The 240,597-nt window shown below is 48.2% G+C and overlaps 5 protein-coding genes and 2 long non-coding RNA genes across 8 annotated transcripts; 6 read left to right on the forward strand and 1 right to left on the reverse strand.

Annotated features, from left to right (window-relative positions):
- The first annotated feature begins 18,783 nt into the window (after positions 1 to 18,783).
- LOC144137915 (uncharacterized) lies at positions 18,784 to 27,318 on the forward strand. The gene is made up of 4 exons (XM_077669935.1): positions 18,784 to 18,861; positions 19,577 to 19,965; positions 21,934 to 22,212; positions 26,085 to 27,318. Exons 1-4 carry the CDS (start codon positions 18,852 to 18,854, stop codon positions 26,199 to 26,201), a joined length of 795 nt encoding a protein of 264 aa, XP_077526061.1. The 5' UTR covers positions 18,784 to 18,851; the 3' UTR covers positions 26,202 to 27,318.
- Positions 27,319 to 32,575: 5,257 nt separating this feature from the next.
- On the forward strand, positions 32,576 to 93,802 carry LOC144137913 (uncharacterized). The gene is made up of 14 exons (XM_077669933.1): positions 32,576 to 32,688; positions 43,759 to 43,918; positions 52,493 to 52,665; positions 56,423 to 56,570; positions 60,282 to 60,623; positions 71,352 to 71,512; positions 71,595 to 71,727; positions 76,231 to 76,370; positions 80,111 to 80,225; positions 82,355 to 82,515; positions 88,103 to 88,280; positions 92,065 to 92,243; positions 92,685 to 92,823; positions 93,544 to 93,802. Exons 1-14 carry the CDS (start codon positions 32,598 to 32,600, stop codon positions 93,671 to 93,673), a joined length of 2,250 nt encoding a protein of 749 aa, XP_077526059.1. The 5' UTR covers positions 32,576 to 32,597; the 3' UTR covers positions 93,674 to 93,802.
- A 10,084-nt stretch (positions 93,803 to 103,886) lies between these two features.
- Positions 103,887 to 107,416, forward strand: LOC144137908 (uncharacterized). The gene is made up of 2 exons (XR_013315761.1): positions 103,887 to 104,189; positions 104,868 to 107,416. It is a non-coding gene; the product is annotated as an uncharacterized LOC144137908 (long non-coding RNA).
- Positions 107,417 to 108,425: 1,009 nt separating this feature from the next.
- Positions 108,426 to 118,906, reverse strand: LOC144137906 (uncharacterized). 2 transcript variants are annotated; one of them, XR_013315759.1, is made up of 3 exons: positions 118,640 to 118,868; positions 117,788 to 117,925; positions 108,426 to 110,730 (listed from the first exon to the last, which is right to left on the reverse strand). It is a non-coding gene; the product is annotated as an uncharacterized LOC144137906 (long non-coding RNA). The 2 variants fall into 2 exon arrangements; XR_013315760.1 differs by lacking the exon at positions 108,426 to 110,730 and adding an exon at positions 111,757 to 111,922 and having other exon boundaries at positions 118,640 to 118,906.
- Positions 118,907 to 119,231: 325 nt separating this feature from the next.
- Positions 119,232 to 121,064, forward strand: Eif2balpha (eukaryotic translation initiation factor 2B subunit alpha). Its single transcript, XM_077669925.1, has one exon. The coding sequence runs from the start codon at positions 119,398 to 119,400 to the stop codon at positions 120,313 to 120,315; it is 918 nt and encodes a 305-aa protein (XP_077526051.1). The 5' UTR covers positions 119,232 to 119,397; the 3' UTR covers positions 120,316 to 121,064.
- Positions 121,065 to 125,742: 4,678 nt separating this feature from the next.
- On the forward strand, positions 125,743 to 172,815 carry Tmf (TATA element modulatory factor). The gene is made up of 25 exons (XM_077669926.1): positions 125,743 to 125,965; positions 128,328 to 128,461; positions 129,907 to 130,200; positions 130,442 to 131,572; positions 132,775 to 132,827; positions 135,921 to 136,024; positions 139,181 to 139,298; positions 142,056 to 142,111; positions 142,579 to 142,649; positions 143,843 to 143,939; positions 145,412 to 145,497; positions 148,718 to 148,779; positions 149,900 to 149,964; positions 150,563 to 150,661; positions 150,988 to 151,138; positions 151,862 to 151,916; positions 152,645 to 152,746; positions 154,050 to 154,242; positions 158,061 to 158,127; positions 160,209 to 160,301; positions 161,415 to 161,501; positions 163,798 to 163,959; positions 166,791 to 166,916; positions 170,839 to 170,949; positions 172,491 to 172,815. The coding sequence occupies exons 2-25, from the start codon at positions 128,335 to 128,337 to the stop codon at positions 172,518 to 172,520; spliced, it is 3,540 nt and encodes a 1,179-aa protein (XP_077526052.1). The 5' UTR covers positions 125,743 to 125,965; positions 128,328 to 128,334; the 3' UTR covers positions 172,521 to 172,815.
- A 2,431-nt stretch (positions 172,816 to 175,246) lies between these two features.
- Positions 175,247 to 210,700, forward strand: LOC144137917 (uncharacterized). The gene is made up of 3 exons (XM_077669936.1): positions 175,247 to 175,519; positions 199,370 to 199,486; positions 206,787 to 210,700. The coding sequence occupies exons 1-3, from the start codon at positions 175,405 to 175,407 to the stop codon at positions 207,269 to 207,271; spliced, it is 717 nt and encodes a 238-aa protein (XP_077526062.1). The 5' UTR covers positions 175,247 to 175,404; the 3' UTR covers positions 207,272 to 210,700.
- The last annotated feature ends 29,897 nt before the right edge of the window (positions 210,701 to 240,597 follow it).

Here is a 240,597-nt window from a genome sequence, read left to right on the forward strand (position 1 = left end):
TCTTCTACAAGCCAGATACAAATACGGTCAAAAACAAATGCAGACAATGGCCCTCCGTGGTCCGGTGGCGCCTTCTAGGTTGACTAACGATAAACAAGGCTCCACAGAACATAAGACATCGTTGCGGACGTCCCGAAATTACACGATTTGGTGGGATAATCAAAATTTAAGTTAAAGTGATTAATTCGTCAGTGAATAAAGCATCGTTTGCTTCTGGGCGAGCGCTGGAGGCACCACAGAACACGAAATCTTTCGAATAAAGCAAACTTGTATTTTGTCTGCTCAGCCCTTTTAATGGACCGCAAGGAGTAACACATGGGCGAACACCGGCCGCATGTTACAACTTCGCCGGTTAAGCATCCGTGCGAGCGCATTTAAAAGGGTTCCAGCTCCTGATGTAAATTAAATAACTACTATATGGTTCGACCGTCGTTTATGATAACATGCGGCCAGTGTCCTTTGGGAACTTTCCCTTTCGCGAACTTAGCAAAATCTCTGCATATTTTCAGGTGCGTGGTAGCCGGACATGGCGGGTGGTAGCGCCAGGAACATAAATCACCGCCAGCATCGCTTCCGGTAGCCCAAATAAACCGTGATGCGAGGATACGGCCTAACACAATAAGCGTCTATTGCTGCCAGATTGCGCTCCAATCCGTAGACATGGTTACGCAGCCAAGCGGTTACGTGGGACCAGTGTTTACGCGTCGGTTACTCCTTACGTGGTTCATTAGGGTTTTTCTCGTTATACGTTGCGTGGTTTTGGTATTTCCTTTAGTTCCCGTTCCCCCTGGCGGCGTCGCTGGTCCCAAGCTGCTTGCTCTCGGCAGTACGCATAAGGGGTGTCCTTCCGATTTCGTAGCGACGCATGCGGCCGGCGTTTGCCATTGCAACGTTGACACTGCTCCGTTTGAACCACCGGAAATCCCTTCCCGCCGTTATCGCTTGCACCGTACTTCACGCAGTAGCTCGCTTCGCACCCGTTGATATAAACCGGACCACACACTCTTTTGCTACTTCTAAATCCCCAACTTATTCACTGCGTACCCAGGACCGCCTTTGCCTAGCCAGTCCAGTTTCCCTTTAACAATGGTTGTCAGGTACGTAGAATCGCCCAAGAAAGTTAAGTTACCCGAGTGTAGGAGCGTAAGCCGGCGAGTGTACGGATCGAAAACTGAAGTGCGGAGGTGGAGGTCAGAGAGGACATGAGAAACGGCCGCGTAACGACCCCGGGGAAAGAGAAACGGCTGCGCCAAAGGAGGCTAGGCCACTACTATCCGTGCAGTACGATTCGCCATGAAAGGTGAGGGTACCGACAGTGGAAAACAACGTTTTCCTGCCCATGGCGAGTGATCAATGCGAGCTTGGATTGTTGCTGTCCGGGGGAGAGGGACTGGTCAAGTGGTGGCGAGTTCAACAAAAATTTCAACAGCACATGGACACAAGGTCGAACTAGGCTTTGGTCTTTTCATTATTGCAAAGTTCAAAGCATCCCCCTAATTTCTTTTGTTTGGCCGCGAGTGTTAGCATGCAACACAAGAAAACAGCGTTCGCTTTAGACATTCGATGAGCAACTTGCGGTGTGTAAGTACGTTCACTGTAACTTCTCTTACGCTTCGCTGAAACCGAGGCTGTAGCGTCGTTTTCACTCGCGTATACGTGCAGGTGTCGACTGACCTCTCAGAGCAACACTCATCGAGCACCTCCTCGAGCAAAAGCAAAAGTAAGAAGAGGCGCAAGTCGAAGACCGACATAATCTCTGGTCCACCATCAAGACACTGACCGACGCGTGACTACGGCACCAGTTAGCGTTCTGAAACAATTTGTGTTTATACTGAAAGACTTTTGCACAGTTAATGCTACAAATACCAGGCTCTTTAAATACTCTTGACCAGATTTGTGGCTTTTTTTTTCAGTCTGGAAATTCATTTGTTTGCTGTACGTGATCCTCGAGACGAATATGAAGCCAGGAATACCATCTGCACTTGCGTGCGGAAATGCTTTCCTCGAGGCCTTTTTTTACCGAAACAGCACATTCAAGCTGTGGATCTTCTTTTAAAGATGCGGTGAAATATTCTTTTAATGACGTCAGAGACTTCGCCCTCGGTTATTTGATGTGAAGAGTCAACTTATCTTTCTGTAGCAGGAAAGAAAGTTCCAAGCAACACTCGTAGGGGTGGGCAACCTAATGAGGTATTGACCTCAGGGCGTCGACCTTAACCTCAGGTGAGCACGAGGTCGTGGGTTCGATTCTCGGCCGCGGTGGCCGCTTTTCTGATGGAGGCGAAAAGCAAAAACGCCCGTGTGTACGAGATTTCAGCGCACGTTAAAGATCCCCAGGTGGTCAAAATTAATCCGGAGCACTCCACTACGGCACGCCTCAACGCCTGCGTTGCGTCGGTGCGCTAAACAGCAGAATCAATCAATCGACGTCAGATGATCCTCAACCTCTCCTTGTCAGGTGAAGCTGCGTGAAAACAACGGCTGTAAAAGGCCAAACGATCCCGGTCGGGGTTTTCAACATTAACCTCTGCCAACCAGTTCGAGGATGAGCGAGGTTTGGGCTGGAACTGTGGTTAACGTTGGGACGAAAATCAGTGCACCTAGTACTTTTTCGTCGAAAATGGTCTTCTCATATTTTGTCGTTATATATAATGCGTCAAGTTCCCAGGAAAAATGTTCCCCTACTAGCGTTAATGCATACCTACGTACGCACATAATGGCGTCCACACGATCGCTAACGTCATCAATATAATAAAAACTGAATTTGTAGGAATGTTATGAGAAAACACATTTTCGTACAACGTTTGCTTTGAGGGGCAACCATTCCCCGTACCCTGTTCCGCTATCGGGCTCTCTAAGAGTTCGGAATACCAAAGCTATGAGCACGGCCGGGAAGGCTGTAAGAAGGCAGCGTAAATAGCTCCACTGAGTTCAGTAGGAGTAGGACTCAGGTTCAGCTGAAATTTGGTTCGGCCCATGTCCACTAACACCAAGCGAGTATGCCGGCATCCAGTTCTCCTGTGTACCACCTAAATATATAAGTGTTCCGCTGGGCTCCTATACTGACAAAGCGCGCGCTATGGGCTGGGACGCACTGAGGCCTTCTGTAGTTAGTCACAGGCTTTCGTTCCGCATAACCTCTCTATTTTTGGACGGGTTTTGCGGAACGAAATCATTTCCGGCCAGCCCTTGTTTGTGAAGATTTGTGCATGAAGTGTACACTTCAATGCGGGTTTTGTTCATTCGTTTTTCTCCACATATGTTCACCGTGCCTCGTGTTAAGCTCTACAAGGATCTAATCTCCATGCTTTTCCCAGCACCACTGCATAGAACTGTTTATTCTGATTTGTATGGACGAGATGTGCTCTTGCGGGTCCGCAAAATGCACCTTCTTTCTCAACGAAAACGTTGTTTCTTAAACTGCACAGCGAAACGTTGCCGTTAAGACGTGTCTGCACAACCGGAACATTGTCGTGTCTTCTGCAAACCGTCGCCCGTACGATGTACCGGAAACAATTGCGCACTGCTTTATAACAATGACAACTTAACAACGGCAATCACAGAATCGGCAGCACCTGCGGTAGAAGCATCATGTAAGAAACATATTGGCAAGATAACGCAGAAAACAAGGGAAGTTATTGCGAAAGGTAATAACATAAAATCATAAAATTGTCGAGTACGATCGATCGAATTGAATTAGCGGAGCTGTCAAAATTTATTAATGAAAGTAAAACGGCAGACACTCATGCTGCAACATAGCAGTGATCGAGAAAACGCTGGAGACAAGAGGGAGCTTGAAGGCAACAAAGAGGAAGCTGGCTATTGGCAGAGACAGAATGTACGCACTCAGAGAAGAACAGGGTAACATTACGCGCGACATGGATCAGATAATAAAAGTAGAACAATCCTACACAAGGCTATAGGCCAGCGACGTTGCACCAGAACAAACTACTGAAACCACAAGTTTAGCTTGCGATGTCCGCCTAGTAACTAAAGAAGTATAAAAGGCGCTCAAGGATATGAAAAGAATAAGAAGCGGCAGGCAAAGATGCCATAATCGTTGGCCTTCTAAAAGAGCATGGATATTGTACAGGAACAGCTTGCGAAACTATTCTCAGAATGTTTAAGGACTTTCGTACCCAGAGGCTGGAAAAGCACCAAATTTTTTCTGATTCACAGGAAGGAAGATAACGATTTTAAGAATTGCAGACCCATCAGCCTACTGTCAGTTGTTTAGAAGCTGTTTACCAAGGTAATAGTTAAGTGGCAGCCTAGATTTTCAACCACCCGCCGCGGTGGCTAAGGCGTTAATCTGCTGAGCACGAGTTCGCGGGTTCGATTCCCGGCCGTTGCGGCTGCTTTTCTGATGGAGGCGAAAAGCAAAAACGCCCGTGTGTACGAGATTTCGGCGCACGTTAAAGATCCCCAGGTGTTCAAAATTAATCCGGACTCCTCTACTACGACGCGCCTCATCGCCTGCGTGGCCTCGGCGCGTTAAACCCTACAATCAATCAATCAATCAATCAATCAATCAATCAATCAATCAATCAATCAATCAATCGATCAATCAATCAATCAATCAGATTTTCAAAAATCCAGGGAACAAGCCGGGCTTCAAAAAGGGATCACGTCCATGTCATCAATCAAATAATGAAAAAATCTGCAGAGTATAATAATCCTCTTTACGTGTTATTTACAGACTATGAAAAAACGTTTGATTCAATAGATACCGAAGCAGTTTTGGCAGCGTTAAAAAAACCAACGTATACAAAAGACCAATATAAAAGTCCTAGACGACATATATGAGGAATGTACGAATGCTATGACCCTTCACAAGCCAATTGAAAAGTTTCGGAACCCAAAAGAAGTGCGACAAGAAGATACCATCTCACCAAAATTATTCACAGGATGTTTGGAGGGGGTCTTCACGAGCTTGACTGGGAAAACGCAGTTTTACGGAAAAACGGGTAATATTTTAGTCATGTGAGGTTTGCGGACGACATATTCTTACTCAGTAAATAGTCAAAACAACTAAAAATAATTATTAAAGATTTACAATCAGAAATCTTCGCAGTGGGGTTAAAAATAAATATGAAAATCTAATGTAATGATAAATAAGCACGCTGAAAGCGCCCTCTTCACAAATGTTGCGAAATCCTAGAACAAGTGGCCTCACTTTAAAGATTGTGTTACAGACCACGGTTGCCCAGTTTTCCACCGCAGCGATGCAATAGCTGACGTACACCACTCACTTGCTGTGGTCTTGCCTCGCTTTGCGTCCTACGAGACTGCGACATCTTGCGGCAACGGGCCCCCGCGTAGACGACGCATCCGCAAATAACACATGGATATACGGGCCACATCATCGCTCCCTCCTAGACTTTATACGCGAAGCGAACATTCTCTTGTTCATCTAACAAACTTTCCTCGTCATCAACTCATACCCCTTACCTATGTCCCGTGGCAAAATATACGCTAAAAAAAGTAGAAGAATCAAGTAGAATCACGAATCGGAATGAAGTAGAAGAAGCAGTGACAAATTTTAGAGTTTGGGTGTGTTCTGTTCTCGGGGTCTGCAACGTATAAGCTCCATCGCCTAGTTCTTCTGGAACGCCAGGCTCTTCGCTGCTGTTTAGGGCTACCTAAAAATGCAGCTAATGCGTTACTTTATTTGGAAGCCGAATTTCCCCTTCTGTTACAATTTCGAATACCCACTGCGGATACTTTCCTGAGAGCCTATGGCACGGGGGTTAACAGGGCACAATTTATCTTTGTGGCTGAGCCAGCCGTGTTCCTGGCGGCCCAGCGGCCCAGGTCCTATCGGCCGCAAGTTACTCTAGCACAAAGCTTGCTGTCTCCATTAGGGGTTGCACTCAATAACGTTCTTCTGTCTCTCGAAAGGGGTAATACGTTAACGGTCAACTTCCGGAACATCTTTCCATAAAATGTTAAAATGCTACCTGCCCGAGAGAGAGAGAGAGAGAAATGACCTTTATAAATTCGTCCTGCGAGAAAGGTGTGGGTCAGGCCACGCAGGGCTTCGCCGCACCTCGTCTAACTACCTGCGCTAGGTAGCGGGCGGAGCCCGAGGCGTCGTGCCCGGCCGGCCGCGCGGGTTACTCGGATCGCCCCCGCCGTCGCCGTCCGCTCGACCCCCGCGGGGGCCGGGAGGCGAGGGGCGCTGGCTACCTGCCCGACTGCTCAATGGTATCCTACAAGGTCATTTGGCCTCAATTCAGCAAGGTACTATCATATATACAGATGCTTCTCAACGAGATGCGAAATCCGGAATAGGTATAGTTTCCCCTTCCCCAAATTGGTCCTTTTCGGTTCGTCTGGTGGATTTATCCCTATATTCTATGCGGAATTTTGGCAATTGTCTTGGCACTACGTAAGTTTGACATATCGATATCGTCTCCACTCATAATTACAGATTGCGTATCCGTAGGCTTAGCCCTTTCTTCTCCTAAAGGCTCACCTCTTCTACCGATGTTTCGATCACTTCTGTCACCTCACATTACTGAAGTTGACCTTCTTTGGGTCCCTGGGCATGCGGGAATCACCTTTATTGAAACCGCAGGTTCACTGGAAAGGGTAGCACTCTCCGGGCCTGTTGTTGATGTCATTGAGACAACGCCTTTATTAGCCGCCGCAAGGTTCCGTTGATTGTTGAAGCTGCAAGGGCAGCACAATTTAGTCTTATTGTCGTTGAGGGATTTATGCCATCTAAACTTCTCTTCCAAACCGATTTGGTGCCCTTCACGCGACCTGGAGGTGATTGTAACGAGCCTTCAATGTCGTGTGCCCAAGTTGAATAGGTCTCGTCTGGCGCAGTCTGCTATGTGCAATTACTGTAATGAAGAAGAGTCTGTCGACCATTTCCTTTTGTCCTGTCGACGATTTTCAAGCCTCAGACGTCAGCTCCTTGAAGTGCCGCTTCATAGCCTGGGATTGGCATTATCAGTGCCAGCTCTATTATCATTTGGAGCTTCAGAAACGGGATATTGCCGTCGGGATGTTTGTTCTGCTCTTCTGCGCTTCATAAAAGATTCCAAAAAGATTCGCAACATAATTCGATTGTTATTCTGGCACCTCACCAAAGCCCTTCAAAAGCCTTCATTCCAGAATATGGTGGTGGTGCCGGTGCCAAAAGATGTGGCTCATACCCACTCATGGAGATTGGCCAGGAAAGGGGTGCTCACAGAGATAAAAAACAAAGTAATTAAAGAAACACATTCAAAGAATGAAATAAAATATTAGGGAAATATATGCAGAAAAACAAACTGCCCAAACCTGAGACGTAGTATCAGGTAGTGTTAAAACCGACATAAAATCAAAAATAAAAAATTAAAAGAAAGAAAAAAAGAAATAAAAAATAAGAAAATTAAAGGAAAGAAAGCATGAAAAGTATGTAGAGAAATAAAACAAGGAGGAAAGTTGGTGAAGAACAGGCAGTTGGCGGGAAGGCACTGATAGGAGTGATCATACACGCAGGAATCTCGTTTCTAATATTCTTCTCCCTGCTCCTTCTTCTTCTTCTTCTCCTTCTTCTTCTTCTTTTTCTTCTTCTTCTTTTTTCTTCTTCTTCTTCTTCTTTATTTATTTCTTTCTTTCTTTCTTCCCTTTTTTGTTTTATTTTAATATTGACTAATTTCCAAACTCGATTCCTCAAATACAAGAAGAAAAAAGCTTCGAAATTTTTCTAATTTTCCGCGAGTAATCTACCTAGGCAGTTATCTCTTTCAGTTTAACGACTGGTGTTTGGCCGATCCCCTGTTTGGGTATGCACCATCAAATTTTAAGGAACAACAACAACAACATTGAGCAGGTTGTCACAGCTGATCCCAACCACAAGAAAGAAATCCGGTGCAGAATTGGAATGGGTTGGACCGCACTTGGCAACCGCTCAAAAATAATGAAAAGTAAACTACCTCTCCATTCATTCAGGCATTGCGGAATTAGGGTGTAGACGAGCATTACCTAAGAATACTAGAGGCTATCTACAATGGGTCCACAGCTACCATCATCATCCATAAGGAGAGAAGAAAAATGCATTTGAGGAAGAGCGTCACACAAGGAGACACAATTTCTCCAATGTTATTCACAGCATGTTTACAAGATGTATTCAAAACGTTGGATTGGGAACAGGTGGGAGTAATGGGTAATTAGAATACCTCAGTAACCCCAGATTTGCTGATGACGTTGCCTTGCTCAGTAACTCGGGAGACGAATTGCAAAGCATGATTGTCGCACTGGACTTGCAGAGTTGAATCGTGGGCCTGAAAATTGGTATGCACAAAACTAAAGTAATGCTGAATAGCATCGGGAGAGCACAGCGGTGTGAGATAGGTGGCGAGGCAGTGGAAGTGGTAAGTGAATATATCTACTTAGGCAAAGTAGTGACACCGGATCCCAACCATGAGGGAGCGATAATTAGAAGGATAACAATGGGGTGGAGTTCATTCGGCAGGCATTCTCAGATAATGAATGGCATCCTACAACTGTCCCTGAAAAGAAAGTGTATGACAGCGGCATCTTGCCGGTACTCACCTACGGAGCAGAAACTTGAACGCTCACTAAAAGGATTCAACTTGAGGACGACTCAACGAGCAATGGAATGAAAGATGATAGGTGTAAAGCTAATCCACAAGAAGAGGGCGGAGTAGGTCAGGGAACCAACGCGTGTTGGGGACATATTAGTTGAATATATGAAGAAGAAATTAGCGTGGGAAGGTGACGTAAGGCGAAGGCAAGATAACCGCCGGTCATTAAGGGTAACACAGTGGATGCCTAGAAAAGGCAAGCGTGGCAGGGGGCGCCAGAAAGTTAGTTGGGCAGATGAGATCAAGAAGTTTGGGGAACAAATTGGTCGAAGTTAGCACAGGACCCGGGCAATTGAAGATCTTTGGAAGCGGCCTTTGCCCTGTAGTGGGCGTAGGCAGGCTGATGATGTATTGATGATGAAGATGATCCCTAAAAAGAAAAGTATTTAACTAGTGCGTTCTACCAGTCATGACACATGGAGCAGAAACTTGGCGCGTTACTAAACTGGAAAGCAAACTTAGATAGGCGCAACGAGCATTGGAGCGAATAATGATGAGTAACAATCAGGGACTGGAAACGAGCGTCCTGGATCTGGCAGAAAACTACAGTGCAAGATCATCATCATCATCATCATCACCACCAGCCTATCTACGCCCACTGCAGGGTAAAGGCCTCTCCCATTATTCTCCGATTGCCTCGGTCCTGTGCCAACTGTGACCAATTTATCCCCGCAAACTTCTTGATCTCATCTGCCCATCTAACTTTTTGCCGCCCCCTGCAACGCTTGCCTTCTCTAGGGATCCACTCTGTTACCCTTAATGACCAGCGGTTATCTTGCCTTCGCAACAGTGCAAGATACCATAGTTCAAATTAAGAGAAGAAGTGGACTTGGGCAGGCCATCTAGTGAGACAAACTGGCAACAGATTGGAAACCGAGAGACGGGACCAGAAGAGGAAGGCCGTTAACTCGATGGAAAAACAGAATAAGAAAATTCGATTGATTGATTGATTGATTGATTGATTGATTGATTGATTGATTGATTGATTGATTGATTGATTGATTGATTGATTGATTGATTGATTGATTGATTGTGGGGTTTAACGTGCCAACGTTAGGCACGCGATGAGGCATGCCGTAGTGGACTGCTCCGGAATAATTTTGACCACCTGGGGATCTTTAACGTGCCCCGAAATCTTGAACACACGGGCGTTTTCGCTTTTCCCCTTCATCAGGAGAGCCGCCGCAGCGGCCGGGCATTGAACCCGCGTCCTTGGGCTCACAATAACAAAATTCGGAGGCCAAGAATGGACTCAGGCAGCGCAGGAGAGCAGCGGGCGGAGGTCAACGGGAGAGGCCTCTCCTTTGTCCTGCAGTGGACCTAAATAGGCTGTTGATGATGATGATTGGGCCCTTGGTCTGGTCTCAGTTAGATTGCATGTGCAACCAAAGCTCCCTTTGGTTTCTCCGGAGCACAGAAGTGAACACGCTTTCGTTAAAAAAGCTTTTTGTATGTGACCGACAATGTTGTGCGCGTCAGCCGACATCTGTGCACTTTTATAGTTATTTCTCTATTCGTTCTTAACACGAAAGTGTTTTATTACCGCCAAATTTGTTTGAGAGGCGAGAGATTAAGTGGAGCATTGGCTTCCAATTTTTCCGCAGTTGACTTATCCACTGTCGAGCGTTGTTGTGGCTGGCGAGGGGGATGCCGAGCAAGCGGATATGACCATAGTGGGAGGAAATTGGTGTGTCTCCGATGTAAATTGTATGATGCATACTAGTGGGCTGGTGGTGCTGACCATGGACCAGGAGAAATTCGGTCTTCTCGGGGGCTAACTCAAGGCCGAGAGTTGGAAGAGTGGTGGAAAGGCTCACCAATCGGCGTGCCTCACGCTCTGTCGGGCGGTAGCGGTCGGTCGTCTCACTTATGGCGCTCCGACCTACAGCCTATCCTCGACTCATAAGAAACATTTAGCGGTCCTTTATCGGGCCATGCTCCGCACCATCACTGGACTTCCCAGGATTACCCGCATCGATGCTCTTGAACGGGCTGCACCTATGTCTCCCATGGAAGAGCTCCACGCGGAAACTCTTGGACAACATGACGTTAGGCGGACATTAACGCCACAGGGGGCTCCATTCTCCGCCTGGGACTTCCGCATTCTTACGACGCTTCCCTCGGTCTCACCACCGCCGACCCCTTGGTCACTCCCGCCTGTCACAGTGGCCCATCAGCGAACTGGTATTCCCCGTACCCGACCAGTTACCCGTGAGAAAGCTCTTCAGCGCTTCCTCGCGACCAAATTGCCAGATGAAGTGGACATTTACTCGGACGCCAGCCTTTCGCTATGGGTCTGGCCTGGTGCTGCCCAGCTCGGCCCAGACCTGGACGGCTCTGCCATTCGGCCAGGGCACCACTCGTCTCCCTTGGAAGCAGAACTTCAGAGCATCCTCAGCACATTGGATCACCTGACCAACGGTATTGCAACGCCACCCCCTCCACGTTTTCGGATCCTCACGGACTCCCATCAGGCACTTGAAGAACTCCGCAAGCCCTTCAGTGATCACCCAACTGTGCACGATATTCAACACGTGATCGCCATTCTGGCTCGCAATGGGACCACTGCCCGGTTGGCATGAGGGCCGGGTCACACGGTCACAGCAAGGGAGTGTCTCACTAGTACCCCTCCCCTGGACGACGACGCGTCGGGCCCCTCTCCTGACCATCGCCTTCAACTTGACCACGCACGCCATGCTCGGAAGGTACGCCTTGCGTACGTTACACCCGCTGGCTACCTGGCTCTGGCTCCTCCGATGCCTCGCTCTGCGGAAATCTTCATCAACAAAACTGTTGCTAACGCAGCCCTCACACCCCACATCATGAGAAAATGGATTCACCCGGCAAGATCTCCACCTCCTTACTGCCCCTGTTGTGAAACGTCAGTGTTTGCCACCCTCAACCACTTAATCTGGCACTGCGCCGCATTTTCTTTGTACCGCCCAATACTCGTCAACGATTTGCCACGTGATTCCTCTCGAGATGACCCCCCTTTCGAAGACGCTAATTTCCTCGCAGCCCTCGGGGTGTTCGGCCTAGAGAGTGGTCTCTCAAGATTAGTGTAAACCGGGGCCTACCCCTGTCGTAACAGTTGAATTGACTGCACTCACACGATCCCAATAACCCTAGCCTGGCTCTGCTGACGGCAGTGATCTCTTCTATGGCGTTCAAGGACCCACCATTTGTGGTACGCGGCTACTCCTCCCTGCCTCTTCCGCCTCTTCCCTTATTATGGCCGCATGACCTTCCCTTTGAAATAAAGGATTACAACAACAACAGTTCCGGGGTACAAAAACATTTGAGTGACGTCGTATCCATCCCGGAAGCGACGCCAGTACAACGAAGCAAGCGGCAAAAAGGGCACCTCTGCACATAGGGTCATCTTGCGCGAAAGCAACCTTTAGAACAAAGGAGTACGTTATACTTAGGGTTATTCGTTTTCAATTTTTGTATTTTAACACGAACGCGTTTTATGCCGGGATACACCAAGGTTTCACTGACGTCATATCCGTCACTGAAATGGCGCCAGTACACCTTGGCCGAGGCGACCCTCCAGCAGGACGTCGCTCGACAAGCACACCCGCAAGACAGCCGCCGACCCGCAAATCATGCTCACCTGCAGATTTTGCTGCACATTTCACTTTCGTGTTTTACAGATTCCTATGACAGAGGAATCAACCACAATTCTTCTTCTGTCATCTCGCGTAGCAAGCCACCGCGACAGCTTGACTTAGATGACCGTTTTCAAATAAATTTATTGCCTTTCTCTCTCGACCAAGCTTTCTCTCTTCCAACATATACTTCCCCAACGAACAACGACTAAGCCTGCAAAGCAACAACGAACGACGAATAAAAATCGCGAAACGAACTAACCCTCCATGCGCTACGCCTTGTATCGTACTTAAAATGCATATTGCCGCGAACCATGCATTGGGTTTGTTTATTTACGTTTTGTTTTTACCGCCCGGTGCAGCAGTTCCATTCTTTATTTTTATGCCGCACGTGTTATCTATTTTTATAGAGAGAGCGTTTCGAAGTAGCGTCAAAGCCTAGAACAATCTCCCCTGGCCTACAGTGTTCTGGATGTAATTCGACGGTTCCAGAAGCACTCATACTCAAAGATAAATGCCCGCAGAGCAGACGCCGCGGTATTCGATTTTCCGTCACTCGCCTGCGCACGTCACTTTGTTGACTGCTGCTTCGCTGCTTGTATATTCTTTGAGTTGTTAGGGGACCACAAGTTCGCTCCAATAAACTTGTTTTTTCCTGCAAGGCATCTGCGTCGTCTTTGGCTACGTGACAATCTTTTCCAAAGTGAAGGCACCTAAATGCTATAACGGTACAAATTTACATCATTTGCGAAAATATGAAAGAAAATAACGCTTATGGACCATAAAATTGACCAACGTCCTTGGCTACCCATGGACAAATATGGCTGCAAGAAACTGCCAATGCAGACACTCGGAATTGGAAAACTAAGACTTTGTAGACAATCCACTGAATTTCTGCAGAGTTCATCTATTGGCGCAGCAAATTTAGGGTATGAAAATAGGGACATATCTAATTATATTCAAGCTTTTCTTTCTGCTACAGGTCGCTTGAATTGCTGAAGGGTACTAATTAATGGTTAATTCAAGTTTTAATCATGGCGAAGTTCTGTCTCTGTCTTTCCGGAATTAAATTACCATTTTGAGGTCCTGACGAATTTGAAACAAGTGAGTTTGCCCTGACCAATCCCACCTTGTTGGTACTTGCCAAAAATTTCGATGGCATCATCATCATCATCATCATTCTATCTAGAGCGCCACACGACGGCGCCAATGGCTGCCCACGTGAGCTCGCGGCAGAAGAAGACAAAGCGGTTCCACGATCGACGGCCAGGTCGAAGCTAGGTTCCCACCTTTCGTCCGGGCTGCAGCCACAGCTTGAATTTACTCTCGATAACAGGTAATTCGTCGACGTTCTTCTCTCAGCTCTAAGTGCTTCACTAGAGATATCTACCTGTTCTCTCTCTCTCTCTCCCTCTGACCTTTAACCCGGCAGGGTTAGCAGTGGGGCACGAGCAGGAACATCGGTTTTTCGCCGTACTCGCTGTTGGGACAGTTCAGCTTCACGCATGAGCCGAGGGGGCGTTTAAATTGGCGCCTGTGCTACCGTCGTATTGATTTGGTGGCAAATTGTACAAATGCATTATTATATTATCTCACGGCAGCGGTCAAAATAGTGTTGCATCATGGCGGCCATGGGAGCAGTCATAGTTGATTTCACCCACCAGGCCAAACCGCTTCCACTCACTGACTGGCTAGAGTCACTGTTAATTATTCATAGTGACGCTGGCTACTCAGTGAGCGGAAGTGGTTTGGCCGGTTGGGCAGAAGTTAAGAGAGACTGTTCCCATCCAGTACAGCAATCCTCGCTGGTGTCTTTTCGAAACTACAAGCCATCAGTTTGTCTTGAGTTTACCTAACCGGACAAACCGCGGTAGCATTATGGCTGGCGTACCCGCAAATTTTCCCGCCATTTTTTTTTGCGGGGCTACTATGGTTGCCAGACTAGGACTTCCCTCTGTTGATTAGCTCGCATCATACATTCGCGGGTACTACAAACGTATTGGGGCCAATTTATAAAGGCCGCTGATCTGTAAACCCCTGCGCGCTCGCGCCGCGGCCAAGAGCTCGAGCCGCTTCCGCTCACTAAGTAGCAGCGCCACTATCAATAATTAACAGTGACCCTGGCTAGTCAGTGACCGCAAAAGGTTGGGTAAAAATCAGCTATGACTGCTCCCATGGCGGCCATGATGCAACGTTAATTAGACCGTTACCTAATCCCACTACGTCGATAGTTTCCCTCTCCCTCTCTACGGCTGCTCAAGCTTTTGATGTGCTTGTGAATGCTCAAAAATAGGCTTAATTCTGTTTCCGCACGTGATGCTATAATCGTTCTCGGGTACAAACTAAGGTCAACAACTATTGCCGTTCTTAACTTAAAAAACTCTATGCATGTTACAACTGTAAGTAGTGGTTGTCTAGCTTGTGTCCCGCACAAATTAAGAGCAGCCAGCCTTCGTAGACGGAAGTCGCTTGCGGTCGTGTCCGGACTAGTGATCGGCGAGGTTACGCGCCGGACCAGCCGAGTGTAGTGGATCAGCCTCCTGAGTCGTGGCCATCAGCCGCCGAAGATGCGGCCGTGGCTATCGTAAGCTGCCGCTTTGCACCAGCTTTTGTTGTGAACACATTTGACAGCTGAACGTCGCATCGTCGAAATCGCGCTGCATCGCCGGAAAAACGTTTTCCCACTTAGCTTGATATGACAAGTTACAATAAGAAGCAAACGAATACGAAGAAAAGGCCGCGCGATTCACATTGTTTATTTCTGAATTCAGTTTCGCTGTGACGTTGCCGTATGATGCCTCGTGGATACAATTTCAACTTTTGTGGAGTTTAACGCGCCGAAGCTACACTTCGCCATAGTGGAGGGCTCCGGGATTAATTTTGTCCACCTGGGGAACTTCAACCTGGGCCGATATCTTGTCACAGGAGCATTTTCACTTTTGTCCTCGATCTGAAAAGCCGCCCCCGCCGGCGGGGTCGCACCCGCGTCCTTGGTCTCGGAAGCACAATGCCTTAGCCACTGAGCCACCGCGGCGGGTGCCTCGGGAACGACAGAATTACCTGCATAACTAGCGCGAAGCCATAAAGCCTGTTTAACCACGCTGTTCTCTAACAATTTGTCACCAGAAATGTGTGTTCTCCGCAGACACTGATCCAACGGCATGGACACCTTATTTCGGTCACCTGACGTTTCCGCACATGCGCTGTAGTTCTCTCTACGCCCTCGCCTTTATGTGAAGGAGAGACTATGGCTCGTCACAGTGCTTGTCCTCTGCGCTGCAGACTCGTCTGTTCCTCCGCCTTCACCATGACCGACTTGTTCGGAGACAACGTGGCCATGGTCCTAGTCGGCCTGGGCGCCATGCTCACGGCCGTTCTCATCTGGTTCTTGATACGCAAGTACCGGCGCGATCACCCCAGACTACCGGCCACCCCGACAAAAATCGCCACACCCCCGACGTCGGCCACTCCCGACATCAGTGCGCATAGACCGTCTCCGCCAGCGCCCCAAGCCGAGACCAATGCGGAAGGAGCCGTCCCCAATAAGGCGAGTTCTGGCATTACCTCAAGGTTCGCGGGTGGTCTCTGTCCACTCGACGTGCGCCTGTAGGGATGTAGGAATACCTCTTTTGCGGGCGCCCACAGCTGAGTCCAGGTGCGCAGCTCGCGAGATTCCGCTCCCCTGTGGCTACAAGCCCGCTACTTCCTGTAGCCGCCCAGCGTTATCTACTGGTTCACTTCGAACACCTCCGGCTGTTCTCACCAACTGAAAAAAAAAATCTAATATTCGGCCTCATTAGCTTATGGGAAGGGTTTCGGTTTCGTCCCGGACGACCTGGGTTCAAGACCCGGCAGCGCCAAACGTTTTGCGAAGATACGTAATTTTTTTACAGTAAAGTGTTCTATTGCGTCCATTCTGTGTATCCTTATCGGGATTAAAAGTGGTTTGGTAGCCTTACGTCGGCTTTGGGGCGGTGAATATCAACACGTTCAATTAATGTTCTACACGGCACTGGAACTATCTGGCATGCAACTACCTCGGAACAGAATATCGCGTGCGGCTCGGCCTCCGTTCCCCGCATTGTCGTACTCGTGTAAGTTACCTTAATCCACCTTAGCCATTAACACACCTTAATCCCTATTTACTATGAATCGCTTAGCAATCATGAATAAATCTTGTTCTAGAATAATACATCGTAAACCAGGTACGTTCCACCTTTATTCACATTACCAGTCATTAGTAATCGGTCATTTGTCAAGCATCAATCATCTCTTCTATGGCTGGAGTGCTTTGGAGCGCTTGTTCCCCCCCCCCCCCCCCCGTTGGGTCACGTGGGTTTTTGTACAATTCATGTTGACGCCGCGGTCATTCAAGCTCACAATTCCCTGGGACATATAATGTTTTTTTGCCTTAATAGACCACATGATGACTGTGTTCCTCGTAAGAGGGAGATTGAAAGCGCCGTGCGGTTTCCATCTGCAGCCCCCAAGCGGAAATGGGACCGTCGACAAAGCACCGGCTGCCAAGGCTGCTGAGGCGGACGCCAAGCGGCGTTCCGGAGGCGCGTCGAAGCATCGCAAGGGATCCCTTGACAGCTCTAAGGCATCGACGGCTACGGAACGACCTACTCGCGACACGCGCAAGCACAAGGCCAAGAAGGGCGGCAAAACAGCGATATCGCCTGTGGACTCCGGTACGGTTCCCTGCTTGAACCTGCACAGCAGCCACGGTCCCAGAGATAATTTCCATGCTTCGCCCCAGCAAATTTAAGTTTTTCCTTCGACTACGAATCGCAAACACCTAAATAAGCTGAGAATATTTCAGAGCATTTTTCCCTGGAGCAACTTTAATCAAACTCTGATGGAATTGCGTGTTATAGTTGCTTTATTTTATAACGAGTACATCGGTTCGTAGCCACAAAGATGCCGTAATAACAAAAAATAATCATGTAGCTGTCGCGCCGTACGTGAACCGGTGTTTTAGCGGAGCTGTCATCTGGGTTTGCGCTGATTATTGCTGCTTTTGACTGCGTGTATTGACGTCGTTCATGGGCGATGCAACACTAGGGATGTTTCGGCGCAATGCAGTACCGCGATTGTTCACTGCCGCATTGTTTACGCATTTTTCCACTTCGATATTACCACGCAGTATGGACTCGCCTTCAAAGCTATCCTTTGCGACGTATTGAATCTGTTCTGCTTTATATTAACTAGTGGAATTAATTACATTTACTTTGTGTGTCATCAACTAACAATTTCCCGTCATTCATCTTCCGTCACAAGCAATCCGTTAAGGCTACGCAACTTCGACATCTGCTTCCATCACAATAAAGCAATTTCAATGCCACTGCATTAACACAAAGATAAAGAGAACAACCGGAGAGTTATGTAGTGGGCGGATACTATGGCCTCAGAAGTGTGTCGGTATACTTTTTTAAATTTCACGTTTCAAATATTTGTTTGCCATGATGATTTTTTGTGTGTATCCCCCCCTTCCCCCGCCATGAACCGAAATCCTGCGTACGGCGCCACTGCCCAGACAGATCCTATCGCACAGAAACGCTGCACAGTACGGTGCAACTTTCAATCCGTTGCCGCCGTGGGCAGATGGCGAGGGTTCCTGCAACCTCATTGCATCACGCACGCAGACACACACGCATGTGTGTGTGCGTGCGTGCCCGTTTGTTTGTAACGTGTGAGGCATGGCGGCAGGGCGAGCCACCTTTGTTGCTGGCTTCGTCCTTCTCTTCTATAGTATACCTATCGCATCGCACCTCGATGTGGCTGATCTAACTTTCCAGTTAACTCTACAGCATCATTCCCCTGCGGGACGTCACATTTACACTGTTATGTGAAGCTTCCTAATGTACTAGAAAGGCGTCGTCCTGAGACGCTCGTTGAAGTACGCGTTGATCAATGAAGAGGAGGAGGACACTGTTCGACAGCAATTTGAGCGGCCTGATTTTTTACTATTACTTTAGTCTGTTTGTTGCCTGCTACTGTAAATAGTGTAACCATTTTCGACCTAACATTGTGTGAAGAATGCTTTTGAAAAGGCACAAGCACGTTTACCGGGTGCCCTGGCAGAAAGTATACCAGCCTTCGTCACGTTGTTTATCCTTCAACGCGTCAGTAAACGATTTGGTCCGTACCGTATCATGCGTGGATGTCCCTACCTAAAAATCTCGCAAGATACGACGTTTAGAACCTGTGTTCATAGCTAATCAAAGTTACGTCAAGTTCACTTGCGCTCACAGACACAGTTTGAGAACGAATTCTTAACAGTACTGCCGTTCAATGTGTTTTTTTTTTTACTCAAGAGCGCTACACAAGAACTGAATACTATCACCTTTCGATAATATGTAAGCCCTCACCCCACCCCCACCCCTTATTCCCTTTTCCCCGCCAGGGCTTCTTGCCTCTTTCTCATTAAAGCCTATCAATCAATCACCGCTCCCCAACCGAACGCGTACCCGCTCTTGGAGTAGCACGCGACCGTGGCGCCGCGGCGCGGCCAAAACGGCAACTGCAAACAGCCAGGCCGGCCAAGGTGTCTCAACAAATGGCGGCCTCCTTATCGGACGCGTTAGCTCCAAGCCAAAGTTCCCCGACATCAGCCGAGCGCCTGTTATTCGCAATGATTGAAGGTAAGAATAGGTGTGCACAACCTTGCGAACGTATTCCTGCACTTTGAACACTGGAAGTGGTTCGGCGAACAGTTCGGCGAACTTCGCAGCGTAAACGTGCGAGTCGTCGTCGTCTGAGCTGCTGTCCTCCTCGGCGTCGATTTCGAGCTTCAGAAGTAGCGGAGACGGCTCCCCTACACTCAACAGGCGTCTCCGTTTCGACGTGATGCGGAGAATAGCACGAGAAGTAAAATCGTCGAAACACTCCCACAACTAACCGCTGTCTAGGCCTCAGCACAGAAAGGGAGGATTCAGCGAACGCCACCGACTGGGCAGGCGAGCGGGGCGAGCCAGAGGCGAGCCGCGGCGGCCGGGCTCACGTGACCCAATCTCCTCCGGATTTCGGCGGCACTCCAACTTCGGAGTCAGAGCAGTCGGAGGTGCTCGGAGTGGAGTACGACGCTCTGAGACGACCAACCGAACATACGTCGAGCGCTCGATTTCGACCACACGAACACGGAGTCGCTTTTCGGAGTGCTCTAGAGCGCTCTAAAACGACCACCGGAATACAGCATTAGGATGTTGCCTTGAAGGGCTGTGTATGAGGCAAGGTGCCTCCAATAAGTTCGGTGCTCTGTATTGCAGCTCTAACTATACTCTACACATCAAATCTGTCGATTGAAGCTGTAGAAACGTATTCTGAATTCATACTCGTTCCCGTAACTGCGTGATCCAGGTATTATACGGAGGTCCAAGAAGAAGCAACTGAAACCGGCGTCGCCACCTAAGGAGGCACTGCCAACCAACGCGGCCTCGGACACCTCCACAACGGCCGCCGCTTCCTCCCAAGCTGCGGATGGCTCGGGAGCTTCGCCGCCCTGGCACGACGCAGCTCCCGGGGCGGAACCTCGGTCGTCCGAAGCCAAGGCCGTCGCGGAGCAGGTGGTGGTGGCGCCGTCAGATGCCGCAGATCGCCAGGTCGAAGAGAACATACGCGAGGCCCGGGCCGTCGCGGAGCGCCGCTTGTCGCCGTCAGATGCCGCAGATCGCCAGGTCGAAGAGAACATACGCGAGGCCCGGGCCGTCGCGGAGCGCCGCTTGTCGCAGGTGTCCCTGGTGCCGGCGGTAAATACTTGTTTAAGGCGAAAGCCCTGGTTTCCCAATTGCGCAATACACCGGCGTTGCTATTTCTGGGGTGGTAGATATCCAGTATAGAAAATGGCAGCCGCTACAAGCCGAACATGTATTCAAAATACATTTCAGTCCGTATGGGATTCAAACCCTGGCCTCTAGAGTGCAATCCAAGTGCGTTATCTCTTACCGCGCTACTTCTCCATGTTGTCGTTGCCGAAACAAGAGTTAGGTTATTGCGGACAGCGTGACAAATTAGTGTGACGGCGCCTAGATAGAAGAGGGGTGGTGTTCTCGTGTTTTGTGCGTTTTGCGTCCGTTTCAAAAGTGTCCGTTTTGAGCAAGCCCTGACTGGCTAAAAGCGAACGCCCGGATATGACGCCATGCAAGAACGGCGGAGCTACGAATGAGCTGCGGCTTCTCGGAGCAGACAATTTGGGGAAGACGATTTTTCGTCACCTTGTTGTTGGTTCGCTGGCGGAACAATAAACATATAAAAGATAGTTTGAAATTTTGAAATAAGTTTATTCGTTTAAAATTTGTTTACAAGAACAGTTGCCCAAACGCCAACCCAAAGCCGCCTACTACTGAAAGTACGTCACAACAAAACGGAAGCAGAGCGGACATTTTTAAACCGGACAAACACGAGAATACCGCCCCTCGTGCATCCCGACCCGGCAGGACTTCCATGCCTAGTTAGCTGTGGCATGAAATCTCACCAGTATTTCTGCTAAGCTAATTCGCACCAAAATACTGAGAAAAATAAAGCAGAGAGACACAAACGCGACGCCGCAGTAAAAAAAGCCTGTTGAAGTACCAATGTTTCATGTCGGTGATGATTGCTGCAGCAGAAACTTGGCGGCTTACGGGAAGCTCCGAAAAAAACCTTGTTCCTTTCAGAGCTTCCACGCTTAGAGATCGGAAACGAAGCACTTAGACTTAAATCCATCGTGGCTAGAATTTAGAGGAAGAATTGAACTTGTGCCTGACATGTAATGCGCAAAGTGACTACTGGAAGACCACTACGGTATCAGCACGGCTACCGAGGGAAGGGAGTAGAATCACGGGAAGGAAATTCCTCATGGGTACCGATTAAGCGCCAGGCACACCCGGGGGAAGGAAAACGGACAGGAAAGAAGTGCACTAACAACTGAGCTTTATTCGCTCCGAAAGCGTTTATAAAGCACGAAAAGCACCATGTGGCAGTAGTTTGCACCACCTGTGAAAGCGCTTACAGCTGCAGAACCCTCCTTACTAATCATCCATGAGGGTTCTGCAGCTGTAATCGCTTTCACACGTGGTGCAAAGTAGTATTACAGTGTTTTTCGTGCGTTTATAAGCGCTTTCTGAGAGAATAACGTTCAATTGTTAGTGCGCCTCTTTGATAAAGTACCAACAGCTCACATCGACACAAGAAAATTCCACGAAGGAATGAAATAAAAGTTATCGTGTCAAAGAATGGATCGACTGGGGCATTCAAAGGCGAGGATCGGTTGGCCGTGTATAGAAGAAGACTTAGTCCTGCAGTTCATTGCGTTAACGACGCGCTCAGACATAAGGAAAACTTAACCGCAAACTGACACAGGGACGTGAAAGGGGAACGACACCAGCGCAGACACAGGCACGCCCTTCACCCGTCATCTATTCTTAATGCACGTCAAACCAATGTCATTTGCTTCAAAAGCTGCACAGCCTGCTCTCTTTTCTTTTTCGGTGGTGTGCTTTCGATTCTCTGACAATTTTCTGTCTGCTAGGGGTGTGTCTTGTATTGGCGATGTGTATACGAGCCACTGCGTCTCCCATATCTCTTGCCCCAAATGCCAGCTTCGAACACTGTGGAACAAGGCCCTCCTCGGAAGATGCATACTAACGTCGCGGCTTACACTTCTGTCGTCGAATAAAGCTGACTCACTCTCCCCTAACCCCGTGGTAATCACGTCCTGCGTGTTTCCGCGTGCGCAGAATCCGGCCAGTCACTCCATCGTTTCCGTGGGGCCCTCGCCCATACTGAGCTCGGGTACGCGTGAGTCGGGAGGGCGAAAGAAGAAGCACAAGAAGGGCTCCTCCGCCGAGGCGCCTCCGGTGAACCCGGAGGCGGCCGTGACGCCGTCCGACGGTCCCGGGTCGGCCGACATGGACGAACAGATCATGCAGGAACTCCGCGCCATGCACCAGCGGCGAGCGTCGCGCATCTCTATGCGAAGTGCCAGCTCAAAGCGACGCGCCGCCGACGGAGCCAAGGTAACATGGTTACACAGTAGTTGTTATTTCGCTTATATAAGACATTTGCCGCCCATCGCCCCACTAGTTTGCTCCAGCCCCCGGTTAACTTTGGATACGGCTGCGTGCGTCAGCCCGAGCCACTTCCCAAAGTTACCCCTACCCGCAATTGCACAGGCGTGGGAGCCCGCGGGCGTCACGGGTCATCTTTTTTTTTTTCCACCTCGCCCGGGGATTGTAATACGTGGGACACTAAGGCTCTTCCATTTACAGTCTCGAAGTTACGCCGATAGTACGCGGGTAGTCCTAGAATTTTCCGAAGCCATTGGGATACATAAAAAAATCGTACGCCGGACTGCTTCACGGGGAGTCCGCGTTGAGTCCGAAACTGTAAATTATAGAGGCCCGGACTCACCGTGGATAGTCCGCGGGTATTCCGAAGAATCCCCGAAGTCATAAGGATACATGGAATAATCGAACGCCGGACTGCTTCTCGGGCAGTCCACGGTGAGTCTAAGACTACATCGAAGAGCCTCAGACTCACTGCGGATAGTACGCGGGTAGTCCGAGGATTCCCCAAAGCCATGGGGATACATGAAAAAATCGAACACCGGACTGTTTCTCGGGGAATAAGAAGTGAGCCCGAGACTAAATCGAAGAGCCTCTGACTCACCGCGGATAGTCTGAGGCTAGTCCGAAGATTCCCAGAAGCCATTTGGATACATGAAAAAAACCAACGCCGGACCGCTTCTCAGGGAGCTCGCGGTGAGTCCGAGACTGCAAATCAAAGAGCCTCGGACTTTCCGCGGGTACTCTGAATATTCCCCGAAGCCATTAGGATACACGGAAAATTCGAACACCGGACCGCTTCTCGGGTAGTCCGCGGTGAATCTGAGACTGTAAACGAAGAGCCCCACTGATTTTAAAGCGAAGCTTTGCATTGGTAAGCGAAAGAAAAATCCAGTGATTCGGTGATTGCAGAACACTCCTCCGTACGCATGCGTGAAAAAAAAACAGGTTCTAGAGGATTTAGACCTAAAGAGGAACGAGCGATAGTCTCCTTTGCAGCAGAGCGCCCAGAGCGAGCTACTGCGTGACGCCCCGCTCAAGCGCCAAATACGGGCACGGGCTGTGCGCCCGGAACTGCGCCGAGGTGGCAATGGCAAACACCGTCCGCACGTTGCTTTGAAATGGGTGGGTCACGTGGGATGCGGTCTCCCGAGAAGAAGGTAGCGCCTGGAGGTGGAACGGGAACGAGCTCGTCTACGCCGGGCCATTGCTGAATCCCGGCACAACAAACAACATGCTTTAAAGGGGGGCCATGCAGACAAAACACAAGACTGGTTCATTCGAAAGATTGCTTCGCTAGAATCATACTGAGACCACTTTTAACGCAACCTCTGTCTCAAATAAGCTACAGAATTAGGGAAAAAAAGGGAATGACCATGCGACCCCCTAGCTTATTTGCCGCAACAGAACCTATGATGTCATACCTTACAGCCCCGCGATTGGCTGCGGCCGGCAAAGGAAAATGCAAGTTGGGCAGGGCGTATAAGCTTGCCGAACGAGCTATTTACGCTAAAATCAATCGCACATTCTTTTCATAGCAGTAAGGATGGTGGGGTAGACAGTGGAAGTTATGAAAGTATGCGTAAACATAGAAGTACCAATGCGTACTGCTGTTGGTACTTCCCGCACTATATATGCTTGTTCTAGCTGCACAACACTGCGGTGCTTTGGAGTTGTATCGGACGAAACTGGCCGATTGGCGTAAGCAACGATGTCTTACGTGACCATATTTGTCCAGCGAACACCATGTTTCACGAAGCGATTATTTTCTACTCTGACAACAACAAACCAGATACAAATACGGTCAAAAACAAATGTAGAAAATTACCCGCCGCGGTCCGGTGGCGCCATCAAGGTTGCCTAATGGCAAACAAGGCTCCACAGAACACATGACATCATTACAGACGTCACGAAAACACACGATTTGGCGGGACAATCAAAATTTTAACTTAAAGTGATTAATTCGTCAGTGAATAAAGCATCGTTTGCTTCCGGACAAACGTTTCCTTCCGGACAAAATACGACATCTTTTGAATAAAAGCAAACTTGTATTTTGTCTGCATGGCCCCTTTAATGGACCATAAAATGTAACCCATGGGCGAACACCGGCCGCAGGTTACAGTTTCGCCGGTTACATTCATACGGGTGCATATGAAAGGGCTCCAGCCCTTGATGTTTACGCATATAAGAAATAATTTACTACAAAATGGTTCTAGCGTCGTTTATGATGACATGCGGTCAGTGTCCTTTGGGAACTTTCCCTTTCGCGAACTTAGCAATCTCTCTTCATATTTTCAGGTGCTAGCCGGACATGGCGGGTGGTAGCGCAAGGAACAAACATAAACCACGGCGAGTATCGCTTCCGGTAGCTCAAATAAACCGTGATGCGAGGAGACGGCCTTAACACAATAAGCGCCTACTGCTGCCAGACTGCGCTTCAATCCGTAGGCATGGTTATCAAGCCGAGCGGTTACGGGGGATCGGTGTTTACGCGTGGGTTTCTCCTTAAGTGGTTCGTTAGGGTTTTTCTCGTTAAACATTGCGTGGTCGTGGTATTTCCTTTTGTTCCCGTTCCCCCTGGCGGCGTTGCTGGTCCCGCGCTGCCTGCTCTCGGAACTACGCATGACGCGTGTGCTTCTCATTTCGTAGCGACGCTCGCGGCCGGCGTGTGCCATTGTAGCGTTGGCACTGCTCCGCTCGAACCACTGAAAGACCCTGCCCGCCCGTATGGCTTGTTGCGTGCTTCACTCAGTAGCCCGTTTTGTGCCCGTTGATAGAAACCCGTCACACCCACTTTTTCTACTTCTAACTCCCAACCAACGTGGCTTCTTCACGCGTGTTTATCGGGTTGCGAAGGACGTTTTCTGCGCACCCAGGACCGCCTTCGCCTAGCAAATCCAGTTTCCCTTTACAATAGTTGTCAGGTACGTAGAATCGCCCAATAAAGTTAAGTTGCCCGAGTGTGGGAGCGTAAGCTACCGAGCGTACGGATAGAAAACAGAAGTGCAGAAGTGGAGGTCAGAGAGGACATGGGAAACGGCCGCGTAACGAGCCCGGGGAAATGGAAACGGCTGCGCCAAAGGAGGCTATACTCGGTGACAACTTAAGAACGGCACCGGAAGTTGCCGTTGTGCCTTATCACCGTAGCCGGATGTTTCTCCGCGCGGCGCAAGTAGGGCGCTACTGGGAATATTTTGAACATGGCGTGAGCCGTTCCCGTGATTTTTTGTACTTAATATGCTTATAAACGACTCCAGTGACGACAAACTGCGTGAGACAAGGAAGGCGATATCACGCATTCATAGCAAACCCCTTTCAAAACCCGTGCGCACTGACGTCAAGGGTCCGGCGCTTTGGCGGAGTGATACACTACATGAGGTAGGTGCCGTTCTTGAGTTGTAATCGAGTATAGGCCACTACTCTCCGTGCAGTACGATTCACCGTGAAGGGTGAGTGTACCGACAGTGGAAAACAACGTTCCCTGGGCATGGCAAGTGAGCAATGCGAGCTTGGATTGGTGCTGGCCAAGGGAGAGGGGCTGGTCAAGTGGTGACGTGCGCAGCCCCAAAGTTCAACCGAAATTTCAAGAGCAGGTGGACACAAGGTCAAACTAGGCTTTGGTTTCTGGATTATTAAAAGGTTCTAAGCATGCCCCGAAATTTCTTTTGTTTGGCGGATACTGTTAGCATGCAACACTACAAAAGAGCGTTTGCTTCAAACATTCGATCAGCAACTGGCGGTGTGGAAGTGCGCTCACCGTAACTTCTCTTACGCTCCGGTGAAACGGAGCCTGTAGCGTCGTTTTCATTCGCGTATGTGTGCAGGGGTCGACTGACTTCTCAGAGAAGCACTCATCGAGCACCTCCTCGGGCACAAGCAAAAGCAAGAAGAAGCGCAAGTCGAAGACCGACATCATCTCTGGTCCACCATCAAGACACTGACCGACGCGAGACTACGGCACCACTTAGCGAGCTGAAACAGTTTGTTTTTGTACTGAAAGACTTTTGCGCAGTAATGGTACAAATACCTATCTCTTTAAATACTATTGGCCATATTTATGGTTTTTTTGCCGGTCCGGAAATTCATTTGTATTCTGTGCGTAATCCTCGAGACGAATATGAAGCCACGAAAATCGTCTGCGCCTGCGTGCGAAAATAGTTTCCCCGGGGCCTTCTTTTTTTAGAAACAGCAGATTCAAGCGACGGAGCTTCTTTTAAGGACGTAATGAGATATTCTTTAAACGTCTTCAGGGACTTCGCCCTCGGCTATTTGATGTGACGGATCAACTTAGCTTTATGTAGCAGGAACGAAAGTTCCAGGCAAAACTGGCAGGGGCGGACAACCTCGTCAGGAATTGACCCGCAGAAGGTCGACTTCAACCTAACCTTGTGAGGTGAAGCAGGGGTGAAAAGAACGGCTGTAAAATGCAACACGAACCCTGTCGGGGTTTTCAACTTCACCCTCAGCTAACCAGTTTGAGGTTGAGCGAGGTTGGGGCTGCAAGTGAGGTTGACGTTAGGGCGAACATCAGTGCACATTTTTGTTGCATACCGTCCTCGTTGCATACCGTCCATCATTATATATGATACGAAAGGTTCCCAGGAAGAATGTTCCCGTACCAACGTTAATGCATACCTTCGTACGCACATCACGGCGTCCACACGATCACCAACGTCATCAGCATATTAAAAAGAAACACATTTTCCCACAACGTTAGCTTTTCAGGGCGAACGTTCCCCATGCTCTGTACGCTCTGTTCAGCTATCGGGCTCTCTAAGAGCCCGGTATTCCAAAGCTTGTTCAGTGCAGTGGTGCTGTAAAAAGGCCGCGTGAATATCCGCTGAGTTCGGTACGAGCAGGACTCAGGGGGGTGTGAAAAGTGAAGCTAGGTTAGGAGGATGCCTGCTTTTATCCTACGCGTGTGGAACGTTTAAAGTTTTCCTAACCTGTCATCGTGTTCTGCGCTCGTTAATTTGATTATTAGCCTTGTCCTGCTCTTCCTCAAGGAACCAGTAAATTTCGAAAGGCCGCGGAAACGCGGCCCCTCGCCGCCCTGTTCACCGCAGTGCGCGTGCGTATGCCATTGCGACGTTGTTTTAACACCTGAGCCGTTTAAGCTTTTCGTTCCGCGTTGCAGCGTTACCAGAATAAATACAAAAAAATACCTAGCTCATGTGAGCGTGTGCCTCGTGGGGTGCGCCCGGCGTTGTCTTGGATTGTGCGTGGGCTTGCCCCACGTGAGGAGCTTGCAAAAAAATCCAAGAAAAAAAAATACACCATCTTTCCGTGGGGAACCATGAGGAGGATGCGAAGCATCATGGGGGTTCCGTGTAGGTTCTATTGTGTTGCCGCTATGTTGTTTCATTTATCGGAGGAGAGGAGGAATGCCGGAGAGGAGAGGAGTGTCGGATAGGAGAGGAGGAATGCCTCGCATACTACTCAGTGTTCCGCTACGGGAAGATGACGACGGTGGTTGAAGGCGAAGCTATCTCGGAATGGATTCTTTGGTTGGCCAATCCCTAGGGGCATCCTGCCATCATCAGCGGTGCCTGGCCAGGCATGCGCAGTGGGGGTGTGGTACCCAGGGTTCCCCTGCGGGAAAATGACGACGTTGGTTGCACGCGAAGCTATCTCGTGATGGATTCTTTGGTTCGCCAACCCCTAGGGGCATCCTGCCATAATCATCATCAGCGGTGCCTAGCACAGGACCGGGATAATTGGAAATCCTTGGGAGTGGAATTTGCTCTGTAGCGGGCGTAAACAGGCTGATGGTGTAATAATGATTACGATCCCTAAATAGAAAAAGTATTTAACCAGTGCGGTCTAGCAGTCATGACATATGTAGCATTAACTTGGCGCACTACTAAACAACTGGAAAGCAAACTTAGATCGGCGCAACGAGCAATGGAGGAAATAATGGTAACAGTAGCAATAAGGGACTGAAAACGAGCGTCCTGGATCTGGGAGCAAACTACAGTAGAAGATACCGCAGTTCTAATTAAGAACAACTGGAAATGGGCTGGCCATGTAGTGAGACAAACTGGCAACAGGGGGACCACGAGGGTAACACGATGGACGCCGAGAGACAGGACTAGAAGAAAGTGAAGGCCATTAACCAGATTGAGAAACGTAACAAGAAAATCCGATTGATTGATTGATTGATTGATTGATTGATTGATTGATTGATTGATTGATTGATTGATTGATTGATTGATTGATTGATTGATTGATTGATTGATTGATTGATTGATTGATTGATTGATTGATTGATTGATTGATTGATTGATTGATTGTGGGGTTTGACGCGCCGACGCATGCATGCCGTAGTGGACTGCTCCGGAATAATTTTGACCACCTGGGGATCTTTAACGTCCCCCGAAATCTCGAACGCACGGGCGTCTTTGCTTTTCGCCTCCATCAGGAAAGCGGCCGCCGCGGCCGGGAAATCAAACCCGCGTCCTTGGACTGGGCAGCGCAGGAGAGGAGCGGGTGGAGGTCAACGGGAGAGGCCTTTGTCTTGCAGTGTACCTAAATAGGCTGTTGATGATGATGATTGGGCCCTTGGTCTGGACTCAATTAGACTGAATGTGCAACCAAAGCTATCTTTGGTTTCTCCGGAGCACAGAAGTGAACAGGGTTTCGTTAAAAAAATTTTTGTTTGTGACCGAGAATTTTTTTTCAAACACACGAGGCTTCCAGCACGGGAGCCTTGTTGTGAACAAGATTGTGAACAAGGCTTCCGTGCTGGAAGCCAAAACGTGAAGAATGATTTTTTGACTGGTCGGCGTCTCGTGTGTTTCAAATGTATTCTGCCGGCCAGACGGCATTCCGTCACTGTCTCGACTTCATGACCGAGAATTTTGTGCGCGTCATCCGACATCTGTTTTCTTTCCTCGTTTTTTCTTCTCATCTAGCGTAGCAAGCCAGCGCGACGGCTCGACTTAGTCCACCCTTTTCAAATAAATTTATGGTCTCTCTCTTTCGCTCAAGCTTTCGCACTTCTAGTTTATGTATCTTCTCCAACGAACAACGAACAAAATAAATACCCTAAAAAACAACGAAGAACCACGAATAAACATGTTGCGAAAACGAACCAACCCTTCATGCACTATACGCCTTGCATCGTCCTTAAAATACATATTTGCCAAATTGAAGCTATTTAAACGCTATAACAGTACAAATCTACATCATTGGCGAAAAAATGAAACAAAATGCCGCTTATGAAATATAAAATAAACCAACGTCCTTGCCTACCCAGAGACAAATCTGGCTCTAAAAAACTGGCAATGTAGACAATCGGCATAAAAATGCTAAGAATATGTAGACAATCCACTGAATTTCTGCAGAGTTTATATTTTCTATTGGCGCAACAAAGTTGGGGTATGAAAAACGGGACATATATATTTGTATTCAAGCTTTCCTTTCTGCTACAGGTCGCTTGAATTGCTGAAGTGTACCAATTAATTGGTAATTCGAGTTTAAACCATTAGGAAGTTTTATTTTACGGCTCTGTCTTTCTGGAATTAAATCGGCATTTTGAGGTCGTAGCCAATTTGCAACAAGTGAGTTAGCCCTGGGCTCCTTGTGGGTGCGCCAAAAAAAAAATGTGGTTGATGCCTGTTTCATAGGAAGCGGTAAAACACCAAAGTGAAATGTGCCTTCACAGAAGCATTTAAATTGTTTCTTGTGCATCCATGTGAACTTGCACATCGCTATTTATATTACGTCGGCATGGCACCGTTAGGCCGCATCAACGTTACACGCTGGATTGCACGCGCCGGAACATTGCCTAAATCCGACTGAAAGCACAGCTCCTTGAAAACCGGGCGAAAAAAAGAAACGGAATCGAAACCGAAAGAAGTAGGCAGCTCTAAATTCTTTCTTCGACTGCACCTTTTTGCCGATCTGGTTTTTTAGTTAAAAAAAACACTCTTCTTGGCCAATCCCCCTGAGTGGGTATGCGCCACTTTATGGGCCACCACCACCACCACCCGCTTCACGCGCACACGAAGACGCTGTCATCGAGGCGCCCTATGTCGGCGCTCATTAGTGTCATGATGAACTACTTCTCTTCACTTCTCCTAGATGGCAGCATCTCCTAGACGTCTTCTGACTGAAGAAAGTAGTGGGAAAGATACAAGGCGTGTTCGTCGAACTACTTCGGCTTGAATTCGTGGCGCAGTGGGCAGAGCGCTGTGTACCTCCCGGTTGCGGCGTGAGAGTTCGTGGCTCGATTCCGGGTGCAGCCACGTCAATAAAACTTTTCTGGCGACGTCATTTCCATGACGGATATGACGCCGTCAGATCTTTCTGTACCCGGGCATAAAACCCTTTCGTTTTAAAACTTTGACGGCATCATCATCATCATCATCGTTCTATCTAGAGCGCCACACGATGACGCCAATGACTGCCCACGTGAGCTCGCGGCTGAAGAAGACAAAGCGGTTCCACGATCGACGTCCAGGTCGAAGCCAGGTTCCTTCCCAGCGTCCGCGCTGCAACCACCGCTTCTATTTACCCCCGATACCAGGTAATTCGTGAACCTCTTCCCCTAAGCTCTAAGTGCTTCGCCAGAGAGATCTACCTGTTCTCTCCCTCTGACCTTTAATCCGGCAGTGTTATCAGTGGGGCACGAGCAGGACATGCGTCCTTCGCCGTACTCGCTGCTGGGACAGTTCAGCTTCACGCATGAGCCGAGTGGGTGTTTAAATTGGCGCCTGTGCTACCGTCTTATTAATTTAGTGACAAATTGTACGCGTGCATTATAATACCTCACGGTATTGATCTAACTAGTGTTGCATCATGGCGGCCACGGGAGCAGTCAGTTGATTTCAGTCACCCGGCCAAACCGCTTCCCCTCACTGACTGGCCAAAGTCACTGTTATTATTGATAGTGACGCTGGATACTCAGTGAGCGGAATCGGTTTGGCCGGTTGGGCAGAAGTCAAGAGAGACTGTTCCCATCCAACACAGCAATCCTCTCTGGTGTCTTTTCGAAACTGCGAGTGATCAAGTGATCAGTCTGTCTTGATTTTACCCACCCGGACAAACCACTTCCGCTCACTGAGTGGCCAGCGTCACTATCCATAATTAAGTGACCCTGGCTAGTCAGTGAGGGTAAGCCGTTTGGCCGGGTGAGTGAAATCAACTATGACTGCTCCCATGGCGGCAATGATGCAACATTAATTACACCGTTGCCCCTTCTCACTACGTCAATAGTTTCCCTCTCCTCTACGGTTGCTCAATCTTTTCATGCGGTTGAGAATGCTCAAAAATAGGCTTAATTTTGTTTCCGTGCGTGTTGCCACAATCGTACTGAGGTGCAACTTAAGATCGACAACTATAGCCGTTCTTAACTTACGACGGCAAATAAAATACGGCGGCACGTTATGCATGTTTTCATACGCCCGCACACTCCAGCACGTCCTACTAACCTAAAGCAGATGACATAAATATCCTTCCTCTTGAGGGCGTGGGTCATGATTGTACTCAACATGGTCGTCTTTTGAGTCACTAGATAAGGTTACAGAGTATGGGCACTCTTTTCTCCTATTGTTCCGTACCACCGCCATTATCATTGGTCAGTTCGCATCACGTGACATTTTTTTACAGTGCTACTGTTCATGGGCGCCGGCATTTTGTTGTTGATGCGTTTTTTTAGTAGGTCAGCTCTGGCAGACTTAGCTTGCCCTCCCTGCTCTGCGGCTGCGCCGCGGGACTGATGTAGTTCCGAAAGCGAATCAAAGATAACTCTTGTCGCAGAAAGTGGGTCTAAAGATGCCGTTTTGCTGCATCTTCGACAGTGTTAACAAACGACGCGGTCGAAGTTAGCGGTGACGCCGTAGATGCGGCAATGACGCAACACTGATAAACCCCAAAATGGCCGCCGTTGCTGCCTTGCGGGCCTCCACAGCGGTACTCTGATACCTGTTCTAGTGACACTAGTCGTCCTCTTATCCTTCGTCTGTTCGGTCAACTCATCCACCGTGTTTAATGACAGGCGGGAGCGTTATCTCGTTGTTCGCTGTGACCTGTTCTAGTGACACTAGTCGTCCTCTTATCCTTCGTCTGTTCGGTCAACTGATCCACCGTGTTTAATGACAGACGGGAGGGTTATCTCGCTTTCGCTGTGCTCCTCATCAACGTGAGGAAGTGGGTTGATCCGCAACTGCGCCTTATATGGCCCGGTGACCGTTCAACCCACTTCTCGATTGGATTAGATTGGAGTGCATAGTTTTTCCTCATTTATAATAAAAGGAAAGCTTTTTGCTCAGGGGCCGCTCTATGTCATCAGTCTTCTTTCTGTCCTAGGAATTCACGCTGACCGGCTTCAAGCAATGCGAGGCATCCTCGGGACTGCACTGTGCCTCACCTTCTGTGCTGGCTCTCTACTCGCCCATCGCGAGGCTACTTCCCATATATCCGGAGGTGAGCTCAGTTTGGAACTGCCCATAACCGAGCCCTTCAATGTAAGAGTGTACACGTAGCCCTGCTAATGGCTTTTACAGCCGCACCTTCATTTCGAGGCGTACATGTGTGACAAACCTACACAATGGCATAAAATTGGGGAACCCAATAATGATCAGTTAGTTTTCCATTTACTCAAGTATTTATTATTCGGTAGTGACGCTGAGCTAGCCCCACAACGCTCAGCAAGAGTCCTTAAGGCTTTAATGGTCACGCCACTTCGGCGCTCGTTTCATATAGGGGCCGCGGGCGCCACTACTGGCGCCACCTCCGCACGACGGGCATCCAGGCGCCGCGCGTGCGGCATATTTGCCAGCTGTTAGCGTGGAAACGCTCGCTGCTTTTTGTCTCTTTTCGCTGATTGTGTTTTTTTTTCGTAGTAGTTAGCGACGAATCGTTCAACTAGTGTGTATACCACCAGCCTTCAATAGGATTTTATTTTTCCAAATAAATTCCCGTAGACTTCGGCCGCGAACGGCAACTGCTTCTGCGTCCTCGGGCACAAGCGCTGCGCCATCGTGTTTAGGAATTTTTAAATCTCTATTGCTTCTTTTCTTCAATCAAAAGTTGTAACCACTGTGCATACGGTAGCTCCGTAGTCACGGACTGCTGCGGGCCTATCGATAGTACAATAACAAACAATAACAATGCGCAGAACGCTCAAAGAGATAGCCCAATAATATTGTCGTTTGGATGGGTTGCTACATACTTGACGACATTTAAAAACGCTGCAGAAAGGCAAAGGATGAAATCGTGAAAAGATATATGTTACACAGTGTGTCTTTCCGCCACCACGCTTTTCAATCCTTGCGAAAAGGAAACGCAAAAAAAATAAAACTTATTTCATGACACGCTACAAAAACATTTCAATGTTACGAAGGGAGACAAAACAGCATGGTGAGCCTACTAAAATTCATTTTTCTTTTTTGCGCTGTGATGTGCTGCCCACGGAGGAAACAGAATATTGCTGGCCAGGTAGCCAAGAACGACGGAAAGTTCTACTGAGCGAAGTTTATTACAGCGACCTCCTGCTTAACAAAAGACTAGAATGAAACACAAACGTCGAAGAAGCAGTCCGCAGCGTGACGTGCACAGATGAAGGGCGTTGCGTGGCGTTTGCTATGCATGAACTATTCTCGGAACGTTAATAATTTCAGACCCATAGAAACGGGATCGAGAACGTTGTCGAAGAAACAAAAAATCAAGTTAGTGACAAGGTGACACCCTTTCCATATCAAACAATATTGCCCGACGCGACGTACGACAAAAAAAAAAAATTCCCCCGCATTTCCCCGAAGGGGAGTATGAGGAAGTGCGAAGCACGGGGTGATGCTATGAGGGGGAGTTTGTTGAAGTTTGGTGGCATTTTGCCCGTTAGTTACATTAACACCCCCTCGTGATCACGTTCGGCTTAACACGCCTCGTTTGTCCCTCTGCGGAAATCTTGGTGAATTAACGTGTATGTTCGAGAGATGTTCGAGAGGGAATGTAATCACGCACACACACACACACACACACACACACGCAAAGTAAAGTGAAACGACAGTATTTATTTCAGCACTTGTTTGTGTTGTCGTTGTATGCGACGGTCATTACGACCGCCTTGTGGTCGCTAAAGTGGACCGTTAAGGGTTGTTGCAGCCGCTATAACGCCGCTGAGTCGCCAACGCACGCCGCTGACGACGTAGTTTGAATGCGTTAAAGATATAAGGCGCGTTACTAACACTGATATCAGCGTCGCGTCCGTGGCTTAGCCGGTAGGGCGTCGCGCTGCGGCCGCAAAGTCCTCAGATCGAAACCTGGCGCCGGATGCTGTTTTTTTTTTTATATAGTGTAGTGGCCTGGCTGGCGCGCCGAGAGAGGGTGTTGCGAGCTGGAGAGTAGTAAAGGGGCTTTAGGAGAGGAGGCGAGGCGGGAGAGGAGGCGCTATGCGAGCGCCCTCACGCGTCGGAAATCCGGCGCCGTTGCTAGGCACGGTAGCTAGCTCCGTTGCTAGGCTGCGGACGGAGGACGGCGGTGGAAGCAGGAATAGGCCCGACTAAGAAGTGCTTCGCACTTAAAGGGCCCCTGACATGGGGTTTTTTAGGGGGTCGATGGTATCGGAGTGCAACGGCTATTTCTTGAACTAATCGTGACGTGTTTGTGCGCTCTTGATTTAATCAATTTTTTACGAGCGTAAAAACATCAGAAAGCTACAAAAAACATCTTTTGTGTGTGGGTGCTTTTACACAGTCACACATATTTGTTTTATACCGGAGTGTAAAGCACTTACACACCGGGCCAAACCGGGCTTGACGCTCCTCCGTTCTCGGCGGAAGGATACAGTGAGCGCAGGAGCAACGACGCTTGCAGCCAGCGTGATATCGCTCAGCGCTCCGTGTCTGGTGTTAGAGTATCATCAGTTTTCTTTGCATTTGCTTTCTTGGACGCTGTACTCGAAAGGATTCTTTGCACCATCTGTGTTTCGAGCGTAGCCTCGACGTTGTTTCAGTTATGAGGTGGTAACGAACGGCGCGCCAAGGGAGCGCCGCGCCGACGACGAAGGAGGAGCTCCGCACGCAGCGCTTGGACGACGCCGGGCACTGTTGGTGATCACGAGGCGCACGCTGAAGTGCGTTCACGCAGGCTGAATAAATCAGTTCAAGCCCAAACGCTGTCGCAGCTGATTCTCTGCGGCGGTCGCGACAAGGGCAAGAGCATGCTCATCCCGTAACGATAACTGCCAAAGAGTTTCATTTCATTGCTTCCCATCAGGTCATGATCGCAGGAAAGTGTGGTTTGCTGCACCGGCCTTCTGAATGAACCTGTTGCCTAGTGTCCTTAGCGCGCTTTACCGTTTACCGTGTTAAATGAAGCAAGAGTTGCCGTTTGCCGCTGAAAACGAAAGGATTGCACTCTGCGGTTTCTGCATTCCGGCTTACCGGCTCTGCCGAGTAGCGACATCTGGCGAATTTGTCGCAAAGCAAATGACACAAACGTTTGTTGCCCAGAACTGTTCGCTTACGCTTGAAATGGCTTGAATCTTAGACGTCTTAGATTGAACTCTCACAATAATATATATATATTTTTTAAAAAGAGCCGTATACTTCTACTGTATAGCTTAAAAAATCAAAAACATGACGTTGACGCTGCCATCTAGTGGGAAGAATTAGGACCAAGTATTGCATTAACCAGAATTCACGCCACCGCTAAATATTTCGATATAAAATGAGTAAGATATATTGTAATGATTCCGCAGTTACCTACATTACCTTGCCCAAGACGATTTTGAAAGCATAAAAGAGCTATGCTAGTTCATAAAGGCATCTGAACCATTGGAAGCGTGGGAAGCCGGAGTAGGGGCGGAAATTTTGCTCGCTCATTCTAAAAAAAAAAAATTGTCATTTATCGTGCTCCTGATCATCATTTAGCAAGAATGTAGTAAACAACATTAACTAAGATTGCTTGCATGAAGCGCAGAGCACAGCGCATTTGCTGTGCCGTAAAGTTCCGGAAGAACGCCCACCCAAATTTAAGTACAGTGATATCAAGTGAAAAATACGAGATGGGCGAAATTTCGGGTCAAGCGCGGAAAGGACGAATAGGTGACCGCATCTACACATGAAGAGATGATTCGGGTTTGTTTTGTTCACTCGTCGGCGCTAAAGCCATGGATTTTACGGGGTGGGCGCGCGTCTTTCAGTAAATTGAATATTTCACCCGTAAAAGGGGGTGGGCGAAGTTTCGGGGGAGGGCGTTCACTCGAACTTTCCGGTAATCTAATCAAAACGCGAGCGTACATTTCGCCGGCGCAGGGGGCTCGCTACTACAGTCGGTAGAAATTCTAGCCTCTGTATCGATGTAGCGACGGTAAAAATAAGTTACCGTTCACGGAAACTCTCGCGCATGCAAGGTCGACTTCCGCAATCACCAGTATCTCCTGCTCAAAGTCCGTAAAGACTGAAAACGTAGCTTAAAAAAAAAAAAAAGGACGTCGTCGTCTTATGTGCGACCCACTCGCTGAAGTAACCATGGTAACGACGACGCTCTAAACCAAACCGCCGCCGTCAAAAATCGCGGACATTCCGGCGGCCAACCATGAAATGAGTGCTTCGCCTCGGACGAGGTCGGACTATGTCGTCATCGCAAGCCGCCGAGTCAACAAATAGTTCTGTCTCGTCGGGGTAATAACTTTTGTTAGCGTGAGCGAATATGCTTACTATTTTTGGACTTGTTTCTACAAGAACTATAGAGTAGATTTCTGACACAAACAAAAACACTTTGAAATCCATCTCAGGCCCCCTTTAAAAGAGCAAACGGGCGCTCCGGTTGAAACACTACATAAGAAAACCAGAAACAGCCACGCGCGGTGGCAAAATAAACAAAACAAATCCTAAGCGATATTTCATGGAAATATGAAAATTAAAAGCACAAGGAAATCAAAAAAAGCTTTTTTTTTTCTACATGCCAGCCTGAGCGCAAGGCAATACAAGTTTGCAAACAGGTAATGAAGCACAGTTACTAACTGACTGATCTGACAAAAATCCGGCTTTAAGTTAGCCTTGTACAGATATAGGTCCAGCAGGCTCTCAAAAGGGTACATTGTTTTTTTTTTTTTTTTCATTTTTACACACATTGCATTCTCGCACTCTCACACAGTTGGAATCGAAACTAAAATTTCCCGTTCCTTGCCTTGGAATGGAGCGCTTCCATTTCTCACGCGACTCGCCTTCGCTCGGTAAAACAGAACGAAACTTTTTCTGTTGTAGCCTGTACCCGGAACGACATAGCGGAACACAACACTTGTTCGGCATCATTGTTGCACCACTTAAAGGGGTCCTGAAATACCTTCCACCGATGCATGGATGTACATGTACCCAAATAAAGCAATGTATTTGCAATCTCCTCCCGCAAGAATTTTGTTAAAGCGATGAGTATTAACTGAGAAATCGTAAATCAAAAACCGCGCATTATCGTCGCTCCGCGTTTCCTCCTCCTTTCGACTTACTCTCCGCTGTTGACGGCGCGCCAGCCTTACCTCCCATGATGCTGCGCTCCGCAGCGGTGACGTACTTCCGCTATTGCGCTGCTCAGACTGTCGTCTGCTACGGGCAAGCTTTGTTGACACCATGAATCCCACACTCGGCTCAAGGCTGGAAAAGCGAGCGAAAAATCTGACCGCATGTATGTGGCGGCCTGGCCTTGCCCTTTCGCGGTGTACGTTGCTGGCGGCACATGACTTTTTATCGGCAGCGAACTCGCAGCCGCACGGGGAGGGTCGTGCGCTCGCGCTCGTTCCCTTGATGCACCGCGCACTGTTTATCCAAAAAGCGCCGTATCAGATGTGGCCCCGCTGGTGCCGGGTCTTATTTTGCGGCGGTCGTAATTCCTGCCGGCGGCATGTGAAAAAGTCATATTAAACCGATACAGAACCCGTGCACAAAACGCTTCAGTCATGTGACCAGTTCAGCTTGGGGCGACGCGTGGTGGAGAGCGGCAACGTTGGCAAAACATGCTCCGCCGCGGCTCTGAGCTTTCTAGCGCTTGAGCGAGCGCCATTTCTTTGACAATCTCAAACATCCGTTGCCTTGGCAACAAGGCACAAACCACCCCAGAAGTCAGTTACGGTTGCGTGATCCCGGTTCAGCTTGGGGCGCCACCTTGCGACATATGGGCACTGCAGGCGTACAACTCACTCCCATTGGGAAGTGCGAGATGCGTTTGGCATTACAGGAGGCGATGGTGTGTCTGTTGTGGACGCCTTTGTTTCGCGATGAAATCCAACGTTGTGCTTCTGCGGGTGGATAGTGCTTCCCATGGTCTGGATTATCTTTCTCGAGCGACGTACGACTCAACCTCGCATGGGGTATGTGCAGTGTGCGTGGCTAAAAGCCATCGGCTTGTGCGCCAGAGTTAAGTGACTTGCTGCTCGTCCCCGCAAAGCGCGCGCGAGGTGAGTACCGAATTTACGACGGGCCGGAGGCAACCCATCCTCTGTCAATCGTGGTTCAGACTTTCAACGCATGTTGTGGCGTTGTGTTCGTTAGAAACGCATCTCTGGATTGTTTTGAAGTTGAATAAAATGTATGCGTCAAACCCGGGCATTCGGCTCAGGGCTTTCTCTGCGATTGCACGAAAGAAGTGCCACGGGGCTTCAACGCTTTCTTTATGGAACGTACTCAGGTAACAGAATATCCATGTCGTGTTATGGCCGCGTTGCATTCAAACAAACGGTTAAGCGTTTGTTTTACACTTGTTTCGTTTGTCGTAAAATGCCCAAGCACTCCGGCACTCCGCTGGCAGATCAGCCGGCGAGCCGACGCTGAGCAGACGACTCATCTCTTTGCCGGAAGTGCGTGAAAAAGCCGCCCAATAGCAGGATGTCTAGCTCATGACGAACATCTGGGAATCGATGATGTAGACATGTGAAGATGGCGGCGTCCAAAAACACGAAGGGAAGGGTGAGAAAAAAACGACAAACTTTGCAACAAAAGTGTGAGCTTTCCGCTGCGCCTAAAAGAGTAATACTTGGCACAGAGGACGTTGACGACCCAATCTAACGGTTGCGCTAGTTCATTTAGTCTGCTCAAAATGCCTTTCAGGGCCCCTTTAAGTCGCATCGCAATAGCGCGAGATGCACGTTACATTTCTCCCCCGCACAAAACAACCACAACTTGCCGCGTCTCCGTCGTTCGAGCCACCCCAACGCCGCCCGAAAAGTGACCTCAGTCAGATGGTGGCGCCACCGCGCGGCGGCAAACGCAGAATATGAAGCTCTCCCATTGAGTTACGAAAGACTTTTGTGACCAGTAAAGCATTGAAGGGTTCGGCATTTAAGGACTTTGGCTCAGCTTTTGCATGTGGCCACGTTGAGAATTGGGGCGAAGATCGAGTTTTAAATATCTGCCCGGAAAATTACAAGCCAAAGAAGATGATAAAATTCATGAGAAAATTTAACCACTCAGACATGCACGCGTGGAAATACCACGAAACTTTAAACAAAAACTATGGCCTCCTTGAGCGATTGCGCTTCGTATAAATGCACCATAATCCCGTTGTCTGATTTCGCTTCGTGAATCTGCCACTATCGCGAACTGCGAATCAACTCGAAAAGCGAACGTCGCGCCCTAGCACGGCGCAACGCCGACAACGATGACGAAACACATGTGCGGAGCGCGGTGCGTTTTAGCGCGCCTCTTTAACCGAATCTTTAATCGGGGGACACATGATCGTCCGAGCAATCCCGTTTCCGACGCGGCGCGTCAAAATATCTAGCAGGTTGAGACGTGATATATTGTGGAAGTTTGGAGGGCGCTTACTGCACTAGCGCTATACAACAAATGGTCACTTAAGGTACTTGAAATGCTAAAACTAAATAAAAGTGTAATCTGGTTATACATTATATTCGCCCCGAGCGCGAACACAGTCGGCTCCTGGCGGCGGCGGGACGAACCGCTCCTAGTGTGGATGGCGCTCTCGCGTCGTCTGCTTTTTCACGTTGCGTGCGGCGCAAGACGCGTGCTGCACACGACAAAACAACCAATATGTGTGCTCGTTTGGCAGTAAGCAATGGCATAGTTACCTCCGCTTGCGCATTTCCTCTAGAAACGCAAAAATCAGCGGCCGTTGCGGGTTAATGCGCTGGTTTAATTCCACGAAACATCTTCGCCGTGGTCACCGCTTGAGTGTGAAACGTCTTATAAACATTGCTTCCACACATTGCAGTTTTGTTATTGTTGAGCGCAGTCGTCTGCCGTTTCGGGAACGTCAAAGGGTGCTTTTTGAAGGTGGCGTGGTGATTATATAAAGGATAAAAGTTTAGTACGCGAAATGGGTAAGAATTAAGCGACAAGACCTGTGCATGCGCGTGCAAATTCCACACCCTTGTAAAATTGCACTGTGTCCTTATAAAAAGAAGAAACAAAGAAAAATATTTATACTGCACACGACCCGTGCGCTATCGCCCATACATTACTAGACACGTATTTTACACCCGCAAGCGCCTCTGTGATCGTGTCCTTCCCGTGCCTTTTCTAAAATAAATACCATTTTTGGACAGTCGTTGTCTATACTAAGGAGGCAGAATAACCATTTATTCAACTGTATCAAGTTGCTAATTTTACGTATTATTTAAAATACGTTTCTATGGATGCGCAAGAATATTTAGGGGGGATTTTTCGGTAAGTTTGCCTCTGTCATCTGCCATTCCGTGTGTCATTTTCATATACCGACGTGAATCTCCTTGTCCAGAAACGTGTCTCACTCAGCAGAACCAAATGCCTGATATGGTCACGTCTTAACCTCTTAAGGTGGACCTAAGTTTAAAGAAAGAGAAGAAAACGCGTAATATAATGCGCGTTGTTGCCCGCATGTGTGAGGGGTGTGTGCCATGGCTCACTGTTCTTTTTAAATGTTTTCCCACAATGCTTGCTTTCAATACAATTTTGAAAAAGGCGAGCCACAATTCCTGGACAATCTCGGACCAAGGGGGGTTAATCAGTTTTGAAAATACGTGTTAAAATACTGCTTTTTCACCGCTACAGAACACGACGCCTAGTGTAGTTTCGATTGTAAGTCATAGTGATAACCATAGTTTGGCTTTTCGCGTTACATGCTGCAATCTCTTCTCGCTGCTCTTGCAACGTTGGCAACCCCCCCCCCCCTTTCCCGAAAAAAAAAACGAAATGAACAGAATTTTATTTTTTAACCAATCCTCAAGAAGTAAATGCCAAGACAAACGCGATGTTCAGTTTACAAAACAAAGTAGTTACCGAGAACCCGCTGCGCTTATTCGCAACGAGAAATAAAAAGGAAATGTTTTACTACATCTGCAACAGCGCAACTTCATTTATTGCCATCCTTAGGGTTCGTAAGCACCTTATACGCAAGAATGCAAACACATCTCGCTGTTGCAGGCACCTGTTAGATTTTAAAAGGAACGCAAATGGTCAACAGAGCAGCCGTAACAGAAAATTTGTGCTCACTGTGAGGTCCCAGAAGCTTGGTTTGCACAAACCTGCTTGTCACTTTGCGAAAACCTAGCTAAACATGAGATGTTGATTGTACTGCGTGCGTTGACAATTCAATTCGCAAGTTCACTTGCGACGAAAGCCGTAAATAAGTGATCCGAAACCGTTATTCATCAAACCTTCCTTCAGAGTCGCTAAAATTTCATTTAAAAGACCCGTTAGAGCGGTTACATTTATATATCTGCACTGACCAAAATTTAGTAATCTTATGTTGCCTTTTGAACACAAAAAATATCGTAAGCTCTTAGAAAGAATTTCGGGGCAGTTAAGTAGTGTTACCATTTCGCTGCCCTGGCATCCCACAAATGCAAGAATGCGTCATGCTACCAGTGAAAGCGATTGAGATTGCCGGTGTAAACTGAATTTCAGAGATCGAGGCTTCCTGATTTGTTTCTATTTACGCTTTTATTGAAGGCTCAAAGCCATAATCTGGAAAGATCGAGCTTGCTACGAGCCACAGCGTACAAGTTCATTGTCACAATTACGGCCATTCTGAGATTCCCGATGAGTCGTCGCTTTTTTTGGCGTAGTAATGAAAACTGACTGCCGCTTCCATGCTATACATTGAACGTTGAGGAACCGAACTACAGCATACCACTCTTGTTTGCACCTTTCGTGCGCACATACGGCGAGAAAAAGGCACGTAGCGCGCCCACAGTGTGCATTCTTACGGGCCGCTCAGCGGAGCATCCACACTAGCAGCGCGACGCTGTCGCCACCTACATGTCGAGCTCGCGGCGAATACCCCATATATCCAACCCCGACAGCGCTGGCTCGTGGCCGAGTGGTCTGAAGTGCCAGGATGATTGTTTTGCAAGTCGCAAGTTCGAATCCTCGAGGGTTGATGCTTTTTTTGTAAGTTGATTTTATTGTTGGCGGCCGATGTTTTCTAAACTGAGTTCACTATTTCTGGGCCGTAACGTTCACTGCTCCACGAGCGAGTTGGCAGAACGCGCACAGACTGACACTGACACGCTAGCGAGTTCTCGTTGGCGTGCTGTTGCCACAAGCACCGGCTACTTGCGAGCAGTGGGCACACGCCAGGATCAGCAGACCCTTGGCCTGGTGCGAACGCGCTTTTTACGATACAGGCATGAGTGAGACAAGCTCCAAATATGGGGAAAAGCGCATGCATTTGTGCGTCTGCGGGTGCGCGGAGGGCGTTCATCCACTGCGTAGGCCTCGGCTAGTGATTGCTACGATTCCATGCCGTCCTGGGAAGCTTATCTTAGGCATTTTGCAGCCGACAACATGGCAGAAGCGCGGTACGACGATTACTGAGATGAGAATGCCCATCCAACGATGCCATCGGATGTCAAGCATGTTGTTTCACAGAACCGAAACTGAAACTTTGTTGGAATACTAACCTTGGACATCGTCCAATCACGGTGCATCTCCTCCTGTGGTCACAGCCTTTAGTTGGTGCGGCCGCCACAGACCGCGCATGGTAGTTTTTCTTCTCTCCCGCTTTATAAAATAATTACCGACTTAACAACCCTATAAACGATGAAAAAGGTGTTAATTTGAGCCAGTGTACGCAGTGCAAGCAAAGCCGGGAGCTTGAAAAATTCACTTCAGACTTCTTAAGTGCTCTGAATGCGGTACCAACAATGTACAATTTAGCGCCTGAGATATTGCTTCCGGCCCGCGTTCCCGGAGGGCGTCGTCCCCTTTCCTCCTGACACGATCCTCTTCCACCTAACGATTTCGAGTGGCTTCTGTCTGTCTCTAACAAGTTGCGCCGATGCTCGTGTCCTTTCGTAACTGTGGGGTTAAAACGCCTGCTATGGGGCGCCTTGTACACTGAACGCCTCTCGCGCATCAAAGACAAGTGGAGCCTCGGGAGTCGTGAGAAAAATGCATGGAAAAAATAGCCTAGCGCAGTGCACGTACCGAATCATGATTAGGCAAGCCAGACTGGCCATTCAAAGCGAAAGCGCAAGAGGGTTCATGAACGGAAAACACTTTTCAGTAAAGATGTGGGGCTTGCCACTCAAGTCACGCAAGTTGACCTACCTTTCAGCCCCACTCCGAACGAGAGAGCTCAAGCTGTTTGCCACTAAGCCCGGATTATGCACACCAGGCAAGGCTCGGGAGGCGCAACTGGTGTGTGCCAGACACTTGCAGATTCACCTACGAACGGCTGCGTCTATACGCATGCGTCGACCTCGCGCAATATGCAGGTAAGAATGCTTGTTGTTTCTGGTCAGTATTTGTAGCAAAATCTGCGGTTGATTTCTCTGTCATAGGAATCGGTAAAACACGAAAGTGAAATGTGCAGCGAAATCTGCAGCTGGGCATGATTTTCGGGTAGGCGGATTTCTTGTGGGTGTGCTTGGCGAGCGACGTCTTGCTGGCGGGTCGCTTCGGCAAAGGTGTACTGGCGTCATTTCCGTGACGGATATGACGTCAGTGAAATCTTGGTGTATCCCGACATAAAACACTTTCCCGTTAAGATATACAACCCGAAAACGAACAACCATGAGTATAACGTACTCTTTGGTTATAAAGGTTGCTTCCCCGCAAGAAGACCCTGTGTGTAGGGGTGCACCCTTTACAGGCCGCTTGCTGGTTGTACTGGCATCACTTCCGTGACGGATATCACGTCAGCGAAATCTTAGTGTATCTGGGAATAAAACACTTTTCGTGTTTAAACAGTGTCGTCAGACGATATGTGTATGTACTTCAGCTAACTTTATTTTACATGGGGGTGATTGTAACTGCAGCTGTGCCGCCGTTGACCTGCTGCACTGCGTATATTAGTGTGCACAACGTATAGGGACGAAAATTGTAATTCACGTCCGTTTTCGGTGGATCTCCAGGTTAGTGCATTTCGGCTTGGAGTAATTTTGTTATTGGTCGACTTAAAGGGACACTGAAGTGATTTGTAAACAATGCGGGATTACGAGCGCAAACTGTAGTCCGGAGTCCCTGGGCCCTGTTTCGACTACTCTGTGCGCGTTTACGCGAATTTATTTAGTAGAAAAATCAATTCGAAATTGCTGTCCTCCTCTCTTTACGCTCGCCCGTTTTCTGTGGCGTTTTCGTGTGACGTCAGCAGGAGAGGAGCTGCCAATTGGCTGCGCTACTGCACGGCTCGCCGACCTTCCGCGACCGAGTCAGTCGGCCCACCGTTTAGTCCGCCGGCCGCCGACGGGTCGTCGCAATTCGTTCGATCAGTTGAAACTAAGCCACAACACGTTTGAGAATGGAAGAATGCGCCTTTCTTTACTTCGTTAGTTTCGACCTTCCGCGACCGAGTCAGTCGGCCCACCGTTTAGTCCGCCGGCCGCCGACGGGTCGTCGCAATTCGTTCGATCAGTTGAAACTAAGCCACAACACGTTTGAGAATGGAAGAATGCGCCTTTCTTTACTTCGTTAGTTTGTACACTGTATCTAGCTCCAAGTCAAGGTCGCTTCACACAAGCGCTGCACAAGCCCACATGCGGCGCTTCGCTGACTGGTAGGCCAGTAGGAAAATATAAGGCCTCTTGAAGGGGGAGAAGAGTGAGCGAAGTCAATATAGGTACTAAGGAAATAAAATCAACTGAGATTTTTACCGTACAGCGTAAAACTAGGGTGCGGGAAGCACTTTTTTGCGCTGGGCGAACAAGCAGAGCGGTCAGGAGCACGACTACGCATCTGCGAACGCTTTCCCGTCTACGAAATGCAATTGCTAGACGTGAGCTATTGTGGAAACTCGGGGGACGCTTACTGCACGAGGGCAATACAACAAATAGTCACCTAAGCTGCTTAAAATACTAAAACTAAATAAAAGTGTAAACTGGTTATACATATATACCTAAAATTTTCCCTTGCCGCCGGCGGCCCCCTGTGGCCTAGTCGTCTGGTGCGCTACGTATGTCAGCGCAAGTGTTTTGCCAGTCACAAGTTGGAATCGCCGCGGGTACATGCTTTTTTTTTTATGAGTTAACTTCTTGTTTCGTTTTTCGTCGATGTTTTCTATACTGAGTTCAGCTTTTTTTGGGCCGCAACGTTCATGGCTACACGAACTAGTCCACAGAACTCGCGCAGGCTGGCACTGCCGCGCTAGCGAGTTCTCGTTGGCGTGCTGTTGCCATAAGCACCGACTGCTTGCGGGAAGTGGGCACAGGCCAGAATCAACAGACCTTTGGCCTGGTGCGAACACGCTTTTTATGAGACAGGCATGAGCGAGGCAAGCTCCAAATATGGGGGAGAAGCGCGTGCATTTGAGCGTCTGCGGGGACGCGGAGGGCGTTCATGCACTGCGTAGGCCTCAGATAGTGAATGCTACGATTCCAAGCCGTCCTGGGAGGCTTATCTTATGCATTTTACAGCCGACAACATGGCAGAAGCGCGGTACTACGATAACTGGGTTATTGAGAATGCCTATCCAACGACGCCATCGAATGTCAAACATGTTGTTTTACAGACCGAAACCGAAACTTGTTTGATTGCTAACCTTGGGCATCGTCCAATTACGGCGCCCCCTCCTCCCAACGTCACAGCTTAGTTTGTGCGGCCGCCGCAAACCGCGCATAGTAGTTTTTCTTCTTTCGCGCTTTGTAAAATAATTAACGATTTGTCAACCGGATGAACGATGAAAAGTGTGCTAATTTGAGCCAGTCTACACAGTGCAAGCAAAAACGGGAGCTTGACAAATTCACTTCAGTGTCCCTTTAATAATAAACACACGGTAGGTGGTAAATACGTAAAATGGGTGCAGTGCATCAGGGTCCAATGAATCAATCTTGTTAGCGCGACGGCTTAAGGACCCGCCGCGGTGTCTCAGTGGCTATGGCGTTGTGCTGCTGAGCCCAAGGACGCGTGTTCGACTCCCGGCCGCCGCGTCCGCTTTTCTGCTGGAGGGGAAAAGCAAAAAATTAAGGAAGCTCACACTAACGCGTAAGGCTTGAAGGTAGCGAAGCTGGACGCAACAGTAGCGTGTTTCTTCTTTTTCGCCTCACGGCGTTGTTTAAGCGTCACCGCTGTACGAGCGACCGCAGCTGGATGTTCGTCCTACTCCATCGCACACGGGTCTGCGCGCACGTCGCCTTCCTTCGTCGCGCGCCCTCATCGCTGCTGCGGCGGTATCATCGCCTTCCTCCGCCAGGAGGCCGCTCGAGTCCCGCGCTTCTCCGCTCCCTCCTCGCCTATCTCACCCCGCCATCGGGTGCTGCTCCAATCCGCGCGCTTGCGGAAGGGGGTGTGGTTTGACCTTTAGCTCTCAAGGTCAAAACTGGTCGCCCCGCGAAGACTGCCCGAGGTAGCGTAATGTAGCTTTCGTTACAAAACGCCCGTGTGCTCAAGATTTCAGCGCACGTTAAAGGTTCCCAAGCGGTCCAAATTATTCCGGAGCCCTCCACAACGGCGCGTCAGCGCTTTAAACCCCACAAACAATCAATCAGTCAACGGATTAAGGGTCAAGCACATGGGCGGAGAACGACGCTCTTCCGCGCGTGTTTTTCCCTCTCCAAAACCGGTCCTGCAGCCTTCATGCGCCTCCGGTCTGGCAGTGGTCATGCCGCTGCCAGAACAGTTTCGGAGAGGAAAAACGCGTGCGGAAACGCGTCGTTCTCCGCAGATGTGCTTGAACCTTTAAAGGGACGCTAAATACAAAACCGAAGTTGGTCTAAATAGATAGATTGACATCCCTAAAAAACGAATATACCAGTCTTGATGGCATTACACCTTTAAAATGATCTCGTAAACAAACAAAAATGGAAGCTATCAATCGTCCAGCATGGATGACGTTAAAAGGACCCTTCAAGACTTCCGATAAATGCTTTAACTCTTTTCTTCGCGTCTGGAAGAACTGCGAAAGCTACAGTATTCACCAGCATGGAGCGGCACTGCGTCATTTGCTCGTCGCACCAGATACGCCTTACGTTTCTGCTTTGTTTTTGCGGCTTTATTTTTAAAGTTGCTATCGAAAAGCGTTCATTGCTGCAACTGAAGGAAAACCGGCCAACAGCCGCTACGTGGCCTCAGTGACGTAAAAAACGTAATGACCGGGAAAGGAGAAAAATCTTTTAAGCGACTTTCCATGTTATGTGATGGACATATAGCAGTAAGTAATTTTTGGCTGAGGTGATTGCGACCACCCCCAGTCTAAGTACTGGATGTGTTGGGTGACTACGTTCTGCAAGCATTAAAGGTTTCAAAAAAAGTTGAAAAGTGTTGCAGGGTCCCTTTAACGACGACTCAGTCGATGTGTCAAGGGTCGCGTGAGGAACAAAAGAACGAGAAGCCCGGACACAAGCTCTCCTAGAAACACGTAAAATCTTTCCGCGTTAGCTTTAATAAGTCATAAAAAATTAAAAATATACAGGCATAATTCAAGCCGTGCCTATATTCGCAATCTGTCAAGCCGCGGCGCCGGTGGCGGTTGCGATGGTTATTGCAGGTTTGGCGTATAGTCACATGCCTCTTACCTCCGAATCTACGTATACCAAGGCTTCGCTGCGTAACCCTATCTGTCGAGCATTAAATTTCCATTGAGAGTTTAGAACACTGTACGCAGCCATACGCCAAGAGTTAGCGTACGCAATTTCTTTGCGTTGTTCGCGCGTACGCTAGGGGGATCCCGTATCTCCTTGTTTACACCGTGGTGCCAATTAGCGCGTCGTCCCTCCGCGGTTCCGCTCAATTTTTGTGGACAGCCATTTGATAGAACAAATTTTTTGCTCCTGTCTTTTTAAATGCGCCGCGTGTTTTGCACGTTGCCCTCATCACGTAGCGCTGAATAGCCGTGACATCGGTGTCTGTCCGAACTTAGCTGTGCAGCCAGGCCGGCAGCCGAAGCTACGTGCTAGGTAGCTAGGTAGAAAACGTTTAATTGAGCTCCTGAAGTAGGAATGGTTCCCAGTCCAGGAGTCCGTGGAATGAGCAGAAGGCCTTCGCTCTGGACGCCAGGAGTTGCTGAGCGTCCGGATCGCCGCCAGTCGCCAGGTTTTCCCGCAGCTCAGGGGTGTGAAGAGGGGATCGTAAAAGAAGCAAGTTTGGGTTACGCTCACGCTATGCGAAGGAAGGTTTGATAACCACCTCAATGCAGCCGTGCGACTACAAAGGAAAGCTGTAGAGCTTTCTCAGAAACTTCGCAGTTGAAGAAAAATTCGTCCTGGTCTAGGATTTGAACCCGGGACCACCGCTTACCCGGAGCAGTCACTCTACCGACTGACCTAACCAGGAGGCTAGCAGTTTGTAGCGCGAGAGCGAATTGATCAACAACTAAAAGTGTGTTCCCCTGGGGGATTTACCCTAAATCTGGTCGATTAACACCTGTCCATTACTTTAGTTGCTAAATTCGCTCCTGCGCTACAAACGACTAGCCTCCTGGTTAGCTCAGTTGGTGGAGCGACTGCTCCGGCGATGGTCCCGGGTTCAAATCGTGGACCAGGACGAATTTTTCTTTAACTGAGAAGTTTCTGAGAAAGCTGTACAGCTTTCCTGTGTAGCCGCACGGCTGCATTGAGGTGGATGTAAAACTTTCCTTCGCAGAAACTTACTCCACCTTGGAAATTTCCTCCAAATTTGGTCCATTACGCTCATGCTATAGTATAATATGAGGTAGAGTACCGGGTTGGGAACAGAACTGCCATTCACCAGAGTATTGAGTTGGGAACATACGATGCAGGTGAACTGGGTGATGAAAGATACTGGTTCGTATTCTGCGGAGTAGCGAATATCCTTCTTTGGAGAGTGCATGGTGAGGGGGAAGAAAGTGTTGTCTGTCCGACCGGCAATATTGCGTTATGTCTAGATAGGTTTCAAAAGGGATTGACGATGCGGTCTCCTCGGAAGCCAGGTGAGAGAGGGCGCAGACTTGCTGATGAGCAAAGTTGTTTGCGCGTCACCGAGGAATGGCCAGGAGTACATATGATGTTGACTCTCCGGCAGGGCTGATTGAGCGAGGGTAACTTGAAGGTAGCAGGGTCCACCCTCCCGGCTAAGAGGCTTCCGCAGGCAGCTTGAGAGTCTGTGGTAATGCTAGCGTGCTTTGTATATGTGCGGGATAAGGGGATATGTAACCCTTCAACGACCCACGTTGACGATGTCTTTGTTGATGCACGAGTGATGAGGGCCGTCTTTGTGGTGACTGTGGCTATTTTGTGTTGACATTTAGAGTAGGTACTGGCGCCCCTAAGGCGACATGTGTTCTCTCCAAAAATACTCCCATGCGCTTGACTTCGGGCTTTTCGGCGGCTGGGGTGAGGTTCAGGGTGCATATTCTTTTGGTAAGGCGCCGATGATGTGTGTGTTGTGATCGAGTTAGCTCCGCGATGAAATGTGACGGCGTGCTCCGGCGGGTGGACTGTGCTTACTATGTTCGGAATCATCACTAGCGATGATGCAACCCCGCAGCGGATATGTAGTGTGGGCGCCATAAAAACCTTCTGGGCTGGCGCAGGAGTGAGAAGTGACTTGTTCTTCGGCCCCATAAATAAAAAAAAGAGAGTGCTGCGCTTGCGACGCGCAGAAAGGAATTAATATCCTCTTAATTTCGCGCTTCGACCTCAAAGCGCATGCCGTGACGATGTGTCTGTTCGAAGCCATTTCTTGACTGTATTGAAGTTGAATGAGGTGCATGCGTCGAGCCGAGTCTTTTAGCTCAGGGCGTTGTGTGCTGCTATGCTTCCACTACCGTGCGTGAGTGGCGGGCCCGGACAACTTTGCCCGCGGTCTTTCACATTTCTCCCAGAGTGGAATGCGTCAGCACGCGCTAGAATTGGGGGTAACCGGCTTCGCGAACTGGCCCTCTGTAGCGAGAGTTGTCTAGTGCTGCTCCATTGAGGCGCGGACGCATGTGAACTGTTTTCTTGACGACGCCGGGAACTCCTCGTAAGACGCGTGCTCACGCGCACGGTGAACGGTGGGAGCAACTACGACCCGGGGTTTTCTGATGCCGCCGCACACATTGCGGCTAGCAACAGCAGCTCCGCTGTTTACAATTCCCTTGCCAAACAATTTACCTGCGTAAACAAGAACGCACCAGCGCTTTCTAGAGCGTTGGTCAAGTTCACGACGTTTCCATGCTCAAATCGGTTTAGCATCGTACTGCGAGTTTACGTGATCCGTAACTGCGATTTTACTCCCAATTTATCATTTTTGCATTCGAGTCACAAAATACATAATGCTGTTACGACAATTTTTTTTCTCATAACGCAACAATTTCAGAAATCACGCTGCCAAGCTTCTCCCTCGCAATTAACAAACCAACGCTTTGCATCCACAACGCTGTACGTCTACTCCTGTTACGCACCACGGTGGCCCAGTGGCTAAGGCGTTCTGCGAGCTAGGGCACGGGTTCGATACCGCCCGGGGTGGATGCTTTTCTAAAGAAGGCGGAAAGGGAAAACGCCCGTGTGTCGAGATTTCGGCGCACGTCCAAGATCCTCAGTTGGTCGAAATTAATTCTGAGATCTCCACTATCGCGTGCACACCGCATTTTCGCACATATAGCCCCCACCAAAAACGTGAAAATTTCAGTTGCAAAGTAGGGGTGCGGGTAATACGCGGGGTTTTTGCAGCTTTACGGCAATGCGCGTTGTGCCGTGAAGCTCCTACGCAGTAACACTGACCAAGCCTTCCATGGCAGCGATTGCGCAAAACGTACATCACAAGGAAGAAAAAACAAGAACGAGCGCACTCTAAGAACTGAATTTTATTAGGGAATTTTGACTTTCCACTTGCGGTCAGTGTATTCTACTTGCTAAACATACGCCTTTTCTGTCTACATAGTATGTGATATTACAAGAGCCGTTTTGTCGGTGCTCGTGGCGCTGGGAAACAGGGGCAGCTCAGGCCTTCTTCTCGGTCTTCTTGGGCAACAGGACGGCCTGGATGTTGTGTTGCTTGAGCAGTAGCTTTGGCGCAGCCTTTCCTGTATCAAATGAGCGGGCCATACGCGTTTTTTTTTTTTCTGGCGGTCTGAAAGTGGGGGTGCGGATTATATGCAGGGGCGAGTTAAACGCGCGAGAAGACGGTAATAGCCCAGGCGCAGCTTCGGCGCGTAAAACCCCGAAGTCTAGTCTATTACTGCGTTAGTAAAGAGCAACTGGTTAGCCTTGACAGACCAGCGAGGCGCATTCGTATCGCTTGATTCAGAAGGTGTTAACATAGACGGAATTTCCATATCCGAATTAAAGCATTATTTTATAAATTGCCATTCTTGAATTGTACATAAACACTGTGGTTAAACACGTAGTGACACGTGAATAAATGTATTCGCTCAAATTTTCTTGTGTTTTTTCTCGGTTTTCATTTCCAATTCATAGGTTTATTTCACTGGTTGGTAAGACTACTATCCCATTATTTCTCGTTGAACCTGATACGGGTCGTATTTCGTACATCACAGTGCTGTCGTATGTTTCAATATTTTGGGCTACTTGATTTTTTTTTTTTGCATACGTGATTTCTTTCTTTCTCTCCTGAATTGTGTCACTGCAGTAATTTGTTAGAAATATGTAAGTTAGCAGTGTTATTACCGTGTTTTTTCTGCATTCCTGTAGTTGGTGTTTTCTATCATTTCTGTTTTCAGTAACGTTACACAGCCTGTTACGCTACTGACAAAGTGTTTTTCATTCCATTAAGAGCAGCACTCTGCCCTAGCTCACTGCCTTGGATGGGACCCAGTCAAGCTGCTGAGCATCAGGTTTCTGTCCCCTCTCACTGCATATTTTTTGTGCTGTGTAAGAAATACAAATATACTGAAACTGAAACTGAATTTTTCTGCACACATTGTTCTCTGATTTTGTGTACTTTGGCTCATGCAGGCCCCTGTCGCGCTATTATAGCTGCCGAAACGCCCAACGCCACCGCAACGTGTGCGAGAGTGACGCGGTACTCGGCAATCGCATGCGACGCCTAAACGATGCGCTCAGCATGACGTACCGAGAGCTCTGCTTTCCTGGACGCCATGGCATCAGTGCTGTCAAGAAACCAGAAGGTACGGTATTTTCGCGCGTACTACCCGCACCAAAAATTCGCAAATTTCAGGGGTGAAGTAGAGGTGCGGATTATATGCGAGGTATTTCCTTTGGTGCAGCTTCAGGGCCGTGATCCCCCTACAGCAGTAATAGCGACTAAACCACTGTTATCCCGTTGACAGTGTTTATTTTGCACGCACGCTGCTCAACAATATATCAACTGAAAAAAATGTAGGCGGCAAGTCATCTAGTTGCGTAGTCAGCTAGGCACGTTCTTTTGAATAAACAAATCTGTAATGTTGCCTGAGTAGTAGATCTGCTCCATCCTCTTATGTATAAAATGTACAGGCAATACGCGGGGATGTATCTTTTTATTCGTCGACGGAAAGTAAGGGGGTGGGTTATACGCGCGAAAATACGGTAATTAGCGCCTGTTTGTTGGCGTGATTTGCGCTGCGAATACCCGACCTGTTGATAATCATGTATACTTCATTACCTACGTAGAGAAGATGCAAAACAAGATAGCCTGGTATGCGTGCTATTATACGGGACGAAGACGACATAAATCGTTTTACGGACTTGCAAACCCTGTCGCGCACCTGCGAAGATTTTGTGCCTAGATTGCCATGTATCCGCTGAAGTAGATTAAGTTGAACAGCTCTAGTGGTCTTCAAAATTCTTTGTAAATCGCAAAAAATCAGAACCTTAATTCACACTACTTTTCGAAGTATCATTGAAGTTATACTACATTCAGTTAATAGAGTTCGAGCTTCTGAGTAAGTAGTCAAACTACACCATTTACGACGTAGCTTTCGGAATCGTTAAGGCAAATTTATGAAAAAAACTGGTTGATTTCTCTGTCATAGGAATCTGTAAAACACGAAAGTGAAATGTGCAGCGAAATCTGCTGCTGAGCATGATTTGCGAATAGGCGGCTGTCTTGTGGGTGTGCTTGGCGAGCGACGTCCTGCTGCCGGGTCGCTTCGGCAAAGGTGCACTAGCGTCATTTACGTCACGGATATGACGTCAGTCAAATCTTAGTGTATACCGGCATAAAACACTGTCGTCTTAAAATATAAAACCCAAAAATGAACAACTCTAAGTATAACCAGAGTCCGTCAAAGCATTCTGGTATAACGCACTGTTTGGTAGTAAAGGTTGCTTCCCCGCAAGCAGACCTTGTGTGCAGGGGTGCACCCTTTACAGGACGCTTGCTCCGTTGTCATGGCGTCACTTGCGTGACGGATATGACGTCAGCGAAAGTTTTGTGTATCCAGGAATAAAACACTTTCGGGATAAAAAACAATCATGCACCTCTGCATCTCACGACGGCGATAGCTGAACGCTAAGCTTTCTCGGGAGTGATTACTTGGTTGTCGTTTGAACTTTGGCTCGCACACGGTCGGGACCTCGACCCGCTGAGCTTTGACTTTGACAGGCACGCAGTTTGGAATCATGATCGCGGTGACTTTGAGTTTGACGCTTCGCCATTTGGTTTCGTACGACGAAAGCTTCGCGTTAAACTGTCGTCGTTGTGAGAGTGCGTAACTTTTGTGGCTGATTTTGCACGACAGTGCACCCCTCTCCAAATCCAAACTGCTCCGACCGTCAGCGATCGGTGAGATGTCCGCTTCATAACGCGAAATATCCCGGTTTGACTCTGAGAACTAGTGGCTAAGGCGTTGCGCTGCTGAGCACGAGGTCGCGGGTTCGATTCCCGGCCCCGGCGGCCGCTTTTCTGATGGAGGCTAAAAGCAAAAACGCCCGTGTGTTCGAGATTTCGGCGCACGTTAAAGATCCCCAGGTGGTCAAAATTAATCCGGAGCCCTCCACTACGGCGCGCCTCATCGCCTGCGTTGCGTCGGCGCGTTAAACCCTACAATCAATCAATCAATCTGAGAACTAGGAGAGCGTCTTTTGCTTTCACTTAATGATCATCACCATCGTCAGACAAAGTTGGCTTTCCTGCAGTGCGTTTTTTATGCGACATATGCCATCAGGGAGATGTGGAAAGCTTCACTTTAGCAGAGCCGTCAGCTCCATCCTCCTCAATATTTTTCGCGTCGTTGTCATCTCACCAAAAAAAAGGAAATCAAAGCGATAGATGACTCAATGGAATCAGGCCATTAGCATAAAAGGGCATCAACAAGGTAAAAAACAAACCTCAAGCGATCCAGGCCTATTCCGGCCCTCCTCGTAACACATTACCATTAGAGCCACTAGATCAGGTAGTTTATTTAGTTGCTCTTATTACCATCAATGTGAAAACCGTGCGATGCCAAGTGGACGTGTTTGAGTGCAATAAGCTGGCAAAGGGACGCCACCAGACACTTGCGTCGCGTAGTCGCACTTACCCTAACCTGATCGCATTCCTATGGGTCGTGCTAATTCATGATTTACGGTCTTAAAAAGCACCGGCTACCGATACGAAAGGTTCTACAAATTCGTAGATATGTTCGTAAAGGCCTGGTTTGCGTCTTTTAGAAGTATTATCAGTTTTTTACTGAGATAAAAAATAAACAAGCAACGTATTTTGGTTTATCGCTTTTTCACTAGATTGCGTTAGCATTTCAGCGAGTGGGAGATTTATTTTAGTTCAGTACAGAAGTGACATATCACTAAAATAAGGAAACTAGGCTGTTCCGAACGTTGATACGTATTTGTGGAGATTTTCGTTTTGGTGCACCATGGTTTTTAGGTACGTGGGTGATGAAGCAGTACCTCCCATAGAAATATTAACAGGTGAGTCCGCCTTAAACGAACTGTTCCTGAGCAGTACAAGAATGCGTTGACTAATCCGTATCGTGAATTAAAAACCGCAGTCAGGGGGCAATCAATCAGCGTTTATGTGGCGTGTTGAATACTTGCTGCGCTCACCTTGTGCGTATCCGAATTTAATCAAAACGATCAGGTTCTAATCCAGCGTTTATGATTACCTTCAAATCGTCTGCACTGAAAACGGGCGTGACTAGCAATTCCAAGTCACTCCACTAAAGCTCCGCGGAAATACCGTTTCGTCGGGGACCAATGTCAATTATTTTTCACTATCAGTTGGAGTCATAAGAAAATTAAATCCGTTCCACTCAATGTGAAAGTTGTCGGAAGTGCAGAGCAGTGATTCGCCATAATGGAATACAGCGACGTTATCCGCTCACTGCTGCCACCCAACACATTTCGAATTTCCCGTCTCCGCCGTGTTCGCGCGCCCCCTGCCTGCAACTGCGCCAGCGGGAGTTCTGTTCTTTTCGTGCTTGCATTTCCTCCCGCCCGTGCCGGCGTTGCACTGCCACTTTTTTTTCGCTTACTATCGTAAAAACCAGCCCAACTAGTGTTCCTAACTGAATGAACGCCGCCGCTGCCGGTTAATTACGGATATTTTGCCTCAAATGTACCTGCAGTTTTCTTTGCGCTAAGCAACGGGGGCGTGTATGACAAGTGCCAGCGGAGTTTTGAACGCTTATGACAATATAAACCGCTTGGCTTTCGAAGCACCTGGGTTACGACGGAACGCCGTGTGGCTCCACTTGGGTGCAGCGGGCGAGCTACGTCGGCAAGTCGAGCCCCTAAGTGCTCTGCACCTAGAACATTACCCAGCTGGAACCCTCGTAGCCTACTATTCACAACTGAACAATATCCTGTTCCCCGAGTTCTCCCTTACTTGCCCAAGCTTGTGACCGCTCAGTTGCTGCCATTGATCTACGTACGTCACTTGAGGAAGAGTACGTGGGTTGGCAGCGTGGACGAATGAATAACGTTGCGTCTGTTTCTTCTTTGCAGCTCGCCGATCCCTTTGGAGGCAGGGCGACGCAACACCGGGTCCAAAGCAGACGTTGGACGCGTACGATACAGTTAAATCCTTCTTCGCGTGCGGCCTGCTGTTTAACGAGATCGCCAGCCGCCAGCCGAACAAGGAGAAGATGTGCAGGTGGGTTCCGCATTGCGCAGAAAGCCCCTTCGCAACCACGCGCTGTGTAATACTATACACATACAGTTAAACCTATATGTAGCGAACCTCTATGCAACGAATTCGTGGATTTAACGAAGTTTTCCATTTTCCTTTTTCCACTTTCATTCAAGCCGATGCGTTTGCGTCATTTATGTAACGAAGAAGCTGCGATGGTTAACCTGGATGTTACGAATTCGCTACGCTAATGACTGAATGTTCTTTCGCCTTTTTCTGAAAAATCGGCTGGCGAAATGCACTAACAAAGCGAATTTCGCCCGCACCGCAATATCCCGTGTGTCTCCACGTATAAGGGACATCGCGACGGCTTAACTGTCTCACCCATTGCTGGACACCTGAGCTGCTCCCCCTTCCCCGTGTGCCCCCCCCCACCTTCCTCCCAACACAGACTTAATTTGTACAGTTAGCCCCTCCGCACCAACCTTCATTTCATGAGTGAAACTTAAGCGCAAATTTTTTTTTTTTTTTTTTCACAGGGACGAGAAAGGGAACGACACAGGCGCCTGTGTCGTTCCCTTTCTCGTCCCTGTGAAAAAAAAAAATTTGCGCTTAAGTTTCACTCATGGAATTTGCGAACCAACTAGCTCGCCTCTCCATTTTGCTTCATTTCATGTTGCACACTAAGTTTCATTTTGTTTTCATTCTTTGTCTCCGCTTCCTCAAGATTCAATCTTCCCCACATTTTGTTTTTCAAGTCACTTTCACCTTGGTTTCCTTCTGAAAATATGACAAACAAACGCAAAGGCGCCAGAGAAGGCTGGGCATTTACCATGAAGTAACAAAGAAAGCTGGGAGAGTTGGTAAAGGTTCATGGTGAAACAAAGCGCGGAGAAACAACGGCAACCAGGAGGAACGAATACCAATCCAGAGGAACAAATGAGAGCTCAGTCCCGTTGTGCCTGTTTCTCCTGGTGTGGTCGTTGTTTCTCCGCGCTTCGTTTCACCATTTACCGTGGGCCCGGACACATAATCTCATATGCGCGCAAAAAAAAAAAAAAAAAGCCACGTGGAAAGCCGCTGAGGACACATGACCAGAGTCTCGTTGGCCCTGATGCCTTCCCCCGTACTCTTCTCGTCTGACGCCTTAACAGTGGTCCTGGACGTGATGAAGGGGCTCTGTTAGCCCCACTGTCGCCCCATTGAAAAACAAGCTCGCTCGCTACACCCCTCCGAGCGTCGCAGTCATACCGACGGCACCCCCTCTGGAAGAGTCGTTCCTTGTTCGCCTCCGCTCAGATCTTCGAGCCCCGCGGCATTACTGGATGCCAAATTTCTCCTCGCTTTCTTCCATTATACCAGGTGTGAGCTAGGTCGTGGCTCGAAGGAAGATCGAATAGGAGAAGCTTGGGTTTGAGAGTTTAAAAGGTTTAATAATAGAGAAAACTCCCACCTGATGACGCAACGTGCCGCAACGTGCCGCGGCTATGACGCAACACAATTCAACACAATCCACTTTAATCCAATCCAATCCAAATCCAATCCAATTCAATTCAAGCAAAGCCAATCCAATCCAAGCCAATCTAATGGAATCGAATCAAATCCGATGCCCCTCGCGAGAGAGAGTTCGCTATCGGAGAGGAGAGGGGGTGAGCGGCGGAGAGCGCAGCTGGCGCGGCGAGGAGAATGGGGGAGGGGTGGACAACGCCGACGACAACGACGACGACGACGCCGGAGGGACAAGGCGAGTGAATCAGATGCTCTGCATCTAAAAACTTAGGTTACAGTGGATCAGGACAGAGGAGCACGGGTAGAAAACGTCTGACGCGGGGCACAGGCCTGGGGTGACTCTCTCGGCGAACAGCACGCAGACGAGAGAGAGAGAGAGAGAGAGAGAGAGAGAGAGAGAGAGAGAGAGAGAGAGAACGAACATAAACAGTCGCGAGTCAGGGGCGCGTTCGTGCTCTGGAGGAGCACGAATTTCAGCGCGGCCGGGCCGTAAATTGCGCTCGTTCTTCGCGTCTTCGGGCGGCAGCTCCGATGGTGTTGAGTGAGGCTAAGGGCCCCGTGGCGGACAGTTCCCGTTTCTCGACGGAGAGATTTCTGCGTAGCGTCGGAGCCAGCTGAGACAGGAAGCAAATCTGAATAGGCTGTAGGGACGTAGATTGAACAGGCCAAAGCTGTGGTTTCGTTACAGTCGTCTTCCAGTTTTCAACGTCCGCACTACACATTAGAGAAGCACAAGTGGCACCCCACTCACTTTACCGAGAGGCTGGTACCCCGGGTCCAGGGCCCTCCCGCCTCCCCTTAGGCAAGCCACTGCAGACACATGCCTCAGCGCCTATTTCCGGTCTAGAAGCAGACGCCAGAGTACGTGTGGTCGGTGCACTTATAGGGCGAGCCTAGACAGTTTGCAGGGAGTTTCGTCATCATCATCATCATCTTTATTTTCATAAAAGGAGCAGGCGGAACAAAAAGCTGTGAACACAGTTTGACAAGGGCCGCGACCTGTATAAATTGACATGGCAGATCCACATTTTTGGTTTCAAAAAGACGAGTACAGAAATTCTTTAAGCACATGACATTGAGAAAAGCCTGATACAATATGATAATAACTCCCAACAGTTATACAAAGAATCGGCGCCCTAGAGAGGACATACCCACACCGCCCACACCAAAAAGAGTTCTAAAAAAATGGCAGCATCTCCACTCCGTGGATGATGGCGAGGGTGCGGAGTACGGGGGCTCGAAATGACGTCGAAGTTGTGCCCCGAGCGACATCCGATTTGCGCCCCGACCGTCATTTGATTTCAGCCGTGAGTTACACCTTGAATATTCCCTAAATGAAACTGCAACTCACGGCTCAAATCAAAATTTGCTTGATGGTGGTGGGCGCACGGATGAACGTGGACGGACATGGAGTGGTCCTAAGGTACTCCGCACCGTTACAGGCGAGGGAGTAAGCCGTTTGACGCTCGGGTACTAACTCACGGTCGTAGCCCAACGGGTAAGACGACTGGCACTAACTGTCTGGTCGCCCAGACACAGGCTCGAATCCTGCCGGTGCCTGTGCGATTTTTTGCGATTGTAAATGCTATGCGCACGGACGCGGACGGACTTTGTGCGGTCCCAAGGCGCTCCGCGCCTAAAATCAGTTCGCGCTATAATGTACAGTCGTCAAAGCTGTTAACAACAACAAAACATGAGGTGCCTGCCTACGCACAGAGTGGAACCTCGTGATAGCTACAGCCGCATCTTCGGCGCCTGGTTGTCGGCCCTCACGATGCTGCCCTACTGCACTCGGGTGCTTCAGCGCATGCGCACAGCCTGGCTTAGCAGCCCGAGCGCTATCGTAAGCTGCCGCTCTGTGGCACCTCGTTCTTCGTTGTTGTTAACAGTTTTGACGACTGAGCATGTTGCTCCATAAACAGCCCCATTTTGCATTGCTGCCTTTCCTAACCGAGATGTGATGAGGCGGATGGTTGTACATAATTCGCAACACATGATGGCCAGACGGCGTATTGTTCACAGCACGCAACGCAGACTGGGTTTTTTAGCCACCTACCGGTGTCGCTTTATACGGGCGTAACCAATAAATCGGTTTTACTCCTTCCAAGTTTGACTGCACCCTGTCGAAGTGGAGACGGTAGTGCGTGAGGCAGGCGGAAAGGGGAATTTCTTTTTCCTAGCAATCTTCAAAAACTCCTCTTCGTGTTTGCGTTTCGTTTCGTCCAGGGCGTACAAGGAGTTCGACAACTGCACCATCACTCTTCACCAGCACTGCCGAGGATGCGAAGACCTCTTCACGCACGTGAACCACGTGAAGGACGTGCTGCTCGCGCCTTACGATGACTACTGCCGAGGCTTCGTGCCGAGAGACTCCGACGGCGGCGTCCAGATAATCACGTTTCGACCGCTCACACCCGGCCCCAGCACGCCCGTGATGACAGCGCCTCCGCCGAAGTGCGACGAAAACGTTCACCTCGGAAGGTACTTCGAATGCGGTGTCATGTACATTTTCAACCTGCGCGACGCCTTTCACGGGGACTTCAATCGAACCAACCGGGAACCTTGCAGGTGAGTGAAAGCACTTGAAAGTAGAGCTTTTTTTTTTTCAGGTGGGAGGGGGTGGATAGCGTCACTAAATAAACGCATTTGGTTTAGAGTATCGGCACCCTTTTCTCTTATTGTTATGTGCCGCCAGGATTTTCATTGGTCGGTCGGCACCAAAGGGCGCAGTCATTTTGTTTTTGGGCGTCTCTGCTCTCTCTCTCTCTCTCTCTCTCTCTCTCTCTCTCTCTCTCTCTCTCTCTCTCTCTCTCTGCTGCGCGGACGCTAGAGCGGGCGGTCGCACTCTGGCGGTTTCGTTGGGAGAGACGGCAACACTGCAAGCCATAAACAAAATGGCCCCCAGACGCTTCCGGGCATGGAGGAAGAAAAAGTTAGGAGACGGCATGACGTCACGCAGCTAGCCTTCGCAAGCCCAGGTCCGTCGAAGCCGCTCCCTCCGCCGTTTCCCTTTCTCAAGCCGCCGCAGTCGGCCCAGCACGTGACCTCCATGGTCGGGTGGGCCGGCGGCGGCGGCGGTCTCCGACTCCGGCGCATCTCTCGTGTTTCGTTGGCGGTAGCTGTTCCCGTCCTTCCTGCATTTGTCTGCTCGGCGATCTCATGCCCGCGTGAGGGCAGGAGTGCCGCGTACGTGCGGAAGACAAAAGCCGTGGAAAAAAAAAAACATATAGCAGGCTTCGCGACAACGGGCCGCAGAGCAGTTTCGAGCAGACGAAATTGAAGAGTGCGCGGCGGCCCATACAGCGGCGGTGCGGTGGGGTCACGTGGTGCAGTGACGCCTGGGCCGACTTCGATTTTACTTTTTATGTATAGGCTTCACGTTTCTCCCGCGGCGCCGTCTCCTAACTTTTTCTTCCTCCATGCTTCCGGGTGCACGAAGTGGCGGTACTCTTAAGTGTATCTTATTTAGTGACGCTAGGTGTGGATATTGTGCCGGAATGCTATCGGTCGCAGATATTGTGCCGGCAGCCGGCATTTTACCTTTCCCAGACATTGTGCCGGTAGCGGGCAATTTATCTGTCCCAGATATTGTGCCGTCTGTATTGCACTTAGTGAATAATGTGTTCAAAAACAACGAACACGATATTTTGCGCCACCAATGGCTGGTCGTGACTATGTTACCATCCTGCTGGCATTTTTTTTTTTTTTGCCGCCAGTCAACATTTTGCTATCTCCCGCGCAAACGCATTTATTCTTATGCATGCTTTATTCGCGTATGTATTTTAAGCAAATATCTAACCTAACCCAACCGAACCTGTAAGGGCAGGTCCAACACAACCTAATTTAACCTAACCCAACACATAAAGGCACCTCTCGAATAAATAATAGACATAATTTCGCAAAAAAACGAGTTTCTGAGCAGTGGAAAAGGCGAAGAAAATCTCAAGGAACAAAGCTTTAAAAATAAAAATTAGTAGCCGCTTAGCTCTGCTATGCCAGGATATACGTAGCGTGAGCTAAGGTTCAGCAATCCAGTTCAATCCGTCCAATCCAGTCCAATACAGACCAGTCCTGTCCAGTCCTGTCCAGTCACTGCTGTTCGCGCATGCTCAGCACGGCTCTTCACGAGCCACGCGAAACGGCTATCAAGCGGCTCCGGTGCAGCGTCAGACTTGGCTACTGCGCAATTGAGGCGCACACCTGGGCACGCGCCGGCGCCAGTGCGTCTGCCGCGGCTATGACGCAACAAAATCCAACACAATCCGCTTTTAAACAACCCAATCCAAATGCAACCCAAGCCAATCTAATCCAATCCAATCCAATGCACCTCGCGCTTGCGCAGAACGGCCCTTCACGGCCCACGCGAAACTGCTCAACCTCAGCCAGTGTAGCTTACGCTACAAAAACAAAATATGGATGAGCGCGGGAACGAACGGTTAACTCCGCGATCCGAAACCAGAGGCGCAGCCACTGCGCCACGGTAACCATAGCGGATAAGGCGCCTAGCAGACGCAGACATTCCAGTCACAATGAAGTAAGCCTGAACAGCCAATCAGAAGGCAGTGCCGGCAAAATATACCTACCAGCTAATGTGCCGGCTGCCGAGACGAGATATCTAATCGGACGAGATATCTAAACGATCACGTGCAAGTACTAAAATCGCGGCTACCTTCGTACGACACGCAATATCGCATTTGAACTGCAGCAATTAAGCCTAAAACATTTCAATCGCAAATAAAACTTCCGTAGCTTCATAGTAACACCCTTCCGTCACATCAAAATATTTGTTCTGCCTCGTGCACGTACCAGTTAAGATGAACGGATTCGTCGCCGTCTTAATAGGACTGTCACGGAAAGGGAATGAATGAATGAATGGATGGCTTTATTGAGCAGGAGGCCGTAGGCCCTGGTTGGGGATTGGGTCAGGAGAAAAAAAAGGTTACAGTTTGTCACAGAATTAAGCGAAGTAATAATTTAGTGGCCGATGCTTCGGACGGGAGGAGCGACAAACAACTCCCCCCTGGATACGAATAAAGGATGTGGTTCGGACCTGCTAACCGGCGATAGGTCCACGCCTGATTGGCCGCTGGCGTGAGGCACGAGACGGGGCACGGGAAAACAGTTTCAAAACAACGGGCATTTACTTCACATTCACAGGAAATTCGAAACAGACAGACAGGAGGGTTGACGAGTTAATACCCACTGCAGTTGACACCCCGTTGGGGTCAGAGCTGCCAAGACACCGACACGAAGTACATTAATTACAATGAAAGAAAAGGTACACGCCGTTACGAGCCCGAGGAGAAGACGACAGTAAATGAAGGGGACAGTAGAGTATACAATAGGCGGGGTTGGAGGCTTCCCCCAACTACTAACAATAGGCCCGCTAGAAACACGTACCACGTGGTGCACTGAAGGAGGCGGATAAGAAGCCCGTGCAGTCCGCATAGGGAAATACAACACAGAAGATGAAAAGGAAGAGTCCGAGGAAAGGTGGAGAAGGGGAGAACATCTTAGCTGCGGTCCGGCTGATGGTCTCGCCGGGGTGACGGAGGCTGTCGGTCGTCTGTGGTGGGGCGCCGCTGATCAGCGACGCAATTTGGGTGAACTCCGGCCGCGCACTGTCGCCTCCTTGAGGAATCTTCGGGGGCCCGAAGTTCACCGCCGTCGTCGCTCGGCCTCCCCAGCACAGCCCTCAAGGCCGACGCCGCGTCCCGGCCGTACGTCCGGCCACCACCAGTTCTCAGCCCATTCTCCCCGGAAACCCCGCGCTGCACCACGCACACAGTCCACTGGGCCGCGCGTCTTCCGAGAATTCCCGGGGCGCAGCCTTCAGTAGGCCGCGGCACTCTCGCCCACCTCTCTCCCCGAAACACATGGCCAGCCGACCCGGGTGCGACAATGGCGGCGAGAACATTCCTTCGCTTTGCGGTACGGCTCCCCTCGGCGAACGGCAAGAAATGGCGAGCGGCAAGAAAACCCGTCAAGGAGGGACATGAATTTCGCGACACAGTTAAAAGATCACTGTTCAATGTTCAAGTCATGGCTGTAGCCCTAGCTCCTTTCACATCTGTGTCCGGGAACATAGATTAGAAACACGCATCACACTTCCTTGAACAGGCCACTCACAATCGCGTAGTTCGCCACACACGCAAGCGCGGAGGGGTCCGATCTAAGTAGGTCGAGGTGATCTTGCTCTGAAGATGGCGGGGTGAATTTCTGGATCAGTGTATCACGTCCTTTGGGGAAGGCAGGACACCTCCAGATTAGGTGACACAAGTTCGGAATGGTGTCCGTGTCACAAAACGGGCAGAAGGCCGACCAAGTGACGTTTGTAAAGTGCCATTTTCTAAGAATGTCCGGGGTGTAGGCCACGTTCGCGTGGGCTTTGTTTGCGAAAATTTCAGCCGATCTTGACAGTCCGCTTATGAGGGATAAGAAGCCAGGCGAAGACGCATCGTGTAGTCGCCTACGGCTCTCAGTGTGCAGTTGGCGACGCTGTTGGTGCCAGGTATTGGAGGGTTGCTCTTCGTGCGAGTGTGGGTCAGTGGGAGGTGAAAGAGACTGAAGACTCTCCCGGGCAGCGTCGTGTGCCACCTGATTCCCAACAGCACTGGTGGAATGGCCAGGTGTCCAAGCCAATCTAATTTCCAAGTTTTTCTGCTGTAGCGTTTTAATTAGTGAAAGAATCTTATTAGCAACGCCATTGCGACTGTACGACTTGTTCAGTTCTTGAAGGGCCACGTGGGAGTCGGTGATGATCCTAAAGCGAGTGGTACTATGAGCAGTGAGTTGGGGTTCCCGCTCCTGAAGTCTTAGAAGGGCGCCGAAAATACCAAGCAATTCCGCTTCTTCCACTAGCCCGAAATGATTAAATACACGATTTGATCCATGGAGAAGCGGAAGGTCTGGGCATCGCCATGCTACTCCCGCCTCATTACCCATTACGGCAGCATCTGTGAAGATGTCCAACTCATCTTACAAGCTTTCTGCGCTCAGTTTGCTGATAAGCTGTTCACGGGCCTCATGTCGAATGCGTGGAATCGGCCGCTTTCTTATAATTCCAACCGCTGGCCTTTCCCAGGGGGGAAGCAGAGACGGAAGCGTGTCCAAATCCGACTTGCTATCGAGTTGGTCCCATTTCTGTAGCTTATAGCCCTGATGAGTGAGTTCAAGCCTATGTCGGTGCCGTACTTGCGTTTCTTCGATCAATATATTAAGCGGAGGTAAAGGCAGGGCTTGTTCAAGGGTAGTTATTGGGGTGTGACGAGGAAGGCCCGTGACAGCACGAACAAGAGACCTGTAAAGTATCTGGAGATCCTTGACGTGACGAGTGCTAAATTCATATGCAGGGAACCCGTACGTCAGTCTACCAAGGCCTATTGCTCTGCCGAGTGTGAGACAGGTCCGTTGGGTCACTCCTCCGTATTTGTTGGACATCCGAGTAATGAGGTGGAGCGTCGCCATGTGGAACGAAGTTGCCGTATCCACGCGTTTGGACTATTGCAGCTACCTACTTGTATTCCGAGTAAACGGATTGTCCCATTTTTGGACTGAATGGTGGAGTCACCTATCTGCAATGGTATCTGGAATGCTGGATTTGTTGCGGTGCGGCCATCCACACTGAGAAATTCAGTCTTTTGTGCAGATAGGTGAAGACTGAAGTCAGAAAGGGATTTTTCTAGGCTGAGTACAGCCGATTGAAGCTCCGCTTGCATGATCATGTGGTCAGGATAATCGGCAGCTTCCGTCCAGACAACAATGTCATCCGCGTAGATCGCGAAACGTGCGGATGTGTCTTGTTCAAGTGTTCTTGCGATCCGATTCATGGCGAGGTTGAAGAGGATAGGTCAGAGAATAGATCCTTGGGGGACTCCTCTATCCAAATAGAATGTTGAGGGTGACCAGGTTTGATAGCCTTTGTGGTTGAGGCGAATCGGCCTGTGTTCGAGGAAATTCCTAATCCAATTCTGTGCTTTCTGGCTGGGGAAGGCAAGCGCTAGTTCGCGTAGAATGCCTTCTTGATTTACATTATCAAATGCCTTGCGCATGTCCAGGGCTAACAAGTAGTCCGAACAATGCTTGCGGGATTTGCGATTCAGCACGCGTCGGAGAAGCCGAAGATAATCTTGGGTGCCGAGGTTGGGTCGAAATCCCGCTTGGGCAGGATGAAACCAAGAAGTATTTTCAAGTTGGAATTGCAGCCGGTTGTTAATCATACTTTCAGTCAATTTGCAGATTGTTGGTGTAAGGGATATTGGTCTGAGGTTTTCAATCTTGCTGGAATCTTTGCCTGGCTTAGGAATTGGGTGTAGAATAGTTGTCTTCAGGTGGTCCGAAACGATACCGGTTGTCCACGATTGATTGATGAACGAAAGAAGGGCTTCGTGACCAATGGTGGGTAGGTTTCGGAGCTCTTGCCATGTAACCCCATCATGTCCTGGTGCCGAGCGGGGTTTTCCTTGCGTGATGGCGATCTGTAGTTCTGCTAGGGTAAAAGGACAGTCAAGCGACTCTTGCGGGCTCGCAACTGTAATGACCGGCAAAGTACGAAGCCGGGACTTATCCTGAGTCGCATGCGGAAAGAAGGTTGTCAGAATCTCCAATTCTACCGCTGCTGGAGTGTCTTTCAGGAGTGAGGCGTCTACCACTGGCAATTTAGTTTTGGCTTTCCCACTGAGGCTACGGAAAATAGCCCAGAGATGAGAGAGGCTCTTTTCCTGACCCAGGCGCTCGCAAAGACGATACCATCGCTCATTTTGCAGTTGTTTTTGATGTTCATTAATGCACCTGTAGTACTTTTTGAGTTTCATGAGATCGCGGTGCGTTTTGCCTCCGGTGCGGTAAAGCCGATCTTCAGCGTTTATTGGCGCCGTGAAGAGAGCGACGCAAAGCCGTGCACGGTAGTCCACGCGCCGCGTTCCGAACTCATGCGCGTGTCCTCGCAGTCCTCGTTTGTGCAAACGCGCCACTTCGTTCTCAGTGTCTCTACAATCATCATCATTGTCCATGTTGACGGCAGAATATAAATCCGCAACATTTTTCCGCGCGCACCAAATGCTCACTCGCATAGATACAAAGGCAGTCAAAACATTTGCACTAGTTAAGCACATTCTCTAACGCACAGTAGCTGCACTTTTTTTATTGCGCTATTTTGCCACAGGGTATAGGTAACAGGAAATCAATAGACAAAGAAGGAAAGCAAAAAAAAAACGAAGGAAAGAAAGACACACAATGTGAGTCGGGCGCACTACAGGAAACTATAGAGTCCAGTTTCGGAAAGGAATTCCAACAGTTCCCTGTAAAGTGGGCCGTGCGCCCACCGATGAATATCGGGCGGTCGGCCTGGGCGATGTCCTGTGGGCCCCATGTGTCGAGCTCGGGTTGATTGAAGCCCTGGACACGTCCCTTGCAAGTGTTCCAATGTCGCTTCAGCAACAGGGGCAGGGCAGTAGGGGCAGGTCGGGGAGGGATCTGCCAGACTAGAAGTCTACGTTGCTCGCACAGCAGGCGTCAGTGCGACGCCCAGGCGGATTCTTCGAAGCACGACCTCTTCACGGCGGGTTAAGCCGCCAGGAAGGTCACACCCACGCGGAGGGAGAAGGGCACGCGTGGAGCGCCGAATAATATCTTTCTTGATTAGTAGGGTGTCTACTCCCATTTCTGCAGTAGCTGCACTTGCCCGGTCCTAGTTTTACCGTTTTTTTTTTTTCTATTACACTTCACCGATTGTCCAAGTTTCTAAAGCGTTGCAAACATATTGCTGACTCCGTCCCTCGGTAATGATGAAAGCTGACTCCGTGTCTCGGTAACAGTGAAACGAGAGCTGTCGGAGGTTGCAGCTTAACACAGATCGGAAGATCTTCTTCGCACACTGTCGGCGTCTAGAACTACCTGGGCACCCTTGCGTCTTTTAGCAAGAGTATTGCTGACTCCACGATGAGGAAGTCGCTTACAAGCGCTGTTAATGACGTCGGTACAACGACGATCTTCCGGCAGTTGTACTGCGCGTCTTTCTTCTTCCGAGCTCACGCTGAGATTCGGACCCTTTTTAAGGTGGCTCTTCCGGGAAGAGGCTCCGAAAGCATGTAAGGATGCATTATAAATGACACGAAATCGGGTGGTTCTCTTTCTTGACGCCTCTCATAGGACCTCAAGGTGCGGCAAGTAGCGGGCAGGACATGGACAAAAGGTACGCTGCACTACTTTTGTGCGGCCGTCCTTCTGGTATTGCCTCTCCGCCTTGAGGGATGCCTTCGTCGCTTCTTCGTTTGGATAATGTCGTCGAGGTAACCTATTAGGACACGAAAGTGCATTCTTGCGGTCGTCTACCGTAGCTATTGGTGTGGACTTGCATCAGAGTTCCACTTCAGGGCGGCCATTTTCCAACCCAGTTAAGTCTTTTAACTTGCGCAATGCATCTTCATCGGGATGCGAGTTCGTAGAGTTCTTGAGACCAGCCGTGCTGACCTTCCAAAACCGCCTAAAACAGCAAGAGAGGTCTCCATTTTAATGCCTGTCCGTGCGGAGAACGCAGACCAGGCCACCGCCTTTGCTTCCATTGGTATCTTTCAAAGACAACGGTCCTTGTAAGATCCATCCTAGGCTTGTATTCACAGCGACCAGAGCAGGATTCGTTTCTTTCCGCTGTACCTGGCTCGTTTCTGGAATGGATTTCCAGACCTGGTCTGACCCAACGAGAAGGCTCATTCTTTGTTTAAAATCCATGCCTAGGAAAGCGATGGTGTCAACAGGTGGCTTCCCTTCGGCGACGAGGCGTTGCAGAAGGGTGTTGCTCTTCGGTGCTTCAGCCACGTCTTCACAAATTAGCTTCAATTTCTGCGAACGTGATGTCATGTACACTGCGAAGGCTGGTTGTGACGACTTGGATGGCCTGATCGACTTCGCAACAAGGGGGTTCAACGAACAAGCTAGAAGTTGACGCCCCTGTGCCTGGCTTTACCTCACTGAAAGGATGGCTGCACCTAAGTTATTCAGGTTTAAAAAGTTTCCACAAATGTTCGCCCAGTACTTCTCCACAGCGTGTAAAGGGTTTTTTATTTAAACTCAATGTGCCCAGGATCGAAGCTCAGAATAGGTGTACGCTATGACTGGTATTTGCGGGCCTGAATTGGTCGCAGTTAGCACAGAACCGAGATAACTGGAGATCCATAGGAGAGGCCTTTGCCCTGCAGTGGGCGTAGACAGGATGATGATGATGACTGATCTCTTCACATAGGTACTTTATTGTATTGTATTGTTAATTATATTGTATTTCTGTATTTCAATGTGTTGTACAATTAAAGGAGCCATGAAGAGAAAATGCAAGTTGGTTTTATTCGAAAGATTTCGTGTTTTATAGTGCCCCCAGCGCTTGTCCGGATACAAACGGTGCTTTATTCACTGAGAAATTAAACAACTTAGGTTAAATTTTTGATTTTCCCGCTCAATCGTGCGTTTTCGTGGTCCCAAATGACATCACAGGAACCGACCGCTCTGCAGCCTAGAGTACCTTCATTCACGCATCCGCCGTACAGGGTAGAGACACGTATACGCTGGCGCCGCCATTTTCGGTTGCTCGCTCGCCGCCGAAGCAAGTCATTGTGTCAATACCGCGCTAAAATTATCGCCGCCACGTGGTTTGAATCATATTGTCTGTTTCGCGTTGCTAGGTCTCGTGGGAAACGAAAAGAATAACGCGTTGAGCCCGTTGGCCCAATTGCGGCGGCACGGGACCGTTCAAAGGTCTCCACCCTGTACAGCGGTGTTGGTTTGTTCCCGCGTTTCTTTACGTTCCGTAACCTAGATGGCGCCACCATACCGTGGCAAGCGTTTGGTTTGTTTTTGCCCGCATTTAAACCTGGCTTGTTTTTGTTCTGGGAGAAAATATTCGTTCTCTGAAACAATGCTCGCTCGACAAATGGGGTCACGTAAGACACCGTTGCTTGCGTCAATCGGCCAGTGTCGTCTGAGACAACCCCAAGCCCCGTAGTGCTGTGCAGCTAAACCAAGCATGCTGTGCGCAGTACGAACAGCAGAACGCATCAGTACTTCTATGTTTACATGTGCTTTCGTAACTTCCACTGTTTGTCCCATCCTTCTTATTGCTTTGTAAAGAATGTGCCCTAAATTTAAGCGCAAATCGCTCGTTCGTCTAGTTTGTAAGCTCTACCTAATTTTCGTCTGCTTCTGCCAGCCTCCGCCAATCGCAGAGCTTAGCTCATGTGACATCATAGGTTCTGTTGCGGGAAATGAGCTGGTGGGTCGCATGACCATTCCCGTTTTTCCTAATTATGTAGCTTATTTGAGCGAAGTTTACGTTAAAAGTGGTGTCAGTATGATTCTAACGAGACAATCTTTTGAATGAACCAAACTTGTGTTTTCTCTTCATGGCTTCTTTAAATTGTGCTGTTCGGCCTCCATTCAGGTTCATTGTAATACAATTTGCCTTTTAAATTATTCAGCGTTACAGTAAAATTTAAAAATCATGTTCACTATCAAAGCGGCTTTGACTGGCTGGGCTCGGCCGCCAACTAGCACACTTCACTATACCCTACGCCTTAACCAGCTACTGCGAAGAAAAAATTCACGCATCTCCACGAAGTGAATCGTGACGAGTGGGCGAAGCACTGGGGATCGTTCTTACCGTACATCACCCGTGGCATTGCCCACTCGCGCATGTAAATGAGGAACAACGCGTGTGTACAATATATACAATTCCAATCCAATCCATTTCAATCCAATACAAATCCAATCCAATCCAATTCAATTCGTTTAAATCTAATCCAATCCAATCCAACGCTCCTTGCGTATGCGCAACACTGTGGGCACGGACGCCAAGCCCAGGGGCAGTATTCCCGTGTTTTGTCCCTTTTGTGTCCCTTTCAAAAGTGTCCCTTTTGAGCGAGCCCTGATTGGCTAAAAGCGAACACCCGGATGTGACGTCATGCAAGCACGGCAGAGCTATGAGCCGTGGCTACTCTGAGCAGACGATTTGGAGCAGACGATTTTTCGTCGCCTTATTGTTGGTTCGCTCGCGGAACAATAAACATATAAAATATACTCTGATAGGTTTCAGTTATTTAAAATGCGTTTGCAAGAACAGTTACGCTATTTGAATCAAAGACCCACTGGTTAACCGGAAGTACGTCACGATGAAAGGGGCGCAAAAGAGACGTTTTCAAAAGGGACAGTTATGAGAATACCGCCCCAGGACAGAGCGAGGTCCGAAGGTGCTTCGCCCCTAAAAATAACCATATACTATTGCAAACAACCTTTTTTTTTTTTCCTGTGCAGTGTACTTGAGGAGCACAAGGCATGCCTCCGTGGGATCAGCCAAATGTCACACTGCAGCGGCAGCGACACTGCCGACATTCAGGCGAATCTTGATTATGTCGACAGCCAGTTGCGGGCCTCGGGCGAAGAGCAGTGCTCCACCAGCCGGCACAGGCACTCCGGTGCGTCTCCTTTCTCGTTTCGCCGGTGTCTTTGCAGCGACGAAGCCGTGCAGCTTCGAGTGACGGCTCGTACTCCTTGCAGGAAAGAGACTGCGTTTCGAGGCGGCCCAGCCGCGCTGCCACGTGCGCGAGTACGCGGGCTCGTACTTCACGTGCGGAACAATTTTCATCCAGCGAACGTACCCGAAAGATCCGCCCATCAAAGAGCTCTGCAAGTAAGCCAAACAGTCGCTGCTCTTGTGCTGCAATTCGCGAAGAAAGATCAGTGCACAGGAATCGCCTTATTTTGTGCGTTCACTCATTTTAAAAAAGGCGACAGTCTTTCTCGGGCTACTTGAACGCGAAAAGTTTGGCGTGTCTGTCGGTCTGTAACTCGATTCAGCCCCCCGGCCAAAGTGAAACAGAAGTTGCGTGATAGGTTTATATACCCACAGCCAAATTTTAGATGTTTACGTCCGGTGGAAATGTTCATACTGGTCAACATTGTTGACCAAGAACGAAACATTAAGCAAATGTGAGGCAGAAAATCACCAGATAAGTGATAATTGCAGTGTTCCTTTATAAAAAAAATTCATGGATGCTTGATTGTTGCGATAGCAAATGAAATGCTACATCCACTGCAGAAAAAAAAAACTCCCACCTCCCCTCGCGGGAACCCCTGTGTAGATGCGACGCATTGGCGGAGCGGCGAAGGGACCGCGTTTTATAGCGCGCATAACGTTGAGGGGATTGCGTAAGCCGGTCCCAGTCGATGACGACGTTTGCCTACTTGTAAAGCGGCGTGGACTCTATGTGTTTGAGCCAAGCGTGGATGTTGCTTCGCCGGAGAAGGGCACACCGGTTATATGCGCAGCACGCCCGAAGGAGAGGAAACCGCGGAGGAGAGAGTACTGCACATGCGCCGGCCCCAGCGCGTCTGCCGCGGCTATGACGCAACGTGCCGCGACTATGACGCAACACAATCCAACACAATCCACTTTAATCCAATCCAATCCAAATCCAAGCCAATCCAATCCAATCCAATCCAATCGAATTCAATCCAATGCCCCTCGCGAGAGAGTGTTCGCTATCGGAGAGGAGAGGGGGTGAGCGGCGGAGAGCGCAGCTGGCGCGGCGAGGAGAATGGGGGAGGGGTGGACAACGCCGACAACAACGACGACGACGCCGGAGGGACAAGGCGAGTGAATCAGATGCTCTGCATCTAAAAGTCACTCTGTCGGAAACGCATTTCTGGAGGCCGCCCTTTTAAATGCAGAGCATTTCTTTAACTCACGATGTTATGCGTCCGTAACTCGGCGTCCGCACCACGGCAGCTGCGCCCTCTCCCCCACTCCTCCTCGCCCTCAACACACTTGCAACAACAGGTGCAGCGCGCGCTCCCGCGTTGCAAGCACCGTAGCAACAGCAGGTGCGGGCGCGTCGTGGCGTGACGGTGGCGTGATAGCGCGCTCTCTCTCCGCCTCCTCTCCCTCTACTGCGTTCGTTGGGAATATAAACCCGGGTGTCGGCGCGTCAGCCGCACTCCAGTTCTGCTTCACTCTCTTCTCGTCGCGGTTGTCGCAGTTGCTAAGCGATAGAAGCAAGACCTTCAACTAGTACCGCGACGCAATCCAACTTCAGCGTCGTGGCACCAGTTCAAGACATCGTGCCATCGTCATCTTCATCTTCGGGATCAACGGCATCAACGGCATCGTCGGCGGAAGACAAGGCGGCGAGGCGGCACCGAGAGGCATCTACCGCGTCCGACGCAACTCCCAATCGTCCCGTCCCAAGAAGAAAGAGGAAAAGAAGAGAAGAAAGAATAACAAGAAGAAGAACAACCCATCGATCTTACCGCAAATAAATAATAATAATAACACTTGACGTTACCTAATACTCGTCTCGTTCTCTCTCTCCCCAATCATACCAACAACAACAACCCTACCACCACCATTACAACACCCATCGCCACCGCCACGCGCGTAACGCCGCTAATGCTCTGCATTTACTTGTGCCCCTCCCGCGGGGGCATGTCGGGGTCCCTTTTTTAACACGAAAGTGTTTTATTCCCGTATACACGAAGATTTCGCAGACGACATATCCGTCACGGAAGTGACGCCAGTACAACGAAGCAAGTGGCCTGTAAAAGGTGCACACCGGCACACAAGGTCTTCTTGCGGGAAAGCAACTTTTAGTACTAAAGTGTACGTTATTCTTAGGTTTGTTCGTTTTCGGGTTTTATATTTTAACACGAAACTGTTTTATGCCGCGATACCCCAAGATTTCACTGACGTCATATCCGTGACGGAAATGACGCCAGTACACCTTTGCCGAAGCGACCTGCTGGCAGGACGTCTCTCGCCAAGCACACCCACAAGACAGCCACCGACGCGCAAATCATACTCAGCTGCAGATTTCGATGCACATTTCACTTTCGTGTTTTACTTATTCCTATGACAGAGGAATCAACCACAGTTTTTTGCTTGTATTCTGCGCGCACCGCAACCTCCTCCGCCTTCTCTCGCTCCACTATCGTCTGCTTCGCCTCTGCCTGCCGATCATTGGCTACCTGCGGGGCCGCGCAGTGACGTAGGGCCTCGGTGGGGCGGCCTTCTGCGGCGTTGCTGGGACGCGGTTGCCACTGGTGTACGATGAACGTGAAAAATTACGTCACTTTCTCCACACTATTCCCAATGCACCAATGACAAGCGGGGCCTCTACTAAGCTTTCTTTTCTCCATGATCCGGCTTAACCGCGCCTTAGCAATAATTTCTACTAATCACTAACCAACCATTGATGCATATTAAAGGAGCCATGAAGACAAAACACAAGTTTGGCTCATTCGAAAGGTTGCATCGTTAGAATCATACTGACACCACTTTTAACGTACTCTTCGCTCAAATAAGCTATTTAACTAAGGAAAAAGGGAGGCCATGTGACCTACTAGCTCATTTCCCGAAACAAAACCTATGATGTCATATGAGCCCAGCTATGCGATTGGCTGAAGCCCGCAAAAGCAAAAGGAATTTAGGCAGAGCTTATAAGCTTGGCGAACGAGCTATTTGCGCCTAAATGCAATGCATATCCATTTTACAGCAGTAAGAATGGTGCGGTAAACAACAAAAGTTACGAAAACACACGTCAACATAGAAGTACCGATGCGCACTGCTGTTGATACTGGGCACACTATGCTTGTTTTAGCTGCACAGCAGTCCGACGCTTTTAAATTGTCTTATACGACGCTGGCCGATTGGCGTAAGCGACGTTGCCTTACGTGACCCTGTTTGTCAAGGATACTCCATGTTTTACGAAGCGATTACTTTCTACCGTAACAAAAACAAACCAGGTGTAAATGCGGTCAAAAACAATGCAACGGCGGAGTGCTGAGTATGCTAGCGCCACCTGGGAGGTTTGGCGGGAAGCAAGGCTGCAGAGCCGAAAGGCGCATTGAAAGTTTGTTCGTATACGCGCCGTTATGACTTCATTGTAGACGTCACCAAAACACATTATTTGGCGAGAGAATCAAAATTTTAACCTAGATTGATTAATTTCTCAGTGAATACGGCATCATTTGCTGCCGCGCAAGCGCTGTAAAACACGAAATATTTCGAATAAAACAAACTTGTGTTTTGAGAAACTCCCAACGCGGCGGCGAAAGGAAGAGCCATTACCTACGCGATCTGCTGCCGGCGGCGCGCTGTTGCTACCCGGCGCGACCCGGCTCTGTCGTCTGCTTTAGGGACGGTTGTTGTGGGCCTGTCCATTTCGCGTTACCTTCGCACGGCTTGATTAAATTATTCATAGCACCTTCTGGGCAACCCGGACACGACGGAATTAAGTGTTCGTACGGCAATGGTACGTTAAAGATGTGTTTGCAGGGCACGAAAACAAAATGTAGAGACCACATACAGACTTCTGGCCGCTAAACAAACACTACCTTTCGCGCACTGCGTGCCACGAATGGGTCTCTGTTTTCTAAATTGAATACTGATTCGGTTGTGTACTAAGCGGTATTACAAAAGGAAAAATGAGCAACTGGTTCTGAGAAATAGCGATGATTAGAGTTCCCTCGGCTTTCTCGCAAAGTTCTCAAACTTACTAAACTAACTAGTTTAAATCGGTATAAATGGGAATCCCTAAGCTCACATGCCGAGTTGTTTCGGTGTCTGCGCTTGTGTCGCGCGGTGGTGTAGCCCCGAGCTAGCACACCAGGATGGCTAGGTTCCGCTGTCTCACCCTTCGAATGACGCTCCTCGACGTTGTCTTTCTACCGACGCACGTCCTGGCTACAGCGGCGGCGTCCGCCGCTCTAGCCCAGCCGTGGCCGACGCTTCTGCGTTCGGAACGCCGCCCGGGAATTCTAGGTAACGACAGGCAGAATCTCTGGCTTCACTCTTTGTAGCGTCACGTGTGTGAATTCAAGTGACGTCGCATAGGCAATTGTTGTGGGTGTCGTTTACAGCTTTGCTTTCCAACCACCTTCACAGCGTGGATATGAGCCAAAATATTAATTCGTTTTAATCCCACCGTACTAATATACAATCGCTCGTAAACTAAGGTAACCATCAGTTTCGCATACTCGGCTGCAAGCTATGGCTCGCTTTCGGTCTTGCCTGGATCTTTATACTGTTCGTTTGGACGCTGTGGTCATTCGAGGTCACTTCCCAATGAGACGTAAAAATTTTGAAAAAAAACCATGGAGAGTGTTCACTGCAATGCGGCCTTGTTTATCCTCACAGGCACTTCCAGGGTTTCCGCGAATGCGTCGGGCTCCTCATCATGTGCCGTACGCAAAGCGATATAACGCCTGCCTTCAATTATTTCACGGAGCAGCTGACGAAGGGACTCGACGATCAGTGCAGTGATGTCAAGATACTTCGTGAGTCATACCTATATATGACCTGCTTGTGCAACCAGCCGTTGTATGGATCCCTCATTCAAAGCTGCCGATTTGTCGCAGCGCCCCTTTTACCACTTCACCCTTGTGTTTTTGTTTCTCTTTTTTTTTTTTTTTTGAAGAAGAAGAAGAAGTGTGCTAATCAACTTTTTAGTGGCTCTGCTACGCGCTTGGTATGCTCTTGAGAACGTTTTGTGCAATCGTACTGGCCGTCGTTTCCTACCCGCTGCGATTGAATAAAGCGTACGAGCCTGTTTTTGAGAGTGCTAATGCAACGTTGCGTTAGAAGTGTTTTTTTTAAACTTAGATAAAAAAAGGGGTTAGCAAATATCCGCTTTGATTTTAGCATGTACACTTCTATAACGCAATTGGCGCAGAGCCTGCACTAGGGGTGCAAGGCTGGAGAAACGGCGGGGCTGTCGGCACGTCTCCCTTCGTCGGAGACCCGGAGACCTCATGACTTGGATTTTTGAACTTGGCGCCGACATTTTTCCATGACTGTCGGGCCCGGATCGTTCTGTCCACAGGCTTTCAGATCTCTCCCAAAGTGGGATGGGTTAGCACGCGCTAGAACCGGCGGCAACCGGATTCGGGAACTCGGCGTCTGTGCTCCCCACTTCAGGCACGGACGCACGGGAACTGTTTTCTTGGGGTTTTTGTCCGAGCTTCTCACGTGGCGTACTCTCACATAGGCTCAGTTTTTTTTTTTTTTTTTGAACACTTTTTTGCGAACTCCACCAAGCTCTAGCTGAAACAGCTCTGCTGTTAATACAAGCAACTGCAAAATTCGTGGGGTATAACGCGCCGAAGCTACGCTTTGGCTATAAAGCGCGCCGTAGTAGGCGACTCTGGATTAATTTTGACCACCTAGGGATCTCTAACGTACGCTGAAGCCTCGACACATGGGCGTAACTGGCAACAGTAAAAGTACTGGCGTTACAGTTCGCGTTTATCAATGTTTCGAAAAGAGAGTTCAGGGACTTTTTTCAGAACATTACAAGTTTCCAGTACTGCAAATGAGCCTCAACGTGAAACCTTCATAAGCAGTAGAACTCTCGTTATTGTTTTTAAAATGAAAGCACTATAAGTTGATTCACGTTGGCGCCGTTGGTCATAAAAGCCCTACAGGGAGCTACCGTGACCGACAACGCCGGTTAGTGTAAAACCACAGTCCGCAGTGGAAATGAAAGGATTTACCAAATCCCACAAAGCACCGCCGGCGTACTGGTTTGGTTATGTGGTTGAATCGACGCAATTCTCTAGTACGTAGTTTCAGCAGGCACCACACGGAAATTACCCTTTATCCAGCACCCAAGTATGTGCTCATCAGTCGAGGCAATGCGTTGCGGTTGCATATATGTATAATACATCCCTCAATTCCCCCACCACCTTCTGTTTGCAGCGCATAATTATTAACTGAACGCACCAGAAAGGGGAACCCACACAATGGTGCATTCGGTTGGTCCCTATCATCCTCTGAACTCGTTAGGCCAGGTTCAGACGGTTGTAGCAAATGTCGTAATATCTTTACATATGACGTCATTGCACGTCTCAGCCAACTAAACTGCGCGAACCGCCGTTTTCTCACATTCATAGCTCACTATATTGCCGCGAACCATGCATTGGGTTTGGTTGATGACTTGAAGAGGGTTTAGGGTGCATGTATACCCAGCACCTGAACCAGATGTCATGTAGCGAAAGAAGACGCGGTTGGCTTGAAGGAAAAACAAGTTTATTGGGGCGATCAAAGAATGCACAGGTGGCGAAGCAGCAGTCAAGAAAGTGACGTGCGCAGGCGACTGTCGGTGAATCGAATACTGCGGCGTCTGCTCTGCAGGCATTTATCTCTCGGCGCAAGTGTTTCTCGAACCGTCGAATTGCATCCATAGCACTGTAGATCAAAGATGATTATTCTAGGTGACCTGCCGTGGTGGCTCAGTGGCTAAGGCGTTGCGCTACTGAGCACGAGGTTGCGGGTTCGATTCCCGGCCGCGGCGGCCGCTTTTCTGATGGAGGCGAAAATCAAAAACGCCCGTGTGCACGAGATTTCGCCGCACGTTAAAGATCCCCAGGTGGTCAAAATTAATCCGTAGCCCTCCACTACGGCGGGCCTCATCGCCTGCGCTGCGTCGGCGCGTTAAACACTGCAATGAATCAATCAATCCTTCTAGGCTGGTGATGTTAGTTCGAAACACTCTTCCTATCAACCCGCCGCGGTGGCTCAGTGGCTAAGGCGTTGCGCTACTGAGCACGAGGTCGCGGGTTCGATTCCCGGCCGCGGCGGCCGCTTTTCTGATGGAGGCGAAAAGCAAAAACGCCCGTGTGTACGAGATTTCGGCGCACGTTAAAGATCCCCAGGTGGTCAAAATTAATCCGGAGCCCTCCACTACGGCGCGCCTCATCGCCTGCGTTGCGTCGGCGCGTTAAACCCTACAGTCAATCAATCAACTCTTCCTATCAAAGGAGATAACACTTGCGGCATAAAAAATGAAGAATGCAACACGCGCTTCACCTGGCTCACGGATAACACAGCACGGCGCAGCCGGTCTGCGAAAACAAGACATAAACGAACAAACCCAATGCATGGTTCGCGACATTATGGCTGTTGCGGCGGTAGTCTGCATAGAGTTTCTTACAATATACACTAGAGAGGAATCTGGCGCTAGCGTCTATGCGGTTCACATCAAGGCCGTCTGTGTCGTCATGGACCGCCATTACACATCGTGCTCGCCTTAGTTACATCATTGGCTTGGATTGAAATGTGTTAGTGATCGCAAATTTAAACAAAGTGCCACAAAAACGCGAAGAATAGTGTGCAATTATGTAAGTGGAAAATAAAAACAGGCGTTTTTAAAACTAAGGAAAAAGGAAGTAAAGCGTATTTTTGCCGGAACGGTTGTGCCTCCTATTCCGCAAGCCAAGGTTGTACTTACGAACAAGGTTAATATTCGGGGGGTAAACTCATTAGAGACTCTGATTTTATTAATTTTACCGTTATTGCAAATAATAAGTTGCTTGAAGAGTTTGGAAAGTTTTTTGAGCGTGCCTATTAAAACGTCGCCTTCGTGGTGAACCGATGCACCGACCGCCAACTAGTTTAACCAAAAAAAAAAGAAAAGAAAACGTGGCGTTAAACAGTCGTGCACGATGACAAGATAGGACGCAAACAAGTTCCCGTATCTGTCGTATCCCCGTGGTCGTATCTTGTCTTCGTCGAAGTACGTTTTGTTTCTTCTTTCCGTCGGCTACAAATTTCGCGGCGGCATGTTACCCGCTCAGGCATGCGTCCTTCGACTGCGGCATGAGCAACGTCAGGTGCGATCACGCACTGCCTGCTGTTTCACCGAACACGGCTACCACAGAACAGGAAGGATTTCGGCTTCCTTGTAGCTCGTAAACGTGTTAATGCATAGTGAAGAAAGCAAATCCCAAAAACCCTTTAAGAATCCAATTGTCATGCCAAGCCCAAATCAAAAATGGGGGTCTTCCCATGAACCCCCACGACGACATGGCTTACAAGGAGCAGTTTCCTCTCTAGTATACTTACTAAGAAACTCTGTGGTAGTCTGAACGTAGAATTAGGGTACGCTATGCGACCGGCGTATACCTGTGCGTGCACAGAAGGGTCAGTGTTGGCTGTCAGTACGCGCAGATGCACCCAAAACGGAACGTTACGTCCGCACCTTGATTGAAGCTTTTATGATGTTTTTCTTTCGCCGCAGTCGCCTGCGACAAGATGACTTTCCTCAACAAATTCTTCTCCTGCGGCATCGACTTTCACCAGCAATACGCGATGTACACGTCGCCATACACGCACAACAAGCCACCAGTGTGCAAGTAAGTCTTACGCGGTATTTTCTAGCCGTATACAGACTGAGCTCACACCACAGCTCGTCCCCCTCTTCGCGTCGTGTCTGTTCAGCTTTGACTGCAAAATACAAGCCAGAGGGACGGCGCCCACGCGCCTGCTCCGATATATGGTCGCCGTGGCCTGAAAATTATTGACAAAAACTGTACGTGCGCTTGTAACCTCAGTGATCACACTATATTAAGGAACAAGTTAAGAAAGGCAATAGCTCATGTACGGTATCACTCCGCCTAAGCGATGGACCCCGATGTCAAACGGAGCGCGCATTTTGAAAGGGGATGCTATGAATGCCTGATATCGTCTGCCTTTCCTCGCATAGTTGTTTGTCGTCGCTGCAGTAGTTTATAAGCTTATTACGTCAAAACGGCTCGTGCAATGTTCAAAATAATCCCAGAAACGCATTACTTGCGCCACGCGGAGTAACATCCGGCTGCGCTGATGAGACACAGCGGCAACTTCCGTTGCCTCTCTTAACTTGTATACCTTTCGTTCGTTCAAAAAGAAAACACCGCTTCACCCTTTGCACGCGGCCCGATGGGCGTCCTCCCTCTGTTTTTGGGTTACCCTCTGCGCGGCGAGGTGGGGTCCGTCCCAGCCGCCGAAACTGTCCCAAATCTATCCAAAGAACCCGTCGTCGTGTGCCTGACACGGACCGAAAGAAGTCACCAACACCAGCACCGTGCGCTTTCGCCCTTGTCTACTCCTATAGTCGTTCGAGACTGATCCAGGACAGCCCCTCGTTCGACGTCCAGGTCCGGTTAGGCTGCAGAACCGAAGCCGCGTCCACGGCACTAAGATTTCTTTCAGCGGGAGTCCAGACCTCCTCTCCTCATAGCCCACCTCATAGCCCTGGCGTAGCTTCGGTGCTTTAAACCCCGCAATGTTTGTTTGGTGGTTTGTGCGGTGGCAAGCTCCACCTTGGACTTCTTACACACGTTGAATACGTCGTGAGGAAAAACTGGGCTTCCAATTTACCGTGAAATGGCCTCGTTCCGAAACGCTGTTTACATGCGTACGTCGGACGTATAGACAGCATTATTTCGGTAAAACGCACCGCTATTGCCGTGAACAGCTTCATCACCGTGGCTCTGGGCTGGCTTTTTGCGGAGGGCCTGTATCGGTGGACCTTCAACAGAACACGAGCTGCATTGAGGAGCTGCGACATTAATACGCCCAAATACAGTAGACTCTCGGTAAACGGAACTTCAAGGGTCCGAAAAAATTGGTTCCATTTAACAGAAGCTCCGTATACTGAGAGAGATGAAAAGTGCAAATTTATGTGCGTACGCACTTGAAGGTGGGCACTTCAAGTGCGTACGCACGGCACTTGAAGGTGAATGAGGCTGATAGTTTTTCAGAAAGCAAGAAAACTAGAATAGGTTTAGTCTCAACATTAACAAAGTTCATTTGGCAAGAATTAGTGACTGTTCCCTAAAAAATGCATGAAAATGCATCAAAGAGCCGCTTTCAAAGTCAAAAATTATGTCCTTTCTTTTTTCGCCTAAGCACGTGGTGTGCACACCTCAGGCTTTGACTTCGCGAGTGCTTACGAGCCACCCAATGTAGAAGACGGCGACACGGTAATGAAGCGCGAATAGCACCACCACGAACGAGACGGCAGGAGCTAAGCGCCCTGTAACCTCGGCGACTTGAATCGAGACCGAACGACTAGAACAAGAACTGTGATGTTGCATTCGTCGGGATAACAGGCTTACTACTATCGAGAAGAGGTTTACGAGGCCAACGAGGCTTACAAAAAGCGAAAACAAAAACTGAACAGCCGGAGCCGGAAAAAGCTGATGCTGTTGGCCATGGGTTTGACAAGAAGTTCCATTTCCGGTTCCATTTACATGGTGAGGATGAAATTTTAGTTCCTATTACCGAAAGTTTTTTTTTTTACTTTATCTGAATACAAAACCAACCAACTTACAAGCTATAGTTCTGTTTAAGCGGCTATTCCGTTTAAGCGATTTCCGTTTATCGAGATTGTACTGTACGTTCAATCATGCCCAGGCGTATCGAAAAACGAATCAACCGTGTATTTTTTTACACTTCCTTTATTTCATTTCTTCACATAATTTGTGTTTTCCCGCTCCAGGCCCCTGGATGACTTCAACAAGTGCATAAAGAATTTCATCTCACAAAGCGACTGTAAGGACCTTAAAATTAAGGCCTTGTTCGAGAATTTCGAGGCGATCCGGCGCTACAATCACCGAAAGTTCAATCTGAAGGAACGTGCGAACTGTGCAGAAGATTCCGGTAATTTTCTGACCTTTACTGCCTGTACAAGATTACAGCTGGCGTTCTTTCCTTTTGGGGATCTCACACAACAGGCGATATATTTTAGCGTATAAATATTTATCCAATGCAATAGGCGTATCATCAAGGGGCTAAGACCAAATACAATGTTGAAAAAACTAGCATTTGGTAACTAAGTTACATTCAAGAAAAAAAGAAAGTTAAAGCAACGCAAGTAGCGTTGAAAAACTTTCATATTTCGCCTTGCAGTGACGTAATACGGGCGGGAGTAACGTATTATGGGCCAGCACTAAATACATTTTTATCTGTGATAACTGCACGCTAGCGCTCTTGTGATGCAAGCACAGCAATAAATACATTTTTATCGCTGTATTAACTGCACGCTATCGCTCTAGTGACGCAAGCACAGCAATAAATACATTTTTATCTGTGTGTTAACTCCACGCTAGCGCTCTATTGATGCAAGCACAGCACTAAATACATTTTTATCGCTGTATTAACTGCACGCTAGCGCTCTAGTGATGCAAGCACAGCACTAAATGCATTTTTATCTGTGTTAACTGCACGCTGGCGCTCTAGTGATGCAAGCACAGCACTAAATACATTTTTATCGCTGTATTAACTGCACGCTAGCGCTCTAGTGATGCAAGCACAGCACTAAATGCATTTTTATCTGTGTGATAACTGCACGCTAGCGCTCTTGTGATGCAAGCACAGCACTAAATACATTTTTATCTGAGTGATAACTGCACGCTAGCGCTCTTGTGATGCAAGCACAGCACTAAATACATTTTTATCGCTGTATTAACTGCACGCTAGCGCTCTAGTGATGCAAGCACAGCGCTAAATACATTCTTATCTGTGTTTTAACTGCACGCTAGCGCTATAGTGATGCAAGCACAGCACTATATGCATTTTTATCTGTGTGTTAACTGCACGCTAGCGCTCTAGTGATGCAAGCACAGCACAAATACATTTTTGTCTGTGTTTTAACTGCACGCTAGTGCTCTATTGATGCAAGCACAGCACTAAATACATTTTTATCTGTGTATTAACTGCATGCTAGCGCTCTAGTGATGCAAGCAAACAAAACTACACTCGGGGTCAACTTTCTGTGGTAATGCAGTCAAGGCTACAGAGCCGAACAACGTCGTTTCGCTGCGCACCTGAAAGTAGTTCAACAAAAATAATTGCCTGACTGTAACCTAAGCAATTAAAATATCTATAGGTCTGATGTTTTAGCCTTGGATTGATAGTGCCACTAATTTACTAGCCAGTATATATAAAACAGAGAGCATTTTTTTTTTATTTTCGGATTTTTTTGTTTGCGACTGTCGCCACTGGCGTCGCAATGGCTCTCTTGGCGTCCTCGTCGACAGCCTTCTGCAGCATAGAGTTTCATGCTAAGTATGAAACTCTATGTTCTGCAGCTCGCGGCAGCTCGCCAGTTCATTCTCCGCATAGCATTTTAAAGACAATAGTCTTTCTTGGGCTACTTCTACCCAGAAATTTTGGTCTGTCTGTATGCCTGTCTGTCTGTCTGTCTGTCTGTGACTCGATTCAGCCACCTGGCCAAATTAAAATAGACATTGCGCAATAGTCTTATATACTCACAGCAAAATGTAAACGTCTAAGCCCGGTTCATATGCTAATACTTGTCAACTTTGATGAACAAGAACAAGACATTACACAAATATAAGACAGAAAATTAGTACACAAGGGATATTTACAGTGTTCCTTTATTAAAAAAATTATGGATGCTTGGTTTTTCGATAGCAAATGATATGCTACATCTACTGCAGAAAACCGCCGCCTGCTGTTGCCCGCGCCACCTCCTGGCGGCATATTAAAAATCACGCGGCAACAGCAACGAAAAGTTCCACTAGCTAGGTTCTACGTTCTGCTTGGAACGCACGTGGAGCACGGACACGCGGTTCTATAAACCTTCAAGTCGGCCGCCTCGATTCACGCGCGTCTCCGCCGTACTGCAGCGCTGGCATCAAAGAACCCGGCCAGTAGCAATGGAACGCGGTCAATTCAAATCGCCTTGAGCAAACCTTCAGTGTGTTTACCTTGGGATGAGCGCGACGGTATAGGAACAGTATGAGAGGTGAGCGGGAAAGTAAAGGGGGGCATTTCCTTGGCAAATGTCTACAAAGACTATCGTCTTTTGACGACATTTGCAACGAAAGGAGCAGATACGCGGCCATTTTTGACAAGCAAAAGCTGCCAAAACAAACGAAGCAAGTGGTTTGCAAAGTGTACGCCCAAGGGAGGGTGACGCAACCGGGACTCCGTCGTTTCCGCAATCCCTTTGGTTAGCCAGTCTGCTGGCGTAAGCAAGTGGGTGCGTAAGCGCGCGTGCGTGCTGCTCTTTCGGTATACTGCGCCGGCAAAATGTAAGTACGATAAACATATCGCTGGTGCAGCCCAGTTTTGAGCTCCAGAAGAGTTCGCAAATGAGTGTATGCCGTCAACACTGCAGCGCTGACAAAATTCGCTTCACTTCTGAGCGACACAGAGTCGGATGGTATAGGTGGTATTCATTTGAAAGTTTATCTGTGAATTTCTTCGCTTGGCAACACTAAAACAGCCATGGACACGGCGCGGCTTGTGCCAATGCACCCGCACGCCGAAGAAATAACACTTACGTGCATCGTCTGCTCGGTTTCAACCCGATTCTCAACGGTGGTGTGAACCGAGATGTTATTAATCGCACTCACATTGGACTCGAGGCATTACTTTGCGTTCGGTGGGGTAGAGTTTGAAACGCCCAACAGAAATTACGGGCTCAGCACAGACAAATACCACCATCCCGCGGAGCCCGACGTAACCAGTAACGGTGCACTCGCATGGTTGCCTGCATGCGTGCCATGGCAGTGAATACAACCAATAGTTCACGGTCGGTCTGAGTTCTCCAGTCAAAACGTTGGCTTGTGTTTACAAATAAACGAAACGTGCTGAAGGAGGCGCCAATATGCCTGCACGCTGTGTGAGTGTGCTTCAGCGCACTCAACGACGGAGCTCATGCGAATAAATGAGTGTATCAAATGGCTATCGGTCACGCCGAAACTGAAACCGAAACTAGTTTATTTTGAAGTATTTTGGTGCAGTAACACAAAGCAGTAATCTCCCCATTTCCCCTCCCCCCATAGCTTTCTCTCCATTGCCACAGAAAGTTGTCCCCGAGTATAGATGCCACGCTACAATCGCACAGTCATGTTTCTTGGCGGTGGCTTATACGTCGACGACCGCCAAACGCATGAAGAATATTCTGTGACGTCATAGAGAAATCAGCGGAAAGTGGTTGGGAATTGGTTACGGCTTTTTTGCTTTCTTTAATATCTCGGTTGTATTTTCACACGAAAGTGTTTTATTCCTGTATACACACAGATTTCACTTACGTCATATCCGTCAAGGAAATGACGCTAGTACAACGGAGCAACTGACCTATAAAGGGTGCACCCCTGCACACAGGGTATCCTAGCGGATAAGCAATCTTTAGTACTAAAGAGTACGTTATACTTGGGGTTGTTCGTTTTCGGGTTTTAAATTTTAATACGAGAGTGTTTTAAGCCGGGATGCACCGAGATTTCACTGACGTCATATCCGTCGCGGAAATGATGCCAGTACACCTTTGCCGAAGTGACCCGCCAGAAGGAGTCGCTCGCCAAGCACACCCACAAGACAGCCGCCGACCCGCAAATCATGCTCAGCTAAAGATTTCGCTGCGAAATTCACTTTCGTGTTTTACCGATTCCTATGACAGAGAAATCAACCAAAGCTTTTTGAAGTTTCCAATAAAATTCCCAGTCTAAAATTACAACAGGAATACCGCAAAATATAACAAGAACTCCTGTCATACGACAAAAAGCCTTTTTTGTCAAAACATAAGTCCCGTTGTTACGACAAAGCCATCTGTTGTTAAGACACATTTCTGTCGTAACGACAAAGACAACTTTTTCAACGACAAACATTCCTGTGTTCACAACAAAACTGCCATTTACGCTACTCTTCACAATGGGTAATAACATTCAAACCATGTGCAACTACTGATAGAACATAAGGTTCACGACGAGACAGAAATTCGGCACGACTGAACATCAAAATCATGACAGGAATACGACACACGGCAGAACATCAGAATCACAACACGGCAAGAATAAGACAAGGCGAGAGTACGACACGCGAAAATACGACGAACTACAGAAATTTTCCTTGTAATTTTCGACTGGGTTGCGGTCATTATTATCGGGACAAACAGTATTTTTAATGAATCTAACTTGTATTTTGTCTTTTGGGCCTTAAAGCTGACTGATTCAGTGTACCAATAAGCTTAATTAAATCCCGATGTTCGTAACGTAAGGGTGTATAATTTCTAGAGGTACTGTTATTTTTTAATATTGGGCACCGAAATTGCGCCGAATATTTTAGCGTAGAGAATATATCGACAGGATAATCCTTCATATCAGTAATATATTTCCAATAACGAAGGGTTTCAGACAAAAAGACACATTTCTTTTCGAAATTGTAACAGGCTGCCTGGAAAGAGTACTCAGAAGGCTTAAGCAAAAGTCGGGGTTACGACCCGATGGAGAACATTCGAGTCACTTGATATTTGCGAACGACATCGCCCTCGAATCTGGACAACGCTTGGATAACTTGCTTCAGGAACTGCACTTCGAATGCCCCACAGTAGTGTTAACGATCTATGCGAACAGATCGAAAGTAATGTCCACCAGGCTCTACAGAAGCTACTAATTTAATGAGCTTAAGTACTGAAATGTTTGGAGGAGCATGTACATAACAAGCTTCAACAATTTGCCAGTGGAAATCTCAGCATCGAGAAACAAATCACTCGTACAATTAGCATAGGCTCACATAATGAACACATGTAGACTAACATAATGAACACAATGCTATCTCTATCTTCGTCGGTAAGAAGAATGGGTACTGACAGTGATAATTTACGCAGAAGACGCTTGGGGACTGATTAAATACATGAAAAGATGTGCCTATAGCAAATGCTTGACAGTGGTGGTTAAAGAGACCCTGCAACACTTTTTTCAACTTTTGTGAAATCTTAAATGCTTGCAGAGCGTAGTGACCCAACATACCCAGTACGTAGGGGGTCTCAAAGTTCCCCAGCCAAAAAATTACCGCTCTATGCCCATCAGATAAGTTGTAAACTCGCTCAAAAGATTTTTCTCACTTCCCCGTCTCGACGTTCTTCAACGGCTCGAATTACGTCACTAAAGCCATGTAGCGGCTGTTGGAGGGTTTTCCTTCAGTTTTAGCAATGAACGATTTTCGATAGCAACTTTTAAAGAAAAGCCACAAAAACAAAGCAGAAATAGAAGGCGTATCTGGTGTGATGAGGAAATCATGCATGCCGCTCCGTTCTGGCGATAACTATAACTTACACAGTGGTTCCGGACGTGAAGGAAAGAGTGAAAGCGCTTATCGAAAGTGTTGCAGGGTCCCTTTAAGCACTTCTTTGCTCTAAAAATCGTGTGTTGCGCGTAACGCGGGGGATTTAAACTTCATTTACTGATTTCTACATTTCCATTCCGTGCGCGCACTACAGCCGGCTCGAGATCTTCGCGGAGGCTGAGAGGACGGTATTCAAACATCGCCCGCCAAAGCTCCTGCGACCAACTAAAGGCCATAAGGAGGATCATGTTGTGCGGCGTTGCCTTCCACCGGATGCTGACACCTGCGGAGAACAACTCCCGCGCCGTGGTCTTCTCACACGAAGTGTGCCCGTGAGTCTATGAGCTGCTACAGCGTAAAAATAGGCGATTCTAGCTGGATGAAGGGAAAAATACTTTCGCTGTTAGTTTTCTCCAAGTCTTCTGCCTCGGACATCCAACACAAATTTGGAATTTCGCATAAAAACTGTGGTTGATTCCTCTGTCATAGGGATCAGTAAAACACGAAAGGGAAATGTGCAGCGCAATCTGCAGCTCAGCATGATTTGCAGGTTGGCGGCTGTCTTGTGGGTGTGCTTGGCGATCGACGTCCTGCTGGCGGGTCGCTTCAGCAAAGGTTTACTGGCGTCATTTCCGTGACGGATATGCCGTCCGTGAAATCTTGGTGTATCGTGGCACAAAATATAAAACCCGAAAACGAACAACCCTAAGTATAACGTACTCTTTACTATTAAAGGTTGCTTCCCCGCAAGCAGATCCTATGTGCAGGGGTGCACCCTTTACAGGCTCCTTGCTTCATTGTACTGGCGTCACTTCCGTGACGGATATGACGTCAGCGAAATCTTCGTGTGTCCAAGAATAAAACACTTTCGTGTTAACAAAAAAAAATTGGACCCGCATGCATTAGTGGTGCAAGGCTGGAGAAACAGCAGAGAGTTGGCAGCCCATCTCCCTTCGTCGGAAACCCGGCTGTTCCGCCTCACATGGAATCCGAACTTGCCGATGAAAGTTCTTCGTGACTGGCAGGCCCGGGTCGTTTTCTGCGCAGCCTTCCACATCTTTCCCAAAGTGTACCGCGTTAGCACGCGCTAGAACCCGCGTCAGCTAGCTTCGCGAACTCGGCGTCTGTAGGGCGAATTTGGCGCGTGTGCTCCCCACGTCAGTTGTGAATGCACGTCAACTGACCAGGAGAACAGCATGTGAGAGATCGCGCCACTAACGCTGGGCAGAGTGTTCTCGAAGGTCGAGCTGGTCTGCGCCGGGTGCTCCTCACGAGGCGCACGATCACGTGCGCTCGGTATTTTAAGTGCGAATGCACTTCTTAAGCGAGCCTGAATCGTCCGCCGCCGTAGTCCGCATAGCAACAGCTGCGGGTGCGCGCGCTCCTCGTCTTCCCTAGCAACGGGGGGAGATGGGCGCGCGCTGCCTGGCCGCGTCCCCATGGCTCATTCTTGTTGTTGTTCCTGCTGACATGGCACATACCCACGTGGGGGATTGGCCAGGAATCGGGCGTGAGAAGGGCTAATGCACCCGCTTAAAGGAGTACTGACACGAAATTTCAAAGCTGAGATCCGCTCTAGCAATCAAGTACAACGACAACACAAATAGGTGTCTGTGAATAAATGCATCTTTCTTTCTTTGTAGTTGTGTGTGTGTGTGTGTGATCTCTCTTTCGCGAACATTACCGAACCGCGCAAATTCAACTCGTGCATTCGCACTTTCACATTCTTCCCCTCGGGGAAATGCGGGGAATTTTTTTCTTGGAATTTTTTTTTCTGGTATCGCTATACGGTGGAACTAAAAGCTTAAACAGCTCCGCTGTCAAAACGCACAGAATGTTGTCGCCAAAACATTTTGCTGCGGTCTAACGCGGTTGAAGCAAGGTTGTCGAGCGATAGCTCTGTTTTCCCGCCGAGAGCGCGCAGTGAACGCGCACACCATTGTACCCCGGTACTGACGCTGCGAGCAATGGAACGGAAGATGATAGGTGTAACATTAAGGGACACGAAGAGAACGGAATGGGTCAGGGAAGAAATGCATGTTAAGGACATATTAGTAGAAATTAAGAAGAAATGGGTGGGGACAGTGCAAGATAACCGTTGGCCATCAAGGGTAACAGAGTGGATCCCCAGAGAAGGCAAGCGTGGCAGGGGGCGGCAGAAAGTTAGATGGGCAGATGAGATTAAGAAGTCTGCGGGGATAAATTGGTCGCAGTTACCACAGGACCGGGATAATTTGAGATTAATGGCAGAGGCATTTGCCCTGCAGTGGGCGTAGATAGGTTGTTGTTGTTGATGATGATGATGATGGCAGACGCTGCTCTCCGCAGACGACACTGTAGGCGCGAACGGGCGGTGAACTTAGATGCAGCCAGCGCCTCCTTGTGTCATTTCCCGATGACAGCCGCCCTTACTCTCTTCCCCTATTCCCGCGCCTCATATCGGAACGAACGAGTGACTAGCCGCTTTCCCTCCGGAACCGCACAAGGTGCTAGCATGACATTGGCTGAGCTTTCAGGTCATATTGCCCATTATATGAATGACGTATTTTAGATGTTTGTACCTTGAGCGATAGAGCTTTCAATCAGCGAAAATGCTGTCTGTTCCGCTCTTAGCACCAACACCGAGCCACTTTGTATAATGCTTTGTGTAGATGACGAAAAGCAAATGGACGCGCATCTGCTTGCTCCGCTGCAAACAAAAGGCGGAGCACCAAGGGACAGAACACCAGCGTAGCTTATTTAGTGGCGCTAGGTACACCGTCTCTCTAGCTCCTACTCGTCTTCCTGCTAACCCCCTCACTTTGTCTTCCGCGCAGAGCACTTCAGAAAAGGCTGCCGTATAGATGGTATTCACTGAAAAGTTTAGCTATCAATTTCTTTGCTTGGCAACACTGGAAACGGCCATAAACATGGCCGAAGTGCCACGTGCATGCCACGGCTTGTGCCACTGCACCCGCACGCCGCGAAAAAAAAAACCGGCGTGCGTCGTCCGCTCCGTTTACATCCGATTCTCAACGCTGGTGTCAACGGAGGTGTTATAAATCGCACTCACGTTAGAGTCGAGCCATTCCTTTGCGTTCGGTGGGGTAGAGTTTGGAACGTCCAACACATCCAACACACCATGTGCCTTGCACGAACAAGTACCGCCACTCCGCAGAGCCCAGTGTAGTCAGTGACGGCGCACTCACATGGTTGCCTGCATGCATGGCCTCGCCAGTGAATACAACCTATAGCCATGAGCAAATCCCATAAATTTCCTGCGGAGATATTCGGGGGGGATTTTAATCCCGATGTCTGGAAATCAATTTCTTCTTACCAATTGTTCGAGTGATCACTTGTGGGGCTGCTATGCGGAAGAGGAACACGCTCAAATAGCCGCTGTCTTGTAGCGGAAACCACTTCCCTCGTAAGGTCTGTAACGGGACTAGCGTGACGTGTGTAATGTTAGCAACATGCTGACTAACAGCGCGCACACACGAAAGACAAAGGCAAAGAAGGCGACGGGACGAGCGCTGACTCACAACTACGTTTGATTGAAAGAAAACATGAAATATATACTCATGCTTTCTTTCAAGTACTCGTCTTTTCTTTCAATATAACGTAGTTGTGAGTCAGCGATCGTCCCGTCGCCTTCTTTGCCTTTGTCTTTCGTGTGTGCGCGCTGTTAGTCAGCATGAATCAGAGCCAACTCGCCCAATCGTCGGGTCTTCTGCATGTTAGCAACGTCCGTTGGCGGCCTTTATTACCCACTACCATAGTACAGTGGCCGGGGCGTCGTTGGAAGGGCAAAATGACGCCCTCCCGTCCAACTTGAGGCCTCAGAGAATAATTGTCCCTCTGCTCATCAGATACAGTGACTCCATCAGTGGCCCGACAAAGAAAGCCGCGAACCACCCGCTCGTAACGTTGGCAATACGATTTAAGAGTGAGAAAGAGTGTGTATGCGCGTCTGCATGCCCATGAATACATCTACGAACTCTCCCCATAACCTCCGGCACTTCGAACGCCGTTACTACTCGCCATTTACTTGAATAGAGGAAGGAACTGGTTATTTGTGCTTTCTTTAACGGTCGGTTATATTCGAACAATAATTTTTCGTTGACGTTCACTTTTCAGGCTCGTGGACGAAATGAAAAAGTGTGTTCGCACAGCCACCATTGACTCCGGATGCTCCGGAGCCTCTCATCTCAGCGCAAGCGCACGGCTGGTTCAGCAGCAATTGCTTAACGAGTATGATGAAACGTGTGGCCTCCTAGCTGGCACGCTGTGGGCAAATGCGAAACGCAGCCTAAAAGGTACAAATCAAAACAAAACTTCCTGATGCGACGCCTACATGTCACGCACGATATGATGAGACTGTGCTGTAAAAATCTACTGGAAGCTCTGTGTCGGAAATGTATGCCAGATGCGCAAAACGTTTGAATCTTGCGCGTTACGGGAGAGTAAATAGTGGCAGCTGTAGTGTCCTTCAATTGGACGTCGAAGTTGTAACAGAAGATGCGCAATGTGGCTCGCGAAGCCTTGAATCTCGGCAAGGTGCAATGAGTCTTGTCGAATCAATGACTCGATATCAATGTGTGTACTACTGTTGGTAACTTAATAAAAAAAAGCGTTGCGCAGCTTTCCACAGTTGAACACTGTAGTAAGGCGCTACCGTATAAAGCGGTCGTAAAATAGAGTACGAGATATTAATTCTGCTACAACAAAGGCCACCTGCATTTTCCGCCCAATTTCAGCTTGCGAGCTGGAGAAATTCGTCCAGGATTGGGAATCGTGTGACTTGTTCCTGGAAGACAGCGCACGAGTTTCGAACCTCGTCAGCTCCGATCTTAGCGAGAGGAAAGTCAGCATTCCTGTACAGAAAAGACTTTGCAAGTGAGCATGGAGGCAGTTTGTTTTTATATCTTATATCCACACCGATGCCATTCTGTTCACTGGTGGCAAGCACACACAAAACAGAGTGCTGTTACAGGACGAGGTGTACGAGTACGACCTGTGTCGTTTTCGTACTCCTCGTCCTGGGTTATCAAGTTACTACGGGGTTATCAAATTACTACGTGCATGCATAAAGCGTGACCACTCAAATCAGGTGAAAAATTACTGGTCCCAAGTGAAATTAACACCGACTTTAACACCTGAGGATGCATGCGTGCAGTTTAATTTTCCCGGTATAGGGCGGGCAGATGACAACGCAGTTGCCTAGAACGAGGTATACAGTTAGCCAGTTTCAACGGCAGCCACCACCCCTACTATTCCAATGCCCTATGCCTTCCGACGGGAAAAAATAAAGCAAGTGGAACTTTCATTGCTTGAATGGAGAAAGATCGCAAAAGACAGGACCAAGGAAGACTAGACACACTCGGCACTGCGTCTGTCTAGTGCTCCTTGGTCCAGTCTTTTGCGAGGTTTTTCTGTTCAAGCAGTATGTACTAACTGTCCAGCGTTGCCTGTCTTGTGAATGGTTATTTAGAATGAATTTACCTCCTAAGGTTTTCTTCAAACTGCTGGAAGAGCATTATTAGGGCTTCTGCTTTTTTTTTTTTTCAAACCCCAAGCTTACCTTGGTCTTTTCCTTTTCCGTGGGTTCCCATTCAGACTAAAGGATGAGTACCGCCAGTGCTTGGGCCAGTCTGCCGACAGGCGCCACTGCCCCGGGATGGCGTCTCAAGTCGCCGACATGGGTGACCCAGGACCGACGCTGCTGGACAAGGCCGACTGCTACTGATGCAGCCGCGAGGCTCCACGATGTGAACTGCTCGTCTCCCTCGTGGCGTCCTTGTGGAATGATACCACATCAGAAGAGCGCCTTTCTGTATATAGATAAAATAGGGCTATGATTCGCGCTTCAATATTCGACACCGCCATTATGAACGACTTACGAAATTTGTGTGTAAGCAAATGAGATATCTCAAGTCTCGTTGTCCGGGTTGACGAGAACATTTTTTTAACATATAATCGATGTTTGTTAAACATTTTTATATCCGCATAGCGTTCATTTCCTTTGTTATGTGCATAGGCGTGCGCACAGGGGGGGCAGGGGGGGCGGCCGCCCCCCCTAATCATCTGAATGGGGCGCCAAATTGGCCCATATTTTGCCAATGTAACACATAAAGTAAGTATTTCTGCTCAGAAATATTTTGTATGTGTTGCAATTCCATCACATTGAAATAAAAATTTTATAACCATCCCTCTTTGCACGGTGTTCGGACCGCTAGGCCTTCAGTGGGAAGAGGTCGGGTGTTGCTGTAAGGGGGGGGGGGGGGGGAGGGGGGCGCACGGTAAGACTTTGCCCCCCCAAATCGAGAACTCTGCGCACGCCTATGGTTATGTGAACTTCCTTTCGTGGTCGGATGTTCCAGCGCCTGATACTGCGAACATCATCTGTGGCATATGAGAAGGGCGAAAAGGAATCGTCTGTACCGGTGGTATTCAAATGTGGGAGTTCTGTAATGGCTGGTGCTTCACCACGCGAACAGGTCAAGCTAACGTGAAAGCCATGGTTCCTGCCAATGCGCAATGGTAAATGCTGTTGCGCCGGTATTGGTATTATTGTTCGTAAAGTTTGAATGTCATGCAACGCGCGTTTACCCATAATAAACATATTTTACCCATAATATGGGCGTTTACGAGGTTTTACCCGTACCAAACACACCCGTTTAATAAAGGAAAGTAAAAAAGTAAAAAAATGAGTGCCTTTCCACTCTGTTAAGAAGGATGACCTGCAAAGCTGGCCGCAGCCCACGGAGCGCACGAAACAAAACACGTTTATTCTAATTTCAGATGGAGCACACTTCCTAGCTAGTTATCTGAATGAACTTCTGCAGGATCCAAGCTTTGTTCTTGTCCTCCCGCGTCGTAAGCATCTTACTGTTTGTGTAAGGCCGGGTTCAGACTGTTGCCGCAACTGTCGTAATAACTTTAAAGAATGCCGCCATTTCTCGTCTCAGCCAACAGAACTGCGTGACATGCCATTTTTTTATGTCCATAGATCACGATACGGCTGTTGCGTCAGTAGTCTGAACATAGCCTAACACAAACCCAATCCGCTCTACCACTACGGACTGCGGACAGGTCCCAGTGGGTGGTTTAAACCTCGTACGTGCATAACGGACATTCCATCCATCAGTATGGGTATGAAACTTAAAGCTGCGCGTGTACGCCCCCTCCTCCCTCCTACTATTCTCTACTGCAAACCTGCGCACGCATAAACCGGCAACCGGTCATGTGCACGTGCTTAGAAGTCACAGACGCCATGGAAAATATACCTCTGGAAGCCCTCTTAAGTGATATTGGCTCACGCCGGTGTTCCAGGCGGCTGTTCATCTGGGAGGGGTTCGCCGTTACTCAACGAGTTGAACTTGAGGCAGTAATAACGGCGGTGCCAGCAGCTTTCCGTTATTTTGCGTTCATTCGCGCTTGTGTTCGGGCCAGCGCTTCAATTCTTGCTCTCCTTCCTCCAAACTAACGGCATGCATCCGTCGCATAACAATTTATAACCTGGAAGCCATTGAGCTCTATTCACGCGTACGAACATGTCGCTGTCCGTTTTCCTTCTTAAAGGAAAGCTTCCGGTTAAAGGAAAGCTTCCGCGTGACATTTCATCATCACCAGCCTGTCCGCCCACTGCAGGGCAAAGGCATCTCCAATATATCTCGAATTATCCCGGTCCTGTGCTAACTGCGACCAATTTATTGCCGCAAACTTCTTTATCTCATCTGCCTGCCGGCCCCTGCAACGTTTGCCTTCTCTAGGGATCCACTCGGTTACCCTTAATGACCAAGGGTTATCTTGCCGACGCATTACATGCCCTGCCCACGTCCATTTCCTCCTCTTAATTTCTACTAATATGTCCTTAACACTCGTTTGTTCCCTGACCCACTCCGTTCTCTTCTTGTTCCTTTACGTTACACCGATCATATTCCGTTCCATTGTCGCATTGTGTGACATTTAGGCGCACGTTAGTGATCCTCAGGTGGTCAAAATTGATACGGAGCCCTCCACTACGGCGCCCCTCGTATATCCCGGGGGAAGCTTGCGCCAGTTAAAACCCAAAAATGTGAATTTTTGAAATTGGAATTCACTCACTAGTGGATCGGGTGGGCGTTTGAAAAAGTGACTCGTAGCGGACGCCGAGGCGCTCGAAGAGCGCGGTGGATGGTGGAGTCGTGTGTGACAAAGAGAATGCTGTTATCAGGAGTACGTCCTAACGCATCGGAATTATTGTTGAGGTGGGGCGTGAAGCAAGTGCCGTTAATTGGGTTTTTAAAGACGATATTCTTTCTTTTTTTTTTTTGCTACCTATACGCGAAAGATTTGCTCCTACACTCGCTTGGACTGCCCACCGCTCAATAGTGTTTTATTTCGTGATGATGATGGTGATTTTTGTGTGTAATGGCGCAAGGCCAACTGGGGCAAAGAGCGCCAAACAAAAGTTGCTTAATGAGTGTGGTGCACACGTACAGACTAAAGTATGTCTGTAAAAATTGGCTGGTTATTACGATACTCCCTAATGCGATATTTGGGCGCAGTAGCAGTGCGCTGAGGCCGCACTCACTCGTGGGTTCTTTCGACGGCAGCGATGATGAGCCTCTGCGTCGGCGGCGCGAAGTGCGTCTCAGGAAGGCACCGCGAACTGAACGTACATAATAGTCACAAGCACGGCCCCCTCACGTTTTCGCCAAGCGTCGCACCGTCGAGCGCCTCGTGTCGGCACTGGACACAGCACACTGCCCCCTCCTCTCCCCCAGCGCACATTTTCGGAGGGCGCTGGCTCGGGCCGCCAGGGCGAACCACCCTCCCCTCCCAACTCCGCGACACTCTCCTCCTTTGCTTTCTTTCATCGTTCGCTTTTTCGTTCACTCGTCGGTCTTGCCATCGTTCACTCTCCAGCCCAGAGACGGCCGCCAAAAGGCTGCACCCTAACATGAACGTGAAATGAAACATGAGAGTGAAGGTGGCTGTTGTAGAGGGTCAGGTGGTAGCTATGCATGATAAGTAATTGTGCGCAACGCAAAGAAAGCGAAACAGGTGCGCCAACTAATCCGCCGCGTCATGAATTGTTCGGCACACCTGTTTCTTTTTAAACTGAAGAACGCATGCGACAGGAGGTATACTATATCTCTGTATAACGTATTAAGCGACATGGAGGGAGTATTTAAACTCATCTACCCTGGTGCGGGTCAGTAGGTTTCTGTAGTGCAGCTCGCACGTGTACCCGGTTTTTCTTTTTTCTTTTTTTAAAACGCAAAAATGAAGCCAAAGCGGTGAGGCTACGTCCTCCGTCGACAGATAATACAAAAAGTATCTTACAGAGGAGGCATAATCAACATGGATTAGCTGTGCGTGCATGCCACATTTTGTACTATGTTACTTTTATTGCCGCCTTGAGGTGATTTTCTCCAGACTCATCTCAACAAAGCCGCGGGAGAGAAGAAATGGACAGCCGTTGCCAGTTGGTTACCTCGAAGGCACGAGCCCTACTACGACTAATAATTATAATAATAACCTTTATTTGCGGAAAACTTGTCCGCAGAAGTGTAGAGCGGTGATGGATTAACGCTCACAGAACAACAAACTAAGCCAGTTGGTATTAAACGTTTATTAAAAAATAGAGAAGCTGTGGTTGATTCCTCTGTCATAGGAATCGGGAAAACACGAAAGTGAAATGTGCAGCCAAACCTGCAGCTGAGCATCATTTGTGGGTCGGCGGCTGTCTTGTGGGTGTGCTTGGCGAGCGACGTCCTGCTGGTGGGTCGCTTCGGCAAAGGTATACTGGCGTCATTTCCGTGAATGGATATGACGTCAGTGAAATGTTGGTGTGTCCCGGCATAAAACACTGTCGTGTTAAAACATAAAACCTGAAAACGAACAACGCGAAGTATACAATGCTCTTTAGTACTAAAAGTTGCTTCCCCGCAAGAAGACGCGGTGTGCATTCTTATCCTTCGAATTATCTCTGCCTCATGGCTGAGATCAGGGGTCACAACTTGGCCTAGGTAGATACATTCGCTTACCACTTCCACTGCCTCGCCACCTATCTCAAACCGCTGTGCTGTCCCGATGTTATTTATCATTACTTTAGTTTTCCGCATATTAATTTTCAGGCCCGCGGTTCTACTCTGTTTATCCAGTGCGGTAAGCATTCTTTGCAATTCGTCCCCGGAGTTACTTATCAAGCCAACGTCATCAGCAAATCTCAGGTTACTAAGGTATTCTCCATTAACCATTACTCCCACCTGTTCCCAATCCAATGTTCTGAATAGTTCCTGTCACGTTACGTCGGTTCCACGGCCCCTGCCCTTGCTGACAACTGACCCACATGACCAGTTTCTCCAACTAAACGACGATCTGTGTCGCGCCACACGCTCTGTCATCCCACCTTGTGGAACAGACCTTCCAGTGGGCTCGCTCGCTGGGAGGAGGTCCTGCTGCGTAGACTTCGGTGGCCCTCTCTCCTGCGGTAACCCGGGCGTGGCCATCGCGATACCACGCCCCGTTTACCACGAACTGCCCCTCCTGTACAGCTCCTGCCGAAGACGGCGACACCAACCAGCTGCTATGGACGTGCCCTTCCCTTAGTGCAGCGAGATCCCGACGCCTTTGCGGCACAGGCCTGCACCCTGGGAGACCCCCCGATCTCCAACGGGCTGTGGGGGCCCCACCACCGCTGTATTCTGGACTTCCTCTGGGAAACGGATGCCAACTGGTACCTGTAGGACCTTATGACAAAGGGCATACTATCGCAATAAAAAAAATACTTCTTGTAAACATGCTGTGAATAACATTGGAGAGATTGTGTCTCCTTGTCTGACGCCCTTCCTAGTAGGGAGTTTACTGCTCTCCTTATGGTGGATGATAGTAGCTGTGGACCCCTTGTAAATATCCTCTAGTATTGTTACATAATGCTATTCTACTACCTGGTTCCGTAATGCTTGAATGACTGCTGAGGTTTCGACCGAGTCGAATGCTTTCTCGTAATCTATGAAGGCTATATATATATGGGTTCAGAATACCCAGCGCACTTCTTTAACACGATTGATCGTGTGAATATGGTCCATTGTTGAATAACCTTTACGGAACCCTGCTTGTTCTTTAGGTTGGTTGAAATCTAAGGTTGCAGAAATTCTGTTAGCGATTACCTTGGTAAGTAGCTTGTAGACGACTGACAGTAAGTTAATCGGCCTGTAATTTTTCAGGTCCTTCATGTCACTTTTCTTATGGATTATGATGATGTTCGCGTTCTTCCAAGATTCCGGCACACTCGCGGTCATTAGGCATTGCGTGCGCAGGTTTGCCAGTTTTACTAGTACAATTTTCCCGCCATCCTTCAAGAGGTCTGCTGTTATCTGATCTTCATCAGGTGCTTTGCCCCCTTTCATTTCTTTCAAAGCCTTCCTTACTTCTTCTGTCGTTACTAGTGGGATGTCTATCTCCTCTGAACTACTTCCTCGTTCGGCATTATCCTAGATGTCCCGGCTACTATAGAACTCTCTGTAGAATTAATCGGCTACTATGGCTATTTTATCCCTGTTTGTGATTACATTGCCTTGCTTGTCTTTAAGTGCATACATCTGACTTTTCCCCACGCCTAGACGCCTCTTCACTGCTTTCAGGCTGCCTCCGTTCTTTACAGCATATTCTATCCTCTCCATATTATTCTTCCGGTATGTCAGCTGTCTTACGCTTATTGATTAACTTCGAAAGCTCCGCTAGTTCTATTCTGTCAGCTGAGGTGGAGAATGTCATGTTTTGCCGTTTCCTAATTAGATCTTTCGCCTCCTGGGAAAGTTTACTATTATCACATGTCAGGCCATCGTGCCCCCCACTTCTACTGCACACTCTGTGATAATGCGTGTCAGATTGTCGCCGGCTTCCTGCGTCGTAAACTCTGCTTCCTCGGTAAGATCTGAATATCGATTGTACAGCGTGATCCTGAATTCTTCAACTTTACGTCTTACTGTTAGCCCATTGATCGGCTTCTTTCGTACTAGCTCGTTACGGTCCCTCCCCAAATCTAGCCTTATTCGAGATCTTACCATACGGTGGTCACTACACCTCACCCTTCCGAGCACTTCCCCATTCTGCACGATGCCAGTGTTATCGCATATTATGAGGTCTATTTCATTTTTATGCTGCCCATTCGGCCATTCGGTAAGCATTATACTAGTGCTGAAAGGACGAACACAGGGCTTGCACGTCAGCGGGATCGCCACGAACTGTTCCGCTAATCCGATAGGTATTGCCGCCGACAAAATATGCTACATGTAACTTACCCTGTGCGATTGTATTATATCCCACCGCTTAAATTAAGCGGTAGTATGAAGCTATCAGTTTGTCCTAGATCAACGCTCCGTGCCGGTGCGCACCGTCGTGGGGCACTGTACACCACGCTGGTTGCAACCCCGGTGCGTGTTTATCGAGGACTCTATGAGCTTCTGGATGCCGGTGTAGGCACCCAGCGCCATCCAGGGCAAACCAGACGAACTAAAATCTTCGCGTTCGTATTTCATAACCAAACTATTTACAAGTACACTTTGAAAAAATACTGTTTGACCTCTGTAATCTGAATTACAAGCTTCACGGCGTGGCTAAGCCTAATATTGATGTGAACGTCACCCTAATTTGTAAAAAATATATTTTTAAGCTCCCCCGTGCATTTCTATGAAGAAATGGTGATGTAGTGTTTTATTTTTTATTTCAGTACAGATGTCACATATTCCTAAAATAAGTCAACTTCGCCGTTTAGAACATTTTAAAGGGGTCCTGAAATACCTTCCGCCGATGAATGGATCTACATGCAACCAAATAAGACAATGTATTAGCAATCTCCTCCCGTAAGAATTTTGTTAAAGCGATGAGTATTAGCTGAGAAATCGTAAATCGAAAACCGCGCATTATCGTCGCGCCGCGTTTCCTCCTCTTTTCAACTGTTGACGGCGCGCGAGCACTGCCTCCCATGATGCTGCGCTAGTCAGCGGTGACGTACTTCCGCATTACGCTCCTCCGACCGCCGTCTGCTACGGGCAAGTTTTGTTGACACCATGAATTCCGCACTCCGCTCAAGGATGGATAAGCGAACGAAAAATCTGGCCGCATGTGTGCGGTGGCCTGGCCTTGCCCTTTCGCGGTGTGCGTTGCTGCAGTGCAGCACGTGACTTTTAATCGGCGGCGAACTCGCAGCCGCTGGGGAGGATCTTGCGCTCGGTCCCTTTCATGCACCGCGCACTGTTTATCCAAAAAGCGCCGTATCAGATGTGGCCCCGCTGGTGCCGGGTCTTATTTTGCGGTGGTGGTAATTCCTGCCGGCGCCATGTGAAAAAGACATTTTAAGCCGATACAGAACCCGTGCACAAAACGCTTCAATCATGTGACCAGTTCAGCTTGGGGCGACGCGTGGTGGAGAGCGGCAACGTTGGCTAAACATGCTCCGGCGCGGCTCTGAGCTTCCTAGCGCTGGAGCGAGCGCCTTTCTTTGACGATCTCAAACATCGGTTGCCTTGGCAACAAGGCACAACCCGCCCCAGAGGTCAGTTACGGTTGCGTGATCCCGGTTCAGCTTGGGGCCCCACCTCGCGGCATATGGGCACTGCAGGCATACTACTCACTCTCATTTGGAAGTGCGAGATGCGTTTGGCATTACAGGAGGCGATGGTGTGTGTGTTGTGGACGCCTTTGTTTCGCGATGAAATGCGACGTTGTGCTTCTGCGGGTGGATAGTGCTTCCCATGGCCTGGATTATCTTTCTCGAGCGACGTACGACTCAACCTCGCATGGGGTATGTGCAGTGTGCGTGGCTAAAAGCCATCTCGGCTTGCGCGCCAGAGTTAAGTGACTTGCTGTTCGTCCCCGCAAACCGCGCGCGAGGTGAGTGCCGAATTTACGAGGGGCAGGAGGAGGCAGCCCATCGTCTGTCAATCGCGGTTCAGACTTGCAACGCATGTTGTGACGTTGTGTTCGTTCGAAACGCATCTCTGGATTGTTTTGAAGTGGGAAAAAATGTATCCGCAAACCTGGGCATTCGGCTCAGGGCGTTCTCTGCGATTGCACGAAAGAAGTGCCACGGGGCTTCAACGCTTTCTTTATGGGACGTACTCCGGTAAGAGAATATCCATGTCGTGTTATGGCCGTGTTGCATTCAATACGAACGGTTAAGCGTTTGTTTACACTTGTTTCGTTTGTCGTAAAATGTCCAAGCACTCCGGCACTACGCTGGCAGATCAGCCGGCCAGTCGACGCTGAGCAGACGACTCATCTCTTTGCCGGAAGTGCGTGAAAAAGCCGCCCAATAGCAGGATGTCTAGCTCATGACGAACATCGGGGAATCGATGATGTAGACATGTGAAGATGGCGGCGTCCAAAAACACGAAGGAAAGGGTGAGAAAAAAGCGACAAACTTTGCAACAAAAGTGTGAGCTTTCCGCTGCGCGTAAAAGAGTAATACTTGGCCCAGATGACCTTGACGACCCAATCTAACGATTGCGCTACTTCATTTAGTGTGCTCAAAATGCCTTTCAGGGCCCCTTTAATGAACCTGCGCACCATATTATATTGATGAACGATAGTTTTTAAGCAAGTCGGTCATGAAATAGTACGTCCCATAGGAATGTGGGCAGGTAAGTTCAGCAAGTGGTGATCGAAAATTCTGCGCCCCTTCGTCTAACGATGACGACAGTTCAACACGTATCGAGCTTCTTCGTGAGGTACTGCGTGGTTGACGTCGAGTTTGTACTTTGACTCGCAGACGGTTTGGACTTAGACTCTTCGAGACTTGACTCACCCGTAGTGCGACTTTTGGTCACTGTGGCTTTGACTTTGACTCTTCGCACCATTTGATTTCGCACGAAGAAAGCTTCGCGTTCGTCATTAGACGGAGGGCGCCTGAATTTTTTGTCTAATTTCGCGCGTCCATGCATCCCTCTCAAAATCCAAACTGCTTCGACCGTGTCGGGAATGATGGCACGATCGGATAGACTCAGGTTGGATTCCGACCACAGGAAACGTTTTTTTTTTTTCTATCACTTTAACCAGGATCATCATCATTGGCAGAGAAAGTTGGCTTTCCTGTAAGGCGTTTTCAACGCAACATACGCCATCACTGGGGCATAGACAGCTTCGCTTTAAAAGGCAAGCGTGGCACAAAATCCTACTGGTCCCCGGAATACGGGGACCTACCACCAATCCTATGTCAAAATAAAAAATGTTTCGGATACCTCATGCCGATACATGTAAAAGAAAACAAGGCACATGTCCATTGCTTGCTCACCTAGAACGAATCTACATCCCATCACCTCCTAATTATTATTTTGGCTCCTCTAAGGGCATCTGGGGTACAATTAGCATTCATAAGCGAATAATACATTTCCGTGAAGAAATATCCATCGTTATTGCCTCATTTCCAATTATTGTGAAGCGTTGAACCTCACGAGGTGCATAGTAAAATAAAACCTTTTGATTCACTACATGTGTATCTCTTACTAATTTACAGCAACTTGTAAGACACAGAACAGGCCGGGTCGTATGACAAATCCGAGCTAGGCGCTAGCAAAATTTTGGCCCGTGCGCGGTGCAGGAAAACAAAATAAATTGATCTGGTTGGATTTTTAAACATGTGATGTCCAAAAGGTCCAGTACATCGTGAGAGAACTGGCGTTTATCACAGATTACCCGCACACACCACTCACACGCATCCATTTGATGAGTGGGAATAGGGGGGAAAAAAAAGATGGAAAAATCAGCTTGACAGGCTGGTAGAAGTTGCTGATGAACGTCAAATATGCAAGGAGATGAAAGCGGTAATAAGGTGGTGTCACGGAGGAAAGGAACGTGACAAATGAAGAAAAAAATGTTTGCAAACAACCAGCGTACCAAGCGCGTGTGTGCGGCAACATTGAAATCGCCATCCTCAGTCGCTCGAGCCGTTGCTCGAGACCTGCCCTTCAGGAGAGGAATTAACCAACCTCTTGGGCGGGTGAGGAGCATCGCTAGGCGGATGTGACGTCACGTTTGCTCGCAGCGTTCCCGCGCGGTATGTTTACATTTTTCCGAGTGCTGCCTACACGGCGTACGTGCCGTAGCGATTCAAGTAGTCGCGTTCGACTTACGCGGTCAACGCAAGAATTCATAAACTGGCGATGGCTGTCGCCCTGTCAGTCGTCGTTCAACAGCTCCAGCGTCTTCTGGCACAACAGCTTTGCAGTTATCTGTTACCATCGGCCGGTTACCAGTTACCATCGGCCGACCAGGTGAGTGTTTTTTGGCGGGTTTGCAATCAGTTCGCATATCTCCTACTGCAAAGCGTGCTTTCTGCTTGCAGCAGTTATATTAGCGACGTTTACGAAATTGTTAACGGCGCGTTCTCACCGTCTTGCATTATTGTTGCTGTTTATGCTGCTCTGTTCGCGTCTGTCGGCGATCGCAAGCTGTTGGCGGTTTGTTGCACGGCGCGGGAACCCGTCTCGCCCGTGGCGCTTCTTTGTCTCTTCTTCAATGTGGCGTCATTAACATCGCTTGTTATCCTTGGGCTAACCTATCTTAATGTTGTAACGAAAATGAACTTGCTGTGCGAACTGAGCGTGACAGAACGCTGTTGGCAAGGTTTTCGTGGGCGCGTGTGGTTCGTGAGGGCGTTGTAACACGCTGCTTTGGCCTCTTGCACCTCTTTCCTGCATCTAGTACTCTTGCTTGCCAGGAGTGCCTGCCAAGGGATGGTTGCTTCGTTATGTGTTTTCATATTTAATAGTGAACCACTCAGCGTTCTATAACTGATGCAAATGCAGGCGGAACGACCCCGATAACAACGCAGGGCAGGGGCAGTGCTTGTGTGGTCTTCTCTGTCGTTTGCCCTTCTTTTCAGTCGTCGTAGATTATTTACTGTTGCGTGAACGTTGTTTGATTCTTCAAGTTTCATTTTTCTCTTGCAGCATCTCCTGACTGCAGTCACGGTGCCCCTAGCCTGCGTGCAGCACTCATCCTGCCATTCTAGTGGGAACTGATGTTCGCAGGCCACTTGTCACGACCTAACGGGTTCCCGCCCTTGCCTGGCTTATAATTGATGGTATACTTCAGATACACTGCTGCGTTCTCTCTGCATACATTTAAAGCGAGTGTTTACACTAACACAGCTGTGGATAGCCATGAAGACAGCAGCGTGTGTACTGGAAATGCCAGTGAAAACAAAACCAAACGATCTACAGATCTATGCCAGCTTGAACATTACAAATCTTTCAGCGAGTGTCAAAGCAATGGACAGCTGGGGATATCTCGTGCGCTAAATTGTGTTCTTCTTTCTGTTTGTTTTCTATTTGCTGGTATAAATTTACGAATTGATAGTATGAGTAAAGTAGACAGACAACAAAGTGATTGCGTTGCTCTTAGAAATGCCTTACACGAAATAAAACTGCTTCCTGCGAGTTCGCACTGCTCAGTGCGGGGAAAAAAGGTTCCGTATAACAAATAATTTGGTACACCCAAACCCATCTGTGATGAACATATGTCATGCATGGATTATTTAAGGGCATGTTCTTAGCTTTGGCAAAACAAGAAAGTGACCTCTTTCTTGTGCAGAAAACTAGTTTAGTTGTAATTTTGGCTCTTATCTGTCCAGTGTCAACAGGAATAGTAGCCTTGATGTGCGACTTTGCGGACACTTTCCTGTCACCTTCCTTCAATGTCACCACAGTGGTGGTGAAGACTCCTGGGCAGTCGAAATCGCATGATGACAGGCAGTTATATTCTACCACGAGAAGCACCCTCCACAAGCCATGAGGCCTTGCTCTGTTTTCAGCTGGGGCTCCTTTCGTTGCCAAGTGCCTTTGTCTTTTGGGGTAAAGCTCCCAAAACAGGGTGGTCTTGTCCCTGTTGGAATTGTCACGTTGATCATACTTTTCACCCACAGCTTTCCAGTTCATTTCACTTTTCTAACCCAATTCTAATGTTATTAGTGTAGGGAAATCTGGTGTCCAGCAGCTTGCGTTTCAAAGGGAATAGATGTAGCAACTACATCAAGCACTAGCTGATTCTGATGCTTAGTGGACTTTGCTGTGAGCCGTCCAAAGCACCACAAGGGGAAGCAGTGCTGGTCTTATGTAGTGTACTACTTTGGAGCTGCAAAATTACAATGCACCTTTTATTACAATGCACCTTTTTTACCTCAATTTTTTATGCTGCAGTGGAAATCATGCGAATACATGTTTGTAAATGTCCATTCCACCAACAAATTCACGGCATGCCTTGACAGTAGGCGCAGTTTTATGCATCTAGATAATCACCTGTACCCATTTATCACAGGCCTGCAATTTGCACATGGTCGGATTTAAGCACCCTAAATGTGGCAAGTGTAACCGACCGTTACACACAATCTTGAAAACTCTACCTTATCAACGCGAAAGCAATAAGTGGCCCATTGACTAAGAAGCCACTATCCGCTGTCTGTACTAGCACAACAGCTCCTAAACCGGCCGGCAGTGCAAAGAGTGGATTGAGTTCAAAACTTTGGGAAGAGTTCAAACCACATGGGAATCAAACCCAGGACATCCCTAGTGCTAGTCCAGCACCACATCCTTGACACCACTATAGCTCAGTGGGTCTAGCTGACTAAAGGTGGACCCAGGGAGCGCATTATGACCTTAAACTGAAAAAAAGTCCACAGGTACAAGCAACCCGACATACAATGAGTTTTAAATTTCTTGGCAATTCATTAGGCCAGCACATAGCCGTAACATCCCCACTCAGGTGAATTGGCCAGTCACGATGATAGCTGCTGTCAGAAGCTCATGGCTGTTTCACCAATTCCCGTTTGTCTTAAAACAATGCTGCTTAAATTACACACTGGCCAACTGCACCTCGAGTATATTTTACGCTCCTAGCATTCTGCAGTAGCCTTGTTTAGTGTTAAAGAACTACGTATTTGATCACATGTGAAGACTGCGATTTCTGTTAGAGCATTTTGTGCTTTCAACCTGAATTGGTTGACGCTCGTCAATTGAACACTGGCTGCAAACTTTTATTGTGGTGTAATTAACATAAAACCTGGATAGAGTAAAAATACTGAAGAGTAAATTATGCTAGGCTTATACATTGCACAGCGTAGCTGTAAACATCAAAATTCAACTTTTTAGGTTTCACGAGGAAAAGCTCAGCATAACTTGGGCCAGCTATGAAGGGTAACTGCAGTGTAGGGCTATAGGTTAAGTCAGGCCACCTATAAATCTTTGACATGCTTCGAAATCTTGGCACACAGGCATTTTTTTGGTTCTACCTAAACCAATGCTTTGGACTTTGGTGAAATGTTTTGTACGGGTTAAACTGCACAATGCAATTGCAAATAAGAATTGAACAAATGTCTGTTGTGTCCATTCGAGAATCCAGTGCTTGCCTAATATCGAAAATTGCATCCAGCAATCGATTCAAGAAATGTACTTGTATGTCCAAGAGACAAGCTCAAATAAAAAGTTACCCTACTTCAACTGCATTCCTTGCATATTTATTTATTTGAAAATATTTAGCATGAAAACAACAGAATGGTACCAACAGGCAGTGCTGTCACTTTTCGTGCTCTCTCTCTCGTGCTGTGTTGTTTTTCCAGTTTATTAATTTTAAAAATATGCCACATTTGCCATTTTAGTTGGTTTTATTTGTTTTGATGTTATGCTGTGTTGCCAACGAAACTTTGTAAATGTCTTCCTAAGAAAAAAATAAGAATACCTAGCATATGTAAGTGTATGCTTCTTGATGGATAGCAACTCTCACTATATGAAAGTGAAGCCAAGAAAACACCAAAGTCATCACAAACACTGAAGAATGTTTATTGACATGGCATCACATCACTTGCTGGACAAGCAACAAGGCACCATAATGCTGCTCACACAAGAGTGCGAAGTATGCGCCGTGGCTAAAACCACTTGATAAAAATACAAGCAGGCGCTTATCTGCCCCAAGGTGACCCTGAATGAAAATGTGACATGCGCAACACTGGAAATCAACAAAAGTTATTGGGTCAGGCATAAGTGAAAATTGCGGGCAAAAGTCGAGGGCACTTTCATGTGTTGGATGACGAGACTGCTGGCACAAGACAGGAAGGATCGAAGGGTGCTAACTCAGTATTGTATGGTTACAAATACGTGCAGATTGCTACTCACTGGACCAAAAGTGCTTGAAGACCCTGATTTTAAAGCAAAACTTTCTATGTCTCACCAGTGGAATATGCCATGCCAAAAAGGCATTACAGAAAAGCCAACTTTCTCTGACAATGATAATGATCGTGGGTAAAGAAGTGCAGAAAAAAAAAACGCTTCCTGCAGTCAGAAACAAATCAGGACCCTCGCGGTGTGAAACCAACATCTATTCCGTGACACCATTAGTTTGAATCTGGATAGCGGTGCATCGAGATGCAAAATTAGACAAAAATGGTGCACCTCACATTCTAATGACGACGACAGTTTGAACGCGAAGCTTTCGTCGAGCAAAATCAAGCGGCGAAGTTTCAAAGCCACTGCAATCAAAAGTCCAAACAGCATGCAAGTAAGTGATAGCTGAAACAGGCAACGTCCAAGCTCAGATGACAATCTAGCAAGAAATCCCTCGCGAGAAAACTGAGTTAAACTGAAAGACAATTTCTCCTAGACACCCTTCCCACTAACTTACAACCAAATTCCTTAAATGATCTCTTGCGTCCCTCCTACCCACCTAATTTAGCGGAGGCAGTGTGGGACACACTCCTGCATTTCATATACCGACCCACTATTTTTCCCTTGCTATTTCCCACTCATACCCGTCGTGAACTTTAACTAATCGCTACTTCTAAGGGGGTCTGATGCACTAGCAAGAGGCCCCGGGTGTTTTTTTTTAACAGTTCAAGAAACGTTAAAAAAAAAGCCATTATTGTCGTAAGACAAAAGCGTGCACGTTTTTTTTCCTTGCAATTAATTACAGCAACTAATGAACACATGACAGAACAAGTAACAGAGAGCAATGATGAAACTGACAACCACAGATTTGCACATAACTGTGGAGAGGAACTCTCTGGATAGGAGACTGAGCAATAGAAGAGCACAGCAGCTGCGGCTGAACCTTCCCACGCAGCTGAACAGAGACGAAGAATACGGCAAATGGACAAAATTAAGGGTTGGGAGTCTTAGTAGCCACTGTACTTTCTTATCAACCAGGCGTGTGGCTGGATGGTATAGATGAACAGCAACGTGGGAGCTAGAGGACTGCTTGCTGGCGACACTACTACCACCCAGTAGTCTGTACTCCACAGTACACAGTAGGAGGAAACAAACTGGAAGTGGGACTGCGAATTGCCATGACGTTACAAATGAAATAAGTGCTGCGTGGCTGTCACAAGTCAAGGTCAATCACCCTTAAGGGGAGGTGCCAAAACCCCTTAGAGAGAGGATGAAGACATGACATTTGAATCTAGTGGCTAAAAATGAACCATTCATGTAGCACCCCACCGTAAAAGGGGATTGATCTTCACTCATTTCCTGAAATAAAGTTTAAAAGCAGTTCATCCAGGGCAGTTGCCACCAGCACCTTAGAGTAGTATGGTGGAAACACACCACAATCTTTGCTTTTGGGAGGTCTTTTACCGGGCTGTCTACCAAAAAACTCAAATTCGTTTTTTCTAAGTGGGCACCTGGTCTTAAAAAAAAAAAAAAACATGATTTTTACAGTTAGGACGATAAAAATTGGGTGATGCATGTGGTTTTTCATTGAAATTGTAGATATGAAGTTTGTTTCTGTGTAAAACAACTACATTAAACTTTATTTGGCTTTTATGTTTGATTTTTTGACAGCCTTTGTAAAAAAACTGCTTGAGGGATGCAGCTGAACAAGGTACCGGTGAACTGTGCACAAATCAAGGACTGACTGCCATAAGACTAACATTATCATTATATATGGTCTGTAGCAGAAGTGACAGCTGTTTGAAGTTTGGGCCTGGACGGCAACACCAGTTTTCCTGGTTCCCATTTTCTAGGCCCAAACTTCACATGGCTGTAACTTCTGCTACAGACCAGATAGAATGATAATGCTAGTATTATTGCACTCCTTGACTTGCGCACAGTTAACTGGTACTTTATTCAGCTGCGCCCCCCCAGCAGTTCTTTTATAAAGGCTGTCGTAAAATCAAACATAAAAATCCAAATAAATGTGAATAGAGTCGTATTACACAGAAACAAATTTCATATCTACAGTTTCAATGAAAAACCACATGCATCCCCCGATTCTTATCATCATAACTGTAAAAATAAAGTTTTTGATCAGAAACTGATGTTCCTTTCTAACTCGAAGCTTTCTGGCCAGCTCCGGCCTCGAAGGTCAGCTGCGCCTGATCAAAAGGACTGTCAACGCGGCTTGAGCTCAAGGCATCCTGGAATGAGGACACCTCTCTGAAGCATTTTGCGCATTTAATTAAAGTTTATTCTCGCTCTCTCTCTTGCGGCTTGAGTCAAAGTCCAAAATCTAAACTGCTTTGACCGTATCAGAAGGGCGCAGTCTGACAGACAATGGTTTCATAATGCAAGGGACACTGGTTCCATTATGACCATGGAAAGCGTTTTTTCTTGAGGTGCATGTGCTTTTGCTTATCATCCTCATCGCTTTGTGAAAATCACTGTGTAAAGTTAGCTTTCCTGCAGTGCATTATGTAGCCACATTGAATGCAATCAGTGAGGTCCTGAAAGCTTCACTTTAACAACAGGAGTTACGTGCTCGTCAAGACCCTCGTCTCACAGCAAACTTCTCTTCACCAGCAGGCACAGGCTAGAGCCCAGTCAGCAGGTGCTGCAAAGACATGATGAGAGTATTTTAGGCACGAACCTCAAGATGGAAAGGAGGCGGAGCAAAGAGCAAGAAAAATGCATCAGGAGGAGACTGCAAGCTCTGGGATGAGCAAGCTAGGTGTGGTGCTGTCAGGACCATAGGCGTGCGCACAGGGGGGGCAGGGGGGGCGGCCGCCCCCCCTAATATTCTGGAGGGGGGCGCCAAATTTGCCCCATGCCTTAACTCAATTGAACCTGTCACGTAGGGTTATGAGTCGACCACGCGTGTGCTTTCACGACCATGGCAGCCGAAGAACCCTCATGTTACCCTCCAAAAGCTGTTTACATTCAGCCCCGGAAAGGCGGGGACCAAAAGCAGGTCGCTGTGAGAAACACGTTCTCACTTAATTTTCATATTTGCAGCTACTTTTCCTCGCAAATAATGTGCCTAGTACTGAGCAAAATAGCCGCGTAAAAAGAATTTAAAAAGAACATACAATATTACCTTCTTAAATTCTTACGAACTTCAAAAGCTAGCGTTCGAGCGGTACGCACGGGTACCACGTTGCAGTTTACAAAAGACAGATGTGTCATATGTTTCTGTGCTTTAGGGAGAATGGAAGTTTTTTCAGCAGCGTGTTGTGAAATTGATGCCGCATCCGCCCTGGGACCTGCCCCCTTTGCCGATGGTACACATGAAAGTAAAAACTTCTGCCCAGAAATATTTTGTAGGTGTTGCAATTCCATTTCATTGAAATAAAAATTTTATAACAATTCCTCGTCTTTCCACTGCGTTTCGACCGCTAAGGCTTCAGTGGGAGGAGGTCGGGAGTTCCCGGGGGGGGGGGGGGGGGGGGGGGGGGCTCAGGTAAGACTTCGCCCCCCCCCCCTAATCGAGAACCCTGCGCACGCCTATGGTCAGGACACTGATGTCGCAACCCAAGCCTGGGAACAAGCGGAGCCAATAGCGCAGTTGTTCCAGCCTCCTCTGGAACAGTGATTCAGCTGATACGCCAACAGTGACACGCCAATTTATAGTTATATTCTATATTTATATTAAATGAAGCCAGTGCACGTGATGCCATCTCCCGAGTTGTGCCATGCTTGCACCGCTCACCCCCTTGCTGGTAGCCATGTGCTCGTACCGTGGTCAACCTCAAGTCTTCACCCCTTTCCTTTGAAATCCTTTGTGTGCACGCACAACTCACCACATGCTGTCGAAAAAGAAGGAATAAAAACGTGCATCACTAGAAAGCATAGCTGCTACCCCAGCAACAAGTGGAGGGGGCACCCTTTTGTTTGTTTTGCCCGAGACGAGTGTCCAGAATGGCGGATTACCAGCCCGCGCATGTGCAGATTGCTAATAGAAAAAGGTCCATTACCGCAATCTCATGGAGTCCGACGTATCACAGACGCTGCGGCACATACATGGCGGCGCACACACAGGGTCGCCCACTTGTAGGCCACACCAGTGAATACAACCTATGAAGTGCTATACCCACCACCGATATAGCATTATCTAGCTGCAGTCAGCAACACTTTTTTATGTTTACACGTACTTTCAAGCGTTCGGAGGGTCAAAATGGCTGCTTGTCACTGCTTCTGACCGATCATCCATGGGTCGATCCCACCAATCTGGCTGCCACAAATCACAGTAATAACGCGGAAGTCTTCAATTGTGGGCCGGACTGACACACACGATTCGCGCCAGGGCTGTCAAACTGGCGTGGCAACTTTCTGATCGCGGCGTTAACACGCCACAGTGGTTCGAACACTTGCCCAGTATGAAGGTAGCTATTTCTGTCGTCGTTGGTTTGTCGCATAATGCATGCTTTACTGATGTTTAAGTGCAAGACCTGGCAAGCTTCTCTAGCTCACCCAGAATTTCTCGATACGCAACTCTGAGCTGACGTGTGAGCACGTCTGTTTGTCGTGTGGTTCCTTGTTAATGAGCCAGACCATGCAACTGAACGGTGCGAATGCAGATTTGATGCTTTCAGCGCATTTCACTCCTTTCTTCGATCAACAAGAGAGAAACTGTCAGTAATGCTCATAGAAAGACGGGGCGAGTCAGAAATGCTGCTTGGACACTTTCTAGTACCATATAAATAGTGTACTTAATCTTACCGAGAGCCAAAGCATCATTTTAGGTTGTAGTGAAGCAGACCAGAAAACACCCCTGCCCTTTTTCTTGTCCTTTCTCTTTGAAGCACTCCTTTGTTTATGTATTGAAAACAAATTTGTGCAGCGGCACACTTCATTAGTTATTTGTGTATATGGCTAATTTTTTACATTTTAACATTTATATGTTCTCATTGTAGTATGATACTAATCTTGATCAGTGCATTTTTGAAGCAGAGGTGGTTTTCTTCAGGTGGCAGTTCCTTTTCTCTACAAAAAAGGGCTTGCTGTAAACAGGATCAAACAACAAAAAAGGAAATCTGTTTTAGGTAAGGAGGAAAAAGGTTCACGTCAATTTCACGTTATTCAGCTCGGTGACCTACAATCCGACACTATCCATTTCCCAACCATTGGCACGCCTCAAGGTGCAGTATTATCCCCACTCCTATTTAACATTGCCCTAATCCACCTTCCCAGTAAGCTCGCCGCGATCCCTTGCTTACTCCACAGCATATACACCGATAATATTACGCTGTGGACCACCAGAGGCAGCGACTTTCAAATCGAGGAGGTTCTCTAACAGGGAGCTGACTTAGTTACCGCCGCCGCGCAAGTTGGGCTTGGATGCTCACCTGAAAAATCTGAGCTTTTAATCCACCCCGCCAAATCAACCGGCAACCCGGCCCAGACACCCACCATTGAGGTCCGCATTGATGGTAGGGATGTTCGCCAAGTGGAAGTCCTGAAAATACTTGGGCTCTGCATACAGCGCAATTTCGCAAACATTAAGTACCTAGCACAGCTGAATTCTCAGGTGAATCAGACGATCGCCCTCATCCGCAGGATTGCTGCCCGCAACAAGGGGCTCAAAGAAACGGAGCGTATCCGGCTGATACAGGCATTTGGGCTCTGCCTTCTCACTTACTCCCTCCCGTATCTCTTGCCCTCGCGTACCGAACTCTCTAAAGTCAACTGCCTCATTCGAAAGACCTAAAAAACGGCGCTACAAATCCCTCAGAGCACTACCACTGCCAGACTCGAGAAACTCGGCATTTACAATACTGCGGAGGAACTCATTGAAGCCCACCTTATCGGTCAGCTAAATAGGCTCTCATCCACCCCCACCGGTCACACTCTCCTTGTTACTCTTAACCTTAAAGCCCCTATCCTCTGTGATGACAGGCTCCCGGTACCAGCCGACATTCATGGCTCCTTCACTATCCACCCTTTACCGCGCAATATCACCCTGTTTTCAACAAGCAGCCTAGGGAACTACGAGCACAAGCACTTACAGAGAAATACCCCGTCCACCCCACTACGGTTTACGTGGACGCAGCTTGCTATCGATGGCAGGATGCATACGCTGTCGCAGTAGTAATCAACCATCCCAACACTCCTCCTCTTAAATCCCTAACAGACCGCACCAACTGACCACTGAGGCGGAAGAGGCGGCAATAGATGATCGGTAAAAAGTGCAAATGCTCATGGGTGCATTGTCAGCTCCCGCGGAGTTCTGTTACTTCCGGTTCGAGAGCTCTCCTGGCCTCCCATATGCCGACGGCTTTCACGCACGCTTGTGCTTGTTGTTTATCTGTTTCCACTGAAAAAAAAAAACCGCTCATGCATCGCACATTCAATGTGTAACAACAATGAATTCTACTAGGGGCTTCTCTGAAAGGTTAGCACTCTGTGACAAATAAACAACACGCACACACGCGCGTGAAAGCCGCCGGCGTACGGGAGGCCAGGCGAGATCTCGAACCGAAAGTGGCTGGAGCAGACAACGTACCCATGAGCCTTTGCACTTTTTACCGGTCACCTATCGCGCTAGCCCTTACACATAGGCCGCCCCCTATCACTATCATCTCGGATTCGAAAACGGCCATTCGAAATTACGCCAGAGGCATGATCTCGCCCCTGGCGCTCAAAATTCTCCTCAAAAATCCTCCTACCATACAAATAAAGCTGATCTGGACTCCAGACCACATGGGCGTGGGGGGAAATGAGGCAGCACATAGGGCCGCTCGAGAGCATACCGTCCAAGCAGGCCCTAGCCTCGAACCCTTTCACGGAGCCCTATCAGCTTGGGACAGTCTCTTGACCTTCCAAGACATTACGGCACATTACCGCCTCTCACGCCGCCAGCTCCCCCCCGCACACCCGGATTTATCCAACAGGGAAGAACGGCTATGGCGACTGGTGCAAACCCATACCCTCCCATGTCGCTACCACCTGCACCGTATTTATCCTTCCGTCTACCCCTCCACCAACTGCACGGCCTGTGGAGCAGTGGAAACACTGGACCATCTTCTTTGGAACTGTCCCCACAACCCCTATCCTCTCTTAGCAGACGGTGGGCACTGGGCTGAGGCACTGGGCAGCTTCGACCTGTCTACCCAGCGGGTGGTGACGGCGAGGGCTGCTGCGGACACCGGTACGCCGGTCACCACGTCCCCTAAGGGGCCTTTAAAGGCTCAATAAAATCTTTGTCCTCCTCCTCCCATGGTGCGGTCACATGCGGTTTTGCACAGATGGCATCTGGCCCCATTTTGTCTGACTGGCAATGAAAACTGCCTGCTTCAAAATAACTAAGACATTTTTTAGCCACATTTATATTCAGGCAGAAAGTGCTGTGCAGCCATTGCATGTAATGTTGCCTAGTATGAAAAATTGTGCTCAATAGGTTTCTGAGGAAAGCTGGTTTTGAGAATTGCATTGTGCCATAGGACAAAACAAAATTAACTATAAATGAAAAACAACACAACAAAAGTCCTGAGTTTTGCCATGCATATTTTTGTGCTCCTTTTCTATCATGTTTACAACCAACATGACCATACTGCTAATTACATTGCACCTTTGGTCTCATAGGTCACCCAGAAAGGAAAACAACTGAAGTCGATTAAGTAGTGTAAGGAAAATTCACTTTATATTGTAAAACAACAACAGTATTAATGTATTCTTGAAAGCGTAAGAAACAACAGCCTCGCCTGGACCTTTTGCAAATGTGAAATAGTTTCTTCTTGTCTTCTTTTTATTTTATGGTGAAGGAATGGGGCTGCTTCTTTTCCTGCAGCTTGTTAAGTTGGCCAATTTTTATGTGATCAGGTATCTAAGCATTCAGGAGTAGACGTGTCCTGATCAGGTATATCTTGAGTCCAACTGAGTAAAGCGTATTCTGATTTTTATCATGCTAAGGGTCATATTCCGAATGCTCCCCATGAGCACAAACGAGTTGCAGTGAATGAATGAAGATAGCACGGAATTCTTTTATCAACACGTAAATGCCTAAGACTAGTTCACATACTTGAGCAAATCACAAGCACGGCATAAACTTAATGCGGTTGCCCAGCAGTTGGGCAACACGCCACACTATTTAAACTAAATGCATATGCTACTCGATAGTTTCCCTCCAGCTTAGAGACTGCCTTTTCCATGTATTTTCTAGTTCATAAATATACCATAGAATGCTTGGCTGCAGCAGCTCTCATAAATTACAAAAGGACAAGAATAAGATGGGCATTGCTTCCACAGATGATCCCTTTGTATCATTCCTGACATGAAATAGCCAAGTGAATCTTTGGACCTTGGTAACAAACTGTTTCAAAGCACAGTGCAAACCGTGATGAACAAACAGCATTGCGTCAGGTGCATAGCCTGCGACACTGTGCAGCTGAAAAAAATATCTTTGTCTTTCTGCTTCATTTTCCTGTGTCTACATATGCAAAGTGCCTTTATTAACAATAAAAGCAGGGCGGTAGGAGGGGTGTAAAACGTTTAAAGAGCTTACGGCAAAATAATGCGACACGCTTTTTTTAAACATTATGTATGAGCTGCCTCACGTAAGAGGCATTTCTTACAACATTCTTAGCCCTGTATGGCTTTCTCACACAGCTTAGATGTCGTGCGAAAAAGGCAACTTAGTCTAATAGCTCAAGGCGAGGTAGGTGCATCTTCTCCCGTTTGCACTCAAGAGTTTACATGAGAAGGCATTAAGTAATTGCATCATAATCGAGTAAATTGAGGTCACTTCGCACTATGAGGCACAGGGCAGTGTGGTAGACCTCTCACTCAAGGATCTTTAGCGTAAACCAAGACATTGTGTACAGAAGGTTATTTTTTTTGGCTTTATAAATTCAATGCAGCCCCGGCAGCCAAGAATAGAACCCAAGACATTGTACATCCCTGCAGCCATAGGAAACCATGTGAGATCTGAGCAATCTGGCACCTGAGAAATCTCATTACGATGAATAAAGCTACCGTGCGATATTACTTAGTGTTTACAAAAACCAAGGATAGACAGCATAGGGGCACTAGATACATCCTTGCTTACACAAAACTCAAAAGTAAAATTTAAAAATATATATATATATATGACGCGGCCATCCGAGGCACGGTATATCTATGATGTTGACTAACACCATGTACTGTGCCCTGGCCGACGACGTAATTTATGTTCCTGCCTCCACTGGAAGCTGGAAAGCACTGTAAACGGCCCTGCGGTCAGCCATAACCCATTACACGCCCAAGACTACAGTGCAAACTTTGTCGTGACGGAAACCACGTACGGTGCTGTTTGCACGAAGGTCACGCCAGCCCACCTCATAGATTGTGCTACGTCGGTAGTGCATATAACAATTTCTGGTGGGACTTCACTAGGTGGTACATATAGCATCATCCATAAATTTTCAACAGTAAAAAAATGAAGGTAGTAATTAAGCAGTGCATGAGCTATCCCTACCTCTTCATTGTTTCACTAGCTACTGAAAGACTTGTATTTGAAAATGTCAGGCTGGAATGGATGCATAGACCAGGTTGGTTTTTTGACATCGGCATAAATAACTAAACTTGATTTCTAGTACACACACTGCTGTCTTCATGGCTATCAACTACCGTGTTACTGTAAACCCTCGCTTGAAATGTACACGGAGTGAGAACGCACTGGTGGATCTAAAGTATACCATCAAATAGAAGCCAGGAAAAGTCGGGACCCCGTTTGGTTGTGACAAGTGGCCTGCACTAGAATGGCAGTTCCCACTAGAATGGCAGGATGAGTGCTGCAGGCAGGCTAGGGGCACCGTGACTGCAGTCAGGAGATGCTGCAAGAGAAATAAATGGAACATGAGGAATGAAGCACCGTTGAGGCAGCAGTAAATAAACAATCTAGGATGGCTAAAAAAAGGGCAAACGAAAGCGAAGACCACACAAGCAGTGCTCTTGCCCGCCCTGCGTTATCCGGGTCGTTCCCGCTGAATTTCCATCGGTTATTGAACGCCGATTGATGAGATGAAAACACATAACGACGTAAGCATTCCTTGGCAGGCACTCCTGACAGCAAAAGTGCTGGATGCAGCAACGAGTGCAACAGGCTAAAGTAGCGTGTTACAACGCCCTCACGAACCACACGCACACACGAAAACCTTGCCAACAGGGACCTGTCACGCTCCTAACTTCACCAACAGATCGTACAGCAAGTTCATTTTCGTTACAATATTAAGATCGGTTAGCACAAGGCACGTTGTCTAGAAAAAGCGTCGAGGAAAACAAGTGATGTTAATGACGCCACATTAAAGATACATGGGCGAGACGGGTTTGCAATGCGAGCGAGTTTCCGCGCCGTGCAACAAACCGTCAACAGCTCGCGATCGCCGACAGACGCGAACGAGCAGCATAACAGCGACAATAATGCAAGACGGGGAGAACGCGCCGTTAAGAATTTCGTAAACGTCGCTAATATAACTGCCGCGAGCAGAAAGCAAGCTTTGCAGTAGGAGATATGCGAACTGATTGCAAACCCGCCAAAAAACACTCACCTGGTCGGCCGATGGTGGACAGTTGAACGCCCACAGATAACTGCAAAGCTGTAGTGCCAGAAGACGCTAGAGCTGTTGAACGACGACTGACAGGGCGACAACCATCGCCAGTTTATGAATTCTTGCGTCGACCGCATAAGTCGAACGCGACTACTTGAATGGCTACGGCACGTACGCCGTGTAGGCAGCACTCGGAAAAATGTAAACATACCGCGCGGGAACGCTGCGAGCAAACGTGACGTCACATCCGCCTAGCGATGCTCCTCACCCGCCCAGAAGGTTGGTTAATTCCTCTCCTGAAGGGCAGGTTTGCTCGAGCAGTCGCTGTCATGTGGTTGCCTCGGCGAGCTACTTCGGTTCGGCGACTGCGGATCCTAGTCGCGTCGCTCGTCGCGTCGCCGGAAAAATCGCTCCATGTGGTTAGCGCTTTACGCTTGAAACGGGGGTAACGCATTCAAAGACAAGGGTGCCACTATTCGCACGTCACGTGCGAACAAATAGTTTGCACACAATGTGCAAGTAAAGCCGGTTTGTATTCGCACAACATGTGTGACTTTCGTCTGCTTCCTTTCCTTATTTCTCTAGCGTTGCTCTATGCCAAGTTTCAGTTGACAACTTCCGGCTGCTCCATGCACTCCGGCGAACGCGGCATGTTTTGCGTGTGATGTTCGTGGCTGTATAATTTCAGCAACTACACCAGTTTCTCCTGACATTATTTCGTTCCAAGTGTACACATTCACTTCTTGTGCGCAGGCAGAATGGAGTGCGTAAGCGCCGACTCCAACCACACGAAGCTCGAGACCATGCTGGAGAACAACTCGGATCTGTCGCCGGCCGTGGCCTCCCTCCAGCTGCTGCTTGAGTTCATCGAAAAGGACGACTACACCACCATCCAGGGCATGAAGGACAACCTGCAGCGCGTCATCGGCGACATGTGCACGGCCAAGTGTTCCATCACCTGCGTCAGGTCCGCCTGCGAGCTGTTCGTGCGCTTCGCCACGCTCACCACCCTGGACGGCACCATCGACGAGTGCAAGACAAACATGTCCACGCGGGGCCGAACCTTCCTCGAGAAAATGCGCGCCGCGCGGCCCAAGATCGCCTCCCTGGCAGCCCCCTTCGTGCAGGATCGAAGCACCATCCTCACGCACTCTTTCTCTCGCGTCGTGCGGGACACGCTGTTTCTGGCGGCCGACGAAGGAAAACACTTTCACGTGTACGTCACGGAGTCGGCACCCGACTACAGCGGGCGGCTGCTGTACGCCGCCCTCGAAGAGAAGGGCATCAGCGTGACGCTGATCCTGGACTCCGCCGTCGGCTACATTCTGGAGAAAGTGGACGTCGTCCTACTGGGAGCCGAGGGCGTCGTCGAAAGCGGTGGCATAATCAACAAGATTGGCACCTATACAATGGCGGTGTGCACCAAGGAGAAGAACATTCCGCTGTACGTGCTCGCCGAGAGCTTCAAGTTTGCCAGGAAGTACCCTCTGAACCAGAGAGACTTGCCTGACGAGCAGAAGTACCCTGTTGACAAGCTTAACGGCGGAACGGACCTCTCTAAGGAGCACCCGATGGTCGACTATACGCCGCCGGCGTACATTACGCTCTTGTTCACGGATCTGGGTATTTTGACGCCGTCTGCTGTTAGTGATGAACTTATTAAGTTGTATTTGTGAGCTCAAGGCAGGAGTGTGTGCGCGCACAAGTGTCGAAGCAACCTTTGTGACTGTTTAAATACGGGCTTCGTAAGTGCTTGGTTCGGTGTCAGTGTCGTACTGTGCCTAGCCAGCTGAGTTAAATGTCTTTATACTTGACAGCTGCTGTAAGCACATAGTATGTTTCAGCTTGGGAAAATTGTTAAGAGTGCATTGAGCTGGAACCGGAACTTGTTCGTTCACACGCAACTTTTGCATGAAACCTGCAGTTTGTGGCCTGGTCGGCACAACACGTGTGTGGTTATTTCGGAAACAAATAATTTTTGCTTACGAGGGCTTCTTTCGAAGCAACTGTCTAAACTACCCATTCGAAAAAAAGACGCAATAAAGCACTACAGACTTTAGCCAAGCATTTTCTACTGCCACCATTGAAAGTCACTGTTGTTCGAATAGACCGCAAAGATGGTTACTTTGCAAGCTGCCCCAGTAAGCAAACATTGTTTCATCTGAGGTTTGGAAGAACCAGGTAAATGTAGTTGCCGATCCTGGTAATAAACAAAACAGACAGCAAACTAAAGCTTGTGCCAAATTTAAATGTAGGTGAGTGAAAGATTTTTACAGAACCAATTTTAAAGCTATCACAGTAGTCTTGCAACACTGCGTGTGCAGGCATACCCAGTTTTCACAGAATTAAGCTGATCTGATTTAACGGTTAGCTTTTCCAAGTGTGTTAAGATTCAGAACAAAATTGATGTAATGTGTGAGCTGTTCAGGAACTTTTGTTAAATTGCAATAAATGGTTGCAATCAACAGTTAGTCTTGCTGCGGGATCATTCTTAGACAAATGTAAATGTAGCACTGGGAGCCACAACTGGTGGAAGCAGTTTTCTTAGCTGGCGAAGAACAAATTTTTTTTTGCGCAGCTTATTCTGACAAAAAAAAAGCTGCTGCGGTGGGGCCACTCATATTTGGCTGCAAAGACAGCAGCTTTAAAAATGGGGCCATCAAGACAGAATGCAACTTTGTCTGATTTAAAAAAACCTAGCCGCATGCTGACTCACTCAGCTTCATTCCAGCCATGAAGGTTTTTTTTTTTAACCGAAAAACACAAGAAATGTTGAATAACTGTCAATTTTCTTGCTACACTTACGCAGTAGGGGCATTCGGACGAAGGCCGGTTCCCCGGTCGAAACGTTAAAACCAATCCTCTTTCAACGTGTTTCATTTTCGGGCGCGAGTGATGTAATAAGGGCCAGCAAAAAAAAAAAAACTTATTTGTCAGTATCTTAACTGCACATCAGCACTCAAGTGACACGATCTACCGGAACCAGAGGCCCCAGTACAGTAGGCTGTAGGTTTGTGCGAGTTGGTAATCCAGTTGCGCAAAAAAGGGACGAAGACTGAAGCGAGATGACACAACACAGAGCGCTCTATGTTGTGTCTGCGCTCTGTGTCATGTTGTCTCGCTCCAGTTTACGTTCCCTTTTTTGTGCAATTGAAGTACAGCACCAGTACATTTGTGCAGTCGTGTTTCTCTGTGCTGGCTCAGGTGTGCGGCTACCAATCACATAAACAAGATTCTGTGACATCGCACAGAAATCTCCAGAACGTGGCTGGGGAGTTGCCACCGCTTCTTATGTTTTCTTTAATATCTCAACTACTATATCTTCGAAATTTGCAATAAAAGTGGTGTCACTATTATCGGGACAAAGCAGTCTTTTAAATGAAGCAGACTTGTATTTTGTCATCATAGCTCCTTCAAATACTGACTGGTGGGGCGTTGCAGAGACTTCGTCGCTGTTTTGCAACCATTTCCAGCTACTACCTAACTTGTTTCTATGCCAAATCACTGACACAGGATGCAAGGAGTTCTGAGATGAAATTCTAGCGTTACGTTTTTTTTCACTGCTATGGGTGCTACCAAGCCCACTGAAGTAGCAGACCGTTTTTTCGGACTCCGAAAATTTGTACTTGCTGGATATTCTGGACTTTCCCGAGGAATCGCCAGTTGTCCCATAGAGTAATGACTCACGGATTTTTTGGACTGCTGCTTCACTCGGACTATTTTTCGTTCCCCTCCAGGCTCAAAAAATCGGTCAGCTACTGTAATCATGAAATGGCACCTGAGATGGTTGATTGCAGCGGAAATAATTATTTACAACCTCATTTATTCGTGTCAGATTCAGTTTTGACAAAACGAACACTGAGGCTGCTGCCATGTTGGGAGGAAACTCTTGACATTGTTCTTGTCGTCGCACCGCAGACGGTATGGACGCGCCCGTTAAAGCGATTGAGCGCATCCAAACCGGACGGGGTCGCACACATCCGAGAAGCATGACAGCAGTCCCAAAACTGTAATGTGATATACAAGGCGGAGCAGTGCATGCCAATAGCAGCCAGCACCTTGGCTACATTACAGGAGCCCTGACGTCAGCTATTTGGGGCGAGGTGCTCATTGTGTCAACCTGTTTCTAATGTCAAATAGGTATCTGTTGTGAGCTTTTTGGTGCGTGCAAAAATTAAAATTGATTTGAAATATGTTATGCTGAACGGTTACTGTAGGAGCTTCCTTAGAGATACCTGAATACAGTCTAGTCCACTTATAACAATATCCAAGTGCCAAGGAAATCCCATCGTTATAACTGATAATTGTTATAAGCGGGTTGCGAAATAAAAAGACGGCACAGAGCTCAAAACATTTTATTCGCATGCCAGCAAGGTCGTACTACTACTAATTTGCTTAAAAGAAGCCACAGTCGGTCACCTTTGTTTGCATCTATAGGTGCTTCACTTAGGTGAGGTAAATGTCCTTGGCGGAAACAAAGTCCCCGAGGGACTGTGTCACGCATTGGGCCTCCTACGAAGACACTACCTGAGTAGGCTGTGCAACCGCGTCGTTAGAGTCGTCACTGTTGCACTTTTGGTGCACAATATAACCGAATTCAATCGTTATACCCGATATCGTGGCACTGGAGCATTGTAATAAGCGGTATATTTTACCATAGAAAGACTACAAAAGTTGACGGTGCCATAGCTGTTCATCGTTATATCCGATATATTGTTATAAACGGTATCATTATAAGTGGACTCGACTGTATATACAAAGGAAGCTTTTTACATCGTTGCCTCAGCTTTGAAAATTCGTGTCAGTACTTCTTTAATTCATAAAATATTATTGTCGGCATCATGAGCATCGTGAGAGCATGTCATGAAGTACAGGTCGTCTAGTGACGTTCACTTCCAAAAACTGTCCACTGACCCACACCGAAGGTTTTTGGGGCTCGAAGCGGTTGATTGCAGTCCTGCTGACATCGGCGGGAAGTTTGGCTATGCATGCTCAGAGCACTTTCGCCCGAAGGACTATGAGACAAATCCTGAAGTGCGTACAAGCTTCAGTTTGGACGTTGCGCATCTGCGTCTCAAGGAGGACGTCGCACCGATGCAAAAGCGACCCACCAAGAAAGCGAAGGGCAGTTGAGGTAAGTTAATGCGCACTGTGTGATGCGTGCGCATCCGCTTCATTTGTACGCTGTCTCTGTTATCTCTGTTGTAGAATGAGAGAGAGAGAGAGAGAGAGAGAGAACAAACTTTTATTTTACGTAGGACCTAAGTCCAGGTCCTAAATTCAGGGTTCATTTCACCGCGTCCACATTCATTTAGCCGGGTCCACCTAGTACTGCAGGATGGCCGTGCTGATTTGGTTCCGGAAGTTGTGGAAGTGGTTGTCGACAACCAGGGGACTGCCTGCCACACGGCAGACAGTTGAACGCAGACGACCAATAAAGCGGTCACAGCTTCCTGCCGGACTGATGTTCGCCACAACGTTTAAACGATTCAAACCCGGCGCAGGTGTTCTTTCTTTGCCTACGCGTGTTGTGTTTGTGTGTGCACGTGCATGCGTGTGCATGTGTATATACACACACACACGACGCTGGAAGTGCTGGGAGGGCCGTTTGCCTTTCTGGTGTCGAGGTAAAGCCTCAGACTTCTGCATGAAATCTGCAGGTTATAATCCCAGTTCTTCTGGGAATCATTTTTAGAAGGACCACCTTTTCGTGATTTTTTTTTTTTACAATGCATCCACCTGTTCAATCAGCTACAGTTTGTTAAGAATCTGTTATACTTTTCAGCGTTATTTTACTTAGCTGGAGTAGAATGATGTTTTAGGCGGCGTTCGGCATAGGGCACCTGTTATTTGGGGACTGCATTGCTGGGAAGACATAAGCAATCTTATATCAAACTCCTAAGACCTGTATTTATTTTATATGTTTTATTTATACGCTGAAAATTGGTCTACGCTCGGTCTGTCGCAGGATCCTATCTGCAAGATCTTGCCTATTCACAGCTTAAGCGCACTTCAGGAACACGGGAAAATTCTGAACGCATACCACAAGACAATGGTGATGGTGATGGTGGCTGTGCCCTTTATAACGGGTCGCCCTCACCTAGTGGAGCGGCGGAGCCAAAAATAATAACAAAAAATAAAACCAAGAATTCGAGAACGTTTGCCGCCCCAAATGAAGCTCAAGCACTCCGTTGCACTGCCCCGTGTTGCCACCAAACTCCAACCGACGTTTTGTAGTGGCCGTGGCTGCACCCGGGCTGTCACCACTGCCGTCCCCGGCAGTCTGTTTCCTCCGGCTTCCTGAACCCAAGTGCAATTGACAGCGACGATGTACGGGCAATGGGAAAAATGCCCGGACATGCCACCACCACGTGCTCCGTCGTCTCTTCCGAATTCCTGCATAGTGCACACTTTCATTCTACAAATTCCTATATTTGTTGTGCAATTATTCTGATCAACAATTTTTTATTTAGGTATTTATTTTCTTTTCTTTTTCTCCAAAATTTAGTCTCCTAAATTGGGCACATTAGCCCCAATATATCGCCCGATCCTGGCCAATCCCCCAAGTGGGTACGCGCCAAAATCAGAAAGGAACAACAACAACAACAACAACTCTTCCGCAGAATCGCAGAGCGCACAGGTCCTTGCCAAATTAGCTGTGAAGCGCGCTCTCCACGTTCGCGTGCGCAGCACACCACACCTTGCCTCCGCCAGGAAACCGCTCCCCTTGGAGTTGTCGTACGGACACTCCCTGCGTATTTCCGTTTTCTCCCTGCAGTAGACTGCTAGGGAAGACTTCTGCTGGCATGCCTCTTGCCATTTCCTGGCTTCAGCGCTCTGCCACGGCCGCTGGATGAAAGGCGCACTCACCTAGCCTCTGCACCCGCTCATGCACCCGCTCCTTGATCCCGCTGTTGCTGCCGTCGCGAGGCTGACCATCGGCAGGTCGAAAACTCGACGCAGTTTCACAGTCCGCCGCGTCCATCTCGTCGACCGCTCCGAAAAACTACTGAAACAACCAAAAAGCGCGCCTCTAAGGTTGCGAACTGCGCGATCGACTGGAGAGACGCTGTGAACAGCGCAGCTGGCGCGGGACGCTGGCAACTATGTGGGCGCCCGTCCCCCTTCCCAGGGTTCCCGTCAGTTCCGTCGTCGACGAGTATGTGTACTAAACTTTATAATCGCTGGTTTCGTGGCAACCTCTCTGTCCTAATGTAGGACCAAGGATTTCTCCAAAAGCCCCGTCTTTCCAACCCGGAGACATTCCAACGCCTCGCTTGACCAGGCAGCCGTTCTCCAGTAATGCTTTGTTGCTGACCTGCCAAGGTGATTATTTACTTCATGTTCGCGTCGACATCGCCGATCTCCGTCTGCGCTCATGTTTATTTCTGAAGAAATACCCGTTTCTGGACCCTATGGGCGCGGCGGCGACTGCTTGCAGTTAGTTTCTTCGGTGATCAACAATCAGAACGGCGTGTAAATACGTCTCAATGGCCGAGACACTGCATAGGTTACGTCCAAAACAGTACTATAGCTCCTAACGGAACGTTCCTCTACGTATTGTCCCTGTATGAACTTGCCTATGTCTTACAGGGACGTTGTCTTGTGGGACGTTTTTTGGCCGTCTTGAAAGCCCGCGTAGTGGTGGTTTGTACGCATCGAAAGATTGCTTGATCGTAATTATGGCGCACGGTAATGCAACATGTACCGTACCGTTCCCTTTCTTCGGTTTCGTTGTGAGCTTACGTTGCCGCTTATCGAGTATCCACCCTTTCATACTTTACCGTTATATTTTAGTACCTACCGGTAATTAGAGCAGTACTTGACTTGAAAGCCCGTTGTTTTGTTTTGATCGCTCTGCTGAGGCACGTCAAAGATGTCAAAACCCTACGCCCTTGGATTCATACTGAACTTAGTTTGTGCCGCCGAATATTGAGAATTGGGTATCTTCCATGTTCGTGTGTATATAACGAGAAACCGATTCCCCCTCTTTGGCTCACTTTTGCGTTCCTCAATTATCCGAGTGTTTGAAAGGAGCTCAATATTGACGTCGTTTTATGAATGCATCATCTGTATAAGTATTCACAGCTGTCTTGGGAGCCTCATCTGCGTGTGTCGCGATAATTTTATCATAGTCACTTAGCACAACATTTTATTAACTGGTAACTAGGAGCCATCAACCTCGAAACCACACACACACACACACAAAAAATACTTTTGCCAATGTTATGTAGGAAGAATATAGTGTGAGTTGTTATGTGATCTTTACAAATTCTTTTACGGGGAGAAGCCTGTTATTTGCTAGGTGCAGGTTTCACAGCAAATTGCTGGTTGAATTGTCTTCCACAAATACTTTGTTGCCATGCCTTGAATCTTGGGCCTTATTCGCAATTTTATTTTTTTATTTACATGTTTTTATTTACGTGTTTCCGAGCTAAACTGTGGCGTCGTAAAATAAGGTATTCAAATAAGTTTCAGCGGCTCGAAATAGTTCAAGTTAACTCTTCGGCGCTGCTGACCACAATTTTTCATTAGCTGCAAAAAAATTAAAAGAAGACATTTAGATTACTGGCATATAACCACCATAAACCACCATGCAAGGCTTATCTGGAAGGCTAGTGTAAGTGCCATGTATAGCAGTGGTACCCTGCTACAGTTAGTTGACGATACGAAAACGGCATCTACCCGCCGCGGTGGCTCAGTGGCTAAGGCATTGTGCTGCTGAGCTCAAGGATGTGGGTTTGAATCTGGCCACAGTGGCCGCTTTTCAGATGAAGGCAAAAAGTGGAAACGCCCGTCTGTTGAAATTTTGGCGCACTTTAGAAATCCGCAGGAGGTCAGAATTCAGAGCCCTCCACTACAGCGCGCCTGATAGCCCAGGGGTAGCTTTGCCGTGTTGAACACCAAAATTGAAAACGAGAAAATGGCCGCGTATCTGCTCCTTTCATTGCAAATGTCGACATTTGCTAGGTAAATGCCTCCCTTCGCTTTCCCGCTCACCTCTCGTGCTGTTCCTCTTCCGTCGCACTCCTCCCAAGGTAAACATGCTGGAGATCTGCTCAAGTCAATTTAAATTTACCGTGTTCCACTGCTCCAGGCCGGGTGCCTCGATGCCAGCGCTGCCATATGGCGGAGACACGCATGAATCGAGGCACCCTACTTCACCGCTTGTAGAACTGCGTTGCCCTTCTCCAAGTGTGTTCCAAGCAGAACGTGGAACCTACCTAGTACAACTTTTCCTAACTGTTGCTGTTTGATTTCTTAAAATGCCACCAGAAGCTGTAGTGGTGACAGCAGGTGATGGAGTGAATGTTCTTTTCTGCAGTGGATGTAGTATTTCATTTGCTGTTGCAGAAATCAAGCATTCATGAATTTTTTGTAAAGGAACACTGTAAATATCACTTATGTATTGATTTTGTGCCTCACTTTCACATAATGGTTGTTCTTGTTCAACAATGTTGACAAGTATGAACATTGTCACCAGCGTTTAGATATGGCTGTGGGTACAGCAAAAACAGCATCCGCTTTTCTGAAATTCTGAGTAAAGCTGTTAGGAATAGCCGTTGAGGGGTGAACAGCTACTGACTTCGGATATCATCTCGGCAGGCCTTGCGGTACTGCTTAGCGAAATGCAAACCAATTGAGCCCCTTTAAAAAAACCAGAGTGTTGTTCATTGTTTGCCCGCAGTGTTCCCATGAGTTGGTTTGACACCGTGGGCATTGCCAACCTCGCCAAGTCTGCCCTCAACTCGGCTCAGAAGCGGATCGACCGGGCGCTAGACATCGAGACCGACGAGTCGGCCAGCTTCAGTCTCCCCAATGGTACGTCCACAAAGTCTGTTTCTCACCATCCGCTTGAAAGAAAGTTACTAGAATGTTTCCATTTTGTTTGCAACATTTTTTATATTTTCTATTCTGTATATTTTTTGTACTGCACATTATTCCAACGCCGCCTGTATATTAACATCGCCTAACGCGTCGCGCACTTTTCAATGGGAAGGGTAGGGACGCTTAGTTCAGGCGCTCATCCGCTATGTGGCGCGCGCCGGCGGACATCTCGCCTTACATCACTGTTCGGGAGTCGCGAACGCTGCACCCACTTCTACGGCGTGTGTCTGTCAGCTTGCCTGTTGGGTTTAAACAGCTGTTTCGCTCACATCTTAGCCGCGACGGTGCGATAGTTCGGGGCGCGCTGGGGATCTCGTTCAACGTGTCGCTTGCTTCATACTTGCTTCATTTTCCCAAAGGTAACTGATGGAGGCGGAACTAAAATAGTGTAAGAACATATTAATTGTCGGGTAGACAAATAGCGAACAGAAAAACGATATCTTCGAATGGTGCAGCCATTATTTTACTGATATTTTTCTCTCCGGAGGATTTAGGGAAGAAACAATTGCGTTCACATTTTTTGTTCCGGTGCTCACTTCTACCATTATTTTCCAAAAATATCACGTGCTTGTAAATTTCACAAGATTACAGAAAACAAAAGCATAAGCAGCTGAGGGGCCGGCTACGCTGTCTGGGCGCTTTTATAGTACAGTCCCCAATTTTAAAAGTGCGTACCGAAGCGGAGTGTGAACAGCGTGGACCAAACAAGGCCGAAATGTGGAGGGGACAGAGGGGGATGCCCCACTCAGAAAGTTTCGGGGCCCGTGATCCAAGTAGATAAGCGCGCACAAAGCTGGCATCAGCCTGCGGCAGCACAAATGATTTTGCTCCGTGGCAAAGGTGGTTTTATCAGCGACAGACCAAGACAGACGGGCATAGTGAAAAATGAGAAGGCATAGGAGCGCCGCCTGGGGAACGCTAAACAAACTTTCAACTATTTTGCATATTTTCCAAGAAGCGGCGCTGGCCAGCGGTCATGAAAGCACGCAGGAAGGCTACGGAGCGGAAAAGGGTAGAAGAGAGCAGCAGGAGAGTGGCTGTTTGGCCATTTTCCGCTCACACGTTAGGCAATGATTACCTATACAGGCTGTGTTGATTTTTCTATAACTGTATATTTTCTATAAGTTGTTTCAGTAAACAACCTCAGTCAAATAATTTGTTGGGCACATTCTCAACTTTTTATTATTTCGCACTTGATCCGAGTCCTCACTTTGTTCCTATCCATACCTGTGTGAAGCAGCGACTAAACTTAATGCTGTATTCTGGCTTTCATTTACGCCGTCGTTGAATTTTCAGTCTCTACATGGTTCCTGATGATTGACATAATTCAGTGCAGTGTTTGCAGGCATTAAAGCACACCATGTACCATTTTTCTGCAGACGCAGATTCCTTCTTTCTGTCGTTTGGCCTTAGCGATGACGGGTCGACGTCCAGGCAGCCGACATCTAAACAGCCGACACCGTCCCGCCTCGAGCCGAAGACACCACCTCGCCTCGAGCCAAAGCCTGAAGGCCAGCCGAATGTTGCAGAGGCGGAAACCAAATTGTCGTCGGGCTGGGATACATCCTGGGAGTCGTTCCTCGAGGCAACGTCTTCTGTCGTGGCCAAGCCGTTAGCAGACGCTACAGCCGTCCTTTTGCAGCCGACCAAAGCCCAGCCAGCAGACGACGGAGGTCAGTTTACCAGCCAGTAGCAGTGTACTTTCCACTAAAATTCAGCACTTAAAACAAAAAGACGAGACAAGAAGAGAGATTTTTTGTAAAAAAAAGTTACGTTAATTTTATTTCGGACCGACTAATAAATAATGCACCCATGCCTAATTTGATTGGCGAGCAGTTGGAGCGTTGAGCCTCTTTTTCTTATGTCTTGAAACGGTTGAAAATGTGATGCCGAGTGATTTGTTTCTGGCTGCAGGATTGGCTTCGAGTGGCACGGCAGACACGACACCTGCTACCGCAGTGACCGGAGGTGCGGAGAGCCCCGTCAACATAGACTTCCCTCCCTTACGGCCCCTGGAGCAGTCTGCCGAGTCCGACGGGTCGACGGAAACCCTGCTCGGGACATCCTCACTCCCGGGCAGCTCTTCGCCGCTGAGTCAGAGCCGAGAGTCCTTTTCAGACTGGCAAGGCACTTCCAAGGAACCAAAAGACAGCGGGGTCATCGTCCGCGAACCGGAGCACGTCACCAGCTCCGGATATCCTGCCGTGTCGTCTGCTCAAGAGTCCGCAACCTCTTGTGCGGATGAGTATGACGGCAGCAGTGCAATCGCCATTCCTGCAACTGCTTCAGATTCGTCACACACGCTTAGAGCTTCTTCCAGTTCGTCGTCTAAAGAGGAACTTACAGTTGATTCGCAAAAGGATGTTGAGGCGCCGAGTTCACCAAAGATTGACAGGACGGGTAGCATCGAAAGAGGCGAGGCCACGCTGCCTCCAGTTCAACTCGCAGATCCAGACGAGTTGACGGCAAGTAAAGGAGATCCTTTGTCGAACGATTTGTGGGTGGCCGTCGACTCAGCGCTGAATTTCGTCGAGAAGAGGGAAGATGATGACGCTGACGTGCGTAATGCGGGTGGTGACGTCGTCGTTGCGTCTGTGGCCGTCGACGCGCCAAACGAGATTCCGGCATTTGTGGAAGTGAAGCAGATGGCGGCAAACGAGTGCGGTGACAAAGCAGACGACCGTACCTTTGCCGAGAAAGCGGATGTCGCCGCGTCGGTCTCGGTCAAGGAGGAGTGTGAGACACAGTCCGTCGCTGGAAGCGCGCACTCGGCGGAGACGAGTTCTTCTGCTTCGTTTGTTCGGATCTCGACGGAGGAGACGGAGGACTCGCGCAAGTCGAGCAGTCCGTCGGGTGATGAGGAAGGGGAGACCGTGTCGTCGTCGGACATCGAGATCATCTCGTCCGTCAACGGGGGCTCGAGCATCGACCAGTTCAGTGCAGTGTCGCCGGCAAGACACTTGTGGACTATGCAGCCTGACGCACATGACGATAAGCGGTCTGAGAGTCCAGAGCCAGCCGAAGGGGCATCGAATGATCCACTAGGTGAGCGGAATTTAACCTTTAACCTTGTTTCACTTTGCTGTGGCGTTAAGAAAGAATCAGTCTAGCTGATGTGGTAGTGGCAGCGAATTGAAAGTCACTTAGGTGGTGCTTCCTGCATGCTTGAGTAGCCTTTGTACCTTTTTCCATCTGTGTCATTTGAGACAAGCTTCCATGTTTGGGTTTTTTATAATACATAGCAGTCTGTTTTCAGTTGGATGCCTTGCTTTTGGCTCTACAGCAATTTGTCCTTCAATGGCTTTGCTAATGGGAGTTACGCCAATGTTGACACAAAATATCGTAGGTAGCCAGCCGTACTGTATGTTCGCCCGTATAACCTGCCCCTGCATATAATCTGCACCCCCACTTTCAGTCCGCTGGAAAAGAAAAGAAAATCCGCACGTATTTCCCGCACATTTGATACAGCAAAGGCTGCACCAAAGCTACTGCTCAAGCAACGCATCACATACTATGTAGACAGAAAAAGTGTATACTATTTAGCAAGTAGAATACACTGACTGCAAGGAGAAAGTCACAATGCACTAATAAAATTCTGTTGTTAGAGTGCGCTCGTCCTTGTTTTTTGTTTTTTTCTTCCTTCTCCTTGTATGTTTTGTGCAATCGCTGCCATGGAAGACTCAGTCAGTGTTGCTGCAAAAGAGCTTCACTGCACAACGCGCATTGCCGTGAAGCTGCACTAAAGGAAACCCTGCGTATTATCCGCACCCCTACTTTGCCACTGAAAGTTTCGCATTATTGGTGCGGGTTATACGCGTGCAAATACAGTATGCCACAAGGCTGGCCTCTGACGACCCTTGATTGCAATGTGGTCACTAATATCTAACAAGGGCCTGTAATCTGAATGTTTGTAGGGCCCCGTATAACCATTTCTGCAACCAGCAGTGCTGAGAAAAATGCCACTTACAACCATTTGAGTATGTGCTGTTCAAACACAAATGACAACTTTACTACGTAGCAGCTTAATGCTTTTATGTTTGCCATTCACGGGTGCTGGGGTTTTGGCTGTATTGAATTGAAACGGACTGCTTGTATGCACGGTTGTTTTGCTTCCGTATCATGTCTCAGTGCAACGATGTTGCAGTAGATCCTTTTGCCCTGGTTCGCGCAATGTAGATGCCCAGTGTGCTAACACGAAAGACTTGCAGTGGGGGCCTTGTGTGAGGTTTTTGTCTTGCCCACTGTAGGTGGTGCTACTGGAAACTTAGAGGACATGTCTGAAGAGGAGGGACTCCGAGCGGTGAGTGTGGACCTTCGGTGTTTGATTGTGTAATTGCCTCAATCTCTTATGTAGGGGTGCTGCCTGCCTGGTTTTCGACCGGCCCGACCAGTTTTTTAGACAGCGGGCTGGTTACCGGTCCTGACTTAAAACTGGCCGTCTTTGGCCGATGTTTTTCTTTTCTTTTCTTTTTGACCATCGTGCGGCGATTGTTATTATTTTTTTGTTTTTTTACATTTTGTAAGCATCAATTCAGCAACGACAACCATAACCATGTCGAGAGGCGGCTGCGTGTTGCATACTTTTTAACATTTGTTTGGTGGATTCAGATGCAAATGAAGGCTTTTAATGGACGAAGTATGTGAGATTACGGTTCAGTGCGGCCCACACATTCAAAGCAATAACCAATATCTCAGTCACTTTCAATACACGTGTTATGTTGATTTCTTTCTAGAAAAACCGTACAATGAGTACGGTTTTTCCCAGCATGTAGTATGGCCGAAAGGGGCACTTGAGCTGTTTTGTGTCCCCAGTATTGGTCCGGTCGTGTTGACAAGACTTGACGTTTTTGAATTACTGGCATGGTTTAATTACTTCTAGGGGCATATAGCTACCAAAATGAGGGAGGATAGTTTGTTTTGAGATGGAAGGTCTAAATGATGCCTACGTTAAAATTCACCTCAGTGGTGCAAATTGAGGCGACTAGCACCAGACAAGCCGCATATGCATTAGCCTCTTTGCAATCAAAAGCTTTACAGGAATTAAAAAAAAAGCGGGAAATACAAACGCAGAATGATTACATTACCGAACTTAGCTGGCAGAACAACGAAAAAAAAATACTGAAAATGTACAAGAAGCAGCAGCTCGAGGGAACGGGGCTGCAATGCTCCCCCGCCAAGTCGGAACTACTAATCCTGAAGGCCCCGCGAAGCCCCAAGAACGGGAAGGCGGCAAACATCCAAGTGCGCACGGGCGACGGGTCGGCCATACCCGAGGTAGAGACCATCAGAGTCCTCGGACTACACATCCACGAACACCGACGCAACGCTCACACCGTCAAGCTACTGCAAATCAAAGCAAGCCGAGCACTCGGCCTCGTCAAGAAGATTGCCAACAGGCACGCCGGCATGAAGGAACGCAGCACGCTGAGGCTGGTCCAGTCGTTCGTCATAAGCCACCTGGCGTACGTGGCCGCCTTTCACAACTGGACCACGGCCGAACGCAATAAGCTCGACGCTCTCATACGCCGGGCATACAAAGCTGCGCTGGGCTTATACACCCACACAAATACACAGAACATGCTCGACTTAGGCTTGCACAACACGCTGAGCGAGATCATAGAGGCGCAAGCAACGGCGCAGATAGCCAGACTGGAAACGACGCGCACGGGCAGGGCCATCCTTGTCGCGGTAGGACACGAAACGAGGCTGCGGGAGAGCAAGAGGCGGCTGCCGCTGGCGCGCGAGGCCCGCGACAGCATCCGCGTCGCACCGATCCCACGGCACATGGATCCAACAGAGAACCATGAGCGTCGCCTGGCCAGGGCTCGCACCCTGGCAGAGACGTACGATGACGACGCCGGCGCCATGTACGTCGACGTGGCCCGATACCCCGACAACCGCCGACATGCCTACACGGTGGCGGTCGTGCAAGCAACCACCGGCAGAGTCGTCGCGGCGTGCAGCGTGCGTGTCGAGAGGGCCACGGAGGCGGAGGAAACGGCCATAGCGCTGGCGGCAACCGCCAGAGGATGCACGACGGTGCTAAGTGACTCGAGGGAGGCAATCGCCAATTTCGCAAGGAACCAAGTGTGTGTGAACGCAGTGAGGGTGTGCGGAGCCCTGGACTCGCGGACGCCGATAACCTTGCGTTGGTTCCCGGCCCACATGGGCAGCGTGGGACCCGTTCGCAACCGCAACGAGGACGCGGACAGGGCGGCGAGGGCGCTAACCGGACGCCCCGTCGGCCGGCGCGCCGCGTCACCTCGTGCGGCCAAAGAAAACAACGACGCCAGAGACGACAACGACAACGCAGAAGACGAGGGGGTGGAAGAACAGGAGCCCGCCCCGATTACAACGTATGGAGGGGTCCTGGAATGGCACAGGGAGCAACGTAAACGCTACCCTGCGCCGCACCCGGACCTCACCCGGCAGGAGGCGGCGCTCCTCCGACAACTCCAAGTGGGAGCGACGTGGACCACGGTGTGGGCCGTGCATGTCACGCCCGAACGATACATCACGGACCAGTGTGCGGTGTGCGGGGCCGCGAGGGCGACCATGACCCACATGATGTGGGAGTGCAACGACGCGGAAGCGGGAACGAATATACTACCGCCCCATCTCGCGCGTGCGGTGCGAGAGACGGATAAGGACACACAGAAAGCCGCCGCGCAGTTTGCGCTGGCGGCGATCACACGCCAGCAGTCGCGGCCGGCACCCCCCTCCTAGCGAGGGAGTGAGAGCCACCGTGACCTTTTAGCCGGCGAGTAAAGATGTTGTTCCCCCCCCCCCCCCCCCCCCCTCGTGAATATCCATGATAAATTGGCCTGCCGAACTTTTAGTCCTTTCGCCCTGTAAGGCTCCGAGATAACTTTTCGCTAGCCATGGCAGGGTTTTGCTGAGCACAGATGTAGCCAGGTGAGAGCAGAGTAGCCTTTCTCGCTTGTAACATCACCTAATTGAAAGCCCTGTCTGCATGCCACCACCACTGCACCGTGTTCACACATCTAAGTTCTAGTTTAATGAGACACCCTGTAAACTTATCATATTGGGCAAGAAGAAACCGCTCGCAAGCCCACAGTCATGCCACAGAGGGTGGGAAGAGCTGTACTGGAGAAATTTTGGGCAGCGAGTCAGAGAACAGACTCGTGTGGAAGGCAAATGAATTGAAGCGGACATGGGCTGGGCATGCAATGCCAAGAACTCACAACCGATAGACCACCAGGTCGACAGAGTGGCTACCAAGAAACGGGACTAGTGGTAGGGGAAGACCATTAACTCAAAGGCAAAAGATTAGCTGGGGTGTCGCAAGGTGGGAACAGTTAAAGGAACATGGGAGAGACCTTCTTTGATGATGATGATGAGTGTTCCATTGTTCCTGTGCTCTGTGTTCCAGAGGGTGAACAAGCTGCAGAGTGTCCTGGACGCCCGCGAGCGCAAGGTGTTCCTGCTCAGCAAGGAGATGGCCGAGATGGCGGATGCCAATGCCGCCCTTCAGAGGTGCGTCCCGAAGATGACCTCCGTTTCTCAGCGCATTTTTCATCCCTCCGCTGTGGTTAAGTTGCATGCCTGACATTCTGCTATATGCTAAACACCTGTTGCCACATTGTTGTGGCTCGATTTGCTCGCTGAATAGGGAAAAAGAGCATGCTCAGTCCTCGTCACATGAGAGCGAAAGTTTGCACTGATGCGTTTAGAATTCGTTCAGTTGCTGCGGAACAAAGAATTGGCCTTTCGCTTTGTGAGGAGGACGTAAAGCTAGGGCATTTCAGTGCTCAAGAACTTGGCATCCAAGAATTTCAGGCGTGCATCTCTTTTTGAGACGAGTACTCAAATGGCGACACACATTTAAACCATTGCTTTCTTCTCGCCTTCTCAGCTTGGAATTGGAGGGAGCACCCAAAGGCGTTGCAAGCATATTGTAATGGATGTGGAGTCTAGAGCATGTGGGCTGAGTTGTTTCGACTGATATGCACACGGCTTTTCTTGTGCGAAAGGTGCAATTCTTTAGTGCTGTTTCCCTCGCACCATTGTCGCTATCAGTTTGGTGGTGACATAACCTGCCACAATGCGCCCAGAAGTCCAGCGGACAGAATCAAGCGGAATACAACCGCACTTAAAGGGACCCTGCAGCACTTACCACTGACTACGAGGTCGCGGGTTCGATTCCCGGCTGCGGCGGCCGCTTTTCTGATGGAGGCGAAAAGCAAAAACGCCCCTGTGTATGAGATTTCGGCGCACGTTAAAGATCCCCAGGTGATCAAAATTAATCTGTAGCCCTCCACTACAGTGCGCCTCATCGCCTGCGTTGCGTCGGCACGTTAAACCCTACAATCAATCAATCAACTTACCACTGACTATTCGTAATGCATTTTCGAGTAAAGTCTATTGTCCCAGCAATGTCCTCCCACAAGAATGATAAAAATTTGTTCACTATCACTGGAGCTACGCGAGATGAAAAATCGCGTAGTCATTCCCTCTCAACTCGACCGTGGGCTACGTGACCAAGGCTGCGTGTGGTTTAGGGGAGGGCTTGTGATGTTCTCTTTGGTGCCCTTCGATGCATCACAGGACAGGAAGTTTTCTCTTTTTCCCCGCAATGTGGAGGGGTCTATTTCTGGTTTGGCGCAACAAAAAAGCAGGCATTCATGCCTGCTCGCAGATGTGCACTCGGGCTGGTGGGGAATTTTTGAAGCAATAAACGTTTCTTGCCAAGTGGACTGGTTTAAAGGGAAGTATTTAGTTTGTCACTTAAACTCCGTACGCATTCAAAACACAAAAGAAGCACTAAAACTGTACGTACAGGTTCAGGTACAGAAGGGGTTGGTGCACAGCACTTATGACGGGGGATTGTCACCTGAAATGCGAGAAATAAACTGTGACGCTGAGCAGCAACAGCCAATAGGACAGCCAACGCTACGATGGCACAGCTAAAGCGGTGCATATTGAGGGAAGTTCAAGAGAGCGCAGTTGCTTTTTCTGCATCTCCAACAGTGATTTGCGAGCTTACTGCTTTACATGCACGTGTCATATATATTTGGCTCAAGTATTCCTAGCAGTGTAATCTAAACGTCGTGCAGGTTTCTTTGCACTGCTCATAATGGGCTGCAGGGTATCTTTAATTGTGTAGGCTGTGTGTGATTAAGCAGTGGCTGAATATCAGTACATCTAAATTTTACAGTACTGATATACTAGTATCAAATGAGACTGCAAGTTTGTGTTACATGCTTGTAGTTTGTAAGAAGTCAATCAACTAGTGCTCTAGCTCTTTCAGTACGGCGCCATAGGCCATCGGACGGCGGTGTCCGATGATTTCAAACGTCCCGCGAAAGCTAAAAACGGCGCCTGGTGGACAACTAACGCCAATCTGGCGTATTTATTGACAACTCATTTTTCGATTTTATCATGTTTTGTTGATATTTCGCGTGCAGAGACCGCGCCAAGAGTGAAATTCGAACCCGCGGTAGTGGCAAGTTGTGTGAAAACGGCGTCCCGCTGTATTTATAAACAAAACGGGCTTCCTACCTGACGACTGTGGCTTTACATTGATGTGTAGGGTCTGGACAACGTACGGTGGGGATATTTTGCCAAATACGCCGTGTCATATCGCGTTATTACCTTCATGATACCCTGGCACTCATGTTAGATTACCGCTACGGAGCGATGCGCGACACTTCTCAAGAGCGCTGGATTTTTTTTTCTAGTTTTTTACCACTAAAGTGAAAAGGATTTTGTGTCGGAACACAAAAAAGTGTGCTTGGATGCATTGCCAACTTACACTCGAGTGGCTTCGAGGAGTGGCACAGCCATCAGTTCCGCTAGGTTGACGGGCTCACAAAAATACCAAACTTGGTGTACAGCGTTGATATATATATTGAATCATAGCCAAAAAATGTAGGAACACTTTGTATATCTTGGAATTCCTAAAATAATTTTTAGGCTCATTACAATCGCCTATATACGTTGCGTGTAAATTTTTGTGTGCATTTCTTTTTATTATTCGACTAATAAACTGTAAATAATTGTACCTTTCACAAAACTACCCCTGTGTTTGTAAGAGCAATCTATAAGCTACAATTACATTCATAGCAATGCTAAATGTTGTAAGAGCAATCTATAAGCTACTATTACATTCATAGCAATGCTAAATGTGTCCACTAGCTCAAAAGAAAAGATAGTTTTGTGGAAGCACTCAAAATCGCCCGTATTTACGCCGTAACGAAAGAGCTAGACTGGTGCTACATCCTGAATTAAGTCATTGCGTGAGTTGAGCTGTACGATTCCACCTTGAGCAAGAGTAAAACAAATTTACTCCCGCATCTTTTCCGTGGGCAGGAAGGGATCGATTGTACCTGCAATGGTGGCTAACGCATTGTGCTGCTGAGCCCAAGGATGATACAGGTTTGATCGCAGCCGCGAAGCCCGCTTTTAAAATGGGGGTGAAAAGCAAAACCACCTGTGTGCTGAGGTTTCGGCGCATCTTAAAGATCCCTAGGCGGTCAAAATTAATCTGGAGCGCTCCACTATGGCATGCCTCGTATCCCAGATGTAGCTTCCATTCATTTCCCTCGAAATTAAAAAAAAAAAAAAGTGATCGTTTGTAGCAGTAGCAGTCCAAATGTTTCATGCACATATCCCTCATTCTTGCACGCGCAGTGCCCTGCAGAAGTCCGAGCAGCAAAGGATCAAGGATAACCAGGACACCTCGCTGCTCACCCAGGAGTTCACCCACCGTCTCGCTCGGCTAGAGACCAGGATGATGGACACAACCAGGGTGAGAAAGTGGCCGAGGACATTTCTGTGGTGGCTTATGGGGGACTGGCTGTTTTAAAGGGGCCGTGGAGACGAAGTTCAAGTTGAGTTCATTACCGTATTTGCTCGCATAATGATCGCAGCCCCGAAGTTTGTCATCAAAATTCGATTTCTTTAAAATTTCCCACACAATGAACGCACCCTAAACTTGCCGCAGCAGTATTGTCATGTGTGTGCAAAGTCTATCTGATGACGATCGTGCCCACCTCTGTTTCCTTCCCTTTCAAAGCGGACATGGCTACGTTATTGCCGCAGACCTGCCGATATTAGCGATATCGGCAAGCATGCGTTGCGTCAATATTGATGAGGAAGAAACTCTCACTAAATGCACGTAATGTACTCGCAAGACAAAGAAAAAAATGCGCTCAGCTTGCTGCGTCGGCCCCCATGTCTGTTTTGATGTCCCGCACTGTGACAGCGGCAGCCACTTATAGGTCGCCCTGTTGTCACCTCACAGCAAACTCGTTCCGTATTTCATGAAAACACTGCATTTTGCGTCACTCTGCAAAGCGGCTGGCGGCGGTGTGCGGAAGTTTATTGTGTTTTTATTTATTATTTTTATTAAGTTCGTGAGACCTATCGTAAAAATTTTGCCCCGCAACTTGCTTGAATTTTCTGTGCTCGAAAGTTTTTCGCGAAAAATTTACCCAGCGTAATGAACGCACCCCTAAATTTGCATCAAATTTTTGGGGAAAAAAGTGCGATCATTACGCGAGTAAATGCGGTATAAAGACTGCTTTTGTGACCAATAACAATGACACCATTGTTATAGCAAACTGCAAACCAATAATTGAGATATTAAAGTATATATATGAAGCAGCGGCAACTCCCCAGGCAATGATTTGATTTTGATTTTTTTTTTCACAACTATGATGTATGAAAACGTATTAAAAACTGGTGTTGCTGGAAAAGGCGTTAAATCATCTGCATTTTATGTCACTGCAATCAGTGCCTAACCAGTATGTGTAGCAGAAGAAAAAAAAACGACTTTGTAGAGCCCTGAAAATCGGTCAATTTCCCGCGGTAATGAAAGGGTCAAGCAGCACCTCTCTGTGGCTGGGCATCTTTATGTATTAATGCTTTGAGCATGAGCTCACACTTGATCAACTGGGATAGAATAGAGCAACTAGAAGTCTGGAGTTATGAGAACATGCTCGGTAATTGTTATTACCAAGGCAATTTTTGTTATTGTTGCCAATGGCCCCCTATTTCATCGTGGAGTGTATTTCGAATGTGGATTTCCAATTTGTTAGAGGCACTAAACGGTGGTGCCTTGTGTCAGCTAGTGGCATGGTTTGAACACATGTGGTGTCCTTTCCGCTTGCGTTAATAAATCGACTCAGCTGATTTGGTTTTGTGGTGTAGAAGTTCATCTTGCTTGCTGGGGGACCTGGGCTTGAGATGTCTTCTTTGTTCTTTCTACCTTGACAAGGTTTTTTTAAATTGGGGATTAACGTAGTGTGTGACACTCTTTTGCACTCTTTTTGGAATTTGGCAGTGTTTCGTATTTCTTTTGTCGGCATTGAAAGCGGGGGCTGTAAATCGCTATGTTGAAGTTTTCCAACACCTCAGGCACTCTGTAGGCCTGTGACAAAATTGAATTCAGCATTTTGTGGAGACTTATTCTACACTATGTGGAATAGTCTACATTATGTGGAGACTTGCTATGCTGTGACCTGGCCTAGCCTCTCCATACTGCAACACTTTGACCATGACAGGAGACAATAGAGCACGTACTAGCAGCTTGAGTTATCGATTGGTGTGTCCATTCTGCGTATCACGGCTCAGTTGATGGAACCAAAATAAGTTGAGTTTGTTTTGGTACTGTTTGTACTGAAAACCTTGCCAAGTGCCCTTTTCGTTTGCAACGTTCTTTTGGGGGGACAGTCCATAATTAGTTATAAGGACATTACGAACCACTACAGGACAGAGAGGCGACGTTACCCCGATCCTCACAAATCGCTTAGCAGAGAACAGCAAGCGATTTACAGGCAGGTGCAAGCAGGATCCTTCCCGCACCCTTACCTTCAAAACAAGATGTACCGGGAAAGGTACGACAAGGAATGCAATTTCTGCAAGTTTCAGTTAGGCACGCTCCAACACATCATTGGAGTATGCGATTTCTACAAGCCAATCCCCCCACCTCTTACCTTTCCCACTACCCCACCCCATCCATCATCCACCCTTACCGAGCGATGGGAGACCTTGTTAACCAGCCCCGCCCTGGAAGACCAGCTCGTCCTGATCTCCAGGGGCCAGGCGGCTAGAGAAGCATATGGGTCCCGTGAAGAGGGAACCACTTCCATCAACGGCGTCTAAGAAGACGTCGTAGTAGCTTGGTTCAATAAAAGTTGTTTCTCTCTTTCTCTCTCTCTCTCTTTTGGGGGGGGGGGGGGGTATTTGGGGGATAGATTTAGCTCCTTCATTAGTGCTGTACGGGAGAGACATTGAGTTCCACTGCCTACCCCGGATTAGTTTGTCGTCAACAATGCCATGGGGAACCGCGGAATAAGACGTGGGACTTGACAATGTTGTAGCGTTACGGTACCGCTGATTTTGCGAGTTCATTCTGTCGTATGAAAGCATTTCGAGGAAGTTCGCTTGTAACAGGGAGAAAGGTTGTGTCAGTGCCTAACGTGTGTTTTTAGTCTGAAGAAGCAGTCGTCAGAACTTGCAGCTTTAAAGTTTGTTTCACTTGCCTTTCAATGCTTGTCTTCAGGAGCGCGACTCCTTGAAGGCAAAGCTCGAAGCCATCCAGCAAGAGGCCGGTTCCAAGTAAGTCTTGCCTAGCGCGTCACTTTTTTTCTTTTGAGGGGCTTTGAAGTTGTTAAGTAAAAGGGGCTCTGTTTTTCCTGTTTGTGACTGCGCTTGTTTAGCGGGACAAATTACGTTCCTAATTTAAATTTCTTTTAGTCTTGCTAATGAAAATAACCTTAGGGTTATAATTCATAAAAATTGGTAGTAAGCAAATAGCACTGGCGTTCTTCTTTTCTTTGTTTTTCTGAAACTGTGAAGGGGGCTAGATGCAGTAGCATGGCACTTTTAGTTGTCTTATGATATGAATTTGTCGGATGTGACAGGTCCTTGTTGGTTGTGCTGCTATTGATTGGTGTTACTTTCACTGGTAAATATGGTTTGGTCTACTACTACAAGACCAAACACTGACCAGCATGCCAGAGAGAGAGCTTGCATATTGCAAAAAAAGCTGATTTCAACTCCCTTTTCACCTCTCACTCTGTCAGAGTCAGCATCTCCCAAATGGATGTCCGCCTTAAGGAAAAGGATGAGCAAATCGCCGAGCTTATGTCTGAAGGTGAGATTCTCGCTTGCCTCTGTATTTATCTTCGTCTCGTATCCTTCGAGCAGTCTTCTTTTCATTTTCTTTTTTAACTCGTACCGTCATTAAAAATGAAAGAATAGATTTGAAGACGTGCGTCTGGTCTTTCTTTTCGTGCAATTACTTGCTGTCGCAACCACCAGTAACGAAGATGTTAAAGCGATTGTCGCAGTCATTCGCCTAAAAAATATCTATTTGAAAACAAAATTTCTAGATATTTTCCGCGTGGATGTTGGTTCCACCTGTAAAAGCTTCTAGAAAGCTTCAAAATTCGAAGTGGAGATTTTTTTTTTTATTCTTTAATGGAGCAAGTAAAAATATTAGTTCACTCATAATACCCACCTTGGGAACGTTTGCTTGAAAGTAATCAGTTAACCGCTCTAGTTCTTTTGGCTAATGTCTGCGATGATTATCCACTTCAGTGAGATTCACGGAACCCTGTTGATGGACAGTGACAACCACATTTGCAAAACTGCTCTCCTGTTGTTAAGAAGAATGTAAAAAAAATGCATAGAAATTCAAGACAATTTTTGTACACTGCATAATGAATTTAAAAAAATTACTTTATTAATTTATTTTGAAGGTTGTAACTGAAGCTCCAGAAGTTCAACTGTTTGATGCAAAAAAAAAAAAGTACTCTTATGCTCTCATGTAATGCAAAAGCAGTAACTCGGTTATTAAATCAGAAAATTACTGCAGACAGTACAAGTGCTGCCCGTTATCTTTAATTCATTGATTATATAGTCTCCAAGGTTTTGTTTTATTTCAAACTCAAAGGAATTTAGTAAACATGTCAGCAAGTTGACAGCATATGGTTGCCAGCATATGTCATATGGCTACGTCAAAACTTGGTAGCAACCAAGGGGAAAGTTCGTGTTCTGCTGCGTGACTTGTGGGGTCTTGTAGGTTCAGTGTAGGAGTATTAACTGCCAGTTTTTAACACAAGGCTCTTGGTTGCAATGGGGTGCAATACGTACATGGCTATGTGTAGGCATTGCCTTGGTGTTGTACTTGTTGCAAGCTATTGTAAATTGCTTTTCTGAAGTATATTAATCAAGACAAAAAATGGAATCTAGGGACAATTAGTTGCTACAACCATCACGACGCATATACCCACAATGCCTAGGAGGGAGCTTGCATGCTTCATGCTTGCATGCTCTTCTCCTCAGGTGAGAAGCTGTCCAAGCAGCATCTGCAGCAGTCGACCATCATCAAGAAGCTGCGCACCAAGGAGAAGGAAATGGAGAACCTCATCAAGACTCACAAGTGGGTCTACTCTCAAAACTGTGCTGGCTATCCCATCATACCATCCTAATTCTTGGAAGGGCAGTCGTTTGTTTCTGTTTAATCCCAAAAACTTCCCTCCGAAATTCTTAAAGACCCCTCATCCGTAGTTAACTGTTAGATGTGTAGAAGTATGGATGGCCGAGCGGTAGGAAGTGACTACCGCGAACAATAGGCCATCAGGCCCGCGAGAGACATGAGAACATGCCGAGCCATTTGCCCAGAACGAACTGTCTTTATTTTCCCAAAACGGCTACTCGCCGCTGTGCCAGGCTTGCATGGCTGAACACAAAACCGTCAGCGCCGCGTGAGGGCGCTGCACATAAGCTAACATTGTAGCATTCACATTCTCATTCAATGCGAGGCACTTGACACAACATGACATGAACACTTTCCCCAGCTCTACAGACAACACATTCCACTCCACCCATCATCGTTTTTTGGGTGACGATGCTATGGTTTCCATTGAACGCATCTTTAAGTATTTGTCGGATGTTAAGTTTCTAAACCTCGTTTCCTATCATGTGTAATCAGAACTGCCCGGATACACCAGCCACCACCATTGTCTTCAACTGTTTTCACTCTTGGCCTTATTGAGCAATTTTAGCGTTTACATCTTCACCCCTCATGTGTAACTAATGATTTGGCGCTCTTTGCCCCAGTTAGCCTTGCGCCATAAAAATCCAACCATCATCATCATTCCCTCTGAAATTCTGGGTATCTTTCTGATCTTTTTCTTTATTAGCTATACTACGGCCCACCTACCTACCTCCTGGTTTAGATACCGCTGCCTTTTGAAATAACATACCTTTTTTTGTCGGGTAGTGAGGGTTTGTTATAACTAGTGTCAGTCACGCAATCCTGATGTCGCGTGTTTGAAGTTCATCTGAGTCGAATAAATAGCCTTTTCAGGAACAGCTGTGAGCTCACATGTCATTGAGTAGTGAAAGCACCAAAATTGTTTGAAACATTCGCTCCTTCCACTGCTGCAAAAGGACCAACTTGTGCAAGCCAATCGTGAAATTCTATCCGGCTTATCCTCGAGATCAATGAGAAAGTGGTGCTTCAAGGTTCAGTCTTGGGCACAGTATTATCGTATCTTTATCACGAGCGCACTTGCCGTTCGAAGGCGAGATGCTGTCGTGCAAAAAAGAATGTACCGAAGCGTATCAGGTCACAGGCTACACCTCTGACATCGAGTGGGAGGGGAGGTTCTTACAACCTATCAGCTGTCTGCAAGTAATCACCTCTGTAGATGCACCTTGCCATACAGCAGTAACGTTTTCTCCTGCTCTTTTTTTTTTTTTTTTTTTTTTCTGATTGAAAAGGGTCTGTGATGCGCACTTTACGCTGTGGTTAAAAAAGCTAATGAGCTTGATGACCAACGCGAGATGTAGTGCACTAGAAGCTGTTGCGTATCACTTGACGGGTCTCTTCTTCGCGGCTGTTTCCAGAGAGCGTCTTGAAGAGCAGAGCAAGGAGCTGGACAGGTTGCGTCGGTCGCTCAGTGCTAAGGATGAGCAAGAGAAGAAGCACATCGGTGAGCATCCTCATTCTCATCCTCGACCTTTCCCTCACTGTCCATCCCGGGTCGAAGACCTGGGCATAACTGCTGAGCTGGTGTTTGGTGGCTTTGGCTGCTGTGAAGAGTTCCCTTAAACGGGCCATACAGACACAAAAAAAGTTTGGTTCATTCAAAATATTTCCTCATTATAGTCATACTGAAACCACTTTTAACATATACGTGGCTCAAATAAGCTATATAAGTAGAAAAAAAAGGAATGGCCATGCAAGCCACTAGCTCATTTCCCGCAACAGAACCTATGATGTTGTATGCCCAGCTCTGTGATCGGCCGAGGCCGGCAAAAGCAAACGCAAATTAGGCAGGGCTTATAAGCTTGCCAGATGAGCTGTTTCAGCTTAAATTCAGGGCACATTCTTTTATAGCTGTAAGAATGATTTGGTAAACAATGGGAGTTATGAAACTACATCTAAACATAGAAGTACCAGTGTGTACTGCGGTTGGTACTGCATGCACTAGGCCTGTTTTAGCTGCGGAGCATTGCGGCGCTTTGGAATTGTCTCAGACGACACTAGCCGATTGACGTAAGCAACGGTCTTACGGGACCGCATTTGTCGAGCGAACGCCATGTTTCATGAAAAGATTATTTTCTACCTTAGCAAAAACAGACCAAGCGCACATATGGTCAGAAACAAAGCAAAGGAGAAAATGGCCCGGCGCGGTATAGTGGCTCCATCTAGGTCGACTAGCGGTAAGCAAGGCTCCGCAGTCGGCTGCCGAGCCTAAAGGCACACTAGGTTTCACTTGAAGACCTGTTCTTGTGACGTCATTGCAGAAGTCGCAGAAGCGCACCATTTGGTGGGATAATCAGTATTTTAACTTGATTATCAATTTCTCAGTGAATGAAGCATCATTTGCTTCCAGGCAAGCGCTGGGAGCACTATAAAACACGAAATCTTTTGAATAAAACAAACTTGTATTTTGTCTGCATGGCCCCTTTAAATGTCTCATTCCTTAAAAAAAAATGGTGGTGTTGTCTGGTGCCTCTGTGAAGAGTGAATAAATAAAAAATACGTGATCTAACGGGATTTGAACCCAGGTCTTTACAGTAGCAGCCCAGTGCTGTACCAACTGTGCTATCCCAGTGCATTTCCAGCATAGAACACAAGTTGCTGTCGATGCTGTTGTTCCTTTCTTCAAGGCACATACACACTCAGGGCTGTCTGGAGGAATTTGGAGGTTTGAGGGGCTATTCTGCCCGCTTCAAAAATTCGCAAAACTATAAATTGGAAACGCAGAAGTTGTAGAATTGTGTGTTCCATGTGACACATGAACGTGACGGCACATTACAGTAAAACCTCATTAAGAGACACTCAAAGGACCCAAGAAACTGTTTTAAGGACGGTCGCAGGTGCACGCCGTAAGCAAGAGGCAGACCCGGGAGCTCCGCGTCACCAGTTTATTACAAGAGCGAACTGTTCTAGAGATCTCTCGCGCTGCCCCTTCACGCACATTGCCCGCGATATTGCTGCGGATGCCAATCGACATTGGAGGTTGACCATACAACAGAAACATGCCTCTTGTAACCAAGGTCTCTTGTATGCAATGTTGCTCACGTGGTAAACGTAGGAAAATCAACCAAACCGTTTTCATTCAGATGCCTCTTATAACCAAGTGTCTCATGTAACGAGGTTTTACTGTAGTAGAAAAGGTGCGCACACCAGACACAGAGAACCCTGATTCTTGGGAAGCTGTCGTGTGCCAGTCTGCTTGCTGACATTATTCATGCTGTTAGACGAAGAGACGAAAAACAGTGAGATGCATACACGGTGTAGGAGAAAAGAAGCTGGTCGAAGTGATTTGTGCCAAAAGACAAAGCAATGAAAGCAAGAAACGCAAGTATGACACAGCAGTAAATAAGTTCTTAATAAGAATCACCAGGAACTTTTGCCTTCAAAGCGTGTAAGCAGACTGAAGTGCACTGAGGGATGTTTTAGATGCGACTGCATCTCATTCACTCGCCTTGTCCCTCCATACGGCGTTGTTGTTGTCCGTCCACACCCCTCCCCCATTCTCCTTGCCGCGCGAGCTGCGCTCTCCGCCGCTCAGCCCCTCTCCTCTCCGATAGCAAACACTCTCTCGCAAGGGTCATTGGAGTGGATTCGATTGGGTTGTATTGGCTTGGCTTGGATTCGATTGGATTGGATTGGATTTGGAATGGATTGGATTAAAGTGGATTGTGTTGGATTGTGTTGCATCATAGCCGCGCCACGTTGCGTCATAGCCGCGGCAGGGGGTTCACAGCACGTTTCACGTGATGGGAGAATCAACCTAACGGAAACAACAACGGAACCCCCTTTGCGTCGCATCTACACAGGGTTTCCCGCAAGGGGAGGTGGGAGAAATTTTTTTGGCATTCAGCTGACAGTCAGCCTGGTTTGTAGATTATTTTGCAACAGGCCTACATCGGGCATCTTGTAAGATTGTTCCTGAGAAGACACTGGCACATGACATAGAAGAATTTTAAAATATGTGCGGCTGTTTCAAACCAACTGCGAGTGGAAGGAAGTTTTGTGAGTGGAATGGGAGTAGCTTGTATCAGAGGAGCAGTTGTACTGATGTGCTGTTACGGCTTGTTAAAAGAAATGCCTCAAGTATGTGAGAATCAAACTGTTCACAAAGCTTGTGAGTGTGTTGACATAGCGTTTTTGGATAGGCCATTGTGCACAACAGGCTTATTGATGAGCTCAAATGGCACCAATTGGCACTGCTTACATATCAATTAGAATAAGTATTAACAATTAGACAGGACAGTGTTGCTGTTCACAAATACGAATGCCTGGTTGGACATGCCTAAGGAACTGCATGCCTATAAGGTTGTCTGTAGGGGAGGTCTAGACATCGTCAGGTTCTTTATAGTACACCAGAAAGGACTGGGTTAGCTCAATAAAAGTTCATAATGGCTGTAACCACAGTCCAGAACAAGTTGATGCTAGGCAGACGCTTCTTGCTGAAGGTCTTGCTTGTTTTACGAAGGAAAAGGCAAAATGCTGTCTTATGCCATTCATCTAAAACTTGCCTCACAGGTTGGCAATGTCCTGTGACAATGTTCCCACAAGGCGACAGCTAATTTGTTGCGAGTCTTCTTAGAGTTGTCATCTCTCAGGTTTATTTTTGTCAGAAATCTTGTTTGGTTTTACTTATTTTTCCTCCTCTCACTCTTTCATTTCTTCTTCAGACACCATTCGGCACCTGACATCGTCAACACAGAAGTTGGAGAGAGAAGCGACATCTCTGCAGGTGGGGAAACAACCGGTGATAAGATTGGAAGGTAGTTTGTGTCGGAGTCATACTGCGTAAACTCTAGGATGAGGACCGTAATTGGCACTCCTATGTGAAGGAGGTGTGCAGTGGCCTTGAGGTAACTACCGTGCTTTTGTTAGGGGGGGGCGAGTGTGGAGCTCCTTGAAACGTTAAACAACCATTGTGGAGTAGTGCACTAGAGGTACACTATGTACAGTCATGACTTGCTTGATAAAAAGTGAAGGGGACATTACGGCACCCTGTATGTGGTCATTCTTATTTGTCTAGTCTCCTGTTAATTGCCCTGCATATGTCCAAATGAATGGAGCAGCTGGCTGCCTGAAACATTACCCGAATGCAATTTGGTACATTGATCTATACTCGCAAAAAAATGCTGCAACTAATACTCGTACAACTTGCTGCATTCTTTGGAAGTTTAAAGTATGTTTTCTTTTTCTGGTTTATGTTTGAATGCTGAGAAGGTTACGCGCCGTAGATAATTCTGTCACCTCACTTCCCTTTCTTTTTTTTTTCTTTGAGAACTTGCATTGCAATGTTTTCATTTTTCCTTTTTTTAAAACAATTTTCATGTTGGCAACCCTAGCAGGACTGTATGTGCACAATTTCTCTCTCATCTTGTCATTGTTAAATGACTCCAGTGTAAGTCAAGAAGTGAGTCATATCGTGTGACCATAACAAAACTGTGCTCTTCAAATCAGATCAGGCCATGAACATGATTCGTGCCGTTTACCTATGCTTGGTGATTCACATCACAACAACTGCTATGCTAGTGAGGAGCATGCCATGAAAAGCTCTTGCCCGAAGTCATGCCCGTTCTATCTAGTAGAACTCTATGCATTTCTAAAGCTGCTAGTTAAGTTGGTAGTTCTGAAGTGTCCTTTGAAGTAGCATCCGGTATTACTTCCTGGTACGCGTTCTGTGAAAGTTGATTTTGGCAGTTATGTCTATCGGTAGTACCTAAAAGTCAACCTCTGCTGTTCTAGTGAAGGAGTATAGATATAGTTTTAGTCCTAACAACTCGTCGGCCCTATTCGATGCGCTCATTGACCACTCTTTTTTCTAAGATGGCCTGTCCTCTCGTTCTGTGCCCAATTAGGAGTCCCTCAACGAGGTTAACAGCAACTTGGAGGATGCTCTGGGAAAGCTGGACGCTGCTTACAGGTCAGTTATGTATTCTGCCTTCTCCAGTGCTGTGGCAGGTTTGAGCTTGCGTGCAGAAAAAACGCCACTTGTTGATGCAATTTGACTTTTAACTACAATTTATTTGAGGCTTTAGACCCTGTGTCCTGTGTGCATGCTTCCTATCTTACCATTGCTCAAGGGTTCATGAACAGGGAAAATTCTTGCCGAACAATTTTAAAAGGAAACCTAGCGAGGTGTACTACTGTTGGGCAAGTTGGTAGGTCATGCTGAAATCCTTACAGTGCAAAAAGGTGCAAAGACAAAAAAAGACTCATTCCATTTCCTTTTTTGTCTTAGTTCCTTTTTACACCATAAGTATTTCATTCGAAGAAAAAAAAATACTCGCAACAAAGCCAGCAAGTTTTATGCTATCGCTCTGTGCTCCAACCTTGCGTAGTAAATGGCATGTTTTGCAGGCTGGCACTACTGCATTTGCATAATTGTTTTGTTTTTAGACAGCAAATTTTTTCGTTGTCAAAATCTCTTTCAATAGATGCGTCTTGTTCACCTCACAACTGTCTCACAGGCAGCTGCTGTGTTTGATCACCTTCGTCTCGTTTTCTCGTTTCTTCTGCAGCGAGATAGCGGAGTTGCGACACAACAACTCTGAGTTTGAGAAGCAGGCTGAGGAGGCATCGCTGAGTGCCAAGATGGCGGCCGGCGAGGAGGCACGGAGGTCGGTCCCGCGTTTTTTGTTCCGAGTGCTCTAAGCATGCTGTCGGTGTTTTCACTTTCGGTGTTTTCAATTTGTTTCAATCCGGCGTTTTCATCTTCAGTGAGTGATGTGTTTCAATCTGTCTGTTGTTGGCTGAACCTAACATGCGTCTCCTCTTCGGAGCCTACAGTGTGTGCACTAAGTTAGCTAGACGGGTTTGAATCTGTCAACCGGATTCAAACCAGTGGTTGGGTGTTATCTCTATGATTTGGATCAATCCAGAGAGTTCATATCCAGACCACAGAAGTGTTTGGACGACCCAACCGTTGTGGTGGCACATCTTGCAGGGCCATGGACCAGGCACGATCCGAGGCGCTGGTGGAAAAGGCCTCCCTGCTCCAGCGGATCGAGGAACTCCAAGTGGCGCTTGCCATGGCGGACCAACGGAGCGAGCGGCGCGAGGAACTGCTGCACACCAGCGTGCGCGAACTCCAGCAGGTCCGTCTGTGTGCACTTTTCTCGTTCGGCCAATTCGATAGTTGATGCGTGTCTGCCTTTGGCATGAAATGGTGCGTGGCATGTCTTCAAGGGATTGACTGTTACCGTATTTACACCATTCTAACAAGCACCCGTTTTCATTAAAATTTGCCTTCAAATTTGTGCGCACGTTACTATGTGGCTCAAAGCTGAATTCAACTTCAAAGCAGCCAGCAGCATTTCCATGGACATGGCCTCCCCCAAAAAATAGAATTTTAAATCTTTGCAGTAGAGTCAACGCAAAGTAATATTTTTCGAATTTTTCTACGTAAATTTCCCTGCGCGTTGCAATCGGAGAACGTTACAATCATGCAAATGTGGTATGTGAGGTGGTGGATGCCTAATACTGGCGACGAGAAAGAAAGAAAACAGAGGGGAAAGTGTTCCAATCTTTGCCTTGTTCATTGCACCTCAATTAATTATGGGCATCTTTTCTATAATTTTGGGGGGGTGATTGCAAACTTGTAAAACACCAAAACGGGGACATTGAAAACCAGCGAGAAACATTGAAAAATGATTAGTAATTGTGCGTCGTCAGCTGCTGTTATTACAAATTAAGAGAGATCAATGCAGATAGTGTTTCAATCGAACTTTTGGGTGGCCTTGCTACTAGAAATTTCCCTGTTCACAGTCAAAGCTTGGTCTAAACTTGAGAATTTTCCGTTCTTTTTTTAATCTTCACAGCAACTCCAAGAGGCTGAGGCACGGAACCAGGAGATCACTCAGAACCTTTCCTCAGGTGGGTTGGTGAAGTTGCAGCTGATTATAAATGCAGCAGCGTTGTTCTCGTAGCCAAGTAACGTTATGTGGTTGCATCTAACCCTCATCATTACTCATACATAACCTGCATAGAGATTAGCATTCGGTGCAAACTTTTCTGTCCCCTTTGCTGGGGAGACCGCTTCGAGGACATAGAGAAGCAACGTTTCACCAAAGGTTACATTCCAAAATGCTTCCGGCACCTCACTAGGAAGTACCGTACTTTCGCGTGTATAACCCGCACCAAAACTGAAACAATTTCAGGGGTGAAGTGGAGGTGTGGATTATGTGCGAGGTATTTCCCTTGGTGCAGCTTCGCGGCGCTGTAATGCCCCTACAGCAGCAATAGCGACTATGCCAGTTATCCCATCGACAGTGCTTATTTTGCGCACATAGCTCAACAATATACCTACCTGAAAATATGTGTGCAGCGAGTCATCTAGTTACGTATTCAGCTAGGTAAGTTCTTTTACACAAACAAATGTGTAATGCTGCTTGAGTAGTAGATTTGGTGCATCCTCTTATGTATAAAATATGTGGGCAATACGCGGGGATGTATTTTTTTTATTCGTCGATGGAAAGGGGGGATGTGGGTTATACGCGCGAAAATGCGGTATGCACCCCAACGGTGGGTGTAGCTTATTTCATGCATCATTCTATTGTACCGAGTGTCACCACGTAGCTGACCGAGTGTCATCGTTGTTACAGCAACGCGACCCCTGCTTCGTCAGATCGAGAATCTCCAGTCGACGTTCAGCGTTCAGTCCGCCTCCTGGGAGAGAGTGGAAAGGAGTCTCACCGACCGGCTCAGTGAGTCTTCTGCTTCTCCGCCTTGCACTTGTGCTAAGTGACATTCTAAAAGGCTGTTAGGTTTAACCATTTTCACGCTAGTATAGGCTTATCAACATTGGTGATGTGCATTGAAAGAGTACTGACTTAGCTACAATGACATTTCGTTGAGGTCATGGGGTCGGGGTTGTAGGAATCTCTGTGTCTCTCTCTTCCTATTCTGTTTGTTGGCTACATTTTAGTGTTGGGCCTGGTACACAAATGTTGTTTTATTTTGTCTACTTCACTTCCGGCCTAATACTACTCTAAATATTTATGTAGCACCGCAGAACAGCAGTGAAGAAAGAATGCATCCTTGCACAAGGGAACAATAAAGTTAGGGTGGGATGAGGGATCTATTACTGTGCTGCTGTGTTGAGTGCATTTGCATTGTCATTGTTCACACTTGCATTCTTGTGTCTACGTTTTTTTACTAGGCCTACGAATGTGCTCTGCAGTTGTGCTTTATTCCTTTCTTTATCTTTTCCTTTTTTTGTATTTGTATTGTATGTGCATTGGAAAGTTCTTATTATTTGGAGAGTTCCTACCACTCCTTTCAAGAATGTCCATGGGGCCATGAGAGCATGTTGAACAAGTAAATAAAAAATTAAAGCCGTTCCACTGAATGTGAAAGCTGTCGGAAGTGCAGAGCAGTGATCCGCCATAATGGGCTGTAGCGCCGTTATCCGCTCACTGTTACCACCCAATGCGATTCAAATTTCCCGCCTTCGCAGTGCTTGCGCGCCCCCTGCCTGAAACTGCGCCAGCGGGAATTCTGTTGTACTTGCTTTTCCTCCTGCATGGGCCGGGCGTTGCACTGCCACTTTTTTTCGCTTACTATCGTAAAAACCAGCCCAACGAGCGTTCCTAACTAGATGAACACAGGCGCTGCCGGTTAATTATGTATATTTTGCCTCAAATGTACCTGCAGTCTTCTTTGTGGTAAACTACGGGGAGATGTATGACTAGCGCTAGCGGTTCACTAGTTTCGAATGCTTATGGCTATATAAACCACTTGGCTTTCAAAGCCCCTGGGTTACACCGCGACGACAGCCGCTACGACGACAAGACAAGCCCCTAGAGTGCTCTGCACTTAAAATAAAAGCGCGGTTGGCATGGCGTGCAAGTGGTATGCGAGAAACGCCCTGTTACATGCAGACTCCTGAAGCTGGGGCAAGCATGCCTCAAGTTTTTTTAGGGAGAGGGAAGAGATGGTTATGGTGATCCACCGATGCATCTTGCAGTGATTCTTTTCTCCTCCTCCTCCCCCTCCTGTTTGACGCAGACGAGTCCCAGACCCACGCCACCTTACTGGCCGAGCGCGAGCGGGCCCTGAGCGACAAGTGCACAGACTTGCAGATGCGGCTGGCGGCGCTGGAGACCCAGAACGCCACACTGCGCCGGGAGAAGCAGGAACTGGTCGCCGAGTGCGACACGCTGAGGGAGCAGAGCGGAAGCCTGGAGGAGTTCGAGCGCAGGTGCAGAGGCCTACTCCTTTTAAAGCGAAAGATTTCTTTTGCCCTTGCTACACGAGCGTTTCGAAGGCCTCTGAGTCAAATGTGATTGAGTTAAATTAAGTCAAAATGAATTTAATGTAATTGAACGCAGTTGAGTGGAATGCCTTTAAGCAGCTACAGAGCATTTTTCAAAGGCATTTGGTTGAAATGCCATTTGAGTCAGAGGGGCACCACCGACAACCTCTGAGGTTCTAAAAGGCCTTTGAAGCGCGTACGATCGTACTTTTGGGCGCAGTTTCTGCATGCCGCAACTACAAAAAAAATTTCGAGTAAAACTGTGTTTTTGAAGTGCACAATCTTCATAATTTATCGCTTGTTTCTGTCCTCCATCACTTGCTCTACAATTACAAGGGAACTTGGTACTCTTTAACACCAGTGGTGTGAAAAAAAAAAAAACTTTGTTTTGTGCACACTTGTAGATTTTTGTTATCAATGTAATCACTAGTAATTACAGTGGAATCTCGGTCATACGAATCTCAAGGGGCGGCAAAAATATTCGTATCACCCGAAAATTCGTATCATCAGAAAACGAGAAAAAATGGAAATGTGCTGCGCATGCGACAGGCGGCGGCAATATGGCGTCGGCTCTTGCCGCGAAGAGGTGCAGGTAGCTTCAGCAACCGCTTCTAACCTTTTGTTAAAACGGAGCTCAATGTGTAAATTAAATTGCAGATGCGGGAAAGGAGCTGACAGTATGGGAGAAGCACTATAAAATGTAATCTACGCCAAATATCCACCGCGGAGGTGGCCCAGCCAGCTGCTGCTAGCGCTCCGAAATTGCCGCAATCACAATGAGGCGCGCGTCTCCCTATTGGCGCAAGTCGTGAGGCTCCTCCCAATGCAGTTGGGCTGGCGCCTGGGTGCCGGGCTGAATCGTCAGCGCGGGCGTCAAAAGAACGCGCGCTCATCGCCGACGCGACGCGCGCACACGAACTCAAGCCTGAACCGCATGCCATCCGGGCGCGTCGGCGTTTGCGCGCGCGTTCTTTAAAATGACGCGCGCGGCAGTGGGAGGAGCCTGCCGACTTGCGCCAACGGGGATGCACGCTCTTCATGGCGGCAGTTTGAAAGCGCTCCGGACAGCCCGCTGGCTCCGCCGGAGATGTTTAGGCTTACCACGGCGGCGGATATTTGATAGGCGCTTTCCCTAGCCGCGCGGACGATGCTTTACAGTGTCGTTTTCGGACTCATCAGCTCCCTTACTTCATAAGCAACTTCTTTTGTTCTTAATAAAGAGCGGTCAGAAGCGGTCGGTCGAGCCACCCGCCCTACTTCGCGGCCGTTGACGCCGCCATGTTGCCGCGGCTTACCGCGCCGCGCGCCGCATGCGGGTGGTATTCGCAGTGGCGTCAGCGCGCCTGTGGCGTGCGCGGCGCGTTTTCGTGAGCAGAAAACGCTCCATGCAGTTCACGCTTAATGATTTTGTGCCTGCGTGCGACCAAGGCCACACGGCCGCACAAACACTCCCGCCTCCCGTCCACGCCGCAGTCATCTGCTCGCGGCTCGCGTGTTCGTATCACCCGCACCGGGTGATAAATGCGAACGGATCATCCGAATTTTTTTACATTGCGTACAATGCATTTTGGCCGGGGAATTTTGAAAATTCGTATCACAACGAAATTCGTATCAATCGAATTCGTATCACCGAGATTCCACTGTATGTTTATTGCCCATTTTAACTATACCATGAAATTTTGATATAAAATGAAAACAGGGCAGCAGGTGCGACACCAAAACATGGCAGGTGAACGTGTATCGTGTAGACCGGTGGAACTCTTTCCGGTGCAAATGGTGTTTGAAATTTCAAAGGTCATTCGACTCAAATGTCCTTTCAGATGCTCGTGTAGCCAGGTATTAGTGTGACCAATGGCGCCCTGTCAAACAACTAATGCATTTCCCCATAGACCGGTTGGTCAACCGGAAAGCTCTGAGATCTTTAGACGCACGGCACATTTATAAAACCGGGCTTCTTTTTTCATTATTTCAGAAAATTTACTAGAAAAAAATCGCGAAAAAGAAACAGTTCTAGACACGCATCGATCGTGAAGAAAGAGTGCCATAGTATACCTTTACCTCATAAACCACGTATCGGTATACATTTAGATCGTTCATACATGTGTTTACTTAGTGCGTGGAAATCGTCGCATGGATCCATTCTTCGTTTGCGATGTAGGTCTTTGAAGTTTTGAGGATCGATTGGATGCGCTGTTAGCTTTCGTGCTTTTCTCAACTTTCTTTCGTAAGGGATTGTAAAGTTTTTGACTTGGGCAACGCAACACTTGCGCGAAGCTTAGTGATGGCTTATGTGGGCCCTTTTTACGGCGGAAGCCTTACGTGGCCTGTCATGTGATAACCGGGCGTTATGCTGTTGTCCGCTACAGACAATGGCCACCACTGCAAACAGTGAATTAAAAAAAACGTATTTGAGTTTACACCGGTTTGACCCGGGCTTTCAGAGCAGGAGCTGGGTTTGCCTAGTGTGTGTGAGGCTGACGTCGTATCGTGTGACAAGTTGAACAGGCAGCGGCATGCCAGCTATGGAGGATTGCGTCACCAGTCTGTCTATCGGAAGTAGTTTGAGCCAAAGTACGAAGAAACGAAAGCTAAGAGAGGGAAGCAATTGCAATGTGGCCGTAACGAAGACTTTGAGAAGTATCACCAGGGAAAGCTGTAATGCTTCTGTCTTCAAAGCACGTAAGCAGAGTTAAAGGGTCCATGAAGGCTCTTTCCCTTTTTGTCCCTAAAATTTCTTGCACTGCACTTCTTTTTTTTCCCACAAGCAAAATGCTTTTCTGTAGATCCTTGACACGGTGGTGTTCTACTATGTGCTGTCTGTACTGCAGTAATGCTGAGCAGATGTAGAACTCCCCTTGTAGGATACACAGACCATCACAGGTTGTCACAAGTGTTCTACTCAGTGGCGTAGCCAGAAATATTTTTCGGGGGGTGTTTTGCGCGCCAGTACAAAAATTGAAAGAAGCAGGTCTGCGCCCACGCAATATCTTATGTTCATTTTCTCATCTTATTTTCATCTACTTTTAAATTTATAGGTGAAGTGGGTAAGAAGCATGGGTGGCGAAAAAAAGGCCGAAAGTTGGGATGCACCACTCAGAAAATTTTGGGGGGTTTTCTGACACCGAAACATCCCCCCTGGCTTTGCCCTTGGGTCTACTTCACTACCTTTTTGCGGGATATCGCAACGGGACTGGCTGACGTTTTGAATACCTCATTGCAGTCAGGGTTTAGTTGGAACACTGCTGAGCTAAAATTACCCTTGTAGGGACCGGTGACGACAAGAACAAGATAGAGGCTCTAATTCAGCTACAACGTTGTTCATTGAAGTGTCAAGGCAGGTTCAAGGCGAACTGCAAGTGCTCAGATGTGTGTGCCTGCATTACTAGAACAAATGCAAAACGCTATAATGGAATTTAAACTTTTCTAGGCTACGAGGGTGAATTCACTGAGAAAGGGCTTCAGAATTTGTTGCTGTTGTGTTTGCTGTCTCAAAAGAGCATGAACCTTTATCAAGAATAAAGCAACCTTTCTGAAACGCAGCCATTCTATCAGTCTTCCTGTTACAAGTTTGTAAGTGCTGCAGTTCGTACAAGCAATTCTGGAGTACTACACAATTTGGTGAGTGATTAAGTACACAATTTGGTGAGTGATTAAGTAAAAAAGGCATTGTTCACGATGCCTGTTGTTACGGTTGCAGCAACCACCAAATATCAATAATTTTATCTTTTACTTCTTTTTTTCTTCTTCATTTTGTTTTGTTTCAGGGAAAGCAACTTGAAGGCAACCAAGGCCAGGCTTGAACAGGCCTTGAAGGCCCTCAGAGCTGAGAAGGTGAGGGGGCAGTGATTATGTGCAGTTCTTGTGGGTGCAGCAGAAACCATATTGCACCGCCTTGCTTTTGCCACCAATGGACAGTGGTGAAAGTTCTAGCAGCTGTGTCATAGTACTTGCACTCTTGATATTAGGGGCAAAGCACCTTAGGGGCTCGGGCTGTCGGTGTTTCGCGTCGGCGTCGTCTCATGTCATCACGGTAAATCAAGTTGTCAAATGATGGTCAAAAAACAAGTGTATAATGGATCAAACTGGTTCAGAATAAACTAACATGATTTAAACTAATTTAAAATACAGGACTTGTCAGGGTTTAATTGCATTAATAACAGAAATTTGTTAAATTCCATCTCAAAATTGGTTTCAAATGCCAGGTTTTCTTCTGTAAAGCATACTTCTTAGCATGCAGCGACGTGCGACGCGAAGACAACTTACGGGCAGTCTGTCTCTCATTTATTTGCTTAAATCCGGTTCCGCGCAAGAGAGGGCGCCACAGACTCAGCAAGTGCGCGATTGCTCCTCTCACTGGCGCTTCTCCAGCGCCCAATCAGCGTGCCGTGTGGCAAGGGAGAGACTTGCAATCTTTGAATACACTTATACACTTTATGCTTCGCTGTTCCCCAGGTTTCATGTTAGTGGAGATGGCCCCGGATTTTTTTTAGTTGTGGTGCAGTCTTTCAGCCAGCATTGCTGAAAGGAATGATAAAAACGGGACCTCTGTTTGGTCCTAGCGTTCCACAAGATAGAATAACAAGCTTTTTTTTTATTCGCCTGGAACGATTGGAAGCTGCTTGGGCAGCTTGTGTATTCCACGGCTGCTGTGGAGGATTTGCAACACCAGATGAAAACTATGGACCTACAGGGGTGTGCTTGGTGCTAAATTGTTGAGGCCGGAAAATAGGCAGTCAGGTAGCAAATTTCTTGCCGACTTCTGCCTATTGACTTGCGCCCTTTATTTCAGTCCTGTATTCGTGCCAGCACTTTCACCTCTGTACACGTTCGTTACTTGTGTGCATCGACTTGCCGCATTCCTTTTTTGTTGCTGCTGTTAATAAAGCAGGGACTTGCTTCTCACCGAATAAAAGGTAGTGCCTGGCTGTGTATGTGTGCACCACTACAATTTGCAAGTAAAGGGCAAGTAAATTTTCATTAATCTTCCTCCACTTTGCGAAAGGGGCTTCTGCGAAGTGGAGAAAGATGAATGGAACTTTCACCGCATCTGGTGACAGAGTGGAAAAGGTAGAATGGCAGTCAAGAGCCTAAGCAGACAGATAGCGTTAGGGTTTGGAAACATATGCAGCTTGCTCGCTTAATCATTATTCTGAGGCTTATTTAGCTTGGTAATGAAATGCGTATACAGTGTTATGAAAAGGTTCTCCTGCGCACAATAAAACCGCGTTATTACATTTATCAAAGGGCTGCGAAAATAAAAATGTGAAATGTGGGGAAATTATCCGAAATTATGTTGAAATAAAAATGTTAACTGTGCGACTGAGCTTTCGCAACGCGACTGCCGTGAAAGCATGGTACCATGAAACCTGGTCTCAATGCAAAAATATTTCAGTGCTACAAATATTGGCAATTTGAAACGGTTTGTAATACATAATTTTCTCTGCATACACTATAATAAGATTGCACATACTTCTGATTAACGGTCATCAACTGATTGTCTGTGTATTTTTTAGAAAAACAGGTGCCTATCTAAAAATGAGACATTTACTTTGTTTAATGTAGTTGCTGTGGTTATTTTTATGATTTTTGCATAAAGACGACAAGTTTTCAGAAAAATTATTATTTTTCAAAGCTTTCTCAAGTTTGTTGCCACGAGATTTTACTCTAACCAGAAGCACATAACGGAGTTCTACCATACCAATTTTTGTCACCTGTGTTGTTGAGCCTTTGCCAACCTGTCGAGGCAGCACGCTACCTTGCTTGTGAAGCATTCTTGTAGGCAAAGCGCGAGGCAGACACAGGACGAGAGAAGAGATGGGACGAAGACGAGCGCTGCAGGCATCCTGCGGACTAATACTACCGCACTTGCACTAATACTACCGCCGTCTCTGTTCTGCCCTCTATCAAACCAGGAAACCTTGTCAACACAGTTGAACGCAGTCCAGGAAGAGTTGTCCAGCGAGCAACACAAGACGGCGCTGCTTCAGGAACAACTTCGGTCCGAGGTGAGGGCAGTGGTGGAGAGAGTTGATTACTTCAGTGGCCGACCGTTTTTTCGGACTCCAAAAATTTGGACTTGCTGGATATTCCGGACTTTCCCGAGGAACTGCCAGTTGTCCCGTGGGAGTAATGACTCGGGGATTTTTCAAACCGTTCTTTTATTCAGACTACTTTTCGTTCCCCTCCAGGTCCGGAAAATCAGTCGGCTACTGTACTTGCTGGAACATGGCTGAACCTAATAGTAGTATGAAAAGGGGAACACAACACAGTGCTTGCTTAAGAGCACAGTGTTAGCTTCCGTTAGTGTTGAGTTTTATTACTAAGGCCCATTTAGCTTCAGCTTTACAGGGGCCATGAAGACAACACACAGCTTTGTTCAGTTTGAAGGAACTAGCCTTTGTTAACTCAGTCAAATTTGTTCCAGCCACACTGAAAACCGAACCGAAACTGAACCAAAAAAACACAAGAAATATTGGAAAGCTTTCTTTCTTGAACTGATAAAATGCAAGAAATACAGTAATCCCTCATTAACTTGAAGCCCTAAAATCCACTGGAAATTTTGGTGAAATCCGCTGAAAAGCACTTCTTTTTCCCGTCGGGGACAAATAGTAAAAGTGAAAGGCAGCCTCGTCGGCCAGAGAAATGTTCTGGGGGTCAGCCATGGCTTGGTGACGTAAAAGCTACCGTTGCCAGCCTGAGAGTGCCTAGCGCCAAACATTTACGCTCTATTGTGATGCGATCTCTGTGTCACGAAAAAATGAAAGGGAAGCGGGAGAGAGAAATTCCAGCTTTCTTTACGAATTTCTCTGGAAATGGCGTGTCGTTGCTGGTTGAACAAAAGCTGAGAGTGCTACGAACCGTATCATGTTTCAGTTAAAGCAAAATTTCATTCAGCCTTTAGTGTCCCTTTAAAGAGGATCGGGGATAGAACTGAGCCCTGCGGTGTTCCTCTTCCAGTCAATTGAAAGGGTGGTGAGGGGTGCTCATCTAACCCTGTGGTAGCGGTCCGATGAAGCCAGAAAGGCTTGGACATAATTGTATGTGCGTTCTCCACAGTTTGAAAGTTGGCCTGTATGCCGTCTTTCCTGACTCTTGGTGCAATGCTACGCGTCTTTCAGAGGGAGAAGAGGCTTGAAAACTCTACGACGCCGTCGCCTACCACGTCGCACTTCAGCTCAGTCAGCGACACCTTTAACTGCAATGCGGTGAGTCAGGTTGTGTTTTTGCCCCTTTTCAACTGTCACTGAGGTGTTCATTCAGCACAGTACCATAGAGCTTACACAGCTAAGAGGTGACGTCAAGCTGTGCTCTCAAGTAAAGCCACTTTTTGGCACATGGAGGCTCACTCTGACACCTTCTCATTCACTCCGTGTCAATTCTGTCTGAAATTTTTTTGATGGAGGCAAAAAATGAAAGCTCTTGTGTGCCAAATTTGGATGCATGTTAGAGATCCCTACAGGCTCCAAGTAATTTGTAGCCCTCTGCTATGGTGCACTTCATGGCTACACCTTTAAGCTTAGGTGTAGTTTTTTGTTCTGAAGCAATGTTAACTTCCTTGCAGTTTTTTTGTTGTTGTTGTTGTTAAAATTCTTGCATGGACTTTTTTTTAGTGAACCTTGTTGTTTCACTCTGATGCCATTGGAAAGGAAATTTCTTCTTCTACAGTTCGATAGCGTATAATTTAGTATCAGGCTTGTTTTTCCATAAAAAAATAATGCAGTGGACTCCCGTTAAGACGAACTCTGTTAAGACAAACACTACGGTTAAGACGAGCAACGTTTTTGCTCTCTTGTAACATCCACAATGTAAAAAACCTTCACCTAAGATGAATTTCTGATAATACGGATAAATCTTTATGGTCCCTTCGAGTTTTTCTTAACGGGAGTCTGCTGTATTTGCTAGACTACTCAATGTCACTACCTTCTTGATTGTGGGGTTTAACGTGCCGAAGCTAAACTACACCTGGGCGATGAGGCGCTTTGTAGTGGAAACCTCTTAGTTAATTTTGACCACCTGTGATCTGGGAGGAACATGGAGGAGGGTTCAATCCAGCCATGGTGGCTGCCTCTATCAGAAAAGCATACACCATGGCTGGATCGAACTCACGTCCCTGGGCTCAGCAGCCTTAGCCACTGTGCCACCACAGCGGGTTATTACTGCAGTAATTCCTCGTTATAACGAAGTCAGCGGGACGGCGAAAAATTTCGTTATAACCGGTGTTTTGATATAAGTGAATGCTCGGGATAAGCTTAAGTACCTAGTTGAGCTGTAATTGCCCCACAACTGCAAGGAATCAAAACACGGTGTATTCAGTGAAGAAAAGCTTTATTCAGGTGCAAAAAAGGCAGCTAGCTTTGGCTGTTTCAAGTTCTTCTCAGGCGCGAGAATCCCCTGCTTCCAATTTGACGAAGCATTGCATGAGGCTGTGGTCTCGATCATAAAAGTGGCAGTGGATGTGGCCAATTGACGGGGGAGCGTGCCGAAGTCATGGAACGCTGCGCGAGTTTCGCGCTGGAAAGCACCGCAAATTCCGTCGCTGGAGTCTGAGGCTGCGTTTGTTGGGCTGAAAAAATGATTTTGGGTGCACAGCGCAGTTTTGAAAACTGACCGGATTTGCACTAGTGGCCTTGCATGATCTCTGGGAAATTTTTTCCGAGGTGTGTAGCAGTGAAGTTTGCAAAGCAAGAGTTTGCGGTGCCCCGTTGTCGGCGACACTTCTAATTCTACGGTTTGAGTGTGGGTGTTTGCGCAGGGTCGCATCCACGTCATTGACCAACATCTAGGAACAAAATTCAATGACCCTACCACGCATTCGGACCGTTTGTGTAAAGTCGGATGGCGCGAATCGAGCATGAGCGGCTCGAGCAAATCGCCGGGGAAATACCAGCTTGCGTTGAACCGCCATGTTTGAAGCTTGACTCGCCACTGGGCCGCCGCCGCTCGGCCATGCCTCCGCTCGCCACTTCGCTCTAAGCAGGTCAAGCGCTTCGTGTACTTCGAGTAATGCGGCCTAAAATGCATGCGTTTGGGTTGGGACCAGAATAAATTTCGAATAAAGCGATATTTCGAGTAAAGCGAGTTCGTTATAACGAGGGATTACTGTACTTTATTTTCGCTGGAAGGGAACTGTTATACTCGGTGACAACTTAAGAACGGCACCGGAAGTTGCCGCTGTGCCTTATCACCGTAGCCGGATGTTTCTCCGTGCGGTGCAAGTAGGGCGTTACTGGGAATATTTTGAACATGGCGTGAGCTGTTCTCGCGATTTTTTGGACTTAATATGCTTATAAACGACTCCAGTGACGACAAACAAACTGCGTGAGACAAGGCAGACGATATCACGCATTCATAGCAAACCCCTTTCAAAACGCGCGCGCACTGACGTCACGAGTCCGGCGCTTTGGCGGAGTGATACACTACATGAGGTGGTGCCGTTCTTGAGTTGTAACCCAGTATAGTAGGCACTCTATGTTAAGCCTAATTTCCGGTTACTGCTTGCAGGGCTCGGACGACTTGAGCATTGCAAACAGTGCGTTCGGCGTCACGTCGGTGACCCGCCACTCGTCGCTGTACGACAGCCTCCGCGGCATCGGCGGCAGCTCACTCATCGAATCTCTCCAGGCGCAGCTGAAGATGCGGGAAGGCGAAGTGAGCCAGCTGCAGGTAAGGATGATCGCTCTGGCTGCTGCGTTATGTTCACTTAAACATCACAAAAAAGAAAAATATAAGGGAAACGGGAGGAAGAAATGCCCGTTTTTAGTTACAGTAGACTCCCATAAAGGCAAACTCCAAGGGACCGTAAGAATTTATCATATTATCAAAAATTCGTCTTAAGCAGAGATTTTTTTGCATTGTGGACATTACAAGAGAGCGAAAATGTTGTTTGTCCTAAGCATAGTAATCGTCTTAACCGAGTTCGTCTTAATGAGAGTCCACTGTATTTGTTTCTCAGCAACCGAGGCATTGTTGGTCGTCAAACAAAAGCTGAGAGGGCTATGAAATGGATGATCTTTCAGTTATAAGAAAAAAATTATTTGGCCTTTCATGTCCTTTTAATCCTTCTGCCTACAAAAGGCACCAAGGAAAAGAAAGCTTCAGAAACATAACCCAGCTGCATTCTTTGACCGTGGCTACTGAAATATCTGCTGAAGTAGAAGAAAGTGTATGACAGCTGAATCTTGGCGGTACTCACCCTATGGGGCAGAAACTTGGAGGCTCACTAAGAGGATTCAACTAAAATGGAGGCCGACTCCGCGAGCAATGGAACAGAAGATGCTAGGTGTAACATTAAGGGACAGGAAGAGAGCGGAGTGGGTCAGGGAACAAACGCGTGTTAAGGACATATTAGTAGAAATTAAGAAGAAGAAATGGACGTGGGCAGGGCACATAATGCAAAGGCAAGATAACTGTTGGCTATTAAAGGGGTCCTGAAATACCTTCCGCCGATGCATGGATGTACATGTAACCAAATAAGACAATGTATTAGCAATCTCCTTCCGCAAGAATTTTGTTAAAGCGATGAGTATTAGCTGAGAAATCGTAAATCAAAAACCGCTCATTATCGTCGCGCCGCGTTTCCTCCTCTTTTCAACTGTTGACGGCGCGCGAGCACTCCCTCCCATGATGCTGCGCTAGTCAGCGGTGACGTACTTCCGCATTACGCTCCTCCAACTGCCGTCTGCTACGGGCAAGTTTTGTTGACACCATGAATTCCGCACTCCGCTCAAGGATGGATAAGAGAACGAAAAATCTGGCCGCATGTGTGCGGTGGCCTGGCCTCGCCCTTTCGCGGTGTGCGTTGCTGCAGTGCAGCACGTGACTTTTAATCGGCGGCGAACTCGCAGCCGCTGGGGAGGATCTTGCGCTCGGTCACTTTCATGCACCGCGCACTGTTTATCCAAAAAGCGCCGTATCAGATGTGGCCCCGCTGGTGCCGGGTCTTATTTTGCGGTGGTGGTAATTCTTGCCGGCGCCATGCGAAAAAGACATTTTAAATCGATACAGAACCCGTGCACAAAACGCTTCAATCATGTGACCAGTTCAGCTTGGGGCGACGCGTGGTGGAGAGCGGCAACGTTGGCAAAACATGCTCCGGCGCGGCTCTGAGCTTTCTAGCGCTGGAGCGAGCGCCTTTCTTTGACGATCTCAAACATCGGTTGCCTTGGCAACAAGGCACAAACCGCCCCAGAAGTCAGTTACGGTTGCGTGATCCCGGTTCAGCTCGGGGCCCCACCTCGCGACATGTGGGCACTGCAGGCGTACCACTCACTCTCATTAGGAAGTGTGAGATGCGTTTGGCATTACAGGAGGCGATGGTGTGTGTGTTGTGGACGCCTTTGTTTCGCGATGAAATGCGACGTTGTGCTTCTGCGGGTGGATAGTGCTTCCCATGGTCTGGATTATCTTTCTCGAGCGACGTACGACTCAACCTCGCATGGGGTATGTGCAGTGTGCGTGGCTAAAAGCCATCTCGGCTTGCGCGCCAGAGTTAAGTGACTTGCTGTTCGTCCCCGCAAACCGCGCGCGAGGTGAGTGCCGAATTTACGGACGGGCAGGAGGAGGCAACCCATCGTCTGTCAATCGCGGTTCAGACTTGCAACGCATGTTATAAAGTTGTGTTCGTTCGAAACGCATCTCTGGATTGTTTTGAAGTGGAAAAAAATGTATCCGTCAAACCCGGGCATTCGGCTCAGGGCGTTCTCTGCGATTGCACGAAAGAAGAGCCACGGGGCTTCAACGCTTTCTTTATGGAACGTACTCCGGTAAGAGAATATCCATGTCGTGTTATGGCCGTGTTGCATTCAATACGAACGGTTAAGCGTTTGTTTACACTTGTTTCGTTTGTCGTAAAATGTTCAAGCACTCCGACACTCCCCTGGCAGATCAGCCGGCGAGTCGACGCTGAGCAGACGACTCATCTCTTTGCCGGAAGTGCGTGAAAAAGCCGCCCAATAGCAGGATGTCTAGCTCATGACGAACATCTGGGAATCGATGATGTAGACATGTGAAGATGGCGGCGTCCAAAAACACGAAGGAAAGGGTGAGAAAAAAGCGACAAACTTCGCAACAAAAGTGTGAGCTTTCCGCTGCGCGTAGAAGAGTAATACTTGGCCCAGATGACCTTGACGACCCAATCTAACGATTGCGCTACTTCATTTAGTGTGCTCAAAATGCCTTTCAGGGCCCCTTTAAGGGTAACAGAGTGGATCCCTAGAGAAGGCAAGTGTGGCAGGGGGCGACAGAATGTTATATAGGCAGATGAGATCAAGAAATTTGCGAGGATAACTTGGTCGCAGTTAGCACAGGACCGGGGTAATTAGAGATCTATGAGAGAGGCCCTTGACCTGCAGTGAGCATAGACAGTCTGATGATGATGATAAGTAAATGGCCATGGCCACTGAAGTGCAGTACTAACCATGGCCTGGAGAGGACCAGGCTTGGTCCTCTGCAGGGCCTCTCGACGTAACATGTGTTGCGTGACTCTTACAACGCAGGCACAGATTGGTCTGCTGGAGCGTTGCCGCGAGTCTCTGTCACGTGAGCTGACCTCCCTGTCGGCCAAGCAGGAGCTCTGGGACCAGGAGCACGAGGAGTTGGTGGCGCTCAGGTCGCGACACGAGGCAAGTGCAACTTTTTGGTCATGTGGCACTGTTGCTGCCGTACCGGTAACTTGCGGTCTGCAGAAACATGTTCCCAAAAGACATATAATGTCCGTTAAGGGGCACACTGGTCCTTGATTTTTTTTTTTTTTTTTTTTTTTTTTTTGCTTTCCAGTGAAGTATGGTGAAACTTGTGGGCTTGTTCAGTTTTTTTAGCTGATTTCAAATATCTGATTAGTTTTGACGTGAAGTAATTAGTTTCCGAGTTAACTAAAAATCTTCCTTGATTGTTCTTGAGAACGATAGGGAAAAATATTCAACAAAAAATTACCAGTAATTCATGAATAGCGACCAGAAGTTGTGGAGAATAAAATAAAAGAAGCAGGGTTTTTTTTTTTTTTTTTTTTTTTTTGCAATCGCATACAAGTTTACATCAACCATAACTTCTAGGTTTAAACTTCTCCTGCTAATCAATTAAAAATAATGCTAATTAAACAACTACTGAAACACAAAATGCAAGAACTGCATCCCTTATTGCATGGTTTAAACATTCAGCTTCACAGTGCAAAAGAAATGACCTTCATAGATTCACTACATGCTGGGATGTACCTCTCGAGAATTGCTTATCACTGCAATACCAGTCGTGGCGAAGAAGTGGGGAATTATTAAAAAATTGTTATTTCTTTATTGAAATCAGGCCTCTATGGCTTTTATAAGTACCTGGTACATTTCCAAGTACGGAAGTGTCGGAGGAAAAACTCTGCAAATCAAGGAAAAAGTGATACCTAAAAATGTGCATTTTTGGGCAATTTTTCGGTCCCAGAGACCCATGTGACCCCTTAAAGGAGCCATTAGAGAAAATAAAACTTCGTTTAATTTGAAAGAACTAGGATTCAGTATCTCACTCAGCTCGATTACAGCCACAAAAGATGTTTTTTTGATGAAAAAAAAGCAAGAAGTATTTAAAAACTTTCAAATTTTGCACCACAGTGACGTGTTATGAGCAAGAATGACGTCATAGAGGCCAACAATAAAACATAATTTCCAGTGCGTTAACTGCACGTTAGAATTGAAGTGATGCGGTCAAATGGAACTAGAGGCCCCATTACAGACGTCCAGTCATGTGTCGTCGCGACAGGTCAGTTGGGCGGCCGCCAATCGCACAAACAAGGTTCCGTGACGTCATAGAAAAGTTGCGGGAAATTGGCTAGGGGGTCGCGACTGCTTCACATGTTTTCTTTAACATCTCCGTTATTTGTTCGAAGATTGCGATGATATTGGTATCATTGTTATTGGGACTAAACAGTCTTTCTAATAAACCCAACTTGTATGTTGTCTTCATGGCTCCTTTAACGTTTCATCACGAAACAACAGTGCAGTGAAGTGAAAGAGACTTTAACTCTTTCACTACCGCGCCTATGAAAATCGATCAATTTGATCGATACTTTTGGGAGCACCTTATCATAGCGTTCCACGCGTTTCTCAAACAAGTAAAGCTGTTCGGAGTTAGATCAGAAAATGGCCTTTCAAAATCAGTTTTGTTTTCATTTTTGCTACGGAAACAGAATTTCTGACACGCTTTTGAACCACCTGGGTGTGGAAAAGGGGCGTGGTCATCGCGCGTCACTGCTACCAACGAAGAATGCGTGCAACTCGTAATTACTCTGCACCAGCGCTTGTTTTTTGCTATCAGGGCGTGAATGGGGAACTAGCAAACGATTTTCAATCGTCCGGTTCACGCTATGACAGTAATAATTCCAGAAGTCGTCTGAAAATGTCAAGCAGTGCCTGGTTGCAAAGCTACTTTGTGATTTTAGGCAGTTTTATTGCCTTTGCGCACGTTGTTCTAAGTACTGTGGTAGTTCTACTTACCCCAGGACCATTCGCAAACAGTTTACAACAGTTTCGGTTTCGTTTCTGCATCGCGAAATTTATATTTAGCGCTACTACGCAGTTACCCAAATTCAAGGCTACCTGCCATTGCACCTTGAGCGTCCGCGACTGATCCTCGAGCAAAGCATGCTGCTCCTGATTTCACCGAACCCTAACCCGATTTCTGCGATAAGAACTTCAGATGCAAGTCAAAAGATCACACCCAGTCGCCAGATATCTGTTCCGCCGAGGACAGCGCTTCAAACTGGCCTTACACTGCCAGCTGTTCGACTTCCAGTTTCGTTTCCTAGCGAAGGTATATCCGGGTGTCTAATGTTGCTACTTAGTTGAACTGTCTATTCGGACGGAGTCTCCGAGAAGTTTTTGTACTGTTTCATTTGAAAAATGTTAGGTGGCGCTGCAATAGAGGAGGCTCGTTGTGCTGATCTTTTTCATCGTGCAACTGCTACTCGGCCAAAGATCGGAGGGCACGATTCTAGCTCATCGTACCTCATTTTTGAGAGCAAGGCTACAATTGCGAGTAAGAAGATGATAATAAAGCTCAGCTTTATGTTTTGAGAGATAACTGACCGTGAACGACAACAAGCATCAGCGACGGCGTGCCGTTTTCAACTTCATGCATGTTTTTTTTTCCGCATCGCGTCCTAGTCCCAAATATTGTGCTCGCTGTAAATGAAAAGTCAGCCATTGACATGATGTTTTTACGTTATGTGGGGGCAAATTGGTGCCTCTGATAATGACAAACCACCAGGTTTATTCCAGGAAACCACCCGAAATTGCACATTTTGAATTGGAGGTTGGGCTTCACCGCATGACACTACCACCATGCATGCTAACATATTTTTTTTTTTATATCTGACAAACTGTTCCGCGAAAGTCGACATTTTTTCTAGGGCGTGCCTTTGAAATGTTTCCCTACAAAATATATATTCTATTTTTTTTCTACTACCGGTGGTTTGATAAACACAACTCCTTTTTTGTCATTTTTTTTGACAACTTGACAGAAATTTTGATTTTGATATTTTTTTTACAACTATGATATATAAAAACCTTTGAAAAACTGCTGTTATTGGAAAGGCCGTTAAAAAATCTGCATTTTGTGTTCGTGCAATTACTGCCTTACCAATTTTTTAGCAGGAAAAAAAATGTTTTCTTGGACCCCTAAAAATTAGTCAATTTTCCGGCGGTAGCGAAAGAGTTAATGATCGCCGGCAACAGGCGTAATGTCTCCACTACAGAAACTGGACAGGATGAGCGCACTCAAAAAGGCTCAACAAAAGCGATGTTGTGCCCTGTCAAGTTTGCACACTGTTGTTTTTAAGATGAATAGTATCCAACTAGCCTGACTTTTCACCCTTTAACCATTGACATTTCGTGTTGACATTTGCACAACTTCGAACTGAGCGAGCTCTTCAAAAGCCCAATACGCAGGCAGAAGGATGTTATTTGTGTGGAGAAAATGAAGGGGATTTGGGGTTCCCCTGCGTTTGCTTTTCGTTTGAACACAGCTTGACTTTGGATTAGGAGGAAAGAAAATTCTGCTTGCCTCTGTGGCGACAATCCAAAATGCAGTCAGTTTGTATTGATTTTCGGGTAAGGATGCTGCTTATGAGGAGAAGGTGGCGCATGTGCATTCAAATGCCACGAAAGTTTGATTTGAGGGGGCCTAAACCTCAAGACCAATGTATACTGTTATGTTCTTGGAGCATTCATGTGCTTTCACATACCAGAGTCGTCATGTGCATGTGTGTATTTGTACAGAGTAGCGGTGTAAATTGGAGGGAGTAAATTTGTGTCGTGCATAGATCTTCCTTAATTAGCGCACAGCAGTGGAATGCAGTGTCTAAGGTACAGTTTTTCGCTGCATTTATTTCTCTACTATGCAGTGTCTAAATGGTCATTAGTTGAAAGAGCCTTGATCGTGTTCTTATCCCCAACCTTCAAATGTGTTTTCCTCCTCCTGTCATCACATGCAGTAGACACTTTAGTCCCCCCCCCCCCCCCCCCTTTTTTTATATGTTTGACCTTTGACCTTTTGTGGTGACCCCAGGATGTGAACCAGAAGTACAACACGCTGCTCCAGATGTACGGCGAGAAGGTCGAGGAGGCGGAGGAGTTGCGCCTAGACCTGGAAGACGTCAAGTCCATGTACAAGGCTCAGGTGCGCACACCACACAGCGTACTCCAATCTCCCAAATGGGTGTATATGGTGCGCTTGCTTGGCAGGCTGTGTGGAGCCCAGAAAGGGTGCCACTTGCTGACTCCTTTAAGGGCATCAACGAACACCTTTTGAGAGCACTCCTGTGGCTTGAGCTGAGATGTCGCCCTGAAGGGAAGTGAATGTATACTTGGAATGGGGTAACCTCGAGCCATCTGGCCACAGGCCAGACATCCGTAGCTTGCATACATAAAAAGGAGTAATGTCACGCCTCATGATCACCAGGCGTAAGAGAACCTACTCTTGGAAAGGAGGGATTTCAAGCCACACAGTTGTCAGCATCAATTGTCAAAGATGATGGTACACTTTCAACAGGTATACAGTAGAATCTCGATAAACGGAAATTGCTTAAACGAAATTTCCGCGTAAACGGAACAGTTGCCTGGAATTTGGTTGGTTTTGTATTCAGATAACGTAAAAAAACTCTCAGTAATCGGAACTAAAATTTCCGCATCACCGTGTAAACCGAACCAGAAATGGAACTTCTTGTGAAATCCACTGGCAGCAGAATCAGCTTTTTACGGTTCCGGCTGTTTCGTTCTTGTTTTTTTTTTTTTTTTTTTTTTTTTTCTTTCTCTATTTTTTTTTAGCCTTGTTGGCCTCGTAAGCCTCACCTCGTAAGTGGTTAGCCGTGCTAGCGCAACGAATGCAACATCGCAGTTCTTGTTCCAGTCGTTCGGTCTCGATTCTAGACGCTGAGGCTACAGGGCTCACCTCCTGTCACCTCGTTCATGCCATCGTTGTGCTATTCGTCCTTCATTACCACGTTGCCGTCTTCTGAATTCGGTGGCTCGTAAGCACTCGCGAAGTTGAGGCCTCTAGCCTCCGTGAAGATGCAGTTGCAAGGACTCAAACAAAAATAATTGACGCATTTTGTAGTGCACAGCGACTCATTGTTGCCAAATCAACTCTGTGAATGCTGTGCCTGCGTGTCTTGTAGTTTTCTTGCTTTCTGGAAACTATCAGCTACAGTCACTTTCTAGTGGTTAGAGCTCCATGAAATGCCCTTAGAAGTGTGTACGCACATAAATTTGCACCTTAGAACATCTCTTTCAGTAAACGGAACTAATTTTTCCGGTCCCTTGAAGTTCCATTTATCGAGAGTCCACTGTATTAAAGAGAGAAATTTCAAGTCTAACTGTCACCAGTGTATGCCTTTGGCATAACTGACCCTTTGCTTGAAAAGAAGGCATTTCAAGCCATATGTTTACCATATTTAAAGCCGAGCATGAGTAAGTCGAGGGTTTGACGTATGTTCGTCTGGTTGGGCGGGTACATTGAAGAAGCTGAAAGGTGTCGACCAATGAATAAAACAAATTCGGCTCTCGTGTGAGAGCCTGAACGTCTCTTTTATTTTTTTGTTTTATTCATTGGTCGTCATCTTTTAGCTTCTGCAAAGCCTAAGATGCTGAATGGATCATTGAGGTTGAGGTGTTAACTTTGAGCTTTACTTGTGTCATTTTTATTTTTGTCCCTTCTTTCAGATCAACGAGCTGGTCAACGCCAAACACTAGGCATTGCGTCACCGCCTCCCGGGGGCGCCTTTGGACACCGACCATCGCAGGCGAAGGCAGTTTGGTGTCTGCGTGCATTTTATGGTCCGCTCGAAGCAGTCAAAAAGGAAGAAGGAGTGGAGAAGCTTGGCACAGAGCATGTACATAAACCAGCTGTGCTCACAACTGTTGTGTTGTACAGAGTTGCGGATAGGATGCGGGGCATGAGGTATTAACAGTCCAGACAGCGGGTCCCTATCTTTTCCGTCAATAAAGATGTTTTACCAGCGGTTGTTACAAAAATCGTCGTACTGCTTTTCTAGTAGTGTCACCTTAATCTCAAAACAATGGAAAGGTCATGCCTGAACTGGAAGTAAATGCCGTAGACTCTTGTTAAGACAAACTCACCTATGACAAATTTCATGAACAAGACACAAAACACTTTTGCTCTCTTGTAACATGCAATGTACAAAAAATGTCCGCCTAATAATCATCTGATAATACAATTTTTTTTGTTCTGTAGTTCGTCTTTACGGGAGCCTGTTGCAGATGCAAAAAAAAATGAATTCAGACAAATTGCTGCTAGGCAGTTAAAGCCAATTGCAATGGCATGTATGGCTGGAACCATTGGCATTTTCCAGTTTCTCTCTTATGCCTACCACGTGGTACTCCAGTCCAACTCGATTCCTTTCAAGAATCGTCCATTCATCCCCCAATGTGGAGAGCGTCCTGGCAATTGTAGTTTCCACGGCAACATCACTACTGTCTTCACTCAATGACCCACCCTCTGCTTGCTGTGACGAGCCACCGTGTGCTGCTGTAAGAATTTTGGGCAAGTACCCAAAGAACATCTCACATTAAACCAACCAAAATTGAGGACTCCATTCAGCTTTCCAAAATGTTGCAGACACTTCTTGAAGTGACTTCAGAACTTGACATCAACACAACTGCCGATATGGAGACAAGGGCAGTCGCGCATGCTATAGAGCGCTCTTGCCATTCTGCGCCAGACGCCAGCACACCGACACGCAGGCCCCGTGCCAACTGCTTTTCTGCAACCAGGTAACACAAATACTGTGCACATACTCAACAAGGTCCTTGCTTCAAGTCTGAAGTGCTATGTACGTGGGCACGAAGGCATGTCAGGAAATGAGAGTGCGCACACTCGCCTGAGCATTAAACCACCGGGCGCCTGAGCATGCACTGCCACATTTAAGGGAACAAAGGATACAACCAGTACATCAAGTACCAGTTGATAGACATGTCCTACGGACAGCCTGTCAACACAGACAGGAGCACCCAACACCACACAAAACACTCTCGAGCTGGGAATCTGCTGTACTAACACAGAATCGGACAGACATATGCTACCTACTACTGTAGACCTCGCACACCAGTTCCACCGTTTCCAGCGATTTCGGGGGACCCCCAAGTGTCCTAACTGCGGAGACTACCCCAGCATCTATCACACTCTCTGGACATGTACACAGAACCCTAACCTTCCCCCCCCATACCCAACCCTACCCCCACTTCATCGGAAAGGAGGCCGGCCGGCTCTAGCATGGAAATGCAAAGGACACTGATTGAACGGGCAGAGATGGCCCTGTCGACTATCCCGGGAGCTTCCAGACTTCGTGAAAAATAAAGTTGCCTCCTCCACACCAGCTGTGCATCTCTCACCCACGCACATCTGAGCGCACACTTGGAAAACAATAATTTTGCATATTTGGAAGTTTAGGGAGCGAACGTAGGTCGATTTGCACTTAAAAGAGTTTCTAACAGCAAAGCTGTTGTTGCTGGCCATAATGTGCGGCACGTAACGCGTTAAAAATAAAATGCCGAGCGCTCAGGAGTGCGTGCTTCGCGGCAACCGCCGAGCGTCCCCGGCTCGCTCAGTGGCTTTAGCAAGAAAAAATGGCGAAAACCTTCAGGAGCGCCTCGCGTTACCTAGCAACCAACACAGCTGGCCCAGCATCTGTCCACGGAATCTGGACGTGACTCCAGGAATTCCGCGCATGCGTCATGCACGCACGCGCCGCCGCTGCGCCCCGGCTGTCGTCAAGCTCTACCGCGCATGTAAGGCTTGGCATGAGGAACGCAACGTTATCTATGCTTATGACAATGACTACTACTAACACAGGGCAATTCGACGGAACAAGGCTCGGCTCGCCAGTGGGCTACTGCCATAGTTACGCAATATTCGTCAGTAAATAGATATAGCGGGCCGTTAGCGAGCGATGGGTAAACTCGCCGTGGGCAAGCTCGTAGGTGGTACAGCGACCTGCAAATGAGCCCACACACCAGTAACATTTATGTCTGATGGAGGTTGCAGACGGACCAAAGTGCAGTCTTGCTGTCGTCTGCTAGTCTCACCGCGCTGGCGATGACAGCGCTTTTTCTGCACCTAGTGTACAGCTCATGCGCTACGTCCACTTGCGCGCAGGCGCGCGCACGCCGGCGCGCTTGCTCCGCTAAGTTTTTTGACGGGACTTCGGCGCTTCGGCCAGTTTTCGGCGTTTCCCTCCTCAAACAGTTCACACCCCCACACAACCAAGCCAGCCAAGCTAGATAAACGACCGCACGTGTGCTGGACAGCTGCCGAAAAGACAGCCGCTGTCAACAGCCTCTTGTTTGCTCCCAGAAGTTTGAAGGCTCGGAGGAAACTTGCCCCTTCGCTTGAGGGAGAACGCGCGTGTGAGAGACGTAGCCCACTCTCACCCTCACGCCGTATAAAAGCGCCCAAGCGCCCTTTGAACACCGATAAGACCGGTTTGAGTCTTGAGAGGCTGCGCGTCGAGGTACTCGTCGCGGTCAGTCAGTTCCCTTCCGCTGTGTGGTCGCTTGAGTCGGTCGCTCGATCGTGCCTGCGTTTTCTGCTGTGGCGGCCAGGCCCCCCGTTACGATAATGGCATCCCGCTCGCTATTCAACCCTGTGTGGCTCCTGGCGATGGTCGCGATACTGGCGTCCCCGTGCCCGGGACTACAACACAACGGCGTGACCCGCTATCGGCACTTTGAAGGTGAGCCGCAGGAGACCGTATCCATCGGCGTCCCAAAGCGCGCGCATGTTTTACGGCCGGTGCGCGGCGTCTAGCTGTCAGGGAATATATATATATTGTGTGCGTACTGCCGTTCAGGAAAATGCGCCGAGCGCCGACTTGGCAGGGGATTCAGTGTGTCGCCACTTTTCTGCAAACCGGAATAATAAAACGAAAGGTGAACACAGTGATCGGAAATTGACATCGACATTTGAGGGGCTGGTACACGCTGTATGAAGCTTAAGAGGTCTTGGATATGACAAACTCTATGAATTGCTCGCTGTCTTTCAAACTGCAGCCCTGGGTATTTTTAAAGGAATCACTAAAAGCGCCCACTCCATAACTTATCACTCAGAACAGTGTTGAAACACATCATTTCAACGAGCTTAAGCTGTCACCGAGTTGTGCCGCTTGTACGTTCAATCGTCACCTTCTCTCCGGGATATGCTATACGCTCATTTAATTCATCTTATAATGTATTTCCGTCTGTCTTCAAGCATATATGCGACCCCCGAAGTGTCTTCTGCTAGATTTTCCGTCCGATGGTGGCTCGAAATTTTCCCACGTACTGGGCGAACGCACCCCCAGCCGAAAAAATTACAAATGCAGACGACTCTCTCAGACGGAAAGCGCCCCATAGCAACAGCGGCGAATGATCGTCAGTTGGTCGTCGAAACCGTGTTCGAAAGGGAAAGTTTGTTTCTTCTGAATATTTGGCACTCGTGTGAAATGTTCTCTATGAAAGCAGATTACTTATAAAAAAATATTGACTATTTGTCTTTTTGTTTTTTTTCCCCCTACTTAGCTTTACGCATCGCTGAGCACCTTGTTTCCCCGAGGGCGCGGATGGTATATACCACGGGGAATGCGCCTTGCACTTTTCTTGGACCAGTTTCGTAGCCTCCTAATTTGCCCTAGAAATGATGATGGAGTGCGGTCCGCGTTTCCCACCGTGCTCTGCGAAAGCGCGCCAACACAGAAGACGTCGGTCGCTTCTCGTCTGCAGGGATCGTATCGTCTGCTTCGCTTTGGCTCGTCGTCTGCTATCTGTCTAAGCTTTCCCGTTATAAGCTGGAGGAAGTTCGGCTTTGTGCTTTTGTTTTTCGGCGGCCATAAATTCGCAGTGCGTAGCTAAAATATAGGTCGATGATATTGATCTGTCGTTTTTCCGTTCACCAAATAGTGTTTCTCAGCGCACGCATGAGCAGGGAGCATATTTTTTTAGTTTTGGACGTAGTAGCCAAATTTGTCGGAAATATACAACTATCAATTCACCGCGCGCCGATTTCAAACCGCTGAATAATTTTATGTGAGGATCGTATTTCGTCAAACCCACGCATGGCTTTGGATACCGCTTTCTCTTCTCCCCCCCCCCCCTCCCTCCGCACTAGTTTTTTATATTTTTTATCTAAAGGGGGGGGGGGTGCTCAAGGCCACCAACTCTGCTTAACCTGAAGAAGGACCGTAGATCATTATTTTTATTCCGCAAGCTACGCACCAACCATATCCGGCTTCGATGTCTGCAATATCCCGGGACCCAGAGGGAAAAAGTGAACAAAACAACCGGAAGTATACCACGGCATCCCGGAGGTTTTAATTTTAAACATTTAATTGTGGGCGTTTTGTGGGTTCTTTTTTTTTCTTTTTTTTTTGTATTGCTTTTCTTGAACTCTTTTTCTTTTCCCGTTTTTTTCGGTGTCCCCCCATCGAATTCCAGCGCACACTACCATTGGAGGGGCTATGTACAGGCTGTCAGTTCTCTGCATTAATTGCCCAGCAACTGCATTTTTTTAAATTAGAGCAGGGACGTATTCCACTCGAGTTTCTTCTGTGGTGTACTAGGGCGCTCATTTCATAGCCCGAAGCATTACCAAGAGGAAGAAATAGAGCTGGCTGGCCATGTAAACCGGAGAACTGATAATCCGTGTCCCACCGGGGTAACAGAGCGGATACTGAGAGGTGAGACCAGAAGTAGGGGATGTCCGATAACTCGATGGAGGAATGCGATGAGGAAATTTGGTGGCAAAAAGAAAATGGATTCAAAAGCTCAGGATATGAAGACGGTGGGGGGATCCTTCCTCCTGCGGTGAATGATGATTAGGCTGATGATTATTTATAAGGAGATCGCATGATTCCTCACCTCAGACGACTTCAGCTCCCCCTACCAGTGTATAAAAGAAAATTATCGTGCCTAGACGCAGGAAAAATGAACTCTTTATTTAGTAATCTGTTGCTCCAGGCTAGTCTTCGTCAGCTCCAGGCTAGCTACAGGCTAGTCTGGCATAACATTCTCCCTTCTGCGTAACTTGCTTCATCTGCGGGTCGTGAACAGTTTGTTTAGGGAATTGAGTGAATTTCATTTGCCCTTTTGTCAAGTTAGCTTCGCCATTCCAGGGAGTCAGTGGAGTGTTCTATGGGCGTGTCGTCCAGGCAGTCCAGGTGCTTGGCCGGCTGCTTAGTTGCCGGCGGCCCTCTGGACAAAGCCCACTAGTTGTTGTTCACAAGAGGAATGGGCGCTGTTTCACGTTGACTAATTAAGTGTAACTGCAGTCTTGAGTGCAGCATGGTCGGCCCCTACTGCCTGTGTCCGGAGGAGAAACGGCTGGTGGGTTTAAAAGGACTACGAAGACAGAAAAATGCAACTTTGGTTTGTTCTAAATACATCCATGCAAAATCAAAGTCATGCCAATTTAAAACGAGCCATAGAGTTATTACTACCCAACTGCAAACAGTTCACTATCCACATATTTCCTAGATCGTGTGACGTCACGGGAGTAGTTTGTGCGGTGCGGGGTTGGGGTCGATAAGAGCTACCGCCCGTAAAGAAAACTGTCGTGGCGCTCCTGGTTCGTGTTATCGCAAAACTTTAACGATGTCGTGCGGTTAATCGGCTGAATACTCTGTTTTTACAACGTTGCCGCTGACGTCACTTGATAACACTGTGTAGCGGGAAATTTAAGTTATTAGTATTCGCGATATGACGTCCTTCGGTCCTGGACTGTAGTTGGGCGGGCTAGTTCTTTCAAACAAAATTTATGTGCGTTGTCTTCATATGCTAGTTCTGAATAAGATATCCATCATCGTCATGTGCGCTGTCGGGCGCACGCGTTTCCCACAAGTTTTGCAACTGTTCCTTGTAAGCCGCGGTTGCCGGGTTCAAATCTCGCGGGCTGACGCTCTGCTACGCTCTTTTGTACGGCCGGGGTGCTCACACGCACGCACACACCCAAAAAGAAGTCCATTCTGCTCTAAAGATAGCGACAAGAGCTTTCGCAGACTCCAGTGTGATGTGCGGCGCACTCCCGTAGTGGTCTTGTTCGTCCCTAACGTTGGTCCCGCCTCAAGTCGCAACCTTTCTTGCTTCCTTGCACTAAACTCTGAAGAAAACAAGTTAACCGCGACAGCTTAAAAAAGTAAGAAATGGAACGCTAGGGGAAAAAAATTCCCTTCGAAGCAAACCCTTATCGGCATGCGCTGGGACCCCGCTCGAATGCACTTTCAGAAAGCTCCAGTGTACTGCATATACTACGCCAGCACCGGCAACGCCAGGGAGGTCTGGCAACCGCGATAGCGAAAGTGCTTTAAGCAGATGGCGCCTAAATGTCTTGTGTCGTACATCGCCGACAAGGCAAACCTAAAGCAAAAAAGAAGAGGGAAGATCGTCCACATTGCGTATCGCGAAGCTTGTGTCTCGCCGCCCTGGCTCATGATATTCAAGCAAAATAGCGACATACGACGCAACGGAGGCTGCGTTTCGTCTTCTGCACTCTCTCTGTGAGCTTTATTGGAATTCTCGGGGCTCTGTTCGCCTATGCGAACCGGTTGGAGAGTCGCTCCGACGGTGTATATACCCCTGTCCTTGATGCGTTTGTGTGTGGCCTGGCTCTTGTTTTTTTAGTGCCCATCTTGCCTGCAAGGAAAAGCCTCCAACATCGAGCAGAGCCTTGCGAAGCACCGACTGGAAAGGCTTTCGTTCTAATCATTTTCCTTTTTCGTTTGGTTTTAAGCGACATTATTCCCCGCCTTTTTATAATCCTCCGGTGCGGTTGATCAAGTTAGGCGCGTTTCGGCGGAGAGGATTAGGGTCATCAGGTCTGTATCAGTCCCCTTGACAAGGCAGCAAAGATACGTCGTCTAGTACCGCGCACAATTAAAGTTGAGTTTTTGCTGTGTGTCTGGCTTTTGGGGGCAGTCGACGTGTCCGAGGAACAAAAACAAAAGTAAAATTGTGGCGGGAAACCTTTTCTGATTGGTTCTATCAAATTTGTCACGTGACTCGTACCGGACAAAGTGAACTAGGCTGGCATGTAGTGCGAAAAAAATTAAAGCCGTTCCACTGAATGTGAAAGCTGTCGGAAGTGCAGACAGTGATTCGCCACAATGGGCTGTAGTGCCGTTATCCGCTCACTGCTACCACCCAATGCAATTCAAATTTCTCGCCTTCGCAGTGCTCGCGCGCCTCCTGCCTGAAACTGCGCCAGCGGGAGTTCTGTTCTTTTTGTGCTTGCTTTTCCTCCCGCACGTGCCGACGTTGCACTGCCACTTTTTTTTTTTTTTTTTTGCTCACTGTCTTAAAAACCAACCAACGAGCGTTCCTAACTAAATGAACCCGGGTTCTGCCGGTTAGCTACGTATATTTTGCCTCAAATGTGCCTGCAGCTTTTTTTGCGCTAAACAACGGGGAGATGTATGACAAGCGCCAGCGGTTCACGAGTTTCGAACGCTTATTACTATATACACCGCTTGGCTTTCGAAGCCTCTGGATTACGCCGCGACGACGGGACGCCGTGTGACTCTACTTGGGTCCAGCGAGCGAGCCCCTAAAGGGCTCTGCACTCAAAAGCAATAACCGGTGGATTGTCACTGTGACGGCGTGGCCACCAAGAGATGGGACTGGAAGCATAGAGGAAGACCAAGACGATGGAGACACAGGGTGTTGCGACGATGATTGGAACACTTTAGAAATTTTTCCTCAGGGAACTGCCCCTCTGTTCGCGCTCAAACTTCACACGAAGGTCGCATTTTGTGGTCTATTTTGTTTCACACCGAAACAACGACGGTACTTCCCTTTTTATACTGAAAATAAATAAAAACGATTGTCGCCTATGAGAAAATGGCTGCTGATTTGGACGTGCGAGCCCGAAAACCGGGTTTTCTGATCGTCTGCTAGCTCATTCCTAGGTGCATTTTCTCATCGTCTGCTGCACCGTTTTGCTCCTTCCCATCGTGAATCCCAAACGTGCGTTTCGCTCTGCATACCCCAGGTGGTTCCGTCGTTCCAACATCAACTTGCGCTGGCTCGCACGTCCAGATCAGCCGCCATTTTCCCATAGGTGAAAATCGTTTTTATTTATTTTCAGTATAAACAGGTAAGTACCGTCGTTGTTCCCGGTGTCAAACAAAATAGACCACAAAATGCGACCTTCGTGGCAAGTTTGAGCGCGAACAGAGCGGCGGTTCGCTCGGGAAAATTTTTAAAGTGTTCCAATTATCGTCGCAACACCCTGTATGAGGTCGGAACATTCGGAGGCAAAGAACGGACAAGGCATCGCAAGATAGGCATGTTTGGAAGAACAGTGGAAACGAACATGCTAATGATGATCATGATTATGATAATCGTACCGGAAGCACTAAACAAATATTAGAGCCTACTTCCGGCTGAAGCTTTCCCTTGTCCCATTATGTCCAATGGCTGAACACCTCTGCACGACCGAGTAGCGGATGACTGACAACGTGTGGGTACGAGCGAGTTGGTGATCCATGATAACTCTGTTAAGCGCAGTAAAGAAACCACAGGACTTGTCTCCCTCGTCCTGTGTTTTCGTTACTGCGCTTAACAGAGTTATGACTTTGACGAGCTGCATACCTCACCGATGCTTGCCGAGTGTCGTCAAACAAATCGGGCTTATCCTTATCCGCCTCTGATGTTGTGTAAACATGTTCTCTCCGGGGAAAATGGTTGAGACTCGACTAGCGAGGTGCAGCTGCTTAGTGGCGAGAATCGGCCTTATCGACAAACCGTCGTCGACGCGTCACCCGTGGATAGCAGGGGCCGAGTGGGCGACACTTGACGTCCATTCACTCGTGGCGTGAACTGCAGATTTCGCCGCTGCTCGGAGGCGAGCAATATACTACTTACGATGCGTTCTACCAATGCTCTGCGTTCAGGCTGAGGCGCGGTATCAACGCCATGCGTTTTTGCGAGTCGTTGCCACTCTCTAAAAAGTCCAGCTTAGAGACCATCACTGCATGAAGTCTTATACCCCTGTCAAACGTGCCTATTTAAGTGCACTTACACGGAGTGCACTCGGCTAAAATGTCATTCGGGAGCAGCTAAACGGCAAACGCGAATGACACTTTACAAGAAACGCACTTTAAGCTGAGTGTGGTCCCCAAACACACTTTACCGGGGCCAGCTCGCCGAGTGAGTAATCTCGTGAACAGCAGTCCGAAAATCGGAAAAATTAACCTAAAACCACGAGCGTTTAGATGATAATAAGTAACGTTAAAAGTTAATTATAGATACATTCCTTGTTTACTTTTACATAAAATTGAAGCAGCGACGAAAAATAAGAAAATAACCTCACTCTCAAACACGCGCCAGCGCCGCTTGGTGGGTGTTTTGCTCCATGGCAGCCGTTCTCTGCGGCCTTCTCGTAGGTGGTTTCTTGTGGCCCTGTGATTGTGTTCCTGCTTCAGCCTATTTCTGTTCTATTCAACGCTTTCAGATAATTTCCTCCAAACAATAATGCTGCTGTCATTCACTGCGCAGTGAGTAACAGTGAGGATATCAGCGCCGGTGTGCAGTCGCCATCCGAACACACTTTTTTGTGGTCTTGTGCGGGGCGCCGATTGCGATTTTAAACAATGCAAACACAACGAAATGTTTACTTTATTCCTCACGGGATAAAGAGGGGGAATTTCAAGTAATTTTGCGTAATATTTACGCCGGCTATCGTCACTGACATCACGGCCAAGGGCACTTTATTTCGTCGTTTAGCAGCGCGCAGCCTAAGTGTCATTTGGGAAGCCCGAGTGCACTCGGCGGAAGTGCACTTAAACAGGCACGTTTGACAGGGGTATTAATTCTGTATGCGTAGGGAAAGGAAATGAGGCTGCTGGATTGTAACTTCACAAAATGTCGCGAATCAAACTGCTTCCTAACTGCTCCTTTTTTACTTGTGTTCGGGATCCGAAAAAAAAAAAAAAAAATCCCGGGCCATCTCCACTAACGTGAAACCTGGGCAGGGGTGAAGCATGCAGTGTATAAGTGTATTCTTGGCGCCTTGGCGTTTTTGCCTACGGATATGAAACGGTTGGGGGTACAGGTATACCAGTGATTAACTATGACTTTGTAACTTGCAGTGCAGAAGCATATCCTGCGCGTCGGGGGAGCTTATCGCAACAGTTGGTTTGGGGCAAATAGCTTCGTTGTGCACTGCAAATTGATTTACACCCTTTTTGTCTATAACTAACACCCTTACAACCTATCGAAAAACAAGGAAAAACAGCCTTTAAAAAGGTATATTCTAGTGTTTTTGCCAGGGTGTAAGAGTGTTATAAACAATGGAAAAATACCTTTAAGGGTGTTTTCCATTGTTTTATTTGCTAGGGTGTAATGGTGTGATTTTTCACCCTTAAGCGTGTAAATTTTGTTACAGTGTAGCAAATTCCTCGCAACAGGAAACTGGCTTCGTTATAAGCGATGCTTCGTTGAAAGTGGGGATGATTTACTCTCTGTGCGATGTTATATTACTCTGCTACTCTGTAAGCGTGAAACACTTCGACTTAAACGAAATTTTGAAAAAAATCGATTTCCTTATTACGAGGGCTTACTGGAGTCTTTTCATCGGGTGAGCAAAACCAATTTCGACGTCCAATCTCCTCGCGCATATGCGTCGTAGGACAACGGGCGGTATCCCGCGGGAATGCGTGCAGCTAGCTGTGCGTTGGGGTGAGAATGTCGCAACCGCCGAAGAAGCGGAATAATCTCGGACGGCGCGCGTTGCAGATGTTTCTCGTCACCGGACGCTTGTGACATCAGCTTGCGCCACCCTTCTCGTTGCCCGGCTGTGTGGGCGGCGTGGCGCGCCATTTGGGTTTTGGGCGCCACGCGCTCCCGCATATATGGAAGGGATTTTCTTTTTTTCTCTTTCTCTAGCTCTCCCCATCTCTCATGGCGTTTTTGTTTTTTATCTTTGTACCGGCCGAGTATCGCCCGATGTATATCGCGTGAGGTTGCGTGTTTGTGAGCGCCGTGTTGTTGCCCCAGCAAGCATGCTTGCCTGTGATGGATTGTGCGGAGCGAAGCACGTGCTATGCTGCGTCGTCATTCTGGGGGACTCCGTGTCAGGACTTTCTCATCGTTGCGGATGTATCGCGATATCTCTTTTCTTTCTCTGCTTTTCCGCATATGTATGTATGTATGTATGTATGTATGTATGTATGTATGTGCGTATGCATGTATGTATGTGCGTATGTGCGTATGCATGTATGTATGTATGTATGTGCGTATGCATGTTTGCATGTATGTATGTATGTATGTATGTATGTATGTATGTATGTATGTATGTATGTATGTATGTGCGTATGCATGTATGTATGTGCGTATGTGCGTATGCATGTATGTATGTATGTATGTGCGTATGCATGTTTGCATGTATGTATGTGCGTATGCATGTTTGCATGTATGTATGTATGTATGTATGTATGTATGTATGTATGTATGTGCGTATGCATGTATGTATGTGCGTATGTGCGTATGTATGTATGCATGTATGCATGTATGTGCGTATGCATGTATGTATGTGCGTATGCATGTTTGCATGTATGTATGTATGTATGTATGTATGTATGTATGTATGTATGTATGTATGTATGTATGTATGTATGTATGTATGCGCGTGTGTGGGTGTGTGTGCGTGTTTAACGCCCAACGAGCAGTGGAAGGGCTCAATAAACGCCGGCGCAAGAGAAATCAGGACTTTGCTTGCTTTACAGCGACCTCTATTTCAGCTGACCGAATTCGAAAAGTTCTGATGTAAACTCTTCAGTCAGACTCTGGGGACTGAAGTCTTATACGTATAGACTCCAGAGTAGTGGAATAGTTCGCGGTATACGCAGGAGAACGCTCGCCTATACAAGCTGCATTATAGACAAGTTATATCCCTTTTGGAAACTATCTAGTGCAAGTTGCGAATGCGGTGCGGTAAGTTTAAGCGCTGAGCAAGTCCCCTGACCGTGGCCGAGGTTTCAGGTACCAGGGGCTGTCGGGGTTCCTTCTAAGGATGTGTGGTATGACCTGGAGTCTCCTCGGGAGAGTCTATAAATAGTTTAGGTCTGGTTGGTGGAAGTGTCTTCCGTGGATTGAAAACGACCTGAAAAGTAGCGGGAGGCGATTAGCGGAGGCCAGGTTAAACAGATAGGATCTCGCGTGGCTTGTTTATTACGAGAAAAAGCGGGGCTAGCGGTTCTATAAAGGAGCTCAAAACACACACACACACACAAATGCGTTTTTGTTTAGGCTCAAAAGGATTTAACAATTTTGGACGCATGTTTTTTCTCACCAATCATGCGGAATTTATCTAGCGAAAGCTGCGTTTTTGCGTCGGGCGTTGTTCGATTCCAGAACTACACCGAAAGGATGTTTCACTGCATGAATCTGTGTAATGAGGGAAAGTCCACTTTAGAAACCGGCACGGGATTGCGTTCTGTACGTGATGTATATTTCCAACAGAAGAAAATCGTCGCGGTTGCTGTTTGCCCGGGGGTTTGGCCAAGACACTGCAAAAGTAAAAAGCGAATTCCACGAGAGAATTGCAATTATAGAATCACATGCAGTTAAACAAAGTGACACATGGATATGATAGTATGAGGATAGTCCGTCAGGATTCTTCTAACGCAAACACGTTCAGCAGCTAATACTTACAATTTCTTTCTTTATCTTCGCCTCGTTTGACGCATTTGAATGTCGTCAGTTGTTACGCTGATTGTCGTGTCTGTTGTCCAGATAACGACTCGCTGCAGAGCATCCGTGCGTGCCGTGTGCATATCAGAGCACGTGCGTTCACGTGACAGGCATATTTTGTGCACGTTTATGCTAGCGGTGCTGTAGCGGGTGGTGCGAGTGGAGAGGGGAGGTGGAGGAAGGTTATCGGAAGTGCTTAGTTAAGTGGCCTGACCTCGCTCGCGCGGCGTCCCCTCCTTCGCCCGCGTTGAATATCCTCTTCCTGTTCCCGACCCTCTTGACCGACGTCCGAAACTTCTTGCCTGCAGTCTAGATACATCTTGCGCCATAAGTTACGTGCGAACATTTATGCAGGAAGTGGGACAGGGCGAAATGACCATCGACTTCAGAAGGACCAATTAAAAGCCTCTTGCATAAACGCGGCCTCTTTGCTGGTCGTTGACCCGTGCACGTTACCCCATGCATTGGCTCGGTGGCTAGGCGTTTTGCTGCTGAACTCAATGACGCGAGTTCGATCCAGGTCTCCATGACTGCTTAGTCAAATGGGGGCAAAAAGCGAAAATGCCCGTGTGTCGAGATTTCGGCGCACGTTGAAGATCCCACGGTGGTCGAAATGAATCCGGAGCCCTCCACTACGGCGCGCCTCATAACCCAAGGGTAGCTTCGGCGCTTCGCAGATCCGTAAGCGTATTTGATGTTGGTGCCCTACGTTTTTTACGCAGGTTTCGGTGGTGTGTACCGGTTTGAATCTCGCGCGTTTTTCCATCTCTATATGCATGTCGCTCTACCTACAGCCGCCGTAGTTTACAGCGACGCCATACAAATCACTGTGCCCTCTCGCCTTTGTACGTCTTTACGGCACTTGACCTCGCGTGAAACTCTCCCTTCTCTAAACACACTGCTGCGCCGAGAGAGAGAGAGAGAGAGAGAGAGAGAGAGAGAGAGAGAGAGAGAGAGAGAGAGAGAGAGAGAGAGAGAGAGAGAGAGAGAGAGAGAGAGAGAGAGAGAGAGAGAGAAAGTGTTTATTGAACGGGTAATATTTACATGGCGAAGTTTTGCCTCTCAACAGAGTGCACAGGTCTTGCCCTCTCATTGATTGATTGCAGGGTTTAACGCGCCGACGCAACGCAAGCGATGAGGCGCGCCGTAGGTGAGGGCTCCGGATTAATTGTGACCACCTGGGGATCTTTAACGTGCGCCCAAATCTCGTACATACGGGCGTTTTTGCTTTTCGCCTCCATCATAAAAGCGGCCGCCGCGGCCGGGAATCGAACCCGCGGCCTCGTGCTCAGCAGCACAACGCCTTAGCCCCTGAGCCACCGCGGTGGGTTAAACAAACTTCTGCTCAGAGAGAGAGAGAGAGAGAGAGAGGGGGGGGGGGGGGGCGTGTTTATTGAACTGATAATATTTACTTGGCAAAGTTTTGCCGGGCACAGGTCTTAAGGACTTCGTCTTGAGGCCTTCAACTTCTCCGGGGCGCAAATCGCGAGGCATAATAGGGCTGTAATTATGTGCATAGCGGGTGCTACTTGTGCCTTTCGTTCCCAAGCCTCGACTAGTATACGCAACACTGCGCGCAACTAACGCTTAGGGAAGCCCCCCTCTCCTTCGCCCTGCTAGGCTACCGGTCTTGAGCGAGAAAACCGCTCCTGTTCCGGTGAAACGGACAGCAGCGCGTAAATGTTTTGACGTCGGCCTGACCCGCCTTCGACTCGGCGGATGGTTGCTCTTGTTTTCGAAGCGACCCGGCGTGACGCAATAATTGGCTTCTGGGGGAAAAGAGAGCGGTAACGGCTCCGCCGGGAGCCTGGTACCGCGCTGGAGAGGTCTCCGCGAGGTGCGATTAGCGCCTCCTCGGGCGATAGGCATTACGTCTCGTTACCGATGTCGTTATCGCTTCGCCTCGCGAGAAGCCGACCGAACCCTCGCGGCTGGCTTGCAGGTGGAAAAGGAACTCGTGTGTCGAAGTCGAAGCATGGGTGATTGCGAGAGTGACAACGCGGCCGGAGCGTGCAGTGTGCGGGCTAGTAATCGTTTCCGAGTACTTGTTGGGAGGGAGATGGGGCTTTTGCTTTTGTAGCAAGGCAACTCGTGCGTGACCAGCTCGTTATTTTCAATTTGCGTCCAAGTCGTCGACCTGCGTGTTTACTGCCTGTGAGAGTCGGGCAGGGTCTGTAAGTGAACCCGATAACGAGGCGCATTGGGCTAAGCGAGTCGAGTTTTCCCCGGGAGGAGTAAGCTGCGGAGACTTTCAAGGAAAAAAAACAAATATTTAGTGATTTCCCCCTATTTGTAGCAATGTTTTTGAGACGTTACGGTACATTGTCGCTTCGCGAAAAGCGTGTAGAAAGAAGCGACCCGTTAGGTGTGCCTGGAGGTCTCCAAGCAGAAAATCACAGGTGTGTAGCGCAGTGGCAGCCAGCGCGGAATGCAAGCTTTAGTCTTGAAACGATAGTGGGTGATACTTCGGGTATGAAATGCGCATTCTCGGAGCTTTCTGCGTACGCCTGAGGAAGTGCTCAATCCGCAGTCCCGCACCCTCGTTGCTAACGCATCTCCGTTGTATGTCTTATGTGTTATATACTATACTCGGTTATACAACTTCAGAACTGCAGCGGAAGTTGCCGTTGTGCCTCATCACCGCAGCCATGATGTTACTCCGCGCGGCGCAAGTAGTGCGTTACTGGGAATATTTCGAACATGGCACGAGCCGTTTCCGTAATTTTCTGTACTTAATATAGTACTTAATATATGCAGTACTTAAGGTACTGCAGCGACGGCAAACAAACTACGTGAGGAAAGGCAGACGATATTCACGCATTCATAGCATCTCCGTTCGAAACGCGCCCGAAGGAGTAGGACCGTGTGACTGCGCATGCATCTTGAATTTTGACGCAGACACGGTGGGAAACCAATATTTTTTCCGGCTCCATATGAGAGCGTAAGTGAGCTATATATATGCTATAGAACTCACTTATGAGAACCTACTGGGCACAGAGAAGGTATATATGCCCTCTACTACAACTTGGGAGTTGTTCGTCCCTGATGGCGTGTTTTACCTCCAGCCCCTACGCAACTCTTCGCGGGAATGCGGTTCCCCGCTTCAGTGCCGCACGTCCACTTAGCGCTCCCGAGATACCGCTGAACTGTACCCGTCGTGGGGTGCCGGAAAGCGTACGCACACTGCGTTGCAAGCGTGGAGGCGTGATTTGCCTCCTTATCTCGGCTTGCTTGAGTGAGGAGCACTTGAAACGCTCTAGGTCGACGGACTCACTATCACTCGCGCTGTATCGCCGCGATACGTATACGCTCGACGTCGTAATGCGTACCGGGAAATATTAAAAGTCACCGTGTCATTGCGCAGTTCTTTGCGTCCAAAAAATGACTTATAAGTGGACAGACATTTACTTTTTCAACGTTGTATACGCTCGACGTCGTAATGCGTACCGGGAAATATTAAAAGTCACCGTGTCATTGCGCAGTTCTTTGCGTCCAAAAAATGACTTATAAGTGGACAGACATTTACTTTTTCAACGTTTATAAGCATTTGTGAGGACAGTATTCCTTGCTGTTTCTATGCGCGGATTACAGCGGTAAGACTTGAAACGCGAAATTCAAACGAATATTTCCAGCCATGCGGAGTCACGGGCCTTTCCCGTGTGCTAGGCGCGAATGGGGCAGCGTGTGGGGTAGAGTAGCGTAGAACCCTGGAAGAAAATTAAGTAGGAGTCCATTTCCGTCGTGGAGGTCGGGAAAGCCGGGAGGGGTTTTTCGAGGCGTCTTTGTCCATACGGGTACACAAGAGAGCCCGCCAAGAACACCCGAATCATATTCGAAGGGCCAGATCAATTATGAGCCGCGCCTTCCCCTATGCAACGCGGATGCCCAAAAATGGAACGCACAAAGCGACTCGTACATAAACGTCGAATTAAAAACCGGCATGGCGGGTGAACGTATACGCTGCGTGGTCGCCTCGGAGATGCATTTCCTGTTTCTCACCCGGCCGATCCTCGTGTCAATTTCCTTTCTCGTTGCCTGGCGAGGTTCGTGATCGTCGCTGTCGTCGCCGTTCAAATTAATCAGCTTCCTTTTCCAGGTGACGTCACGAAAATGGCGTGCGTAAAGGTAGCGTATGTCGCTGTGCACTTGAAATGTGTTCGACGGTGCAACGAAAAAAAAAAAAGACAAACAGACAACGGGAAGGAGTGGGCGAGGAAATGAAGGGGGGGGGGGGTTTACTTGCTTCTTTTTGGAGGGAATGGCAACTGTCGAACAAATACTGGGCTAATCTTCCCGCTTCAAAAAAGAAAAAAACACTGCCTAGAGTGACGACTGACGACATTCTGATTTTTATTACAGGGTTGAGAGAGGCCAGAGCGCCTGCCGTAGTGGCGTAGAGGTTCTGTCTCAGCGTCCTGTTACTAAGGGCGGTGGTTGGTGTCCGGCTCTTGGCTCCTTTCTTTTAGGGGCGAAGCCCCTTAGGGGCTGGGGCTGTTGGCGTCTCCTGTCGTCGTAATGGCGGCTTCATGTAGTCACGGTAAGAAAACACCGGGAAACTCGTTTACGCCTGGCGCTAGAACGTAACGCGTCCTAAAGAAACACCGGGATACTCGTTTGCGCCTCGCGCTGGAGCGCTTCGTGCTCCAAAAACAAGAGACTTTTACAGCAAAGCTGTATATCTGTACCCCTCAACGGTTTCATCTCCGTTGGCAAAAACGACAAGGCGCCAAGAATACGCTTACACACTGCATGCTTCGCCCCTCCTAAGGTTTCACGTTAGTGAAGATGGCCCGGGATTTTTACCTGACGTCCTCTGCAGCTAAGGCTTCCTATGAGGCTTGATATTTTTTGTACATTTCACTTTACAGTTTTCATTTTACTTTCACGATTTACGTTATTTTTGGGTGTTTAAATGATGATTTTTTTATCTTCGTTAGGGTATTTTAGGTTAGTTTACGTTACGTTACGTTACGTTACGTTACGTTAATGGAGGGCGAAGTACTGCCAGACGCGGAATTTTTTCATCGGAATGCCGGTGGACGTCGCTATAATGGAGCGATTATAGTACCGTCGGACGGCATTCTAGATACAACAAAAACTGCGGCAGTTTCATTTTCGCAGCAATTGGAAGAAATACTGATTGTGATGACAGATGTATTCATAAACACGCAAGCACACGGTCCGTTTTTATCATCTCGTGACGTTAATAAAGACCCATGGTGACATGGCACAGTCCCTGTTGTGAAGAGGAATCACAATACCGCTGCTCAAGTGGGTTGGTCATCGTGCGAGTCTATACCACTGTCTACTCAGCCGTCACAGTTCTCGGATGCGCTACGGTTGTTCGGCGTTTGAAGTGTCCGATAATTGCTCTCGGATAATCTGCGCTGCTGTGTTGCCGTGTGACCGCTCTCCTCAGGCGACGCCATTACTTGTGCCATCTGTTCCTGATAGAAAGAGAGAGTGCGACCAAAATCGAAACTGACCTTGAGCGACCCCTAACATTTGTTCCTCATAGAGAGTAAACTGAAAGTAAACTCGTAGAGAGTACTCTGAGAGGACGTAAGGTTTACTCCCCCTAGACAGTAAGTAAAGATAGTGTAACATAAAGAGTAAGTAATGTTTACTCCTCACAGAGAGTAAACTTTGTTTCTCATAGAGAGTAAACTGAGGAAAAGAGCGACAAAAACAGAACTGACCTTGAGCGGCCCCTAACATTGCTTCCTTGTAGAGAGTAAACTGAAAGTAAACTCGGAAAGAGTATTCTCAGGGAGTAAGTAAAGTTTACTCCTCATAGAGATCAAACTTTGTTCCTCATAGAGAGTAAACTGAGGAAAAGTGCGACCAAAAGCGGAACTGACCTTGAGCGACCCTGAACTTTTTTTTAAAAAACTTCGCGCGCTGCCATTGCCCGCGAAAGGAAAGCGGACCTTGATTCCGTGCCCGAAATTTCCGCCCTTGGTTCCTCGTATGCATCGGCAGCGGTGACTGGCACGCGTTCTATCTTGCGCCCAAGTGCATGGAGAAGCGGACATCCTGTCGTCGCACAAGGAAATGGCCTTCGCTTGAATTCTCGGTTAAGGGCCGATTGAAACTTGATAGGTCTGTTTTTCATGCCAGGATGCAAATAGCTGAGTCTTTATTTGCCTTGTCCGCGCAGAAAACCGCGAGCTGCGACGAACCGGGGGGAAAATAAACGCCGTCTTTATTGGCGATCGTGAGGCGGAGGATAAACATTTGCGAATTGGCGATGCTAATCGAAATCGATATGTTTTAATATCTTCTCTCGGATCCTCCGCTGTGATGCTTACTGTTTACCGAGTGCTGTATATCCATTTTACGACTACAGATTTCTGTATTACGAGATGTAACCGCTTCGTTCCTGGCCAGGCCGTTTGCATCTGTTTCCAACCATCTCACCCTAAATAGTGTATATTTGAATAATACTCTCTCAGCGAAACAAATACATAAATTTCTAGCCATCCGATCCGAAAATCTGTTTACGTACACCGCTTTTTACATCGCGTTATTTTCACTTCAGTGAGTTTTATTATGTCAATAGTTCTAATAAATATCTTTGCCTTCAGTGGTATAAAATGTAACCGCGAGGAAAGCATCCACTATACTTCTTCTTCGCTGCGCAACAAAGGGGGACGGGAGAGCAAAACTGCTCAGACACAGCCTCGAAGCTCTGAACAATTCGGTAAAAAATGAAGAACGCAGAAAAGCTCAAGCATACCTAAAGGGCACCCTCAACACCGATGTGGGAATTAAATGTGGCGAGCTCGTGGAGATTCACGATTGAAAGTGTTACAAAACGAAGCAAAAATAGTTTGACGTTTTTTAACAGCGAAGCTGTTTAGCAAATCGTAATTTTTCGTGTCAACAGTTAAAAATGGCAAAAAATTGCCGAGCTCGCGCACGTGAGAGCGGGCCTCGCATGTGTGCGTGCGTCGCGACGACCGCCCAGCGTCCCCGGCGCACGTTTGTCAAGCCAAGCATGCCCACTTAGCAAGATTGGCCTAGATTGGCCAAAAAGAACTCCGGCGTTCGCCGTAATCGTGGCAACACTTGGTCGGAAAGAGAAAGACACGTCATAGCTTCCGCCCGTCCAAGGTGGTGTACGTCCAATGATTATCATTTCCGAAAAAAAAAATGAAAGAAGCTCACAGTTATAGCAACAATGATGGAGTAAAGGTCGTTGCGGCAGCGAAGAAGAAGCAAATCGGCTGCAGTCGTGGACTTAAACCTTCGTGGTGGTCGTTAAGGTTGCGTACAGCTTCCCTACTTTCAAGTCTTACGCGTTAGTGTGTGAGCTTCCTTCATTTTTTTCTCTTTTTTGCGTGACCCATATGTATGAGCACGTTGATTGGAGGGAGTGTGAAAAGTGTGTGATGTTGGGATTGCTGGCGATTCATGCTCGTAGTCGTAGCGGATCGACGTCTCTGCTTTGGAAACTAAGACAACTACGGGACGGGGTGAAAATGATGATTGTAGGGTTTAACGCGCCGACGCAACGCAGGCGATGAGGCGCGCCGTAGTGGAGGGCTCCGGATTAATTTTGACCACCTGGGGATCTTTAACGTGCGCCGAAATCTCGTACACACGGGCGTTTTTGCTTTTCGCCTCCATCAGAAAAGCGGCCGCCGCGGCCGGGAATCGAACCCGCGACCTCGTGCTCAGCAGCGCCGGGGTGAAAAAAGTTCGCATAGGCGGAACGGAAGCGCTATCGTTCATACACTGAACGTTCCGCAGTGAGCTGCATAGCTTTCACGAATGCGGTGTAGAACCAGTCGAGCGCACTTGTTAGCGCAAGTTAGTTTTGCTTTTATGTTCTTTGGTGCCACTCGTGCCAGCGCAAGGAATGACCTTTCGCCTCTCCTCGACTCCTTTTTAAAAACCCAGAGAGCGCCTTTTCCTTTGTTTTCTGTTTTAAATTGATCGCGGCTTCACTCGTATACACCCCGATCTCGTAAAGAAGACTTCGCAGGAGCACTCAGTGCCTTACTGTTCAAAATTCCAACAATGCGTGTAAAGTAGGCTTTACTGCAATGCCCTGAAGCATTGTTGAAAAGCCAATTTTATAATGTCAAGAGCCTGCATACTGGTCTAGTCCCCTTGTCTTGGAGTTGAAGCGGGAAAATTGAGTCTTCCATTTGGAAGCTCATCGTCCAAGCCCTGCTGAAGTGCTCTTTCACGTGTAGGTCGCTTTCAAGTGGTATGTGGGGCTGAAATGCGAACGTTTCGAGTGCCTTCGCATCTTCCGTTCTAATTTATCGCACGAAGGGTTGTCATCTTTCACCCGGTAATCTTATACCCTCCACGCGCTCCCACCCGCTCTTATCGCTGTGCAGTGAGCCGCCACATTCAACGGCACTGGCTCCACCCGGCGTGATAGAAAAGAAATGCTTAGGTATTGAGTATTACGGTGAAAGCGGGAGAGTCGAATTGTTGTTTTCACCCCCTAGCGCGTTGCCTGCTCAAGCTCGTTGCGAAGCCTGATTTCTGTGTGCCGTTATCTTGCGGTGGGTCGCATAGGGTTTCATACTAATACATGCTAAAGGGAAATCTGGCGCCGCTGTCTAGGGGAGCTGCGCATTAGCGAGCGTTCCGTCATGTACCGAGCAGGCAGAGCCGGCATGTACTTGTTTTGGCCTGGCTCATGAACAGGCTGAAAAATTGCCTCCGGCTGCAAAAAAATCCACAGTATTGTTGTAGAAGATTAATCGAATTTCTTTTGTTATTATAAAATTAAAGTTCCAGAAAGATTTATTAGATGCGACTGCATCTCATTCACTCGCCTTGTACCTTCATACGGCGTTGTTGTCGTCCGTCCACACCCCTCCCCCATTCTCCTCGCCGCACGAGCTGCGCTCTCCGCCGCTCACCCCCTCTCCTCTCCGATAGCGAACACTCTCTCGCGAGGGGCATTGGATTGGATTCGATTGGATTGGCTTGGCTTGGATTGGATTTGGATTGGATTAGATTAAAGTGGATTGTGTTGCGTCATAGCCGCGCCACGTTGCGTCATAGCCGCGGCAGGGGGCACACGACACGTTTCACGCGATGGGAGAATCAACCTAACGGAAACAACAACGGAACCCCCTATGCGTCGCATCTACACAGGGGTTCCCGCGAGGGGAGGTGTGAGTAATTTTTTGTCAAGGATTATTGAGAAGCTTCATGCAAGATGAACACGAAAAAGATGTTGACCTTTTTTATTGATTTTGGCTTCGAGACAATAAAGAAGTCATGTGGCTATAGCTAAGACAAGTAGTCGAGTGGCGGCGTCCACGACGGTCCGCAACTACAGTGAACTAGTGTTCTAATTTACCATACCGCAACTGCAGCGCCAGATTTCCCTCTAGCATATATCGGTATGAAACTTTATGGTGGGTCAGACTCTTTAGATTCCGCTTTCGGGCGGCTCATGTATGGCGCGGGTCGCGGACGCTTGAAGTCACGAATTGCGCAGAGCTAGATGACCTGATTGCCGCCGCCTAGTCCCACAGATGTTTTCAGGTGGTTGCTGACAAACGTCGTCCTTTCTTCCGAGAGCAAGTTGTTTTTGTTCCTCTCCTAATGACAACTGCCTGTGCAGTGGGCCTCTGAACTCCACAAGATCTGGCAGCTCTCTTGGTAGATCTTACTAAAAATACCCGCTTATCGATTTTCTAAGAAAAGTGCGCCGTGTCTCTTCACTTTGTCGCTATCCAGGTTCTTGCCCATCGATTTTGAGTACTGAACGAAAGTACAGCTCCACACCCCTTTCGATCAAGCACAGTTCACATGCGTATTTACTCTTAAAGAGACAGAACGACTTCGGGGTTTTATTAGTAGTTGTGAACGGCCTCAATATAGATGCAACTCTCATCCCAACAGATAAGCATGCAGTGGGAACTGGTTGGTCTTGTTTTCGTAGCTTCGGAGTACGGAGTCAACTGACCAGTTCATACCACCATCGTGTGAATGCGAAGAGCTTTCCCATGGGTCCTATCGGAGCACTCAAACTTTATTGCTGCGGGAGTTGTGCCGCTGAAAGCAACTGGTGCCTGGTCTCGTGGTCTGCAGTCCGTTTCTGAAACATCCGCCTTCTCCGACAGCTCCTCGCGTCCTGTTCAGCGCGAGAGATGTGATTTTGACGAAGTGCAAGCGGGCTGCGGTTTGCACAGACAATAGCTGTGGGATTGGTGCTCAGTTTGCACCTAACGGCTGAAGAGTTCAAAAAATTAGCTTTAGCGTTAACAGACGGCGAAGGGAATTCGCCAAAGTTTTATTTGCGGCTGAGTTGTGCGTTGTAAGACACGCAATCCATTATTTGTCTGTTTTTCGGTATTCAAAAAGTTTAGCTCGTCCATAATAAGTGGCAGACGAGAAGACATAATGCGCTATTCTTGGCCGTCGAACAACATGCCGTGATGACGTCACACTACTTTGAAATGGCGTTTCATTCGGTCTCAACTATAAATATATAAATTTTCACCCGTTGTAGGGTTAACATCGACCCACTGTTTAAGTTCACGCCATAGCGTTAATGTGCACGCACAGTTTCGACAAGTGCTACGTGCTAGCTAGTCTCACCTTGTCACATTCCTGTGCGATTTACAAATTCCTGACTCACGGGCTTAAAAAGGATCGTGCGCCAATAAAAAAAGTTTCATATAAATTCATCAAAGTGCTCCTAACGGCGTAGTTTGCTTTTTAGAAATATTGCTCATCTTTACTGAAATAAAATATAAACAAGAAACACATTTTGGTTTATCAAGTTTTCACTAGATGGCGTTAGCTTAGCAAGCGAGAGTGTTATTTTTTTATTTCTTTACCGAAGTGACAAATTTCGAAAATGAGCAAACTAAACTGTTTCGAGCGTTTTCGTGGATCTACAAAACTATTCGCATTGGTGCACGATGGTTTTTAAGCCCGTTTGCCGTGACATAGCAAGTCCCATTGAAATGTTAACAGGTGAGTCTCCCTTAATTTTAGTCATGCGCTGTGGCCAGTGCGCAGTCATAGCCGAGGTCAGCAAATGGGCGGGGAGAATGGCGCGAAACGGAGGCGGCTCTTCTAAACGCCATTTTTTGAAATCGGAAAATGTGGGTAAATCAGCTTTAAGAAATTCGGTAGGCGGCCTGCACGTTCTATACTTCAATCCGGTGAAGTAATTAGTGTTTACAACGCCCTTCAGTGTCCATAAGCAATCCTGATGTCAACGCCCCAACGGGGCTTGTCTTCGCCTTGCCGAAACTTCCACCGGGAAGTGCGCCCTTCCTTTCCCTTTAGCCCTGTTCGAGACTTTCATGTTCAGTTATCGCCCGTCCAATTTCATTTTCTGCGGAATCCTGCGCACTTTACGCAAGCCTGAACGTTTCGATTAAGCTGTGAAGCCAACTGCCCTCGCCGTTATTTTGTTTCATGTTCTGTCATTCATTTGCTGGCTTATGCAGAAACCCAACTTACCGTATTTACTCGAGTCTAAGCACCCTCTTTGTTCCACGATCGCGATGCCCAAAGTGAGGGGCGTGCTTAGATTCTAAAAACTTCAATTACCGCCCCCATCCGTCACTTTTAGGAGCGAAGCTCCTCTTGCTCGGGCAATGCATCCCGTCCCTCGTTGCTGCTGTACACGGCACGACGATGATGATTGTGGCAGGATCCCCCTAGGGATTCACCAACCAAAGATTGGCCGAAGAGGACAAAACGTTCAACGCGTTCGTTGCTACCCAACAAGGAGGAGAGGAAGAATTAAGAAGAGGTTGTCGTTCGTCGCCTGCGAGCTCAAGACACGTACCGAGGGTACGCGACACAAGACGGTCTGCAGAAGGCGACAGCCAATGTGGCTAAAATGCCACACACCGAATTCGCCAACTTGCCCATGGAGATTCTCTTCGTCCCAAACAAGCCCTACATAATCACCACAAACATCGACGCCGTCGACGGGCTTGTCAACGGAGCAGTGGAGAGCTTGACGTGTCGAGTCTTTATATGATGTGTGGGTGAATGTTTCACGGTTTTACCGATAAGCATTTTAGCTTCGCCCCTCTCATCATCATTCACTTCGTGGGGATGGCGGGATTTTTTTTTTTTTGTAGCTATATCTCGACGAAACGGGCGCAATGAATAATGCTTGATTCAGCAGCAATTCCAAAGAAAAATAGGTACAGACAATGAGCCCACCACCTTAACTACCATTGGAATCCGTTGTGCTACTTGCGCCGCCGCTCTCAGCATGCCCCAGCAGGTCATCGTCTGTTCCGTTGAAGTGGTTTGTAATTGAAAGCTTCATAAATGTCTTGGCCGGAACATCAACTCGGGTCCGCTTCCACGCGTATGAAATTTCCCTGGTGATTGTTGTTTAGATAAGGGGGGCTTAGATTCTCTTGCGAACTTTTGTCCAGCGTTTTTCCCCGAAAGTATGGGAGGGTGCCTAGAATCGGGGGCTGCTTAGGCCCCAATGAAGTTTTTCCAATCCAATCCAATTAAAATCGCGAAAATTCGGTGCATTGTCTCAACTACGTGTGATGTCACTTACCGCTAAGCACTGTTGACGAAACCATCGGTCACAACGGTGATCGCTTGAGCTATATGTGTAGCATGCAAGCCGCATAAAGCGGCCGGTCGGGTGTTTTGAACTTGGACAGTGCCAACCTATCGTAGCTGGTTATCAGCTCGAACTGTCTGCCGTGTCCGTGTCAACAAGACGGGCTAAACTTAGCCTTCATCGAAACCCGCCACGCGCCGATTGCGTGAAGGGCGCTCTGTATCGTGAGAGTTCTGAGAGCGCGCCCCTCTAGCTGTTGATACGGTCTAGTTGGCAGTGCGCAAACACTGAATGCCTTACTGGCGGCAAATGCCAAGAAAAGTGCCATGGTATGCAGGAGTGGGTTTGGTACACACAGATGCGGTGTTAAAATACACTTTTGAAGCTGTCTTATATATTTCCACGGGGAGGCTTTAGTATTCAGCAACATCAAGGAAGAAGATGCGTTGGCACGAGGCGGTATAGCCAGAGAGACGACGAGGGAGTGATTGGGCTCCGACGATCTCTACCTCACATTATAATATACAGTGTGAGCACAATCCAAAACCTCCTTCTCTCGGACCTCCTCTTTCCACCCCTGAACTGTGGGAGAACCTGGTGACCAGCGGCCATCTGGACGTCCAGCATGTACTGGCGTCCAGAGCGAATGCCCTCGTGGATTCCGGGACTGGCCACTCCCACTTAAGCGGCTCGTATAAATGTTTCTTTCTCTCTCAGTCTCCCTCCCTCTCTGAAAAGTGCGTGATAGTGGCCTGCTGACGTAACAATACGAACCTGAGTTGTTGCCGAAGGATTACCCTAACGGTATCCCAACCTGGGCTCTCGTGCAGCTTTGAACCAGAGGGTCCTGCACATACGCACGTATGCTTTCACACCTCAGTCGCAGTATCCCCCATTGTACTATCGTAACAGATTGTTCATCTGGCCTGTCCTCAACCAAGCATCTCCTACCTTCGAGTTTCATCTGGCTTGAGCGGTGGTGCAGAACACGGCAGCATCTTCTTCTTTAGAAGATAAGGGTGGTTCCTCCAAGCTCCTTACCATGATTATGGTGATGACGATAACGTTGGAGGATTCCATACAACATGGCTGAGTCATTTTCAAACGCTAATAAAGCTTATCATTATGATGGTGATTATGTGGTTGTCGGCGACGTACGACCGTCACGGTACGGGCGAAGTTCTGCTCGGGTATATGGCACACAGCAGGTTGCCGTTGTGTAACAAAACGGCCCCTCTTCGTTAAACCACTGAGTCCGAATTTGCCCAATGAGGTGGTCCAGCCACGAGCCTCATTCTAGCGTGTATTTTTCTTCCCGCTTTCTCAGACTACCTGAGGCACATGGACTCTGAGGCGCAGGCCGTCATCACGGACGAAGCGAATCGAGCGGACGCCGACGGCGGCGCAGATGTCAGAGTCACGGCGACTCCGTCCACAACCACGAGTAAGTACTCCGTGAGGCAGCAGTTTCTTTTCGATGCATTAGCATCCCTCCTTTGGGAACCATGTCACCAGCGCTGGAGTCGAGGGTCTTCGAAACAGTCGGTGATTCGGTATACGGTTCGAAGAGCCGAAGGGCACAGCCGGACACACGGGAGGCACTTCTCGTTGACTCTTCCGCAACAATGTGAAGACAATAAAAAATAACAATAACAATAGCGACGGTAATATAACGCGGGCGAAATTATCGTAATGAGCTTCAGCATTTCCATTCCACAATTTCGAAGGAAAGTTTCAACATCCACCTCAGCGCAGCCGTGCGGCTCAGCTTTCTCAGAAACTTTGCAGTTGAAGAAAAATTCGGCCTGGTCCGGGATTTGAACCCGGGCCCACCGCTTAACCGGAGCAGTCGCTCTACCAACTGAGCTAACCGGGAGGCTAGTCGTTTCAGCGCGAGAGCGAATTGATCAACTCGAAGTGATAGACAGGTGTTAATCTACCAGATTTATGGAAAATCTGGTCGATTAACACCATTCCACAATTCTGTAAACGGATGCACCACATCGGTCCATTTAGGTAATCTACCTGATAGTGGAGCGATTTACGAGGAGGGGTATCGGTATACCAGAAGCGGTTAACTTTGGAAATGGAAAGTAGTGCCCTCCCGCTCTCTCCCTTCCACATCTCCTCCCTGAGCACACCGGCCCCTGCACCACGAACATTCAAGAATCACCAGGAGGCAGCGACCCGCTCTCGTCCCCATAGGTGCCTCGATTCCAGTTCCAGAGACGGGCGTTCGAGGCACCCTACTCGCCCCAATCTCGAATTCGCAAGGTGTAACGACGCTATTTCTCATTCTGCTTTTCTTATTATTTCACGCCTTCAAGTTCCGTTTCGAAGCCATCTGGAATTTTCGCGGTTGCGTGTCCCTGTCTCCTTGCAGACCGAGTCAGACAAGTCTCACCGTGAAAGGCCAACTCGTGCCGCTCGAAGTGTATTTTCGGGGGTGGGCGTTGTCGCAACGCGGGAAGGCGGCTGCCACACCAGCGGAGGACCGATAACGAACCGGGGCCGCGTCGTTGACAGCCGAGGAGGGGGCCTCGCGTCACCCGTCCGAAGGACCCGCAGCGGGCGACGCGAAAAGAGCGATGCGACCGGAAATGAGCCATCCGTGACGACGACTCGGCTCTCCGGCCACCCATCCGTCTCTGGAGCGGCTTTGCAGCCTTCCTGCACTCACCGGTGACGTCCCGGTGGCGTCGCTGATGGAACGGATGCGGGGGGGACTTCTCTGGCTTGTGGCGCGGACGTCGGCGCTGACCCCGTGCAGTTCACTCGGTTGTCGACGGAGTCGCGCTGAGACCCGTCTCCGCTGTGGCCCCTGTTTCCATCGCGCATTTTCGCCCTGGCCGTCTTGTCGCCGAGAGACGGTTAGTACCCGCAGAAGCCCAATTAGCGCGTAAAGTCTTCATTCCGGTTTCTAGACGCGTGTTTATATAAAAAAATGTCGTTTCAAATCGCGCGCCATCAGCCGCAAAGGGTTCGCACAACATCCGACAGATGGCGACGAGTGTACTGGCCAGTAGGAAGACGCAGTGAAACATCCCCCTCGCGAGGGGCACGATCAAATGCAGAGCATTTCCGGGGGCACACGACGTTAAGTAGTTTGCGTTACGTTAATGTTGTTGCACTTGTGGCAACTGCTGACGAGAGAGCGCTCGTCAGCAGTAATTTGAATGAGTCAACGATATAAGGCGCGTTCATAGCGTCCCATTCTGTGTCGGCTTTGTGGCGCAGTGGTTAGAGCACCATGTACATTGCGCTCCGCCCGCAGGGTCGAGGGATCGAAACCGGGCGCCGGATAGTATTTTCCTTTTATATAGTAGGGACAACGACGGTGCGGAATACGGACGTCAACGCGGGTGACATCGTGAGTTACTGAAATGCTCTGCATTTAAAAACGTGACAAATGTGGTTCTTTTAACGGAAGACCTGTTTAAGCTTTTAGTTCCGCCGTCGAGCGTTACCACAAAACTCAGCCCAGTCAAGCGCACGGGAGCGTGCGCCTCGTGAGGAGCTCCCGGTGTTGTCCAGACTCAGTAAGCCACGTGAGGAGCTCGCGAAACAAGTATCAATAAAAACACCGAGCGCACGTGAGTGCGCGCCTCGTGACAAGCGCCCGGAGACGGTCGGCTCGACCTTCGAGAACAGCCTGCCCAGCGTTCGTGGCGTGATCTCTCGCGTGCTGTTCTCCTCGCCAGTTCACGTGCGTTCGCGCCTGAAGTGTGGAGCACAGACGTCGAGTTCGCGAAGCCAAGTGCCGCGGGTACTAGCGCGTGCTGGCGTGGTCTACTTTGGGAGAGGTGCGAAAGCCTGCGGACAAAGCGATCCGGGCATGCCAGTCATGGAGAACTTTCAGCGGCATGCAGATTCGGAAAGCCGTGTGAGGTGCAACATCCAGTTGTCCGACGAAGGGAGGGGGGTCGCCAGCGCTGCTGGCTCTCTCTCCAGCCTTGCGCCAGTAGTGCAAGCTGCGCCAATGTTTTTTTGCACTGCCCGAGGAGGGTGCATACGACCGGTCTTGAAGAGTAAATTTTGGGGACATGCTGAGACGAAGCCAGCGACTATCCCGCAGTTCGGCCACCTTTCCACCTCCGGTCACTGACACGCATTTCTTACCTTCGTTGGCACGGATCCTGATTGGTCAGAAGGGCTCGGAAGACGGTGTGTTGTTGCTGGTGACGGGGCGTGTTTGACCCGCGTACCCTCGCGGCGTTGCTGTGCACGCAACGGACCACTTGTCCTCCTCGCATTTATTTCCGCCGTGCCTTCTCGTCACCGCCATATCTAGCGGCGCGAGTTCACCAAAGCAATTTTACGGGCTAGTTTGTCTGACATTAATGCAGTGCTCTAAGGACGGGACGAACAGAAATAAGAGACAGACTGCGTGCTGCACGGTGTGCCTTTTCCTTCCGTTCGTTCCGTCCATAGCGCATCGCATTCTAATCGAGCGGCGGCCGCAACTGCAAAAGGCTTCAGAAACACAGAGAAAAACATGTTTACGTTAACCTACACTACACCAGACGCCGTTCGCACGTCGCCGGTTGGAGACAGCGTCTTGTAACTCGCGCCGCTGCATGCACGCGTGCGTGACGGGGCATCAAGGCTTGTTTGCGTCAAGTCGGGTTCGTCAACCCACCTCGATCTCTTCTCTGTTCCAGGGATGAGCTGTCGGTGGCGGCGTCTTGCACGACTAATCAGTATAGCATTAATGATTCCTTCCATGAGTCCTTGTGTTTTGTTTTTAACAGCAGAGCTGTTTAACTTGAGCTTGGTCCGTTGGCGTTCGCAAAAAAAAAAAAAACAACAAAAGAACCCGGCATGACCTTCGCGCAGTGGCTGGAGCAAAACGAAAAATACCGAGCGCACGGGAGCGTGCCCTTCGTGAGGAGCGCCCGGCGTCGTTGTTGTTGTTGTTCCTCTTCTAGTGGCGTCGTCCAGGCTTGCGCGTGTGCTTGCGCAACGTGAGTAGCTCCCTCCTTCGTCGTCGTCATCGCGTAGCGACGGACGCCCACGGGTCCGCCGCGCCGAAGATGATTACAACGAATCTGTCAAGCCATTGCTTCACAGTCCACACTGGAGACGGTCGCCGGACCAGCTGACGAAGTAGTGGAGGTCTACCGGGGCGAGGACGCGCTACAAGAGGATGTGCTTTACGCCGCTGTGCCGTCGGAAGACGACGACGATTGCTACTGAATAAAACATGCTTCAATGGTCCGTGCTTTACAGTGCCTCCCAAAGCGGCTTTGCAGTGCTGATGTCCGATTACTCCCTCTCGTGGGATCCGTTGTCAGTGTGGGAAGGAGGAGGAAAGAAAACGCTTATTTTTATTTTTTAGTGGTTGGGATGCACTCCACCGGGTTCTTGTGCCACGTGCGACAGTTCCCGACGGGGTCAGTAGTGGTGGTACCCTTGGTTCAGGGCTCCAACGGCCTCAGCTGCTTTGCGTGCCCGCTGAATCAGACCGATCTGGTCCTTCATACCAGTCGCTGGCCAGCAGTGCCTCCCATTGCTTCTTATTAGGGTTTTTGGATTTTCGGACAGTCGTTGTGCTTTGGAATTTCCATCTGCTGTGGTAGAGGGTGGCTTTTTCTTGGTGGCACAATAGGCATGCGTAAGCTAGGTCGACCCCCAGCTCTTCTGTTTCTCCAGCGTTGCACCACCAGTGCACGCTGTGCCAAACCTGGTGCGGGACGCAAAGAAAGAAGATAGCTCCGCTGTCCCTCGTAATGGAAAGGAGGGTGATCCTTTTTTGGAGGCGGAGGAATTTCAGTGATGGTGATGACGTCACATCGGGGCGTATACGTGCGTGTGGAAGAATTGTTATCGTGCTAATGTGCCTACAGGCTTTGATGAAGACTGTCTGCGCGTAGTTACGTCACGATGCCTCGTCATGACTGTACCTCCCTAACGGAGTTCGCGGGGTCACGATGTGATCACGCGGAGTCATCCCTCTCCCCGCTAACGCCGGGAAAGAAAGAGCAGCGTTTCACGGGAAGGAATTATGGGCAGTGAGATCATTATCCCTTCTCCTCAAGAAAGGCAACGTCGTGTCACTAGTCTAGGAGGACTACGGTGGAAAGTGGTGGGGATTTAGCATCAGAATGGAATATTTTACGTTCCTTTTTATTTTATCTACAACAAAGCAGGAACCGAACTATCTCGTCTATACTAACAAGCTAAACTACTGGTCACTTCAAATTCTTCAACGTGGCTGACGCCACCCTTATCAGGGAGTCCTGGGAATACTGTCGAGCGCCACAAATTTCGCCCCTGCGACACTTCGCCAAAAGAACGTGGCTGAGGGTTGTCAGACATTGACGCTCGAAACCGGTTGTGGTTTTTTTCTCCTACGCTCAACGTCTCCGCGCGTTCAGCGTTGCTGTGGTACTGACCGGTTCATCCTGTGCGCATTGCCGACTGCGCTCTATAATCTCTTCGCTGATAACAATGTCAATTGTTGTAAGATTGGATTGGATTGGATTGTCAGGTAACTCCGGCGCAACGTGTCAAGACTGGGAGAGAGGTTTGACCAGACACGGGTGCATTTTCGGGAGACTTTTGTTTCGGCCGTGAAATTGTACAGAGCCATCCAAATTCGGGAATCTCCCGGACAAATCGGGAAACCTGGCAGATATGCTTCGTGTTACTACCTGACAGAGATGCACTGGCGAGAGTTAGTGTGGCCTCCTGTAGCACACAAATGATGTGGGATATAAGGAGGATTTCTCATCCGAAACAGCACTAAATGTTTTTGTGTAATTGTTTGTTTGATTGTTTTGTTATTTTTAAAGTCTGTGGGGCCCTATTTTTGTTTATACATATTAGTGCTGGTGTGTGTGTGCTCATTGTTGTGCGAGGAGCGCCAGCAGCTGGTGGGTCGCGTAGGAGCGCTAATTGGTCCTTGGCCTCATGGGCGGTCCGCAAGCGAGTGAGAAAAACTAATCGAGCTCCCCAGCGAGTTCAGTTGCGGAGTCCACGGGGCTAAAAATAGTAGCCGATGCAGGCAGGCGGGCTGCGCACAGTTTGAGAGTTCGCTCGCGCAACAGCTCCTCAGGGTCGAAATAAACGCGTAGCCCTATTGGAGTAAGTATCACCCGTCAACGAGCGAGAGACAAGTGCCCCGACGTAAAAGTCATACCGTCCGCCTTCCCTGCTAGGAGTCTATATACCCAATGTGAAAGACAACTCGGCTGTGAGTGGGTGGTTGCGTACAACCGAAAAAATGGGAAGTATCTCGCTTGGTAATTCCTAGTGCTGGGCATCTGCTCGCTGACAAGTTACAGGCATGTGATAAGTGTAGTATGCAGCTACCGCGTCTGCAGGTACAGAGAGCGGTATTTGCCTCGTATACCGAGCCTTCGGTACTTGTTGCTGGCTGTGGAGCTGTTGACTATGCTTCCTTTAAGGAGACAGACAACCGATTTTTGTGGAGTGCGGGTCCTCTAGCTCATATGAAATCCAGTGTTCTATATATATATATATATATATATATATATATATATATATATATATATATATATGTAGTGGGGTAAGCGCAAGGAATTTCTAAATAAACAGGCGAAAATAACTTCAATTTGGCACTAAAGTTTCAGAGGTATGGAAGGTGGCGTCATGCGGCGTCTAAACGTGGCACTACGTTACGTCTTCAAACAACTCCGTCGGTTTGAACGCGTGATTCAAAAACAGCATGCAGGAATAGGAAACGTTCCGAATAAAAAAAAAAAGAATAGGAAACGTTCCACAGTATTGTTGTTTTAAAGGGGAGCAAGTTTTTAAATACCTTTTTTTTTCATCTCACGTGCAGTTAAAAGCAGAGTAACTCTGGTTAAAAGTATGTTGCCGCGCGCCTCGCTGTCATGATTGCCAGCATTACCTTTGGCGGGACAAGTATGTCCGGTAGATCGAAAAATTCCGATTTCAAAAGTTCTAGGGCGCTATCAGCAAAACTGTTTCGGGTTGAAGTGTTTTAAGTGATGCCTTTTCATTTGGAATAGAGAAAATATGCTTGACAAAAATCGGTTGTCTGTCCTTTGAGCATGTGTTAGTCGTGCAACTCGTGAAGGAAATACTTGAGAACGTGGAGATAGTGGGCCACACTGGGCCGTGCCGTAAGCGTGTCCACTGGTTAATAAACGTAAAAACGGCGCAAGGTGCTCACTCGCATATGAGTGACGAACAGCTGTCGTGATTCAGCCTGCGGCAAAACCCAGCATACTCCCTGGCTCAAACTCGGGCTGCAGTGCAGCATACCGAACGTCACAATGACTATTTCCACTGCGAGATATGTTGCGGCTAAGATGACATTTTACAGCGATAGCTGTTAGTGCGACCCTCTTTCCGCGGTTGGTAAAAACAAGCATAACGAGTGGATTTTGTATTAGCGCTTAAAACTGGTGCTATGTCACCGTGTGGTGGTACCATAATAGGCCCCTAACATGCGGAGTGAACGCTCTGCCACTAAACTATTACCCTGAACAGGCAGATGCAAGCAGATGGCAGGATAAATTGTTGGGCAAATAATTATATTGCCGGTGAGCAATGGGGAGGAACTATTATCCTACGAACATTTATTGCACAAGCGGTCGCCATGCTAGAAATGGTGGCCGCACTGGAAAGCGGTCACCATACCAGTAAGGGTGGCAGTTTCATCACGTCTTTTGCAAAGCATAGTGCAGCGTCCTCAAGCACGACGTACGTGTTTCATTATAATCTTCATGTTCTTTTTGTCTTTGTGCGCGCAGGTTGGGAGAGCCAGCGGGACACCACGTGCTGCATGCTGGGCCAGATCGCGGGAGACAAGGGCTACCACTGCTTCGCCAGGTTCTACGCCGCGCGACTGCTGATGCGCAACCGCAACCGCGCGCACAACCGCAAGATGGGTTTCTACGGCCGCAACCGGATCCCCGACTACGGTCGCCGCTTGATGCGCACCTTCGAGACGTGCGTCGTGGGCGACCACGGCACCGTCTTCCACAAGTGCTGCCACATGGTGGCCGTGGAGCGCCGCGACCGTGACCGCTACGACACGTCCGCTGCCAGGGCCGCCCAGGCGGCTGACGCTGACCAGCAGACGGTCGTGTCGTCTGCGTCGAACCACGGCCGAAGCCACCACCACCGGCAGCACCGCACAGAAGAGGAAGCGAACGCCGAGTCTTCGGAAGTCTCGACTAGCACCACCACGACGGAGAGGCCGCGTCACGAGGCAGTTGAAGACAACAGACGGTAGATACGCAAGGAGGCGGCGTCTGCTGAAGACCGATGCGACTTTCTTCCTACAGGGAAGACATCCGTTTGCCTGGTGTTGTTGCTGTGGCATCTGCAGGTTGAGATGTTATGCTGCTCGCAGCGTCTCTTGCCGGGGACATTTTAATTTGGAGCGTTAGTTCCCTGAATAGGGTTTCACGGTACCCAAGTAGCGTGAGAAGGTAATAGCATCACCATTACATGTTCCTTGTTTCCTGGAGGTCGTTACCAAATATGCGGCGAGGCTTTCAGCACTCGTTGATGGAAGCCTGGTCACGGTGGTTGCATGGTCCAATGGAGCTCCTGTCTAGAACAAGTACGATGTTGAGTATCTGTGCGAGCAATAACAAGCTAGAGTATTAGGCTTTACAACAGTGTCTTCATCTTGACCTATCCATTCATCCGCTGTGTATGTGGTACGGTGTAAAGCTTTTGCGTACGCAGTCTCCAAGAAGCCAGCTGCGACGAACCTTTAGGCAAATTGGCTATTTTAGGCAATTTTTAAGAAGCCGCACACAGAAATTTCAATGAAAAAAAATGTACACATTATTTTGTATGGCTGAATACGAGTTACAGTCTAGCCAGCACGATGTCGTTGCTACGGTTAAAATATATCTTCATTCGAGGAACACTGCCGCACCCCTGCACGGAGCATTGACTTGAACATTGACTTGACTTCACTTGACTTGTTTAATCGGTCACTTCGACCCTGACTCCGACGACGCAATGCTCCTGGTGCAAATAACGCTGGAGAAAGCGGAAGCTAAACGTGCCTTTCGATGTGTGCCTCAGTGTAGAGTTATAAGACCTTCCTTGCAGCCCTTCTTGCTTTGGAGGGTCAGTTGCTGAACTCCTGCACAGCAGCAGTGTGATTGCTCTAACTTCTTTCCTCGTGTGGTTTTTCACCTTTGAAGATGTCATCCTTTTTATCATACGTTGAGTAATAATAATAGAGTCATCCCGTGGTCATCCTTGAAGGATAATTTCTTATATTTTTTCTATTCCTTTATAATATCATGTACCATTTGCACAGGGAAGTCATATGAGTGTAGCTCATGGACGTGCAAAGGTAGGCGTAGTTATAGGCAGCCCCTTGCACGTTTCTGTCATTATGAGGTCGTTATATACCCTCTTTCACGTTTGTGACATTTTTTATCATGTGTTGGTTGTAGTTCTTAGGAATTCTTTTTGCACGTTTGTTTTGTGCGCGATTTAGAATGTTAGAAACCGCGATGCTCGTTCATTTCGCTAAATTCCTGAACGTCTCTGTCTCAAGATGAGGAATACTCTTCGTACTTTGATCTTAGCCAAGAGGCCAAGATACTCATGTTAAACAGTCGATATGCAACATTTGCTGCTTGAAATGCCGGTGCGAATGAGAGTATCTTATTTCACTTTTTATTTGCTGTCATTTGAGTCCTTATGAAGGGACGATGTTTGAGGCAGTGTTTTTTTTATGGTTTTTAGGTGTTACCGAACTTGCTTCAGGCTGTCGTTCGTAATCAGCCTGTCACTTTGACGAAGGCCGTGTCTCAAATGAGAATTGAACACCTCCCTTTCTTTATGGCATTTCGGCATATTAGTACTTTGGCAAATAGTTAATGTTCCCACGAAAGTTTTTGTCGTTACTACTTCACTGAAACTGCCTGGGACGAAGTACCGTAAATTTGCGCCACTGGACCATGCTCATGCTTTAAGACATGGTGTCACAACCAACATATCACCATTTATTGAATTGCATAATCCTTTGATCCCTAATCTGATGTGCCATCCTTTCACGTAGAAACAAACTTCGAGCGTGTGTTCAAGCAAAATAAATTGTGCGATAATGTCCCAAGGCGATGAGATGCGTGGTTTCTCGAGCTTTGCTATGCGCACAACTTTGTAGACATATTTATCTAGTCCCAGTGGTCCACAAACGGGTGAGTGGGGAATTTCGTACGTGGAAATTTCGCCGCACGCGCAAATAGGACACGCAAGCACGTGTCAGCGTTCAACACCGCTCTACCAGCATCTCAATCATTCGAACAAATCGTTGTGGTGCTTTTTTTTTCCTGTTTAGACTTTGCATGATACATCACCTCGGCATCTTATTTGTCACAATATCCAAGTTAGTCACAGGTTATATGCACATCACATCACTTCCGCTAATCTGTCATCACTCCTCCATTTTCCATCGTTGCAATTTACAAAAAAAAAGGTCATAGTAAGCGATGTAATTTAAAATTTAGTTCAAACCTGCCAAAGGACACTCGAAAGACTGGCTACGAAGCTGTTCGACCAAAGTTTAACGTCACTTTCATTGGTACAATTTTATCCGTCACTATACTTATGACCTGTAACCACGGGTCAATGAACCCGCGATTTATGCCGAGTTTGCATTACTGAGTGAAAATAAGAGCTGCATCACAGTGGTTACTGCATAAACCTGAAAAATGCTCTGCATCTATGAAGTGTGGACACCAAATAAAGTCGGAAATAGTTTCGGAATCTAAGTTTTGGAGTAGTAGGGGGTAAATGTTGGTACAGTTAAAATCCAATCACAAGGCAAAATAATCCCACATAACAACTGAACACGACCTCCGCCCAGATTTCATTTGCCTGAAGCGAAATCTACCAAGTTATGAGACCAGGTGAAACCGAATGCGTAATGTTGGTTAGAAATTTTCAATGAATTTTATTGTGGTTTTTTTGGGTATCGTTAAATTCACAGCGGTCTCAAAGGTTACTGCTTCAGGATATGAACTTGCTAGATCTAGTGCCATAAGTTTGGTTTTGTAAAAAACAACAATCTTGCGCGGAAGACGACAGCTGTGTAGCTTATGCGGAAAGGTTTATGTAAAATCGAGCTTCAATTTTTTGCTGCATTTGGAACGAGGTTTTAAGCACGAAGCCCAAAAGTTTCGTAATATGTCCTTTGAGTTGCTCTACTTACTTAGCTGTGTCGACACAGCCCGCTTCTTATCGTGGCTACCACAACAATCAGACAGGCCATTCGGATCGTAGGACAGTCATTTCTTTAATTCTCGTCACCCGTAATCACCTGTACATTTAGGCATTGGCCGGGACTCGCCGCCAGGTACGAACAACTCATCTTCCGTCATACGACCTCCCAGTTCGGCTATACTGTAGGGTCGTTGTCGAGGTCATGTTCTGCTTTTTCGCACGGCATTTTGACTTACGGTTTGAGTACTCACGTGACCTTCTCGGGTATTACTCAGAACCTGTACAACAGTGCCCATGATGGTACTATATCGAAGTGTTTATGCAGCTGTTGTCTATGCAGTGTAATGAACGTGCGCGTTTTGTATGCATATATTATATTATATACTGTTTTGTGTGTTATATATATTTTGTCACGTATGAGTGAGTAGAGTTTTCTCCAAAGTACAATAAAAAATGCGTGTGCGAATGTTTTGTGAAATGTATATCGGCCCTTGCTTCCGGGGCTCAAACTTCTTGCCTTGGCTTCGTAGATGCTACCATCTTTACTGTTTGCAAACAACGTTGCTGTCTACTTCCGGCCGCAGTTTCCGGTCATCCGAGTCGTCTGCACCGCGTCTGCATACATCCTGCATCTATACATTCAAGCGAATTGTTCTCTTCGCTCACCCGGAAGTAGGTGGTTCCGGTCTTGACAGCCAAATGAATACTGTCGCTGACGGAAGTGGATGTTCTGTCTTCGATGCCCCAGAGTTGGTTTGTTCGCTCTTGTCAGCAAAATGAACACACGCACTGGTCAGAACGGCTCATTATTGGTACCCGAAAGCAGCTGGTGATATCGTTGAAGGTTCTCAGCAAAAAAAAAAAACAAAAAAGAAAGAGCAGTGGCTTAGCTCGGCTATGCCAGGATATACGTAGCGTGTGCCAAGGTTTAGCTGATTATTCTTAGGTTTCCTGGTTGTCTAGGATTGCTGATTATCATGCTACTGCTGCTAAAACGATTTTCAATCCAATCCAATCCAAGTTAATCCAGTCCAATCCAATCCAGTCGCGGCGGCGGCGGCGGCTCCGGCACGCCAGCTGTGCGCCGTGAGACGTCACTGCTCCTCGCGCATGCCCAGCACGGCTCTACAGAAGCCACGCGAAACTGCTCAACCTCGGCTAGTGTAGCTCACGCTACAAAACAGTCTTTCATTTAATCTGGGGCACTTATACAGCCCCGTCGATGCCACTAATGGTAAGGCCCCTAAAATTTTAGGGGTCTGAACTAATGGGCCTTTTCCACAGCTTCTACCTGCGCACGCGCTTGCACGAACCGGCATTACTTTTGGTGGCTCTCTTTTATCGGAGTTGCAGCTTCTGACGGATACCGGGGGCGCGCCTGGACCAACTTCAATGAGATTCTGTTTGGTATTCGGCGGCCGCTGCTAGAGCGCTAACTCATCAAACGGTTGATAACTCACATCGGGAAACGCATAAAACTTGGTCAACAGCGCACCCAAAAGGCAATCTTTGCGCATGATATTAAGAAAACGGAGCACGATTATTATGCAAAGCAAGCCTCTTAGCCATCACCACGGGCGCGCCAGGTGGTTAGCTATAGTGGTCAAAAGCCTCACCGGCAACCCAGGTTAAAATAGCCGCCCAATGTGTTTTTCGTATTCGCCTCTCCTGGCGCTCTTCTTGGAGTGGGGAAGTTCCCTTCTGGCGACCGCAGTATGAAAAGAACAATTGGCCACATCAGGACACCGATGGATTCTTGATACCACGGGTGAGTACTTACCGTTTTTGAGTAGTTCATAGCAGTGAAAAAATATTTGAAATGCGCTACATTGCGGTTATTGAAAGGTACTACTAATACAAGCAGTGAATTTTAATTTTTTTTCGTTTAGTTCGAACACTTTTATTTCTTTGCCGTAGCAAACCTATAATTTCCTTCCAAAAATGTAAACAGCGGAAACGTAACGTTTTCTCCATTTATTATCAACGCTCGGCTCAGATAAAATCCTCCGCCCACACCTCACGTAATGATACGGTATGCATGACAATACGAAAGGTTTTGTACGGGCAGTAGACAGACGTACACTTTTTCGAATTGTTGTATGCCTCAGCACGAGCCCTGATCACTTCGTCATTTTGAAGGGGGAAAAAACATGTCAGAAATGGTAATAACACTTCGCGGTAGCGCGCATGCGCGAACTGCTTACTCAACTTCGGCACAATCTGTCTACGTGGATGCTAAAAGAGTGGCCACTATACAGAAAAAAGTATCGCCCTTCGTGCGCCGTTCACGTTGCCACGCCAGGCAACGTCATTTCAGTGCCCAGTAGGGCGACGTTCGGTGTCTTGTCGTTAAGGTTGAATGCTTTATCGACAGGTGCAGCTGCGTTTGATATGGCTTGGTTTTGTTATGGTTGTACGGACTTATAGTCGTTCCAGCGTCTGCGTCGCCAGGGGGCGTCATTCGTGGGAGGTGACAATTACCCTGCTACTCGTATAAAGCTGATTAAAAAGCCTGCAAACGTATAAATCCGAGCTGAAGCCGCGATCCTACACGTGATTTCGCCTCGAGGTCAATTCAAAATAGCCGTGTCATCTCGCAGCCATGTCTGCATTAGCCGCCAGGATCTTTTTCCTCTTGCCGTAGACTGTTGAAACAGTAAGAAAATGTGGCGTATCTTCAAATACATTGCACATGCTGTACAGAGTCAACAGCTTAGCCTCTGCTATGGCATGCAACCAGGCATCCAGACGCACTCGGCCAATTTCGAGCCGAGGGTGAGGCAGCCCTGATCAGAGTCAGCCTTAAAGGGACCCTGCAACTTTTTCTTTTCAACTTTTAAAAGCGAAGCTGTTTAGCAATTCGTAATTTTTCTTGTCCGCAGTTGAAAAAAAAAAGCCAAGAAATTGCCGAGTGCGCGAAGGTGAGCGCGGGCCTCGCGGCGACCGTAAGTCAGTTAACAAAACCAATAAAATGCCGATCGCTCGTGAGTGCGCGCCTCGCGAAGACCGCCCAGCGTCCCCGCCGCACGTTTGCCCAGCTAAGCATACTCACTCAGGGAGATTGACAAAGACTGGCAAGAAAAACTCCAGCGTTCGCCGTAATCGTGGCAACACTTTCTCGGAGCGAGAAAGACGCGTCACAGCATGCGCTCCTCCAACGTGATGTCGAATGATTCTCACTTCCAAAAAAAAAAAAAATGAAAGATGCTCACGCTTAGAGCAACAGTTATGGAGTAAATGTCATTGCGGCTGCGAAGGAGAAGCAAATCGGCTGCAACCGTGGACTTAAACCGTCGTGAGGGTCGTGAAGGTTGCGTACAGCTTCGCTACCTCAAAGTCTTACGCGTTAGTGTAAGCTTCCTCCATTTTATTTGCCAAATCTTAAATGCTTTTAGGACGTAGTCAACAGACACATCCAGTGCTTAGAAAAATGGGTCACAAATTACTTTAGCCAGAAATTACTGCTGTATGCCCGTCAGAAAACTTGGAAACTCGCACAAAATATTTTTCTCCCTTTCCCAACCCTTGGCGTTCTTAAAGCGCTCGAATTACATGATTACAGCAATGTAGCGTGCGTTGACCGCTTCCTTTCTGTTGCAGCAATGACCGCATTCGATCACCACTTTAAAAAGACCGCCACAAAGCAAAGCAGAAACAGAAGGCGGGTAGTTCTGCTGCGACGAGCAAATCACGCAGTGCCGCCCCGTGTTGTTGATAACTATAGCTTGTACAATGCTTCCAGACGTGAAGGAATGAGTGAAACGTTTATCGGAAGCGTTGCAGAGGCCCTTTAATTGATTCAAGGTTGGCGCACCGATTCGGAAAGGGACAAAAAGTGGCAATGAGTATTTTCGACGAGGCAGTGTCGCTAAATCCCAATTTTCACCTTGTCTGTCCTGGTGTAAGCCATTCTAAACGATGTACAGATTGGGATCACTAGTTGAGTGCACAACACTGGCCTGTACCCGGAACAAGAGTGCACCTTCAGAAGTCTTGCCATGACTGCATGTTCGAGAGTGGTGGTATCCTGATGAACTTGGTATTACCTTCGGAGAGTTCAGAATACGGGCGAGAGTGGTTGACATCTAAATTTAAGGATCTTCGATGACCAGATCTATCCTGGTCTGTACCGTGCACGTGAGTGCTGATGGCAGGACGGGTCTTGCTTTAAAATAGGGCGCACCTTTTATTTTTTAAATGCAGAGCATTTCAGTAACTCACGATGTCACCCGCGTTGACGTCCGTAGTCGTAGTCCGCACCCCTCCCCCTACACTATATGAAAAAAATACTATCCGGTGCCTGGTTTCGATCCCTCGACCCTGCGGGCGGAACGCAATGTACATGGTGCTCTACCCACTGCGCCACAAAGCCGACACAGAATGGAAGGCTACGAACGCGCCTTATATCCTTGACTCATTCACGCATTCACTACCACCAACTCCCCAAACACTAAACGTTAACGCAATACACCCACCCCCTATGCGACGCATTTACTCGAGTCCCCCTCACGGGGAGATGGGCCCAATTTTTTTTGGTCGGGCAAACCTTCTAAATTGCAGACGGGAAGCTTGCAACGAGGATGACATATCTGAACTGCTTTGAAGAAACAAAAGCTTGTCATTTGGAATGTGGTTAAGGCTGCCAAGAAGATGTTACCCGCCGGTGTTCGAAGTGTTCGAGAGCCTTGATTGATGTGCAAAGTTGGCCACACGATACAGTTTGAGAAATTCGGAGCAGAACGGCAGACAGAAAGCGCCTTTTCGGGACCCAATGCAGGCGTTTGTTGCAGTACTCCAAGAGCTAATCGTAGGCTTTACCACAGAGGCTCGTGCTAAGGCGTTCTGCTGCTGAGCACGAGGTCGCGGGTTCAATTCCCGGCCGCGGCGGCCGCTTTTCTGATGGAGGCGAAAAGCAAAAAAAAAAAAAAAACGCCCGTGTGTACGAGGCTTCGGCGCACGTTAAAGATACCCAGGTGGTCAAAGTTAATCCGTAGCCCTCCACTACGGCGCGCCTCATCGCCTGCGTTGCGTCGGTGCGTTAAACCCTACAATCAATCTAGAGGCTCGTATTATATGTCTCAGTGCGAAACGTATAAGGTACATCATACAGACGGCAGCTTTTGAGGGTCGCTTCAGCATTATGGAAACCAGATTATGTAACCATTTTGTCCTTTCTAGCGCATGCAGGCTTCTTACTGTGTCGCGCTTGAATTGCCAACCGAGCGAGAGTAGAGGCCGATGGACAGGCATCAGCATGAAGAAACTGACTTACGTAATTTTTCCTCGAGCATTCAGTGCAAGCGCGCACTCATGCACCACACCACTCTATTGGGAAATGGCCGCAAAAAATTTTTTTCCCCTACAAATTAAGCTTATAGCCAGAAGTTGTCGCAAAGGTTCGGCGAAAGACAGGATCAAGCGAGTTGGAGTGTTATCCACACATTTTCTGGCTTGGCGGCCTGCACGAACGGGCAAATAAATGCCCATCGTGTAAAATGGAATTGCTGCACTCGGGCGAAGTATTAGCCAAATCGGCTATATTGATGGTGAATGTCGGTGGAGATAATGGGCCTCCCTGCGACACACCCATGGACACATCCAGCTGCGGGGAAAGCGTATACGACCATTTCATGAAGTGACAGTTTGCGCACCACAAAGTTCCGTCGTGATTGTTACGTCTCGATGAGATAAGATATTTGGTGATGAAGATTGCACAGCTGAGAAGAAATTTATTTAAAGAAGCAACGCATCAATGAATCCACGCCTCTCAAGTGGACCAGAAGCCTCGGGTAAGGACAAGCGTTAAGCCATCCGCCTTAGACCACTCAGCCATCCTGACAGGACACTCCCCCCATGCTCCAGTTATCCCAAACCACACGCTACTTCAGAGCACTATTTTCTCCTATCCCATTGCTTTTCAGTCCCCATATGTTTCGAGCACTCCGCTTCCAACGTTGCGGGCTTAGCAAGCCTCGGACCGTTTGATGGGCCAGTTGGCTTTGGTGAACCTCGCCCGGAATACTCTAGTCGCTTAATGTACCTCCTCCTCATCCTCCATACATCAGTGAGGATGTACACAGCCATTAGGTTCTAATCATACGTCTGGAAATACACAAGCCTAAAGAAACGGGATGCGGTGGCTCATGAGTAGCATCCTAACCTACACAGACCGGCATGGCGCATGGCACCATCCTTGTGCGACACCTTGCGTTACCTAGTTACCGTGCTCATTTATGGTGTCTACGCTTGAGCAGACGCTGTCTGCCCGTATATTTGGCTGGGAAAATGATGATGGTGATTATGCTTATGGGGTTTAACGCGCCGACGCTACACGGGCGATGATGGCGGGCCGTAGTGGAGGGTGGCTCAGGATTAATTTTGACCACCTGGGAATCTTTATCGTGCTCCGAAATCTCGAATTCACAGGCGCTGCGCAGTCCGGGAATCCATGAGGTGAGCAGAATGCCTTCGCTCTGGACGCCAGGTTTTTTTTTTTTTTTATTACCCTAAAGGCCCTTGCGGGCATTACATAGGGGGGAACAAGAGATTTTCACAATGCACTCTAAGCAGCAGAAAGTACATTCACTAAAAGTGTTAAGAAAAGTACACAGAAGGTTACAATAAACAGGTAAAACTGCATACAAAAACAAGCGGAAGTAATACAACTCTCATTAACAGAACAAATGTCAAACTAAATACCCGGGGTAGGTCCGATCAAAATTAGGACCTAGGTAACAAACGGGAATAGTCTATTTTTATTGCACACACTGAAACAGTTGAACAATTTCCTCGGTGAATTTTTCGTGGTTAGTAATTGTGGCAATGCGCTCTGGGAGGGCATTCCATTCACTAATGGCTAAGGGAAGAAAAGAAAGGCGGTGCAGGTCGGTACGCGAAAATTCAGACTGCACTTTGTTAGGGTGGCCTACACGTGCGGAAATATGTAGGGCTGGTTTTATTCTTGAGGCAGTGAAGTTGTTAGGGTGATGGTAGAGCTTATGAAAAAATGTAAGCCTGGAAATTTGCTGGACGTCCAGATGGCCGCTGGCCTCCAGGTTTTCCCACAGCTCAGGGGTGGGAAGAGGGGTCGGAGAGGGGGAAATTTAGGATTGTGCTCACACTTAATGATAATATGACGTAATGTAAGTCACACAGGGCAAATTTGCTCGACTTCAAGGACGCGCATTCCGCATTAAACCTTCCTACCCAAGCGTAAATATCTTAGGTCAGATTCATGTCTGTTTGGTAATGCCAAACACTGAAATGTTCTTTCTGCCAGCGGCAAAGCCAGGAACCGTCAGCTCCAGCAAAGGATCGCTTGAAAAGCGCTGCTGGTCTGAATGAAGCAAACCTATAGCTGGGGTGACCTTGCGGAAGAAACGGCGTTGCGACGGCCTCTTCATCGCTCCGAGCACTTTCCCTGCGCTCTTTTCCTCTAACTAAGCGAACGATATGTCAAAGAAGGAAAGGAGGGGATAATTGCTTCCTTTGGCGCCAAGCCGTCTGCGCACACCAGCCAGACCGGCCGAAGAGCGTCGGCGAAAGCCGGTGATTATCGTCGCTGTAAATGGGGTGCGCGATCGCTTCCACGTGCTTCTGGAAGCGTCGCAACTTGCAGTGCAGTAAATCTCACGGGCGACGAACAGGTTTCTCTCGCGCTTTTAGTCATGGTTGTCCCATCTGCTTTGGTTTTGTATTTGCACTACACCTGTTTTCGTCCGTGCATGCCCCGTTCGATGTCACCTGAAAAACAAAGCAATCTTATGTCCTCCGCACAGGCGCATGCAATAAAGGAGGAAACCCTTCCATTTTGTTTCATGAAACGTGGACCTGCCCTATCCTCAGTAAACACCACCACAAGTATGCTCGCCCTATGTCAGGCAGATCTGTTCAGCTCTGACTCCGGGATTCAGAAGGACTTGATACTTCGAGACCGCAGAAAAGCAGTAGTCTGAGGCCCTGGAAGGAGGGAACCACCCCTAGGACAGTCGCAATGCATTTTGGCTCTTTTTTTAATAAACGTCTCTCTCTGTCTGTCTGTCTGCCTGCCTGCCTGCCTGCCTGCCTGCCTGTCTGTCTGTCTGTCTGTCTGTCTGTCTGTCTGTCTGTCTGTCTGTCTGTCTGTCTGTCTGTCTATCTGTCTATCTATCTATCTATCTATCTATCTATCTATCTATCTATCTATCTATCTATCTATCTATCTATCTATCTATCTATCTATCTATCTATCTATCTATCTATCTATCTATCTATCTAACAAAAAATTTTCGGCAGTGCGAATAAACTTGCGAACGAAAACTCAACTCATGCCAGATAATGTCATGTTAATCATCATCATAAGCAGCAGCAGCCTTCATGTGTCCACAGAAGGATGAAGACCTCTCCTGAAGATCTCCAACCACTCAAAACGCGAATTTGCAGTCCATTCTTTTCCGCCGAATTTCGTCGATAGTTCCTTCAATTACTTAGGTGTCCTGTCTGTTCGTCGGCAGAAGAGGCTCCGACGCAAAGAGGACGGCTAGGTTTACCCTCACGCCGTGACAACTGTCATTCTACAATTCAGGCCTGTCCGGCCAATGAGAGAGAGGATATTCCTGGGATGTACTGGCCACCCTGTGGAAAGATACTTCAAGCCATTAGGGCGCTGTTACAACAGTCGGCCATTCGGGCATAAGGGTAAAAATAGCCGTCAAACGGTCGATGCACGATCTGCTCTCAAGATCACGACCACAAGCACTGTAATCTGTTTAGACGACCTCACTGTGCTAATTGCGCAGGCGAGCATGCTACTTCGTTTTCTAGATACCCTCAGTACAAAGTAGCTTCGAAACTTCGCAAGGACGAGCTCAATAATGGGTCGAGACGGCACCTCCGAATTCTGAAACCGTTAGCCCCGTGCAAAACTCATGACGAGATACAGAACGGAGCCAAGCTACAGAAAACAGAAACCCTTGGCCACATCTACTAACGTGAAACCTGGGGAGGGGCGAAGCATGCAGTGTATAAGTGTATTCTTGGAGCTTTGGCGTTTTTGCTAACTGAGATGAAACCGTTGGGGGTAGAGATATACGGCTTTGCTGTAAAAGTCTTTTGTCTTTGAAGCACGAAGCTCTCTAGCGCGAAACGTAAACGAGTGTCCCGGTGTTTTAGTACAGGAGACGCGAACAGCCCCAGCCCCTAACTGGCTTCGCCTCTAAAAGCAGCGCGTCTGCACTACAGAACCCACATCTGCAACGTTCCAACAATCAAACCCATTCCTTTATGTTCCTTACTTTTTTTATTTTTACTTATCACCTCCCGTAGTTTCTTTGCAAAAAAAGAGAAGCGGGGAAAAAGATAGAAGGAGAGAGGAAAACAGAAAAAAAAAGGTCTTGCGTGCCGAGTCAGCCTTTCCCATCAGCAGACATGTCTCAACTGAACTTTTTGTTCAGGGCTGTTATTTGATTCCCAACCCTGTCTATCAGCCCATGCAGGGCCTCCACTTTCTTGTTGTGCATCTTAATACGTGAAAGGGTCCTCGCCAACTCCCCCATCAGCTCTTCGTGCCTCGCACATTTTTCGCGAAGCTGGCTCTGGAGCATTTTCACAATGGGGTCAGCAGAGGTGTTCCTTGCAGTGCCGGTGGCTGCGCCGTCTCCCTTGCGATCTTGCTGAACGGCTTTCGTATCTCCAAGAGCAGTGCAAGGAGTCACTGGATGCTTCGCTGCAGCCGGTCTAGAAGTCGGATCGGGTGCCTCTGTGGCACTCACTTCAAACTCGCCTTCATCCAATTCCATGAGGTCCAAGTTGCCAGCCTCGCTGCTGGTGTGGTCATCGTCGCTTAATCGCGGTCGCTTACTCGAAGAGTGGGGCGCTTCCTCCAGAGGTTTTTCACTGATCTTGCTGGCGTAATCTCCGGTGCGTAGCTCCTCGGGCAGCCTCTTCAAGCGCACGGACCGACCAGATGTCTCTGTGTTACCCTGCGGTGTGACGTCCATGAAGACTGGACACCCGCCGTCGGACTCCTTGGCTTCGACACTCATTGGCTGGCCAGGAGTGATACTCGCCGTGGGTACCGGGGCTCTGCCTCAGCACAGTCGCTCTTTAAGTCGGAAAAGCTCCCATTTTTCTGCCTTCATGGTTTCAGCCTCCGCAGTCGAATGCTTATTCTTTCACTGGCTCGTTACCTTGATCCTCTACTTCTTCGTCGGCGAACATCGATAGCAAGGCGTTGCGCGTACCCTTCAGCAAGTATCCGGATTTCGGAGGATAGATCTTCTCACCTTACGTCGGTTCCATGACCACTGTCCTTGCCGTCAACTGACCCACATGGACAATTAGTCCAACTCAAGGAAGATCTGCGTCGCGCCACACGCGCTGTCATCCCACCGTGTGGAACAGACCTTCCCAGTGGGCTCGCCCGCTGGGAAGAGGTCCTGCTCCGTAGACTTTGAGTTGGGGTGGCCCTCTCTCCTGCGGTAACCCGGGCGTGGCCCCCGCGATACCACGCCCCGTTTACCACGAACTGCCCCTTCTGTACGGCTCCTGCCGAAGACGCCGACACCAACCACCTACTATAGACGTGCCCTTCCCTGAGTGCAGCGAGATCCCGACGCCTTCGCGGCACAGGCCTGCACCCTGGGAGACCCCCCGATCTCCAACGATGGCTGTGGGGGTCCCACCACCGCTGTCTTCTGGACTTCCTCGGGGAAACGGGTGTCAACTTGTACCTGTAGGACCTCATGCCAAAGGGCATACTATCGCGATTTAAAAAAAAAGTATCCGGGAGGGAAGCGTATATGCGTTTCCGTGTCACCAGAGCCAGCCATCATCTGAGCGTGCTGTGGAGGTTATATCACAGCAGAAACCCACCTGATCACACAAAAACGCCCGAACTGATATAAATAACAGCCAAAACGGACCTGAAATGACCTAAAAAATGCAATTTTAAGAAATAATGTACGTAACTACTCACCACAGCTAGCTCAGCCAGCCCTTTGCTGACTATATGGAGATGCGAAACCAACGTGAAGCGTGCAAAATCACCAAAACCGGAAAGAACAGTTAACCCACCCAATAGGAAACAACCACAGTGTATAAAATATCCAAAAGAAATAGCCGAAACCGAACTAAAAGAGGAAAAATCACAAAAAATTCCCCCGCACCTCCCCGAAGGGAATCGTGCAGAAATGCGAATGCATTGGGTGCACCGATGAGTGTGTTGCGAGTAATGGCGTAATTAATGACGAGAGTGTGAACGTAATCATTTATTCATCAGCACCTGTTTGTGGTATCGTTGTACCTGACGGCCACAATCACTGCCTTGTGATCGCTAAAGTGCACGGTCAAAGGGTCTTTGAGAAGCATACGCGCGTCACAGTTTCGCGTAAAGACCAGCTCAATGCAACTCCCGTGAATGGTAGTGGGGCACGTGTCGAAGCCGGCAGAGAGACAATGCATAGATTGCCTGGTCTGCATGTACTCGACCAGCCACTCGCCACTCTTCTTGCGCACGTCAACGTTGAAGTCGCCAACCAAGACTATGGGGTCAGAGGGTTTGGAGCGCACGCGCACACTTTCCATAGCCGCGTCCAGCTGCGCGGCAACGGCGCCTCGAGCCCCCGACTAAGAAATGCATTCGCATTTACGACGACGACGACGACGAAGGCAGAACTACGAGGCGCGCGCTCACGTGCGCTCGCGCTGGAGGAATGCAGGCGCACATTCGCATTTACGACGACGACGACGACGAAGGCAGAACTACGAGGCGCGCGCTCACGTGCGCTCGCGCTGGAGGAATGCAGGCTCCACGCCGGCCAACGGAGCAAGACAACCCCCGGCTAATAAGTACATTCGCATTTAAAACGCACGAAAGCAATAGCTGAAACTGACTTAGAGGTTGTTAAACTACCCGAAATCCCATTTCTAAGGCATAAAGATGTCACAAATAGATTATATGCGGGATAAAAAATAACAATCTTCAAGTACAAAAAAAGCATTGAAAATTAAATAAAACAGTGGTAATGGGTTTTCAAACCGGGGTTTGGAAGTTTGCTACGCAGGAGCGGATCACTACACTGGGAGACCAAACCGTTCTGAGCGATTAAATTGACTGCCATAAGAACGTGGATGCAGCTTCAAACATGCCCCTAGATGGCGCCATGCGTCATTCTGGCTGTGCTCACTAATAAACGCCCAGTCGAACACGGTGGGCCGGCACCTAAATTGAAGTGCCCTGTTTTATTGAATAATTGTACTGAAGGTATAGGCAGATTCGTCTGGTACGTGCCTGGTATGCGTCAAGTGCCTGTGCAACCATGAGTATGAGCCAGATTAAGGATGATGATGATGATGATGACGCGGGAAAAAAAGAGGGGAGGCGCAAGGTTTTGGAGCAAGACGAGGAAGCAGAATGGGCATCGCTTGACCAGGAGATAAAAAAAAAAAAAAACCTTAATAAGCAATGATGTGAGAGTTGTTACTCAGTCCAGGAGTCCACGGCCCGTTTGCCCGAACGCGATAAGTGTGGGAATAAGTTCGCAACTACGACTTTAGTGCTGTCTAGGTAATAAGTCGTTTGTCCGAATCTGATACAAACGATCGGTTAAGGTAGCGTTTTCGTTTTGTTTTCTGGCACCCGGAATATTTGCCATGGCCTACTTCGACTTAATGGCGTCTTATTCGTAAGCGGGAACTTAATCGGGAACTTATGTGTACGGGCAAACGGGCCCACATGTGCTGTCCGAGATGCTGTAGCACAAGCAGGAGCTGGTTCTCACGTCGACACCCTGACGTGAGCGTGCTCTGTCAGAACTCGCACAAATACTGGATACCAGTGCCTCGCTGAAACTCCTGGCATTAAAAAACGCCCTGACTGAGTCGCTTTATACGTATGGGACATTCATAGGGTTTTTAACCACATGGTATTGAGTAGCGCAACCTCGTTCCATGGTTTTTTTAAAGGTTTCCAAGGCTTCAACAATGACATTTGATATTCATAACAACGTGGCGGCACTGGATAGACGTTATGTATTCCATATGAGTATATAAGAAAACGATATATACTGTAAAGCTATAAATATATACTATGGTATATAATAGTGCATTCCATAGGAGCATAATAAAACTTAGCTGGACGTCACTCGTTGTTGTTCGTCTTGATAAGCAGCATGTCATGCAATGAAGAATATTTCGCACTGTGGTGCTTCAACGTGCACATTCTTCTTTTCGTCCTTTGAACCTTGGAGAGGTGCGGGCATGTGTTCTATGTGCACAGTTTGTGCATCCGCTCGACTGCACCATTTGTAGCTTCGCTAACACAATGTAAATGATAAAATTGATTCTTCCCCACCCTTCCTCCTCTCCCATCCCCGACCAGTGGGCCGGCATGCTGGCCATCTCGGACCCAGCTCAGCCAGTCAACAGGGCCCATCCGGCCGCCGCAGCCAAGGGGCTGCTGGACAAGAAACCCCTCCTAATCCCGGAACGAAGAACTGAGGCAATTTTAGCTCCGCTTGTTCGCTTTTGATCTTGTCCACAGGGTGAACAAGGTTTCTTCAACTTCGTCGTACTGGTAGCCTTTGCGTTATGACAACTGGACTGCACAGTCGAAAATGATGACAAGAAAAACTCCTGTATAGTTTGTCGTATTTTTGCGTGTCGTACTGTCATCTTGTCGTATTCTTGTGTCGTGTTTCTGGCAGCTGGCTATGTCACGACAGCGTGATGGCTGTCGCAGCGACACGCAGTTCTGCTGTGACTACAGAGATTTTTGTCGTTGAGAAAACTGGCTTTGTTGTTACGACATAAATGTGTTGTAACAACAGATGGCTTTGTCGTAACAACAGGCTTCTGTCGTCTGAACAAAGTTTTTTTGTCGTACGAGAGGAATTCTTGTTCGGTTATTGCGGTATTCCTGTTGTTATTTTAGACTGGGATATGTTAGCGGCACTAAACTTGGCGCAGTCCACAGTACGATCAAACTGTACACGTGCACAACAGACCATAAGACGCCCGGATCTGAGTTGATCCTCAAGGATGAAAAGGTCTATGCGCTCATCATGAGGCGCACCAAAGTATAAAGCGCTCATCCTTAATTAAGACAAACTGGGGTTCGTGTAACGCTCACCGACACGTCGTCTGCAAGGTCGTTTTCATCCCAGCTCAATTATAAATGAATAAAACCCGTGGCCTTGCGTTTATGCGGCTGCATGGGTGACCGGTATTTCGTCCACAACACTTGTAACGATGTCGAGATGCCGAGTCTGCCACATGCCCTAGTGTGTTCGCATTTTCCTACTGCCGATATTGCGCACGTACGACCACGTCACGGAGTGAATAGGGTACAGCCATAGAGACACGTCTCCACAAAGGCGGCGAGGGACGGAAGGTTGCGCAGACGCCGTGTAATACAGGTCCTGCCCTTAACGTTACGGAGAGTGCTTGAGTAAATGTGACCCACCGCAGGCACATCCTTGTTCTTTCATGCGGGCCACCGCCTTTGAGGATCATTAGGCGTAGAACGCGCGGCTATAGAGCACGCACAATCGTTTCTTGGAAGGCAGTATCTGATATCAGGTTGCGCCCTTGCGACTGCACGAGGGGCTAGATATAGCAAACCGCGCTGCCTGTCGCCAAGGGGGTTTGGATCAAGGAGGCAGTGTTAACGTCGCCGCGAGACACCGCAGAATGACATGCGTGCAAACGGGAAACCCAGTGTCGTAAGAGTTCGCAGTCTGGATCAGTTCTGGTCACGGTCTATGCCGTTTTCCATCGTGCACTTAGCGCGTTGCATAACCGTATATAAAGATGGTAAGATTTCCGCGTTTGCGACACCCAGTTGATGGCTCGGAGAAGTTGGTCTGTCATAAAACCAGCTGCATCGCTCGAAGGGAGAACCGTTAAGCAGAACCATTTACGAAGCGCGATCTTTGGCTATCTAGAGGTGGGACTTAAGTAGAGGAAGTCCATTTCGTTGACAGGGGGATGAAATCAGAAAATTCGGAGGTACCATATGAACTAGCGGATCGCTCGATTGGAACAGATTTCATTTCATTTTATTTCATTTATTGTACCTTCAAGACTCGAAGGCGTTACAGAAGGGAGTGGAATGAATACATAATACAAATGCAGGAAAGGATATCTAAAACAGGAAAACCGAAAAAAACGCGGATTAACGAGAGTGCTCTACTTTGGCATTACTAAATGCAGACAAATCGGTTATGCTAGCAATTGAGGCGGGGAGGTGGTTCCATTCATTGGAGGTTTTTGGAATAAATGAGTAAAAAAGTAAATTTGAGCGGCAGAGTGGATAACAGTGGAAAGGCCTTCGTCCTGCAATGAACGCAAGCAGGATGATGATGATGATGGGGACGATGATGATGACGATATTTGTGTACTGCAAAGTTACATCTTCGGCACGTACGCCGTCGAAATACTTTGCCGGACATTCTAGAATATCTGTGCATTTGGTTGGTAATTGACTTCCCATACAGTTACACTCGGTAGCATGGGATCTTTATGGACACTGTCAAAACCATGTATGTAACCCTCAATAATCATCCTGTGAGAATTTACCCTGCATAAAAGTGCAAACTTTGGTGTTATTAGTTGCAAAGGAACTGCAGTGAGCTGAAAAACTGCACTTCAAAGCACGAAACTCGTGCGAAATGTTTGGAATACACATAAAGAGAATTTATTAAACACAAGTTACAGCTAGGACCCGCTGTAGTTAGCTACTACACGGGTCGACAGAGCACAGGATTTACGCAATGTGCCACAGAGGAAAGGAAGTGAAGATCACACAAGTTCACAAAACAACTAGTACACCGCACCGAAGGTCCTTCACAATAATGTCCGAGGCACGAGACTCAGACACCATGGTTCACGCGTGGGAGTGAACATAAAAACCACAGCAGTTCACACACATCCGTTCTATGTCGGTACAGAGATGCATGCTCAGCCAGGCTGCCTAAACTGCGCCTTGGCCTTAAACATACAACTCCTTTCAGCACGCAAGTTTCACCTTATTAATAAGGCACGACACACCATTGCACGGTGTTATTGGCAACCTTGATGAAGCGAGTAGACCAACGCATGAGAAAAGATTCTTCACCCAGCGCCACCAGCTCATGCTGCAGATGCTCTATGGCCATTTTTCGAACACGCCACAACAGGGGATACATGGCACGCTGTGGTCGTGCCTGCAAGGCGGCTACACCTCGCTGGCGCCACACAACAAAGGCACCCACACACAGCAGAAAGCTGACAAATGGGTCTTTCGATTTCGTGTGGGCTCCCAGCCTAAGCTCAAACATTCTGCTGAGTAAAACCCAGAATGTGGCGGCCGCACGACACTCAAAAAGAGCATGTTCTAGCGTCTCAGTGCGTCCGCATTGCGGGCACCGGGCAGAGTGAACCACACCAAATGCTGCAAGGCGGTCACACGTCGGCAGGGCCCTCCAGCCCCGCAGCCACCCGAAATCACGAGCGTCTGCAGGAAGCACCGCTGACGTTAACTGTTGCCAGCAGGCCCCGCGAGACTTCTCTTTTTGCCGATCATTCAGTTGCCCAATAGCCAATTTCTCGCACATGCGTTACTCGTGCTGTTCTTCAATGCTTAATTTCTTCGAATACTAAACTTTTAAATTGCACCCTATTACATTTAAATTAAATTCCAAATGTACTACTGCTCTGTCTATTAATTGGGGACGCAATAAAAAACTCTACTCATGGAGCCGAACGAAACATAACGACCCTGTTGTAAAAACTGCAGTCCACACATTTCTTAACAAAGAACAAATGACAAGATTCAAGTGGTGTGAAAAGATAAAAAAGAAGACCTAAGTCTTCATATTTCGAAGGGAAAGACAGGTTTCCAACGGGGCGTGCGCACAAACGTGGCACATACCGTGAATTCTTTGCGATATTAAGAAACGTGACCGTGCTTTGCAAGGATAAAAGAAATACATGCCGGACACGAGCGAATACAGACAGCTCTGTTCCCATGCGTAACGCTTAACGTGCAAGTGTGCCTATCTCCAGTGAAGTTACACTGTAAGATGAAGTGGAAACTCAATATACTAAAGTTCCTCGCATGTACTTGCTCGTCGTGCACGCAGGTGGCCTTCCGCCGACTCCTGTCCGCTGTGAACGTTTGTCGGTCAGACTGCAAAAGTTGTAACCTGAACCACATGTTGACAGCGTTAAGACGCAGCATCGCGCGGACAGCGCCGAGCGAGAGAACGTTCGGGAGGGTGCGCGCATGACGTGTCCAGGAAGCGTGAAGGCGAGGTTCTTGAGAGTTTCGTCACCCGCTAATGATCGCTCGTGCGCGCGGTGCGGACAGACGATACCCGCATCTCCTCATGGCGTGAGAGTCGATGTCCGTGGAGGAAGTGATTGCCATGTCGACGCGCAAGGCGTCAGCCCACCACCAGGCGAGGAGAGCGATTTCCCGATTGTTCGGAGCGGCCGCTCATTGTCTTATACGGAGGAAGAGCTATTGTTAGAGCATCTTCGTACAACGTTTCTCACGCCGGTGTGATGCACGAGCGAAGCATAGCCCGTGTGAGCATGAATCACTGCCTCCAGTGCCTATTTTATTGCGCAGGTCACTGCCGTGATCCAATCATATGTTGGTCTCTCATCAATGAGAATGAACAAGTGAACAAACGTCTAACATGTGCCGTAAGAAATGTCTTGAAACGTCTTCTAACTCTTTGACTTGGTCAGTGACTATACGTTGCTGTTTCTTCAAAAAACGCCTGACCAGACGAACTTTCGTGCATTCTTTGATTAAGTGAACAAATGCTCTTAGTTCCCGAGGTTAGGTTATATGCGCAGGGATCGGAAGGCCAATACGTCAATAAAACAGGCCGCCCGAATACATATAGTTGTAGATTGGCGGCCTATAAGATGCGCCGTCATATCGACAGCCTGTATAGTTCTACTGCATTCTGACAAGCCTTCTCATTTTAGAATCCCGGGTAGCCCGCGGGCAGTTCGAGCGCTGCCCTCGGACAAGTGCTGTCAATTTTGGTTGGTTGGTAGGTTGGTGGTAACGTTGGGTCAGGCGGTGTTAGCCACGCAAGATGCGCCGCCAGAGTGGCACCTAATGTGCTATTATTAAGGCCACTTCACCATGTGTTTGCGAGTTCTGTATTCTGAAGGAAGCTAACAGGAAGGCGCGAAGCCTCCTACGCAATATCGAATGTCCGCCTAGGAAAAAGAAGTTGCCCAGCTTGGTGTGTGGGGCCTCTAGCTCTCGTATTGCTGATAACAGGGTTGTCCGTTCCGCAGCATGCTCTGGGCACGAGCACAATGCGTAGTGTTGGTAGAAACACACGACACAATCGGCCACACACTGACGTCTTCACAGTAGCTTTGAGTGCTAATTCGACAGCATATGGAGACAAAAAACCCCTGTCACAGAGAGCGGTGACGTAGGGGGATCAGCGCGATGGAGACCGCGGCGCAGACATTGAGGGGAAGGGTACGTAGTGGCCTGACGTGCCACCCCTAACGTTTTTCGACAACAACCGCCAATTACGCTCCGCCACATTCCCTCGGTTCGTGAGAGAGGGGAGAGAATGTAGTTTGATCATACTGACGAGGTCTGTCCAGCAGAGAGCCTAACACGTTCGTCAGGTGAAAAATGAAACGAGTGAAGAAAAAAAAAACGGAATGGAAAGAAAGAAACAAACAAAAAAAAGAAAGAGGAATGAGCCGAGATGAGGTATGGAGAGAGAGTTCAGTACTTCGGTGTGTAAAAAAGAAATGCTAAAATACACTCGAGAAAATGTTCCCTTTCAAGTTGAACAGGGTTCTCAAACTGCGGAGTAACCACACGCGAGCATGACCCGTTCAGCGCTGGCATAGCAGACATGCTGAACACACGTACGAAATGTTCACTTTGACATCCCGCAGGGTTTGAGAGCTAAAAACTAGGAGCATGGTCCTGCAGCACACGTAGCATCAATGTTCAGCACTGTTGGAGTATATGGACTAGGCCTGAACTGCGTGCAGGAAGCTTACAAAGGCTTAATCGCACGTGAAGTCATTTTCTGCACCTGACCGGCCGCGGGATGAATAAAACAGTGAGTTTGAAGGCAATAACGGCAAGGGTTTTCGGTGCCATCTTTCTTTACTGCTCTTACCATCTTTCTTTATCAAGTTATCATGCTACCTTCCTGGTGCCGCCTTATCTATCCTGCCATAGGGTGGGACCAGTGAAATGAAAAGAGGCGCATACGGTATGAGGCTGGAGACGGATGGACAGAGCAGACAGGGCCCAGGAGAACCAATATCACATGCAAGAGGTAATCAGGACTTTTACCCGGCTCCGCGAGTATTTTAGGAGCGAAGCTCCACTTGCTCGGGCCCTGTCCCGGCCGTACACGGCACATTGATGATGATTGTGGCAGGATCCCCCTAGGGATTGGCCAACCAAAGATTGGCCGAAGAGGTCAAAACGTTCAACGCGTTCTTTGCTACACAACAAGGAGGAGAGGAAGAAGAAGAGGTTGTCGTTCGTCGCCTGCACGTATACGCGACAGAAGACGCTCTGCAGAAGGCGACGGCCAAGGTGGCTAAAATGTCACACACCGCATTCGCCAACTTACCCATGGAGATTCTCATCGTCCCAAACAAGCCCTACATAATCACCACAAACATCGACGTCGTCGACGGGCTTTTCAACGGAGCGGTGGAAAGCTTGACGTGTCGAGTCTTTATATGATGTGCGGGCGAATGTTTCACGGTTTTACCGATAAGCATTTTAGCTTCGCCACTCTCATCATCATTCACTTCGTGGAGATGGCGGGATTTTTTTAAGGGGACAAACACAAAAAGAATGTACGTCGCCGTGATTTAACTTGCTTAATGTGACAAGACATAAGAACCCTTCGCATGCTACTTAACCGCCCCTGTGGTGCTACGATCATCAAGCTGCTGGGTGAGCTCACTTGGCAGTGTGCTAATGATGATGATGGTCATCATCATCCACATCATCCGGAGCAGCAGCAGCAGCCTGTTTGTATCCACTGTAAGACGAAGACTTCTTCGATATTCCATTCTTTTATTGGTTTCTTATAGACAGTGTATTCCTCGAACCATTCGAGTTTCACGACGCCCTAGCCTATTCTTTGCCTCCGAATTCTCTGATTTCATTCCTGCGCCGAGTAAATGGCCTTCCTATTCTTACAGACCATAACTGTGTGGCCGTAACTGCTGTGGAGGATGCAACGTCCTGCCAACCTTCTTTCCGCGGAGGGATTTCTGAAACGCCTGGCCGTTTCCGGGGCGTTTCTGCCGCAGTGGATACGTGCTCAGTCGCTCGCCATGTACGGGTGCAGCGTAACACCGCCGCCTCGTGCGACCTCTCCTGTGATCAGTAGCACCGCTGTCAAGGAGCCGCCCAACTTGTGTGCCACCACGACGTCCTTGGTCCACACATGCACATTGTGTCGCAATCCCTGCCTGTTGCGCGAAAAGATTGCAACGCTTTCCGTTCTCTTCACCTGGAAACTGGTTCTGATTTCTTGCTACATCATCAATACTGTCCTCATAACCATTCTTTCACGTAGCCAAGGCCAACGGGCCGGTCTTCGAGCTTCCTCTCCCATGGAAACGGGTTGATAACTCCTCTTATGCATAGTTGCCTACTTTCAGATTTTGGGCGCAATTGGCTGATCACTGAGCTCGTCTGGCTTATTCAGATCATATTTGTCTTATGATCAATGCGCAGACTTGATTTCTTCGCTTTCTTAGTTGAGGATTTTTACTAGCTTGTACCGAATGCAGAACAGGTGCTTCATGGGCTGCAAGTGTCACTATAGCACCGCTAATACGACTTCTCAGTTGATGAATAGGTACCCTTGGCGGCTTCACCTACTGTTGTTGGACTTTCTTGCCATAACCTTACCTTCAGCTGACTTTCTTCATGCTCTCGGGGTAGTAAAGCAAACATTATAGTTGTGGTATACACAGACGTCAAACTTCGAACGCATTTTCTGTAGCGTAATTCAGGCTTTCCTCGCACGACCGCTTTTGCCGATGTCATCCCGATAGTCGGCGACCACCAGGAACCGAATGCAAGTTCTTTGCCGTTCCCTTTCTCCGTTGTTTCACCTCTGATCGATCGCCTCCGATCATCCCTTCGGCGTAACAGCTTCTTTTGCGTAGATGCGCGAGCTGTGATTGTTGTCCGACAACTACTTCCACAGAAAGCCTGACGGCGACGTCTTTTACATTCGGCTCGGCGCTAACACGTAATTTCCCCGTGGTCTTTCAGACAAAAGCACCACGTTTCAAACTTTCCTCTTTTTTCTGGCGCTCCGATTGGAGCGCAAGGAAGGGACTTGTCAATTTCGCCTTTCAAACAGCCGCTTTGACCTGCCACTTATTGCATTGGCCGGCCTCTTTTGTAAGCACCCAGCGGGCCATGCGGTTCGCTTTAGAAAATGGGCCGCTGATTGTCACTCCTCAAGGCTGGGCACACGCCATTCGTCAATCATTTTCATCCCGAGATCGAACATTCCCACACACTCGTCGTCGAAACATCTGCTGGCATCAGCGTGGAGGTGAAACCAGTTCCTCTCGGCTATTCGGTGAAGATGGTCGTGAGATTTCCCGTATTTGTTACTCCATACTTCGCTATTTTAGGGGTCTATAAAGTATAACCGTACTCCGAAGGTATAACCGCACTCTATAAGGTATGGCCGCACTGTGTGCAGTTGAGCCGCACTCCGATTCGGGCAGAGCTGCATGAAACCCAGAAGAAACGATTCTCGTCAAGGAGCCATCTGCAATGAAATATCATACGGGACTCGGGAGGGTGTGGACGCGCGGGCGCATAAGAGTGCTGCTGCAAACAACAACCCGTGACGATTAATGTATGAATTTAATGGTGACGGCGATGTTAAACGAGCCGCATGCAACCAGGGACGGTGCGTGTCTGTGTGCGTGCACGCGTGTGGGTGCGTGCGTGTATGTGCGAAAGGGAACAGAGTTGTAAGTATGATCGATGGGTGCTGTATTGCTTGTTTTGAGTTCGGGTGTCTTATCTTGAAGTTCCTAATGTCAGGAAATAAATTTCTCGGCGAGAATGAAAAATATAGATTTACAGTAACCCGTCGAAGCCATGCAAGCAAGGCGTCGACAGCTGTAGCGCCATTGGCCACCTATACGACCCTTCTGAATATTTTGACTGTTGCGTTATAGTATCAAGACTGCGATTAGCCTGACATTATCGCTTATCCTAGCAAGATTTTTTAAAGACTGTTCTTTTCACACAGTTTATATTTTAAGGCGTGCAATTCTATTCAAGAAATTCAGTTCGTTCTGTATCACTCAGCCAATTTTTGAAGGTATCCATCTATACAAGTAAATCAGTTCGCTCTGCTTCACTCAATTAGCATTCAAGCATAGTATACGAGAAATATAATTGCGTTTATGACTTTCTCCCAGTAGATTCCGGCGTACCGCAGGGTAGTGTTCTAGGACAGCTGCTGTTTTTAACTTATTGCAACAACATTGTTAATGCTATTACTTTTCCAGTTAAAAAACAAATTTTTGCTGACGACTGTATATCATTTTCACTGATCCCCAGAAATCTAGCAGTTTTTGTTTCATTCTCTATGCACTAGAGGAACTTTTATATGATGGCGTCAAGTGACATGGCCAGGGCCGAAAGGGTTAGTAACTTGTGACTTGGCAAGACTCAGTTCCTGAAAAGTGCGCCGTTTGTCCCCAATCGATAAGTCTGAACACCTTCTATCCAGACAGAGTGTAGCCTGAACTTCTCAAAAAATTCCAATGCGTCTTGGAAGCCTTCCGTTTACTTCCACAATGGAAGGTCGTGGGCCAGCCCTGCGATATGTTCAATCGGGAGGTGGTGAGAAGAAGCAGGAACGCGAGCCAGCGCTCTTGATGTGAAGCTCGGGGGGCCGACGAGGGCCGTGCGTGACACCCGAGCCGGTATCTTCTCGTCCTCCCCTTGTCTCTGCAACGTGGCGAGGCCGAGGTCGTCGGCCGCGCGTTGTGTTGTTCCTTCGGAGACCGTACACGCCTGGCACAACCACGTCGAGGACTCGCCTTCTTGCCGAACGCCCTTGCAACGCCGTTTGAATCTCAGGGGCCGGAAGGCGACCGCGTTTCGCCGGACAGCGCTTGCGCTGGAGATTGATTGATTGATTGATTGATTGATTGATTGATTGATTGATTGATTGATTGATTGATTGATTGATTGATTGATTGTAGGGTTTAACGCGCCGACGCGACGCAGCGATGAGGCTCGCCGTAGTGGATGGCTCCGGTTTAATTTCGACCACCTGGGGATCTTAACGTGCACCGAAATCTCGTACACACGGGCGTTTTTGCTTTTCGCCTCCATCAGAAAAGCGGCCGCCGCCGCGGCCTGGAATCGAACCCGCGACCTCGTGCTCAGCAGCACAACGCCTTAGCCACTGAGCCACCTCGGCGGGTGTGCTGGAGATTTCTATGTGCAGTATTAGAGGTTTTAGTACGCCTCAATATAAGTGCCTAAGTCTGAAGTAATGTCTGGTGGACGACCCGCCAAGCAACCCATCAGACTTCGGGGTTGAAATACTGGAAGATGGTATGGGAATGCGGTTACATCGTGATGCCCAAAACATTAATTGTTTTGCTGAAGAGTGTGAAAACATTTTTTATGATCTAAAAAGACTTGTGACGTCAAAAATATGAAGTCAGAAAAAAATCTTGTTCATTAGGACGGACACAATGACCCACTGTACACTGGCAAGCACTGGGCACTTGCTGCTCCGTATATCAGCTGAACAAGAAAGCTGCCTTGATCAGCATGATTTATGGTTCAATTGGATACAAAAACGCGAAGTCTGTATTGCTGTCATCTGTAATAACAACGAAATTGCACAATTTCGCTTACCTGTCACTAGCCCACTGCCGCCGGGCTCAATGCGAGCTGAGACGCATAAACAAGATTTTTTATAGCACATGGAAGTACGTGCTGCCCTCTGTTCTTTTATTTTTGGAATGTCTGGGAACCCTTGTCTGTCAACAGATGGTGTTAAATGGAGAAAAAACACCAAGTGCGAAAGAAGAAATATTGTTTGAGTTGTTGCTCTCGCGCAACATTGGGCATCAAATGGTTAAATCCAAGTCGCAGACAGAAATATTGCGCGTAAGTGTCGGATATTGGATGTATTTGAGAGGCAAGGCTTATAACAACGCAGTGGTAAAGTATATATTTGACGTCAGTCAGCTAAAAGTTGACAAAACCCGTCGCAGTGGCTCAGTGGTTAGAGGGACACTGAAGACATTGAGCAAGTTGGTTTCAAACGAACGTCTGACCTTCCCTTAGCAATTCCAGCGTTGATTCGCTGCCGAGAGATTGCTGAAAAATCGCTAATCATGCAACGCATTTCTCCTCCTCACTTCCCTCGCATCGATTCCATGAAAGCGGCTGCTGCAGCCGCTGTGTGCCTCACGATAAACAGGAAGCAAGCGAGATGTACAACGGTATATAAGAAACCGAATACAATGCTACCACGTACCAAGCGGTTTCGTCAGTTTCGGTCAAATTAGTCGTGCTTTCCCGACCTCCCACGTCCTTCGCAGCTCCGGATTACGAAGAAAAATGTTTCTTCGTGGGACCCGTGATCAGCACTGACGCTTTCTTGAAGAAAAAGCACATTGCCCTTTTCACGCCACGTAAACGTTGGCGTCGAATCAACAGCTCGTCCGCAGCGCGCCTCTTCGCATAGCGGTATCGACACAAGCGTGGACGAGTAGCGCCATCCAGTGGCAGCCAGGGGAGACGTTGCGTACGCCAGACGTTGCGTACACTTGAAAATACTAGAGAGTTTTAGCATAGCGGTTAGCGGAGGCTCACGCTACGGTGGCGGGTTACCGGGACCCGACCGCGCATGCGCGCGCGGGGAGGGTGAGGAGGTTGCCCCTGGGCATGGCGAAGGCCGGCCGGCGGAACTAATCCCTTCACCGGAACGAATTTTCACCTTCCCAGACGGGCACCAATATACCGCCGCCGTAGCGTTAGCGGACGGTACCCGGTATGCTAAAGCTCTCTATTAGGCAGTTTTAGCATATCGTTACCGTGTTTGCGTTACCGTTTACCGTGTTACCGGAAGCCGCTGGCGACAGTGAAGCCTGTGCCGGTAAGTTGCCGTTCGCGGTAACTCTCGCGCTGCGCAGTCGACTCCCCCAAACACGGTAAACGGTAACGCAAACACGGTAACGATATGCTAAAACTGCCTAATAGGCATATCGTTACCGTGTTTGCGTTACCGTTTACCGTGTTTGCGGGAGTCGACTGCGCAGCGCGAGAGTTACCGCGAACGGTAACTTACCGGCACAGGCTTCTCCGTCGCCAGTGGCTTCTGGTAACACGGTAAACGGTACAACGCAAACACGGCAACGATATGCTAAAACTGCCTATTGACTTCGGCCAAAATAAGCGTTTCCGTGTTTCTCAGCGCATCAAAAGCAGGCAGAGGGTCGTAATAAAAGTGGCTATGCGCGCAGTACTGTACAAGGATCACACAATTATCTGGCCGGGTATTGCACCAGGTACGGCTTCCGAGACCGGAACGAACTTGTTGACGTTTGGGGTGACTGCGTGATCTATCGGCTGCGCTCCCAGGATATTGTTTCTAGATTTCTTTTTGTTGTTTGACGTTCAAACATGACACTAGAAGAACTTCCAGTTACGTTTTTATAAACTTGTGAAAGCGTATTGCTAAAATATTAGTCACGCGATTTCAACCACTTCAGGCGTACGTTGCGTGGTATACTAGCCAGTGGTAGTGTACACCTGTGTTCATGTTTTCGCTATTTTCTACCTTATTTTACAAAAGCTACGCATAAGAGTGGTACATTCGTGTTCTCAGTGCAAAAAACGAAAACTTGTGTCTGGAGATTTCGGCGCACTTGAAAGATCCCCAGGCGGTCAAACTCACAGTCCGGAGCAAGGTTGGTCCGGAGCCCTCCACGCCTCATAGCCCGTAGCGTTGGCGCGTAAAACCTCCAACATTTAAAAAAAATGAAGGAAGCTCATACCAACGCGTATAAGGCGTGAAGGTAGCGAAACTGTGCGCAACCTTCACGACCATCACGAAGGTTTGAGTCCACGACTGCAGCCGATTTGCTTCTTCTTCGCTGCCGCAACGACCTATACTCCATCATTGTTGCTATAGGCGGGAGCTTCCTTCATTGTTTTTTTTTTTTAGTGATAAGCATTGGACATCACCTTGGAGGGGCGTACGCTGTGACGTGTCTTTCTCGTTCCAAGCAAGCGTTGCCACGATTACGGCGAATGCTGGAGTTCTTTTTTGGCCAATCTTGGCCAATCTCCCTAAGTGGGTACACTTGGCCTGACAACCGTGCGCCGGGGACGCTGGGCGGTCACCGTGAGGCACGCACACACGAGCTCTCGGTATTTTCTTTGGTTTTGTTAACTGCCGGGTGGTCGCCGCACGGCCCGCGCTCACGTGCGCGCGCCTGGCAATTTCTTTGTATTTTTAACTGCGGACACGAAAAATTACGATTTGATAGACAGCTTCGCTGTTTAAAAAAAAAGCAAAAAGTTGGCAAACGGCGTACTTGAATTTTGGCGGAAAGTCATGCTCTTACGGAAAACCTCAAAACAAAGCTTAGATAAACGTAAAAAGCCACAGGCCAAAAGATGATGACCGCTGCGTTTAGTGGTAGGACACAGTAACCACGAATTAAGACACGAACGATGTCCAGGTCCTTCCAACATGAATGAAAGCATGAAGTTGAGTTAGGATGGCGATGCCACCTCGAGGAGAAACAGCAGATGTACCACACATACTTCACCCGAATGGCTGCTCAGGTATATATTCCGAAAATTCGAGGAAGATAGATTACGATTGCTGGATGGATGTGAGACAAGGAAATTCGTGGACAAATAATCGATTCGGCTTGAGTATTGAACATGGGAGTGGTTTGAGGCGACTCATGCAGCTGTCCGCGCCTATTGACGGCAGGCATAATTGACGTCCGCTTTCTTCTTCAAAGCGACAACTCCACAAACTCAGAAAGCTCAGGCAGAAGCGAACGCTGCAGGGCGGGCAAACAAATTCATTTCCCCGTAACCAGTGGTTTATCCGGGATTTCGCTTCCAGGGGGTGTCGAAATTCTCCTGGGGGGGGGGGGGGTCTGTTGGGGGTATGTTGGGGGATCTTTTTTGTGGGCGGGGGTCAAAATCCTCTTGGGGGGTGTTGGGGGATGTTGGGGGGGGGGCGAGTTTAAATCCCTTGCTGGGGTGCTCGTGGTTGTGGATTTTTTTTTTTTTGAGGGGGGTGTCAAAATCCTCCTGGGGGTGTGTTGGGGTGCACCCCTGGCCGTAACCCTCTTCAACACGCTAGTCCCACTCAACAACCACTACTTGCAAATTCTGTGTCTTTCCCGCCAACACGCTAACGCTTAACCCAATTCCTCCACATAAGCACAGCACAGACCTCTCGGGCCAGCGTAGACTGAAGGAGAGAGCCAGGGCAGCCATCAGCGGGTACCCTGCCACCAATTCCATTGCTTCAAAGCGCAATAAATGTTTTGTGTGTTAGCCAGTAAATGTAGCTTCATGCCTACGGCTGTGTGGCATAGGCAAGAGCAGTGCCTCCGTCCCTCCGAAAAACTCGTGGGCCGACCTTGATTTCCGTTTTTTTTTTTTTTTTTTGCTATGTTTCAAACCTGCCGCGGGATCCATCTCCATGCGTTCGCCTGTGGGAGCCTCGGAGAAATTACCGCCGGCAATGCAGGCGATGCCACCTGTCGTGTCGAAAGGAAACGCTTTAATAAATGACAACCGTGGAACGGTGGCGTCATCTGTCTCACTCAAAACGCAACGCACTGAGCAAAGCAAAGCGTTTGGCCAATCGCCAACATTGCCGTTGGGCGGCGGCCGAAGTTGTCTTCATATTTCTGTTAACCGGACAAATTAAAATTAGTCTTTGGACCCGAAGCCGTTGGGCCCAAACAGTGTGGAGAAAAGAACTAAAATGGAATCCCGTGTGAGAACTCAGAGGACAAAACGAATAATTAAATAAGACTTCGGCGCAAAGCGGCAAAGCTGAAACGAATGAGCGGTTAGTTCAAAGTATTTAAAGGCGCCGCCCAATTATTGTTGAAACCTCATGTGTATTCGATACATACCTAACCATGAGCTTGTTTGCGTATTTGAGACTAATGAAACTTGTTTAAAAATTTTTATATCCGAAGAACATCTGGGCGCGAAGCCCGAAGGGTTAGGCGTCGATTTTCTTTTTTATTCTTTTTTTTTTGCATTGCTTTGTTTCAAACCTATTTCATCTCGCTGTGGGCAGTGGCGTAGATCCGTTAAAAATCACAAGAGGGGACACACATCTTCCCATGGCGGCCTTTCTCTGTTAATGATTTTATTTTTAATCATATAAACTCTGAAATTGTGCTTTGAAATAAAATAAGAAACTAGTTAGCATTTGTGCCATGTCAGAAGGCATTCCAGTTCATTTTCTATAGTGCCTTTTTAAACGAAAATCAGCTTTTTTTACTTCGTTTCTTCACTTTGGAATGGCTTCAGATTTCAAAGCCTGTTTAACGGTTTCACGGAGAGTGCGCTATATTTAACCGAGACTCAACTTAAAGAAGAGGTCATGCTTAAAGCCTCCCGGGACCACCCAAAAGCGATACTAGACCTAGATTATTTAAAAGGAGCATTTGATAATGTCAGCCACAAGGCCATACTCAAACAGCTAAACAGCCTAAACTACGGGCAACGTACCTACACCTACGTTCGAGACTTCCTTGACGGCCGAAAAGCTATTCTCATATGTTGGGTGACCTGAAATCAGATCTCGTTTCCCTCGGCAACAAGGGCGCACCCCAGGGTGCCGTCCTGTCCCCCTTGCTATTTAACATAGCCCTCATCGGTCTCCCTCCGTACCAGGCATACGGCTGCCGTACCAGGCATACGCCATGGACTACATGCGGACGATATTACCATATGGGCCATTCATGAAACAGTAGGGGACATAGAGAACAATCTGCAGCAGGCGGTTGACATAGTCATTCAATATGCACGGCAGTGTGGCCTAGAATGCTCGCCGCAGAAATCGGAGCTGCTGATCGTCTCAGCAAGGAAGAAACTCTCCTGGGTCGCCAACCATCTCCCTACACATGGATGGCCATGTAATTGTTCCGACTCCACAAGTCAGAATTCTGGGCATGCTTTTCCAAGCGGATCGCTCGAACATACAACTGCTCAACAGACTTAAGAACGCCACAGAGCAAGTATCCCACATGATCCGCAGGATTAGTACCAAGACGAGGGGTATGCAAGAGGCGGATGTACTCAGGCTGGCTGGTTCAAGCCCTCGTCGTGTCTATAGGGTCACTTACTCCCTCCCCTATACGCCATACTCTCCATGCAAGACCGGAAAGGACAAGGTGGAATCCCTGATACGCAAGGCATACAAACTAGCAATAGGAATACCTGTTACCACCTCAACGCAAAAGCTTTTGCGGTTGGGAGTCCACAATACCTTAGATGAACTATTCGAGGCCCAGCATTTGAGCGAACTCTTACGCCTCAGCTCTACCCCTGCCGGTAGAGCCATCCTGTCTCAACTGCACCTGCGCTCTCCTCTGCAACACCCGCAGGCCGATGCGACTCAGCTTCCCGATGAGGTTAGCAAGTTCACTGATGTGGCCCCACTGCCATGCAACATGCATCCGACGTATCACGAGGCTCGTAGGGAAGCCTGAGAGAAAGCTATTCTTAATGAATACGGCCGAAACTCTGCCACAGCCTATACAGACGCCGCTTGATATCTCGGGCGAAGAGCTATGGCCGCTGTGGTTTCTACTACGGAATACCTCATTAGATGCGCATCAATTCCCACAATCCACTCTCTGCAGGCGAAGGAAGCGGCCCCTAGCGATTGCACAAACTTCTGCAGAAATAATAATCACAGATAGCCACCAAGCATGTAGAACCTTCTCCAGCGGTTGCATATCACGACCTGCCACAACAAGTCTTCTCCAGCATCCTCCTCGACATCCCGTAAGGATTATTTGTGATCCAGCCCACTCCTCCGTGTCTTGCAACGAAGCTATACCTACCAGCGTGCCCGAGAGTTGACCCACCGGGCAAGCGAGGAGTTCGGCGAGCAGTGGCAGGTCTTCCCCCCCCTTGTCGTTCCACGAAATCACGAATCACTCAGCATTACCATCTGGAACGAACACTATATCCCCGTGCGCACAAAAGCCTCACTAAAGAACAAGAGCGTCACCTCTGAGGCATCCAAACAAACACATTTCCCCGCCCCACTAGAGCCCACATTCTGGCCACCCCCTGTTCTCCTC

The sequence above is a fragment of the Haemaphysalis longicornis genome, unplaced genomic scaffold, assembly GCF_048455015.1.
Source record: "Haemaphysalis longicornis isolate Haplotype H1 unplaced genomic scaffold, Haemaphysalis longicornis Haplotype H1 scaffold_5, whole genome shotgun sequence".
Classification (NCBI taxonomy): domain Eukaryota; kingdom Metazoa; phylum Arthropoda; class Arachnida; order Ixodida; family Ixodidae; genus Haemaphysalis; species Haemaphysalis longicornis.

Coding starts and splice junctions, on each gene's coding strand:
- LOC144137915 (XM_077669935.1), top strand. Junction 19,966..21,933: donor AGGTGTCCCTGGTGCCGGCG/GTAAATACTTGT, acceptor CCGCGTGCGCAG/AATCCGGCCAGTCACTCCAT. Junction 22,213..26,084: donor GCGCCGCCGACGGAGCCAAG/GTAACATGGTTA, acceptor GTATGTGTGCAG/GGGTCGACTGACTTCTCAGA.
- LOC144137913 (XM_077669933.1), top strand. CDS start 32,598: ATGCGAGGCATCCTCGGGACTGCACTGTGCCTCACCTTCTGTGCTGGC. Junction 82,516..88,102: donor GAACTGTGCAGAAGATTCCG/GTAATTTTCTGA, acceptor CGCGCACTACAG/CCGGCTCGAGATCTTCGCGG. Junction 92,824..93,543: donor GTACAGAAAAGACTTTGCAA/GTGAGCATGGAG, acceptor GTTCCCATTCAG/ACTAAAGGATGAGTACCGCC.
- Eif2balpha (XM_077669925.1), top strand. CDS start 119,398: ATGGAGTGCGTAAGCGCCGACTCCAACCACACGAAGCTCGAGACCATG.
- Tmf (XM_077669926.1), top strand. CDS start 128,335: ATGAGTTGGTTTGACACCGTGGGCATTGCCAACCTCGCCAAGTCTGCC. Junction 142,112..142,578: donor CAGCAAGAGGCCGGTTCCAA/GTAAGTCTTGCC, acceptor TCACTCTGTCAG/AGTCAGCATCTCCCAAATGG. Junction 170,950..172,490: donor AGTCCATGTACAAGGCTCAG/GTGCGCACACCA, acceptor CCCTTCTTTCAG/ATCAACGAGCTGGTCAACGC.
- LOC144137917 (XM_077669936.1), top strand. CDS start 175,405: ATGGCATCCCGCTCGCTATTCAACCCTGTGTGGCTCCTGGCGATGGTC. Junction 175,520..199,369: donor CCGCTATCGGCACTTTGAAG/GTGAGCCGCAGG, acceptor CCGCTTTCTCAG/ACTACCTGAGGCACATGGAC. Junction 199,487..206,786: donor GACTCCGTCCACAACCACGA/GTAAGTACTCCG, acceptor TTGTGCGCGCAG/GTTGGGAGAGCCAGCGGGAC.